At 37.0% G+C, this 264,781-nt stretch overlaps 1 protein-coding gene across 1 annotated transcript; it reads left to right on the top strand.

Moving 5' to 3' along the window:
- Nucleotides 1-109,498: 109,498 nt before the first annotated feature.
- On the top strand, nt 109,499-264,052 carry ANGPT1 (angiopoietin 1). Its single transcript, XM_048287117.1, has 9 exons — nt 109,499-110,195; nt 179,820-179,975; nt 180,864-180,985; nt 189,673-189,905; nt 206,339-206,466; nt 211,879-211,980; nt 227,360-227,526; nt 251,606-251,736; nt 260,285-264,052. The coding sequence occupies exons 1-9, from the start codon at nt 109,899-109,901 to the stop codon at nt 260,443-260,445; spliced, it is 1,497 nt and encodes a 498-aa protein (XP_048143074.1). The 5' UTR covers nt 109,499-109,898; the 3' UTR covers nt 260,446-264,052.
- The last annotated feature ends 729 nt before the right edge of the window (nt 264,053-264,781 follow it).

Here is a 264,781-nt window from a genome sequence, read left to right as displayed (position 1 = left end):
CTGAGCTAACAGCATTGATTTGTGGCCTTGGGTCAAATCTGGCTGCAGAGAGAGGGATGAGTGGTCAGTGTAGAGAAATCCATACCAACCAGCCAGCTGATCACAAGGCAACAAGGGTGGAAGTGAACCATGAAGCAATCCCTTGTACCATCAGTTTACCATGTCAGAAGAGAAGCTGGCGTGTTGTAGCATGCATTATGGTGATCAAAAGAAAGTTTTTAAGTACATTTATTTGTGCTTTCTATGCCTTCTCTTTTGTAGCTTTTCCAGAGCTAAGGATTTCAGTTTGTGTACTGGCTCTGGACTATGGGTTGATAAAGTTTTATTCCTCCTGATGTTTCTTGTACAGTTAACAAGTGAAAAGCTCTTGCAGATGAGAGAGGCAATCATATATCACTGAACCTAAATCTCAGACTATTGCAACACTTTCATTTACCAAGCTTGTTGGACCCAGGTGTGTGCTGTACACCTTGTCTGCCCCAGACACCCTTGTTTCTGCAGCAGAGAACTCAGGTTGATTATTGGAAAGAAGATGCAATTTGCTTGATCCAGATCCTTGGTACAGATGTTTAGGAATCCACAACTCTTGTATGCCTGTTGTCTAGTCTAGATATACATTTTGTAACTTAAACTAGTCACAGTCCACATACAGATTACAGCCTACATTTACTACCTACTGGAGCATCAGTGGTGCTCTCCTCTCCACAGTATTCACCAAAAATTTCAGACAGTCCTTCACCAAGAACTCATATTCATGGTGTAGGAGTGCATCAGCAGGAAATAGTCCAATGTGGCATATCTATTCTGCATGCATGACTGACTCTTTATGATAACTCCAGGATCTTTGGTTATATTTCATGGGATAAGTTTGGAACTGAAAAATTTATTAGATCAGTGCATTGCTTAGTTTGTTTTTTATTTTTTTCAGGTCCTAGGGGTTATATGGCCTCATTACTTCTGAGGGGTTTGCTGTGAACAAATTCACACTAGAATAATTCTCTAGTTGAGTCGACATATCTCTACTGAAAATTTTTCACATGGTGTCCCAAATAAAATGTTAAAAAAAGGATAAATGCCATTGGGCTAGATAAAAATGTACATTCTGCACTCTTCTCTTACTGCCACATAACAAAGTAACATCAACACTTTGCTGTGTATTGTCAAAATTGCGTACAAATTTGGGCAAGTGCCTGAATTGTGCATGTGCATCATTTGGCTCCATGCATGTTATTGTCATTCCTGCAGCTTAAGAAACCACCTGTCTAAATCATCTCTTGTCTGGAGAACAGCACTCTGCAGGTCTTACCTGCCTACCTTGGTGGACCTGGTGAAGTCTTTACATTGCCATCAATGCCCCCACTTGCAGGAAAATGTGGATGTTGAATAAGAGAAAACTTTAACCACAACAATGGAAGGATCTTCTGCTTCCCCACTTTCCTGAAATCATCAGACCCTTTCTGAGGATTTCAGAAGGTGTGGAAACAGAACAGTAGTGGCCTATAATCTTCAATTTAGTAAAATAAGTTTAACTTGAAGTCAGCTCTGAAGTCTCTCTATGTGAAACTTAGTAAAACCATGAGACACTTTAGTCAGAGTATGATCAAATTATATTAGAAAGACAATTATATTGATTTCATTGTCTGTGAATAAAGTCTTTCTACTCAATCATTTTCCTAGTCTATGTAACAGGAAATCTTGGAAGAAAAAAAGAATTTCTTTTAATTAGCAGTGTTCTTACTGATCAAGTCCATATGATGGTGATGATGATTACTACTAGAACTACTACTATTATTATTATTTTTTTTTAGCTAGCTGAATTTCTTTCACTGCACTTTGAGATAAAAGCTTTAAACTTCCCACTGTACATAATAAGGACATAATTTCAGGTCGAAGTGGCACAGTGGGCTCTGTGCTGGTCTTTGATGTCTGGAGACTGGAACTCACATTCTGCCTTTGATCTCAAGTGAAAATAAGTTTGGTGAGTCTCATTTTAGCCTCTTCTCTACAGTATAAGTGCTCCCACAGTTCAGTACAATTTGCATTCTCTGTGTAAGAGAGGCCCTAGGAATGGGGTGTTGTGGGGTCAGTGCTGACATTTGCTGGCAAAGCTGAATGGGGGTGCTTGCATAACAGCTTGTGTGATGCCTGGTTTATATTTAGCACTGCAGTACAAAATACATTTACGTTGTTAATATAAAATCATAGAGTTCCAAAGCAGCTTGCAGATAGACATCTTAGTTCAACCATATAAAATATTTTATTTTATGATTTATTTAAAAGACTTCTTTCTCTTCACTTGACATGCAGGATTTTAAAATCTCTCCATCATACTCTAACAGTAACCCTTTGGTAAACCCCTCGAAGCTTGCCAAGACCACACACACTCCACAGTTCTACCTAAAGACAAATGCAGTGAAACATGATTAATTCTGAATATTCAGTCATTATTTTAGCTTTGCTTTTACCTCATCTTTTTCCAATCAATTCATCAAAAGTCCTACTCTGTCACAGTCCAGTCTCTGAATCCAGTTATTTTTCAGGTCAGTGAAGATCTGGTACATATCCAAGCAATATCTCCCCAGATTTAGGAATGGGGAATCTGGTTTTATTGCGCATCTGTATAAAGGCACCTGGTATAATTTGACCCTCTTTTTAGGAGCTATGGTGGTGCATAAAAAAAAAGAAGACAAATCAAATGCATTAGTGCAATATAGCACGGTTAAAATGTAGCAATGCCTTGAGACACTCACTGAAGAACTTGGCAATGCAGAAACTTAAACATGGGGAGGAGTTTTGTGTGTGCATATTTCAAAATTCATTTTGCTGTTTCCTGTGATTCAAAGTAATTTAAAAAAATGAAAGTAAAGAAGCAATAATGAAGACCTTGTTTATTGCTTAACAGGCCAAAATCCAGCTTAACTCCAATCAGTATTTGACTTCCCTCTCAGAAAACAAAGCCTGTGTGTCACTGTTACCTTTGTAATCCTTTGTATTGTTCAGAAAAATGTTGAATACTTCATCATGTGATATGAAATTAAGTCATTAACCACAGCTTCAAGCTGTGCCTCCTTCAATATACTGCTGAGTTTCTTGTGATGCTATTTTGTCTTTCTTTTTAATAAACTGAGAAAGTGGATAAAACTGAGGAACTTCCAGAAAAAAACCTTGAAGTTCATCTTCCCCATTTTCTTATTTTTAAAGTTGGCTATTAATAGATGCTTACATGGGTTAAGGAACAGGGGCTAAAGGATAAGGTGAATATGTTCAGGCAACCAGCAGCTGGAGACTTCTTGAGCTGGAGGTCATGTTAGCCCTGTTGGCCCTGTTGGCCATGTTGGCCATGTTGATGGCTACTTAAAGACCCTTCTTGAGCTCTGCCTGAATTCCCGGCTCACAGCATAATGGTGTTGACTCAGCTACTTTGGAGGAGAAAGTACTGAATGCATTTCATAACTTTGATGATATTGTTTCTGTTATGGACACAGCAGGATTCCAATAACAGGGAATTGGTGTTTTGCTAACCTCACAAGATCAGGAAGCAAATCCCAGCAAGTTTTCTCAGGACCATGATATCAGCACATCAGTGTCTGATACCTTTTTCTCCCACTCTCACTGGGGATTTCTTGCCTTACTTTTGTAGACATATAGTTCTTCACAAAAGAACATCCAATGATACTTCCAAACTCACCCATCCCTCATGTTACTTGTGCTTTGTGCCATGAAGTTTTCTTCTAGTGGGGCGCCTAATTTTTTCATCTCTCTAGTTCCAGGTGGCACCACAGCTGCTTCTCCCACGGACAGATGAAATGTAAATGAAAGTCATCAATTTTATTCATCATAATCAATTTTAACCCAAACCTGTAGTATTTGGAACAGTCTATTTGTCACTTGTGGTTAAAAAATTATTCGTTTGCACATAGTAAAGCAGCAACCTGCCAGAAGGCAGGAAAATAAACAGCCATGCCTCATCCCTTCATCTTTAACACACAAGCTGCAGGTCAAATGAAGATAAAAATCTGAGGGATTAACTCTGTCAATAACAGTTTCTGTAAAATTCTTTCCAGGCAGGAACTTTTCCATTCATTATAAATATCTGCTGCGGAAACCACATTCATTTCCTAAGGAAAAAGATGTGCAAGCATTCACCTTTTACACTTAGTAATGTATACATAACTTTCAACCAAAAGGCTATTTATATTCATAAAAGGTTTTTTTTAATTAATCATAAAACCAAATATCATGCTAATTTCATAACACATGTTTAGAGCAAGGTAAATGTTTAAGTAATTTAATTAAATCTATTAAACCTTTCCAAATCATGTAGCTACCTATTAGCAGTTAATTATAAACCACTCCATGATTTTATAATGTCATTAAAACTAATTTCAAGGAGTTATTCTTGTAGAATGGAGAAGGCATCCATCCAGGTTTAAAGGTTAATCAGCTGTTTGGCATAGTTTAGAAATACAGGCAGTCTCATTCTCTGAATATCTAGGACAGGAAATGTATGAACAAATACTCACCAAACCAATGCTTGGACTCCAAATAAGTGCTTCTGCTTCAAATGGGTTCAAAGTTTTCTCACCTTTTCTGTGTAGACATGCCTGAAGTCTGTACACAGAGTGGTTGACACAGAGTCTGTGGATATTGGTAATTATTTCTTCCTGAGAAACTAAAGCTTCACTTGTCCACATAGAGGAGTGTGAGACAGTTTAATAGATCCTTTGACTCTCTCATGGGCTTCATGAATCCCAGTGTGAGCACCAGGAAGAATGACTGAGCCTTCTCTTCCCCTGAATTTTTGGGAAATGGAACAGATCTGTCAGACCTGAACCCTCATATCTCTTCAGCTCTGCAGGACATCAGGCGGTTGGACTCCCACAAAGGGAAGACTAGCCCATGGGAAGATGTAAGGTGTTACTGGTGGGTATGGGTAAATGAAGGAAAGTTTTATCTGTCATGCCAAATCATACACAAACAGGCTGTTTCAGCATGAGTGAAGCTATGCCAGCATCACACCATTATCTTGGAGCTAACCAGCTCCCATCAGAAGACAGATGTATTTGTTTGTTGAACTATTAGATCTATTCAGCTTCTAAACCAGAGCTGTCCCACCTGATGGACCATTTGTATCAGTCTTGGAACAGGGTGAGAGCTGAGGGCTATGGTTAGTCCTCAATTCCCTACTCTTTCCCCAGAGCAGATAGCGGGCTGACAATAGTACAATAGTATACGAGTGTGGGGTTTGGGAACAAACAATGTATTTATCAGCTGCATCTCTGTGAAAGCTGAACAACTGAACTTTTTTTTTCCCCTAGTTTGTGAATTTTGCCCACTTTGAAATTTACCTGAATGGCTCTTGTCCCAGGGTTTTTAGCTGTGGAGTTGACATCCCATCATGCTGATGAGTGTTGATACTTAGAGACTGTCTGAATTCAGCAAGGAGGATTATGGTGCCAGGGAAGAAAAGACTAGGAAAAAAAAGGAGAACTTGTCAGCCTGCTGGAAGGAGACTCTGCTAATCCTCTTTGGGGATATCCGTGCTGCTTTTCAAATAACTTGTTTGCGGTTTAGAGTGATTTTGTTAAAGATAATCTATAAGGCATTTTCTCATAAGCAGTGGGTCCACTGGGACATGGAGACACAGAAACTAGCCAAATACACATTAAGGAAGGAGCACTAGCTAGACAAAGCTGAGAGATAATGTAGAGGACAGATGACCTGGTAGCTTTAGTGTTGATATAAACTTGCAAAAGTCGCTTCCCTGCTCTGTCAAAAATTTCCTGTGTGACCACATGCAAACTGCCGAAGCCAGGTATTACAAGGAGATTATGGTTTACAGCTTAACCTTAGGCAAACACAGTCTGTCTGCAAATTTCACAAGAAATTAGGTACCTAATTAAGAGCAGTTGTCTAAATACCTTTGTGAACATTGCCTCCAGCGTATTTCTGCTCTACTGCTGAATGCACTTCTATTCTTCTCAGAGACATTGAAGGAATGAAGATCTTAAAGAGTAGGCTGGTAGGGAAACGTGTTTTGGGAACACATATCTCAAGATGAAATGATATACTAGATGTACTAGATGTGCCTTTTTTTCTCCTTGGACTATAATGACATTGTAGATGTCACAATACCATGTCTATTAAACACATACCAATGTTATGGCACATAAATCCTGCTTTTTGTGGTTAAAAAGCTCCTAGAGGTTAGTATTATGGCTTTACTTTCAGAAAATGAGTAGTGAACAAAACCTAGTGGCATATACCCACTAACGTAATCTCTGTGGAGCCTAAAGACATAGCTCAGAGAAGTCACACAGAATTTTGAAGAACACCCACACTGTAATAGTATTTCATTCTCCCTTTTTGTTGCTTGAGCATTAACCCTGAGTGAATGCAATTGTTTAAGCAGAATCCTACCTGTCTTTTTCTGTCATCATAAGTTGGATTTTTTTATTGCCTGTCCTTTCAAGCAGTGGGTCTCAAAATGTGTAGGCTTCAGTTCAATCCAAGTGATGATGTGACTGAGCTGGTGCTTTACTCCATTTTTTTGTTAGCTTCTCATGTGGAATTGGTCTTGCTTTCTATATGCTATACACTATCTTGACATAAAATGCACAGAGTTCATTTCATGATGAGCCTGACAAGTTAAATTAAGATGGGAGTGTGTGGCTGTGCCAAGGCTGTTATTAGAACATTTATGTTTCCAGAGTATAGTCTCATTCAAATTTAATACCCAGCAGACCTATCTCTGACAGACCCAATTTTACTGGTGTTTTAGATCAGTTTGTACAGTTGTCCTCATTATCAGGCCGGGTCATAGTTCCTTGACACAAATATACACAAAGATTTAAGAAAAAAACCCCACTCATTATCTATCAAAGGGGTGTGAAGAGCCAGAGCAATGGAATAAACAATATTTTAAATATAACACTATTTTAAAATTTTTTTTCTGGGTTTACATGTTTTTAAGTTACCTAGTGGACATGGACTCAGCCATTAGCCATGGGTGGTTGCACTCTAACAGGCACATAAATAGGTTGTGTGTGCATCTATATGAAAGATGGCAGATTAAATTTGCACACTCACGGTTTCCCACTTCAATGGCCACATACAACTTTCTTAGAGGATGAGTGAACCCCTAATTAGCCAGGCTTGTAAATTCAGCTCTGGCTTTGATAAGGAAAGTATCAGGTTCTATATTTCTGATTGCCAATACTTCTTAAGAGTTGCATCAAATACAGAAGATCTGCTAACAAGTTTGGTGCTATAATTACCTACAGTTCCAGGGCTTATAGACTTATGCCTGCTAAAAATAAACATATGGAAAGGCCTAATTCAGAAAGGGAAAAGATTTGATAAAAAACTAGATGCTGATTAAGTCCAGATCAAAATGGCACTTCTAAATGAACAGTTTATTCTAAAATTTGGGCTCAAAATCCTAGACCCTCAAGGTGTTTTGATTAACCCAAGAATGTTTTATCTTTCTATATTTTGTTCTGAGCATTACAGTATAAAAAAGATTTGGAGCCCAAAGCTGTCACTACGGTATATTTGTGGTAACTGCTGGAGTGTATCAGGTTTGCCTCATTCACATAATTTAAAATGTATTTTGGGACAGTCAGCTGACCATTCTCTGCTTGTTCTAAGAAATGAGCAGGTACTGAAACATCTTGAACTTTTTTGCATTCTCACACATAAAACTGAGCATAGAGTCAGTAACCTGCTAAAAGGTTTTGGAGAGTGGTAAAATTGAAGATGTAAAAGGTATGGAAAGGCAAGGATAAAGATTAAAACAGCTTAAGTAAAAGGCACAAAGAAATGTACATCAGAAAAGCAACGTAAAAACCAAAGTTATCATCCAGTTTTTCAACATTTCATTACCTCAGTGAAGCATAAATTTCAGAAAAACATTAAGCAGCATTAAGGCACTCGACTAATCAAATTGGTCACTGCATAAGGTGAAAAGTAAAACATCTGAGTACTAACTATTCCTACTTGTTTTTAGCCAAGTTTCTGGGGGTTTTTTTGTGAAGTAAATCCTGTTGCTAGACACAAAAAGAAAGAAGTGTACCTTATACTTATAATCAGGATATATTGACAAAAAGTTCATGTCTGTGAGACATAAGCAGGTATGAGAGACTTCATTATGCTTTCTTTTCCCTTGTAAACCTTTGTGGTCAGAGAGGATCTTTGTAGAAACCAGAGGAATTTTACGAAAAACAGACACTTCTATTTCCCTGGTGTCTCACTCTTCAACATGCCAAGAGGTTTTAAAAACATGTATACATTCTTTGCTTAAAATAACAGTGTTTATTTCACCCCGACAAAAATGTGCCAACTTTTTTATCCTCTAAAAAGATTAGTGAAATCTTTAAGTTAGAATCAGTAGAGATGCATAGAAACTTGCTTGGATTAAATACTGTGCAGTTTTCCTTTTACTTTCTTCTCCTCTCCCCACTTTATCTCTGCTGCTTTTTTTCAGAAAGGTAATCCTGCACACAAGCTTTACTAAGAAACATCTCTGTATTAGCAGAAGTGAGAGGCACTTACTGTGACGTGATCTTCTACTGATTGTGCTAGTGATACATTTTCCATCATTGTATTTCGGCTAATGATCTTCCATGGCTGGAAACTTTCAGAACCTGAATGCTTGACACCTTGCAGTAACGTCATATATGCATACGTACAACATACGTGTACACACACTTACACATATGCATATCCATGCATATACTCTCATATATATGCACACTGTAATGAGGACCAGGGCTCATAAATTCTATAAGATCTTTGTAAAGATCGTAAATCAACTTATTATGAGCTTTTCTGCTTCAATGTTATGAAATGGAGCCAAAATTTTTTAACATAATATGATGTGACTTAAGCCAAACATTAAAAAGCATAAAAAGAATGTTCAGCTGGGACAGAATTCATGAGGACCAAACAAGAAGTGCTTTCATAAATCTGCTTGCATGTGTTAGGATGAAAACAACAAATTAAAGGTCTGTTCAGGTGTAAGAAGGCAATATTTTGCACAGGTAAACATGGCATAGCTTCATCATTAAATGATGATATTAAGGAGCAGAAGTAAACAGTACAAATAATAAACATCCCAGAGATGGTGAATGCAATCACAGTGGACTAGAAACAACCATGAATAGTGCCTGGTCTGCTGGACTCTGTCGTGAAGTGTGTAGTGCTTGCTGCCATTGGCTGGAGGAAGCTGGAAAAGGAAGAGTTTGTGAAGGCTCTGCAATGAGCAGGGGCAGATGAAGAGCAGCAGCAGTGAGGTGCCAAATGTGAGCATAGCAAGTCACCCTTTCCTGCATTACCAAAAACATTCGCCTCACAGCAGGGGCTGTGATAGATAAGTACTTTAAACCTTCAATGAAAAAAAAAAAAAAGAAGTTTAAAGAACTGATTTCCTCAAGTCTGACAATAAATCAAGTGGAAGAATCTGGAACTCCTTACTGCTAAACTTACATTTACACTCCTCAAAGATAATACAGAAAACATCTGGATGCTTATATTAAAACTGACTCCAAAACTCAGGTTATTCGATGTCAAATTACTTGCATACTATGTCTGAATTTGGACATCTAAGGATAGCTCATGGCTAAGCTCATAGCTTATTCTTTCCTTCTTTGCATTTGTTCAACTTTAAACAGATAATTTCATCAACTTTCAGAGAAAAGTTTCTAACAAATGGAAAGCAGATTAAAGTACATTTTCAGTGGAGCAGTAGGTAGAAAACACTGTGTGAAATGCTGAAAATTTCTTGACAAATAATCTGAAAAAGGCAGGAGCAAACAATTCTAGCACATTTTCTAGAAATGCTTTCCATGGTGTGAAATGCAAAAAGTTGCTGAAATCTATTTATTAATCTATTTATTTTATTGAAGAGTTTATGACTTGGAGGAAAATGTTAATAGAAGTAAAACATAGAAAGTTTGTTTAGAGACGAGAGTGAGTGGAAGATTATGGTACTTAAGGAGATAAGACTGTCTTTAGATCAGTGCCTCCTCTTGCCTTTTGAATATCAAGATCCACTCTGGAACTCTCCATAAGATGCAGAGGGATCTTTCTGCATCTTTTTTACCTCTTGTAGTAAGTGCAGCCAGCTCATGTGCCTGCTGTCAAAGTGCAGAAGGAAAATGAAAAGTGGCTGGTATGGGGTACATACCTCATACCTGTGTGCTGACATATGTTAGAGCCACCACTGCTTAAGGCCATCCTGGATGCCAGGCTGCTACTCCAAGATGTAATGGAGAATTTTGGAAAAGCTCACCAGGGAAGACATCTTACTGACAAAGTAATGATTATGAAGAATAGTGACTGGGCAAAGGGCACTGACTTTAAACTGATTTAGTTTGGACATTAGGAGAAATTCTTTACTGTGAGGGGGCCAAGGCACAGGAACAGGTTGCCCAGAGGTGGTGTGGATGCCCCATCCCTGGAAGTGTTTAAGGACAGATTGGATGGAGCTTTGAGCAACCTGGTCTAATGCAAGATGTCACTGCCCATGGCAGGGGATTTGGAGCTAAATGATCTTTTAGGTCCTTTCCAACCCAAAGTATTCTATGATTCTTAAGAACAGAGAGAGCAACTTACATGAAAGCTTTTAGAAGTACATTGAAAGATTAGGTTCAAAAATGGGTTGTTGTCGCAACTAGAAGTTTGAGAACGTTTGACTGTTTGAATTGTGTAGATTATATTTTGTCTATTAGACTTTTAATGTTTACCTGAGGCTAAAAAAATAGTTAAGTGGATTGTCATTGTTTAGTGATTGAGAGTCTACTAATTGCAATAAATTAAACCCACTGGTTTTAGGATAAACCTACTGTATTGGTTTTTCACGGCCTGGTTTTTGGTAGCAGGTGGGCCACAGAGGTGACTCCCGTGAGAAGCTCCTGGAGGCTTCCACCACATCCAGCAGAGCCAATCCCCGATGGCTCTGAAGATGGACATGCTGCTGGGCCAAAGCTGGGCCAATTAGAGATGATGGTAACACCTCTGTGATAACATATTTAAGAAGAAAATTAAAACAAAGTCACAAGATTTTGGATTCTCATCAGAGAAGAGGAGGAGGTGAGAACATGTGAGGGAAACAACATGGTGACACCAAAGTCAGTGAAGAAGGAGGGGGAGGAGGTGCTCCAGGTGTCGGAGCTGACCTCTGCAGGCCATGGTGATGACCATGTAGAAGCAGCTGTGCCCCTGCAGCCTGTGGGGATCCACGGGGGATGCAGAGATCCACCCGCAGCCCTTGGGGGAGGTGCCCGTGCCGGAGCGGGTGGATGCCTGGAGGAGGCTGTGATCCAGTGGAAGACCCGCTGGAGACAGAGGGCCCTGCTTCCAGGCTGGAGCAGCCTGTCCTTGGAGCACTGCACCCTGTGGAAAGAGAGACCCACGGCGCAGCAGTTTGGGAGGGCTGTGTGCCCGTGGGAGGGGCTCACGCTGCAGCAGAGGCGGGGTGGCTGCTGCTCGTGGGAGTGGACCCACACTGGGGAAGTTCATGGAGAACTGTCTCCTGTGGGAGGGACCCACGGCCTCACAGGGAAGACTCCTCTCCCGGAGCAGCAGAAGGAAATCTCGGTGATGAACTGACCAAACCCCCATGCCCTGTCTCCCTGCACTGTCGGTGGGAAGGAGGGAGGGGCTGGGGGGAAAAGGTGTTTTAAGAGTTTATTTTACATCTCATTATCCTCCTCTGATTCTATTAGCAGTAAATTCACTTTTCAAGTTAAGCCTGTTTTGCCCTTGAAGTGTTTTCTCCCAGTCCTTATCTAAACTCATAAAGCCTTCGTTAATTTTTTTCTTTCTCTCCTCTGCTCAGCTGTAGCAGGGGAGGGTGCATGAGCGACTTCCGTGGGTGCCTGGCATTGGGCCAGTGTCAAACCATGACACATACATAGCATGCCCCATTTATGGGTGGAAGACTAAGACATAACATTTTAAAATGGCTTAACTTGCACTTAAGGAATAGGCACAGAATTATTTCTAAGAATCTGGTTTAGAAGGCAGAGAGTGTCTTTATTTGTGTCCTTATGTCAAAGTCCTCTCAGCTTATTTTCTCAGTTCTGTAAAAAGACAAAAGATCATTCATGAACTTTTATGTTTCAAAGTATCTGTAATGGATAATAGCTTATCTTGTGGTTCTGTGCAATAGGAACAGGATTCACTTAAAAATTAAGAAGACCTTGTGGTGGATTCAGTCAACATTTCATCCTGTTGTGGTCTTTCTGGTGTTCTAGGCTTATTTGTGGTAACATAGATTTTTAAAAAATTGTATTTGCCACAGAAAACTAGAAGGGAGTACAAACAACCTGCACAATGTCTCTCCTGGCTTTAGAACAGAATTTTTAGAAATGGGTAAAAATACACTCCCTGTCTCCTCTGCTTCCGTGTTCAACACTCCTATCTACATTCTCACACATGTTATCAATCACTCCACATCCATCTTAATAGAGTCAAACTTCACTCTCTTGCCTTTCAGCACCATGCATACTCCACATATTCCTGTAGGTCATCAACTTTCCTAACTATCTCTCGACTTAAACCTTCAGCTGAAATCCACTTAATTGAACAATGGCCTTAACAACCAAAACCAGGCACAATCTCTTAATGTGTTTCTCTTTTCAGTAGAAAACAACAAATGATGACAGAGTTGCACATATTTTTTGAAATGACCAGTTTTTGAAATTTCCCAAGTCCAGAGGAGCTTTTTAACAGTAGTTTTCTTGCCCATTTCTTAATATGTCTGAACAGATTTAAACATAAAATTGTGCCTGAAATATTTCAGAAACCTAAGGCCTCTTGTGTAAACTGCTATTCTTTTCATTTCATTGTTCACACCACATTACAAGCTACAGAGGCAGATGCCAGGCTTGAAAGGAAAATCTTTTTAAAAAGAGATTTGAGAGAGACCAAACAACTGCAAATGTCTTTTTTGTTGTTTGTTTTTAATTGTGAGTTACCATCAGAATATCCCCATGATCCTACAAAAGCTCTGTGGTTTATGCTACAAGAGGAAGTGCATCTTCTAGGGCATCCTTTTTGGTATTATTCCTTGTATAAACTATTCCAGACAGACTTGGTTTTGGATGACTGAATCCCCCTTTAAACAAATAGTGTCAGAAGTGAGATGTGCAGGCACCAGCTTGATCCCAAGGTTGTACTTGCAGTAGTCCCAAGATTCTACTTGCCTCAAAAATTAAAACCTAAGATTCAGAACAAACTCTTTGCTTTATAAATGCAGCAGCTGTCTGTTCACACCTTTCATGGGCTGTTTGGGCCACCCAGATGAAACAGTCACAAATCAAAATGGAACTCCCATCATGCTGTTAAACACTCTCCAAAGATAAAAGCAACAGGGCTGTAACATCGATTATCTCACCCACAAGAGACAGCAGTGGGGTTTCAGAGTATCTTGTTCTTCTGACAGTTTGTGTTAAAATAAAACAGATTGCGGGACAAAGAAGTTCAAATGTAAAAAATAGTCAAATCTGTGTGGCTGTTGTCCATAAAGCCAGAGTTGTACATGTGACTGTAGCAAACTCAAACTGAACTGTTTCTATGACTGGTTAATGACATGGCAAATGCATTTAGCTTTGGTGATGGGCTTCTACTTCAAGAGTGGGGAAGACCACTGAATTCTTTTGGGAGAGTTTTGGGCTACACATGAATTTATGTTCCCATGACTGGTTTTGGAAAAAGGGAAAGCACCTCTACTCTTTTGCTGTGGGTTAGAAGTACTTCTCTCAGTCCTTTTCTTTGGAGTCTTGTAAGATAAATCAATTTAATTTACTTAAGAGCCAAGCAGGAATGTCAAAAAAGAGCTTAGATGGGTGGGTGAGCTAGTACAACATGCCCATCCTTTCATTAGGTCAAGGATGTGATTCTACCTACTTCTCTTGCTATGCATCACGATTAGTGTTCCAGAACACCAGCTGGGGATTTAAATTACAGTCATCTTAACTTGTGTCTCCCAGAACAATAGGCTGGAGATTGGCAAAGGTTTCATAAGGCTGCAGGGAACAACATACACTACCCTCCAGGTTTACTTAAAAACGTCATCACAGAAAGTACTAAGTGAGGGAATACTGTATGGGTCTGGCTTTTTTCCATCACTTGTACTGCCTGCATCAACTTCTGTGCTGAGAACTGACATATTCACTGTGTTGGTGGTAATAGACCACACTGTCATTGTAGGACACAATGAGCAAATTTCTGATCATTTGGCAGTAATACTCCTAAACTCACTGCTTTGTGTATGCATTTATACATACAGTGGTGTCAATGATATTTTTTATTTCCTGTGCATGTTGCTTCTTTTTTACTATGTTTTATAGTCTTTATTACAGTATAAACATTGCTGTCTAGTAGTAACAGAAGTAACCAACAGTAACCTGTAGTGTAAAGTAGGAGTAATACCCAGCTAATACTGGGTATGAAAGAAGTAATAAATTCACCAGTGTTGCAAGAAAAATAATGAAGAGGGTGATTGTTTCCTTTCTGCTTTTCCCAGATGAGCATAAACCCATGATGAAGAAAGGTTAGAAAATCAGTATTGCATGTTCTAGTTTAGCTTTTCTTTAACAAAACCTGAAGTCCAAACAAATGAAGCAGAATTAATTTCTAGCTTTTTTCACTAATACTTTTGTCATGCCTAAGGTTCAGAAAACAAGTAAAAATAAACCAGACATTTTCATTAGATGGATTTCCAGACTGGAATTTTTTGAATTCTCAACATTTTCAGTGATTCTTCAAAATAGTAATTAACACCAAAACACTACTTTTAACTGCAATTTGAAGAATTTATTGTCCATGATCTAATGCCTAAATTGCAAGGTTCTGTGATACCTGGAATAGTTTACTTCTTCTCCCTTCAGTTTAGCAGGGTAAAAGATCCTTTCTTTGCATGATAATTTCATATAATGAGTTAACTTAATCTATTGATAAAAGAATAATAATTATGTCAAAAGGAATTGGACATTTCTTACAAAAACTGTTCATTCACTTTTTCTTCATTAACATTTGAAAGATGTTAATCTCATATAACTATAATTTTTTGTATCTGGTTCTGACTGTGGCTGTAAGTGACAACTCTGGCTGGTCTCTGTCTTCATTCAGTCTCTTCTAACTGGTGTGCTTTCCCTTTCCACTCTTGTGTAGCACTAGTAACATTTCTTTTAAAAGAAGACAACTTGACACTGAAGATCTGGCTAGAGGCCTGCTGCACAGACCCTCTCTCCATTTGTTCTCACTTGTCAGGATGATTTTTACCATCCACATTCAAAGCCTCTGCAATCTACACAGCCTCCCATGTCACAGGTCGGCGTTCCCAGGCATAGTTACAGCAATCATACATAAAGAACAACCTTCCCTAGTTTTTATTAAATAATATGATAGCAGCACAATCCTGCTTCTTTTTTTTTCCCCCTGGGGAGGATTTCATAAACTTCCTATCAGTGTTTCTAAGTCTGTATAACACTAGACAGCCGTGTGGCTCTCCACTTTCAATGTGATTTTGAAGGCAGGCTCTGGAAACTTGATAACATGTTTCACGACCTTCGTGTCTGGAAGCAGTTTCCCTTGATTGAAGTCATATAAGTTCAGCTAAGTTGGAGTGTGTTGTAAATATTTATCTGGCAGTCTGACATATAAAGTTGTTCTGAAATTACAAAGTACATTCCTGTCTTTCATGTATTATTGCCACTTTTTTCAATACACTTGTGAGGGATATTATTTAGAGAACCTTCTATAAGTGACTTATCATTGCTTGTTAAAGTTCTCACACTCTGTTGTACTGTCATTCTTTTAGGGTGGTAGCTCTTGAGTTGTATTACTTCCCTATCTTTTAAAACATAAATGTGTGATTACTCCAGAAGTGCAACAAGAATTTATGCAATGAACTAAGTACAGTTTGCACCATTGATTTTGAAATCTGGTTTTGTGGCACTTATTTCCATGTAGGGATACAGATGTTTCCTATCGCTGGCAAATTTATAGTGATGACAACTTCCTAATCATTAAGTCATTTGTCATTACCTATCAAATAATTATATGCAAAATAATGTTTCTGGGTAGAAATTCTTTCCCAGAAACAGAATTAATTCAACTCAATCTTCTTCTGAATTTTCTTGGGGTTTTCTCACTTATATTTGAAAATGAATTTTATGCTCTACAAGGTGCCTAATCTGAAAAGGTCAATTTTTTCTTACAGAGATATAAGATAGGTTCAGTAATGTTAGGATGAATAGCATTAGGATGAACAGCGGACTGCTGCTGAGCTCTTGTTTGGAGTCCTTTCAAGTCCAAACACAGTTTTATTGCTAAGCATATTTTGCAAGGTTTCTTAGTGGGCTTAAATGTGAGCTGTTTCTTTGAGTTTGTGAATAACTGTTATGGAAAAAAGGAGGAAGGGAACTGAGGTGACAAATGAGCTAATTTCAGCAAACATTTCTAATTTGTACCTGTTTCAGTTGAAATAAACAGTGATAGGTTCAAATAGTTGCAGAACAGCTTCCCTAACGCCTTGTTTTCCCAGACCAGAAGCCATTACAGTCCCTCAAACTCCTTGTTCCCAAAGCCTTGTCACTCAGAACTATTAGGATGAAGTTGCTGACTGTGATATGCAGATCCCTTGAATGTTAGAACTGGGGATAGTATAAACTTCTAATAATTAATGTCAGGAGCAAACACTTGGCTTACATACATAGGAAAAGTTTTGGCTTATAATACTGGGTTAAGGTTTGTTCTAGTTTTGGTGTTGTGGGGTTTTTAAATTTTTAAATTTTAATTTAAAAAAATATTTAAGTGACATAAAAGCCAGTAATTTTTCTTAGAAGCCTACCTCAGGCTGAATATCAAACATTGCTTCTTTTTCTTCTTCTTCAATCCTGACTGGCAGCAAGATAAAACGTAATCTGGAAACATTAGGAGAGAGTATTAACAGCTAAATACCCCTCACTTCAAAGCATTAAATTTAGTCATTAAGACAGATGCACACTCAAGGAATCTGATGCACAAGGAAAAGTTTTTTTATTAATTTGCAAAAAAATCCCAACCCAACAATAATTCTGTGCAAATAGAGTAAATTCTCAAATTACATGTTAAAAAACAGTTAAAATGTGGTCAAATAGATCTGACAATCTAAGACCTATGTTCCTCACGAATACAAGCTAGTTTTAGTATGGTAACTCTGTGTGCAGAAAAATAGTCCTTTGGTATTTGGCTAAGAGGGAGCTGAAGAGCTGCAGAAATAAACTAATTTGATAAAAATTATTTGGACCAGCCAAAGAAAAAATTGCTTTCTGCAGCTTGTGATAGCTGGTCAGACTAGTGACTGATCCCAAAACCTAGAGAAATGATGAAAACAGTAGTAGAGGTAAAAAGAAGGTAAATCCTTTTCTTGTTCTCTTTAACAGCAGCAAAATAGGGACTTCTGAGACAATATAAAGGTATTCAGTATTCTAGACTGATGTGTAATAGTGTTATTTGATGTTTTACACTCTGTATAGCAGGATGTGTGTTTCTGTTTTTGTAGCATGTGAAAAAACCCTTAAAGAAACCACCTGTGGATACATATGTAAACAGGTTTTGACCATTTACAAGAGATTGCTGTTGAGAGGATACAAAGTTCCATAAAGAATATGCAGTCTCCCTAGCTGACTGCAGTCTTTGTAAATGTAAAAGAAAATCATGTTTTGATTAAAAAATTTCTACATTTAATTTAAAAAACTTAAATGAAAATTGCTGGTTGTTTAATATTTGGACAAATTTTTTTTTGCATTTTGGGTCTGAGTTCAGTAAAGCGCTTGAGTCTTTATGGAAACATGATTTCAGGAATATCACTGCTAAAATCTTTAAACTCTTCAGCAAAAATATATGCGTAATTATCTGCTGCTCTGGTTTTATAAAAACTTGTGCATTGTCAGGCTGGTAACTCACTGATGTCTGATTCTGCAAAGACAATCCTTACTGTGACATATTCATCCAGGGATTTTTTAAATTCTGTGGAGCAAAGCATACTTGATAACTTATTTGCATTGGAAGAAATTATGTGTGCGCATGTGTGTGTGTGTAACAGGTTGCCATTTGATCCAAACCACCAGTATGACCCAGCTAAACATGTGGTCTCATACGAGTAAGAGTTGAAAATTTATCCTCCAACATATATCTTACAGGAATTCAACAAGATATTGATTCAGTATGTTATGGTAGTTTCACTTTCCACGAAGGTATCACTCAATGACCTGAATATAATCACATTAGAAAGACCACAAACTGCTTAAAGAAGAATGAATCATATTGACTTTATACCCAACAGAATTGTGATACAGTTAAAGGTATGTGTAAGGAAGACTTCTCAAAAAGTAGTTAAATGTTAAAGCTGAAAATTTAGAACTAGGAGCTTGGTGTTCAACTCTTGGCACTGTCAGAGTGTTGGTACAGGGTGTTTGGCCAGATACTAAACCTCCCTATGTTTTTCCTGCACCTTTTGTTAGCAAGTTAGACTGTGGTTTCATTTTTTCTCTTATTGTGTTTATGAAGTATATTGCAACTCTTAAGAGAGAAAATGAGCATTACAAATGTAAAGTTGAAAGGTCATTAAGGTGTTTAAGTAATTATACCAATTTATTTCAATCAATAAAAGCCATAGAGGGTAGCAATGTATTTCTTTTAGCTGAGATAGTAGATACAGTGTGACAGGCAGAGCTTGCATATTACTGTGCTTCATATCTAGTTCACTGAAATTATCCCATCCTGTTTTTTGTCAGAAGCAGATTATGGAAAAGATAGAGCCAGTTTTATCCAAATGGTTGATTTCTGTGTTCCAAAACCAAAGCTTTTCACACAGTGGTGGCTAAGACTAATGGAATTATTGGCTGTGTTGGTGTCTGTTTTGCCACACTACAGTATTCACAGTATTTTGGCTTGAGCACTTTGCAGAAGTGTAACACAGAAGGTACATCCTATAAATCTGCACTTTTTTTGCACCAGGATGTATTGGCAGTACTATGAAATTGTTTTACTTACTTTGAGTAGTGATTGAAGTACAAATATTTTTCTAGGCAGAGTGAGATTTGTGTATGGTTCATTACACGATGAGTATTTAACAGTAAAGCATCTTTGTTTCCATCACTTACGTATCTGCACTTTGCCTGGTGCTAAGATTTCAAGCCTTTGGGATCCTCTTTTACATAAGTGAAGTACTTCTTGAATTACTCTCCTCCAAAAATTAGATAATTCACTAGTTTATGCAGGTATTCTACTGGTTAAAGGAAAATGTTATCATTTTTGTATTATCATTTTTGCTCCTGTTAATCTTTTAGTTGAATAATTATACTGCTAAAGCTGAAGTTATGGAAATCACTTAAACAAAGGCATTGGGTTGAGTGCTGAAGAAAGAATAAAGTAAATGTTTTACCGACATTTCACATGTGATAAATACTTGAAGACGTATCTCTTTATTCCAAGAAAGTTCTTGTAATATTACAGACATCTAGAAATACATGTTTTCTTACTGTGGGCTTCTCCTGTTTTGTTGTTTTCTACTCCTGCTTTTACTCTTGTTGGTATTGCATTAGCATGCTGTGGTTTAACACTTGTCATGTCAGGGGTGGTGATACACTCCATTCCTGTTGCATACAGCATGGAATTGACTTATTCCTAAAGGGGAAAAGAAGAAAGAAAGAAACAGACTGGATCACTTATTAAGTTAAAATGTAAAAATATCTTTGCATTACTAAGAGGCGAGGTCAAAATATACCACAGAGATGAGACTGCCGTTTTTAAATGTGTGATCTAGTGATTCTTTATGGCAGTAGTACTCTAGTCAACTACAGGCTCCACTTTCCCAGAGCAAACTTCTTTCATCTTGCACACAAATTTAGCCAGCAATATATTAAATAAACACAGCAATATATTTATATTACTCAAATAAAAACCTTGATATAAAATATCCTTCACAGAGATTTAGTAAAACTAAATTTGCACCTTCAAAATTTGTTGTAAGATCTGTAATATTTAATTGTGTCTCTGGTCCTCAGCACTAGAGGGATACCAAGTTAAGAAGAGGGACTGCATGGTGCTCTTCAGTCCTCTTAAATCTTTCAAAACATATTATACCTTAAAATCAAATCTTGTTACAGTTTGAAATGTCAGAGATCTGAGATTTGTAGCATTGTAGGTGAGAGACTCAATTTCAGTAGAAGAAAACACAATCTATCTTCCCTCTGTACTTTTGAGAACCTGTCCCAGCTGGATCTTGGCAGCGTTAAAGGTATCCATCACTCCTAACTATGCTTGTCTGGAAGCAGCACACTGATCTGCCTATTTTAGAAGCCCTGATTTAAACATTTCCAGTTCATCACCACACATGATTCCCCATACATGAAGTCACATATGTTCTCCCAGAGATGCACTTTGTAATCTCGTTAGTGCTGAAGCTCATGGAGGTGGACATGGCTGTGTGCCTCTCCCTGAGCATCTCCGGAGGGCTGGCCTGAGCAGGTTTTGTCAGACACAAGGAATGTTGCTGTGAACTTCACAATTATTAGTCCAAAAAATTACAGACCCTGCCTGTCACCCAAAATACAGCAATTTTCTTCTGATGACTAATGTTCTGGTAGCAAACTGCACATAATCTATTTTGATTTACTGTGATTGTGGTATGTCCCCTCCAATGGCTTTTTTCTCATTCTCAATGAGCTTAGAGGTATGCTTCTCCCTAGACCCCCAGAAGTGCAGCTATGAGCTGGAGAGACATATGCATGTGATTAATCAGTGGATGATGAGAAATCAGTACCCTACATTCATTATTTTATGGTGATTAAAATTTCCTACTTATTAAAGATGCAAAGAATGCCTTTGAGGTGCGTAGAAAATTCAACATCTGGATAACAATGGGCATAGCTCAGTGGGAATGATGTTTCCTAGGGGAAATTTTTGTTTAAGTCTTTCTTGCACAGAAATTGAAAGCTGGGGCTATCATTTATAACAATAGGGGGCTGTGGGATCAGACTTTGTCACAATGGCCAATTCTATCAGCTCGGCCAAAAATAACTTAGAGGAGTAAAAGAATTAAAATGTTAACTTACCAAGAGAAAGAAAAATAATCTGCTATTTCTAAAAACAGCCTTTCACTGTGTCTGTGCAGCTGCCTTAGCAGTACCCAGTAGGACAAGGAATAAGTTTTAGTTGCTATTAAAGACCATATGAAAATATAAGCAGAAGTATCCTCTGAAATATGAGGCTGATTGATTTTATTTTGCTTTACAAACACAGATGGATTATACATTATTGCACAGTTTTTGAAGGATTCAGCTGTGCTCTTTACAGATTTTTAGAGTTATTTGACAAGCACATGAGATGCATAAAGAATTTTTTTCTTTTGAAATGTTTAAAGCTGGAGATGAAGATTTAAGTGCTAAATGCTGAGGTGGTTCTTATCTAATAAAATGTAATGATCTGTGTGTTTTAATGTTACTGTGCTTGTGATATTTGAGGAAGAAAAAAAACATGGATGCCTTCTTTTTTATGAGATGCATATTACTTATTTTCAGCTTGTGTTTGTACATACACACTTAGAGGTATGAATGAATGGAACTTGGAGCCTGAAATGAAGGGAGGAAGATATATGGCAAAAGTTAAACCTGCAATTAGCAGTGTTTATTTTTTTCATCTACTACTTCTCTCCTGTAATAGAGATAGGTAATGGTTGGGTGAAATGTATGGACATGATTAACATGTTTTCAGGTAGAGAGCAATAAGCTTACTGGAATTTAGCAAATGTTATTTCAAATGGTTGTTGTATTTTATTTCAAGAAGTTAACTGTCTTACTGGAATAAACATATGATAGACTGTGACACTCCATCTGTGAATCTGTCTGCATCCAGAGTGTTTCCCAGGACCTCCTTAAAAGAAGATTTTTTTTTAATGTCAAGGGTTTCTTTCCCATTACATAAATATTGGAAATATATTCACCAAATGGGTATGTTTCATGGCATCCCATCATTATTATCTAAGAGATGGTTTAGTGAAAATCCGGCTCATTTCTTTCCATCAAATCAAGTTATGAGCAACAGCTAATGAAAACCAAGTCTTGAGAGGTCTCAGGAGTGTATAATTTTCTAACTAGATTTATGTTTAGATAAAATTAATACTGAGGTGGCCAAATATTTTGATGGGGATGAGCAGGGGCTACATAACTCCTGCACCAAAGTTAGGAGTTTGCTTCTCTCACTCTTTTACTGAAGCAGTGGAACTGCTTTAACCCACACTGGTGACAGAAAGATTTGTGTGAGCATATTTTTTGATTTAGAAAGTATGGCATACTGAAAACCTTCCAAGAAAACTGCTCTATAGAAACAGTGTTGAACTGAAATGAAGGGAAGAGGCCTGCAGGGCAGTAAGTGCAGGAGGAAAAGAGGAGAGCACTGATAGCAATGGTCAGCAACAAATAATGCTTTTTGCCTAGTAAGAAAGTAAGGTGCAGGCATAAAAGATGACATAGTACAGGATGCCATCTCCATGGAGCCCAGTTCTATCATGGCAGTGGACCCTCTGTGTTGCTGTAAATAATAACCTAGATCTGGCATGAAAAGCTTCTACAAACACACTAAAAGAAGCCACAAGGGTATTTTAATAATTCTGCACTCCCTGATTTGTGAGGAGGGCTACACTGATCTCTCTTCATGTGGATCAGTGTTTGCTTCAGTCCAATAGCTGTACAAGTTTTACTGGCTTGTTCAAAATATTCCTCAAATCTGTATTTTCTTCCCATGAAGACCTGAAATATCTGTTCAATTGTTGAATGTACAAATTACCAGGATATGGTATCTATGGAAGCAGCTTTTATACCATGGTGAATCTGGATATTAAAGAGGCATAGAAACATTTCTCCACTGCTCTTAAGCACTATTTTCAGATATCTTTAGTGTTTTAAACTCTGCATCTTGACCCACATCATACTTGAGTTATTCCTGTTCTTTAAAAAAATCCTGCAGTCTGGACAATCTTGAAAGGTTTTAACCTGTTGGATGTGGCTGGCTTCCAGGAAATTATGGCAAGGCATGCTTTAGAGCATGAAAAAATGTCTTCTGAGGAGGAAATAAATGCTTCGGGGGGAAGAGAGTGTCACTAGCCTGTAAAGGAGTCATCACTCTTTCCCAGACTTTGTAAGGGACTCTGGAAAACAGGATATTGTTTCTAGACTGCTGCCCTCAGAATTGGCACAATTTGCAGTGGGGTTTATGGCACCAGAGAGGCATGGAAGGCTTCATTCAAACCAGGACACCAGGTTTAAATGATTCTTCTCAGGACTTTGATGTGGTAAATAAACGATAAATGTGCATCTTCATGAGCACAAGAAAGAAAACAAGGAACTTAACAGCACTCCAACTTTATTGGCATAAAGGAAAAAACGGCATTGGGAGGTGGTGCAGCTCAACAGCCTTACTTTCAAAGTCATGATCATTACTCTAGTGACCACAGGCTTAAAACTAGCACAGTTCAGTGTTTCTGCTACAGCTGAGCATGCAGTCCTCTCTGACAATATCTTTCCCAAAAATTCTCACACCCTAAGGTAAACTACACATCCCAGCATTTCAGTTATAGTTAAAAAAAAAAAAAATTGAGCAGGCTACTCAGAATCTTTACTGTATTTTCACTTTAGCTCATGAGGTCTGCAGTTGGAAAAGGAATACATTATTTTTCCAAATATATGTAAAATCAAATCTTGGTTAATTGTTTCAAATGAAAGACTATTTTAATTTTTTAAAAAGTCACTTTCATAATTATTTCTATTGAAGTTTTCATGCTATTATTTTATATTTTATAAAAATATTGGAATAGTTATCTAAACGTTAAAAAACACTGAATTCCTATAAATGTGATTTCCCAATAATGCAAAGATTTTCTTTTAAAAATGTGCAGTTTAAAATGAAATACAGGTATTTTTTTATTCTTAAAACACTCACTAATCAGAATTTTCTCCCTATTTCATTTCCATTTTTTAACAAGCAAGTTGAGTAACCCAAGAAATCAGTCTGATCATAAAAGTCTTGGACAAAAACAGCATTATGTGCTTTAAACCCATAAATGTATCTCCAGCTATCTGGATTTTAAAGAAACAAAATTAAATTTTCACATATGCTGAAGAATGGGACTTGTACTTTTCCAAGCAGGGTAGGTAGGAAACATTCCTGAGGACAGATGGGATGTCAGACCTTTGCAGTTTACACTTTCTGGCTGCAGTTTACCTGTACATCTGTACAGAAATTTCATGACAGATGCTTAATGCTCACATGGAAAAAAAATCTTCATAATTAAATACATGAGAAGTTTTTAATTAACATGTATAATGTTCCTGCAAAGGCCTTCAGTATATAAAACATCATTGTTATTTCACAGTTAGTTCTTGGTGATTCACTAAGCTATCTAGTGTTTCAGAGTCGGTTCACTTCACTCTTATTCAGTCTGCTCCTTATGTGCTTCTTTCCAAAGGTACTTTGCAAGTAGTAACAATAAATCCCAAAGGAATGATACATATTGAACTGGCATCTTGGTAGCAGACATATGTTTGAAATACACTGTAGACTGAAATAGAAGGCATCTTAACTGACATCTGCAAAGACTGTCTCCTTGGTTTTGAGACTGCCAAAGAAAATACTTTCTCACAGTGCAGCTAAAAAAGTCTTTTGGTGCTTGCAAACAGAAATAGGTTGAGGCAGGAAAATCCATTGCTAGGGGGTTTAACATTTTCTTCTATTTGAATTTGAAAGGAAATCTAAAAATTACAAAGGTCTCTGTGGCAAAAAAGATTTCATTATGAACTAAATTTCAGACTAACTAAAATATTTATTTAAAAAAATTTAAATTGTATTTGGAATCCCTGTAAAATGCATTTTTTTATACTTTAGAAATAATTTAATACCTGAAAAAGTAGTTATTCTTATTTTATTATTCTTATACTCAATTTGTGATTTTATACTAGACTTTAAATTTATTTAATTACTCTAATTACTCTCATCTTTTCAATTTTTTTGAATCCTATTGTAAGAAAAATTGCTGTGACATAAATTTTATGTTATTTTTCTCTTCAGAGTGCCCTTTCTTTAGAGATTTCATAGAAAGCTTTAAAACTTTGAACTAGAAAATTAGAGGAGTCCTTATCACAACTTTACATAGACATCTGTTTTTATTATGGCAGCTTGGTTGCATTTTGCTGCAGTAATAAAACAGCTGCTACTGTAACCTGTAGTGAATGACCACCTTATTTTCTTGTTCCAAATATTTCTTCTCTTACTCAATATTAAAATGGAGCTGTTTTACACATTGATTCAAGATGTCAACGTTTATTACAACAGATGAGATATTTCAAAGTAGAAATTAAAATGGAACATTTAAAATGTTGTTCAGAGCTTCTATTTAGACTTTCCAAGACACATTTTAAAATGTAAAAAATAAAATATATGAGGGTTATGATTCAGAAACCATTGAAACCCAGAGGAGCTCGTTCTTGAATCAGTGTGAAGTATATTAAAGGCTATGAACTGTGAAAGCCCAGCTGTGTTGGGGAGCTGGGATTTCTGTGGCACCCAGTTTTCCAAGGAGGTGGCTTATGATTCCTGAATGTCAGGCAGCCCAGCTGGTTCAGAAGCTGAAGTAATTGCAGAGAAGGTCTAAAAGCTGTCACAAAACAGGGTTTCTCTCCAAGGAGAAGATAATAAAATGGATGCATTCCTACAGAATATGTGATTCTTCTAGCAATTCAGTATTTTTTCATGGGAAAACATTGCATTCCTAAGCAGCTCTCCTCAGGACGTACCTGTCTGATCTCTCTGTAGCACACAGCAGACTTGTTTTTCTATTCACTGTAGTGTAAAGGTCACCTGTCACTTCTGCATGCTCATGCTATGATTTAATGTGTCTCTCTGTTTACAGCTCATTAGTGTGGACCTTCATCAAGACTGAAGTCCACATCACTGGTTATCCCACATCACAGCAAGACTGACTCTAAAATTAAAAAAAACCCCATTCCTGTTTAAAACAAGTTTCCAAATTATTTCCTCCAGAGTAAAGCCATACTGTCATTCCTCTGTAAAAAATTGGAAGTTTTGCTGCGGGGCTTAGTCTAAATTGTTGGCTTGCAGAAATCATAATAGTTTTGTGGTGCTCACTAAGAAAAGATTTCTGATATGCAGTGTAAAATGTCTACATTTCAACTGAAATTTAATGACAAGCTTCAGTACCTTGTTCTCAAACTCCAGTGAGTTCAACTGTTTCCTTCCAGATGCAGATCAGTTGCAGCTCTGAGTTTCAGTGTTCAGTTCTTTAGGTCAGGAGTACACTATTATAAATCTGGAGATCACTTTCAGTTCTTGGTGTCAACTGACAAATCAATTGTCACATAAGTATTAAAAAACCCTTCAGTTTCAATTCAGTTACTGTTAAGACTTAATATTAACCATTCCTAAACGTAGCCACTGTGGCTTCTACCTCTTAGAAAAATTGGTATTTTGTTAAAAGACAGTATAAATACGTAGCCAAAAGTCTAGTCTTTGTAGGCAAAAGGCACTGCTGGTTTTATCATTACATTTGCAAATAACAAACTACGAATTATCAGCATGGCAAACAAAATTAATAAATAAACTGACCCAAAGCCTCATACTGCTTATTTCTTGGTGCCCTGGTTCTTCAAAGCAAGAAAGCTCTTTAAGATGTGACTAGGAGGACAGTCTCCCAAAACATGACATTTTTAGGGGAAAATAAATGGCAGCCTCTAAAAATCTGGAGAAGGAGGATAGAGTGACTTAATTGGAGAGAATGACTGCCTATAAAAAGTTTTACTCCTAAATTACCTTTAATGAGACGTTGAAAGAGCAATGAAATCACAAAATAATATCTGGGCTTCGTTGTTGTGACACTTCAGAGAAATGTATAACATACTTTCTTCCCAGCAGTCAGCCAATTCTCCAGGCAGTCGTACATAATGCAACAGAACTCAGCCAGAACAAGAGCATAGTAATATGATTTCATTAAAAATTAGTGAATGAGTCAGGTTTGTCCCCTATAAATAAAGATGCTCTTTAAAATGTCATACATATACGTAGGAATAGACAAAACCTCTGTACATATTATTTATAACGTGTTACACTAGTAATGTGAAGCTGACCTCAACTTGTCTGGGGACTACCTTGTACTGGGCAGTGGATCAAAACATTATGACATCCTGTGACCTATCTAAATAGTTTTCTAAACCTTCTGTGTTTGAAGATCTGCCTCTTTTCAGTCAGAGAGAGCTAAAAGGGACTGCTGTTATTTTGGATGCAAAACTTATTGCTATCATTGACAATTTTCTTGCCAATGTTGAACTACTACCCTATGCTCTACTTACATTTAGTACAGTGTGCTAAAAAAACCCTAAATAAACCTAAACTTATTAATTGAGTTTTTTTTTCTATAAATGAATTTAACCATTATTATGTGATCTTTTAAAATTTATATTGTTTTCAAAGCTGACATTGAAGCAGCTGTCTTGGACTACAAATGGGAGATCTGATCTAGAGTCAAAGACTCACAGAATAGAGATTGAGGAAGAGAACTTTGGAGGTCATCTGGTCCAACACACCTGCTCAGGGATGGACACCTAGACACAATTGCCCAGTATTAAATCCAGACAGCTTCTAAATATCCCCAAGGAGGGAGACTCCACAGGCCTCTGAGTGACCTGTGCCAGTGCTTAGCCACTCTCACAGTAAAAAAGGGTTTCCTATGTTCAGAGGGAACTTTTTGTGCTTCAGTGTGTGCCCATTGCCTCTGGTCCTGTCATGGGCGCCAGTGGATCTGGTTCTGTGCTCTGTACCCTCCCTTCAGACACATGGATGAGATCCCCCTTGAGTCTTCTCCAGGCCAAACAGTCCTGGCTTTCTCAGCCTTCTCTCACAGAAGAGATGTTTCTGTCCCTTGATCACCTTTGTGGCCCTTTTTGAACTTCATGAGATTCTTGTCAGCCCATGGCTCCATCCAGCTGAGGTCACTCTGGACGGCAGAAGGACCCTCTGGCGTATCAGCCACTCTTCTCAATTTTCTGTCATCAGCAACCTTGCTGAGGATACACTCTGCCCCAGAATGCTGATCATTAATGAAGGTGTTAAACAGGACTGGACCCAGTATTCATCCCTGGGGTACACCAATTACTAGTATAAACTAGACTTTGTGCCACTGATCCTCATCTTCTGAGCCTGGCTGCTTTTCAGTCCATCTCCCCCTCTCCCCATCCTGTCCATTCTCCTTTATGAGCCTGCAGTTGCCTTGATACTCTTTCTTGCCTGTCTTGATGGCTGTTTTGAGTGATGCTCGTTTTCTGCCAGTCCTCAGGCAGTTCTAATCATGATTGTTTGAAGATTATTGAGAGTGGCCTTGCAATGACATATGCCAGCTCCTTCATTACTTGTGAGTGTATTCCATCAGAGTCCAATTTGCTTGAGTATTCCCTATCCTGATTCATTTCTACCATTCCTTGCTCCAGGCTTTCCCCCATGTTTATTGGACCTGGTATTCCTAAAGACTACTCTTGCTAGCAAAGACTGAGGTGAAGAAAGCATTCAGTACCTTGGCCTATTCTTCAGAAATATCCACATTTTTCCTACTCCTCTTTTTGTCACCTACATACTTCTAGAAGCCCTTTTGGCTGCCTTTGACAATCCAAGCCAAATTCAATTCCACTTGGGCTTTGGCTCATCTCATTCTTACATGCCCAGACAGAGTGTCTGCATTCCTCCCAAGCCCTACATTCCTCACAAAACCTGTATTTATATTGCTAAATAGAAAACAATGAGACAGACAAATAAACTGTCTGTATTCCTTGTTGGTATGCTTCTACATACTGTTTAGTCACTAATGGTGACTATTTTTCACTGAGACATAGTCTTGGCATGGTTTTTTGGATAAAGCATGAGCCCAGGACCATCCCCACCAGGCACCATTTTCAAGACTGCAGCAGATATTGAACTGTTACCCACATTTCCTCGTTCATTTGAAAAGCTTTTTGGTCTCCAATGCACTCATATACCTTCCCAGCTTACCCCTTGTCATGGAAGACACACTTCCAATATTGTACTATGAAAAAAACCCCACTGTAGTAGGCTCCAACACTGCATTTTGAATAAAAACCCCCAACACATAAAACATAACATAATTTGCTACTCAGAAACAGCACGGGATTAAGAACAGACGTAGGGCCAAGTGCTAGGACATGTGAATGTGGGAGGTCTGTGCTACTTGTCCTCAAATTTGAAAAAAGATTCATAGACTGGAGGTATTTAACTATGTAAGTGTAGCCTAACAGATCTCAGGTCCCTTCATGACATATTTTGGTCAGCAGATGTGACTGAACTGAAGTTCCTTTTGTAACAATATATAGAGTGCCTGATAGATCATTTTCCATTGGGTCTTCATGCCTGCTTGCCTCAAGGGTCTGCACAATCCTCAGCTTTCCTACTGTCAGAACATTTTACAGGATCATTTCTTCTATTTAGTTGATCAAAAAACAATTTTTGCTTATGTTGGGGAGTGTACAGTATTACTCTGATGAAGACCATATGGAAAGATAGGTTATTTTTCATTAAATTTACTCTGATGTAATCTGGACTTGTGGCAGATATATTTACCATTAATGTTACATAAAAAGACCTCTGTTCTGTTTTAACCAACTATTCAAGAGATGCCTAATGGAGTTGAAATATTCCAGAGACTGGAATGGAATTATTTTATATATTTGGAGATACTTGGCATGTTTTCCTAAAAAAAGAGGCTGACAATAAGACAGTTGTATCAGGTAGAGATTTCATTGCATTGATTTGATTTTTTATCCTGAATACCTTCTTTGAAGGTTGGAATTGAAAAAAATATTGTTGTGAAGTTCTCCTTTCTTTTTCTTTCTGTGTTTCATGCAAAAGATGTTTCTTCTTCCCTAAAGAAAAGATCCCAACCCTGAACCGACAGCACTAGATCAGAGAGTAGATCTCAATCCTACCCAACTCATCTTCCTATTTTAACAGCTAGTAGGCTCATATCTCCATATCCCCCATTTGCAACATCTCAGCCATTGCTCCTGATGGTAGCATGTGTCAAAAGGTCTGTGAGGAAGACTGGGCACCAGCTGGCAATTTATATTAATGCACATAACTGAGAAGTACATTATGACTGGCATTGCTGACTGCCTGTACTAGCAATCAATAGAGGGAAGGAAATTACGAGGTCATGTCAGCTGATGGACTCTGACTTCCTTGCTTTTGGACTGTCAGAATGGCAAAAGTCATCTCCCACTGGTCAGGCTAAACCTGGGAAATAGTGAAATAATACTGACCAGAAAAGGAAAAATCTTTGAATATCTGGTCAAAAAAAATTGCTTCCACCTTTTACTGCACAAATAAAGCTGCCATTCATAAAAATGGTGCAAAGCCTCAGAGCTCTGTTTGACCCCTTGCTGGCACTGGATGAGCAGGTAACATCAGTTTCCAAAAATGTCTTTTTTTCCTTTCCAGCTGGCTGGGAAGATTAATTCCCTTCTCTCTAATGAGAAATTTACTGTGCTAGTCTGCAGTTTTTCCTGATTCCCTTAAAGACTACTTTAATTGTGTGGTTAGACACTGGATGTGACTGTCACAAGCAGGTTCCAGCTGACACGAAATGTGCCTTTCTACCTTCCTGCTGGTTCCGGTCACTGAAGAAAAAAGAGCTTTGTACAGAAGTCCATCATGGTAAGTGACCTCCCCTTCAAGTTTAAGGTCTTCTTTCTGATCTTGAAGATCTTGAGGACAATTACCAAACAAAACAGGATTTGACTTGGCAAATTCTACAACCACCCAGAAAATAACAAGTTAAAGTTGGGGACAAGAGTTATTTACCAAAGAAGACAATGCCAAAATCTTGAAGACTTGAAGCTAGTGTCAAGTCTGTCTGTTCTGGATAACAGCTTTCTTTTTCTTTCCTTTTTCCTTTCCTTTTCCTTTTCTAGAATTTCTTTTCTAAATTGTCACAAAACAATTTTGTTTCCAGGCTTCTTACCATGGCTTTCTCTTTTCTACTAATTCCCAAAACAAATCTTATTTCAAAAGGCTTTTTCCTTCTGAAGGAGCAGGTAGTAGTGTCTTTTAGAAGCTCACTCATTTCTGTTTTACTGTCATTGATTTTATGGGGAAGGTGAAGAGACACTGAGATAAATTAAAGAAGAAAATATTTGGTAGAAAGAAATACAGCAGTAGATGAGATGGATTTTGTAAAGTCAGGCAGAGGACTTTAAAAAATTTCAGAGATTGATAAAGTAGTGGAGTAAATGAACTCAGTGCTATTGCAGTTGGATTTCAATGAAGATAAATATATAACAACACTATGGGGAAAAACTGAAGTGTTTTAGAAGCATCTAAAATGAACAGCACCAGGAATGTTTAGAGAATCTGATGTCACTGAAGATATGTTAGTGAGGACCTTTGTTCAAGAGAGTGAGACAGGAATCAGATGAAGGATAACCTAGGTCACTAGGGATTGTAAGAACTGGGAAATTTTATAAAAAAAATGTTATTACCATTACACAATTCATTGCTATGTTTGTTTTTGCCATTACATAATTCATTTATATGTTCGTCGGGGATACTTTATGTGAAATTGGCCACCCCATCTTAAAACCAAAAAAGAATAATGCAGAACAGAAAGAGAACCACATTTGCATGATGAAATTATCTAACATACAGCTGTTTAATACAGCTATAAAAGCTGTTTATATCAAGAGAAATTCAAAGGCTATTTTGCTTATCATAGCTTGTTATGACACTAGATAGAAGAATATATAGAGTGAAACAGAAACTGTTTTCAGCTTCTTTTCTCCTAGATCTTAAAAATGTGAAACATGTAAGTAAACTGAAGTCTAAGGAATCTAGTTTCATGAAAAGTAATACTTTTCCACATAGCACTTTTCACACCTTTTTTGATGTAGGATGCCCTCAGCTTTCTCACAGAAAAAGGAAAGGAACAGATGAGAGAAGAAAATCGGATATTTGAATTGGAAAGATTAATTGGATTTTAAACAACAGAACTTCAGAATAAGTAATAAAAATAGCACCTCAGTAATTATGGTGCTTTCTACTACTAGATGCACTTCTATTTATTCATATGTTTTCTTTTAATATTAATGTGAAGTATCTGACATAGTCATAATTAGAAACATCTCTGTTATAATTTTGAAATGCCTATCTTATATATCATTGATACCAGCAAATAATTATTGATACAGATGGAAAAAAAAAGATGAGAACTTGCTTTGACACTAATGATAGATCAAATTTTCCTGAGGACAAATCCATCTGTTAAATGCATCTTAATGATTGGAATGCAGTCGATAGTTAAAAGAAGGAGAAAAAATTTGACACAATAGTTTAATTTGAATATTTGTACAATATCCTGAATTTTACCACTTATTTTGTATTTTACACTTATCTTGCCCTAAATGAGATGGCAGATATACTGGGATGTCTTCATTCAACACCTAGAACAATAATTGGTCTTGATTGTCAAAATGTAAACAAGCACAGTAAATTACTTTAGTTCTACTTGGAGAACTGAGCATATCTGAATAACAATATTGACTTTGTCTCATGTTATTGCATTCTAAAAGCAAACCTGAACTTTATCTATTATGAATACTATGATCAGATAAGGAATTTCCCTAGGTCCCTTAGCCATATCTGCAGATCCCATTGAGAGGGCAAGAAGAAAAATACCTCTAAACTATTTCTCACTGTTTCATAAAACTGTGATCCAAATCTTCTCATGGAGGTTTCCAGGGGATGCAAGGCTGCCAAACCTTTTTACTTAAGTAAATGGTCTTGAAATGGTGGGTCTGTAAATAATCAAAGAGATGCTCTATTCTTGTCAGTCACTCAGTGAAACAAATGGAGCATTTTAATTACTACACATAACATTTTTGTAACAGCAAATCCCCTCATCCCTGCCTACTTTGAGTTATTTCAGACCAGTTCAAATGAAAAATGAGATTTCCTACAGTACTTTGTTTTAAAGAAATAAAGGATATCAATCCAATAAACCTTCTATGCTGCATTCCAGATGTGTAGCATTTAAGGCACAATGGGATTCTGTAACGCAATTAAGGGAATTTGATCAAGAGACCAGACAAAAAAAACATTCAGTGGTAATAACTTGATAATGTCCTCCTCCCTCCAAGCCCTGTGAGATTTCCTCCCCTTAAAGAAGCCAGCTAAATAAGGTGGGTATCCCAGGACAGCTATCCCAGAAATGTGGTGTTGAGAAGTCCCAAACCTTTCTTAGTCAGGAAAAAAACTCTTCTAGAATTTTTTGGGGGTAGGGGGTGTTTTCCCCAGAATTAGAAAGAAAAAAAGAAAACTGAAAAAACCCCACCTATAGCCATAAAGTATTCTTTTGAAGAGATCTAAGAGGCATCACTTAGTGTTTACAATGTAGGAAGTTTTTTTCAATATACATCCCATTACCACAGGAAAAGAGCCTGTATCCTAGAACACACCAGATGATGGTGGCATACAGACCAGTTTCCTGAGATTCTGCTATAATTTGGTTGTAAGTGAACTGACAAATAAAATTTAATATTCCCACAAAACCATATTTCTACCTAATGGTTATAAAAATGACCAGTATGTCATCGGGGCCAAATTCCATTTGAATGCTCAGGCCATTAACTTTTTGAAGTCATTTGAACTAACAGTGTAGGTAAGGTAGCTGGGATTTGTTGTCTTTATTACCTCAATGATGTCGTCAATTATTACTTTGAAGAAGAGAGAGACCATAGCTATTTTAAACTCCCATGGGCAGAAATAAAAGGCATTATTTATTGTAGGAGACACTAACGGCTTTTCATAGGCCAATTAATCTTTTTTATGGAAGGGTAACACTAAAATCAAACTACTGACAAGACCTAAACATAATGTAATTCCTGAAGGCCATTCAAAATGGCTGTCAAGAGTTGAAGAGACAGTCTGAAATCAACAAAGTAAAACACACTAAAACATGTGTTAAGTGTTTGTAAAGAAAAAGCACGATACATAGAAGTTATTTCTTATGGCAGAAGTTGACCTATTGAAATGGATGACAAACTAAACAGAATATAAGATTAGCAGGCTGCAAAAAGAACTGAATAAATCTCATTCCAGGATGAGGGCTGTGTCTTTAACCAGGAAGTAACTAGCAAGTTGCTTTTTTTCAGGAAATGTAAGAGTTCATCTGGATGGCTGTGCCCAGCTACTTGACATACTGCTAAGAAGATATAGATCAACATGAAGGAATTGAGAGGAAAAAACAAACATGAAAAGAGATTTTGAAACAACTGATAGAAAAGGTTGAAAGAGTTGAGTTTTTTTAATTCAGGAAACAAAACATGTAGGGAGGGGAAATAAGCAACTTCCAGTAGACAAAAGGTTGTAAAAAGAACGGTGATCAATTTATTCTCCTTGATCACAAGAATTGGAAAAATAGAAACAGATATTTGATTCTAGCAAAGGAAATTTCAAATTAAATACTGTGGAATTTTTATTGGAGGTTTGCAGCATAGGCTCATGCAAACATCTACTGAGAATGCTATAGGTATTTGTGAGTTTTTCCAAGGAACAGGGTAAGCAGATACTTTTTAATGTCTTAGCTTTTTATATTATAATTTACAATGGTACTATGTAATAAAAGGTCCTATTGATACCATGTCATATGTAAGAACATGCTGAAAAGCATGAAATTGAAATTTAAAAACTCAAGTGCCTGTACATTTTTGCAGATACCACTCTCTTAAATGTAGGAAAGTGTCTGGGGTCTTAATTTCTTTCTTATTTAAAATTTAAGGGATAAAATTTAACTGCTTGCCTAATGATTTGTGTTACTTCAATGAAAAGGAATTTTTCTTTCAGCTGGTATTTGAAATGGGTGTGGTCTTTTTGAGTTCACATTTTTTGTAATTTCTTCAATTGTATTTTTGAATATTTGGTTTTCAACCTTACTTAGAGGAATGAAAATATATTATATGATAAATTTATCCAAAACTCTTTAAAAGTTTAATTTTCATAGCTCTATATTAAGGGCAAGCCTATAACACTTTCAGTTTTCTTGAGAAGATCTGCAACATTGTCTAACACAGAAATAATTTAGAAGTTGCAAAAAAGCTGTTTGATTGAGTATATGATCATAGAGTGGTTTGGGTTGGAAGGGACCTTAAAGATCATCTTGTAGTCTTCTGACCTCATATTTGTTGAATTCACTTACTATAAATATTTTATAAATATTTTTCATCATCATAGGTTGTTATGTCCCAAATATCCTAAATGTATGCCCAGTTGTGTGAAGCTGATGACATATTCTATATTAATCTTGTCCTTTTAGAATCTCTTGCATGACGTATTCAATCTTTTTAGTATTTATATTTCTGAAAGGAAATTTTAAGGAGATGTAATGTTCTGCTGAAAATGAATGTTTGCTGCATATACAGGCAGACTTGAAATACTGAGAACTGCAAGCTGGTCTAGTTCCTTTGGCAGAAATCTCACTATTCTTGTATAAAATTTATTATCTTAAATTCAGTGTTACAGTATTTTATTTTAATTAATAATTTTAAAAAGAGATTTTTCATTTCACAGTAAGAAATTAATTTTTTAAAAATTCCTTTTTCTTGAGTATGCACACTTGTTTAGTGGGATTAATTTTGATTTACAATAAAATTCTGAACATGTAGGCATTTGTGCTTGGGAATGTTTGAAAGATGCTAATGAAAGATAATTTTTATTTTGACCCACAGTTAAGTTTACTATATTGTGATAAAACTGATTCTTCATACTTCGAAATAATGTCTGTTTATTACTGTGTAGCTGATACCTGACCTTAGTAAATTTTGCATTTGTTAAAAGATAATACATCTCTGCTGCAGGAGAAATTAATTGCTGTCAGAGGAATAATACTGCATTGTCAGAGGAAACTGAGGTTTGCAGCTGAAACTTCCTCCTGTGACTGGGGTGGGAATGTGGAAGAAAACAAGGTCTCATAAATCACTGCACTCAGGTGGGGACCATGGATGCAGTGCAGACGTGTATGCAAAAGATGCTGTCTCTTCACAGCAGAATCTCTCACCGGCTCCACATCCAGCACTGGTATGAGTTTTTAGTGGCTTTCCTTTTTCAAAACTAAGACCCTTTTTAAAACAGGAATTGAAACATGCAACCTAGGAAGATGTTTGTAATCTCCTTGTATAATTACACTGTAAATGTGAGAGAATGTATGAAAGCTGCAGAATATTTGGGCAAGGGAGTAAGGCTGTGTAATGAGCTCCCAAAGGAAAACCACACTCATTCATGCAGCAAGGGCTCAATTAGACAATATTTGCATTAGGAATATGTTTTCATTCTCATCAGTGACCAGGAAGAGGGGGAAAATGCTAAAAATATGAAACTAAATTTCAGCTCCTAGAACTGATGCTCTTCTACCATGTACAACATCACATTTAATACTAATGAAGTTCTGCCTCCATGGTATGAAAGATCTTTTTCAGTTTCTACATTTCCCTGTAGCTCTGCACCACGGAAAGCAGAGTAACAATGAAGTTCTGTGTAAAGGACTAGAAAGCAGGATCTGTTTTCATTTGTCAATGACAGTTATCATATTTTTTATTGTTTTGTCTTTATTTGTTAATTTATTTTTACTTTGTCTTCATCAGCTAATTTTCAAGTTAACACAATTGCTCTGAGTCAGTTTCAGTATTAAAATCAAGATTTTTACAGGGAAATCATCTGCTAAACTATGGGAATTTTAGTAGAAATGGAACAGTATTCATAGCAGCACAGGCAACTAGTAATTAGCTAGAAGTGATCCCTGCATAGACCCAGACTGGGAAAAGCAGTAATATATTCTTTAGTTAACACTTCTGCTCCATTTCCATTATGAATTTAAAATTCCATCATGGATTTGATATAGGGGGGACTTTAAATTGTTAAGGAAAATAATTTAGATAAAATGCCAAATTTTTGCATGTTTGTTTGAAGCTTGTTTGGCCTGCTTCATTTTGCGAAATCACAGTGGTAATCTTGAAACTGTAGGTATTCTCCTGGGACTCTTGATTAAAACAGTCTGTCTTTGTTTCTCTGGCTCTTCAGCTTCTAATTCCAAATAGAAATGAAGGGAGCAGATAGATTGAAAAGCAACATAAGTCTTTTTCAGTTCAGCTGTGTGAGGACACTAGAGTCAGGTCTGTCCTTACTTTGTCTTCATTTGCTGCACATCTGTTTTGACCTTTCTGAGACAAAAAGGATTTCTTTTGTGGTAAGCTTATGGCCACTGAAGTGGGTAAAAGAAAACTCTTTAAAAGGCAATGGACTGTTGCTATTTCAGACAGGTCCCAATCAGGATCCCTTTCTCTCTTTCTTTTGACAGTGCTTGCATTGTCTGTCATATCAATAAAGGTTGGCTGAATCAATCTGAACTGTTGCCAAGGAAAGCTCTTGCAAAATAATGTGAAGTCTCCATGAGGACAAACTTAAACAGGCTCCTTCCCAGAGTGGACTAAGCTGAACTGCACAAAGGAGCTCTTGTGAAGGTTTTCTGTATTCTTTAATTCCCAGCTATTGCCCTGCAGTCTGCCTGGATGGCTTGCCCTTGCTGGCTTTCTGTCCCTCATAGCTGCCCTGCACAATCTTTGTGGATTTGTGAAAAGGTGTGTTTTGATTCCAGCCAAATACACAAACATTAATGGCTTCTGCCCACCATTATTAAGCTGCCCTGAGAGTTTTAAGGTGAATCGCTAAAATTACTCCTTGAGATATCATTCAAATGTACTTACTTGTACATTGAGCATAATTATTGAGTTCATTAGGCATATTCTTGGAATAGCTCTCATTTGTCCATTAGTTCCAAATTATTGTGGTATAAAGCTGGAGTCTCATACACTTGTTCCTTTTAGATATTCTAAAAGGAAAGACTATAATTTTTGTGTGACAACTGATAAACTTTTTTGCATTTCTGGATTCTTCAAGTGGGAGAGAAAAATAATTTTTAGTAAGTACATCTTTAAGGACCAGCTGGCTGTAAATCACCTTGGCTTAAATCACCTTGGCAGAAAAGGACCTGAGGGACCTGGTGGACAACATGTTGAACATTACAGCAAAAATTAAGGCTATTCTGAGCTGCATAAGGAGAAGTGTTTCTAACAGGTTGAGGGAGTTCAACCTTTCCTTCAGCACTACTGAGGACACATCTGTAGTCCCATGTCTAATTCTGCAATCCCCAGTACAGGAGAGACATGGAGCCACTGGAGAGAGCCCAGTGAAATGCCACAAAGATGATAAGGGCCTGGAACTTCTGTGAAAAAAGGCAGAGAGAGCTGGGACTGTTGTGTCTGGAGAAGAGAAAGTTCAGGGGAGATCCCATAAACGTGTGCAAGCCTGAGGGGAGGGTGTAAAGAGGATGGAACCAGGCTCCTTTCAGAGGTGCCCTATGGGGAATTATAGGAGAGAATTGGGTTGTGAGCTGTAAAACCTGCCTGCAGAGGCACATGGCAGCACAAAGGAGCACGTGGTGGCAGAGAGAGAAGCTTGTCTCCACCGGACCCTGGGGGGAGGAGCTGTCACACAGCAAAACCCTACAGAGAGGAGCCTGCTGGGAGCTGACAGACGGGTGAACAGAGAGTGATCATCCCATAGGAGGACATTTAGAAAGGGTGTTGCTGATGTGGTGACATGGGATAGGTCACGCCATATAAGGAAATGCTGTGCCTTGGAAAAGTGTGTAAAACCAGCTCATTCCTTTGAAAAAATGATTCAGATTCCCTGCCGGTCTGGGTCCGTCATTCAATTGCCGACACTACCTAGTGACAGGACCAGAGGCAATGGGCACAAACTGAGGCAGAAGAGGTTCCCTATGAAAATCAAAAACACTTCCCACTGTGAAGGTGACTGAGCACTGATAAAGATTGCCCAGAGACCAGTGGAGACTCCCTCCTTGGAGATATTCAAAAGCTTTCTGGATATGATCCCAGACAACTTTATCTAGATGTACAGGTTTGGCACCAAGGGGTGTTGGACCAGATGACCTCCAGAGTTTCCTTCCAACCCCAACCATTCTGTTAATCTGTTATATATATTAGAAATGTCACTTGGAAAGGAGTTATGTAGGTTTACATAGACCATGATGCAAAGCTTCATTTAGAGAAGGAGAAACTATTGTTTTGAGTATCTTGAGTATTGCCAACGCAGTTTATATACATATATATATGACTAGATACCTTTTGAAATTTTATTTGAGCCAATAATATAAGAACCTTCTCTTCATTCAGCTTGTTACAATTCATGTCTGAAAAATATGAGCTAGATACCTGAAAAGAGAACAAAATGAAATTTATAGTAGTTCTCTTAGCTTTTGACAGCTGACATGATTTGGGCTCAGCTTAGATTTAGAAGGTTCAGTTTTACTCTGAAAGTCAGTCTATGGCCTGTCCATGCTTCACAGCATATGAAAACGATAACTTGCCATATGGTAGAACTTTACTTTATAACTATTGTTGACCTTTCTTTCAACTCCCAGTGTTTGCTGCAGGAGAATCCCACCACACTTCACCAAGAGAGCAAGTACTGCAAGTTGGGCCTGCTTAGTGCACTATGGATGTTTCACCTTGGCGTGTATAAACTATTTACAGTGTGTTTATATAGAGATTATGGAAGCTCTGTGATACAGACCATTCACACATTATGAGCAGATTCCAATGTGTTTCAAACCCAGCAGTTCCTCAGTAGAAACACTCAGTGAAATCAATGAGGTTCCTCTTGGTGTGATTAAGTGTGACTTGACATGAGGAAAGGCGTTTGGACCTGACCTTGTGATTTTTACACTGAAGCTAATTATTATCTCTAAAGAATCTTTTGTTCATTTTTTTTTGGAATTGATAGTGATCTCAGTACAACCACAACTGCAGTATACTGAATAAGTACTTTAAGTACTACAAGTACAGCAAAGGTCATTTTCTTCCTGACACTGCCCTTCTACTACCCCCCAGCACGGAGTGGCTCCTATTTATTTCAGTGAAAAACATTCCACCACTTTAACAGAAACAGAAAAACTTTGTGGGATCAAAATCTTAAGCACATTTACTGACATATATGTTGTACTTTGATGAAAGTTTTAACAATTAGAAAAACAATCAATCAATCCAATCACATAATTTCAATTCCCCTCTGTATCAGCATCTTAGAAAATTATTTTCCTTCCATTCAAATTAAATTCTGAAGAAAGCAGTTAACACTTGAACTACATCAGAATTATTTAATGTTGTGCCTTTCCTTCTGAATATTTATTTTATTTATCTTTTTTCTGGAAAGTGATTACTATTGGTACCTATCACTACAGAATTTCTACGATGTGCTCTCAATCTTCAGGGGGATTTGAGGAGGCATACAACCTGGAGGGCTTCTCACTTTAAAGCATGCTCATTTATCATTCTGCTGTCTCGCACAGAGATTTTGCACATTATCCAATTTAAACATTTAGAAGCAATCTAATTGTTATTCTTGCTAACATCAGCACAGAGACTGTGATTAACTCCAGTAAGATGGCTGAAGCTAAGACGGGGTATTCAACCGGAGAGAGACAAAAATGTAACTAGATACCATTGCAGAAATGATTGTAGCAAATTTTAAACACAAATTTACTGCTTTTTGTTGCCATGACACAAAGTTTTATTGTAACGTGTTAAGGATGTCAGTGTTGCTTTTTAATGAAGTTTTGGGAATTCAAAAAAAGTGAAAGGCTTTGCACTAGTTTGTTGTTTTAATTTGCCAACAGGAATAAAAGCTTGGCAAACAAATGTACTACAAAATGGAAAATAGTCATATTAGAAGAAAATTCCACATTGCAATACTAACCAATGTCGTTTTGCCTTAAAATTAGAAAAAATGCTGCACTTCAATGTCAAGCTAACATTTTGTCACTTGGTGTAACTAAGCTCTGATGTCAAAGCAATATTTTGTTCTCATAAAGGAAAAGTGAAATATTGTCAAGGTCATACTTAAATTATTGTAGGAATAGAGCTAGAACAACTATTAAATATGTTATGTCTTTCAAACATATAACACTCGAAAGGATGTGTTTTATTCTGAAATAACTTTATGGTAACTACTCTAGAGACTTTCATTAAGTATAAAAATGTCTTTTGTGTCAGTTTAGGACTTCTTGTTTCTCTCAGGTTTTTTGGGAGGAATGGTGGGGTTTGTATTTTAGTGGTTAATTTTCCCGTTTAACATGCTGAATATATGATCAGGAAAGTAATTTGAAAAAAGACAAAAGACACTTTTAGGACTCATTTAGGAATCTCAGCATCCTGACCTCAACAGGTCTAGACAACACGATTTTAAATTTAATTCAATAAGTTGAATTCTCCATGTACCCAAAAGCCAGACTTCACATAACTTCTTGTAACTATTTTTTTAATGTAAAGTTATTTGTAAGAGCTTTTTTCAAGAAATCCTGTTTTTTCATTAAATTCTACCTTTTAAAATTTACACCCTCTCCATCCCTGAAGTTACTGAAAAATCGCTTCGCACTTATTTTATTTCCTCAGTTTAGTCTGTTTTCAGTTTCTGAAGTTCTCCCTAGAGAAACCTGAAACTTTCAGAAGGTTTCTGTTTCATTGAGACAAGCCTGCAGTAGCTTACATTCATGTTCAAACACACACACTGTGAGGCACTGCATTTATTAATCACATTGATTTTGAAGGCACTAATCCTAACACACAAAGCCCAGAACAAGTGCAAGTCTCTGCAGGACTGTGGGCACAGAGGTTTTCCACAGTGATTTTCTATTCATCATACGTCAGTATTTTCCTTTTGACAAATGCTCCTGGAGCTGAATAAGTTGAGCCTGCTGAGAGACATATCTAAAAGAAGCGTAAATTTATGAGAAATTTATACCAGTGTTGATTATTGAGAATATGTAAACTGTTATGTGCCATCCCATCTTCCACAATTATTTCTGGTTAAAGGCAAAGAAATAGGAGAGAGAAATAGATGTGTCTGCACAACAAGGAAGAGTGTGATAAATAGGAATTAAAAATATTCATAGAGCATCTCTGAATTCCTCTTGCTCTTTTCTGAAATATCTGTGGAAGAGACCTGCGGAGTGATCACCTCAGCTCTTGGTTGGAAAGATAAAGAAAGTGTTTAAATATTAAACAATAGACAGTGTTGTGAAGATTTTTTTTTACTTGGTGATTAATGTTGAGCAAGGTGATAGAAATTGGGTACTGAAAATGAAGCAATTTAGGTCCTTTATGAGGATTTTAAGTTCCTAATTTCAGGCAGTCAGATGCAAAAATATTTTAAATGGGTGCATCATTTACGTTGTTTGTGAGTATGTATAGACACAGATGGTTTTACATGAAAAGTGATCAAAAATTTGTTTCAAACATGAAAAGTACTGGTAAGTATGACATAATTGGTAAATCCATTTATTAGTCTCTAAGACATTAAAACAATAAAACACATAAAAATACATCTAAGTATATACTTTTTCAAAAATTTATGTTTTAAAATAACAACAGAAATAGAAGAACTTGGAAAATTGTGGTATTTAGTCAAACCTGTACTTTATAAAGTTCCGGAGTTTTAACACACTGAAGGTCAGTTTTCTGGGAGGGGTTTCTGGTTTTTTTTTTTTTTTTTTTTAATATGCAGTCATAAATGGGGGGAAAAATTGACACATACACAGCACAAGACTAGAGCAGCTTCACCTTAAGGGGATACTAGAGTTTCCACAGTTGTGTGAATTGTGTATGTTAATGACATTTTTTAGACAGGGTTATACATTAAGTAATAGTGAACTTTATCTTTTCAGAGTTAAGTGGAATTTAATCACACAACCTTTGGATTTTGGGGGATTTGAGCAATTAAATTCTATGAAGCTCTGAAAATTTAGGGTTAAAAGGGTCTGGCAAACATAAAAATAAGGAAATTCATAATGATGGGTGACCCCAAAAGACTTGGAATTTGGGTAAGCCATGGACAAGTGTCTAAAAGTTCAGATGTTTATCTGATCCTCTGGAGCCTACAGAGTTGGGCTGCAAAGGCAGGTTTCTAACACTTCTTCTGGTCATAGCTGAATATAGACCCTTAACATGTTTTGTTTCTTAGTATATTCTTCTTATTTTCTTTGGGAAAAGTGATTTGAGGGGAAAGTGTTTTATAGTAGTGGTCATCTTTTCTAATTTAATCAGTCATTTCTTAGGTAAAACTGCAGAAAATAGACCTTAAGATATAGTCTAAAGTCATTAATAAATCCAAGGAAAGTGAGAAATAGTATATTAATACATTGTGTTCTGTCTTGCCAAAGAGCAGACTTCAGGGTATCATGCTTAACAGGGACTTTGGCTGAGCTCTTGAAGGACTAACTTGAGATTAATCATGTTAAATATTTCATTTGTTGACCTGAACACAGTGGATAGAAGTTCTGTAGTGAAAATTGCTCATGTCACAGAACTGGCATTACTGGTATGATGAAGAATGAAAAGAGAAAATTTCTTTCTGATATAAAATAATGGATTGAGGCGGAAGATATATTCACAAATCTAATGTGCTATTTAACTAAAGGGCAAAGTGGGAACAGGTGAAAATTAGCATATGGATAAATATAGGAAGGAAATGAGAAAAATGTTCTTAAGCATCAGAACAACAAGATTGTGTAACAACTCTTCTGCAGGAACAGTGGAGGCAAGAAATAAAACTGCTTTCAAGATGAAGCCAGAATAAATAGTACAGGGAATTATCAATTGCGATTGCTTGTGAATGCAAACAGGAATCAGTACCCAGAAAATGGAGCTTCCTTCAATTTTTAAAAAATATTCCTGTCAATTCATATAACACACACATATGTTTTAATATTTGAAAACTGTTCCTGGAGTTCAGATGCAGTGGAACATTGAAAGTAGATAAGTAGACAAATAATTAAACTCACTGACTCTGTCTCCTTTATGTTTGTGTTAACAAAGAAAGAAAATTTTACTGACATTAACTGTAAGATGTCACTGTACTGTGCCATATTAAATAATTAAATAATATAGAAATACAATCTTCCTCAGTTTACATGTCCTCTGCTTTTCTCATTTGACAATTGCTAAAATTTTTCAGATGTCTTGTGGGACTTGATTTGCCTCCTCAGAGCTCCAGCCCTAGGAAATGGAAACACAACAGACATAATGTAGGAGAGCATTTAAATTCAATTTTTAAAATATGAATTAATCCCCAGAAACCACACTGAGTCTGGAACAAAACCTGTGCATCAGGCCTGTATATTAACTGGGCCTGTACATTTCTATGGCATGGGGAAATTAATGTTGTGATCTTTTTTGTTTGACTTTTTTTCCCAGATAGATATGTTTTCCAGCACTTACTTCTCAACATAGGATCTGAGGATTGGCGTGAGAGACAGCTCAAAACATTGTCAGTTTCAGGTAGGAAACTATCCTTTATGTGAATATTTGTCTCTGTTATTTGATGCTAAATTTTCTCTCTTTGCTATCTGAGTAAGCTATTTTTAAAGGCATAATAATCAAACATGATGTTATTTATAGTATTGTTACCTGCAAGGAAAAGATAAGGACCCAACAGTTGCAAAAAGTACTAAAATTCTTCCGGTATTAATTAGTGCTATCACGTAAAAGGAAGATACACTAGAGAAAACAGTATTAAATTTTTCAATTTTTAGTGCTTTGAATCAGCAACATCCACAGAGAAAGCACTGACATGTGACAAAAGGTGGAAAAGTCTCTTTTTTTCTGCATATCTTACTTTTCCTTTGGGATAAAAATGCACTGGCAGCTTCACAACACTCTGAATTTGACATAGTAGGGCTCTTTCAAAGGCAAAAATGATACATATTGTCTGGATGTTATAACTTTATTATATCAAATATTACTTTAATTCTCAAGGCAGATCCAGATAATTATACCTATCTTCATTTGTTTATGGCATAATTTTAAGAAATTCATCACCCCTTAGTTTCCTAGATGGGAAGAAAAATGTCTTTATGGCAGGAGAAAATCACACCTCTACAGATGTCTAGTTCTTGAAAATCACACTTCTTTAAAAGCAGCATGGTAGGAGCTTGATCTCTTTCTCTCATTTATTTTGGACTTTGTGCATTGCCTCTACAACATATTAAGTGGTCTCAAATGTCAAGGTCTTTTAGATTTTGACCTTAAGTGCCTGCATTACTAGAGACACTTTTGGCCAAGAGAATGGTAGAGTCTTTTAGAGAAGGTGAGCTAAACCCTGAGGTAAGAAAAATTGATCTAGTACAATATTGTTTATTTATATTTGTCATCTTGTGCTTCATGCAATTATCTTTCAGTGAGCTGGACTAATATGCAGAATGGAAAATAAGATTTATACTTATTTTCCATTTTCAATATTTTCAATACTTCTATTGAAGTAGAAATTTTATATTATAAAAGACAAATTGGAATATTTTCCTGATTATTTGCAGAATACAGTTTTTTGACATAGTTCAAGCACCTGATCATTTATGTTAAAGTATAAATTACTATTATGTGACAGTTACATTGCTGACACACATAACATTACCTAGAGTTTGACTGCACCCCTCCCCACCACAAGAAGTGTATGTAGTCAAAGATATATTTGAAATAATGTTCAAAACTTTGAAAAGTTTTATTTTGATTAGAATTATAGGGTGATATTTATTTAACATTTTTAATTGATTCATAAATGTAATCATTCATGTACAGGTGAATGCTGAAAATAGTAGTAACATTCATTAGAGATAAAATAAAATATTAGAGACAAAATAATATATAACTTCTAAAGCAAAATTTCTAATAGAAAGCAAATATCACTTAATCACAAATTAACAATAAATACAAAATTTTTAAAAGTAATGCAACTTAATTTAGAGCCACTAAGACCAAAAACTGGTAATCTTAACAAAGAATATCAGTTATAAGCTAAATGTCAAGACAGATATTCTGTTTAGAGAAATACTTTGATTTGATTATTTTTTTCAGATGATCATTTATTATTCCTGTTACTGTAATTGTTGTTAGTCTCCTTATCAGTTTTTAACTCCTGTGGAGGTAATACCATTATTTTCCATCTGAGCTAGGAATGGGTGAACCACCTTGCAGATTTGAATATTTGTTTCAACTTAGAATTTCTTTTTTATCTTTAGCAACAAATAGTACAATCTTAAAAAAATGTACATGGGTCTCCTTTTACTCCTTTTCTCTCTGTATACAGCCTTGTCTATGTGACTTACAGTTGGTAGGAAGATTGACTATTGTGAGGTTATCTGAAAAGTCTAATACATGCTAATACTGAACAAGTATTGGAAAACTCGAAAGAAAAACCATCTTACCTTCATCAGAGTTTTAAGGGTCACCTTAAGGGTCAGATGAGCCTTACAAATACAAAATCTTTACCTCTGGGACACTCGTTGCATTTGACTTGTGAATAACCTGTACGAGACACTGCAGAATGTAGTCTTTGGTAGTTGACAGAACCCAAGTGAATGGAGTTCATTTTTGAGGCTGTCAGAAAAATGTCTTCTCCATATGGGCTTTACATTCTGGAAGATGAGAACATAGAATCTCTTGGCAATCTTTTGTTGCATTTGTTCCAGACATACAATATTTATATTAAATTGATGTTCATATGTTTTTGTACAGGAAGATTCCTTCTTTTGTATCACAGCACTCTCTCTCAGACAACAACCGGGAAAGGTTTAAACACATGATAAAATTCATTCATTTTTGCATACTCACAATGAATTAATGGCATGACTTGCTGGGTACCATATTGCATCTTAACCTGGAGTCTTGGCAGCTTTGTGGCCTTAGATATTTTACACAGCTTCAGTGGTTCTATCAAAATATTTCAACTTTACAAGAAAAACAAGCAACAAATCCAAAACTGCACTTGGAAATACCACAAAAAAGCTTTTTTGTGTGCTAATGATTATCTTATGTATCAGCAAGTTGTATAAAATTAATCTCGAGGTGATAAAATATAATGTTTTATTCAGGCTTTTCCCTTACAAACTGAAACAGAATGGATTAGAAGACAAATGATTTCTGCCCCCAAGGATGTTTATATTTCTAGTTTTTTTCTGCATTCGACACCTGAATTAAAACAAAATTCTTTCAATGGTTAGTGGAAAAATATGAATTTTGTCAGAATATATGCTTTTTCATCAAGTGTACATTTTTTATTATCTCTTTAATTCTGTTTGAAAAAGCAATATACTCTGGACTTCAGACACGTTTCTATCAAATACTATCAAAAGTGATGCAATTTAACAAAATTTTTCCTTTTTGGCAAAACAACATATTTTAGGAAAACACTTTTTGTCATGTTCGCCCACCAACTTTGCTAGTGAAAAACATCTGTTTGAAAATTATTTCTGGAAATATCATATCCTTTCAAAGGGCTCGGGATTTTTTCAGTTTTATGTGCACTGCCCCTTCCATTTGCAGCTAAAATGATCTAGAAATAAATAGGCTGTGTTACAAAGAAGGCCCTTGTTGCGGTATATCAATCTTGGAGCAGGAAGTGCTAGAATTATTGTGAGATAGACAATTCTCAAGATTTCCATCTTAACTTTGCAGGCCCAAGGGGAAATCTCATTGTTTAGATATGCCATTTAAGGTTTGCCCAAAGCCAGCCTTGGGTCACTTAAGAGTTCAGGAAAAAACTTCTGTTGCATGAGCAGTTGTTGTACTCCTGCAATCTTATCTTCCACACAGAGACTTAGCTAAAGTGCTCAAAGATTTAAAATAAAAAATTCTAATGATAAAATTTTTACCATGGCTGTACACAGTCTCTACCCTAGAGTTCAAGTACCCATTTAAAAACCCTGTGAGCCTACAGGACAGAAAAGGGCTAAGACTTGCTGCTATATGACAGATAAACAAAATCAGTCATTACAAAAGCCTAGCTGTTAATTTGCTTTCAGAAGTATCTGTACAACGCCTGATATATCCTCTTATTTATGCAGATACTTCTTTTTGAATGTTGCATACTTTAGGGCAGCATGGCTGACCCTTTAAGGCAGAAAGTAGGCATCAGTGAAATACACTTTCTTTATCTTTTGGGAAATGTGGAGGGGCGATTAGGAAATACCTCTGGAATGGCTTATATTTTGATCAGGTGCATTTGCAGACACATCTCTTATCCCTCCCCAAAATTACAGAAGGATTTACAAGTCTTACTGTGAAAGTGGTGTCAAAGACATCTCTAAGTCAAGAAAGACATTCTTCAGAGATTCAATCCATATGTTGAGAGCTTTCTTGGCAGGCAGCTCTCATCACAACAAGGTGTTCAAAGAGAGGGATTTGCTCTGAACTGGCAAGTTGTAATGATGCTTCACAGGCATCACACGAATTGTATTTGAGCGTGTTGGGATTTAAAGGAAACTGCATTGCCTTTCCATGTGACTGGAAAATTTAGGGAAAATTTATGCTGCTGTTGAAATACAACAATATAGATGTCCACAGAGGAGACTTTTGTGCACTGCAGTGAATATAATAAGTTTTTGAATGAACTCAAGCTTACTAAAGGAGAGCTTATTTTAAGCTGCCTGTTTGCTTTGTTATTTTATCATGATGTCAAGGTGTTCATAGATAGAACATGTATATAACAGATTTTTTTCTCTGCCCTTACTGCTACTGGTATGCAAAGGAGAAGTGTGAGAACTAGAGCTGGGGTAGTCAGAGTATGTGTCCAACTCTGCTTTCTTGTGGTGTTGGGTATAGGAGGGGAAAGGTCTGTGAGATTTATAGTGGGAATTTTCACAGTGATCCACATCATCATAAAATGATCCAAAATGCAGGAGTCCTGCTTTCATCTGATCCTGGTGCTTTTGAAAGAGGTGGAAAAACCCAATTTTTTTCTGGGTAAAACTTCCTCCTTGCAGTTCCAACATTCTCATAGTGCTCTATCCTACAAGAACTATGGAGATGAAAAAGTAAAGGATACACGAAAGTCATACTAGGCAGGAAGCAGTATAATAATGTATATCCTCAAGGAATCAGAATTACCCAGGTTTAATATTACCCTTGGGTTATTGCAACCCAGGACAAAATGAAAAGCACATGGCACTGCCATTCCCAACACAGGGGTTGAGGGTATTTGCAATGATGGCAAGGAAATGGGGTTGGCCTGCCAGCTGGGAACAGATCCAAGTTTTGATGAGGGCTACAAAAAAGTGTCATTAATTGGAGGTGAACAGCAGTAACAGATGCCTTGAATTATTGCCACTACTCCCCAGACTTTTCAAGACACATTTGCATAATTCAGGACCACTGTATTTCACCACCCACAGCTATTGCATATGTTCAAAAGTTTTTGCTTCAGCTTTTTAAATTATTCTGCAAGACATCAATTTTTTATGAACTGTATACATGGTGAATTTTACTGACATATTTCATCCCACTGAATCTGGGGCTGTTTTTCACTAGTCTAATATTTAGCAGGAATCATTTTGTCTTAATCTTGGTGACCTAGAGGTATTAAGAAATAAAAAATGATGTTGGGAGAGTGCCAGCTGAAAACAGTTTAATTTGCAGACCCTCTTTGTCTCTTGATTTCTTAAGTTCTTAAGGAAGATTTTTAGAATTCTCCTGAATTCTGAGGGAATTATTTTTTTTTAGTGTTAGAAATGTTTTTGATATTTTAATAGCCAAAGCTGCACTATGGATTAAAGTAGATTTTTGATAGAAATATTGAAAAGCTTTAATGTAATTATTTTTAATTGTCAGTACAAATCACTTTTTAATAGATCTTGTCAGTTACATTTACATGTTACCGTTGAATTTACTTAGGTTTTATTTAGATTAGCATGTTATAGGTGGAACAGACCAGAATTTATTCTTTACCAATGAAAACTGTGGAGGTAGTCCAATTATTCAAAGGTACATTTTAATATAATTTACATAGTAAGATTTCTTATCTTGCCCCTCTCAAACAGCCCTTTCCCCTCATGGCATGTCATGACAAAATGTTCATCAAAGCAAAAATGTTTTACAGTAAAATATCATGTCAGGTTCCAATGAACCAAAAAACCAAATCTCTGTACAGAGGTGAGGCTGTGTCTCTTCACTTTAGCTTAATTGTTGGAGGAAAAGACTTGGGAAAGATGAGTTTGTCAAGAAATATTCAGGAAAAGGGTTTTTTTAATTAAAAAATGCTCTGCTATTGAATCCAAAACACATTGAATAATGTATCAGTTTAAAAGAGTTTCAACATAGGTAGATCTTAAGGTCCAACTTTTTTTTCTGGAGAGATAAAAGTTTAAAAATGCTAATTTATATACTAAGGCACTGTTTGCAAATGTGTCTGACAGGCTTTGTTTTCATACAAGTGCAAAGCAAAACCATAGTTCTCAGCCCTGAAGTTTATTATGAAAAGATTAATATTTTGTCCATCTGTGGAGGAAAAGTTACTTTATGGGTATCTGCAAAGAGGATAGTCTCCAAATTACTTATCTCTTCCTTGAAAATACTGGAATTCCTTACCTTCTTAGTAAATATTTTATTAGCAATGTAGAAACAAATTAAAGACTTGTACTTCTCTTTGGAGAATAATTGATCAGATGGGTAAAAAGCAACATGAAGAGCAAGAGTGTTGTTCAAAACCCACAGCTGCTCTGTTGCTGAAGAGCTCTGACACATTTTTCTGTACTTTTCCCCTAAAACTGCACAGCCAATATATATAGATACAGTTCTACAATACATACTGTAATTATACGTTGCTAAGATATGCACTGTAATTATAGTGTTTTGGTAAATCTGTCCCTTCTGCACAACATGCAAGGAGGGTTTTCTATAGCTTTTTGAATTTCTATGCTGATTAGCCAATTAGGATTCATTTTATTTTTTTTAAACTGCAGTATATAAAATTTTTAAGATTCCACGTATTCTGCACTGACAGGTACATTCCACTTAACAGTTTTTCACATCATTGAGAAAATCTTAAAATTTATGCTGCTTTGCTATTCTGCTACTTTTCCAATAAATTCCTTTATGTGTTCCATTGTAGGTCATTACTCTTTTCCATAGCTCCCTGCCTTAATTCAGTATTCTTTTTTAGTAGTTTTAATCTTAGTTTAGGGGTTTTACATTTATTTTCTTTCCAAGTAGTCTGTTTACTTAAGTAAGGGGAGAAGTAGAATCCTGTTTTCAGCTTTAAAAATGAAAAGAAGCCTACAGGTCCAGTGGAGGTCTAAAGTCATACAAACTAGGTTACAAAGAACTTTCTCCCAACTGGGGAATCTGTTTTCTGCATTCTTAGTTTTCACCACACCTGTAAGCTGACTTTTTGGTACTACTACCAGATACAGTATCTGTCTATCAATCACTGTTTGCTTTTGTTAATTCAGAGCAGATGGCAAGTGCCTAAAAAAAATAAAGAAAAAAGAGTATGTGGCTGTTGATGAAGTGGAAAGAAAAAATTCCATCTTGAACAAGTTACATCAAGTAAACACAAATTTATGGACTAGAGCTTTTTGGAAAATACTCAGTTTTATTTACTAGGAGTTAATGAAATTGCTGTGTCCACAGAACATTCAGCTTTGTATAAAAAGGGGGCGAAAACAAGTGTTACTTGTGGCTGAAAATTAGAAGACTTCACGAAGTCAGCTGAAAAAAAATTTTTGCTTTGGGTTAACCCTGAATTAATCTCTGTAAGGTGAATCAGCCCAGGTTAAGATTTAACAGAGTCTACCTGTACCAGGTCAGGCTTCCTGGTCAAATAAGACCTACCACATTCTGTGTTTGCTCTGGTGACTGTAGAATGCAAGTCAGGGAGCTGTGCTGCATTTGACTGATAATGTCTGATCTTTCAGATATCAGGGAATTTTCTGCAATAATTTTCAGGCGACCTGGGACACAATCAGTATGAAATACTCAGATTGCAGCTTTCTTCACCGGTGTTCAAAACTCTGGATCAGGAGACACAATTCCCTTAAATGCAGTAGAATTGCTTCTAGAAGCAAGGATGCAGGTTCCTAGTTGCATTGTGAAATGACATTTTTTCTTTTCAAATAAAGAGAACACTCTTCCAGCAGCCAGACTAGGAGTCAAATTAGAGTCATCCCTGCTCAAAGAAGGACTCTGCATCAACATCCAAAGCTACACAAAATGACTTTGCTCAAACTAGATTCCATGCAGATCAAACATTATCTTAACTTTCAGATAACATTTGCCTCTTTTCTGCTTGTCTTTGAGCTTGAAATGACTCTGAAAGTAACTGGAAATTCTGGTATTCAGCTGGCATCAGAGCTGAGTCATCCACATTTTAAAGTCTACTCTCAAGAAAGTTTCTTCAAACTTTGAAATTAAAAGTATTTCAGGCTGTTTGTATGAAGGTTGATAATTACCTAAAACCTTTAGCTGCTTCTCTTACGTCAGTGCAAGCTCTAAAAACATGGTAATTGTTAGTATGCAAATTTTACTGCATGAACAACATCAGCTTGGTTTTTAATAAATTTTTTCAAGAGGGAATTTTGTTATCCTGGCTTAAAAATAAAAGTTTATAACAATAATCTATTCTATAGGAAGCCAGAAAACTTTTCTAGCAATGTCATTGTAATATTATACCATTTTAAAGAGTATGTATGTTAGTATAAGCTGGAAAAGAAAAGATTGTGAAGATTAAGGAAGAGGATAGAATTTCAGCAATGAGAGGAAGGTAGGAAGAAAGGTCTCTTTGCCTCATCTTATTTCATATTATTCCTGAGTGAAATTTGAAAATGTGTTGGTACCATTTAAACTGCCTTAAAGGGATGAGAAAATGTCTAAAATGAACATGGCCATGCAGCAGATGAGCTTAACACTGGGGTCACATTTACATATGACTGGTGAGCCTGGGACATTGTAACTTCTTTTATCTTCTGCCTAATGCAGGAAAGAGATGAAGATATACTGAAAAAACCCCAGAAAATGCTCTCCTTTGAGAGTAGTATCTCCTGCTGGACATGTGAGCTAGAAAAATTCAGGTATTTTATTTACATAAATTGTTGTCCCTACAGTAGTTCTTGCAAGGCAGAAAATAAAACGAGGGGAAAAAATCCATCAGTTAATCTTTCTCTAGGCAGTTACTTCAAGCACAGAGGAAATCCAAATGACCCTACCTGCTGCCTGACTTGCTAATTCAAATTCAAAAGAGCCAAGTAACCATTTTGTTTCTCTTGTGCACATTCACACAGGCATAGCACAAATACACACTTATGCACTCTATTTGTCTGTTAGTTGTACTTTTTAGTGAAATAAGTTATCCAGACTGAAAAATTTCTTCTCTCAATGTGGGAAAACTGAAAAAACCCTTGCAAAACACTTTTGAAATGCTGGCAGCCATGGATATAAGCCAGCATAGTCAGCTGGGCTTTATTTTTCTTTGAAGGGTGCAAAGATGTGTACAAACTGCTTCACTTCCTCTTCTCATGCAGGCACTGAGCCCCACGGAGGGCTGGGCATATCTGAATTGTCTTACTGACCCTTACTCTCAGTAATGCTGTGACTACAGCACTTGATATTGATTACTTTCCAAAGAGAGAGTGGGAGTACAGCTGGATTTTGAAGCAAACTCTTTTTCCTTCAAGATCTTGGTGTTCAAACACCAGTGAACTTTCTGGGAAGAAGCACATCGGCTCTGACAGCAAGTGCTCAAGATGAGATTGGAGTTTGCCCCTGTGTACATTGGTCCTGCACCAAACTATCACAGTTTGGAGCCTGTGTCTGAAGCCACCACATATACACAGACAAATGACAAGAACACTGGGATCAGTGGCTTTTTGGCTTTCTTCCTGATGCTATTGCAAGTGTCTTGGGTTCTTCCCAATGGAAAGCGAAAAGCATTTGTGAAACCTTAGAGTTCTCTGGGATGGGAAAGGTATTTCCTCCCTTATTGCAGGCTGAACTTCCTAAAGCACATTTTAAGGAACTGTGTACTTTGAGGGTTGGGTTTGAAGCCATGCATGTATTGCTGCAGGCAACTGGTGCCTCAGCTCTCTATTCAGTTACTTGGTCATTGTGGAGCAACAAAATGTTAAATGGTAGTTTGAAAAACATTTAGGTATAATCAATGAGTAGAAGGTACTTGAAGACCAACTTGCTTTGATTTATTTCCCATGTGATATATATTTCCTATGTGAATAGATGATATGAAACAAATGCTCTGTTAGGTGTGAAAAACTCAAAGCTTGTCTCTGATTAAAAAAAAAACTTCTTTAAGTTATCCTCCATCTACAAAGGGAAAAAAAATCTACTTCTCTTCCAAGATGAATCTCATGCTTCAGTGCATGCCCTACAGGACTATACACTCAACATTTCATACCCAAGTCTTCCAAATCCACAACTGTGCAGGAATGAAAACGGTTTCTATAACAAAAAAGCTAATTGGGTTTTGCTCGTGTGAAATGCAGTTAGTCAAAAAGTTACTGTTTTCCAGTTTCTCAAAACCCATATGTTAAGGTGCTTGTGAATAACGCTTTTTCTCCTTATAAAAATCCCGTAACCTTAAATCACTCAGGGCCATCAGGGAACAAAAGTTTCTGCACATAATATGATTTCACACCACATTAATCCATGTACAATGGAATTTTCCTTAGCAATTTCTCTTCTGTATATACTTGGTCACTTTCAGGAGATGACCAGGAAGACTCTAATCTTCTGTAGAGGCACAAAATGTAAGGAATTGGATCTTAGGCTGTCATATGGCCTCCTTGCAGGCCTACTGGAAATAAAATGTAAAGTTTAAAAAAAATTGTATGGTCTCTTATCTGCAAGATAAAGGTTAAATTCTTTAAGGCTGGGCCCTATAGACGTTGACCTGTGCTTGAAAACTCTGAGACTTATAAGGAAGAAAAAGAGCATGTATTTTTATCACTTTTGTGGAAACATGAAACAGTGCAGCTATGTGAAAGCCAAAGACACCAGGAAAGAGTATATGAAAATCTGCTTCTTATTACAGATTTATGTTAATATTTCTATTAATTATAGGTGACATTCAGTTGTTTTCTACTTGCAGGAAAAATTGATGTGGGTTTTTATTGCTGATTTATCTAGAATTTCACTGTTCAGATATATTGTTTTCAGCAAACCAAGCTTACAAAAATGAACACTTATTTCTGGAAGGTTAAGTTGCTGTTTTCTTCTAGGTGTTCTTTTCACACTGTTAGATCATCACTGCTTTACTCCTCTTATTACTGTACTCGAACCAAGCATCCTATTGCGAAGGAAAACACTGTCTCTTCAGTGATTTGGCGGAAAGGTGCATCTGTGCTTCCTTGAGGCCTGTGACTCAAAGTGGCACATAACTGTAAGATTGACAGAAGATGAACTAAGGTGCCAACTCCTAATTTCTGGTTGAAAGCGGATGTTTTTAGGAATAAACTGTCATAGCAGAGTTTTTGGAGAATAGTCAGACCCACATCAGATTATTGAGAGGTGGTTCAGAGACCGCGGATCTATTGGACACTTGGGCTCTTGAATGGGTAAGCAAACCCCTCAGCCTCCTGGGGAGCAGTGCTGGGTGGGCTCAGCTCCAATCCCCTTCAAGATTTCACTGCTCAGTGGGAGCTGCTGTGGGAGACAGTGGCTGTGATCCTTGTCAGCAGCACAGAGGTACCTGCCAAATTCACAGCGCTGTTCACTTCACTGGGCTGCAGGCAATCGTATGCTTTTTATCGGGCTACCATACACACCCTGCTGGTGGTGACACTTAATGTCTTCAGCACTTCAGAAGTTTTGTGTAGTTTGCAATGCACATGGCTTTTTATGAGAGGAGATCTTTGATTATTTTCCATTGCCCATGAACAGAGGCATACCCACACTTCTGTCTATAATTATTCCTCTAGTAAGAGCTGTTCACTCTGGGCAAGATTTATGCAGGCAGGAGTATATTCTGCTGACTGTAGGTTGTGCAGGATCTAATAGCACAGGTGAGTCCATGATGTTCCATGTCTCACATTATTTTAGCACTTGTCAAATACTTCTAGATTTTTTATTAAGTAAACACTTTCTGCTGTAAGGTATTTCACATACAGATGGCATTGCAGAGTGATTTATCCATATTGGGGAGAACTGGAGGCTTGGAATTGCACATTGTCAATATGTAGCATTTTTATTAGCATTATGTAGGAAAAGCAAGTTACTGACAGTGGCTGCACACATTTTATCAGCATTTTGGGAAACCATCTTCCAGGGGCTTAATACTGCTGCTCAGGAGACTGTGGTGGTAAAATAACTGCCCTTCATTTAATGTGAACTTCGAGCAGCAGATGAGCTTGTGTTTCAGGAAAAGATATCTGAAATAACAGTAACCACTTAGATGATGTAAGCCATATTCAAGGTGGATTAAATCTTGTCAGTGAGCAGTGAAGAGGAGCTCCAGAAGGTGCAACTGAAAAGCAGGGGCTGCACAATCAGGACACAGAATGCCTTCAGAAGCCAGGCCGTGCCTCTTCGAGCTCAGCAGGAAGGAGAATAGAATAAGCAGCAGATGAAGTGTGGCTGCAGGATACTTTTTCTTTCACTTCTTCTCAAAATGTGGTCTTTGACAAAAAAATCAAAGAATGCAACATTAGTCTTTTATAGGCTGCAAATGACTTTTATTTTTTCCGTTTTAGGTTTTTTGATCCATTTTCTTTGTCATTGGTGAGACAAACAAAGCTAAATCCATTTAAATTCTTTCTCCACTAATACATCAGTCATTTTAATTGCTTTTTGATCTCATCTTAATCCCAACTCTGACTCCATTTTGTGTGTATGCATGTGCATGCTTGTGCACAGGTGGGAACCAAGAAAACAAGTCCTGACTTCCCCTTTACCTGGGGTTAGGACAAGGGCCTGAGAGCAGGGGCCTGAAAACAAGACTGCTCTAGCCCAGTGCAGGCTTTGTAGACTTTACAAGACCTGTCTACAGAAGAAAAACCTGAAGCATCACATTACTGCAGTTCTCAGCACTTAGTTCTTCTGCACTCTTTTCACTCATCTGTTCCAGTCACCTTTGCCTGAAATTCAACTCTTTCTACTATATATATCCCAGGCACTTTATTTCTAATACTTGAAATACATGTTGTTCAGGATATTAAAAATAAATATTATTTTAGAAAATTTAAAGATTTCCAATATCTTGTTGCAAACCTCAGTCATTTTTGGCTATGCGCGGTGTGGATGATTGATTATATTTGCCTACAATAAGTCAGAAATCAACAAATTTTAAGTAAGTAGTACCTGAAATGTATTTATTTTACAAAAATGGGATTTAAATCCAAATTAATAACTTGGATATTTAAAAACAAATATTTGGTGCTTTTACATAAGATGCTGAAAGGTCACCTTGGAAGTTTTTGTAAGCATGATTTTTTATGAAAAGATAGTGGCTGATGTTTGTTGCTTAAGGCAGAAATAATGTCACCAGTGATTGATATAAAATGATAAGGTAAATGGGGTCTCAACATCAATTAATAGATTTTCTTTTTCAGCTTTTAAACCCCTCTTCTAACTTCACTCCAATAAAGCATTTGGAGAACCTTTGCTGAAATGATGGACTTGCTTATAATTCACAAAACCATTCAGTTGACTTTATTGTATGAAAAACATGCAGATGAATATACTGATAAATTTTATTTAAAAATAAATCTGACATACAAATTGTGAAAAGTGCAACATTAAAAACAATCTAGGGAACAGAGAATGATGGAGGCTGTGGTTGTGTGTGTTTGAGTCACGGCAGACTTGGCTGCATGGAACAGTCAATAGGAAGGATTCTGTCCAGACACACATTCTGCTGTGCAAGTCACAGCTTTTCAAGAGTTGAGACCAGAGGACAATGACAGTATTGTCTTGTGTAGAAATACTGACGTCCTTTCCTTAAGGATAGAGGTGCAGGGAGAGGGTAAGGAAGAAGCAGCTGTAGGTGGGAGAGAGCAATGAGGTTTCCAGGGCTGGACTGAAGCCCAAGCAGCCTTTAATAGACATGAAAATGTGTAAATGTGGTTTTTCGGCTAAATATGCATGTGGAGGCCTGACTTAAAGCACGAATTCTTAGTCTTAGTGTTCTATCCAGTCATGCTTAAAGCTTTCAAATTGGTATGTCTTTGACTCCTTTGCAGAATAATGTGCCTGTCAGTGAGAAGGCTTTGAGGTGCTCAGCCTAAATCATCCATTCTTCATTTCATCTTCTGACTCCCTAATCAGTTCCTTTTTCACCCCTACCTGTCAATTGTACGTGGACTGCTACTAGGCCTCATCCATATTTGTTCCCTCTCCAAGATAAATAAATTTAGACCACTATTTTAACTTACATGTGAGTCATGTTTTTCTTTTCAACAACTTTTAGTTGCCATAAAGTTCTAGATGATTTGCTGAATCCCAGCTGTCTACAGAAGGCCTGTCCCATCTTTAGTACCTCTTCACAACCACCATGAAAAAACTGATTTTTCTTTTAGTCATTCATTCAACTTCAGAAACACTGTATAGCATTTTGTGGGATTATGTCTTTGTTGCTATCAAAATACTTATAGGCTGCAATAATTTTCCTAGATTTCTTACTTCTTCTGTACAGCATGAAATTAATAATTTTTCCCCTTGGATTTACAGTTCTTCAAAGAAAAAATTCCTGCTACTATTCCTTCACTTTCCAGGTAGTACTGATGCCTTTTCCAATTCAGTGCTGTCTCAGAATTTCATCCATGCTGCCAGAAGGCAGCATCCCAGAAGGCCAATTGCCAGTTGTCTTAACATGTTGTCTCTTCCAGTGTGATATTACTTCTGTATTATAATCCTTTATTTTCTCCTTTAGCCAGTTCTAAATCTACATTTATATCTTTAATAATACATATTGGCTAGGATAATATGTTGAGCTAGATTTTTTTATATAGAATATAAAATGTTTTATTAAAATTGAATTCTAAACCACTACATCCATATCATTCTGTTGAGTTTTAATATCTGATAATCAGTTTATGTGGTTTTCTTCATAGCTGATTATCTCTTACCCATTCTCCTTTTTATTTTTTTCTCTCAGAAGCAGACATCATTTTATTCCATTTCAATTTATTAGTTGATAAGAACTGCTATTCCTTCCTGTTGTAAATCAGTACACTTACCTTTCTCAGGATTTTTGGAACCTACTTGGTTTGCAGTGCCACTTAAAAATGGAGTTGATAGCTCAGTTTGTTTGTTTATTGTTTACCTTTTAAAATCACATAGAAAATAAATCAGCAATAAATGATCTTAAAAAATTTTATGAGAGTTGTATGTAGATTCATACTCAGCAATAGTTTATTAAAAGGGGACACATTGCAGATGTGTGTAGAAGGGAAGGATATAGTGGCTATGCCTGGTGGTGCAATGGAGACAAAATCCATGAATTTATAATTACACCATTTGCTCCATCTGGACCATGCTGAGATGCACATTATCTCCAAAAAGGTACAGCCAAAGGTAATGGTCTCTGAGTTATGATGTAGTGACAGATTGAGGCGTCTATGTGCTTTGTGTTCTTAGAAAAGACATTGGGTCTATATTTCAGGGTCTTTGCAACATGATTGATTCAATGGTGTCAGCATGTCCAAAATATGCTGCTTTCATTACAGTTCTCTGCAAAGATTTAGAAAGGCCTGAAGAAAGTGAGGAAAGAGAAGAGCATGTGAGAAGTATAGTATTACTCAGGAGTGTGTTCATTTAATTTAGTAGTATCTGAATCAATTTCTGGTTTCTGCTAAAAAACCCCTTAAAACAGTCCTGTACATTTTTACCAGATTGAGATGCACTTGGCAGAACTGCCTGTTTTGAAAGCACAAGATCTCATTATATTCACTCATTAAAGTGTTTAATACTTCAATACAAAAAACCAACCCAAAGGATAGGAAGGAAAGGAGAATGGAACATATTGGAAAATCTTCTGCTCTAGGTTTTTTAAATCAGACCTGGGCTAGGAATTGACAGATACCCAGTTGTGCCACTTAGAGCTGCCACAGTAAAGTGTATTACGCTGACTGCAGGGACAATGAATGAATCCCTGCAAGCAAACACTGCCAATGCAGCCATATCAAATCAGTTCAGCATTTCAGAGACAGTCTGTGTGAACAACACATGCCTTCATGGGAGAAGATAATGATGGGAAACAATGGCCATTTAAGGGCCTGCAACTCTCTGTGTACCTTTAAACGTGGAGTCCTGCCTACCATATCTTTGTAGGAGTTAGCTGAAAGTTGCAATGATGACTGTTTCACATCTCCAGTCTTCTTCTAGACTGGAATCAAACTTGGATACTAAAATTAAAACAATAGAAGTTTGCATTGGATAAAGAAAGTGGGACACGAATATCACCATAGTAATAAAAAGATTAGATATATACGTGTAAAGATGCCTGGAGGACAAACACAGTTTTTACAGTAAATTTCAAGGTTTAAAAAATTTGATTCTATTTTGGAAAAAATCCCAAACCTCTGGAAAATTTTTCAAAATAAAATTGTGGAGAAATATGAGTTTTTCAGTCAAAACCAGAAATAGTTTTATATCCGAGGGTTCTTTTGATTTCACTATGTATTTTTTTTCTCTCTCTTGTGATCTGGGATAGATATTTTACTCTCTGAGTGGGACTAAGAGTTTGAAGCTCTTTCTTTGGCATCCCAACATCTGAACTAATGCAATGTGAGGATTAATCTTATTTCTCCTATTTGCTGCTTGGAATAGTCAGAAAGACTTGGATGTTCAAAAGAGTTGTTGAAACAGATACATTTCTGGAAGACATTTGCTTCAACAAAATTTCACTTCTTCAAAAACATTTGTACAGCTTTAATCATTGTCTTTTTCTTCTTTTATTACTATGGCTATCTGCCATTTTCTAGGAGATGTAAGGACTTTATTGTTGAAATGTCATTACAATGCTGTGGGAGCTAATTATCTCTTTCAGAGTTTTGAAAATGTCAGATGTTCTTTGCTTATCAATGGAGTTTTTAGAGTGGCCTCTGATTGATGGTTTCCTGCTATTTGCCTATGTAGTTATCTTGTGTATATTCATGTCATAATCATATTACTATTGATTAGTATGCACATAAAGAATTAATTGATAGAGCCTAATTTCTGCAGGCAAAGCTGTGCCCAGAGAAATAAAGTCTTGATTTCAAACTGTGCCATGTAGTTTCACCAACTCTTGATGATTACTGCTCTTTGTTCTTATGCATACTTATTACTACAACCACTAGCTATGTGCAACAGATCAGAACAGAACTGAACAGAGCAGAACAGAGCAGAACAGCATAAACTGGGCTAGAATAGAGTAGATTATTTCAGTTGGAAGGGAACTACAATGATCATCTAGTCCAACAGCCTGACCAATGCAGGGTTGACCAAAAGCTAAAGGATATTAGTAAGGGTGTTGTTCAAATGCCTTTTTAACACTGACAGGCTTGGGGCATTGACCATTCCTCTAGAAAGCCTGTTCCAGTGTTTCACCACCCTCTTCGTAAATAAATGCTTCCTAAAGTCCAATCTGAACCTCCTCTGATGCAGTTTTGCACCATTCCCATGCATCCCGTCACTGAATCCCAGGGACCTCCCTCTCCACCTCCCTAAGTGGGGAATTTTGGCAAGGAAGGTTATCTTTATCACAGATATTACTGAAAGCTCTATTTTCTGAAACAAGAGGGCTATTGACATCACAGGAGGAAAGGGAGAGTAAAATATAAAAGAATAATCCAATGAGCATGCTTCTCCCAAGAGCAATGCATATATTTGGTGTTATTTACCTTTATTCAGGTACCTTCTGAATCAAGGAAAGACAAGAGGAAAGAAAGGTCACTTCTGCGATGTGGGAATGTGCTCAAAATCGCTAAAAGGTCTGCACTTTATTAGGACAGTCCATGGAAGAGTAAAGAATAACATTTGAATACCAGTGGTAAAGACTTTAACTTGGCCCATTAAATAGGAGGAGCACAGGACGAGACTCTTATCCCAAGGGTGACAAGTCTAGACTGACTTTGGTCTTTGGTCTGTCTAGTGGCTTTCTTAAGAATAAGAAATAGCTGTATTCACCTCTTCTTGTCCAGAGAGAGGCTTGTCTTGATCCAGGAATTTAATGAAATTAAATTTGGAAGAAAACTTGTGCTTTGTGTGAGTTACTTGAAAACACAAAAGGCTTAGGTCTTTGTAAAGCTGCTTTATAGGGAGCACATGGCTTTCCTTACATACCATTAGAGTCATATCATACGACATGACATAACCCTTCAAACTGTACCTGTGCTTCTGAAAGCTCCCCATTATGCTGTGCATGATGTACAGTGTGACCTCTGAACTCACAACTTTGCATAGAAACAGCTTAGAGAGAACCACGAGAACATAATGAATCCTCATATATGAGAGGTTGTGACCAGTATTTTTTGAAGTCCTAGTGGGAGTTGTTTTTCAAATGGGAGTAACTGTATGGTTTTGTCCCCACAGAGCGACAAAAAACTCTCTTTTCTTCCTTTTATTGATATTAGTGGTATCACAAGAGTTGTCAACATTAAGGTTAAAATTTTGTTTCCATTATAAATCTTGTTTGTAGAGGTTTTAACATCTGGCTTATTTCAAATTACATCAAGCTTCAAGAAATTTGGTGTCTAAACTGTCAGCATGAGTGTGATTTTTTTTTAAAAGCAAAAATGTTTAAATCCATTAAAATATTAGAGCTATGGAGTGGGAAAGTATAGCATGTGTTCCCGTGGGATCAATGAGAGTTTTGCCTTTGACTTCAATGGAAACAGGAAGTGGGCTATAATGAGTAATCAGTCTGAGAATTCCCCAGCCTCATCCCATGCTCCAAACTTCAGCTAATATATAAAAGAGGACTCTGAGGTGTGTAGGTGATGTGTCTTTTCCTTTTGCCAACCTTTTAACAATATTTTTGTGGTATTTTAACCTGAATTCACATCTGGTCACAGAGTCAGTACACCTCTACTGAAATAACATTGTCAGAACAATGGCAAAAAAGCCACACAGAACTCTCCAGTGCCCTCAGTGTGAGCGACTGGTATTTTGTTTCGAGTCCCATGAAATGTGCAATCACAGAGTGAGAGTAACCAGAGATGAAAACTTGAGTATTAGGTTGCACATTACTCTCCCCTGCCAGTCTAAAATTGTTCCCTGCAGTTTGCAATCTAGTTTTAAATGACCTGATTATTAAGGGGCATCTCCATCTTTCCTCAGGAGTATTTACCAGTTTAACAGACCTTGCTTTAGGAAACATATCCAGATAGCTACTAGATACTCCCTGAACTCAGTCTAAGGGTAACCTCTTTGACCACACAAAATAATCATGCTGTCTTTGACTCCCCCCTCTTTCACTTCTTGCAGACAACGAGATTACTTCCCACCTCCTTCTGTCATTTCTTTACCTAGCTATTCACATAGGGGTCTTTTCATATTGCCTTATATTATTGTCTTTATTTTATTTTGAATGTGGAGGTATTTTATTTTCAGCAACCATAGATAGTACAGGTATTTCAAAATGTGTGCGTGTCTGTGCTGCAGACTGTGGTACAGCAGAAATATCCACATCTTCTTTCTGAAATTGATAACATTTCAAAGCCCACAAGTAGTTGTCTTCTGTTTTCTATTTGTTCTTGCACAAAGACTGGCTGTAAAATTTACTGTCCAAAAATGTGCCTGGCAGCTGAAATAACATTCAGCTTTCTCCGTATTTGGGAATGCTGCATAATACCATTTCAGGCTACATCATGCAGTACCTGATACATGTTACCTGAAATAATGCAGCTCAAACAACATAAGAACTTAGTGAAGACTTTCATCTTTAGTATAAGATAGCTCAACTGATTATAAGATTATAAGATTATAAGACAAAATAATTTACCAGAAACATGTGGTTTTGAGTAAGCTTGCTGCTCGTGATAGTGTACTGTTGCTCTTAATAATAAATCATATGCCCATGATGAAGTCCCAGTTCATCCATTCCCAGACTGTGAAACATTTAGCTGTGTATCGGAGGGTCAGTAAAGACTGATAGCAAACAAAATGTGGTAAAATGAACAATCCAAATAGATGTAATCCACAGGGAACTTGTTGGATATTTCCTGTATTATAGAATAGACTATTTCACTCGGAAGTGACTTACAGTGATCATCTAGTCCAAGTGCCTGAACAATTTAGGGCTGGCCGATGCTAAAGCATGTCATTGAGGGCATTGTCCAAATATCTCTTAAATACTGAGAGGCTTGGGGCATCAGCTACCTCTCTGTGAAACCTGTGCTCCAGTGTTTGAGCACCTTCATTGTAAAGAAATGCATCCTAATGTCCGGTCTGAACTCCTCTGGTGCAGTTTTGAACCATTTCCATGCTTTCTGTCACAGGATACAAGGCAGAAGAGATCAGCAAGAGATCAGAAAGAGCTGGGCAAAGTCATGGCCCCACCATGATTAATGAAATTTCTCCCTTGGTGTCAATGAAATCAAGATTTCAATATTCCAGTACAAAATCTGTATTTAGCTGTTGCTGTGAAAGACAAAAATAGATCCAAAGTGCCTACACTTACTTACACTAAAGACAATGGCAGAACACAAAATGAGTATAAAGGAACAGTTCCCAACAATTCCCTCAAGACCAGTACAGAAAACATGCAATAATTCAGACTTCTTTACAGTTATTCCCATTCCTACTGGACTGATTGGCAGCTCAAATATTACCCTGTGAACATCTTTATTTCCACAGCTCTGGTCCAAACTTATTTGTTCTTCCAGCCCTCAGCATTCCAGGCCTGTCACCAGTAAAGAGAGTAAAGTAATATTAAATTAAACTGGGAACAATGCATTTATCAACTTTGCCTCTGTCATGAAGAGGTCTGATCTGGCACCTCTGGAAGCCTCCTCTTTTTATGTTGTGAAAGCTGAAGTGGCCCATATAATACACAGCCAAATTCTCAGTCTTTTAGTTACTTTTAAACTAAGTTTTAACAGGACTGTCAAGCACCACATGCAGTATGTCAGTTAACACTGTGGAGTAAAATTGACAAAGAGCACTTTATGTACCTTCAGAGCAAGTATATCTTTACCAACACTTTTGAGCTATTTTAGGTTTGTAAGCTGCAAGTATCTCCTGCTCTCAGATTTGATAACAGCAGAACCAAGACTAGAGATGAGTAGCACCTGGCAATTAATAATCTGGCTAGTCTGCAGTCTTTAATAAGCAGAATGATAAAAGTTTAAATTGTCCTGACTCTGGCAATCCCTTCTCCAAATACTAAGAAGTATTTGTTTCACAGTCGCAGGCAGGCTTGCCCCTCTCCTTATTTCTAAGTAAAGATCTCTTAGAGCATGTGAAAAATCAGAGAAGGATTAATCCTGAGATAAAATACATAAAAGTAACATAATTCTTTGTGTCAGCTGCCAAAAATGAAAATACTCCCATAATTTTGTGGAAGTAAATGACTTTCAGAATGATTTAATTGTTCCTTTCAACATCACTTTCTTCTCATCATGTCCCAGAACAGCAAAGCCTCTGCATATGCTGTGGTTAGCTTTCAAGAACCAGTTGCTGAAATGAGAGTGAAATTAGAAAAGGGGCATTCTAAGGATTTTCTAGCTTGTCTTGTAGTGTTTCCATTTAATAACATCTGCTACTCATCAATCATGAAAGAAACCCTCAACAGCCTGTGACACCAATACATGTTAGAAAGCAAGAGTCTTTCACCTCTTGCAGGTAGGCAAACACATTCATCTTAAAGTAATAAAAGCAGAATATTAGTCTCTTCCTGCCCATTTGGTAATGCAGTCTGCCCTCGGTGTTCCTGTCACCGGGGTCTGTCAGGTGGCCCACCCTGACTGTGGCCACGCTGTGCAAGTCAGCACCACATCCACGCTGAGTCTGCTGCACCTCATGTACCAAACCTAATCTGTGCTCGCCTTGCTCTGCTGGCAGCCTAGAGACAAACTGCTGCTGCCAGGACTGGGCCTATTGCACTGGGCACTGGGCTGGGACTTCTCAATTGCTTTCTACAGTATGTAAAAAAAAAGTGTTCTTTTTTGACAGCAGCACATGGGAAAGTTCTGCCCATCACCTTTTGTCTGTGGCTGAGTGACTTGCCTTGGCACACAGATCTGTCAGGTAGAAGACGATTTTGTTTCACTCACCAGCATGGTGATTCCAGCAGATCTTTATACATATAAATAGATATATAAATATAAATATATATATAGAAGTGGATACATATATATATATGAAGAATATGAGAGTTGTGAATTTTAGAGCTCATTATAACCTTACAGAGACCCTAATAATTTATTAAATAATAGATTCAGATATAGACAGGCAAGACTGCGTATCACCTCAAAAACACTCAGACTTTGGGGCATCATCAGAAAAAAAATGCATGAGAGGTTATAAAACATGAAAGGGAAGTCATGTCCATGAAAATCGAGTTATGACAAAAAAAGATGAATAAATACAGACAAAGTGATAATAATGACATGGCTTTCCATAGTAGCCTCCTGGAAATTTTTTCTGAAATCTTTTTTTAACAAATGCACTAAGTTTCTCATTCATTTCACTCAGTTTTGCTATATAAATTCGGGAGGAGCAATATGTGGCAAACATAGCAGTAGTAGAGAAACCAGCTCCAGTGTCACGTGCAGGCAGGTTACATAGCAGCAGCTCAGGCAGGGTGGGTTTCCAGCTGCCTCTCCATGATTTGCATCCCTGGACTGCTGTGTGGGCTTACCCCATCTTGGGTGCAAACCAGTCAGGCTGCAGCATGGGCCAGGGGCAGCAGGGGGTCTGGGGACTGCAGGAGCAGGGTCTGGCAGCCTGGGACTGTCCCACCCCCAGGCAGAAGCAGGGTAGCTTGGGAACATGGGGACAGCCTCAGCCCTGACAGAGGCACCTCTCTGGGGACAGGGGTAGCTGAAAGCTGGGACAGAACATCAGCCCACATTTACAGGTCAGTATGAAAACCTTGTATTTGTCTGTCTTGAACTTCATGTATTTTCTGTTGTCCCAGTCCTCAAGTTCTCAGTACAGTCTGAATTTAAGCTATGTTGATTGGCATATCATTTTGTGCCCTTATTGCAAAGTCCACAACATTGCTGAGGGTGCACTTTGACTCCTCATCCCACAGATGAAGATACTGAACAACATCAGCACAGGCACTGACTTCTGGGATACAGCACTCCTGACCAGCCACAATGTGGATGTCAAGATTTCTGTCTTCTGAGCCCAATAGTTTCAGCCAGTTTTCAACATCTCCAACACTGTATCCATCCAGCCCTTAACAACTCTGTTGGAACCCTGAGTTCATAGAATTTCAGTCTTTCAGTGCTGACAGGCAATGATCTTCAAAAGCACACTGCATTTGACCTGAGGCCCTGGGAAAGGCTTCCCAGATTATGTAATAGCACTGAGATTGTTGCTGTGTAATTGAAGAGAAGTTTTTTGTATCACTGGGTGGAATATGTAGAGATGTAGAAAATTTAGGTTTATGGAATATAGTAATATATATATGTAACAAGATGGAGGATTTTTTGGTGTAGGTTAGTTCTTCTTTCCTCCTTCTTCTTCACAAGTCTGGGTGATCTGGTACTGGTTCAAAAAAACCCACAGTACGGAACATGAATGATTAGTTACTGGAGTATAAGTAAAAATAAATTAGTTGGCTTTCCATAATTGGATAATTTGGACTTCAAAAGACCTTGGAAGTTAGCACTCGGGGGCTGTTTTCACCTTGTTAACTTAGAGGCACATTCTGTGCAGCTGTACTGTAGGTAAGAAATAATAAACATCTGAGTCCGAAGATAAACTCTGTCTCCTGAGTTTCAATCCGAACTCTGAGTAAAAGAACTCACAAAACAGAGAAAAAGAAGAAAAGAAACAAAACAAGAAAATTTAATACAACTCAACTTCCAGATGAGAATGATATGGAAGGTGGTGTCAAAGGCCATCTTATAGTTATGATACATCCATGTACGTACCATAAATTGATGCTTTCCATCTGTTTTCACATAGGGTCACATCATCACAGAGGGTTGTCAAGCTGATCGAACATGATGCCTCATGAATTGACACTGACTGGTCCTAACCACTTTATCATCCATGTTGATATTGAATTGCTAGGGGTTTGTTCTATAATCTCTTCGGGAACAGAGGCAAAACTGACAGACACATTCACCCCATGTTCACTCTCTGGTTTATCTTAAGACAGGACCAACACTACCCTTTTCCCAGTTATTAATAATTTTACCATGCATCATGAATTTCATCAATGATCATAACAGACTAAAAATCACATCAGCCAACCTATTCAGCATCTGGGTGAATCCTACTCATTTTGGGCTGACTGTATCCAAACCATATGACATTACTATTAAAACCTATGAGTCTCAGAGATTGGTATCAGCCAGGCCAGAGCACTGAAGGTTTTCATTTTGAATGGAGGTACCTGTCCTCATCATTTGGAGACACTTTTAGGCTCCATAGAGTTTTATTTAAAGGTCACTGAGGCCACTAGGCATTTTTTTTATTCTTGTTCTAAAATTCCATTCTGGCAGTAGTTTTGTTTCAGTATTTTCAGTAAGATTTTCCTGGTTGTTTACTATTTGTCTATGTATTTTCCTCCTTCTGAAATTTCATTTTTTGAAGTGAAGAAGCCTCTAGAATACTTGAGATTTTGTACTATAAGAGATGCCTTTTTAAAAACACCAGTAGTCTTGGAAGAAATAAAAATCTACAAGATTGGTTTTCAGAATGACATGAAGTTCTCATTGCTAGGATCCACAAATGCTAATTTATTCTAAGACATTAAAATTCCTGAGCATAATGATCAAGTTCATGTTTTTATTAGAAATCTGATTAGCCAAAGTCCATTTCAAGAACGGTGACTTCCCATTAGAGGAACACTTGTTTTATCAATTACATACAAAAGGTTTAATTGAAGAGAAGCTGGTTGATTTTATTGAAATTCTGGTTTTGGTAAAGTTCTAATCTTTCAAAAGTATTCCTGAATATTATTCCCCTGGTTTTCACAAAGAGATAAATGCTGCTTCCTTGCTTTAATAGTTGCATGAGGCACAAAAGAATGTTTAAACAGAGTTTATTCAGCAAGAAAAATCAAAAAGATGAAAGGTTATCCTTGTTTCTCATGCTGCATATAAATTTAAATCAGCCCTTGCAGAACCCTTTAGCCAAACATTTGTGAAACTTTCTGTTGATGGAAAAAATAATTGATTTTATATATCTTATGTAACTTTTTTCTTTGAGACTCTGAAATCCATGTCTACCTACATTCCTATAACACAATTTTCCTCATTAATCTGTAACTGTTAGCAAATCATATGCTGAGGTTCTCAATTCTGCAGGAATCCATATAATACTATGGGATATGCTGCCAAGGGACACTGAAATACTGAAAATATTGGATGCAGAGATGGGCCCTGCAAAGGTTTTGGAGACAGAGTGGATAGACTTGGTATCATTGGCCATGGGGCCACATGCTGCTGGGGGCTAGTCAGTATGAGCTATAACCTTGGAACTTCCTCTCCTAGCAGTCAAGATTATAATAATAGAAAACTCTACAAATTTTAAAGTTCCTCTTCAAAGTTCCTTTTTTGTGTTAGCTGCACAAGAAACTTCTCCATTAGTAAAACAAAGGTGGCCAATGGCAGAGGCCATTGGGGTGGCTTATGCTGCTTAATTGTTGGCAATTAGCAACTGTCTGGACTGGCCCTGGGCCTGGTAACACCCTCTCAGAAAACCTTGACTTTGACCTCTAAGACTAGCCAGACACCCTGCTGGGGGAAATTTCAATGCAACCACCCTGTTTTTAGGGGTAGGAGAGTTTGGCTCTAAGTATATAAACTGCTATGTTAGATGGCCTTGGGGTTTTAGCCATTTACTTGTATATCATCTTTCATAACCATTTTATTCAAAGTAGGTTTATTAGAGAAATCTCCACCATGAAGAATTTTTTTTGACCTGTCATAGATGTCCATATTGAAGGTCACTGGCACAATACAACACCCTCATAATATGCCAGTCACTGACACTGAGAACACACTTGGGCACTCCACTTATATCACAAACCAGAGAAATCTGACCAGCAAGGTCTTTTTTGCATTCCTCCTAGAGGCAACTTGTCTTCAGCCCAACTCAACCAGCCATGCTCCTTTGCTGTCCAAACTGGTAAAGTTCATTAATGAGTAGCAAAAGTTTGGTATTTGTAATATCCAAGAACAACAGATTAACTAAATCATTTTTAATAACTGCCAACTTGAGGGAAGTTTGCAAATAGTCCGACATGTCTTATCACATATCACAGCCATTGCGGGATCAAATTGCTGTCCATATGAGGGCAGTCAACTTCCAGATGTTAAAGGAGCAACTCAAACTTTCAGCATTATATCAGGATTTTTTTCCAACTTAAAAGTGACCTTTTTTCTGTGTGCAGATAGGAGCAAATCATCAGTTGAAGTGAATGTGCAAAGCTCCCTTTAATTTCGTGAACCTGTGCCAAACTACACTAGCAAAGATTATGGCTTGAAGGAGAGACGGAATAATTTTAAAGCAATCTCCACAGTTATAATTTGTTTGTTTTAGAAAGCAAAGCATTACTTCATATTTGGTAGGGATCATTTATAGTTTAGGACATTATTACATTTTAACAGTAATGTTTTTCACTGTGACAAGCAGAGATAATTAAAACTATCTTAAATATCCAGCTTGAAATGTCTTCTTGTTTTCCTTCTATGGGAAAAAGAAACCTTTTAGAAGAGAAATAGATAAACAGCTCTTCTTCTTTATAGGGGCATAGAATGAAATAACCCTGAAAGTAAACTAGTTAGATAATCTTTTAGAGCTTAATGAGAATATGGAATCAACTATTATTCTTACAAGCCAAGTAATGTAAAACACATGACTTCCATAATTAAAGACATAGAGCAATAGAGCTGTGACTAAAAGAATTAAAGATAGAAAACTCAGTAAGGGTTTTTGTGGAACTTTTGATGAAAACACTGTTTTAACTCACATAAAAATAGTGCTATATATCCTAAAATGCAATTTATATAATATAAATAATGTTATAATATTATAATAAATGTTTTGATTTATTATTGATAAGTAATAATATAAATATGTTATATAAAATATAAAAGTGTGATTTTTACTTGATTTTATAAATAGAGTTTGCAGTTTCTTAAGCACTACTGCTTTATCCCATTTCCATCTTTATTTTTTTGTAAGTTGAATTATATCTTGTGCTTTCAAAACCAAGCATGCCACCAATGTGGTCTGTAAGCCTGCAGACAATCTCTTTATTTGAAAACTAGTACCGAAGATAATCTCTTATCTACTGGTGGCAGAATTGCATTTTCACTTCACTAGACCTCAAAACTGCTTAAGAATCCAAGAATGGCCGTAGTGGTTCTCATTAAAGCTCCATGTAGGCCAACATTCTGCCCATAAGTGGACATCAGGGAAAAAGAAGATACATACAAGCCTCTTGTATAATATTTCCCTCTAAAATTTTTTCAGCCTACTTCCACTTCAGGGAATTTTTTGGTTTGTCTATTTTGTTTATCTCTACGTGGACAGTTTTATTTCACTGTGGAGCAGTCAGAGCTCCACAGAGGTAAACGTATTTTAAAAAACACATGTCTATTTGATCTTCTGATTATGAAGTTTCGCATGAGTTTGTCAAGACAGTATCTGCCTGTTATGTCTGTTAGTCCTGTCATGTTGCGTCAAATACAGCAAACCTGTCAATATCCCTGACTAGTGTGATCCATAATCAAATCACAATTGAAACCCAGATTGTTCTTTGAGCATGGAATTGGATGACAAAGCTTGCAATACAGATAAAAGTGTTATTATTTCCAAATTTTATTTACTTTCATGCCACTGCATATGTCATTGCACAGTAATAAACCACAGTCTCAATTATACCATATCTTCCTTTAGTACTTGTGCATTACAGTTGTGGTAAAAAAGATAGGCCTTTCACAGACATGATAAGAAACATCATCTCTGAGGGAAAAAAATTTACAGAATCCCTTACCGTATTTTTTGAGATTGTCCTTTTCCGGGCATTTCACAGAATAAAATGGAATAAAAACACTGACAGTCTCAGGGAGGGGGAGAAAATTATGCTGGTATTAGTGCAATTGACACACTTCAGAACTAGAAGTTAGATGAATTAATTTTTATCATCTTCAACTCTCTGTTAGCTTGCCCCTCTTGATCCTTTACATTTAATTTCCATGAGCTGAAGTATTGCTACACCCCAAGGCAGTGTGCAGGGGTGAGGGTGGGGTATGGATTGCGTGAGTCCGTAGAACTAGCATTACGCCTTGGGGGATTTAAGTATAAGATTCATAACATCTGCTTAGGGCACTCAGCCTGCAAAGAACAGCAAATCTTAAGGCTAGGCAACAGGAAATACTAAACAGCTCCTAAACTCTGTTAAAACCTAGAGCTTCACTTGTGATCCAGAACCCAGAATCATGAGCATAAGTCCCTGATGGAACAAGAAGAGAGGAGCTTTTGGGGGGGAACTTGGGGAGGGTGATGACCTGAAGCCAGGGTAGAGCTTGTCCTCGCTCTCCTGACTCTCTTTGACCTGGGTTGTGCAGATCCAACTTGGCTGCCTGGGAACTGGCTTGTCAGGCTCCGCTCTGGCAGTCACTATTGCCGAACAACACGCGGGTGGAGGAGTGGCCACGTGTTTAACCCCTGCAGGCTGGATTTGCCCTGTAGGCTGTAACTATAGGTAGGGGCTGTACCCTACAGATATCAACACCAATTCCTAAATGAAATCAAAAGTGACAAGGAGTAACAAATCTATGGAATCTATAGACAGAAATGGCTAGTTATTTCAAATTGATTGGACAGCAGTTCAAAAGACAGAGGCTTTTATATTTATGTTGCTAAAGCTGGCTTAAATATTTACAAACTATTTTTTTCAGACACTGCACGGTCATTTTCACAAGAGCTTTGTAACATGAAAAATTAAAATTCAGTTCTACAACAGGGCCATTTGCTGAATCCTAGGATATATCAGGCTTAAAAAGCAAATTTCAAAAACTGTTGCTCATCCAAATGCATCTGTAGTAGTGTCATGAAGCAGACCTCATCTGGGTGTCAACTGCACAGAAACATGAGAGTGAAATAAATTATAGATTTATTTTCATCTGCACTAGCTCATTAACCTAAAGGGAAGGTATATGGATATAATTGGATAGGACTAAGAGAAAAGTTTGTCAAATAAAGAAGGCACCTTTGATGAGAAAATCCTGACAGCAGAATTTTTATCTGAATGCTGGGAAAACTGACTTGTATGTGTTTTTTAGCCTTGATTAACAAATATTCTGGCCCAGCCCATCTGAATTTTCCTAAAAACTACCTATATTTCTATATTTTTGCTGTCAAAACTATTCAAGATGCTAAAAGAAAGAGAAGGCAGGCATTTACCTTCTTTCACTCCAGTTCAAACAGAAGTATTATTAAGACAGTAAAACTGTGCCTAACCATGAGCTGCAAAACTGCACACTTTTTTGAAGATAGCAATAATGAAGAATAAGAGAAGCATTCATGAAATTGACCAGATCTTTTCTCCCTTTCCTTCTTCCTCTCTCACCTTCCACACAGAGTGGTCCCCTGTTTTCCACTGAAATGTTGCCCCATCACATACTAAACTACTCTAAAAAGTGGGGTAAGTCTGATATGATCTGGTTTTCTCAGCCATGTATAGTAAAGACATTTAAATAAGTATTTTAATTGATATTAAAAATTTCATCTGGATTCTTGGCACATTTCTATACAAAAATTATACTCAGTTCCTTCTTCGACTTCTGTAGAAATATTCCAGATTTACACTCAGCAGATGTGAGATGAGAATCTGGCCGAGTATGTTAACACATCAGGGAAAAGAAACATCTGGACTCAAAGCTGATCTATAAGATCTTTTTCACAATGCCCAAGAAAGCAAGGAAACACTAGTAGCAGACACCCCCAGCCTGCCAAGATTCTGCAAAAAATGATGGAGTATTTGTTTCTTGGTGAAAAAGATTATGCAGTGGCTGTAGTGCAAAGTATGTATTTTATTATCTAAATATGGATTTTCACATTTACGAAAAAAAAGGACCATGTGAAAACTGGCACGCTTTAACTTGCAGAGGAACAGATTGCTGTTTTGGCTGACTGCAAACTTAGCATTACAAATCACATTAAAGGCAAATTCATTATCACTTGATTTGTGAACATAAAAATGAGGGCAGCACCCATACTTTGCTGTAGGCATTTTTACAACTTTTAAACTAGAAGCAACCATTGATATGGCAGCATACCTTCATTTTCTGTGTTGAAGTTTAGAAATTGCAACCTTTTTTCCCTCCTTAAAAAAAAACCCCAAAACCAGGAGACCTCCTGCAGCTCTCTTTTTGTCATAAGACAGAACAAACAGTAATTTGTCTGGATAAGACATTAAGTAATTTGTAAAATCAGAGTTGATTGAAAATTTTCACTCAATAATTGCTAAAAGAACATTGAGTTCTTGAAGATGTTCCTTGCATGTCAAGAGAACTGAATTAGCTGCAATTCAAAGGAATCAGACTAAAAAAGGAGGCATTTTGTAGACAAAATGCTGGCAGCAGAATTCTTCCTGAGTCCTGGTGAAATACTTCAGACTTTGTATGAAATTGCTAACCTTGCTTGACTAACAGTTGTGTCAAATACCTGAATCACATCCTCTTTGGACTTTATGTAACCAAATTAGGGATGATCAAATATAGTCTATCGAATTTGGTTTTAGCAGAAAATTGAATTTTACAAGAAATATTTACATACTGCACGTGTCTGTTTTCCATGGAAAACCTGACCTTTTGCCAAAGGTCCCACATCAAAACCTTTGTTGACAACCCCCAATTCTTCTTTTTTCTCAGCCAATAGCTATCTGAGTTTTAAGTTTTGATAAAAAGCTTACATTTTCCAGAGACGTATTTTGCTTTGTGTTATGAGGCTAAGACTATATTACAAAAAATTCTATTTCATATTCTTATAATGTCTCATATTACCTACCTCTTTTCTAAACAACTCCAGAGTTTTCAGTCTCCCTTCACAGAAGTTTTTCATAGCCAGTCCTTCTCAGAATTGTGCACTTCTGCAATATGTTGATGGTGAGTGTATGAGCTGTACGGCACACCTCCCTGGCAAGGTAAACCAGCCAACTTCTTCTGAAAGTTAGAATAACTTTTCTTTACCATTCTCCAACATGACCTCTTTAAGATTTTACCATCTCAGCTGTCTGTATAACTTCTCTTCCACAGAGAAGTAGCTCCTGATGGAGGTAGCTCCTGAATTCCTAAGTTCATCTCCTGAATTAACTTTAATACAGTAACACGCACTGCAAGTAATTTTTCTCCTGTTGGCATTGTTGCACCTGTCAGCACTGAATTGTTGTACAGGTCGACATGCTCATTCACAAAGCATGATTAAGACCCAAGGAGAGTCAAGATTTGTTCTTGGTCTCAGTTTAATTAACTGCTGTCCCAATATTTTAACCTGTGGCTGTATGTGTTCAGAGTAAAACTACTTTAGATGTCTTCTCTAAGCTTGGATTTCTTGCCTTTCTTTCCAGACTCTAATCCCTTTATCTGAGAACTATGACTGTGTAACACTTTCAGTAAGAAAGAAGCAGTCATACTAAAAGCCTATTTTAAGAAATACGGAAAGAAATACAGGAAGCAGCAATGGCAATGTTGTAGAGAAAAAAAAATATTATTTTAACAGGAGGCAATCACTTTTGACAGAAGATTAAATAGGGAATTTTTTTCAGGAGTCCTAAATAATGAATAGCTATTACTGGATATGTAGTTTCATGTAGTCCGTGAAAAATTTAATTTCTGTTTATTTATTAATTATTCCTACAACTGAAACTTATTTAAGGAATTGTATAGAAAGAAACAACAGATATAGTTTCTGGGTTAAAAAATAAATTATAACAAGAAGTTTTTGAGGTTTTTGAGGCAAGAAGAGCATGTAAACTCTTGGAAATTCTGCTAATGAACCCAAAAATATCTGCAGTAGTGTTCTGTTTTAATCAAATACTTAGAATTACAGAGAATGCTTTTAGCATTTTAATTGATACAATGATAAAAAGAAATCTTGTCTTAGTTCCAGATATCAAAATGTAAGACACTTTGTGATATCTTTGGTGTTTTATATATCTTGTTTCACTGAGGTGTCTGTTTAATAAAATTTGAATTGACATCTATAAGAAACATATTTTTAAGTTCTCCAAATATGTGTTATTAAACCCTCCAAACTACAGATCTTCTCTGTATCACATCTGATGGCATTCAGTTCAGTTGTCAGCATCCATGAGTCTTCTTTTTAATCCTGGGATGCAAAGGTTTACCTGCCAGTTGCAGATGTCTTATATAAACAAATTATAATGAATTTTAACATGAATTTGAAATACAAATCTTTGTGTTCTTTTTGTTCCATGGATAACATTTTATCCAACATCCTTCTGATATTAATGGCATAGAAACTATGCCAAAATCTGCTTTTTACTTTTTGACTTCAGGAAGAGAGGGCTCTTTTGGTTCAATTGTTATTAGACAGGTTTGACCATGGCCATGCCTGTGTGCCAACTGATGGCTGGTTTCAGCTAAAACAAAAAAAGTGATAAAGCAGAAGGAGATATTAAAAGCTTGGATTCCAGAATAATCTGGATTATTCAATTTTGAGTTAGCAACATTAAATTTACCAGATGAATTCTAGGATAATACGTGTATACTTTCATATTTAAAGATATGAAATGTGACTTGACTATCAGAGATATTGCCAACATATATTTCAGTTCAATGGAAATTCCAGGCTTTTGGGCTAAATTCACAGAACAGTGCAGCCTTATGATCAGGACACATCTGTACTGCACATTGCAGTTTGGCTGCCACAAGCAATCCAGCTGCTGAAGAGTTGGGCAAATTAGCCTGTGTGGGACACCCCACTGACACAGCTATCATGTGTGTGATAATCTGTAACACACCACGGCATGAGGTGCAATGTTCATGTTCCCTGGCACTGCCGTTTACAGGTTTTAGGCTCCTGCCATCTCTTGGGACATCACAAGACATGAATTAGATATAGACTGTCAATGGAGCATATGGAAAGAGAGGTGTGCCAACACTCTGCACAGATAATAAATAACTTAGGCCAACCAACAGGAAACATCACACAAAATCCCGTGCTAAGATTTAGACATTTTAGCTTTGCAACAGTGAGAGATTTCACTTCATATATGATTCATAGACATTCCTGCTATTGAGATCCTTTGCTTAAGTAATGAGTGGAGGATCAAGGTCAAAGGAGGAGTGCAGTTGTAGCTGACTGTTTCCATATAGTCCGTGTTATAACATTCACTGACTGCCAGGAAACTTGGCAATTCTCCCTAAATTGGTTTTAACCCACATCACCTGCTTCATGGGAGTCTTTATCCTATAGCTAGAAAGTACATGGGATGGGGTGGGACTCTTCATGCCTTGCCAGGACTCATAAACACCAGCGATGACACTGGGCCCATCTGGTTCAATAGCTGATAGAAGCTGAAAGCAGATATTGAGATATAAATTGTAAAAAATATTCAGCAAAAGGTCACAGTTTTCAACTTTTTACTGCTCAGGACATTTGTGAGCAGAGAAGATATCTACTGAAGCTATTTCCCTTTCAGGGAGTAATTAAGCCCTCATCAGGATGGGGCAGAAAAAAATGCACATAACTTCAGGGCTTTCTTAACCCACATTTCTTCTTTCCCAGCAAAGTCAGATTGCAGAGTATACGAAAGACCAAGCTTCTTGTGTGACTGCTAGTGTGGAAGGGATAAGTCCTTGTTCCCTGGGAGTAAAATTAATTTGTTTGCTTATCTGTTGAGTAATGGTTTGTTTGATTGCAGTTTGTCAGATTTGTGGTTTGGCTGCAGTTTTGGGTTTGCAGAGTCTGTTTGGGGCTGTCTGTTGTGAGCAGGAAAAATATCTTGCAGCTTGAGGGGTGAAAAAGCCCTCTGCTTTTAATCACTGCCAACGTGTTAACATTTTGTTAGCTGCCAAAGCTCTGTGACAGGGTAAGGTTGACTAAGGTAGATGTTCCGGAAGCCAGAACTAGCAGCAGTGAAGGGTGACTTGCACTGGAAGAGCATTGTCCTATCTGTATTAAAAAAGAGGGTAAAAGCAAAGAAGACAAGACTGAAAAAGCAGCACAGAAACAAAAAGTGCAAATAGAGTTTACATTCTTGCAGATAGATCCTGAAAAACAAAAGCCTGTAATTATTTTTTTCTCTTATTTAAAAATGTATCATGGTGTGAGTGGGGTCACATAGTAGAATTTCACTCTAAGAGGCTATTGTGTATTTTCTGAAAGCAAGTGGTTTGCATGTATCACAGTATGTTTTGGAATACAGATGTGACCCAGCAATGCACATATCAATTAGCGAGCTCACATGGCAGTGATTCTGTACCAATAAGAGATCAGGATTATATGTCTGAGAATCACAATGTGTAGTGCATCCACTTGCCCATTTTATGAGCTGTGAGATGTGAATCTCAGTACAATGTAGTAACTTTGTGGGCAGTTCTTTGGGGTAACCCAGCTTTTCTTTGCAAAAACAGCCACCGTTTTTGGGGATGATCTTACTTGAGGGTCTTGCTGAACCAGGCTGCAGTTACATCTCTCCATGCATGACTAAAGTAACATTTTAGTAATCTCCCTGGGCAACTGGTAAAGCTGTTGGAATTTTGGGTGCTGAACACATGCCTCAGTCCTGGTCTTGTAGACTTTAGATCCTTTCAGTGCACTTTCCATTGGATATATGATGATCATCCATCCTGTGTACACCCCAATGCATTCTGAGGGGACTTTTGAGATGAACTAGCTAGGCCTTCTGTGGTCTGGCTCTGAGGAGAAATCCCTTCAGAAACCCATCCCATCAGAAACCCATATTGTATGTAAGATACAGTATTGGCTTTGCGTCTTTACACACCCCTTCAGCCTTATCATAGCAAGACTTTTTTTCACGTATGTACATGCTTTCATGAAGCAGCTCAGTTTCATGACATAGAAACAGCCCCACAGCTGTCTCTCAATAATGAGACACGATACAACTTCATTTTCCTTTTTTTTTTCTTTTTTGTTTTTCCTCATGGTCCCCTTTGTCCTGCAGATTCTACCAGTACAGTTCTTATTACCATCTTTTTAATCCCAAATGAATGGGCTTTTCTATCCCAACCCTGAGAAGGCTCTGAGATGTTAACTATAGAAATAATAATAAATAACAATAACTCCCTTTAGGGTTTCTCATGGGAAACGGCAGAAAAATTTAAAACAAAGGATTTTGGAAAACAGATGCTAGAAAAAACATGTAACAGAAACCATGCAAAATTTAGAGTATATTTAGCTCCCAGGATCACAGAACCAGACTTGATCCCAGTAGGCATTGTTTGCAACCTGCTTTTTTTCTACTGGGTTTTGGTATCTGGAAGCTAATGGAAGTTAAGTGGACTGCTTGCTTAGAAAAGTGTATTAGGCATGGACTGGGCAAACTGTGTTCACGAAGTAGGTGACTCAGTATTTAGAGTGTGTGAGGTACCAGTCAAGATCTTCCCACAGGTTGTGCTAGGTCTCTCATAGCCTACCTCTGCTGTCTTCTGTCTTTTGTCCTGTTCAGAGCTAGTATGCAAGTATAGCTGAATACAGCTGCAGCTGTTACTTGGCTCTGGCCCAGGACAATAGCAGAGCAGTACGTCTCCTCTGAGCCAAACCATGTTTGCTTGAGTACTCTCTTCATGGCTCCCATACTTTTAATATCATAATTACCCATCCACTTGGCCAAAGATCAGGCTCATGTGCCCAGGCAGCTGACTTTGACTACAGATGCCCAAACTGTTCAAACAGAAAATAGAAATGGTCATTGTAGATACCCTAGCTAAATGAGCAACCTTTGCCCTAGGCTGTCATGGATCCCAGCTGACATATTCTCTGTCTGCATCAGCCCCGGTAGTGATAGGTTCTGTCAGTGTGATCCTGTGTCTGGCTAGTGTCCCAGTGAGAAGAGAGGAGGGAAGAGCTAGTAACTGCTGCACGCTCTCTCCAGACTCTTCCATGACTGAGTCCAGTACATGGAGAACAAAGGCTTCAACAGACCCATGATGAATTGTGGGGACCATCAGATGCAGATGTTACCTCTGGCAGACAATCCTCCTTGCTTCATTACGGTAATCACCCATGTGATTGCAGGGGTATGCAAATATTTTTTCAACAGCATGCAACCTTCCTATATAGCATACAGTGCTCCAAAAGTACTGAAAACATTGTGAAGAAAAGAATGTACTCCATGGAGAAGCCTATTATCCCAGGAAACATCTGGGTATACTCACTGCCTATCTCAGCCTGAAGTATAGCTCTATAACTGCTGACACATTAGCTGCAATGAGAATAGTAAGTCATGATGATGATGGGCAGAAGTGATACTAGTCCAATCTCTTTTCCATTCTCCAGGTACTCCTGATGAGCACGAAAAGTCATCATTCTTGCTCTTCATGTATGCATGTAGCTACAATTTGAATGCAATATGTTTTCCTAGGCAACTCCAGTAAAATAAGCCAGTGAGGAATTTTGTGGAAAGAAACAGGTATGGGACTGTGATTCACATTTTCCCAGGGTGAAGCAAACATAGTAATTAGTCAAAGCCTCCAAACGTGATGGACACTAGGTCATGGAGTAGGCAAGCTTTTTCTGAGATTGGAAGGGTTTAGGTAGCATAAGGCCAGTTCCCAGTCACAGACAGAAGAGCAGGGACAGAATCACCAGCAACACTAGACTGTTCTATTGGCAAAATGCCTAGGAGCTGGCTGTATGCTTAGAAAATGATAGGAAAAAGAAAGAGGTCTCAAAGGCCTTAAAAAATTATCCAGACTTTGTCCTCAGATGCTCTCTGGTTTCCTCAAAGAGGGCAACACACAGGAGGCTTGAAATCTCAGACCTCTGCATCTGACTACATTGCAGTGGCCAAGCTTTTCATAGCTGCAGAATGTCTTCTCATCATACACGCAGCCATTATTATCCTCAGTCCATATTAGCCCTTCTTCAGAGCCTTCAGCTTAATCAAGCACAGCTCATTGTTTAGTCTTATACCAATAAACAAAACAAAGCCAGGGCCTCTCTCATGGCCCAGAACACAGGAGGTTTGGATGGCTAAAGTTTTCCCTTCTCTACAGGAAAAAAATGATGGCCTCAAGTGTGGTTCTGGACCAGTCCCTGGCCAATGATATTTTCCAAACCAGTGGAAGAAGTTCAGCTGGCTCAGGCCAACTCCACGTAAAGGAGAGTGTGAACTGTTGAACAGGAGAGCAGGACTCGGTGGAATGCTATGGTCCTGCAGGAGGCAAAGTAAACAATGCACAGCCGTAGCACAGCACACAGGCCCTTTGCATGTGCTGGCAGAAGAGTCTCCCTCTAGATCTCTAGTAGCTGTTTTAGATCTACTCACCTTCATTCTGGATTGGAATCAACATAGTGGTGGGATTTGGGTTAGTGTAAATGAGGCACACATGGCCTTGATCTGGCTTAAATCCTGTCCCTGTCTCTGTGTTACAGCCATGGTGTTGTAGCTAACATTCAGTCCTGTGGCAGTGGCAGGCTGAGGCAGTGGGCCAACACAGATCTGCCATGGCTGGCAGATCTCCAGCCAGGGCCATGACTATAGATGGAAACCAAAGACTAAAAGAAATAAAGGGTCCTGTGCCTGCATATAAAAGATGCAAGGCTGCTTCCAAGGACAATGGCTGTGGGCAAGTAGGCAGAAACTAAGCAAGAAGGGGCTGTGAAAAGGCTCACAGCCTATCTGTAGGAGGTTCACTAGCTGTGGGAGATCTGGCATGGTCAGACAGTCCTGACTTAGCATAAAGTTTGCTGGCACAAAATCATCTCATCAACATTTTTGAAGTACTATAAACTTGCTTCGCTGGCTCAAGTGTAAGTTTATCAGCACTCTGCATCACGTAGGGGGAGTGTTCTTATTCCATCAGAGTCTGGATTTAATCTACAGCCAAACCATAGACATAGCCAGTGAGAGCTGTAACAGAACAAGAAAATGGATACGTGTGCTAACATTAAAAATTGAGGGAAAAAGTCATTACAACATGGGGGAGCAAACTGGCAAATATAAGTGCTGAGAAGAGAAATGAAAAGTATCCAAAATATCAAGTGATTATAGAGGCATGATGCTATACACAGCATACATAATTCCTTTGGATATCAAGTGCAGAGCATGCTGTGACAAATGTTTTGCAAATGGTCCAGTGGAAGTTGAAATATACAGCCTTCACAGTAGGAAAGACAAGTGAAAAACACAGTGAACAAGCCTGTGATATGCTCCCTGTGATCCTTAATGTTCTTGTATCACACCAACAATTTCCTGCAGGCCAGAGAAATTTCAATGTTTCTAATTTTATTGGAATTCTCTCCTGCCTTCTTATACTCGTTACTTCTTTATTACTACTCAGCCATGCAGCTAAGCAGAGGACCCACTCTGGTGCCATCTGAATCTTCTCAAAGATATTCTGGAGACTAAAGTGCATGAAAAACTGCCCCATTTCCGAGTTTATAGATTCAGTTTTTCCTGTAGGTAAGAAATATTTTATTGTTATTCAGATGTCTTAGACCACGCTGAAATCAAAACAGGTTAAGCCAAGTAGAAATTACCAGTATTCATAACATCCCAGACAGACAACGCAGTTGCTAGTGTTTATTAATCTTTATGTAAAAAAAAAAGAAAAAAAAGAAGAAATAATTTTTTCACCTACTCATTACATTTATGTCAGAAAATCTCTGCCTTATGCAGGTGACTCCTGTTTCTGAAAAGGTGCCAGTTCCAGCCCCTGGATACCTGTTACACACAACTTGGAGAGGCAATTTCAGGAGGTTCCCTACAGATACATTCATCGCCTTCTGGGTTCAGGCCCGCCCTGCAGGATTTATCTTCAGGTAAATCTCTGACTACACCATGATTTCTGATGTGTGGAGAATTCTAACCCTAGCAGACAAACTCCCTTTAAATTCCTAGAGAGACTCAGACAAGCAATTTATCCTAAAATTTGTTCTGTTCCTTTCTTAATTGTGAGATATTTTGATTGTACCTGCCTGTTAAATAGAGCATTGTTTCATTTTCTTGGACTGTTAGACTACTGGTAATCTGTAAAATACAGTGGTCTACACTCTCATCCTGGTAGAACTTCTCCTTGTTTGGTGACTCCCTGACAGGTTTCAATGGGAAATGGGCCTTACACTGGATCTTCTATATGAGTTTCTGTGTTTTAGAAATACATACCATAAACATCTAATTAATGTAAACACATGTTGGAAGTTATTGGCTTGAATGGGACATTGGTACTTAGGTAAAATGGAAGAAAACAAAGTAGTTACAAAGCATATCATACTGCATTTTTTGGTAAAGAAAGAACAACTAGAAGTTTATAATTCCACAATCCTTTGTACTGACTGACATTTCTTCATATCTTAGACAATTCCTCTACAAGAGGCCCAGCTGTGATAAAGATATCAGATCATCTGTGAAAATAAACTTAGTACACTTTTTGGAAAACATTCTGGACTCATAAGATTTGTCTCAAGCTATAGTCTTAAATTTGGTCATGTTGCAGATGACACACTTGTATGGAGAAGGTTTTCACCTTCCAAGTATTGAAAGTGCTGACAGCACAGTCAATGAGCATAGAGAAGCATATTGTACAGGAAGAGTAACGTGATCTCAAGGACAAGAGTACTGAAATTGTATAAAAAGCTGTAACACAATGTTCAAAAATCAATGGCAATTTAGCAAAGGTTGAAGACAAAGTTTCAATGAGATTACTAATTTTAATTTTATCCTGAAAAAAATCAGTTAAGACTCTTCTTAAAAAGCAAAATGTCGTTGTACAGAAGACTATGCAGTATTAAATTCAGCTGTCTAGTTGTTAGATGATAACTAATTTAAGTTTTTAAATTGTTTAAATATTTTTGTTGTGGTTTTTTTTCTTTTTTTTTTTCCAAGGATACAATGTTACCTGAAATAGTACCATTTTGGATATTCTAATGAAGACAGAGTTTAGTTTTATAGCTGTCATGATTTAAAGAGGTAAGTAATGCAAAGTTTGGAGAGGGAGGTAATACCTACTGCCAGATCAACTAAGCAGAACTGGGAAAAAAAGTAAATCTTTGGATAGACTGCTTTTCTTCAGTCATAAGAAGTGTTTGTGTGCCTGAAAACCTGTTAATTTTCTATGCTATATAAATTTGTTTAAGGGCATACAGTTGAACAACAGATAAATAAGCCAAAATAGAAGACTAAGCATGGGGTACAAGATAGATTGCTGAATATGTGGAATGAAAGAGAAAACAACCAAGATAAAAGTAAGGAATCCTTGTAGAAACATGTATTTTTTACAGTACCTTATTTAAGGGGGGATTATAAGTGCAAAACATAAACCTGCCAATGGACATTTTTAATGGTTTATTTTTGTGATATTCCATGTGAACATATCCATACTAAGCCACATTGTTGTATAATGTGACTTATGCAAAATGTTTTAAATAATTCTTTGAAGACAAAAATGTTTCAGATTAGGAAAGGGAGTCAGGAGTTACTAAGTACATTAGAGAAATTTGATTCAGATTTCATTACATGAAAGTAAAATAGTAAAGGGGCACTGGAAAAACAATATTTACTTTTTCCTTCATGGAAACAGCTATGAAAATCACCTGCTGTTGCAGGACTCAATGAGCTAATAGATGAAACTTTTCACAATTATTTTCAGTTGTGATGTCAAGCCTCAAGAGTACGCTGATGTTTTCCTGGTGAAATTGCCTCACAAACAATACCAAATTTAACTGAGTTATTGGTATGTTTATTGACATAAGCATCAAATGACTTTGTCTACATGAATTATTGGCTGGTCCAAACATTCCCATCACGTCTGTTTTCCTGAGTGAAAATCAAACACAATTTAGCTTGTGTCTAACTTGTACAGTGTTGGATAAAAGAGATGGGAGCCATGATGCTTACAATAATGTGCAGATGGCAACTGTATGATGGCAGTGGTTTGGTCTATTCTCAACTCCTGGCTACAAAGGCCATGGATGTGGAGGCCAGCAGCTGACCTGGGTCTTCCAGCAGGACTGCAGCAGGCAGGGCAAGCTTGCTGTGCTGCCCTGACTTGTAGATGACTGGAGTTGAAACCTGGGAGACTAATAATGCCTGCATGTTGCTGCCAAATAATTTAAAATCTCGAGTGAATATACTGGGAGGATGGTAGGGGAAAACTGATCACCACTCATAACTGCTGGAGAGGCTGAGATGGACTCTACATGCCTGTCCAGTCAACATCACAGCTTCTTCCAGATTGATAAACACATAAAAGCCCTTATCATAACATAACTAATTAATGTGTGTGGCTTAAACTACCTGTAGATGTATAGTGAAATTAAAACTGGGGGGAACAGACTTGAGCTGTGTGATGCCTCCAGAAAAAGCCAATATCTTTATCAACACTGAGGTGCGAGAAAGACTGGGAAAAAACTCCAGCAATGTCCAGAGCTGAATGAGAGCCACCATCATTTTGAGTAACTTACTAGATGCCCTTATCTCTCAATGCCCTGTCCTTGTTGATCAAGTTACATGGGGAAGGGCTTGGGAAATGTTCCTCAGGACAAAAATTCAGAGGTAAATTTTGTATTATCTCTGTACTGAGCTGTTACAGAAATATGTAGGTGAGCTGCAAATCTACCTATTATACTATTTAAAACCAGTATCATTTACTGGTTTAGGTGATTTGTGAGAAACACCTATCTTCTAATGCCCCTGGGATTATTATTTGACCCCTAACTTGCTCGGTGTTTATTAATGCAGAAACAACACCCATGAATATACTCTTGAGAGAAAAAGTTATTGCCTCAACCAGAGTTTATTATCACAGAATAATTAAGGATATTATTATTATTATTATTATTTTGCATCCTGACTAGCCAATACATTAATTTTAGATATACACTGACCTCAGTTGAATTATATCACTAAACTGAGGTCATACAGGGAAGTAGAAGCCCCTTTGTCTTCAGAATTCAGGTAGTATATAACTGCTAACATTATGGCAAATGTATGGACACAGGGTTGTACATTTATGCATTCATAATTCCAATTTGTACACAAACCCATGGTTTATTGTATTTAATTTCCCTCTGTAGCTGAATTTATCTGAAATCATAAATATGTCCTCTAGCACAATACAAACTCCACGTATCCCTTCAGGGGGGAAGGGATATAATTGTTTTATATATATATTTATATTATTTGTATTATAGAGATGTTATTTAAACATTTGAAAATATATATTTTTACAGAAATATTGCTAGCCAGTGTATTTTCCTAATTTTGCAAAGTAATGGAAAAATTTGTTCATTCTAAAGACTTCATAATAGCTGCTTTTCCATCAGGAAATTAATTCTTTTTTCCTTTGACTTTCCTGAAAGAAATGAAGGCACAAAGCCATAGATAATACCCAAATTTCTAAACAGTTTCAATTTCTAAGCTTTAAATTACCATAAAGCCATTTGATCCCTCTATATTTCAAACACTTATAATTATAGAGATTTATATTTACATCTGGCACTATGACAGAGTTGTAACTAGCCCCTTTTGGATCCTATTGCCTAGACCCCCTCACATCTGACTCTGCACTGGTAATGGAGAGGACTGGAGAATGCCATTAGTGACCCCTACTCCAGAGACTGACAGCTATAAATGGTACTTAGTATCAGAGTTTAGAAAATACTTGTGTTATGTACTTAACTGATTTCCCAGGATTGTGTGGAAAGGAAAGCCATCCATCTGTTGAAGAAAAAGGTTTTCCATTAGGAAAGGTCTACTCTGTGTATATAGTTCCTACACTGCACATCAGAACAAAGTTTGAACAGGACTGAAATATTTTTGCTTTATCACAATGCAAAACATATGAAGTAATAGTTTTAGTTTTAAATATCCGCACATGGTTTTCTGATTCTACTGGAGTTCTATACATACAAAATTACGCTTCTATTATTATATGTAAGAGCTGCAGTCAAGAATATTAGGAATCAGACCTTCTCAAATCTTGATGTGCAGCTGTGTGTTTCCTGAGCAGTGTTTGGGCAGAGGAAAAGAGTCTGGGGTCAGCTTGTGGCCTTGGTCAGCCTTGTCAGGTTTTGAGAGCATGCCTTGCAGCAATTACAAGTGATTTCTTGTTCTCCCTCTACTATGGGCAAATAGAAAAGGAAAAATTGTTACAGTGACTTTGAGTTCTCATCTAGAGTTGCCTGTAGGAAACAGCTGTGCAGCACTCACAAGTGTACAGAGTCACCCTCACAGAAGTCATAGCTTACAGAAGATGGAGAGGTATCCATGTGCACCTGCAAGCAGTTGGCTCAGGCTGAATTCAGGCGGAAATTTTTTAAAAAATTATTTTCTTTTTCTTTTTCTTTATAGTTGGCATTGGTTCAGATAAGCAACCCTTGACACTTTTTGTCATAGAACATAGGAACGCTGCTGAAAAAAACCTCAGGATTTCTGGAATAATCTGAAGTCAGACTGTAGTGATTTTTCTGTTTTCTTGAAGTTCTTTTGAAAGACTGCAGGAAGATCCAAGGGTCTGACTCTACCAGTGAAGAACTGAATTGAAGAAGAGCCTAGGAGGGCTGAAGAAGGAAATATCAAAGACTGGTTGATATGAGACAAGGTGTTATATTTTATACTTGAAATCTCTGTGTGGTCAGTTAAAATTCTGGCACTGATTGAAGCAAGTATTTATTAGCTTCCATGCTTTTAAGTACTTACTGAACAATAACTGATGCTTAATAAATTATCTAAGAAAAATGAGGTCTTCAGCTTATACTAAAGATTCACCCAGATGAAGGGTCCAAAAGTTGTACAGATGCAATGACTGGAGAAAACATTGCTTTATTTCGTGGACAAAAGCAATATTGCAGGCAAAAAGGGTTTTCTCTAACAAATGCTTTGTTCTCATGCATTTGATTATTTTCAGCTGCTGTAGTCGGAGAAAGGTAGCTGTAAAATTGCATTACAAAAATGCTGAAGATGTTGCACTCCATATTAATTTTATTATGAAAAAACAGAAATTTTAAAGGGTAAGATGAATGGGCTGTCAGTCTGAAAGCACAGGGAAAGATAAATTTAGAAGTTGGATATAGTTGTGCAAGACAGTATTATGCCAAAAACTGTAATATTAGCACTGAAAGGAGACCCACAGGCAGCAGAGGGTAAGGTGGTAAACTTCAGCCTTGTGATAGGGAACTTATCCCCGCTAAGGGAGTTTGTGAACTAAATTCCTAGGGAAAAAACCAACTGGAAAGGATTCAATTTGTAACTGGACCAGAGGAAAATGTATCCATTATAGGATTAGAGAGAGGTCATGCTATGGCGTCGCTGTGCTGGTTCTCTCACTCCCCTACTCCGGGTCCATTTTAGGATAACCTCAGAAGTTGGGGAAAGCTGCAGACAGGGATGGGCAATTGTGCTCTTCTCTCATATAAGATAGTTGTTCTTTTCCTGTGGTTGAGGCTAAATGTAGAGGTAGATAGTATTTGTGTGTGTGTAGCGGTGTGGGTGTGAGGGGGAATAGCAACTTCCCCAATGTCTGCTGCTGTGCACACAGGAGAGCTGATTCAGGATGGTTTATCTCTCAATGTGAGCGACCTCCTGAAAGTGGTCGGGAACATAAAAGCATAATTATCACACAGTAGGGGTTTTTTGCCTTTATGTTACTTGTTTAGCAGAAGTATATATGCAAACAGCAGATATAGTTTATGAGTATCTTTCCTGGTTTACCAGCATTTGAAGGGCAGGCTTGTCATCCTGGTAAATCCACACTTGATTTTAGATTGCTTGTGATATCCAAAATGTGAGAAGTCTTGTCTTTATTTGTACTGATACAGTACTTCTGGTCCTTAAAACATCATTCCTGTCTGGAACTGCTGCACAGAAAAATTTCTCTATTCAGTAAAGCCCCCAAATCCTCCTGTCTGGAGTCCTGGAGCCGTCGCCTGGTTTGAGAAGGACAGACATTGAAACTCTGTGTTCCTACACACAAGTTAAAAAATAAACCTGTGTTTCTTTTACTTCAGAATTCATGTCTTTGTTTCAAGACCAAAAGCCTTGAAGCACTTAATGGTGTGGACAGAGAAACTGCGTATAGCTATTATGTCCTGCTCAAGTTCCTGCTAAGGCTTATGTCTCTCATTAGCTGCACAGTGATAGCAAAGTTTTTTTCTGAAAGTATACATGTTATCTATTCAAAATATTTCTCCTCTGTTTATTAGAGAGTTTATTGTTTTCTTCTAATAAGTAACATTGAAGAAACATGAAAAAAAAGCCTCCTGATTATTTACTTTCTTGAGGCCCTGGCAGAAAAGGCACAGGGTCCTTATTGCTGCTATAATCACAGAATTGCCAGAAGATCATAATAATGTGTCACAAGTAAATGTTTTCAGTGAGACATTAGGCTGAGGTCTGGTATATTTCTAAACTATATGTCAGGCCTTGAAAGTTTTCAATTAATTGGTCGCCAGGTTTAGTAAAGCGAAAATCTCCCTGGTAAAGGGTTATCACAAATATACCGAAGCTGTGTAACTCAGAGGAGCAATACTCACACTGAGCACTTACATGTAGACCTCAAAGAACTTTTAATCACCAGATGCTTAACCAATTTGCAGCAGATATCTTAGCTAACAATTATAGTCTCCCTTAAACTTCAAAGTATTTGTGGGCAGACTGTAACTCTCTCAAACAGTTCAGTCACTCAAAACTTTTACAGAAGTGTCTTTTTAAGGAAGACTTTCCCACTGGTACATATCACTCCTTAAAAATAATCCACACATCAATTTATGCATTTATTTTAATATATATAACTAATCTAGTAAGTATTTTGCATTTATTGTGTTATTTAAAAATGTAATGCACATACATGATAATATAATATTATTGGAAAATCTATTTATTATACACTGTGCTGTTCACTAAAATAATGTATTGTTAATTGTGTAGAAAAAGTTCAATTTTTAATGTAATTATTTGAGATAATGCTATAGGTCTTTGATATTACATATTAAGATGTCAATATAACTGTTCCTGTTAGCAATGGAAAGCCAGGTATGTCTTCATTGACTATGTATTAAACATATCAATAACAATTTAAACAAATCAAAATACTAAAATAAATTGCTCTTTATGTGAAAAAAATGTTTCTGCCCTTAGTGTATTAAGTGTTAGTTCTGGAATTCCAACACCAGGAATGTCCTTTTACCAAGAGCCTCAATAAAAACAGAAAAGAAGAGAAAGCTGAGTTGTTGGCTTCTAATGGAACTGCAAAAAGAAAAGGCACTCTTTGCAGATTGTTCCAAAATGAAGCAATTGCATGCTCAAAACTGGGTGCTAGCTCATTCTGGATGCACTGCCTACGGGTGTTACCAGGCAAACTGAGGGGTCAGGAGGGCACAAGGGCTCTGTAGCTCCATTTGAGATTTGATCTTCACTGAAGGCTGCTTTTGAAATGCATGTGAAAGCTGTCCCCTGCCTTCTGAGAGAGGTGTTCAATAAGGAGCTGTAGAAATCACAAGCAACAGGGTATGCAAAGCCACAGAGATGCAAAGTCAAAGCATTTATATCTGTACCTCCATTATACATAGGTTTGTAACTATATATATGAAATACCATTATATATAATACCCTATTTTATTTAAAGATATTTGCATATGTATGTGTATATTTTTGAATATATTTATATTTGCACAAATGACAGACACATATATATGTATAACCAGATTGTGTATTTGTTACTTCTCAGACCAAATGTGTTTGAAAGTATGTAATTAGAGAAGACAATTTTGATGTTTGTTTTTGGATGTTTTAAAAAATACATACAGTACTTGCTTCCCTTCTTTCAAATCAAGAAATTTCTGTGATGATCCAGGTGATCACTTCTACCTTCCTAATAGCGAAACCAAGAAACAAAGTAACTATAGCCATATGCAAATAATCAAAGCTTTTTCTTAAGTAACTCAATCATTCATTAAACAAAAGATACCTGATTTTAACATAATGGTGAAAATGAAAGTGAAATTATCACTGATTTTTTTTCGTTGTTGTTCAAGTAGTTTCTCAGGGCTACTCTATAAATTGAGTTATTTCATAAAAGTCTGCTTGTCTGTGGTCTTCTGCCAGTGTTGCATACAAACACTGTAAGTGTTAGAAAAAGATATGAAAATTGGAAGTCTACAATTTAAATATTTAAACACTTAACATCATCTTTCCTTCTTTTTTAGAAAACCTAATTTTATAGAGAAGTTAGGTACTCAAAAATTTTTTTTCCTATAAATACTTTTCAGATGGCACTATTAAAGAATCAACTTTTTAAGTATGCTAGTATATTAAACATATTGTATGCTAGTATCTTAAACAGTACTTAATGTAGTCTGGCCATCATTAAAATATAAATATTAAGTTTTAATGTGTGGTGAAAGTAGTAGAGATATATATTTGTGATTTTCAAGGCTTCAGTTAATGAGAAGAAGATTCATTTTTAAAACCATTCCATAATTTCTTTTGGTGTGACAGTTGTGTCCTACACACACAACGACCATGAGGGAATCCATTCTTGCACTGTCATATATAATAGAGCTATTTCACATAACATTAACATGATAATATTGAGGATTCAAGAAACCTTATAAAAATTAGAGGGAATTGAATAAAAATTTTATAAACAATTCCTTGTCTCCTTTGTACTTTCCCTTTCTGTATTTCATACCTATGGTTTGGATTTTCTTAATAGTTTCCATTATTTCTTGAACCTCTAAAAAGTAGATTTTTTCATGTTTATCACATATGAGGGACTGCGCTATTTTAGACTGCAAGAAGTAAACACACATTTAAATTATAATTATCTTGTATTAATTCTTTTTAAACTCTCTATTTGCTCACTGTATCACTGAAGTTTAGTAAGTGCACTAGTGTGGCCTTGTCTTGTGCCCTGTGTGCAGTTTTGGGCACCACAATATAAGAAAGACATTAAACTATTAGAGAGCATCCAAAGGAGGGAGATGAAGATGGTGAAGGGCCCTGAGGGGACACCATATGAGGAGTGGCTGAGGTCACCTGGTCTGTTCAGCCTGGAGAAGAGGACAGTGAGGGGAGACCTAATTGTAGTCTACAACTTCTTCATGAGGGGAAGAGGAGGGGCAGGTACCTATCTCTTCACTCTTGCAACCAGTGACAGGACTCAAGGAAATGGCAGGAAGCTCAGCATATTCTATGATTCTATGATTCTATGATTCTATGATTCTATGATTCTATGATTGATTCTGTGATAAATGCACAGGACTAAGTGTCAGAAGAGCTGTAGCCTACACTGTAGAACTTCATGCTTCTTTATGAGTCCTTCATACAAGCAAATTGTTGTTTACTTTCTCTTCTAAATTACTATGAAAGATTTGCAATCACTTATCATGCAAGTGGACCTTGCATGTGGTTCCCTACACTACTAAGAAACAGCAATTTTGGTACTTGGTATGCTTTGGATAGCAAATCAGATTGGCATAGACTGATTCATGATCACACCCTTCAGATACACACTTCCTCTCTCACTCTACTTGTGTTTGTGAAGTTTTGGTGGTGCAAATTTGCATTGGCACCAGCACCATTGCTTAATTGAGCATTTCAGTTAGTATTAAAGTTATCAGGTCATAAATATCTAAATATAATTTACGCTGTTTCTGCTTTTGTTCTCAATGACTATTTTTGTTTCATTTTGCACCTGATAGGAAATATAAACCATTGTAGTTAAAATATTTTTGTATCTTTATGCAAGTTACGAGAATAAAGGAGTCACAGCAGAATTCCATACAAATGTGCATGAATGCTGCCATTGTAAAACTGTAAGGACATCAAGAGTTCTCTGCTGCTGCTCAACTCCTTCCAGCCAGTCTGAAGCAATCTGTTTGGGCCAGTTCTTGTTCGCAAACACCCCACACCTTGTGTGCCTTCACTTGTGACCTGTGTAGGCGCAGGGTGCTGCAGCACTGGAGCTTGAGACCTTTCTTTCTCTAGGAAGGAGAGGACTGAATGTGTTTGTCACACACCACACGCAGCAATATAGGCTCTGAGTTTTGAGCACTCTGAAATGCTAATGTCGCTACGTGGAGTTTAAGATTACATATAGGTCAGTGTTGTGTGTAAAAGGGAGAATGACATTTCTCCAAGGACAGATAATATTATTTATAACAGATTTCTTGCACTTTTCAGTGATGGTATCAATTGTTTACAGCTGACTGAAACAAGCAGAATCAGTCTGATAAGAGATTGAGGCTTGGGTCCAAGCCCGGATTGTTTTACCAAGGCTGCAGTAGTGTGTGTTGTAAGACTGTACAGTTAGGGAGTTACTGAAAAAGTAGCATAAATATTTCTAGGCAAAAACCTAGTTCCATGGAAAAATTTTCATGAACTCTAATGACTTCAAGATTTCCCCCCTACTGTGAAGCTGATTTATCCTTTATACAGTGCATTTTAAATGCAAAAGCTTTTGCTAATGCCAGAAATATGACATTGCCTGGACTGAGTGAGAGGCTTAGTTTTATTTTCATTAATGAAGAATATGTCTGTTAAGACAGCCTCTAATGATGAAATCACATTCTGGTATAATGATTAATTTGTACTTTTAGAAAATTTTCTGCTTTGAACATTGTGGAGGGAACAATAGTTAAAATACTTTTGACAAGGAAATACGTAGTAGGGTGAAAAAAATTGAAGCGGAAAACTTTACTTTCACAGAATTTCACAGAATCATAGAACATGTTGAGAAGAAGAGACCTTAAATATCTTCTAGTTCCAGCCCCTCTTCCATGGGCAATGACACCTTCCACTAGACTAGGCTGCTCAAAGCCTCATCCAGCCTGATCTTGGACAATTTCAGGGATGGGGCACCTACAGCTTCTCAAGGCATCTTGTTCCAGTGTAATCAGCTCAATCAGTGGTATCTCTTAGTTGGCAATTACATTTAAAAAATTTCAATAAGCCAACATGTGTGTTTCAGTGGCAACCTGAATACAAATCTCTATTTTTTAATCTCCTTTTTTAAGCTTTGCTTAGAAAATGAGAGAAAATTAGGGAAAATATGCAACAAAAGAAAGGATTAATTTCCTACGCACTCTGCAGGTCATTAAAAGGATTTATTTTTACTAGTGATCTGCTAGTGATACTTGCATCTATCCAGAAATCGGCCTCGTGGACTCTAGGATGCACTTACCGCATTTACTAAAGGAAGGGGTAAGCAGGGGGCGGGAGCTCTGCCGTCCCGCCCCGTGCCCAGGCTTGCCTGTGCCCCGTGTTCTCACTCTTTTGCCGTTGCAGCTGCATCTCCAGCCGGCGAATGCGGTCAGCTGGACCACAGAACCCGTGGATTCTATGGAGCATCTCAAAACACTGTCGCTAAAGCCTTTGTTTCCGCAGGCAGGGGTTTGCCCCGCCGGCGGTGCAGATTTTGCACGGAGGTGCCGCTGCCGGGCCAGCCGGGCACGGCCCCTCCCCTCCCGGCCCTTCCCTCGGGCGGTGCGGGGCGCGGCCGGCAGGGGGGGCCCGCGCTCCGCCCGCAGCCCCGCGCCGGGCATCGCTGCGGGGCCGGCAGCGGGCGGGGGAAGGGCGTCCCCTGGAGCACATCGGCAGCTAACATCGGCGGATCAGCAGCTTATCAGCCTTAGGAACTGCCCACACGGTGGGAAAGGATCGCTTTGCCACTGTCCTTCTGACATCTCTAAGTAAACCAATAAACACCCCCACCTTACTGATCAGAATATAACAAGAATTTCAAACATCTATTTCGAGTCTCAAGAGGAGTGGCTGAGGGAGCTGGGGATGTTGAGTCTGGAGAAAAAAGATTCAAAGGGGACCTTATCGCTGTCTACAACTACCTGAAAGCAGGCTGCAGGGAGGTGGGGCTCAATCTCTTCTCCCAGGTAACAAGAAATAGGATGAGAGGAAATAGCTTCATGTTGCACCAGTGGAGGTTTAAACTGGATGTTAGGAAAGCTTTCTACACTGAAAGTACTGTCAAGCATTGGAACAGGCTGCCCAGGGAAGTGGCTGAATCACCATCCTGCATGTATACAAAAGACGTGTGGACATGGCACTCAGGAACATGGTTTAGTGGGGGACTTGACAGTGCGGGGATAACTTTATGTTCCTAGAAGTTTTTTTTCCAACCTAAATGATTCTATGATTCAAATATATAGCAAAAATGTACTAGTGACAGTGCTGTAGAGATCAAACTAACTTCTGACATTCTGGACTTTGCTTTGCTGCCGTGGCTGGGACTTCCTCTGGTTTGAAACATATTCCAAAAGCCTGTATAGATGCATGGGAACTGAAACTGTTTTTTTGAAGTAGCCTCTCCTACAAGCATGGATATTCTAGAGGGGATTTAATTTTGAGTTATTTTTTTCCAGAGTAAAATTATAAATATGCCTCCACTGCATCACTTAAATTTTATGTGAACATGAAATTTTACGTGTATCTTGTTCAATTTTGTATCTGCTTAAATGTAGCTTACCTACCTTTATCTTTTTTTAACTACTTAATTTTACTAGTTTTATTACTTTATTTACTAGTAGTAGAATCTATGTAAGAGGTCCCATCATGGGTGATCCTTGTCCTTTTCTTTGCTTATTAAATTGGGTGGTGCCTAAATACAGAGCAGTAGCATAAACCTGAAGAGCTAAACAATGGACTGCTGCTTTCTGTTATTAGATTTCTCTTTTTGTGTGGATTCTAATAATGATTTTCCAATCATAATTGATTTAGCACAAAACTTCTATATTTAGAAAAGACTCTTGTACTACAAAGCATAAGATTTTCTTCCAGGCCAAACTACCCACAACCATCACACTCTCACTTCACTTTTCTTTTACCCTTTGGAAAGAGAAAGGTGGTAGTGATTTAACATTAATGATAATAACTGCTTTGCTATTATATTCATCTACATATAGAGGTGCTGATATACACAGGCAACATACCTACAAAAACCCTCTTCTCCTCTTATAAATCCCCCACCAGTGGAAGTCTCCCACCTGTGGGAGATTAGACAATCTCACTCCAGCTTTCCAGTAGCTTCCTGACCTCCAATTTCATCTAACACTACTATTTTTCGCTCATCTGAGGAAATATTTATGTATATGAAAATGCACTAGTTGATTATAACATAACTTATAGCAAAATTACATCCTAGTTATATTTCCTTCCTCTTATTTGTTTCTTTCTCCTTTCTAAAGGAATGTTCCACATCATCAGAGTGTTGTTTAGATTGGGGAACCATAATACTTGTCTCCTGCCTTTGTGACATAAAAGTAGCATTTGCCCAGGGCTTTTGACAAATAAGTAGGTTTTAAAGCATAACAAACAAACTAAAAAAACCCCAAACCAACAAACCAAAAACCCATAACCCAACCAAAATAAAGCCAAAGAACAAAGAAAAAGGTCATACATGCATTTATGTTGCTTAAATACTTTGCAGAGAAATGTGCCTTCCATCTGGAATTAGAAACTTGTAAGGTACTTTCCATCTGAAGTCTTTGACTGCACTAAACACAAGGAACCAGCTTCTTTCCCATAAAAGAAGGCATTTTTCTTTTGAGCTCCCTTACACTTGAAGAGGTTTATCAGCCATGATCTTTAGTAGATCAGTTAGATGTCTTGGGCAACATTCAGACAACACATTAGTCATAAATACCAAGATCTTGAACTTGCCATGGAATTTTGTCAGTGTGAAGAGGAAGATCCAATTATTTGCAACAGACTATGTTGCCAAGGCATTCTACACCATTTAGTACAGACAGCTTCAAACTTGCTGCTCAAGCACCTTGCATCACTGTGGTTTGACTGAAAAGTGACTCAGAGCAGATCACTAGCTGTTCAGATGCCAGATAGTTGTCTTTCTGTAAATTATATGGATTACAGTCAGAACTGAGTCTTTTACATCGTGTCAATAAAGAAGACAGCACTGTGCAGCTGAAATCTTCCCATCAGTACTGATCTGTCTACTGAGTTCAAATATTCTTTGTTTTGTCTAATCTCTTATGCAACAGTGAAGCCACTTGTCATCTTTGTATGATATTCTCAGCTAAATGTTTCAATCATGTACTAATTGGAAAAAAAAACATGAGAAAAAGTATTAGAGGAAGAATTTATTTTTTTCTTAAAAGTCTATAAGCAAATATTCCTGGACTTCTTCAGGTTTTAGATTCCCCCTTTCTTCTGAAGTCCTGCACTTCTAGGAATGATATACTTCCTAGGATCTAATTGTGGTAAATGATATGGCAGAAAAATACACTGAGAAGGGCTGAGGAGAAGAAGTTTAAACTTTGAAAGTGTTGCAGAAAACAGAGAAAATGGGGTAATCTAAAGTAAAAATTTAATGAAAATAGTAACTATGCTGATATTTTGTTTCCTTCACATTTTATTAATAGTGAGATTGCTTTGCTTTAGAGTGTTTAATATCACTTCTGCTCTGTGTTATATTTGCTTATGTTCCCATTTAAGTCTTTGGGACCTTTCTCATGCTGTTGAAAAAAGAAAATCTCGCTTGCCACAGGTAGTATGAAAACAGCATGGCACAAAGCAACTTTCACAATTTAAATTGTTGATAGTGCCTGCTACAGAAATTTTGGAAGAGTGATATGCATTTTCTTTCTCTCATGAGCAGCACAGGGCAGAAGAAGTGGCACCTCCTAATGCTTATACCTTGCACATTGACAGGCCCCAGCAGAACATAAATAGTACATGCAATTTATTTCAGAAAAGGAAGAAAAACAGTATGATGGCAACATACTAATGACATTGCAACTTCCCCAGCATTTCTCAATTCCTATAGACTTCTGCTGCACTAGACAAAGCCTGACAGCCTCCCGTCCTCCAGAGGGGTGCACAGGGAGTGCCTTCAGATGCACAGCCTTGCTTTGCACGTCCAATACCCTAACGTGTATTTTAGGAATAGTGAGTTTATACTTGCTTATAGCCTACGACAGCATTCAGACTAATGGTTCCATATTTACCAAAAAAATTTATTTAAAAATACCAAATGAGCAATAGAGAACTTGCAGAAGCAGATTGACAAAGGGTGGAGTAAGCAGTGCCACATCAGATGTCACTGCACTCTGTACTTCATCCCTTTTAAGTGGTCCCAGCCACTCAGTGTCATGTGGGGTAGGGAAGGAAGGGAACCTGAGTTCATGGCACTTCAGACTTGGATGCATGTGTAGCTAGGGCACATGAAAAATCTGTGTACAGGACATTTTACACAGATCAGAATCTAAAGAACAAGATTATATCACACAAAAAAATTCCGCAGAGCCTGGCTTGCTTGGATCTGGTTTACGTCTTCGAAGCTTAGAATTACTTAGAATTTTGATGGTTAAATTTGTCCTCATTTAGCCACTTGTTTTCAAATAATGATTTTGTATGTAAAAAATATTATTGGCCAGATGGTACTTTTTATAAAGTACAATAACAGTGTTGTATAAATTACTGAAATGACTGAATACATGACATTTTATAAACACCTGATTTTTTACCTTTTATACAAGGCATGTAAAGTACTTTACTAACAGTAATACAGACCTATCTTACTCTCCTGCTCACTGTATTTCTTCTCTGCCTCCTGCTCTCTTTTTCCAGCACTTACAGCTCAAATTAACTCAGTGCCACAAACCTGGCTCTTGCGTTGGGACCTATATGGTCATGCCTGGCTGATAAATGTTCAGTGGGCATCTGCTGAGCACAGTCTCCAAACAGGAGAGTTTGAAATGCTCATCCTTTTAGAAGGAAAAATGTGAATTTCTACAAGTCCTGTCCCACCCAGTCTTCATCATTATACCAAGATTATTTTTAATTTGTCCAAAGGATGGGGTTGAATTATTTCACAGGAAATATGCAGAGAAAGTTGCAGTTAGAAAACTCCACATTCTGAGTTAGAAGGTTGCACCAAGGATGCTAAAAATAGAATAATGGTTTTGACTTTTTTTTCTCCTAAGAATTGTACAACATCTCAATGGCAAACCAGGGGAGAAAACTCTACCAAGAGTGAGGTAGGTCCCAGGTCATGAGCTCAACACTCCCTAAGAGCCAAGGTTAATATTTATCTATGCCCTGTGGCAGTAATTTTGAAGGTGTTGATCTTGGGGATTAATTACTGCTTTAAACAGGCAGTTAAGAGTTTAAACAACATTTTTATTGGCATACAGTAGTTAAATGTCTAGTAATGTGCTGATGGGTTTATGATGATCGAAGTGAATTAAGAGTTCATCTTTGAGTTACACACTATTGGAGGCACTGGGTCATTTGAGTACCCTGGGTTAATGTATCTGAAATGTACAGTGAGTGCTGTACACAGAGAAGAAAATGTTCATTTTTAAATATTGTACTTCAAACCATTTTATGTTCTATTCAGATAATACGAGCTGAAATGAAGCTCTCAGGCTACTGATGCTCCAGTGAACTGGTCCCTGAGCACACATGTTCCTGAGGACACAGTCCAGGCTCTGGTGCTCATTTTTCAGAGCTGGTTTTCAAAGGGATACACCAGCAGCAGAAGTATCAGGTGTCACAGGTCCAATACTGTATTGTGTCCACAGAAGTGGCTGAAGAACTGGCTGCAAATCTCATTATAGTTATAAACATGTTGTTTGGGTTCAATACAGTTGCTACAGTATTTATATAACCACTGGCACCAGGGGAACCCAAAGATATTTGTAATTCGATTTATTATCTCCATTTTTATGGCTTAGTGATTGGGCATTTTGAGATTTTCAGTGTGAATAGAAGCATGGTACCTATGTTCTGCCTGCCTGCTATAGGTGCCAATCTCAAACAGTGTGGCTACGCCTGCTTACTGCAGGGAACCACAATCCTACAGCATCCCGTGGAGTGAGTTTTGCACACAACACTGGGCATGTGTGCCAGAGCAGGCTGTTCAAAAATGCTAGAGGGAATCTCTGAGGGGAAGGTAGCACTCCTTCCCTGTGACTGCAGTGTGACATGGAGACATCTGCTCCACGGGGCTGGTTACAGATATGTAGTACAATGAGCATCAGTACCAGGAATAGTCTAGTGCCCAGGGCACGGATTCCTATTTCTGTTTTCCAACTCTGTTCAAGAATACTGTCTCTGACTTCTATTAATGACTTGATTCTAGTAGACCAATTAATCAGAGCCAATTTTTGATAAAATATTTCTCCTATATAAAATTATGACAGCTTGCTGTCTAAGTATAGGATGAGAGCATCCTATACTTCATCCAAGACATGTGACACATGGATGGAGTGAGGCTATTTAGTGCAGTGCAGCTGGCATGCCTTGCTGGTGCGATTCCACGGAAAGCTGCTCACAAACCATAGCTAGCCTCTTGCCTCACTGCTATTTATTTGTGTTGTCTTGCTTCGTGTTTCCTAATTAAAAATGACATGTACAGTTGGGGAGAAGCTGGTTGGTCTCTTAAAATAATTTTGACCAGTTGATTGAGGTTTCTAGTTAGTTAATGATGAATTTTGGTACTATGGGGATGCTTCCAGAATGTCGCACAGAAAGCCAAGTCTGTGTCTTGTATACACATATGGAATGTGAAACCAGAAGCTGTTTGCAAAAATAAATAATAGGTGTGGGAAGAAAAGTACACTATAAAATATAAGAGATATTTTATTTATAAATCACCTTCTTAAATAAGAAATACTTGCAATTCCTAATTCCAGACTGTCTCTCTGTGCCTCTCACTTTCCATTGCTACACTGCTGTTTATTTACCTCTTATACCCCAGATTCCTGGTGGCTTATTCTCGCCTTTTTCTCTGCTATATCTGTCAACCAATACCTAACTCTTAGCTGCTGGGAATGAGTTAATAAATAGACTGAGTTTAAGGAAGCTGTCATGGTCTTAGGGACTGCAAGGGTCTAGATAGATGGAAGTCCAATATGGCAGTCTTGCTATCAAAGTGTTGCATCAGTATTTGACTTAATTCCTGAAAATGCATGTAGTAATATAGATATATAATCTATTGGTCCTGTAGGAGAAAGAACTCTAAATTCTGACTCTCTTACAGAGAAAACAGTAAGATTTTAAGGACTTCTTTTTGCAAAATCTGAGCTTGTCAGACCTGTGATAGGTTCGCATAGTCATGGTGAGCTTATATTTCCTGTAGTTTCAACAGAAATGCAACTTCACGTTGTCTTTCAGCAGATTCTAGAACATTGTCAGTATTTTGAGTTTGTTCCATTTACTGCATTTAAAGTGTTTTCTCTCAGCTGGGAATTCTGTAGCTTCCAAGCTGGGTTGCCTATGCTATAAATCTTGCTATTGTCCATGTCAAAAACATCTATATTGTTCATGCTCTGCTCTCTGCTTCCTTTCTTACTATTTATCCTCTCCAGAACAAGTACCAGCAAGGTGATCCTGAGTGCTGGAAGACTGGGCTGCCTGCACTGGGAAATATCATTACTATTGGCTCCTCCTACTCCTGTTAGAGTCAAACTCCAGCCAAAAAGTTAAACTAAGCTGGATGAATGGTGAGAGAACACATGGAGTTGAATTTTGCCATTAATGAAAAATACAACATGGGTGAGAAACCAAAAAGCTGCAAAATTGAGATTTCTCACACTTGGGACTCAATGTTTCATTTAAAATGAAATACATTTTGGAAACATCATTGCATTTGTCACATTCTCCTTTTAAACAGACATATAAAACAATTTAACTGTTTTAAAATTGAACTCAAACAAGAATAGCAATCCAAACTCTTAATCCTGTTTTCCCAGTTTACAGCTGCATCAAAAGACAGTTATAATTAACACATAATTAACTATTAGCTTGTTGAATTATGGGTTTCATCCTTCTTTTGACTGAATGCAGAAGATGTATTATGATTGCTCTAGGAAAGTGATAATACCAGATTTTTCACAAATGGAAATTTGGTGCATTCTTTGCAGCTTTTTTGTCTTTCCCTCTTGATGTATAGATTATATTTCTTCCAGGCCATTTTATTCTAGTCCCTTTGATTTGCAGGCTTTTTTCAATATGTAGAAGTTAATCAGAGCTCCACAGAATCTCAAGAGAAAAAGTTGATGTTCATCACTTCTACCACAGAATTATATCCAATAAAATTAATTTCCTGTGGATTATTTTATCTAAGTCTATTCTAGGTAAAATTTTAGGAAAATTAGTCTTAATCAGAAAAACTTATCTATGTTTCAAGTAGTAGGGCTATATTTTTTCTACATGTACTTTAGCCAGATAGCTAAGTTATTGCATAACATAAATACTGAGAACTGACCTGAATTTATGTCCTTTTCTATGTGAAAGAGAATTTGTTACTTTTTAATTTTAAATATATCTGTGCTGGTTTGGTTAAATTTGGAAATATATCCTCTGATAAAAGGCAGGCTACAACCAGCCCTTCCCCACCAGGTTTGGGAAAAAATAAATTTTCCTCGAAGGAAAGTGAAAGAGATAAAAACTCTTTGTTTAACAAACACACAGGAAAAGGATAATAATGCTAAATAATAATAAAACCTCTTGCTCTGCTGAGAGAAACCTGAGAAAATTTCAGAGTCCTTCCGTAGATCTCTCTCTCTCCCTTCTTGGAGCTGGGACAGGGTGGTGGGCCCACCTCCAGGGCCAAGGCCTCGGTGGAAAGTCCTCCCAATGTACTCTGATGTTGAAACCGTCCAGCAGAGAAGAAGGGAAAAATCAGAGTCCCAGGAAAACAAAGTTCAACTCTCCAGAGGAAAAGGAGCTGAAAACATGGCTGAAAGCTGGCTGGAAAGAAAGCAAGCCAGGTGCTTCCTCCCACTCCTCTCACCACCGCAGGTGAACACAGAGAACCGTCTCTATCTCTGTGCCCTTGAAACATGAAAACAAACTGCAAAACTGCTTTGAAAAAGTACACTTTTCTCTCCCCCCTCTCAGGCTCAGTTTAAAGGCACAGAAAGACACAAAATTAATTTCTGGGCATAGAACAGCGATATGGGACACACATCATAAAGTCACCCCAAGACAATATCATACAGCAGCAAAGACAGTTCCGCAGCTGGTGGCTCAGGATGTCACTGAGGTTGATGGTGAGTCTGGCTGATGTGTCTCAACCAGCAGAAGAAATCAGAATATGAACTCAAGCTTTGTTTTGAATATACAAACCCAAAAGATGAGTCTGTTTCCTGCTTCTCTCCATATCAGGCAGTAGAAGGATTTATATCTGGGGCTCACCTCCAAATGCTCTGACCATCCTTGCCAGCGGCACCATTTCCCTCTTTGCGGCAGTTGCTGAGTTGAAAGGTCTGAGCTACAGAGAGGCCTGTGAGGAACAGACTTTCTGATAGGACAGAAAGACTGAGCTCACAGGAAGAGTGGGTAGATCCCCTATTTCTTCTATGGATAATGTAAGGGATTTTGCCACCAATATTTTGTCCTGTGTCTCTAACAATTATGTATCTAGTGCTCCTCATGAACAAGGCTTTTTAAGCACCTGAATCAGAATTTTGCTTTCCGTTAGGGAAGAATGCTGTAATCTTAAGAATTTAAGAGTTAAGACTCCAAAGGAAAGATGTTAATTTGCTAGTCCATAGAGCCTGAAGAAACTTCAGTGGGTTTCTTGTTGTTAAGTGCTCAACTTTTACCAGTATTTGGAATAATCTTTTTCATTTACACTTGACTAGGGGACTGAAATTATTCCTTTCATAGGCAAATCACACTATTGTGGTTCCTGCTTTATGACCTCAAGAACAGATGCACAGGTAGCACTGCACTTGAGGCTACATGTTAAATTAGGTCAGGAACTGAAGGTAACGCACCAATGGATTGTTGTTTGTCCCCTGTATTTTCCCTGGTGAGTGTTAAGACACAGAGATAATTCACAGAATAAGTAAACCATTCAACCAAACAACACTGCTGATAAATAATTTCCACCAAACTGCACTTTCAATTAATTTGCAACAGAAGGCACATTCACACAATAGCACTGACATGCCTGTAGGCATACGAAATATCTTTCTTTTAAAACCAGAGAGTTGTTTGGTTTTGCCTAGGATTTACAGTGGAAGATCATTGTTGTAACTGCTTAACTCTGCCTAGCAGGCTGCAGCTCCCTGTGAGCACAGCGGGGGTTTCCTAGGGCCATGCGATTAATCGCATCCCAGAGTCCATTTCGGACAGCCCCGCGATCTGGCTCCGCAGCCAGCAGTGTTACAACGCAGTGGTGGTAAAAGAGGTAGAGAAGGGTCTCCCATGAGGGTGGTAAGAGAACTTTATTCACATCTTGTCCCAGCGCCCTTGGAGGCAGAGAGACCTTGTGGTCTGCGTGTGGGGTGGTTTTGTCAGGGGCCCAGGGGTGGTCCCTGGGCGGGGCTGGGGTACAGGAACCAATAGGGAGAGTCTGAGGGAGTGGGCAAGGCTAGGGCAGGGAACAGGGGGAGCATGGCATCACAGGATCAGGGGGTTTAACAGGCTACCACAGATCATCACTGCTGGACTTCTCATCAGGCATTTTAGATTAGGGCATGTATTTTTATCCTTTTGAATCAGAAACATCATACCCACTGTGTTCCATTACTGTGTATCCTCCTCTTTGATAGAGTTGGGGGTTGGTCTTTGAAAATAACTCAAGTATCCAGAAAGTTTGAAAATAAGGGACAAAACTTACCCTAAACAGATAACAAGAGGATGCTTGTAGTATTCCTTCCTTCCTCAGGGAATGAGAGGAAATTCAACAGAATTAATCCATGTGCTTTGTCTCTACATGCATAAGCTCAAAGATTGCTTATGAATATAAGAACAACTTGATTTTCTCACATCATGAAAATAAGTTTTTAGGAAACATCTACCTCTCTCATCTGCCAACATATTGGAAAGAATCCAATAAAGCCTCTGTGTGAGACAAAATTCAGACAGGTTGTACAGCATAAACAGTAGCTCAGATGTTTCTGTAAACCACCATCTTCTCCTAAAAGCTGCTTTTTGCCACTCTGCTAATGCTCCCAGCTGTTTACTTGTTCTCAGGTGTGAAATCAAATGCTGGGAGAGCTGGGCTGGGCTGCGGCATAACTGAACACCCATCACAGTGTTCCTTTGAAGGAGGAATCTGGCAAGCAGCATTATGTGGGATCATGCCTTAAGTATGCACATGTGAATGTACAAACTTCAGTCCTGAGGAGAAATTTATTTGAGATGATTACTTGCTTGTTCCCTGGAGAGCAAGAAAAGAAAGCATACAGGTAGTAGGAGAAAGTGTTATTGCATGGTAAGTGAGTCTTCCTCTTCATCTGCTTTCAATACCATCTGGATTTTGTAGGGTCAGGCAATATCTTCCATCCAATTCTGCTCTCAGCACTACGAATAAATGGGACCATCTCCACTGAAGTAACTGGAGAAGCATTAGCACACAAGTCAGGGTTGTGGGACTTAAGATCCCATTTTATTTGGTAGAATTTATATAGGTAGAATGAGGTTCTTTGGAATGTGCTACACTAAGAATAAATATTTTGTGCTCCACTATTGGTTTACTGAGACAGAAAATCTTGCTTATTATACCTGTACTCAGGAGCCACTCTGCACTGATATCCCATATACACCGAGGAAGCTGAGTTGGAGTAATTCCAGGTACTGTGTGTGACATGATGCAACCTTATTGCAACTCATCTGCAGAAATGACACATATTGCAGCAGAAATGTAAAGAAAGAGAAATAGATTTTTGTTTCCTAGAATTTATAATTGTACTCTGAGCATGCATATGTATTGGTAAAAGCCACTAAATTGCATTAATTCTAGATATATAGGAACCAATATCATGTGAATGTAACCTTTATCTGGATGTTGAATTCCCATTTATTTTGCCTTGTAGGATTGATTACATAGTGAGCTACAGTATTTCACATAGCTATTAAATAAGCAATGGGTATGAGACTTTGCATGGTCTGGGAAGGAAGCCTCTGGATCCATCCCTTCCCTGTTACACAGGAGGAAAAGTTCAAGGAATATGAAACTAATCATTGTGATGGAGGAAGTGGTCTTAGGAAAATAAAGAGACTTTTAAACGCATCCCTACTCAGTTTCTGGCTGAGCAACTGTGCAATCCTGGGCAAATCATTTACATTTTATCTGTAGAATATAATGTAAGATCCTGCAGAAATACCCACAGTGACTTTGACTGAACTGTGAGAACTATTTTTTCCTTACCTCACTGAAATTTTCAGTTCTTGCAAAGCTGGGACATGTCACATAGATCACATGGTACTCGAATAATAAACCATACATTTATCAAATCAGGTATAAGACATCAAATCACTGAAACTCTTGAGCAGGATGTTGTGTTTGGCTGGTTGGTTGGTTTGTTTTTGAAAAGAAAAACACCTTAATAGGAATAGGGAACTTCAGAAAATAAAAACTCTTCTTATTTCTGAATCTGTTTTCCTTAGATAAAATGGAATTCCTTATAAAATTGCAATGTGGAATTAACTGGAATAATCTGTAAATCTGGAAGAAAGATTTTTTCAGTACTGGTTGTTGCACTTCTGCCTGTGTATGCAGGGAACCATGAGTGTGTCAGGGAGGAGTGTAAACTGAACCTGGCCTGGTTGGTCCAATGTGTTTATCAAGACAACTTTGCTGTGTGTTTGGTGAAACAGCAAGCTGACCTTGCTGGTCCCTGTGTTATAGGCCTGGGAATGTCTGTGATTTTAGTTAGGGACCCTGGTGAATAGCTCTGACTCTGGGGTCAGCCAGAGCAGCCCGAAAGCTTGCTGAGTTTCTATGTAGCCAACAGAGCTGCTGACATTTCAAGGAACCCTTGAAAATATTTAAGTGCATCCCATCACAATTCATGAATCCCTTTCTGTGTCTCCCTGTGTGCTGGAAAGGCTGCAAACTAGGAGTGACAGAATGGTTCCTGGGCTTTCACCTAAATCCTGCCATCCCTTCCTTGCCTCTGCGTGAGACCCCACATGTTTGGACACAAGATGCCTCAGAAGCACTACTCTTATAACACAGATGTGGACAGTGCATGGGTGGGGGGAGTGGATTCTCTTTAGCAAGGAAGCCTGAGTGCAGTGTGCTGGTAGGGGATGCTCTGGCTGCTGCATGGCTCTGCCACACCTCCCTGCTGTGACACCTGACAATTGCACGTTGCCTGTGATCCATCCATTTGGGGCCTGGGCCAGGGGGACTGAAAGGCAGGTGCTGTGGTAGGGAACTAAGCTGGAGACAAGCAAGCAAACGTCAAAGATGCCTGATAGTTCTGCATGGTTCTCGAAGGTCTTGATGGCTATTATCCCTCAGGAAGAAGGGGGACAGAAGGGGAAGTCACCTCAAGCCAGCAGGAAGGGGCCATGTAACAGCAACAAAGGGAGCCAGCTCTTCTGTGAAATCCTCATCTGAAAAACATCAAGTGTAAATTTGCAGTCTTACTTTTCCACATTTGCATGTGAATAAATTTGTTGTTTAAATGCTCTGCAGAAAATGAATGAGGCATTTGTGTAAATGTGCGTTCATATTTGAAAATATGAACTTTAGTCTAGGAAGTCTAGGAAGCCTTTGTACACCCACCTTTGCTATCCCCCTTTCAGCTGCTCTGAGGCCCTTTCATAAAGTACTCTTTTTTACTTACAAGAAAAGCATGTATTGTTGCCATGTTTGTGCACTGGTATTTTTGCTTTACCTCAGAGGGAATATAGCTGCTTTTTTGCTAACCCTTCAGATCAGTGTCTGAACCTACAGTTTTCTTCCCTTTTCATCTCTAATCTTAGATGAGCAAATATTTTAGAAATATATTTCACAATAATTGCAAAGACAGTGTAATAAACCACAGCAGAATTAGTTCTGGTGGTGGTGGTGAGTTATGGGAAGTTCTGTATGCAAGGAAGAAAGCAAACTAAGAACTTGGTTTTCAGAAGGAGAAAAACAAGTGCTAAGTTGGTCTGAACAGTTCAGAGGTGGAAGGATATTCTGATTTTGCTCAAAGCAACAGTAACATTGATGCTTTGCTTTTTGCTTTGTATTCTTCCCCTTTTTTCTTTCTCTCTCTGTGTTGGATATATAAAAAATTCAGAGAAAGATAAGAACTTATCATTTTTTCTATTTTACTGTAGGGGATATTACTTATTGGTTCAAAGGAAGTGGTTTCTTTCCAGATGCAAGATGTTTTGCAGTTTCAGTAGGAATAGCTTCCATGGGAACAGGTCAGATGCCTGGCTAAATATTCCAGGCAGTTCTTTAAGAATGACATTGTAGTTGTGATACAGGTCACAATTGCATGAGCACTGAAGGTGTTTGCACTCAGTATTTTTGCAAATAGGTCTCCTTGATGGTTTTTTTAGTGATGCTTTATTGTTATTTAGAAGACCACTTACTTTAAAGGGAAATATTGTGCAAAGTGTTCCACATTAGTGTTGGCTGATATTTATTTAACAACAACAAATACTAGTGCAGGAACTCAGATCCAGATTCCTCTGAATTTCATGAATATTCCAATCCTGTTTATTATCTGTGCATTTTTTATTTGTCTCTAGAAATAACAAAGGCATTATTTAAGATAGTTTTTTAAGCAGTTAGCACAGTCTTATTCTGAGGAAGATGCCCCAGAGAAAGTTTCCCCATATAATGAGGGGTGCCTGTGTAGCCCATACAGACTTGCAAATTGGTGTTATGCATGTGATAACTATGCAGTAGTACAGAAGATAGTCTGGAATTGTTCAGTCACTATCTCTCACTGGTTTCTAATTAGTTACCTTACTTTAGACACCAAACACAGAAAATTGTTATCCTTCTGAACTGCCTTTCCTGATTACTATTTGGCAACCCTAATTTCAATATATGATGTAAAACAGCTCTCTGAAAACTGTTAAAGAAACACAATTGTCTTAAAAAATTAGCTAAACTTAGTGAGGGTTAAACTAAACTTTTTTTTCCCTCTAAGTGTCATTCACCCGACCTAGAATTCTTTAATAGATACAGAGCAGAGCAGAACTGAAAGAATTTTTAATTTCAGTGCTTTGTATATTTACAGAGGGATTACAACAAACTTCTACACTTTATCTACATTTTAATAGGTCAGTGCGAACATATGAAGTGTATTAAGGTGGACTGACTCACTTATTAAACTTACGTGAATTTGCCCAAAGCCCCCAGCAGTTGTATGCAGCAGGGGCAGGGCAGACATGCATGATTGAGGTCATGCATCCAGCCAGTTTGTAAGATGATCCCTCTGTACTGAGCCATCAGCCATCCTTAGCATAGGGGCGCACTCATACACGCATTCCTGTCAAGTCATCTTGTGAAAGGCTGCTTGCTTCCAGCTTGGCTTGAAAGTGCAACCTTAATAAAACTCACTGAAGCCTGAGAGAAAATAGCAGTTCTGCAGCAGATAGTGTAGGGGAAAGAGACTGGGATATGCATATGCAGCTGACTAAAGCAGGCTACATGCTGGACTGTAACAGAGAGGAAACAATAAATCTTAACTACTATGCAATAAATATTCCCAATTTTAACTAAGGAAGCTATCCTCACAGTGAAATTAAAAAAAAAATAACAGTTTATCCAAGGTTGATTGTTAAAGTGTGCTGCTCCAGTCCTTTTTCCAAAGACTTTAAGGGAAATTAAGAACAAATTTAAGAAAGAGGAAGAAAAAGTTTTTCTTAAAGCAAGAAAGGAAAGTTGTAATAACATGTCAGTTTTCTTTTCCTCTGCTTTCCTGGCAGCGATTCTTGCTCTTGTAGGCTGTACTAACCAGCGTCGGGGTCCAGAAGCCAGTGGGAGAAGATTTAACCGGGTTCAGCACGGGCAGTGCACCTATACTTTCATTCTGCCAGAACAGGACGGGAACTGTCGTGAAAGCACGACAGACCAGTACAACACAAATGCTCTTCAGAGAGATGCTCCTCACGTGGAACAGGATTTATCTTCCCAGAAACTGCAACATCTGGAACATGTGATGGAAAATTACACTCAGTGGCTGCAAAAAGTAAGTGTTCCCTTTTTTTGTTTCTCACTAAATGATTTTTTTGGGGGATGTTTATGCTGTTCAAAGTTTTCCTTAATTTCTATGAGAACAGAAATAATAAGGATTGATATAGTTCTTGGCTGTGTAGGAGACAAATGTTTTAGCCAGAGTGCACCCTTCCTAGTGACATTGCTCTTGGGAGCAGAATTTTCTTCATTTTACTGAAAGATGCAACTTCTTAAGGCTTTTTTTCAAGAAACTGTGTATGCGTGTGAGTCAGAGAACACAAAAATCCTCCAGAGACTCTACTGATAGAACTTACTAAGTTCTTGTAAGCACTACTTATAGTTCACAGATTCAGCTCAGATGTCATACAGGATACCTGCTACGCTGACAGCAAAAGGGAGCATTTAAAAAGTCAGCATTTAAAGGCACTGGGTTAGGAATATCATTGCTCCTTCATAAACAGATCCTGTAATACTACTCTACCCAGCTGATTTCTGGAAAGAAACAGGAAAATATATAGACATTCACTCTTCTAAAACTTCACAGTTTAACCATGTTGAATACACTGGTCTTGAAACAGCCTGCTTCAATTTGTGTTTGTATATGTGCATTCTTTCCTAGAAAGGGGAAAATGGGTTTCAAAGTGTTGCACTTACTTAATAGAAGTAATTATTTTTATGAAGTTTGAGTCTGAAAGGATTAAATATGTGAATAATTTCACTCATATGATTAGTCCCATTCACCTTAGCATGATTACTCACTTGTGTAAAATTACATACTTTGCATGGATATTGTCCATGCCTTGGTAAAGAAAATGCTTTGGGGTAGCTGGCCAGTTAAAATAAATAAACAGTCCGTGTACAGCTATTTGTGATATTCCCATTTACATGCTGGCATTTTGACCTGGCAAAACTTAGAAAATTGCACAATTGAGTGATGCAACTAGTCATATAATATGGTACAGAAAACGCTGTATATGTGCCCATTTGAGAGATACAGGATTTAACTGCAATACAAGTTCATACTAAGAGTGACCATCGATAAAACTCTAATGAAGACTCTTACTAGGTGGGCTGAAACTTCATATTAGCATAGTTGTTGCTAACCTATCTCATTTACAACTTTTGTTTCATCCAGTCAGTATATAAGACAGAAATATGTCAAAAAGCATATACAGCCACCCCCACCCCCCTAACTCTACTAGAATTTTTAGAGAGGATTTCCTGATTTTTTTGTAAATTACTTGTTCTCTTGGATACCTGGCTGTAGCAAGAGAGAGAAGATTCTGTGCAGAAAATATAACCAAGCATTTAATTTTTAGACTACTTCCCTCATTTTTTAACGTCTTGGTCTGCCTTGGGGAATATAGGACTGGAAATGAGGGGATGTTTTATGTAGAGGAAAAGAAATTATTTTACTGTGCCTTGGCAGGCTAAGACAAGCACTAAAAAGAGGAAAGTTGTTTTCTGCTTTTATACACATATGATTTTAGTTGAGGAAATTGCCTGCTGAATCATGCTTCTAAGACTTAACTTATTCTGTGTTTGTCCACTAGAGACTGAACTAAGATCACTGTTTCACTGAACATAAGGAAATATGAGTCTCTGGAGTGTGAATGTCTGAGGGTTAGTCCTCTCACACTTTGGAGGGAAGTGATTAAACAGGTAGGAAGCCCAATGACAGGGGTTTATATTTGAGGACTGTTTTCTTCTGCAATGATTGTAAAACAGGCTGAGGGAAGAACTATCCCCCTCCTCCTTTCCCTCCCAGCCCCCAACCCCCTGCTCCCAGGGGTTAGCATAAAACTGGGATTATGCATGTATCCCCATGTGTCAGTTTTCCTTGGAATGAAAGGACCAGTTTCTCTGTGTGAAGGGCCATGTCTCACTCTGAACAAATGAGGTTGATGCAGCTCCTTTATAGCATCTCTGAATACTGAATTTGCTTTGTTGTTGTTGCCACTACAAAGCGTCTCAGCCATAACTCATTTCCTTTCAACACATGTATAATGCTCAAGTGTAATGAATATATTACGTAGATATCTCACATCTCATTTTTATTCTCTGCGTTTATTTTTCCCCCTAAACTTTCTACACTAAATAGCATTTTACAGTGCACCTGCTGTGAAAGAACTAAAGAATAATTAACTGTTGTAGGTCTTTTACTGGAAGAGAATACTTATAATCAGAAATAATGTTTAAGAATTTTAGAAATAGTCTGACTTACAAAAAGGAGCTATGTTGATTACTTCAAGTAATAGATATAAATTTCAATAAAAATTTACCTTGCCAATGTTTGGCAAAGTGAATTATTTTCTCAGCACAAGTGCTCCCCTGTGATATTTAAAAAATACTTAGTATGAAATTTTGTAAGAATCATGGCTTACTTAAATCTAGTATTTTAATTTAAAATTGTTATTCTTCAATATCTAAATTATCAGAGTTCTAGAAGCAAAACAAGTATACTTTTCTGTAAAAAAGTAAATTTTTTTATTTTCTTAAACTCAAAATTGCTTCTTTGATGATCTACAAGCTTGATTGTAGATAAAAATGCTCTTGCTTGTGGAGCCAATTACAGGCAATTAAGGCCCAGCCTTGTCCATTATAATTTGCATATCTGTAATCAGTGTAACTAGGGTTGGTGGACAAACCAGGCATATGGCAAAATGCTCTGCACAGAAACTACGTGGAAGAAGATGACTTGGTAAACATTTTTTGAGATTTTTCCTAGAACTGTTTATTTTAATACCGGATAACTTTCCCCATTGTTTAAGCTTGGGTTTCATTTCTGCAATATGTTTATACTGATAGTTCAAAACAAACAGTTCATCACATTTTCTTTCTTGCAGTAACTGACTGGCTCACGTGACACTGTTTGGTATTTAGTTGCAGTGTCTAAGTATTGCCAAAGAAATGTTATCATCGTGTCTTAGGAAGTTGCTCTTGGCTTGCTGAACTTACAGTATCGATGGACTCAGTGTACATTCAGGATAGCTGTAGAGATGAGTGTTCCATATACTTTTCCTGCCATCTAAATGGTAGTAATAATTGTTATAACAGTAATAAGTGAGTTTTACATGATCCACTCTTTCTTTTCTTCTTGCTCATTATCTAAGCAGAATACCATAAAAGTTTAAAAATATTGCTTAATGATAGTATACTATTAGAAGCTAACACATACAAGTGTTACAAGTAGGTAGATAGACTTAAACCAAAAAGAAAAAGAAGCTTCAACTCACTTCCTTTCCCTTCAATGTGCCTGTGCTGTTATTTACCAGCAACAACTGAGGAAGTCTGAAATTATGGTCTGGATTCAGTCATTAAAGAAAGAAATTTTGAGCAATTTTTCTGGGATATATCTATAACCATTTGATAGACTAAAGTTTATTCTTACAATGGTTTTGATAATTTTTTTTGATGGTATTTTTTGTGGTCTTTGTTGACTTCCTTATTTTGCGACAGTAACAACACAAGTCCTCACCTAGGATTTAAACAGGTAAGGGATCTAGGTTTTGAGGGGGCCAGTCACTACATAGAAGAAAATGGCTTTTGGAAAGACTGGTGTCTGTCACTGTGTGCTGTGGCTCCACTGGAAGTCTGTCTCTTAGTGCTGTCTTTGCCATCAGGGCTTAACTCCTGTTTTCTGCAATGAAATATAATATGCTTATGTGTGTGGAGTGGCTGATTTTTGCCTTGGATTTTTTATGGTTTGCTGAAGATGGGAAAATCCCTTACATGTCACACTTTCTGTGAAGCTGAGTGAAAATATGACAGAGCAAGCTGAGTGAAAATGTGATGGAGCCTGCCCTGGATAGGAGAGATCTAAAAAGCTGTAATAATGTCCTATCAGGCAAATTTATATTAATATACAGATGGAGATGGTCATTGTGTATGCGAAAGTTTTGTCATATTAAGAAACCAATTTTCTCTAGTTGAACTATCACAAGAAATAGTAAAAGTTCCATTTTATTTATAATTATGTTTCATTGGGTATTTTGCAATGTGACCTGTGACCTAAAAATTCACATGATATTTGGATGTTAAGCGCAACCAGGAGATGCATGAGGAGCTCCTGCTAACTCTCACAAAGAAAATTGGATTTAGAATCTGGTATTCTGCATGTATGAGCATTACTAACATGGCTGTGTAAAGAATGGCTTTCCAGTAAACCTTTCCTTTTTCAAGGTAGACCAGGGCTAAAAGGAAGCAGTGAGAAAGGTTCATCCAAAACTGGGCACTAGCTTCCTATTTGGTGTACAGCTCAAACCTGTATTTATTTTCTAGACACAGAGGCTGCTTACTATTCTGGGTGCTTCTTTCTGCTTTGGAGTCAATGAATTCTCATATCCAAAGCAGAGCCTCATCCTAGTGATATTTGAAGTGCAGTTCCCACAAACATGTTGTGAAACAAAGGGTGGAATTAGTGGGATTTCTTAGTGTACTACTCAGTGAGCAAGTATATATGTATAAAAGCCAAATTTAAGGACTAAAAATAACTTCATGGAAATAAACTGGCTCCAAAAAAATACATTTGAGTGTAAACCCAAAATTGCTTATATACCCCCAAAAATCTATTGGCCAAAAATATGCCTGCTTTTCAAAGCTTTATTTGTCAAATTGCTCAAGTCCTTGGAACATTCTGATGTAACCACAAGAAAGAGGCAAGACTTCAAATGTGGAAATGCCTAAAAGCTTTACATTATTGGGGAATAATTTATTTGGCAATTAATTTTTTTTAAGAAGCAGAAGAATCAGGGAATTAGACTGAAAGACAGTTATTACTTTAAAAAACATTTCCCATGCTTGGAGGCAAGGCTTTATCATAATGTTCAGTAGGACCTGAATGTGTTTATTTACAGTGATGACAGCCATAATTAGGAAATTTCTGGTAACAATAAAATGTTACATTTATTAGTCATCAGAATTGTCCAACCAAGATGCCCAGTGGGAGATCTCATTTGGAGCACTGAGAGCTTTTCTAAATGAAACTGGTATACAGTAAATGGCATGTCATTTTGAGGGTGCTGAGAACTCATCGTTCCCATTCCATTATGTGGTTTGGAAGCAATCAGTGCTGTGTGCCCTGGAAAAAAAAAAAGACAGCCAATAGGGGAAAAGCAGTGAGGTTGGGTATGTTAAGACTGCATCATCCCACCCAAACTTAGAATTACAGAATCACAGGATCATTAAGGTTGAAAAAGACTTCCAAGGTCATTGAGTCCAACCTTTGACCAAACATCACCACATCAATTAAATCATGGCACGAAGTGCTACATCCAGTCTTTTCTTGAACACCTTCATGGACAGCGACCCCACTAATTCCCTGGGCAGTGTGTTCCCATGCTTAACCGCCCATTCACTGAGGAATTTTTCCCTGCCCTTCAACCTGAACTGCCCCTGGCACAGCTTGAGGCCATTTCCTCTTGTCACTTCCTGCTCAGGGGAAGAGGCCAACCCCCACCTCACTACAACCTCCTTTTGCATAGTTGTAGAGAATGAGAAGATCCCACTTCAGCCTCCTTTTCTCCAGGCTTTTCTCCAGCTCCTTCAGCTTCTCCTCATACAACTTACACTTTAGACCCTTCACCAGCTTTGTTGACCTTTTCTGGACCTGCTCCAGCCACTCATTACCCATCTTGAATTGAGGGGCCTGAAACTGGACACAGCACTCGAGGTGTGGCTTCACCAGTGCCCAGTACAGGGGGAAAATCACTGCCCTGGTCCTGCTGGCCACACTATTCCTGATACAGGTCAGGATGCCATTGGCCTTCTTAGCCACCTGGGCACACACTGGCTGGTGTTCAGATGCTGTCCACTGGTACCCCCAGGTCCTTTTCCACTGGGCAGCTTTCCAGCCACTCTGCCCCCAGCCTGTAATGCTGCAGGGGGTTGTTGTGACCCAAGTGCAGAACCCAGCACTTGGCCTTATTTAACCTCATACTGTTGGCCTTGGTCCGTAGATCCAGCCTGTCCAGATCCCTCTGCAGAAACTTCCTACCCTCCAGCAGATCAACACTACCACTCAACTTAGTGTAATCTGTGATCTTAATGAGGATGCACTCAATCCCTTCATCCAGTTCATTGATAAAGTCATTAAATAGGACTGGCCCCCCTGAACCTTGGGGACCTCATGAGTGACTGGCCACCAGCTCGAGTAGCACCATTCATATTCACACTCTGGGCCCAGTCTTAGAGCCAGTTTTTAACAGAGCAAAGAGTGTACCTGTCCAAGTCATTGGCTGCCAGCTTCTCCAGGAGAATACCAGTTACCCAAGATAGTGTTTTCTTTGCTGCCGAGAATCTCAGTGCTGTGTCATGAGACCATAGCAAGCCCAGAGGAAGACTCAGCTGTCTGAACTGTCCTGTGGAAGTCCCTGTTTCTCTTCACTGACCCCAGGAAAATCCTGAGCAGCCCACTTCCTGATTTAAATGCCTCAGTTAAGTGTGATGGATTTAATCTTTACTTCTGTTCATGTCTATAGTATGGACTTTGCTTGTGACTGCTAGGAAACTGTAAACTTTAAGCATTCTGGTTTCCCTTTTCTAATACAGATGTAGCACTACTATCCAATTTCACAAGGCTTTTGGGAAGCTTAATATGTTATTTTTTGTGTTGCTTTTGGAGTCTTTCTGGTGGAAGGTATTTTGTGATCTTAACAGTTTATGTATTATAATAATGTTTACAATACTTACAGATAACTGTGAGATTAAAAATCTTTTGGAAGGAAATTGCTTTTAATATAAGTAACTAAAGTACTGCATAAAAAATAAGCAGATAAATACAATGAATATACATCTATAAAGCCAAGAATATCTTGCAGGTTGCTGTTGGGTAAATGGGTTATTTGTGTCCTGCTCACAGTCAGAATAGTCCTCATTCTTGCAGGGTTCTTAAAACCTGTCAAGCAGCTGCTGCTCCAGCCTAAAATGCAAGCAACTGAATCTTGTACGGATCCTCATGAAGACCAGTGAGGAATGCCTTGTTTTTCAGAGCTACCATTACCAAAAATTTTGAATAAACTTGTTGTTATCAAAACTGGGATCATTTGCATGACCTACTGCAAGCAAAATCTGAAAGGTGAAGATACTTAACAGTCTACTTGTATTCATCTCAATTTACAGTTCAGCTTAGTTCAGTCTTATTCTCTGTATTTGCAGCAATTGCAGGCTAGTAAATGAGGAAGAGCTAGTAAATGAGGACCTTCTAGAACAGTATCACGGTTTAGTTGTCCTGTGAACTCATCTTTAATACCAGCAGCTCAAGTGTCTTGAATAAACAGTCCTGGTGTAAAAGTCTTCCCAGTAGCATAAGAATTTCCTCTCTTGTTAAGGGGTTGAAGTTTGATCAGGAAAAGGAAATTGAAATAGTTTCTTAGTTCACAGAAAAAACCTTTTTCTTCTGAAACAAGCTGTACTTTACACAAACTTATTTTTGTGCAACCACATGTGCGTATTTTAGACAGTGTTATGAAACTCAGGGTGGTGAATATTCACCTGGAAGGGTAACTTAGAAATGCCATAAATTGTTGCACATTTGCACTGCATTCTCATTAATACTTCTGCACAAAGATCAAAATTCACTTTTCATTGCCTTAGTTAGGAATCTGGGTAATCTAAGACAGTGTAAGTCACTACTCAACTGGGATAAGAATTCTAATCTGGGACTTGCACCAGTTTAATTATCCCTGTTTAAAACTGATGCAAGTCAAACTCACAACTTTCTTGTCTAGACAAGACCTAACAGTGAGTTACACTCAACATTGAACAGGCATATGGTGCAGATGGTCAAAGCAAGACAGGTACAGGGCCAGCTGGAAAGATGCTCAAGGTACACTATATAAATGGTTTGCTTTCAGGTTTAAACCAAACCAACCAACCAAAAAAATTTTTAAGATAATGCTGTAATTACTCAGAGGAAGTCATATAGAAAATCAGTATTCTAGGCCATGGAGCTACCTGATTGAAAGAAATTTCTTATACTTCCTTGACTAGCTTCTAGGAGGAAAAATGAAAAAAAAAAAAAAAGTAAAGAAAAAAAAACACTAAGAAAAGGGTAATAGTAAGAGAACTATGCTAGTTCCATGGTGGAATAGGTGTGTCTTTAGGAAAGGTACTTTAAAGGTCTGTTACATCATAGTACATGGTCAATCATATGGTCTGTGTTACTATTCCTTTCTTAAAGGAGAGAGAAATAGGTTGAAAATCCATGTAAAATGTTGCAGTTGAAAAATCTGTGTAGAAGATCTATGAGTAAAAAGTGGCTGATCAAAAACTCTCTAAGAAGTCTGCAGAATTCCTCTCCCTTCCACACCTCACTCTGGTGCATGAGTGTGTGCACACATACATGCATTTTGATCTTTGGAGTGTTTGGTGTTAAGGTATATGGAAATCTGTTTCTAAGTGTTGTGTCTTAAATCCATTCTCATGTTTTACCAATCTACTTGCTGTCAATCTGTTGTTCTCAAGCTGACCTGTTGGCTTAAAAAAAAAATAGGTAGCAAGGTGAAACCTAGTTTGTTGTACATGTATCAATTCTGTGTGAATGGCTCCCCAACTGTGTAGCTGAAAAAGCATTTTACAAAAGCACATTTGCTTTTGTCCTTTCCAGAATGTATATGAAGCAAGAATTTTCGTATATTCTGGAAAAAATATTGGAATTTTGTTTTCCCCATTCCAGGCACATTGCTGTTTTTACATGCGTACATGTTGCAAGACAAACCTGATTGTGCTTCGTGCATGCATGACATCTGCTTCTTTAATAGGAAATGGCCTAAGTGTATACCTATAATTTTTCATCACTTCTTTTGGGATTTTTATTTGTAAATTGTTGCTATTTGTCATGTTGTCTCTAGTTATCTTGTTGCAAATACAGGTACCGGGCATTCCTTCTGACATAGGAATGTATGGAAATAACCAAAATTCACTTGTTCCATTTAGCAGAATTTTCTTCTGATTCTGTTCTGCTTGAGAATTTGGGTCCTGGTATTCTATCTCCTCCTTTTGTACCAAGGAGGCTTGGGAGATTACAGTAGAGATAGGATAAACTCTGAGCACCCCTGCCAGGATGAAATTAAGGCAAGACTAGAGAACTGTGTGAGAAAATTGGGAGTATGAAGAGACAACCTTAGAAGGTAATTTGTCTGGTTTTGACAACATGGCTTCTTTCACACTAGAACATAGATGATCAGGTTGGTGCTAATCAATTTTGAATCTAAAAACTTTTTCTGCTGCAGGCTGATGTGCCATTTATAGACTAATCCTGCCTTCTTTCACATCTAAATTTCCCTTAAAGGCTTTCTGTATGCAAGAGATTTTTCTTGCATACAGAATGATACTATTTAAATTACAAAACTTAAGTCTTAGGGATAACACTGTTAGCAACCTAAAAGTGCAGAGGGAACTTGCAAGGTTTTAAAGAGGAAAGCACTGAGTTTGACACACTTGAGTGCTCCTGCCCACTATTTTAAATGTTGCAGTAAACTTTGAGTCCTTACCAAGGCTCTTCATTCTTCAAAGTGGGATTACTATGTCTGGAATGTAGGTGAAAAAAAAAATCTGACTCTTGATGTGTAAATTTAATATTTTTAGATTTATTTTAATTTTTCGCCTTTAATACACTCCAGATCCATGGAACATATTTCAAATACCCACAAAAATCAAAGAAGTTCTAGTACAATCTGTAGAGATGCTTTTACATTTATCTTCAGGACTGTAGTGGACTTGCCTGCCCTCTAGATCATATTGTTTATGCATGTTTTAAAGTTTTCAGCCTATGTTTATAAAAGTGTATTTTTCTTTTGGAATCTCTTGCCTGCAAATATGGTCTGGCACAGTGGAGATTTAGGAAAAAAATAATTTAGTTGTTGTTAAATGATAATTTTTTTTGTTTTCTTTTTCTAGGCAATGTATTGAACGAATGTTTGAATTTGGATCAAACCACCCATGGTTCTATTTAATAGTGATGATTTTCACTTTCATACATTCAACTTTGAGTAGCTTTAGCTATATTTATCTTCTGGGCATTTTAGTTCTCATGCAGAAGTCTTTTGAAGGAAAGAGAACTATATTAAATAAATCTCTTTTCTAAAACTCTGCCTTCAGCTCAGTGTGCGGGTAATCGTAAGGGTGAATAATAAGGTCATTTACATGTCTTTCTCTTCTCCCTTCTGAGTCATGCATTCGTGTCTCAAAAGGGCAAGGATCTTCAAATAATTATCTCACTATCACTATCAGAGCACTACTTCTCCGAAAATTTTTTTTTTAAATTGAAAAACCTGTGTAGAAATTACTGGATATTTCTGAAATCTCAGAGAAAGGCTTCATGTACAACCTATTTTCCTGAAGTCTTCTCCAACACCAAAGAACCCCAAAAAAACTGCTGCAGCCTTCGAAAATTGGGCAGTCATATGCAGATAAAAGTGACTGAAATGAGGATTTAGGATCACTGCCTTTATCATTTAAGTATTAACTATATTTATTTGTGTCATAGTTAAATATTTACCCTTCGTAGTCTTAATTCATCAGGAAATTCCTGCAGTCTTCTAGGCCACATCAAAAATTCAACACAGTAATGGGAAACCCCCAAACCACAATGACTTTGGTGCTGTGCCTAGAATTTTGAGGATCTGCTTAGAGGGAAAATTGCTCAAAGAGATGATCTAATCTCTTCCTGAATGAACTATTCCCCTTTGTTCCTTGGCTAAAACTTCATACTTCACTCTGTGTGTGACTTACCACAGCAGAGATAAATGGCCAAGGGCCACCTATCTTTCCCACGTCACTTCTATCCTGTCAATGGGAAAGGCCATCAATGATCTGCTAGAAAGTTTTCCTGTGTTACTATTTTTGCGTGGAGGAGATATGGACTGCAAAATTCTTTATCACTTTAGCCTGTTAAATACAGAGGCAATGATTAAAGCTGTTTCTCTTCACGTTTTTCTTGAATGATCCAGTTTGATATCTTGGCTTTTCTAAGAATTCTGGCTGATGCAATAAATAGTCTTTTGTATATTCCTCTGACATCATTGACCTTCATGACATGCCACAGCTCAACCATTAGAGCCTTTGTCCTCATGCTAGTTGTTAAAAGAACTATTTGTACCTGTTACAATACCAAAGTTTTATGCAGGGAAGCATGAGCAAGACAACTGTATTTGCAGAGGCACACAAGAGAAAGAGGAGTTTGCCATGTACCACAAGGTTATCGTTAAAGGCAAAGGATGATTACAGCAGAATTAATTCAATAATAATTGACAAAAATTAAATTTTATGGCTTGATCTGCTTGATGACCCAGTTTCTGACTTTGGACTATTGGTCTAGGCAGGGTCAGCTCAGGGAAAGTGTAAGGGACCCAGAGAGATATTGAAAAGGCTAAATATAAGGTGAGAGGTGAGGGTGGTGCTTCAGAGCAAGAAGTCTGTCAATTTGAGGTTGATAGAAGATTTGATTAAAAACCTGTAGGAAGGGTAAATAATACAGTCCACAAATCTGTGACTGCTGAGGTACCAACCTATCACTAAAGTACACACAATCAGATACCTTGTCCTGATGTGACAGAAAAGACTGAGAAATTACTCTGCTATACACCTTTGTGTTCAGTAAAATGTCCTGAAACAATGTGGATGTAAACTGTTTACTGGTGTGTGGCACTGTGTTCAGTAAAATGTTCTGAAACAGTGCAGATGTAAACTGTTTACTGGTGTGTGGCCCTACAGATGTAGCAATACTGCATATTTAAGCAGTAGTGCAGTCTGCTGAAGAAAAACTCACCATAGTTAAAATAAGACATTTCTGTTTTTAAAAAAATGGGAAAATTATTTTTCTAAATTTAAGAATATAGGAATGAGTAAGACAAGATGCTCAGAAGCATGTTTTAATGAGGAAGCCAGAAATTCTCCAAATTTTGCTGGTTATCAAGGTATATCTAAAATGCAGATGATCCCAGGCTGAAATGCTGAATGGAACCCAAATGCCATGTGTGGCATTACAGGTGGTAACTAATGCGTCATTTTGTCACCAGGAATGCTCTTGCAGCTATTAATGATAATCTCATAAGTAGTGTTTGTGTTTGCTGCTTATGACCATTAAGTGAAGAAACAATTTACTAGCATCAAGCAAGCACCTTGGAGAGTTTGTGATGAGCTAGAGGGCAGGAATACTGGAAAGGCATTTGCCCAAATTTGCCAGCTTTAAATTTTGCAAGATCTGAGAACTTGACCCCAAGTGTGCTAAGGGTCCTTTTTTGAGCTGATGGTACTCAAATGTTCCCCGAGACAAGGTTTACCCCAGTAAAATAAATTGTTTTAATTTCATCATTGGAGTGTTAGCACAAGGACGTAGCTACTTTTCATGGACTTCAACAAGAGGTAGAACTGAGCTGGAATTCCTCTGTTACACTAAACAAGCACATGTATATTTTATTCTTTTGGATAAGTGGATGAGAATGAGAAGTCCAGAGACTTTCTATAGAGAAAAATGACACAAAAGTTCAAAGCATCAGAAAAAAGGAGAAGTTTACCTAGAGGAACATGTGACATTAATTACCTTTATTTTTTGCCAATGTATGATAACCATTATGGCATATGCTGTACTAGCCACTAAACAGAGCAGGAATAAATTCAGGATTTGTTTATTTAACATATTTATATATTGACTTTTAAAGTGAAATGGATGTACCAACATTAAAAATAGTTTTAAAATTAAACACAGACTGAAATAAAAGAATTTGTCTGGAATTTGGTTTTTAAAGCTAGGATTAGTGATTGAATTTCTTTAGAGCTAAATCAGTAAGCCAAAAAAAGAATTTGTTATGTTCTACTTTAATACTTCCCACAAAAAAACCTGCCTTATAAACCATAGAAATGGGGACAGAAAAACGAAAAAGAAAAAAATTTTTCTTGACCCACGATTTAGTACTCCTACGCATCTTGGAAACATCTAGTAATTTGGCCACTCACCCCCTGGGGTATTTCCTAGAAGCAGAATTGAGCAAGACTGAAAATGTTTTTTGTTGCACTGTTATGGGCATGAAGATAAGACATGAATTCTTGATCCATAAAATATGTACCAACTGTGACATCCTTTTTCATGTGAGTTTTTAAAGACTACTTTAACATTTTTATTTATTATTTTCTTACCAAAATCATGTAGAGTTCCTGAAATAATGATCAAAACTCTGGTTGTCCATCACTAGAATTAGTCCTTGGTTTTTTTGTCTTTGTTTTTTTTATTTTTTCTCTGAGCTGCAACTCACCATGATGGGACTCTGGAAATGTGTTTTAGTGTAAATTTCCCATTTTCATTATTGTTAAGTTTCAAGATGACACCTCAGTGTTAGTTATATCAGTGTGGTTTTGAGTGCTGTCATGTTTTCACTTCCATAGTAAAATCCTTCAGAAAAACTATAAGAATGATGAAGCAAGACTATAGAATACTACTAGAATGCAATACAAGCTTTATATTGTGAGACATCCTAAGTCAGAGTTGTTCTGTATTTTTTCTATCAGAACAGACATTAATTTTGGTTTTGCTTCTCTTAGGCTTAGCCTGGCATTGCTATTATATTTTCCAGGTGTCGTTATCATGAGACCTTACCAAAAGAGTCAGCTAGAAAAGCCAGTCATCTTCTGTGGGAACATAAACTCAAAGGAGGTTTTCAACACAGTCCACAAACCCAAACCATTATCATTAAAGAGTCTCAGAGGATTATAAACTGAAAAAAAGATCTTGACTCTCACTTGGAATGTGATGTTAATGAATTCTTTTGGAGCTTGGCCTGATGCTGCTCACAGTGAATCAGCAGGAAAAAACTAAGCTCAATTTCTCTTCAGAAAAGGGGTTTTCCCAACCTCAGGCCCGCCCAGCTCTCTCCTTCTCCCGTCACTTTCAGATGTGGCGGAAGTTCCAGGTCCACCTTTTGGTACCAGCTTTCTGGGTTCATCTACATAAAAATGTTTCTGCCCTAACATAAAGCATAAGAGAGAGACAGACCTCAGCACTGTCCAGGCAAACCTATTTGGCAGAACAGGAAATTCCCAGATGGTCGGGAGGAATTCTAAAGCGTTGGAGCGGTATGTTGCAAAACGCTAGCCTGGCACCCATGGAGACTGAAGTCTGTTATTTATAGAAAATCAGAGGCAAAAAAAAGACGATGTGCTTCCTCACAGTATGCTCTACAATCATTGCATTGTGTCAACATGAATTTGTGGGGTACCACATCAAGATACGAAATGATAGCATAGTCTCTATCCCCAGCCAGTTCTTTCCTCCACATGCCTAGAAAGATACCAACTAAATTGGTGTGCAGTGGCAGTTTTATAACAATGGGGAAAAAAAAAAAAAAAAAAGCAAGCCCTGGAACAACAGCATGAGTCAGAAACCATGTAATCACTGGCATCAATGGAACAATCCCAATATCAATCTGCTGTATCTTAAAGAAGAGGACTCAAGCCCAGCCTTTGAGAAGCAGACAAGCTCAGATTTTTTTTGTTCATTTGAGGATAGGGTTCAGTGTACAGCTTTTATTATGCATTCTGCCTACTCCAAACACTCCCCAGGCCTGAAAGGGGGATCATAAAGTACATCTCATGGGAACAATTTTATAGAGATATTTTCAGCATTTCCTTTTTATTTCATGTCAAAAAGAACATAAAAGCAACTTTGCATACCTTTTTTTCACTGTTCTTCTTTTCAATCCTTTAAAACTCCAAAGAAGAACAGAGATACTTGTTGAAACAGAAGCACCCAAAATAATCAGGCAGATTATCTTAATTTAAACCTAGTCTTGGATTCTATCTGGCATCTGAGTCATTTTTTGTGGACATTTGAGTAATTTTTTGTGTTTCTTTTCCTGAAGCAAATCAGGAAATAGTTTAGGATTTTTTTTCTCAAATACCTTAAAGTAGAAAAATCCTTTTTGTTTGAATTTTCTGCAGATAATTTGTACATTTCCATGAGCTCTTTTTGTGACAGAAATGTTATATAGGAGGTTTAATCCTGCTAGAGACTCTCCGACCTGAGGTCTTGAAACCTCAAGTAAAAACAGCCACATGATGTAGAGCAACAGCAAACCAAAATGCTGTGGTTCCTAGCCAAGAGGTTAGAATTCTAAGTTAAATAATGTAATCCTTCTATTTTTTATCTAATTATTTATAAATTAATCTTCCTTTTCTTTTAAAAATTTGAGTTTTTCAGTAGCTGAAAGAAATGCCATTGAAAAACATTTTCCTGCTGAGAAAATCAGCAGATTGATTTTTTTTTCCCCTTTCACATGAACTAAATCAGCCAGCTAAAAGTTATTTTTCTTAATTAAACCAAAAACCAGGGCATTGGAAGAAAAGTTACAAATAGTTCTCTTTGAACTCAGATGCCTCTAGTTCAGTGGTGACAGTTTGCATGATCTTTTCTACATCAACAACATTCCACATGCATATTCTTTTTATCTTCTTCAAGAAAAAAAAGGAAGTGCAGAAGCAACACTTTCCAGATAAACAGGAGGACACCAAAACAGTGCATCCCTTTTCTTGCTAGAAAATATATCCGTGTACTGTGCCTGTACACAAATATTACATTTAGGCTTCTCCTTCATACACCAAGATAATACCAGAATCTGATTCTACTCTCACTCTAGTTAGACCTAAGGCAATCACTTTGTAGAAGTCTGCTGATTTTATCAATTGAGCACATGGTAACAGTGCAGTGTTTTGTTTAGTGATATACTAGAAATGCATATCTGGATGTTAGAATCATAGAATCGTTGAGGTTGGAAAGGACCTTAAAGACCATCTAGTTCCAGCCCCACAGCCATGGTCAGGTACATCTTTCACAAGACCGGTTTGCACAAAGCCCCATCCAACCTGGCCTTCCACACTTCCAGGGATAGGGCAGCCACAACTTCTCTGGGCAGAGATGCTTTGAAAGCTGGGGACTCTTTCTTTCCTGGACTTGCAGGAGCCTGTGTGTCTTGTTTGATAGGGTTATATGTCATCCCTCTGGCATCTTATGACAATGATGTCTTTTAATTCCATATGCCAGTCACCAAGCCCACACACATTTTTCTTTTATGTTTCTACACTGCAGCACACTAAGAAAATATTTTACTGTGAAGGTCATCAGATAAAATTTACAAAAATTATAAGAGATGCTTGAGTGTCCCTCCCAATAAATGATCTCTCTAAAATCCAGAAATTCTGTAGTATTACTACATGGAAGCAAGTCATGCAGGTTTCCAGTATTTCTTTTAATTACACAATGTAGATAAAAAGATCAGAATTAAATCACTTGTCCTTCATAATTTAAGACAGCTGAATAATGTACATTAAATGCACCGTAGTGGAGCAGGAACACCTCTGGTTTTAGGACAAATGAAATTCCATTGCAGTAAACATTTGCAGGATTTTTAGCTTGGAAAAAAGTTTACAGAATGATTGAAAAACTTGAGAAGAAAATATTATAATGATTTTATTTCAAATTACTGACCATCTGATATAAATTAAGTGCCTAGCTATAGAAATCACAGCTGTAGTGATGTCAAAGGCAGAACTCAAGCAATTTCAGTACCATCAAGACTGCATATCTAACTCTGCTGGTTGAATTTCTGGCCCTATGAAAGTAGCAGTGTTACTGCTGTAACTTCCATGCATGTATCTGTTATAGCTCTCTCCAGTACTGACAGAGGCTTCATGGTTGCTTTACAGTCTTGCATTCCTTTAAAGAATGGCAACAATTAATCGTACTTCTATAACCTTTTGTGTTCAGAATCCCAACACATTTTACAAACATCAGTGAATAAAGATTCATAACACTCAGAAGGCTTGGAGATGGCATGAATTTTCTTATTATTATCCCGTGGAAAACCCAAGGTATACACAACCTACAAGCTGACATACCTTCAGGCACTTCAGAAACCTAAGTACAGCCAACAATAAACCAAGACCTGAGGTAGCTTCAGTTTTTATATGATAGCTATCAAAATACTCCACACTAATACAGATAGGTAAATATCCAACTTCTGTCAGGTTACTCCTCTCACTGCTGTCCAAAAAATTTGGGTTTTATTGGCTAATTTCATAGCTGGTGTAAGTCTACACTGCTCAACAGAGGTTAGTGGAATGGTGTTGATTTGAATCAGGTAGGCTTCTGGATGCTCATGCTCGCACTAAAACCTCATTCTCGATGAATTGAGACAAATTGAGCCTCCTTGATGAATTTGACTACTTTATTGGAATGGAAACTAAGCTGGTCAGAGCTCCTGCACACATCCATGATATTTCCTTTTCTCACTCAATTTATAAAATGGCTGTTTTTTGTATTTCTGAAGAGACCAGCCCTGGTCACACAACCTGATGTGCAAAGGAGCTGTGCTGTGGTGCAGCAACGATTCCTCAGCAGCACCCACGCATGGAAACGTCAAAACATTTGACATCTACTTCTGTTTGTCAAATGACACATGTGGAAAGATGAGCCAATGGGTAAGACAAGCATGGCTAGACAGAGAGATTTGACTGGAACTAGGGAGGGAGAGATTCTGACCAATGGAAGAAGGGACAGGCCACTCAGGAGCACTGCAATGATATAATGAGGTTCTGTAGGGAGAAAACTAGAAGGGCCAAAGCACAACTAGAACTTAATCTGGCTACTGCTGTAAGAGACAATAAAAATATTGCTATAATATTACTTTAATAGTTGGACCAGTTGTTTCTGGGAAGTGGTTGAATCACCACCCCCGGAGGTATTTGAAAAATGTAGATGTGGTGTTTAGGGACATGGTTTTGTGGTGGACTTGGCAGTGCTGGGTTAATGGTTGGACTTGATGGTCTTAAAGTTTTTTTCCAGCCTAAATGATTCTATGATTCTATTACTGTGAATAAGAGAGATGAGTTGCAAAATGTTTGCAACATAGGAACATTTTTAAAGGGATTAGTCTCTACACTGAGTTTTGGATCAAATTTGTCAACACTCTTCTATTTTATGATACATATTTTTTATCACAAGCAAAGTATCATTCAATGCAGAACAAATAACTATGGCAATATGGATATTTAATTGATTTTTTTTAATGATTGACTCTCATGTTGCCACTTATTTGCCTAAGCCCACACTGTGTGAGTTTTCAGATGCACCAAACAAAGCAGTGTGTTTTTATCTATTTCTATTATGTGCATACTTCCAAATTTACTATTCTGTGTACTATTTTAGATGATTCTTCATATATGTTCACATGTCTTCTACTGAAGGTCTTAGAAAATCTGTGTTCATATAAATATTTAGAATAGCACACTTTGGCCTGGTTTTCAGTTTTTTCAAATGTCTTCTGGTTTAGAAGTTTTAGCTTGTTAGGTCAAGCCACCGTCATCTCTGTTGCATAGCATGCAAGGGAACAAATCATTAAAATACATAAAATTACATAAGCACAAGCAGATTTAGTAAAAATGTAATGAATGTGAGCAGTGAAGACATTACTAAACCATTGAGTAGAAAACACATCAAATTTTTGGTAGGAAGAAGGAATGATAATAAAATTTCAAGGAACAATGTCATTATGTCTGAAGAATTGTAGACTACCTTTCAACTAGAAAAAAATTAATAAGTCTATTATCAATACCTCAAATACCCCTTGCAACGTAAAAAGCAGCTTTTATGTGGACTTATGGGATTACCTATATTTTTATAACCTTCTTTATGTTATCAAGAATGTTAATATTAGGTTGATTTTTATTAATTTCACTCTTTCTAGTTATACCTACTCGAATATTCACTGCCCTTGCTTCTATTTCTGTTTCTGTTTACTGTAGATTAGTACAGCATCACTGAGTTCAATAAAATGTAACTAAAAGCAGAACAGGCATTGTTTTCTTTTGCATATGTAACATAATTTTGAACATGTGGTTCCAAGCATATTTTTGAATTAAATTGTCACTGACTTCAATGAATGCTTGTTTTTAATTTTTTTTCTGCTTTTATGTTTTGCGTTTCTTGCCCAAGAGATTCATAGCCAGCTGCAAGGCCCCTTCTTTGGGCAACACCCTAAAGTACGTAAAAGAAGGCAGCTAGAAATGAGGGCATTGAAAGATAATTAAGTTCCTTGGTACAAAGGGCTATGCCAAGAAGTGAACCTGGGAGAGGTAAATACACCTTGAATTAACAGTCGCTTCTAGCAAAGGAGATGCTGAGAGTTACTAAAGATCACCTTTCATCTGGAGGTAGTCTAACTTCTGGTGATGTCGTTTTTTCTTTCTGATGCTCACTATACTTGGGAGAGGCCAAAAAATTTGCATTTACTCTTATTTTAACATACAATCCAAAGAAAGTTTGGCAGCCTTATGTACCCCTTTGGCACAAGACAACCTTTTAAATGTATATAATATTTTTCATCTTCAAGTTAAAATCAAGAAATATCTGAATTGTGTTAGTTGAGCACATTGTCTTGAAGAATATTATGCAAAAAGGATTATGTCCCATCTAGGAATTCACAGGTGCTATAAAGGAAGGATATTGAATGAAAATGAAAACATCTGAAATTTTTGACAGACTTGAAATATATTTTGGAAGAATCATTTAACCACATTTTGTTTATTATTTCTTGTCACAGAATCTCCTTATACTGACTTCAGAAAGAACATTAGCAAACTGCATTACAAGTGAAAAGAAATCTGTCTTCAGCACAGGCTGGTTTGGTTGAAAGTTGGGATGATGTTAGAATAATTAGAAATAATATTTCAGAGTGTGCTGTTCAACTATCCTGTCAGAAAACATGTATCTTTATTTTTTACTTAGCGATAGTGAAAATTGAGATATAATAAAATTCTGATGAAAGCAGTGACAATTTATATGTATTCATCTTACTAACCTCGTTTGTTTTGAGGGCAAAGTATAGCTCTTAGTAACAAAACTTTAGTTTAATAGGATTTTATTTTGTCATTAAATACTATTCTCAATCTATCTGATTTGGTGGAATTAATAGAGTTATTTAAATGTTGAATTACCTAATCTACATACCAAAAGGTTATATAGCAGTAAGAAATGAACACACACTGAGCCTAAACACCTCTGCTGAATATCCTGAAAATTGGTAGATGAAGACGAAACTAGATTTTAAAGATAGTAAGGGAAGTCATTTAATATAGAAAAATCTTGTCTTGGTTTTTGTTGTTTTTATTTTCTAAGTAAAATAAGCTGGTCACTTTTAGTTTTTTGTCAGTTCAGTACTCCATACTTTCACTCATCACAATAACACTTTCTGCACTTTTTTATGTAATATGAGAGAAGAATTGTGCAGAGTCCTGTCTCTATTTTTTTTTTCAAACTTCAACTAATAAATATGACATTTGGTGGCAGGAAATTTCCATTTCTAGGTGCTAAATAGCCATCTGCCTCCACAATCTTAATACAAAAATATTTATGAAAAACTGTTAACCTTGCTGATATCAAAGATGCAGAACTCCTGGCCTGTTGTAAAAAAAGTTTATTCAATTTTAGGGCCATAGATTACCTTTAATTTTCAACATTTACATCACCGCCTAATTGTCTTGTTTCTTTCTTTCTTGTTCTCTTTTTATTTATTAAAATTTGATATTCTATGATCTATCTATTCAAGTGCCTCTGTTATTTATGGCATAATTTTATTTCCTCCTTAATATGTTTTTCCTGTGGTCATTCATTTTAAATAACTTTCCAGTTATTGCTCAATTATTCAGGTAGTTTCAGGAATTTTCCAAGATTTTAAAATCAGATTTCAGTTTTATTAAGACCTACTATTCATAGTTATCTGTGAAAGGAAATGCAATCATGGCTCAGAAACAGCCAGTCTGATGACCTGGCTTTGTGCTGCAGGTCTTGAATTCCTTGAGATCTCAGGGTGTGAAGGAACTGGAGCGCCTAGGAATCAAAGCTGACCCAGAAACCTTGGAATCTGGATGTTATGGCTCCCATGAGCTTTGAAACGCCTGGCTTTATGGCTGTCCAAGGCAAAATTCAGCCAAGAGCTTTCTAACCTTGGAGGACCTGGGAATCTGGGGTTTTGCAGCTGCCAGTCCCAGAACTTTCTGTGTCACAGGTCCCTGCAAATCTGTTCAGTGGCTCTTTGCAGAACTGGGAGCCCTGAAATCACTTTGTGTTTGGCCACACAGGAGCCTGGTCATGAAAGTCACAAATCCTGCCTAAAAAGCAGGTTTCCATTTCAATTTTTGTATTTGAAGTCCTTTCATGAAATATTTTTATAACAATAATCTGGAATTCTTTAAATGGGAAACAGTTTTGGAGCAGTGTTAAACATACTAGCATGAGGAGCCTCTGTTTCTTAATGTTTTGCTCTTGGAAACACTAATATGAGGAACAAGAGCATTTGAGGTAACTTGCAATGGCTCCAGAATTGATTTCAAATCTTGCTCCAGATTTGCCATAGACAGGAAGATGTGTCCTAGATTATTTATGACCTCAAGGTTATTTCACATAAGGGTGTGCATGGTATGTGTTTATGTTGGAATTCCACAATGATTATAATTCTACTTGCCCTAAAATCCTCTGAAGTTTGGCAATGAATTTCATTAAAAACAAATTAGATGTTCGTTCAGAAATAAACAGACTCTTTTGGTAAGCTGAGTTTGTGTCTTTTCATAATGGTTATAAAGCTTATTGCTTTTAAAAATTGGAATGGGGTTTGTATAATTTATGACTGAAATTGAAATGAAAGGGTATTCCACAGAAAGTGACAAGGTTGTTCCGGTTCCAGTAATGTGGATACTTACTGGTTTTAGTTAATTATCTTTTTTCTAAAGGACATACATTTCCCAGAGGAAATTCATCTTTAGTTTCTGGCTACAGATGCAGAATATTACACTTCCCTAGAACTTTGGATTACCAGAACTTTGTGTGGGTCAAAGTTACTTTTAGTTACGAGATCAGAATTTAAGATCACTTTGGATGAACCTCCAAATATTTAGATGCTTATTGTATCTCAATATTTCAATGTCTATGGGTTAAGAAATGTACCAACTTCTTTATTATAAAAAATCTGGGCTAAGAATTCCATAGGAAAAATATTTTGGTTTTAAGATTTCCAATACTTTTTGCTGAGGAGCCACAAACTTTGTGAAACAGTCCTTATCTTAGACTTTGTTTTTGTTTTATCAAGCTCTGAATTTTCTGAAATTTCAGTGCATGATGAGGGAGCAAAAAAAGGCTGGATGTTGTCCTGCTTCGTCCAGTCTGTTTGGACTTTTGGGTTTTCTGATCAGAAGTGGTTTTTTGCTTAAAACTACGTATCTTATCTCTGTGTCCTAGCACACAGAGGTCTCTCAGCAAGTTTTGGATCCATTATCTAGGAAGAACTCACTTATCATCCCATTCTTCTGTTTGCTCTCCCAATCCTGAATTGAGAGAGACTCTCAAGCCATCTTCTGTGAATAGGGAAAGCTCTTGGAGAGGAACTCTGTGTGACCAGAGGGGCCTGCACTTCAAAAGCATCAACTGCTGCAGTTGGACTGGGCTCTGCTTTGTTTGACAGTGTCAGTTAACCCTTGTTAACCAAACTAATGCTTTTGGACAGGAGAGTGCAGCAGAAAACAGCCTTTGAAATAAAGGTTTAGAATTGCAATTTTTATTTTCAGGCATATGTTGTGGTTTAGGAATGGTATTCTCCAATTTAGTGCTCCCACTAAAACTCTTGCTCCCCCTTCCCCTATGGCAGGATGGAAGGAGGGGAATTGGAGGCAGGAAAGACAAAGATCACAGGTCGAGATAAGAACAATTTACTGGTAACACCAATGAGAAAAGAAACTGAACAGTAACAGCAACAATACCAATGACAGAGAGTACAAGAAAATGAATGATTCACACAGGATCCCTCTCTCACCCACGCCCCTCTCCCCAACAATCAGGCAACACTGGATGGCTCTCTCCAGACTGGAACCCTTTTTCCCTGTAAGAGACTCCTTTCCCCCACCCCTGGCAATGACTGTGAGGTGGTATAGAATAACCTCCAGGTCCCAGCCCTGTTCTCTCGTGAGCACTGCAGAAATTAACCCTGTCCTGACTGGAACCAGGACAGAATATTGTTAAAATTCAGTGAGCCAGGAAACAGTTAAAAATGGTGTGAACCACAGAAACCAATTCAAAGATGCTTTAAAACAAAGGTAGAAGAATAAAAAAAAAGTAAAGGGGTTGAGTTTCTATTGCAAACTATTTTAGCTGTCAAAAAAGCAATACAGTCCATGTTTGGTATACCAACAGTAGAGGTATATTTGCTGCTCAATATAGATCTCCAGAACTGAATGTCACGGAATGCAATTACTAAGATGAACATGAAAACATCAAAATAATATCTTTTGCAAAAGAGAGGGTATTGTAAATATTCAAATGAAGTGTCTCAGACAAAGCAGAAACCATTACATTTCTACATTTTTTTCTTCAGTCAAGATTCTGTTCAGCAACATTATAGTTTAATGCTAAAAATATGGTTAAGACTCAGTGTGGTTATCTCTTAAAAAAAAGTGCCTATGGAAATTAGTTATTAGCTTTAAAATCACTTGTGATTATAGAACATCTTAATCTACAGATTAACATATAAGGCTTGTTACATGAAACTTCCAACAATGCCTACAGTGATTGTAGTGGATGCAGGATTGCATACAAGAGGAAAAGGAAGGACCAGTGGTGGCACGAAAGTCCTCCTCCTTTTAAACTGATTCTTAATGTTCTGACTGTGTTTCTCTTTTAACAGGGAACTACATTCCCCTAATTAACAAAAAAATACTCCTAGACAGAGGTAACATCTCATATTTCAGGATTCTCTAATCAAAAACATCTACTACTTTGTAATCTTTCTAGTGACTTTAAAAGACCTATTCAAGAACTTTACTCAGTCTGACATCTGTGCTTATAAGGTGAGAGGTAGAAGATGGAGGACCAAATGCTCTCTTGCTGAGAAGGTATTTCAGGCCTCATACTACCTGTTAGAGTGTTGTATTCGTTAGGCTAATTTATATGGATCAGAAATGTGTCAACGAGGCTTTGGTATAATAGAATATATAAAACCTAATCACAGCTTTTTAAGAATATTTCTGTATGTCTTTTGTGAAAAGAATATATTTGGTTTCCTATCACTGAGTATATAAAGGCACATCTTTTCAGCTCGTGATTCAGACTATGTAAATACTCCAAAGGACTGAAATGTTGTATTGTGCTATTTCCTGATAAACAATAAGTACCGTGTCTCAAGGGCTAGAACACAGGATCAGAGTCTGAGGTTGAACACTATTCCCAAGGTTATATCTTTATTCCTTCACTGCTTAGGATGCAGATGCCTAAGTGTCTTCTTAGATGTGAATCTAAATTAACAGCATGCTTCATGTTTATGTATCTAACTGGGAAGTTAGAGAAGAAAGAAACAAATACTGAGTGGAAAACAGAAAAAGAAAATGATAGGCAGCATCAGGTAAAGACTTGAAAAAATTATTAATGGTACCACTTTTGTAATAATTTTTTAAAAATTCTGTTCGCTTGTTCTCCCATATTAAAATATTATTTTATTCAATTCAGATCTCACTTCTGCCTGCATTATAGAACATATATAATCAGCAAAAAGTTATACAAACAAGAATACAAATATTCCTAAAAGTTTACTTTGTGTTGCATTAATAGATGTCAAACGATTCAATTATCATTAAATGGATTTTAGAAAAGTTTACAATTTCAGAGGACCTAGCTAGGAGTTGTTCACATTATTGACAAAGTTTGTGTTCTGCTTTCTGTCAATTGAAATAAACAGCTAGAAAATGTGTTTCTCTGCAGCTGTTTTCTGTATTATGTTAAAGAAGATTAAAGGGTGATCATTAATTTGAGGTGATTCTTTTATAAACTTTGGTCAGTAAGTCACTGAAGTCTGACAGTTAAATCTGATTTTTATTCTGATTGTCTTAGTAAAAAAGAATTCTCTATAAAGTTTAATTTTTATGTCATGCTGATACAAATGGGAATTGAGATTATATGATATAGATGACACATAAGCAACTAAGTCAGATAAGGACATTGGTAGCCATGAACAGATATGGTTGCTAAGGAAAATAAATGCAGGGAATTGGGGAAAGCTGTTTGTAGGGTGGTATATAAATAAACAGCAATAACAAACTTAAATGGACTATTTTTAATCATAGAACAACATGTTCTTATAAAAATCTTTGTCTTTTAAAATTTATTTTGTATCACTCTTGAAGGATTCAAATAGACAAATCACATGTTAAATGATACAGTGGAAGAATATATCACTGTAGGTCACACAGATTGGCTGACATTAATTTACAGGGCACTAGTCATGACCTGTCACTTGAGGAGTCACAATATTTTCCATTATAACCCTCCCTTGAAATTTCTCTTTCCTTTTTTGTAATTCATAAACTGATTCACATGTATCACAGATGTTTATACAGTTTTACGAACATTTTTGAAAAATGTATTTTATTTTACATGACACTCAATCCCCAGAGGGGAGAATGTTTGGCACAGGGTGGCAGCACGAGGGGTACGATCCCCTGGCATGGGGATCTGTGCTCAAGGGCTTCACAAGACAAATTTAGCTATTGTGTGTCTTCTTGCTCCTCGTTTGTTGCTGCTGTGATACAAGAAAAGTGACAGGCACAAACCACAGACAACAGGTTAGTTCAAGAAACAGAATGGTTCAAACAACTGACTTGCTTGGGCAGGCTAATTGAGTTAACTCCTTTTTGAGAAAGTCTTTTTCTAAAAAGACTTAAAATCAATAAGCCATTATAGTGGCCCTGAAGAGATTGTTTGTTTGCTTGTTTCTGCCAATAGGGAAATAAAGAATATTATAATGCAGTTGCAAACCATTATGCTGTCACTTGTAAATTTGGAAGCTAGATTCATTGACCAGGAATTCACCTTACATTGCTAATGTCAAGATTTATAGAAGATGGTGAGTTTTGGAGATGTTTGTTCAACACTGACTTAGAGAAAAAAAATGAAAGAGGGTAGTTTTGCCCTGACAACAGAGATTTAAAAGTCAATATTCCTTGCTTTATGACTAACAGTGGCATAGGCACTCATGTGACTCATTCCCAGAAAAAAAAAAGTGAAATGAAATGAATTGATCCCTATAAAACTAAAGGTCTCTCTAAGTCTGAAAAATATCAAGGAAATATGAAATAATAATTCCTTTCATGTCATTGTTGTATGCATCACTTGAGTTGGGTCAGAGCACACTTTCTTTTTGTGTAGTCAGAAAAAAATATGTTGTTGGTTTAGGCCAAAAAGTGGAAATTTATAGTTATAAAATAAGAAAACCATGCAAGCTTGTGAGACTAATACTTACATTTCAGCCATGAAATGTTAAAACTTATGTACTGGTCTGATTTTCCTCCTCTCTTAAGGGGTGCCACAAGCTTTTATGTAGGCTTTGGATAACACAGAAATAAAACAAATTCTTCTCACTGCTACCTAAGATTCAAATTCATATGAATGCAATGAAAGCTGGATGTAATAGTTCATTCTGTACCTCTTGTGTTACCTTCTTAGAATAGGGATTGAACATGTTATCAGCTGAGGAGAAAAATCTGTTCCCATGTTAACAAGTAACCAATGTCTGAATCACTTATATCCTATTGTATCAAATATTATATTAAATCCTTAATTTGGGCCAGTAACCCAAAATCTATTGCCCTTGAAAATATCAAGGGCACACCCACCTGAAAACTTCCACAGGATGTCATCCCTAGGATGTCATATTCAGTGGTGCATTTCATTTTTTGAAAAGTAGAAGCATGAATCAGTACTTAAAATCATTTTAGTTGAAATTACAAACTGTATTCATTATGTCAAATGATTTCATTTTATGAATTTCCCAAAATAAAGAGTGCAAAACTATAAAAAATTTGTCATGTTCTGTTGCTAATCTAACTACAAGCAAGAAATACCATTCATACTATGATCTTAATTAATGATCCACAGCAAAGGCACAATTTGTTAAGGAATAAAAAAATCCATTATATAAAAGAAATATTCTTTTTATACGAGAAAATTGCAATCAAATTCTAATGCTTTTGAACTCTGAACAGAGGTAGAGATAGAAATTCATTATTATTCTTTACTTTCACAGGTCAAGATATCAAAAATATTATTTCCACAATCTCTGTCATAAGGATGAAAAAAATATTTGATAACAAGTATTTCCAGATTTGCAATCACACTTGTTAGAAGAGAAGGCATTAATTTAAATATTTTTTCTTATACAAATTTGAAGAGTTTTACAAGAATTTAGGAGTCTAACAGCAGAGGGCATTCTAATTTTCTGGGAAAGTTGTAAAAGGACAATTTAATTTATATAAGTACTGTGAAAGTATATATACAACCTATAAAATATATATAAAAGAAACAACAAGAAAAATATAAATACAAGGAAAAATCTCACCATGAAATACTGCATACATTTTAAGAAGATTGTCTTGACTGTATTATGTATTTTGGAATTAAAGGATACTCACTAATATTTCTTTTTTTTAGGGTCCAAGTATTTGTTCATATGGAATCTGGTTTGGATACATGTATGAATGTATGTCCACATTCATGCATGTATTTATATTTATATATATATACACATATTTATTTCTTCAGTGTTTCATTTTTGTACAGATAAAAAGTTGAAGCACTTGCTATAATAAATATAAATATATTCATGTGAAGCTGAAAGGAAATATATATATATATATATATATATATATATATATATATATATGGTTAATATAAATAAATTTTCTTCCAAGTTCACAGTTATGAGATGCACAAGTTACTACACTACTTTGGACTGACTCCCTGAATGAATTCCTAAGTGTTTAAACTTTTTATTCTACGGAGATAGTTTCCTGCCATTCTCTTTCAGGCAAAGTTCCCACTGAAATGAGGAGTTTAGTCTCAGCAAGTGTTTTAGGTTTAAGCTTTTTATCAAGAAATAGCTGCCAATAAACCCCATTTCAAAGAACATCTGTGGTCTGACAGAATTGTATTCTGATAATTTTTATTTAAACTTACACTTAAAAAACACTTATGAGTACATGATTTAGAATTAACATCTGGAGGCTCAGAACAGATGCAGTTTGAGAATAAGGTAGCTGCAGAAATGCTTCCCATCTACTGGTGCTCAGGGTTATATGGAATTTGCTTCCTGGAGCAGGAATGTGAGGAAGTGCAATGGCTTTCATATGTTTACAAATGGTGCATGACAAGCATCACCGTTCAGCATTGTTTGGGTAAGTTAGACCCACAGGTTGTACACTCAGCATGGATTTTTCCTGTCACAAGAGAGGATAAGCTCATCAGGTCCATTAGGTCAGAGGTTGAATAGGAAAGGCAAGAGACCATGCAAGAGTTCCCACCACTATGCCCGACTTGTAAATAAATAGAAGACTTCAGTCTCCACCACTATCAAGTCTTCTCTTTTCACAAACACTTAATTCAGCAGCACAAATAGACTTTTTTTTTTCCTTAAGAGATAAAAAGACACCTACAGATCTCATTCTGTTTGCCTGGTCCTGTCTGCCTTTCTTTACCATTTGTGTTGATTGATTGCTTCTGTGTTTCATCAATTAAAAATGTTTTAGAGTACAAAGTCTTCAGCATGTTTAATAGAGTCTGGTTAAGTAAACATCCTCCACCGAAGCAGCACGAGTAGAGCTTAAAATAAATATTGCTACTGTGCCAAGTTCATAATTGCTTGCACATTTAGCACTTTACCATGTCCTAATCATAGCCATAAAAAACTGAAAAAGCTTAGTGTACTTACTGTAGTTGTCATGAAACTGTAGCCATTTAAATACTGTGGGGTACTTATATTTTTGAAATATTTAATTTTCCAGATTGTATCATATAGAGAATTTGTTTCAAAAAACAAAAAGCTGAGCCTGAATGTAAGAAGTGGTCAGGTTTAGCCAAAAAACTAGCCATAAAAGTGCTTTCGTAATTTCTTTCTGTCAACAGGATAAATTTTCAAGGATACAACGTGAAAGGATCCTATGCATCTGTCACTCTTAATGTTAATCACTTTATTGGAAAGGCAGACTTTCATTTACTATTTTTATTGCAAGACAGATAAAACCTATTATAATTAGGTGACAGATACCTGTTACAACCAAGAAAACTGACCCTAACAACTGGATTATGCAGAGCAATTTATGCATTAAAATCAATGTAAATTTAAATATATATATATATTTGTAGTAGAAAAATATATAAACGGTTAAAGTTATGTAAATGTAATTTCTTCCAAATTGAAGATATTTTAAACTGTTCAGGTGATGCATAAAATCTTTATAGTATACTTGTATGAAGACATACATATAGGAAATATAACTTCTGTAAGAGAAATTAATAATAAGCTTTGAAAAATAAAAAGGTAACAGGATATAAATCTGATGATTATTTAACACAATGTTAGAAAAAAAATAGTAGTGTGTAAAATATCAAAAATTACAAATACTGTTTTCTAATAACTGCTGACTCTAAGAGGAAATGCTGGTCAAGATTTTGAAAAGCTGTTAATGTTTTGTTTGTATCTGCTGCTGATAACAATTAATTCAGGCATCTTGAGGAGATCAGTTTTTGAGACCAGAGATACTCAAGTTTTTAAGATTAGCCAGCCTTAACAGGAAAGATATGCTCAGACAGACTTTGCATGAGCCTCTACAGGAGTGCAAGGTAAACTTGCTGCTGCTCATGGAGTGAATCTTACATACGTAGTCTTAAAATGTGTTCTCTAGATCCTCAATAGCTTAACTTTTCTAGGGTGTGTGTTTGACAAGTTGGATAATATTTTATGCATCCATGGTATCTAGTTAAGTTGCATTAGGTCCAAAATGCCAGGTTTGTCTACCCCTAAACTTCCAGGAAATTTGAGGTTGGAAATAGGCATATAGAAATGAAATAGCTGTGTTTACATGTTTCTGGAATATCTGTCAGGATGGTGCAAAATTTATCTTTCATCTGTGACTAACTTTTTTTCCTTAAAATTTTTCACATACTGTCTTGTCTATCACTGCTGAAAACTTCATTTTCAGTCTCATTGTCTAAAGTATTTTTTTATAAAATGGCTAAGATATTTGGTAAAGAAACTGAAGAAAACAGTTGAAGTTTTTCCCTTCCCTAAGTTTAGCTTGAGCTTAAACTCCAGTTTTTCTCTCTACAGGCTGTTCTACCTTCCATTTTTCTTTCATTTTCCCTTCAGCACTCCCCTGGGCCCATGAATTTTGGTCTTACTAATAAGTGCTTTACACTGTAATTCAAAACGCAAGATAGCTCTACATGTGTGATTGAGAAATCAACTATTTAAAATACAGATTCTTTTTAGAACTTCTACTGATTATATTCATGCCATGTTTGACCAAACCACTGGCAAGCAGTGTCCTTATTAGAATTCCAAACAAGAAGTTTGCTATATTAGGAGATGTTCTTTAATATACTTGAAACACTAAATTTTAGATTTTTTCAAGTATGCAATAACCATTCTGATGCCATGAAGATTTTTTGCCTTTTCTTTTATACCCCTGTTATACCTTTTTACAACTTCTGTATTCTTAGTGCTTTTTGCCTACATTCTTGGACTTGTTTGTTAAGCTGAGAGACTAAACATTTTAAAAGTTTCGTAACTAGGGATCAGTGTGCCCCAGACCCCAAGGTCCTCTCCAGAACACATTCTGTAAACCAAGATAGAACCATCCAGGGGAAGGCTCCTTGGGGAGGGAGGCTCACTTGAGCCTCTCATTGGGGAATCTTTGATAGATGTGCTAATTAGTAAAGCCTATAATGTTATACCCGATCTTTGGGGATACTCGGTGGGGCGCATCTCGATGCATATGACCTAGGCGTGTGCACCTAAGGATCCTTAAAATAAATACCAAGGTAAAATCCCTTTTCCCCTTCTAACAGCGTATGACTCTTGATTTTAAGACCAGGAAAAGGCATCAATTCACTAAACTTAAAACTAGGTCAGGAAAAGTTTTCATATTCCATGAGTCTGTATACATTTGGTTGAAATAGTGTCACAGCAGATCCAGAGAATTCTTGAAGTTTGTACTGCGTAAGTTCAAGGAAGTTTGCATTGTTAAGGAAAAATGGATCTTTTAATTGACTACTTCAACTAAGAAAACACATTAGATGTTGCAATTTCATAGCTGTGCTTGAGGACATCATAGCACTACAAATACCCCAAAACTGAGTATCCCAGCACACTGTGCTCCTCACCCAACAGGAGAAACAGAAGTATTACAGAGAAAGGAAACTACCAAACAGGTTTGGATCATTTAGTTTAGTTAATCACTTTGACAGGAGATTGAAAAGTATATTAAAGTACATGACATTTATAGTTCAGGAACATGAAAATGAATATCTGATCAAGAATGGGAGATTTTTAAAGAAAATTTTATCCTTTTGTGAGAGGATCTATTGAAAAACATTTTGGTTTATTTTTAAGAAGGACTCTGGAAAATAAAGATAGACTTACCCAAGTTAAGAAAGTAATCTCAGTGTATTCTTTCTCTCTGTTTTTTTTTTTTTTTTGTTACTTTGTTTATTATTCATTTTATTTCTCATCTCCTTTCATTCCAAAACATGTGTGAGTATATGTTGTAGAACATTTAATAGGCACCTAAAGGTGTTTTAGAAATTTTACCATAATGCATGGATCCAAAATGGGAGTATGTGGCTAAACTGTAGAAGCAGGAAAAATTTACATTACAACATTGAAGATATCTTGAATTCAAAGGTACATTAGTGTAAGAATTTCAATTACTTTGTGTAGATGCCCAGATTACATAGTCTTTTTTCTGCTGCCATGGGTCTTCTGGAACACAACTGCTCTAGTTTGTCTATGGCTTTCTTGTATTGGGAACTTAAACTGGGGTGAGGGTTCCAGATATGATCTTGTGAGTTCTAAATAGTTCAGGGCTATTTTCTCAAAGTGCCAAGAAGAGAGGGAGCCTCTCAGCCTGCAGACTGTGATCCTTTATCATGATTGTGGCTGGCCTTCACTACTGCAAGGACATCCTCTCATGTGGCTGCTCTGGGATCCCCAGGGCCTCCTCTGCAGAGAGGCTCCTTGGCCCTTTGTCCCCACTCTGCACTAATGCCCCGGGCTGTCCCCTCAGGGTGAATGAGCTTGTGCCCACCAGTGCTGCACTTTGTTGGGTTTCTGTCAGCCCATTTTTCTGACCTGCTGGAATCACTCTGAACAGCAGCCCTGCCCTCTCACACACCAGCTGCTCCCTGCAGTTCTAGGCCATCTGAGTATTTGCTAATTGAAATCTTAGAATGTTATCTGTTGCATACTTTGCCAATATTCAGCTTTAGGAAATAGTAGGCTGCACACCAACCATCTACAATGTGCCACTGCTTCATTCAAGCAGTCCTTTGGAGTTTGATAAAGTTCTTGGTCAAAATCCTCCAGCTTTTAGGTCACTTCAGTCTCTAATTCTGAACATCCAACTTCTCTTCTTGAAATAAAATCCAAACTCAGTTCTGCTTTATTTGTGTGTCTAAAGACCTGATGCATTAAAATCAGGGGACTGAATACAAATGAGGGCTTTTTAAAAACTTATTTAAGTGAAACTGCTGGTAATCAGAGGAATCTGGGGAGACAGGAATGCAACTTCTAAAGGGTGTAAGGCCAGAACTCGTGTGTCCTGCCATCTGAGATCTTTCTCAGTGCCAGGATGCTTTTTAGGTACAAAACATGACAGATTATGATGAAGCAGAGTGAGGCAAAGCTGCCTTAAAACCACTTTCACAACTAAAGTAATTGAGTTAATGGCTGAAGGGTACTTACAGATTTGTTTTAACTTTCTACAGATAATTGCACAAATATAGTTGCAACTGTGTTGTATTTTTATTAGGGATTTATTCTGTGTTGAAGGAAATATTCAGGACTTTTAATGAATTTTACATAAAAATCTAACATGAAATTAAATCCACATAAAAATGAATTCTATAGTAATTTAATCTCCTCTATGAGCAGACAAAATGGTCCTTTCTGTCCTTTGCAGATGACTTTGTATTACAATGAATGACCCAAATTTATCACTGAATTTAAAAGGTTCTGTTTTTCTGCCTATCTAAATGCCACAGTGCTATACATTCTCCTCTGAGAGGGAGCAGAATTGTCCTCCCAATGCTCTTGCTCAGGAAGAACAGCATCATTTTCTCTGTGGTATTGAGGGAATGGTAGATTAAGTGACTTTCTCAAGGACACAGGAAATCTGTGGTAAAGCAGAAAAAGGAATCCCAGTATCATGAAACTCTAGACAGCAGTGTTAATCACCAGACCACCAAAGCTCAGGCCTGAGGCACACTCTGCTGAGGGAAAAAAAAAGTCAAACTAAATGCTTCAAATTGAAACTGGTGGGACTCCCAGTGCCTTCCTTTGCTTCCCAGCAAAGCTGCATTAGACCTCGTGAATTGGCTGACTGCAAAAACAAAAGCTCTAAAAGACATAGAGTGAGGGGTGTTACAGAGGACAGCAAGGAGAGGGCTTTGTGGACAGCACTGCAGTGTGCCAGCTTTCACATGTGTTGTCAGCACAGTTCCTGTGTTGATGAGGGAGCATGGAAAAAAAATAACCAGTTGAAGACCCCTCTACCTGGGCTTGCACTTCACATTGGCAGACCACACCAGGGGAAATAAAGGCAAAAAATGAACGTGAAAGTCTAAGATGGCTTTATTTAATAGCCTGTGTGGCCTGTGGCTGTGGAGCAGGTGGCACAGGAGACACCTGGACCCTCCTGTGCAGTTTCCAGCAGTGACAAGGGTGGCAGTCATGGAGTCACCTGAGTACAGTGCTGACCAGGGGCTGTGCCTGCATGTCACTCCCACCACCCTCCCATCACACCTGGATGGCTGGATAGGATGGACAAACCCCAAGTTATCTTGGTTAGTACCCTGAACTCAGGATAAGGTGGAGACAAAAATGTAGAGACTATTTAGACCCACTAAGTTGACACAGGACAAGTGAGAAACAGCAGGAGACTGTCCACAGTTTCTTTGGTTGGGCAAGACCAGTCCATTTTTGGCCAGTTATGTAATCAATGTGGATTTTGGGAAAAGTCATAATAAGAATTGGGAAAATCTGCCCTCATTAGTGCTCCAGTTTTTTCTTTCCTGGAAGACTTGTCCCCTATAAATGTAGCATAATGCTGGAATTCATTTGTCTTGATTTTTCAGTGCAAGAACATTTCCAGATGGACCCTGATTAGGATTTCACAACCCCATACACTACATACCCACTCACACACACACACACACACAAACCCCCAGCTCTGCCCCCATTCTGTTTTCTTTGAAAATAAGCTTCCAAAGTGGAGACTCTGATTCAGCAGGAAAATCAGTGGTTAAATTGAACATACTCTTTGGAAAGGGAGGATTATACCCATGGGTGGTCAAGCAGATACATTTTAGGGTGAAATTCCACAGTCCTATTGGAAATATGGATAAAAGAGTAAGACAATGCTGAAACACTTAAAATTCATTTTGATTGTGTTTTTAGTCCCTTACAAGAAAATGAATTAGAGACTAATCTAAATATCAACAAGATAAATGATACTATCCCTTTTTCACTAAAAATGTTTGATGAAGTCACAATGAGAGATATGGTCAAAAGGTTTGCTGAAATTCGTGTCACTCCTGTAACACTGTCACCTGAAAAATGTTAAACAGCTTTTGTGAAGTGCAATCACTAAGAGGAAATAGAATAAAATCCCCAAATTACTCATTTCAATTTCAGTCACAAGACACAGTATGAAGTAACAGATTTACCTGTGCTTCAGTGTTTAGCTGTGGTAGGTAAAAGCCAAGGGAAAAAAACGCCTTGGTCTCAACATGGGCAAATACCTTGAAGAGAGAGTTTGGCATCTGATTCCAAATCAAATTTCATAATTAGATCTTTCCTTTGGCCCTTTCAGTCATAAATGTAAGAATAGAAGACCCCAAACTCCATGGATTTATTTGAATTTTTAAGCTTGGCACGGTTTCTGACAGTCGCCAGCACCAGATGTTCCTGAAGACAGTCTTATTTATTTTTAACTCTGTTTATAGGAGCCATCTGCTTCCCAAATATCTCATCTAAGGAATGACTGTAATATATATTTAATAATTAACTGGTAATGGGCTGATCTGAGCAACTTTATAATTGAGTAAGAATTTATAAATCCATTCTTTTCTTTTGCTTACCTGACAGGATTTTAAACTTTAGGGGTTTGCAAACCACAATGTTTTCCAGTGTGATATGAGGGCCTTTCTGATATGAAGCAAACTTACTTTTCTTTGACTCTTTTCATCAATCCTTAGCGAAAGGTTATGAACCAAAAAAATCAGTTGAATATACCTTAAAAATACTGCCATAAGTATATTCTGAACCGAAAGTATATTCAGTAAGGATAAAATGGCAGCTAAGTCTTGTAAAAGACAAAAATGTAGCAGAGAGAAATAGAACCAAGTTATACTTTGGTAAATTTGCTTTCTAAGTTTCCCCTGTGCTTATTCATACGGTTTTGAGTTTCACTTATTTTATTAATGATAAAATAAGCCACTCCTAACAGCAAATGTTCCTGTTCAAAGAGAATAATGGAAGTCTGTGAAATTTCTCATACAAATCTTAAGCAGGCCTCCTGATCCCAATTTTCTGTCTGTTGATTACAAAGATCCTTTTGCCTTTGATGCCTTTGATTCTTAGGGATTTTGGCCAGTACATCTTACTGTTAAGAATCACTGATGATCTATGATTTATAGCTGAATGTCAGCACCAACTTCAAAAATATGAATGTTCTTTTCTTCAGTATTGCTCTGAAAATCCCTTGAGAAGAGAAGAACTGTCTGGCCCTTCCATTTCCAGTCTGAGCAGGAAGTTCAGGGAAACAAGAAAGCTAGAATAATACCAGAATATTTGTGCAAAGTTAAGACAGAATCTGGAGTGAAATCAATTGTATGCTGTCTTCTTTTTCTTTTTTTAATTAGGCGTGTAATGCTCATGAGCAGATGATTTTATCCCAGTGCTTTGGTCACATCTTAAGGTTTCCACAAAGACCTCCCCTGTAACAAGAACATGACTCTTACTCTTTTCAGTCTTTATGGTCTGAAATGTCATGTGGATTTATTGCACCCTGAGAAGACCACCGAGAAGCTGGGTTTGGGAGACACAGCCAAAGTCTGAACTCCCGAGTGTGCTGGATTAGCCACCCAAACCACCGCACATACACTGACCCATGTCAACTTCTTCGACTTCTATGCCCATCCTGATCTCATGTCCTCAGTCCTTCTGCTTTTAGAGTTATGTGGAGAGTATGGATTTTGCTAGCTATGAAATACAGAGGCAGAAAGGCGCTTAGTATGTCACAATTATTTTTAAACACCATAATGCCCCATATTTAGCTACGTATGACCATAAGATATCTAAAGAAAAACACAAGCAGTGAAATTACTAAGGTTTATAGCATCCCTCTTTTGTGTCTAGAGTAGTCAATGTCTAACAGCACTGCTTTGGTGGGTTTTTTATTATTCTTACTCAGAAGGACCTTTCCATTAGCTTTTGGCTGACCTCAGATTTAATTTTCTAACTATATATTTTGTGGTTTGTAACTTCAGTCTTAAGCAAAGACAAAAGCACTCAAACTCCAGTGCTGTCTTTGAATTATATAATCTAGCAGATTTTAAAGGCTGTTTTACCTGCCTCAGCCTGAAGGGAAAGAGGAAGGGTGAGTGAGAATCAATAATGGTGAAGTTGAATTTCAGGGGGGGCACAACTTACCATCTCTATACTGTAGGAAGAAGGAAATGTAAGGAGTGAAATCAAGGTAGACTTGTCCACAAAACAATAAAACAGTGGCAAACAAGGAATTTCTCAGTGTGACATTTCTCTTTGAGGAGCTGGCTCTTAGAAGAGCTCTGCATGTGGCTCATTAAAATTCTGCAGTTACAGTCCACAAACAGAGCAAGACACACATTGAATAAAGATCTCTACAAACATGGAGTTTCAGGGAAAAACAGGTTGCTCTGTTAAAATCTGATGCTTTGTTAAAATCTGATGGTTCAGTGTTAAAAACCATGCTCTTGGTAGTATTCCTGTGGGCTTCAATAGCACAATGGAGTCCTCAGGACTGTCTGAAGATGAATCAGCTCTGCAGACTCATCAAAAACCTCATGAGTCCAAATATTCACTCATTCTTCACCCTGTTGCCTCAGTATGGCAAAGCATGCATTTTGCTCTCTTCTTTTTTTATTGAAAATATGAAAGTGCAGGTGAGGCCAATTGCATATGATATCATTTGCATTTTTTCTGTAAGAAATAGGGAGGATTTTTTACTCACAACTTGACAGTAGAACACTAAGTTTTTCAAAAGCTAGCAGGTTTTAAGACCTGAGAGGAGCAGCTAGCCAGGCCTCATAAAGAGATCATGTACAAACCCATAGTCTGCACTTGATCTGGACCATATTTTCTAGAAGGTAATCAAAGGTGAAATCTTGATTCTGCCTTCTCACAGACATAAATAGGTAGCAGGGAGGGAGAACTGAGTTCCATAATTTTTATTTTGATTTGGTTTAATTCAGTGCAAAATCTACCCTTAATTATAGTTTATGAACATGAATATACACAATAAAACACTAAATGCTCTACAACACTGTTCTTTAAAAAAATAATATTTCCTTACTACTAACATAAAACAGTTGCTTCAGAAAGTCCAGTGCTGTCCTTGCTTCTGTTGTCCTCCCTTCTCAGGAAGCAACCCCCTTCCTTAGCTTCATCTGGATTTTATCTGAGTAAAGAGCAGCACTATCTGCTCCTGTGGACTGTGGATGAAATAAATTCTACAGGATAACCCATTAAGAAAACAAGTCAAAAGGGATTTTTCTGTCTGGAGTGTGAGAGATGTTGACAGCAGCTAACCTTTCAGGCAAGCTTGTTGCTTCTATGTAAACCTGTTCCCTTTCAGTTTCTTGGGACACGTTGCCAAAGAATTTTGGCAGCGTCTATATTTGCCACTGCTGATCCCTTTTAATGAGGTTTGTGGGTCATTTGAAAGCTGCAAAGCAAAGTGAGACTTTGCTTTTTGTGTTTTGCCAATTTCATTATGCTTTGGCTGGTAGTTAAGGGTCATTTCCAAAAGCCTAATAGACATTTTTATTAGGTTTCTACAGGGGTACAACTTATATTTTTTTTCCTGGCAGATTTCCATATTCTCTGTGACTAATGCAACCTCTATTGTTTTTTAACAAGAGTAAAAACAGACAATTTTTTCATTCTCCAAGGAGAGAAGCTGTCAGCTGCCAGAAGAATAAGGACTTCCAGTGTTTACCTTTCCACTCAGCCCAATGACTACATAGAGAAAGCACGGATTTTTAATTGCTAGAATGAAAGAATATGCAAAATGGCATGCATGAACTAAAAAATAAACAATTTGCATATTTATTCTTGTCAGTCCACCTTTTCTTCAGTGGCATTTCACTATGGAAACAAGTAAAGGTCACTTTAAGATGGCTATTAGCATGATGGCCAAACAGTCACCTTTTGGCTACTATTTGAAATGTTGCTATGTTGTCTGGAAGCACCTAAAGTGAATTCCAAAGTGGTTCAGAGACCCTGGTGTGCCTGGCTATTTATTGCTTTCAGGATTGACCTTATTTATGTATGTAGAAGAATTGCCAGTGGAACCAAAAGGGCCATTTGGATGCGTACAGAATGAGGGATGGTGTCACTTGGTGCCAGTCATCTGCTCAATGGCTGGTCTTAGGAAATGGCTTGAATGTCAGACAGATGTATTTGAGTGGGAAACCTCAGCTCCCTGATCCCAAGACAGCCCTGCAAGAAGGAGACTTTGTCCCTTTCACAGAAATGGAGAGGGGGGATTTTCAGAATACCGGGATCCTTATTTACACTTTAGGTTTTTGCCTGGCAGTCTCTTTTCTTAGGAGAGGTGAAGAGAGCAAGAATTTCTTGTTTATCTCTGTGCATCTCACAGCCATCAGACTGCCCCTCACTTTGGCAACAGCACATGCAGTGCTCCTACTCTGCAGGATGCTCTTCATGTGACTTACCACTCAGCTGGACTAGCTGGGATATACATTTTGCTTTTCTTGAAATGAATAGTATTTTTGCTATGTGCGACCTTAGGGGACCAGATGCATTATTCAGGAGACAAATCAGGGCAGGGAGAATGTGATATTCTTTATTTACATTCCAGTGAGAGTAGAATTGTTGTAAGGATTTGACCCTAGCAATTGCTGAATATGCATGGAAATTGGAGGGTCAAAAGGCTTTCCCTTCTCATTGTTTCCCTACCACGGTAGCGCAAATTCAGCATTTATTGTCCCTTCAAGCATTCATAATGTGGCCCAACCATTTTCTTCTCGTGGATGGATTGTTGCTTGAGAGATTGCATGGCACATGCCAACTCATGCCACTGCAGACGGACTTTCTCTGCAGTCTCTGGACCTCCTGTGGGTTGGTGGCCCCTGTTCCTTCTGCCAATCTCTGCAGTGATCTGTCCCCACCACTCAAAGGTCAGTTCCACAGGAAGCAGAACTTTTCATCAGTTATTTTCATCTTCAGAAAGGTTTTTCTCAGAGATTTCTACAATTCTCAAAGATGTTCTACTCTATCCTTCAACTGGAAGGATAGAGGAGAACTCTCCTTGTGCTCCTTACACCTTCAACACCTCTGTGAAGTGTGTTTTGTGATATTGTTCCAACATGGATGATTGATTGTACCAACTTTGTACCATTGTCCTTTTCTTGGTCTTGACTACTTTATGTGGAATCTTCTCCTTCCAGCCCCAGGACATCATATCTGTTCCTTAGGAGCACATCAGTAGCAAGGGGAAGGGTCTTCCTTCTGCTCTGAGCAGAGATAAGAGTCCAGTCTCCCCTGTGAATCAGCCAAGCCTGTCAGCTCAGGGTTGGATGCTAAATGAACTTCCATGTCCAAGGCCTTAGGGCAGGACTGCCGCTTTTCATCTGTCAGTGTTCAATGCTGTGCCTCAGTCTCTGCTCAGATTCCTGGATAGCACACTGCTTGATGAACTCTCACCAGATTTCTATGTACCAATCCGCCTTCAGACACAGCTCCATGAGCACAAGCTGGGAAATTTGTCTGAGCAAACTCTGAAAGGTTCAGTCTGCCATGTGTGAGAGCTGCTGCTAGAACTGCTGCCCTGCACCACTGTCTACAGCACCAAGCACCTGCAGCTCAATAGGAGATAGTGCCATGTCTTCCTCAGGCACTGAGAGTAAAGTTGGGGCACATTTGAAGTTTCCAAACACATCCTTTGTTGGTGGTTCTTATACATATTAACATTGCTATATATATTCTCATCTATATTTTACATTTGCTGAGCTTCAGAAATATATAATTTAATAACAAAACCTCGTTATTCCAGCTTTCATATAAATGCTTTCATATGTTTTGAATTTTCATAGTTAATCATGTTTTTTTCTCAGTGTCAGCAGCTAATATGTGTATTTTTAAATGCTCAAATTAACCACTTTTTAAAGAGATAAATATTACTGAATGTATCATTTTAGCTCAATAGATCATGTAAAATAGATCTGTAAAATAATTTATCTAATTTTTTATACAAATTTATCCCAAACTAGTGTGTAAATTGTGAAACTAGTATTGAATTAAAATGAAAAGCTTTTCCGTGCATCGTCTTAATGTTGATGTTGTTGCAACATCTAATATGTTACAGAAGCACAGTTAAAATTTTCTTAAATGGATTGACTTATTAAGTTTAGGAGCTCTCTGTGTCTACCTCATGATGTTTCAATGCTCCAGGAGTTCCAGTATACTGTGGAAGTGAGAAGCAAAACTCTCCAAGCATAGTGGCCTCCTGTGGGGATTAGAAACGTCTTGGTTTGTCATCTGTTTTTATTTCTGACTACGCAGGTCTCTGTAACATATTTATAGTATTAAGCTGTAACCCTCCCTTGGGCAAGCACTTTCTATGTGCCCATGTTTGTTTCTTATATTTTAAAGTGAATACTATTTTGACAACACTTAGTTTTAGCTGTCAGGATAGTTTGAATCTTATGGCAGAATGTGAGATAAGTCTTGCCATCAGAGAGTCTGGAGTCCAGTGGTTTGATCCTCTGATAATTTGCTTTGTAAACAGAGCAATGCATCCCAATTTTTCTTTTTAATAGAACTGAAAAGTGGTGAAAGAATATATTTCATGAACTCAGTGCAACAGTCAGATTTCCCTGCCAGTTCTTGTGTTAATACTCCATACTTTCTGTTGAGGAATCACATTTTTATTGGTACATTATTAGTGCACTCTCATCACTATGGGACCATTAACCTGCTGCTGTCATCTTTATCGGATGGACCTGTTTTAGCTGCATGTGATGAGTCAGGTAGGGTCCCGTATGAACTTCAGACCTCATGAATCAGGTTTCTCCTTTGCAAAAAGAAAATAATTACATTTTTTGCTTCTAAATGGTGTTGCATGGGTAAATACATTACAGAATGAGAGATAAGAAAATAACATAGCCATAATTAGAAAGGAATAAGCTGATGGTATAGGAATAGATCTAGTAGATCCATTTGGCGCTAAGTAAACATAAGGGAGTTTGAATACATTTTTATTTAAATAATACAGTAGAGTTTTACTGAAACTTTTTGGCAAAATATTAAATAAAATGTTTTTAAAGCAATTCAATTGGCTTCAACTTTCCAAAAAAGAAGCACACATATTTGAGGGTAGTTGGTTTCAGAAAGACATTTATGCACTCACCCTCATACCAGCACAGAGTCCTAGTGTCCTCCAAAAGTGTATAGATAATACCACTTATCTGTGGAAGGTTTATATTAAAAAATCAGCTTTTTCTGCATCAATTAAGGATTTTATGCTACCTTCAAGTGTATATCTAAGAGGAATGGTTCAGCATTCAGAATGCTGAGTGGCTAAACCCTCTAATTCTCTACCATTGAAACAGAATTATTTCAGTTTGTTGACTGCAAAAAGAAACAAAACAAATTTTATATTAATGAATTAAAATTAAAAATCAGTTTTCTGTACATTATCTGTAGAAGTGACTTTATAAATGTAATACTTTCATATTTCTCTGGTAGTGAGTTTCTGCTAATGAGAATGAAAACCGTATCCAGACCAAAGACTTGAAGTATGTAAGTCAGAGAAATAGAGGTCTCAGGATCATCACTGTAGATCTGATGACTTACTAATGTCAGGGGTTTAAGTGATTACATTATTAACAGTGTTTACCCGTGGGTCCTGCCTCTGAACTGTGCTGTGCTCAGTACACTACAGCAGTGTGTCTTACTTTTCTGAATAAGAGAAATTTTACTGTGTGTCAGGCACTATCAGAGTTACAACACTGGACTCTCAGCTCACAAGGTCTGTAATTTAGATATGAAATTCCTCCCCTCTGAGTAAGGAAATAAAAATAATTTTCTGGTACAAAAGGCAGAGATGTGTCTACTTTGAGAATCTCTGCTTCTTTCATGGCTGTAACAACTAAGTGTCTCTGGACCATCGGTACAATTTCTGATTAATTTTATTTGCTAATTGTGTTCTTAACAGACTAAATCGAAATATTTCAGAAAATACAGGAAGAAAGGCATTGACAGATCTGAAATAAAAAATGGGTTAAAGTTGCTCTTACTTTCCAGCCTTCATTAATTAGAAAAATGCAATTGCTTTAAGGTGAAACATACCCCATTGGTTTTAGAACATTTTTATGAATGACCCATAACTGTAGTTTGAGCTTTTTATGAGAACTGATGATTCATTTATAAGTCTTTTTTGTTTTCTAGATCTATTGAATTTTTGAGAGCTTGTACTGTAACAATGATTATTTTTACAGACTTGTTCTACTAGATGCTTACTTCATTGTCCTTGGTTGTTAGAAACGTTTCAACAAGAGAGCTAAATAAAAAAAAACCAACCCTATTGGGAACACTTAGAGTTCAGGATTTATTTTATTCACAAGTAAATGTGAGATAATCCCTTTTCTTGCAAAGCAAACTAAAGCATGGGGATGGCAAATGAAGAGAGTGGCACAGTAAGATCTAGACCACAGGAGTTTCTAATTTGTACTGTGCCTGTTCAGCCTGGCACTATAAAATGAACTTTTCCATTATGCCTGTTTATCTCAGAAAATCACATGCTATTTTTCAGTTTCCTTTCAAGGATCATTGTTTCATGCAGCGATTGCTATTGACATGGGCAGCCCCATGTCAAAGTTAACACCACAGGATCACATTTTCTAACAGCTTCAATAAGAAGCTAGTTAAAATCACATCTATTTAAAATGAGAAAGGGTTTAGCAAAGCAAGCCAAAAATAAGCTGCAACTACCTCATCTCTGTTATTATTTGATGGGACATAGAGAATAGGAAGAGGAACCATATTATGTTTACTCTTCAGCTCCAGGCACTTGAGCTGCTTGGGTATATGAGGAGTGCAGAAAATTTACACAAGCAGTGTAGAAAGGAGGGATATGTGAAGAGTGACACAGATCAGCAACACTGTGAGTCAGCCTTTACAGACACCAGTGTGGGCTGCCTCGGGCAGGTGGTCTGAATAATACCTAGATTTGTGCTCTTTGAGGATGGCCTGTCACATATGTGCCCCTTTTGGCCTTAAGGTTCACACATATTTACCAATATCTACTGCGTGCTAATAACTTGAAAGTGAAGCTGAGATGCCATCTACTATTCTTCAAACACATTAGAGGAAATACTGCAGGGATAGGGAAGTTAAAAGGTGTCCCACTTCCTCCATTTATACATTTTTCCATACCACCTAAAGAGATTTCTGTTATCCAGTTACCTTAAAATAATACTTACTTTAAGTCAGTTTAAGGTGACAGTTAAATAAAGTCATTGTCTTCAAAATAGATAAAACATTTATAGGAGCTTGTTAAATATGTAAGTGAATTGAAAAGAAAGGATACCAAACTGTGTTTTGTAAGGCTGTACTGGTTGGTGCTTCTTCCCTGTGACTAGCTAACTTGCTTCCAGGAAGGTGGTAACCACAACACAAGTTTTTAAGCAGGAGACATAACCTGGAGCAATATCAGCTGGAGGCCTCTGTTGGAAAACCCTGAGAACTTCTCATTAGAGGGGCCTTTCAGGAGTATGTCCTTTGAATATTTACTGTGCATTGGTGATGGAAGTTAACTTTGCAGCATTGGCCCTTTGAAGGCTTCTTTGAAGTCCAAGTTTTTTGAAACCTCATATTCAACCTAATGTCTTGCCTTTCTAACCAAAAAAATTACCCTCACTATTCCTCCCAGCTGAAATAAAGATACCTTCACTTCATTGAGGCTGTCTTTTTTGTTTGACTAGCTGCTATCAATTGGTCTAGGCTAAGTAATAAATATCTGTGTAAGGAATAAATTTTTTTTTTTTCTTCACACCAGTGATTTTTTGACATATTTTAATGTGATATTTTTGTCATACATTGGACTTTGTATTTGCTCAGCCACACTTGTGAATTACCTTTTTGAATTAGGTGAGATGAAAATTTTCTCTTCACTTTCATGCATCATAATTAATTCAGTGACCATTGTCACCAAACAAGTTAATTTATAGATAGACATAGCATAAAAATAGCCTATTTAAAGACTGTATAGAATAATAGAATAAGGAGTAAAAAATTTAATGATGTAGCTTTTATAATTCCTTACTTTCTTGGGATATAATAGATTGAAATTTGGTGTACTTCAGTTTCTTCCATATATTTCTCTGGATTCCTTTCTTCTGTCAAGGACTCTGATTTGATGAGCAATTTATGTGAAATTTTGCTGTCATTATTATATTCTAGTTAATAAAATATTATTAATAATAATATGATACCAACTCTATGTAAACACCTTTGTTTGTTACTTTATTCTCCCTTTTACCACCACTAGCTATTTTGTTCAGGGAATGCCTGGTAATACTTGTTTTTAAAGTAAGGTAAGACACTGGAATCCAAAGATGGTCTGAACTACTTGAAGCACTGCAAAAATAAAAGAATGTCAAAGTGCAACAGTCTAGTGCACATTCCTAAACACCAAAGATCTTCAGCTGCACATATTTACACCTATTTCATGCTTTCCAGGTGCTCAGTTTCCTAAAATTACTCTAAGCAGTAGTCATTCATTGGAAAATTCCCTGCTCAATCAATTAATTGCAGTGCTCATATCTATTACTTACCAGAAGCTTGACATGCAGCCAAAAGCTGGAAAGCCAGTTTTTTCTCCTCATACCATGTACTGTAGTCCTCCTTCCCGAGCCTGAGAAAAGCCTTGAGAATCTCAACCCCAGACCACTAGGTAATTTGGCAAACACCATTTACTTTTGATGAAAAACAACACTTATAGTTTATAGCTTATATTTGAAAAGTGCTGCTGCTGCCTTCAGTCCTTAGTTGTGAAGTCCTTGGCTGTGAAGCCATACTTTCTGTCTAAAAACACAGAATACTTTACAGTTAAGCAATAACAATTTTCAAATTCTGTGGTTAGCAGTTTTATAGTGTGACATTTTAGTCATTTGAGCATTGAAAAAGTAAGTGCAATACATTTTCTTGGTGTTTGATAAACAGAAGAAACGTAGCTGAGACGCTGAGAAGAGGCGTTGGGTTTTTCGCTGTCTCTAGAAAGGGACAGTGTGAAGGTATCAGGCTGTAACTGTCCACTAAGCGAGTCACACTCTCCAAAGTTGAAATTCACTACCAGCAGACTCACGTGCATGTTTACTACCTAAACGTGGATATTTTCAGGGCATTACAAGACCACTTCAAAAAGGACAAACCACAGCACATGAAAACATGCAGCTCGCCACACCGCAGGCTGTACTCTGGGCTGCCCTTAGGATCCATACAATTTCCTGTTCATGTATTTCCTTAGCAGGCTGGGGCTGTTCAGTGGAGTGTACAGGAGCCTTATTTTCAGTCACTTGCATTTCTCACTGGATTTGTGCAGATAAACATCTGGCATTGGTTTGTGGCACAGAGATATCCAGGACTCACAAGAGCATTGACAAAATGTGAAACTCTAAGGACACACTACAAGCAAGGACTTCTCTGCTTTCTCCTACTGCAAAATTTCAGCTCAGTCTTTGGACTGTGCTCTGAATGCCCCTTGCTCTCCTGCCTGCAGAGCCGTGGTCATAATCAGCATTTTCCTTGTGCAGCTCTGCAAATATCTGCAAGCATTACTGGTTACTGGGTGAATACAGCCCCTTTTCATTTGTCCCTGGTTCCCTTAGGGACAAACAAACAAAAGAAAGAGGTACTTTTTCTCATGATACATAATAAAATTATGGAACTCTGCCACAGGATGTTGTGGAAGCCAAAAATAAAAATGTTTTTTTAAATTATATTAGATAAATGCATGAGGAAAGAGTCCAGCAGTGACCATAAAGTGCAATTGTCTACATAAGAATTTACCTCACGAAATTCCTAAGCTGAAGGTATCTTGGAGAATATACTGCCGTGGGCTTCTAGTATTGATCATTGTCAGAAATAGGATTCTGAACAAGAGAAACCTTTGGCATAAATCTGTGTAGCCATTTTATGTCTTTCTGCTTTTGTAATTTTTAATTTCTTAAGGAAATGCTTTAGTTGGTGCCAGTGTTAAAGTAAGTACAGTCTCTCGGTATGTTTCTTATTTGCCTTCTCCTCTAACCCACAAACTTATTTCCCAAGGCAATGAAGCAATAAAAAATGTTACTAAAATATCAACTTGTTTCATAAAGTTATTCTGAGATTACCACAGTGGTTTTTTTTAGTCTAACAGAAGATGGAAGCCATCTTGCTGAACCAGAGTAGTTTCACATCCTGCATAACAAGAGTACAACTTGCAACACATTCTAACCAAAATAAATACTCCATTGCTCTCTAGGAAAAATAATTCCTTTTTAAAAATTTCTAAATATTGAACTGGTTTATACTTACACCACAGCATGCCATCAAGAATCTACAGGAACTGATGTGGGAGCTGTTTGCACAGACTGCCCAGAGAAGGTTGTCCATCATGCAATTGGCTAAAGACTTATGAATATGAGCTATTGTTAAAGGTGTAGATCCTTATCCAGCACTAATCAACTTCACTATCTCCAGCTGAGTCAGATAGTTGAGGATAAGATCTGAAATTTAAATGACAACACAAACATTGAAATTATATATTTTAAAAGTTTCTTCATCATCAGTTTCTTGCTTTCAAAGGTTGTATTTTTCCCTTTTAAATAAACTACTGCTCTTGATCTTGGAAATTCTTAGTAATTTAACTGCTTGTGAAGTAAGCTGGAATGAAGTCATATAAATCCAAATGATTGTAATGAAAGCAGAATCAGGCCTGTAGCTTCATTCTTATGTTGTATTTTAATATTTTATTTCTTCCCACTCTCTCTCTAAGCACTCTGCACTAGCCTTTTTCCATACAAATACAGTGTTCCCTCTAACATCAGTAGAAATTGTGCATGTGACCTATGGATGTTTACTGTGTAATTTCAACAGTCAGTAATGGTATTTGCGCAGTAGAGCTGTGTTCATAGATGGGAAAATAGTTCTTTTGTTAAGTACTTAATTCGGCTAGAAAACTCCTAATCCAAATCATCCCCAGGAGGCACATACAGTAAAGACTATCTACTCTGTGACTATGCATTTCTATAAAAGCTTCTCAACTTAAAGTCATTCTTTCATTAAATACAATCTGTCTCAATTTCACAGCACTAAAGTAAACAGGTTTTGAAGGAAATAATTTAGGGTTTTGCTAAGACAGGGCTAGGAGATTTCTATGTAAAAATATAATGATGTGCTGAAAGATTGTGCTGAATGCTTTTGCTTAAACATGTAGGCATAAGATTCATAGTCGAATGGCCACAGAGAAAAGGAAGGCTTTAAACAAAGTGTGAGAAGGAAAGAAAATTCTGTGATGTAAATAAGGGAATGCAAACTATGCAGGATTAGTTTCTTCAGAGAGATTGCAAAATAGAACTGGAATCAATGCGGTTGGATGTATTTTTCAGGCAAATCTCCATAATTCTGTAAACTGTCATTATCACTTGTTAACAAAATGTCTTGGCAGCCAAGAGCAGAGAAGAAACAACCTCCATCTTATCAATGCCTACCACCTCTTTCAAATAAATAGTTGTTGAAGATATCCTGAATGTCTTGTGTTGACCACACTACCTCAAGCCAAAGTCTGCCAATGTCACATTCATCAAGAGTCTGAGCTCTCTAGATCCTCCTGCAGGTAAAACCAGGAAGGTATATTTGCAGCCACAGCATGAGGCCAGGGTTGTAAATGCTCTTAAATCTCCTAAAAAGCTAGATACCAAAGCTAAAAGGCTAAATACCATTATATATCCCATATACTTTAAACTTCTGGAAAAACCTAAAATTTTGGTGAAGTCAGAAATTTACTGTATTTGAGGTCATGCCTTCATAAAAGAAATACAAGGAATGAATAAGCTAATAAGATGAATTCTATAAATTCCACAATGAAAACCAGATAATGAAGCCAGTAGATAAAACTTTCATTTTAAATATGAAGACAGTAAAAACTAGGGAAATGAATGAGACATTTCCAATTTTTGAGTTATTCTTGCAGCAATTCAGTTGTTGTCAGTTTGAGCCATCTTATTTGATCATGCCAGCCCTGAATTTTCAATTTTTCTGCAGGCTAATAAATATTGTGCCAGTGGCTTTTGTTTTTTCAAACTGTGCTTGCTCTAAAGAAAGAGACTGATCAATATGTTTACATACTGCTCTGATAGCTGGAAGAAGTTGATTGTCCTGGGAGTTCCTTCATCTGTAATGAAAGACAGAAGAAATGTCTAGCTCTGCCTTATATCATGAAGGGAAGAAGAAAGCCAGAAAAGAATGAGGAGGGGAAGGGGAAAGGAGAAAATTAAAGGGAGTGGAAAGGGGAATGATAATTTCCACAGTTGCTTTAATGATAGGTGATCTGACATTTATAAATTACCTCATCTATGACAACTATGTATTTTTTAGAAGGAAGTGATTATATATTTATGGGCTCTTTTGAAACCTGTAGATCCCCAGCTTATCAGTAATACTCCTGATCCTTGAGACAGCAAATTCACAGAGCTTTGTGGTGCTATGTAACACTTGAGGGTATGGTCCTCTATCAGCAAATCATAACAGCCATGCTTTAAAGCCTAGATGAGCATATTCAGAAGTACTCAAGCCGTCACTACTGAAGGTGAAGTCTTTAATTGCATTCTTGAAATGCAATAGTTTGATATTCCTCTTTCCCTTGTTCCTTATCTGAATCACAGGAAACAAAAATCCTCTTACACAATGAGCAGGAAACATTAGAAAGAACTAAATGGATTCTCTGGAAAAAAATATTTTTTTTGCATGTGAAATGTAGACTCTGGTCAGTTTTGCTTCCACAATCATAACCCATGTAGGTAGTCACAAACTGATAATAGTACTTTCAAGTGGACATATTATCAGAGACCACATTATTTGGAAAAAAAGGAAGCCAGAAGCTCTATTTCATTTAAGTGATGACTGATTAAAAGCAGTTCATTTGAAACCTGTTTTTATTGGCTGTGTCATGCTATCCCTTTCAATGCCACTTTTGTATGAAAAAAATATTTTCTTAAAAACAGCCGCTGGCTCTCTTGTAAGTATTAAACATGTCCACAGCACAATATTGAAAGGTTTTGATGAGCATTTTAGGTTTGTTGTGTGTAGACATCCACAAAATAGATAAACAGTTTCAAAGAAATCTTATGGGGCCAAAGACTGTTAAACCCTTAATTTTTGTAAGGATTACTAGTTCTGTCTCTAAAAAACCATCACAGGCTGGATGTCCAGTGTGTGTGTATAGCTGTCTATTCTGATGTGTTTGGAAGAGTCCTGTTAGAATTGAATGCACTGCAACTGTTGTGCGTCTGGGGTGTGAGAACTTCTGGAACCAAAACATTTCAAGCCAAAAGTTTGTCTATGCAAAAAATTTGTTGAGCAATTGTCTGAATATTTTTCTACTTTTCAAATAAGAAATGAGTGGGAATTAGGTGTAGAAATACAGTATGAGCCTAAGCCACAGATTAAAAAGAATCTGATGCCTACAGTGAAATTTTAATGATTTGGAGGCACCTAAATTCAATCATTTTATTAATCTGCAATGGACTTGGCCGGGGTCACCCAACAGGAGAACCCTCAGGCCAGTATGTTTTCACAAATATATTCAAACACTGTCTTCAGAAACTGCATACCTATTGCATACCTGAAATCTCAAACTCACCATGAACTACAGCTCCATCCTTTCTATAATTTAACAGCTTAATTATGAAAAGAAGTTAAATACTATATTTATTTAATAATCCCTGAAAAATTTATAAACAATATTCAGAAAACAGACAAGTTCTTAGGACACCTGACATCTGTATTGATGGGCTGTCATAGCACAGTCATACTTGAGCACTTCCTCTTTAGCGTTATGAACCTTGTGCTCTTCATGGCATAATGCTCCTGCTTCAGCACCATTATGGACAATAGAGGAATAGAGAACATATTTGACCCATCCTAGTCAATATTTCTATGGAGCAAACTCTTACTTTGAAGAGGATTTGTAGGCCTGTAATCCCGTAGACTGAGGAGGGAATAGAAGCCCTGTTTTCTAGTCTCTCATGTGACAGTGTTTCAAAGAAAATTAAACCCAGGTAAATCAGTTTGCTGTAACTGAGTAACTGACAGCTAATTCATGAGGAAATAGCTAACAGAGTGAGACACACCTGAGCTGCTTACTGTTTGTGCCCATGAACCATGTTTCTTAGAGTTTATTCGCCCACTTTTGCTGTATGAGGAATTCAAGTATTTATTCTTGTTCCAACCCTCTCTTTATAGATCTAAACTTTGGCACTTTTGAGATTCTTGTCCTAAAAGATTATTCTTAAAAATGTTCCTATACTTCTTCATTTATGTAAGAGATAAAATCTTGAGGCATGCTGAATAGCTTTTATGCTGTAGAGGAGTATCTTCTGGGAATAAAACAGTGAACCTTTTGTAGCTTGACAAATACAATCTATAGGAGGGAGAGGTGAATGCTCTGTAGTCAATGCTATGTATACAGTTTAGTTTGGCACTGTTAGTTCTCTGTGCAATTGGCAACATTTGGCTGAAAACTACTGTCTTTTTTTGGTTTTAGGTTGGCTACTTCAACAGTAGTTAGGATTTCAACAATCATCTCTAAAACTAAAATCATATAACAGCTCCTGCCATGGCCTATTGGGAAATATTAGTGAAATGACAGTATTAATGCCATTAATGCAGAATTGTTCTAGTGCCTAGGGTAAAGGAAACAGTAAACTGCAGTAATAAAGTTGTACCCTCAACTTGTAAACCTAAAGGAACATCTTGTAAAAGAGGTGAACTGAGAGGTCTAATGCTAGCAAATTTATTTTACTCACTCACACTGTTTCCTTGTTAAGAAAAGCAAACAAAGAGAAAAAAAATTCTGCCTTTTATAAATGCAGTAAAACAAAGTTTAGAGGTACTCCTAAATATCTGCCATGGCAGTAAGGTATACAATGAACCATCTATGAGACACCTTAAAATCAGAAATTCCTTAAAGTTAGCAATATTTTTCTGTTTTCCCAGAGTATAAAAGTGAAGAGATGAATTATGCCAAATAACACAGAATGTCATTATTTTTAGCTCTGATTCAACAGAAGATTTACAGACAGATTAGTGGTCACCAAAGAAGTATTTGCATCTGTTGTTTATGTTATGACATCCGAGATCAAAGTAAGGCTTGAAACTGGGGGAAAAGCTGAAGATGTGAGGAGGGAAAAGCTATGGAGTATTAAAACCACTGAGGACAATTTTGAAATGAAGGGGATGTGTGGGATGAAGTCCAGAGGTTGGATCCACCAGCCTTCTGAACGCTCTGCTCCTCATTCCCCAGATTAGGTACATATTGTGTGTGTGTTCCTGTGAATCATCCCAGCGACTGTGGGAACACTTCATGCTTAAACTGAGGCCTGGGTTGGCCTCAGGCTTTACTGAATGTCCAGTCTTTGCAGCACTGTGTCCAGCGTGCTTAATTCTGTGTAGCCATGGTGATAAAACATTTCTGTGGCTGAACCTAACAAAGTTAGTACTGAGTTGCTGTGGCAGAAACAAGTCCAGTGAAAACCCAGCAGTGGAAACTAAGTCAAAATAAGGATTCTTTCTAAGGAGATGCTAAGATTTTTTAAGTAAATATAAACCTTGAGTAGCTGATTTTAAGTCCTTTGAGGGTCCCTTTGAAGAGATAATTGATGTACATTCCTACAGTCAAAGAAAGAACTACTAACTACCTTGTAAAAGGGTAGATCACCAACAGGCAGAAAACCACCACAAAACCCCTGCTTGAGCCACTGTTTTTAACGAGATGCACTATTAGGTCTGTTATGCAGACAGCTAAGAATGAAAAAGAAGAAAGACTCCTATGATTTAACATTCCTAATGGTCAGGACATCCCATAATAATCCATTCACTTATAAAATACTGTGCAGGTCAGTGCAGTCAAAGGCATTTCCATTTATCAGATTTCAGAGAGCTTTGATAAAATAATTTAGTGGCTTCACTTCAGTTCATATGCCCTGATCCTGTACTGAGATCTCTGTGAGAGCAGACTATGTAATAACAAATGCTCACAATTTCAGCCATTATACAAATGTACCAGTACAGTCCTATACACACTTGAAAATATTGGTCTATACATGTATGCAAAGGCTGGGACTAAGAAGTCCTCTCTCTTTTTCAAAGAACAGAAGTCATAAATTACATCAATTTGTCTCTGTCTGCAAGTTGCCTGGCTATGATAAGTGTTGGGCTTATGTGTAGACTGACATTGTCATCTTGACATTATTTATGGCCCTTCTTGGGCACAGTTAAGTGAGTAGAAATTGTACAGAGACAAAATGTCATTAACTATGTAAACCAAACAAACTTACCAGAAATACTTTCTTTCTCTCAGCACTCATTTAAATATTACTGTTGGTATTACTTGGAAAGAGTGTAAATAAGGTAAAAAAGGTCTAAACAGAAAGTTGAATTTAAGTTGGCATTGTCTTATAAAAATATTTCAAGTCACTGCATGGATTTAGATTATTACGGAATGTTCTGTTCTCTTAACTGAACATCACATTAGATTTGTCTGGATGAAAATATTTGGATTATTTATTTATGTTGGAAAAACTGTGTGAATTTAAATTTAATTTAATGAGCTAAATAACTTTTCCTTTAATGGTATGAAAGTTTCATTAAATCTGAGAAGAAAATGCTGTTTTAAACAAAATTAGGACAGTTGAAATATCTAATTTAATCTGATTTTGGCAGTTAACATAAATAGAGTGAAGTATAGCTGTCATGTTTTGTCACCAGTTCTGATGTTCTGTTACAGGTTTTTTCTTTTTTTAAAAAATGGACTATTTCTAGCAGAAAGTCTGGCCTGCACTTTGAATTTCAATGTATTTATCTCACAATTTTCTGAGCAGAAACCATACTGTTTTATTTTTAAATAACTTCAAAATCATTTAAAGTCATCCAAGATGCAATAAAGCATCTTTTTGTGTTTGCATCTTATTTTACATAAAACTATTCCAGAAGGATATTTACAGCAATTAAAATTCACTCAATTTTTTATTAAATGATCATAATTAAATAATAAATCCTTCCAGTACCTGAAGAAGGTCTACAAGGGACCTGGAGAGAGGCTCTTCAGCAGGAACTGTAGTGCTAGAACAAGGAAGAATGGCTTTTAATTGGAAAAGGGCAGGATTAGATTGGATATAAGGAAGAAATTCTTTATTGTGAGGGTGGTGAGGCACTGGAACAGGTTGCCCAGAGAAGCTGTGCATGTCCCATCCCTCTAAGTGTTCAAGGCCAGGCTGGATGGGGCTCTGGGCAACCTGGTCTAGCAGGAGGTGTCCCTGCCCACGGCAGGGGGGTTGGAACTGGATGGTTTTTAAGGTCCCTTCCAACCCAAAACATTCTATCTTTCTATGATTTGTTATTAAGCAATCATTTTGCTGAGTTACCAAAGGGCAACTATTCACAGCATCCCAGGAATTACAAATTGAATAAAACTATTTGGTCATCTATTTCCTTCCTTGAAAGCTCAGGATTATTTCCTAAAGTATATCCCTCCAACTACTGAGTCCACCATAGCTAATTATATACTGTGTATTCCATTTTTAGCATTCAGCTCACTCTTCTCAATAAAAGCTTTACAGTTCATGCACAAGTAGAATAGGCTTTAAGCATAAAAGAATAAAATGAAATACCAATCTGATTAACTTTTCAGGTCTCAGAAAGCCAGTTTATATTAAAAATCCTTCTTAACACACTGGCTTTTTGAACCATGTGCTAAAACATGAGGATTATGAAGATCCATTGCAGCAAAGGATTCAAACAGTCTTCAGCTGGTTTGGCTGATCTGCAGTGCAGTCTGTGCCAAGACCCTCTGCTGTTCTTAAACATGTCAATGAAACACATCCACCACTGAGCTGTTCTTTGTATTTGTGACTGGTCATTTCAGTCTTTTACATGTCACTAATTATTTGTCTGAAGCATCTTGACAATAAAAGGGCATATGTGACTGGCATCATATTTTAATAATGTATGGAAGAGTTCCATTCACATTTATGACAATATTTGTTTATTAATCAATACAAAAAAACATTGGTGCAAGAAACAACTGGTAGAAAACTGCTTTTTTTATCAACAATTTTGTGACATATAACTTCAGCTTTCTGATTTTGGTAGTTCACACAGTGCTACCTTCAGAAATATTTTAACATATTATTTACAAAGAGAAATTAGAGCTGCCCTATGAAGGAAAATTACTGGGACAACCTATGCTTTAGTTTAGTGTTTCACAGGTGTATCAGAGACTTCTTGTCAGACAAGCTAGCAGCCTTGTGGAAAGTTCACAGAAGCCAGGAAGCTGTAAATTCAAACATCACTTGTTTTTTAGCCACCCCTTGTATTTCAGTGTGCTTTATAGTTATGACTACTAAACAGGGACTCACACTCTTAATTTTAGCAGCAGATGAGTTATCAGTGTGATCCTCCTTTTTACCTGATAAATTCATGGACCCATCTGTTGAACACAATCTCTTCTGGCAGGATGGAAACAGAAGCTACTTCTCAGATACTACAGAGTTAACTGTCACATGCATGAGTACACTATCACCACCAGGAAAGTGGGGAATGGATTAAACCCTTGTTTTGAGCTGTCACAGGAATAATCAGCTCCAATCACCAGTAATCCAGTATTCATATCCCTTCTGCATAACATAAATAGAAGCAGGATTATGAATGCATTACATTCACGTATAACTAGGTGAATCCCTGATCTGCACTGAGTATCTGGGAGGTGATACAAGATTAAAAAGTTGGACTACTTTTCTCTTACATTTTTTTAATATCCAAAAGTAAATCTTTCTGGAATTTTGGTAGTACAGCTAAAGAGATTTCTTTATACTTCTTGCAAAAATCTGCTTTCACTCACAAAGGCAGGCGGTTCACTGGTGAAAAGCTGTGCAACCGTCTTGGGTAAAGGAGGACCTTGAAGTAACAGAGACTAACAGAGATGTTAACAAAAGTGTGAAGAAGAGGAAATAGAATCACATTTTCTAAATGCTCAGCTGCATGTTTGGATAAGGGACTTTCATCCAGAGCAGAGTTTTGTAGTACATTTGAGATTTTTTTTATCTGTTTCTTTTTGGCAAGTCGAAGAAATCCTACCTGGAAAAGTCATTCAGATCAGTCAAGCTATTGCAGTGCTCCAGCTGAGCCTCTACTCACACATGCCACAGATTTAGGGATGCCAATGAAGAAGATGCCATGACCTTCTCTCATGTGGCAGCAGTGGACTGAAGGTCTGCTTGGAATATCCCCTTCTTTGGGGTGCCGTGAAAGCAGAGATCTTGCTGCTTCCCAGCTGTGAAATATCTGGTCTTGAACTGCAAAGACACAAAAAGTTAAGCTTCAAACAAACCCTCAACACCCGACCTTTCAGGAAGTTCAGTTCTCAACTGGAACTCTGCAGCTCATTTTACATAATCCTTTCCGTATTCTTCCTTTTAAGGAAAACACCTTTGTGGTGGCCTTGCAGTCCACTTGCAAAGAAAGAAATTAAGTCCTGTTTTCCTACTTTTTGTCTTTACACTGACAAAAAGAACAGTGCCATTATTTCCACTGTTATCACACAGAAATCCATTAAGCATTCTACACATTGTGAAGAAATTTACACCTCCCCTTCCCTTTTCCTACTGGGAATTTGTGGTAGCATGGTAATTTATTTCAAGTGGAACAGAAGCATTTTTGTTTTAGTTTTCTTTTCATGTCTAGAAGTTAGAAGTTTAGTCCAAATGTAATAATGGTTTATAATCCCTATGTCCACACTTGCACTAATGTCAGCAGCATACTTTTCACAAGAAAATAATCTTGAAGAGCATGTTAATAGGTTTACAGTAAAGGGAAAAGCCCCAGTGTTTGGTTTTAGAGCAGATTAGAATTGTAGAAAGCTAATAAAAAATAAAAGCGTTCCTATTGGCTTTGGGAAGATATTTTCACCTATTCTGGAGCTGCAAGTCAAAAAGGAAAGCCTCAGGAATGAAAGCCTGGCCAAATTGTGGGTACCTGCAAAACCTCCTTTGACTTTAATATGTCAGAATTCCAGACTTTATCTAAGCTTTCTGTGTCATCCCCTCCCCCCAAAAAAACTGTGTCCTAAGCCCATATAATTTGACCTAATGGAAATGAAAACACAGCATTACCTGAATGCAATGAATTGGATCCAGATGAGTCAGGGATGCACTGGGGAATCGGGAGTTTCCTGACCTGTTGCCCCCCAGGTCTCCTGTATGGCTCAGTTGGCTTTGGCGCTCTTGTCCCCCCCTCATCGGATCAAACCTTCAGCCATGGCATAGAGTTAACTAGTGTCTATCAGCAGCAATACCAGTGATGGAAAACCTGTGTCCTGAAAAAGAGAATACCTCTCTCAGAACATTTATTTTAGAATATTTTTATGGGTTATATTTAGATTTTGTGTGCTCTGTGCAGAGGCGTTTGCAGGTGACAGAGGGGTTCAAATGCACCCTGCAGTAACCAATAGAGTTTCCATGGATCCTCTGGGAGCAGCAGATGTGACTTTGATAGAGTCATAGTTACAGCATTTCTTTACTACCTGACAGGATTTTTTATCTGTTTCCAGTCCTGAAGAAATCGCTGTGTTGTAATGTTTTGACTACATGGCATGAACATTATTGCCAGCTATTGGGCAGAATGTAAAATTATTAACATGATTGCAATCTACAGCTCAGTGAAACAGCTGCCAAACTTTCCTTGGGATTCATGAACACTTTGTTCTCAACTATTATAGTACAAAGTGTGATAGATATGAGCATTATTGATGTCAATTCTTCTTTCGATCAAGCAGCTGTAGTAATGGGAAATGTTATCCTAATTCCTGTATGTTCTGCACATGTGGTTAAACTAATGACCTGAAAGTCTGCATTTATATACAGCAACTACAAAGTCAGTAGAACAGATATTTTTCCTTACCATGAGGGAGAAGAATAGTACCACATGGCTATGATTATGAAAATGAGATTGAAGTAAAATCCTGAATAGGAATACTTGAAAGTTTAAGAATACCTATATTTGATTTTGAGCCCTGGTCATCTCTGATTCTGAAGAGTTACAGCATGTTTGAAAAGCCTAGAATATTTTCCTTTTATTTAATAGTCCTGTTGTTCTGATATGTTGGTTTATTCAGTGTAATTTGTATTACATTGTAAATGCTTCTGAGTTATTACTAAACCACCCTTCTGACTGTGGTTTTACTTGGCAAGAGAACATTAGTCTTATTGTTATGCATGACCTACTTGGGATCTCTTGTAAAATTAAAAGTATAGTAGAAGGAATAACAAGAGAGCAAAACCAGTGATAAATGCTAAGAATTCATATAAGATCTGAGTGAAGTGCAGACTTGTAATAACTGGTGTGTCTCATCTTTGACTCATGCCTCTGTGTTTTCACTACATTAATCATGCCAGAAGGGTTGTCACTTCATATTTGTGAACTGTGAAGGTCCGTCAGGGCAAGGGCCTGTTCATGTTCCTGGGTTACACATCGGAAATGACTGTGATCGTTATCACTTTGGGCACAGGGACACTGTGTAGAAATTTGCAAACAAAAGTAGCAACTTAATCAGTGACAGACTGAGCCTGACAACTACCCTGCCGCTTCGTTGGGAATGTGGGAGCAGCACGGCTGCCAGGACTCGTGGATCACCAGAAATATATTCATATTTAGATTATCCAAAGGACATATCAAAGACATCTGAATAGTTTCTTGCTACTAAAAAAGAATTAAAACTGTTCTGCTTCACTATTAGTATAATGATTTGAATTTGTATTGAAGAAGCATGAGCCTTAAACAATTACTGTCTAATTGTGGCCATTAAGTACAACAGTTGCAAATATGTGCGTGGTGGCTCCTGTTTTCCCTTGTAAAACCAGATGTATTTTCAAATTTCTCCATATAAACTGCCCATCTCTTTGTCTGCCAATCCATTTCTAATATTTGTCCCCATTCCTCTATCATATGTTATGTATGTCTTGCATGAGTGCTCATGGACAGACTTAGTAGTTCATCTGTGAATTTATTTGTCCTATCTTTGTTAAGAACATCAATAGAAACTGTACATCAGCCATAAAAAGAGAAACTACTGACAATGAGTTAGCAGACATGTAATTGAAGGCTGAAAACTTCCCCAATTTAGCTCATGATTTCGTGACTTACAAAAGAATGCATCACAATAACATTGACTTCCAGGAAGACCTGTGATTATGATAAACTGAAGTAGGAGGGAGTATTCTTGCCAGGTCCTAGAAATAAAAAAAGGAAAGGGAGCAAATTGCTTCTCCTAAAGTAAGGCTTTAGGACAGAAACTCTTCCATTATTCCTTTTCATTTGTCTCCTCTTTAAGTGACTTAACTGCAGGACTATCTCCAAAAGATTTTTATTGTCAGATTTTCTTTAAATTTAAACATTTGAAATGGCTTTTATTCTACAGAGTTATATTAAAATAGAGATTTTCAGTCCAGTTTTCTTGTTATTACTGCTGAGTTTGTGCTCAGTGCTAAGCACAGAACAGCCAATTCTGCTCTTTGTTATTGCAATTCCAGTATGGTTGTTCCTTTAGCAGTTAATGGAAATAAAAATGCTCATTCCCACTAGAGAAACCACAGTCCTACATTTTCCATTTAGAGATTGTGGCATTCAAGAAGTAAACTCAGGGCAAGGATTTGATCTCCGTAATCATACCCTGAATCTCACTCTAACAACTGGGGATGAAGGAGATTGTATTAGCACATGTTTACTTAAAGGAAATGTGATTGCTCCCTTTCAAAATCTCAAGAGGAATGTAATGAAAGGAGGAACCAGAATTGTCTTTATATGCTTTGGCTGCTCTCATATTTCCTATTTAAAAAAAGGCCTTATCTTTCTATACAATTATTAAAGCCATAAAAGGATATATACCTTGAACTATGTAATTTCAGATAAACCAAGAAAATTTTATCTTATTAAGTTTCCTAGTCTATGCTACAGGCTTATTTAAATACATGGTATTTCATTGCATTGTTTAGAGACTCAGTTATTTCCACTGCTACTTGTAAAACAGTTTTTATAATCTATTTGGTGGAATTAACTCATCCTTATTTTATGTATACATACATGTATGTGCATATGTAAATATATGCTCATGCACTGAATATGTGACAGTTTCAGTCAGATTTTTATGCATTTTTCTGAATTTAATAATTATTGGAAGGAAGTATTTAGCAAGATTTTTATTTATGTATTTTAATACACTGTTTGACAGGTATGAAGGCAATCAGATCCATCAGCATGGGAAGAAACCAAATTTTTGAGGGCTGCACATATTTTGGCAGGACCACCTCCCTGCTATGCAGTTGCACATTCATTATAATGCTGAGAATTGTAGGTATGTCTGGAGGCATTTAGAGATTAATGGATATATATAGAATTTCAAGAATGGGAATAAAAGGTGTTAGAGTTTGCACCAGCAGTTAACTTTTTTATAGTGCTGTGGGAAATTGAAGCTCTTAGTTTACTACTACAGATATTTCTGGAAATTTCATTTATTTGTGCCTTAAAATTATAACGTGATTCCAGCAGAGATGTATCAATATAATTTTTTAATGTCTGTATTAAAACTAAGGTAAACATTGCCACATATCCAGAACATCTATCATTAAAGTGCTTGTGCCCAGATTATCATAATAAAAGTTGAGAACCATAAATACCGCCAAAATTTATAGGACACAAATGAACATTGCTGCTTACATACATTAAACCCCATAATTTAAGAGATAATATGTATACACTCATGTAAATCCATGCAGATAAATACTGTGTGTGAGAATATGTAAACTCTTGTCTTGATATTAATTCCTTATCGACTGAAGTAGTTCAGCAGATTTCAGGTTTCAGTCTCCCTGGATTCTGCCGGGGAATGGATTTTACAGCACATAGAGGTTTTACTCTTTGCTATATTAGGTACCAATGGTCTTTCTTCAATACAAACTAGAATCATGGTGTTGTAGAAAAATGCTGAACACAAGACATAAAGCATAACAAAATAATATTTGCCATTATTAGGCAAGGGAAAGGAGGAGAAAAGGACAGTGTTCTTGATTAAAATATTAGTATTCTGTGTAGTCTAGAAAGGAATTTTATAAACATTTTTCTCTAAATAAGATATTTTGAGGTGAGGGATCTCATTTTCTTACAAATATCTTGTCCACTCAGCTGGTTTACCTTGTCAGAGGTTTCACTGAGTCAGAAGTTAGTAGCAGGATTCTCTGCTCTCACAGCAGACCATGAACCATGCTGTCAATGCAGATGTGTTCTGTTTCTATTTTTCCATGTGTTTTGAGGTAAAGTTAGCTGCATAAACACTAATTGTGGACACACAGTGCTCCTGCACTTTATCAGTTTTTTTGAACAAAGAAAACCCTATCATGATTCAGTCCTTACCAGGTGCCAGTGAGACATCATAAGATAGGGTGTGCACAGTATGATTTGAATTTCCTGTAACAATCAGACTTGAGGAAGCTTTCATTGCTCCCTATCATGTAGGAAAAGATCTGAGATATGTTTCAGTTGTCCTCACCAGCACGTGATTTATGATAGAAGCACACACTCAGAGGATGTGAGTACAGAGTGTGCAGGTCATGAGTGGTTAGTGTTATAAGATTGGTGGGATGCCTAGAGTGGATATTTTGTGTATCTCTCTGGATGTAGGTAAAATTAAGTAGCTGCCTGGAACAGTGAGGAAGTTGTTTTATGGACCAGGGGATGCCCTTGAATTCCTGTAGCCCAAGTGTACTGAAATTGCTGTATTTTCAGTGGTTTCAGTGCAGCTAAACTTACAATTTATGCCATTTAAACTTCCAATTTATGCTTTCAAAAAAGATTAAAAATTGAGACTGTATTGGCAGTCAGCACTATGATATCATGTACTGGGTCTTCAGTTGACTGGGAGACTTCATATCAGGTTAATGAAAGGCAGAAGGGTAATCTGCAATATGCACAGGAGAGACAAATGATAATGAAAAAGAATTTTTGATTCTTTCATCAGGAAAATCCTAAGACAGAGAACTGAAGAGCTGAAGGCAGAGCACATGGCAATGAATAAAGAGATTCACCTTCTGTTGTATATATCTATATCTATATTTATATCTATATATATATATATATATATAAAATAGGAAAATAATCTCATTGAAGGACTAGAACATAAAGCCATTGAGTCTTAATTTCACAACATTCCTCAGAAAAGTGTGCCCATATATCATAGTGATGAGTGTCAGAAGCCAAGCAGAATTAAAAATAGATCAAGTAGTACAATGTTAAATCATTATACTCTCTCCTATAACAAATATAGATTCCAAACTATATTCCAGCTTCCCAGGTTCACTGAAAGTTTAGACATAAGCTGGCAGAGCAATATAGCAACAGAACTATTTATGCAGCTTAAGATTACACTTTTGGAGAACCATACGCAATGCAGCAAGGAGATATTTCAGTGAAACTAATTTCAATTATAAGTCCTTTGTGCATAAGCTAGGAATGAGCCAAAACTGTGTTTAAATATTCTTCTACACAGTTGTTGTTCCAAAATTAGTGTTTCTGAAAAGTAGACCTCACCAAAAGTATCTTTGTTAAAGAAAATTAATTAGTACCACACTTTCATAGAAAACTATCTTTGTACAAAAGCCCCAGAGATGTTAATTTGTTTAGGATGATATGTCAGATGTTGCATTTTCTGTAATTATGTCTTCCCTTTCAGTGTATGTTGGGGATGGTTCATATTTTCAGTCAACTGTAAAACCAAGTGAATTTAATTTATAGAATTAAGTGGTTTAGAAAAGGTTGAGAAAGAAAAAAATTTGTAAATGTCAACATTCGACAGGATAATTCTTTGAACCAGAAATATTACCAATCAGTAGAAATCAGGAACATATTGTTATGATTTACTTGTTATAAGAAGCTTCCTTGTGGGACCCATTTAATCATGTTTGATATGATTCTCGATTATGCTGCTTATTGACTTTATTAAGCCTTAAGGTTAAAAAATTAGTTGTATGAACTAATATTCATACAAAAGTAATTGAAATTTATTCCTAAATGTTTTATATGCTTTTGTAGAAGAAGTAACTAATTGCATTTCAAGACACAAATTTCATTCATAAAGATTTTTGGGGTTTGGGTCTAGAAATAGCTAAACTTTTAGAATGACATAAAACTTCAAAAAGAAATTGGAAATATTTCTTGCCACGTATTTAACGACGAACTGAAATTCATATTTGAATTTTACACTCTTGGGTAAACTTAGCCAGGGCTGTCTTTAAATATCTTGAAACAAAGAATTATGTGTTGCCCATATCTTGTATTTCTATTCATAATAAAGTACAGTAATTGATAAAAAAAATACTTCCCCTTCCAGTTTCCTAAGATTTTATCGGGATGCCATACAGCATATTCTTCCACCATCATTATCTGTTACTGCCTGATACATTTTATGTGCTTTACTGAATAACATAAAATGGTACAGAGATGCCAAGACACCACTGACACAAGCTTGGATATCCACAAATTGATTGATTTTTCAGAGATTGCAGTTTCTAAAGTAGCCTAATAAAAGTAACTTGAGTTTAAAAAATGTCTGCCAATTTATAATTGCAGAGCTGGTTCATGTAATAATTTCTCAGATGGTTCTGCAGAGTGCCTCCCTATGGAGGTGTATTCATACATTCAGAAACTTCCTCAAAGAATGTCCTCATTTTATTGATTTGGTCTATCCAGAACAGTTCCTTTTATTTGTATCATTGTGGGTGGCTTGCTTTACTTGGTTTGGTTTTTGTTTGTTGTTTTTTTAAAATTTTTGTGGTTTTAATTCAGGAGACTCCTCTGTTTACTTGACTTCCTTCAAAAAGTTTCATTAGGAGATGAGTCTTACAAACCTCTTAGTTCAATGGAGATTTTACTATTGAGTTTGATTTCAAATACTGAGCCTGCAAGCATAGGTCTGAAACACAGTAATTAAAAAATCTAGGAATAATGAAATCAATATACTATATTGAACTATAAAGAACCATAAAATGACATAATTTGTCTGATTTTTACCTGAAGTATTCTCTATAGCGATGGTCTTTTCATAGATTGCTCACAGAAGAACCCCTATAAGTATTTTATTACCTGTACTGTTAGAAAACTCTTCACCTAATGTGTTAAAATTGAACTTCCATTACTGAAGCTTCATGGATGTGGAAAGCAGGTCATTCACGCTCCCTGTGCATTATTGTGTTAGTTTAGTAAGTTCTTTTCTTGTTATTCTAAGTCTTCCTAGATTTATTTTCTAGATTTATGACAACTCTTGGTCTTCTGTACACTTTTCTGAATAATGTACATCTTTCTTGAACTGCAACATTCAGAACCGGAAAAAAAAAACCATTGCTGTAGGCCCTATACTGATGCTGAATGCAGCAGAAAGATTACTTCATTTGTTTTGGAATCATCTCATACATGTGTTATCCCTGATTTCTTCTGACAAAAGATGTCTGGTCTTTATCTGAAGGGGAAAACCTGCTTGATTTGGGTTTTTGGTTTGTTTGTTTGGTTTTTAGCTACCTGAAAGATTCCTCTACATTCATAGCACAATTTCACTGAAGGTTGCTATAAACCCAAGCCCAACCTCCATGAGGACAGATGTCATTAGTATATTGGAAGTCAAGTAGAGAAGAAATCTCAGTATCAGTCAGCTGGGGCTGAATCAAACAGTGTTTGGTCATTGCGCGAGGAGAATGCAGCTGTGGTTTCACTGGTCCCAGTGGAATTGCATCTATTGGGTTATGCCTTATAGCCAGACAGTAAACATATGATATGCCAAAGATTCAGACGTTCAAGGAATCAAGGATTTAAGGAAAAGTATCATTTATGTGTTTGGAACATTTGGTTTGGAAAAAACAGTCCAATGTTCCAGTTCAGAAATGAACATATATTCCCTGCAAGTCATTGTTTGTTTCTCTGTCAGGAACAGATTTTGGACAAGCACACTATTGTGATTGAGACTTGAGATAGAAAAAATATCTGAGTAAGAAGTCAAAATGATGAGTTGCAATATTACAGAAACTTATGAAAATGCAAAAACAAGTACAGAATAATTGTGCAAGTATCATGCTAATATTTACTTTTATTAACATGCAACTGAAAAACTAACAGGCTTATTTTCTTGCTGCTTTAACACTAGAAATATGGGTGCATTGAATTGAAAAAAAAGGAAACATAGTTTTTACAGCCAGTTCTCCTCAAAAGTGTTTGACTACATATGTAGTTGCTAGATTAGTTTTCTGGTTCCTCTTGGAATTGGAACCCATAAATATATTTCATAACCAATATGTTTCATAACCAGTATATTTCATAACCAATGATTTTGTGAAAGCCTCATATACCACATATCCCAACATGCTTTTCTAGGAGTCCAATTTATGTAGCAGTCACTTAAGGCTTTCACTTCAGCTTGCAAGGCTGATTTCATAAATTTACTGAAGTTATCAGTATGCATCCTGTATCACCTTAATGTAGGTAATCAGTTAAGGTTGTTTCAAATGTGGTACAGATTAGATTTTTAACATTTGTGCATTGTTCATTGCCTTTGTGTACCATCCACATTCATTGTCCTTGATTCCCAGTAATCATACATAGACAGAAATTGTGGAAGGATTGTTGTTCTCTACTCACTGGATTTGTAATACAAGAAGCTTGAATCATTGTAAATTTACCATTTTATCGATATTTCCTCATTGACAGATAGTTTGTAGAATATATTTTTAATAAATGCAATATTAACTTTTACAATACACAAATAAAATAACTTTTCTCAGTGATAAGGTCTTTCCTAACCCCTTTCTGCTTGTTCAAAAGTCAAAGAAATTCTAAAGTATTTTATATATTTCTACTTCTTTAGAAGTTTATTCCCACTAAGGCTGTTTTTGTATTTATAAAACACAAATCACATCAAATGTCATTTTCATATCTCCCTCCCCGAGGCATTTTGTCACTGTGGGGAGGTATGACCTTCCCTCAAACAGGAAAACAAAAAAGAAGAATTGAGCTTTCATTGGTTGTGTTGTGGTGTAGCATTACTAGTACATATTCGTGTTTGCAAAAAAAGACAACACAAAACCACTCTTACAAAATGACACTGGTCACTGTCTTGCTATAATTCCAAATGATGTGCAGTCTGTGGTAGCAGGAGAACAGTCTATTGTTGCTTTAACTTGTATTCTTGTTGTAAGGCACTGTATGAAAACGTCATCTGGATATCATAAGAATTCTTAACATATAGTTGTTACCTGGGACCAACATTATTTGATCAAAGTAAAAGCTCTTATTTTATTTATAAGCCATCTGCCACAAAAACTTATCATTTACACAGACACTAAGTTAGAGTTTCCATTTTAATAGTGCCATTAGTGTTTGGGTGGTTTCTATGAGATTATTCAATAAACATTGTCCAGAAAAGGCTAGATACTTTTAATATATAATCCTCTGGAATGTTTATTAACCAATAACACTGAGCCTTCTGACAGTTTTATTTCTCCGAATGTTATAAAGTTCTTATGCATCCCACTGGTAATTCAGCATTACCCAAAACTCCTCTGCAATGTAATGAGTCTTACTGAAAGCAGATGCAGCTAAATTAATAGCAAGGACATAAATTTACTATGGAAACCCATATAGTTGGAGGGGTGGGATGAGGGGAAAAGAATGCAGAAAATAATTCTGTTCCACTGTTGCAAAAAAAAGTAGCTGGAATAAGTAGATACAGTAATTTAAGGACTTGTTTAATTCAGAGTCTCTGGAGAAATTGAATTTAACTTAATTATAGGATGAAGGAGTTCTAGAAAATGACTTAAACCCCTAAACATTCTTGAATTTACTTCTATGAATATGTTTCTATGTGTCAGATCTTCTGGGGCCACCCTGCAAGGATCCTTTTATCACCTAGTAAATAGATGCTATTGCTCTTAAATAACCACAAAGAAAGCTCAGTTCATACGCTTAAAACAAGGCCTCCAAAGAAGGGGAGGCTTCAGATGAAACTCCTTGCTTGGTCATAATGAACCTGGTAAATTGTTGGCTTCCTGCAATAAAAATAATAGGTGAAATCTTGGCCTGCTGAAGCCAATGGGAATTTTGGCATTGATTCTAGCAGGGCCAGTATTGCAATCAATAAATCTACTGAGCAAACTAAAAGAAGTAGGTGAAGGAGGGAAGGGGAATTAATGTAACAGAACCCCTGTATTATTTCAGTCCTTGTTCAACCCTCCTTTGCCTGAGTGAACTGCTCTTGATACTCCAGAGATGTGCTCACAGAAACTATTGGTGCTGTTCTGAACACCAAATATTTACAGAAACATTTAATGAGCAATTCTGAAACAGGAAAGTCAGCTTTGTTGTTATAATGAGTCAGTCTCAGATTCAATCTGAGGCTATTTTAGGAGTGAGTAACGAGTGGAAATTGCCAAAGACTGGATACCATGGGGACAGTGTTAGACTGGAATAATTAAATGTATGAGTTATCCAATATGCCTCAATCTATGGCTGTGTTCTTGCTAGTCAAAACTGCTGTACCTCCACACAGATGCAATCACAATCACAATCCTCTCTGTAATGTGAGAAAAATATACATTTCTTTTTTTATTTATACCCCTATCTGTGGTCTTTTTATTTATATGTGAAAACAGGTAATTTCTAATTTCTGATGTGTAATAAATGCAGTTATCATATTTTTTCAGGGATTTTCAGAGGCATCCATTGCACACATGCACCACGTGCCCCATGTACAGCAAGGCAGTTTCAGAAAGCTGCAGGCTAACAAATCAAGCACTGTATAACCACAGCACAGACATGCTCTGTTCTTATCTGCAAACAAAAGACATTGGATGTGAGGAAATACGTGTGTTGGTAACCTGTCGTGAGCAGTGCCATGACTGGAGAACCCTGTGTCTCATTAGGAAGTGAAATTCATGGGAGAAACTGAACTCCTTGTTCAGATGTTCCAGAAACAATCTCCATATTCTGGACCTGAATATGGAAAAGGACAATCATCTAGTTTATGGGGCTCATTCACAAGGTCTATTTGCAATCAAGAGACAGTTTGGGGGGAAAAAACCCAACTGTTTAGAAAACAGTGAGAAGCAAAGGGTGACTAAAAACATTTTATGAGAAAGAGTTATACAGGCAAAATACCTCTGAATATAAAAGGATGTTGTAGAAATGCAATGGAACAATAGAATCTCCCTTGAACCAGCTAAATATCTGTAAAATGCCTCACAGTAAAAAACCAAAGCATTAAATTTACATTGGGAGTGGAAAATGGTGACATCCATTGTAGACATTACTTTGCAATACACTGTTTTCTTTGGCTGTTAAATCTCATTTAAATTCTTATCAAAGTATTAAAAAATAAATTTTACCAACCCCTTAAAACCACTCTGCAGGTTTTCAGCCCAGAGTGGTTACCTGGCAATTCAAGTAAACTTTTTTATTTTCTGAAACTGTAGGACATCCACTTTAGTTTTTACCATGATGGTTATTGTTTCTTCAAACTGGGATAAACAAACAAATAAAACATCAACAACTGTCTTATGCAGAAAATATTTTACATTGTGGCAGTGTCTTATTTCTGTAAAAATCTTCATAAAATTAGTAGGTGCACACAAATGAACAAACTTGTAATAAATATTTTGTGAGCTCAACTGAAGTGACATGTTTGAATATCTAAGAGTAGTGACCCCTAAGCACAGGTATACCTACAGAAAAAATGAAAGCAGCTGTTCTTATTAATCACACTCGATATCTGACTCCTGCTCCTTTTTGCAGTCTTTAAATCAACTCCATCTGGTTGTTACTATTTGGTGGTGCCACTTACCTTCCACAGTGAAACATGCTTGCTGTTACAGAAACAGGTCGAATGTGATTAAAAGTATTAGGTTAAACAGTTGTTGCTTAGGTCTGAAATCAGCTAGCTGTAAAGAACGATAATCAGTCACAAGACAAAACTGAGGACCAAATCTTCACTGAGTCTAAACCAGCTGGACTCCAACTGATTATTTCTGTGGAAGGTATTGAAAACCATGTTCTGGGCCACCTAACTTTATCTCAAAGCTTTATGGAGCACATCAAGCCAGAATAATGCTTGTATAAGTAAGAAACAATCTCACCATACTGTAGACTGGCCCTGAGTTTGTGGCCTGCTGTGGCAGGACAAGGACACTGTCAGCTAGAAGGGAATGATCCTGCCTATGTAGATTAAACACACTGTAACCAAAAGAACCCCTCTCTGGGGTACTCAGTTTATTTGGAGGGTCCTAGTTCAGATTCTGTTCAACAATTTGCCAAGTCAAACCAAATATCAAGACCACAAAAGCAAAAGAGCAAACTAGCTTTCTATGCTTTTTGGCCAACAACTTCCTGCTTTTATTGCCATTATAGTGTCACCATTCCTTTACAAACTTTTGATCTCAATTAAACTAAGCTGTGTTTATTGCTGAGTTTGTGAAAAATTTTTCTGGGGACTCAACCAAACAAAAAATCATATTCCTGAATGACTGAATGACAGACATAAACCAGGGGATGTAGGATGCGGTAGGATCTCTTCCATGAAAGACTCACAAGTTACGATGTACAAGTAGGGTTTGATGTTTTCCTCTGGTGTGCTTTGCTCTTTTAGGGGTTCATTTTGAAGCTGCCGTGATATCTCCACAACAAGTGTTCACTGCAACCTTGACACAGATAAAGACAGGGCCTGCTCCAGCCCATGCCAGCAGACCATGGTATTTAGAAAAATATTGGGACTCTTACTCAGAGGGGAAGATAGTCAGATCCCTACCCCAATAGTCATATGGTCAACTGAGACTTGATCCCCCTGCAAATATTAAAATTTCTGCTTTTGACAAGAATGCCATTTATGACACCAGAATGCCTAAACAGGTGAAAATATTACAGCTACAACCTCTTCTCTTTTACAGCTTGAGAGCTATATTGTAGAAAACATGAAATCAGAGATGGTGCAGCTGCAGCAGAACGCTGTGCAGAACCACACTGCTACCATGCTCGAGATAGGCACCAGCCTCCTCAGCCAGACAGCAGAGCAGACAAGAAAACTCACGGATGTTGAAACCCAGGTATGCTCCCAGAGTGGTTTTCAAAAGGCTGCTAATTGCAGAGAACATTTCCCAAACTCTTTCCTTTCTCATGCATTACCACAAAAAGCATTTCAACACAGGGGTCCAGGAAACACACTTTGCTTCTTGGTACTGACAGGGTTGATGATTGACCCTTGTTATATGTTTTTCTTTTGGTTTAATTTGGTTAGTATATTTATCTCTGTGTCTGCAACAAAGGTAGGACTGTCCAGGAAACTAGATCAGCACTTGCCTTTCAATAAACACCTACCTACTGTTGGTGATACAAGTGCCGGGCTAAATAGTGAGTGACGGGCTAAAACATAGCTTTTGATCTTCATTGTTGTTGCTGCATATCGATCATTTCCCAATTATTCAACCTCTGTAGGACAACAAAAAAAGAAAATTTCAGATTGCTCTGTGAATGTCAACAACTTCAAATAGAAATAAGGCACTGAACTGCTATCACAAAAGAGAGAACACGGGAAAGCTAAAGTAGGAGCTCTATTTACAAAATAGCAGATGCAGCACTTTGACTTCATTCCAAGTTCTCTTGCACTTTTCTGGTTTAAGCATGCTTTGTAGGAATGCATGTTTGAGGCATGTCTCTTGTTTTTTCTATTGAAATGAAGCTTATTTGGCAGACACCTTGCCTTTTTCTGCTGGTCTAGTGTTATTCTACAGTAAGCAGAGTGACAGAATATCAGCTGGTATATATCAGTGTAGCTTGATTGAGTTCATTTGCACCAGCTGAGCAGCTGAGGTTAAAAAAGGATTTAGAAACAGTTTTTGACAAATCATCAAATCAGAATGAAATGGTTGTATTATGCTGCTATAGCAAAATAACCATGACAATATAAACATTAATGTTTTTAATTTTTCCTTAAGGTGCTAAATCAAACATCCAGACTTGAAATTCAGCTACTGGAAAATTCCCTGTCCACATACAAGCTAGAAAAACAGCTGCTACAACAGACACACGAAATCCTAAAAATTCATGAGAAAAACAGGTAAGAGTGAGTAGTTGGTCTCTTTCTCTGTTCATTACAAAGTGGTCTGTGTATACTTTGTTTTAAGCAACTGATGAAATAAAAGGAACAAATATAGTAAGTGGACAGCATAAGTAATATTTATGAATTGACTTAAATACCTGGGGTGTGAACTTACACTATATTATGTACTGTATGATAAATGTAAACTGATTTTTACCACTTTTCATGTTCACCTTAAGTTTACATCTTACTCTGTTTCATGACAACTTAGTTGTATGACCACAGTTCCTGCAATCAAAAAGCATAGGTATAGCTTTCAAGAGCACTTTCAAGTAGAAAAATATTAATAATAAATTATGAGATTTTCAACTGCCTTAAAGCGCATCAGAAAGAGAAAATCGTCAGTAGTTCACCTTTCTAATTTTAATGGATACAAATATACGGCCTATAGAAGGATCTCTTGCTCCTTTTGGACTCGATTAGCTATAGCATACTTGTAGCCATTCTCCATTTTAAGAAGTCAATGGTAAACATTTGAGGTTTATATTACAGCTGATGGAAAAACTATTTAGGAACACAACTCTTTAAGCAGCAAAATGAGAGTCGGGAAGCAGTTCCAGTGTCCCCTTTCTGTAACACAGGGACTCAGCACCTGAAGTCACTGAACTTAGCAATTCAGTATGTAAGAGAGCATGTGTGGTGAGCTGACCTTGTCTGGGATGCCAGACGCCCACCCAGACTCTCTCTCACTCCCCCTTGTCATCAGAACAGGGAGAAAATACGATGAAAAGCTCGTGGTTGAGATAAAGACAGGGAGATCACTCATCAGTTACTGTCACGGGCAAAACAGCCTTATTTACTACCAATTAATAACAGTGTAGGATGGTGAGAAACAGAAACAAACCCAGAAAGACCTTTCACCTCTATGTCCCTTCTTCCCAGGGTCAACTTCACTCTTTATTCTTCTATACGCCTGCTGAGCAGTACAAGGGGATGAGGAATTGGTGCTGTAGACAGTGCACAACACTTTGCCTCTCCTTCTTCCTCATGCATTTTCCCTTCTCCAGCATGGTTCTTTCCCACAGGCTGGAGTCCTTCAGGGTAAGATTGCTCCACATGGGCTCTCCACAGGTGTCAGCTTCCTATAGGATCCTCCATGGGAAATATCTGCTCTACCATTGTCTCTCCCACAGGCCACAGGGTTATACCTGCTTCAGTGCCTCCTTCGTTCCCCTTCTCTGACCTTGGTGTCTGCAGCATTGTTTCTCTCCCTTTTTCCTTCACTCCTCACACCGTACCCTGACTGGAGCTCCTCAGGCTGTACAGCTGACTGGACCTAGCTGTGGCCAGCACAGGGCAGCTCTGGCCTTTCCTCACAGCAGCTGCACCTGGGCACTGGCATCCAGTACTGTGGGAAAAGCTGCTCCCCTTCCTGACTGCCCTTTGAAACATCCAACATACTGCTGCCTCTGTAAGGGACAGGTGTGAGCAGGGAGGACAGGGAGTGCTCTGACTCCTCAGCCCCACTCCCTTCTGGAAAGAACAAGTGTGGGGTCAGTCTGACTAGGACTAAGGTTTCTATTCCCTCTGTCTACATTCGATATTGAAATAAGGCAAACAGCTTTAAAGATGAGGCAGACACTGAAGCATGTGATACAAGCTGTAGAGGACTGTTTTAACTGAGATCAGTCAGTCTTCCAAAGAGAGCAGTGCGATCCTGTGCTGCTGGACAGGAATTGGCAGCTGAGGCAGAAAAACCTTGCCCAGGGTCGTGCCTAAGGCAGACTAGCACCATAGTGGGCAAGAGGCTACAGGGTAAAGAAGGAAAAATACCGGTAGTGATTAAAAATAGAAAATATTGTTACAAAGAACAATGTTTTTTAAAGAACAATGTGTTTTTTAAATGTGTCTAGTTGCAAAGCTGGTCAAATAATATATCATTATTGCTACTGATTATGAAAACCTATTTAATGTGTTTATTTTAAAAACTGTTTATAACTAGTAATTCCAGCAAATGTTATTCTGAAGAAACTGTATTACATTGAAAACTCTTGAACTCCACAGAGGTCCCTCAACCAATCAGAAATATGAATAAATTAGCGTGGGATTAACTTTGACTTTGGTCATCTCAAAAATAACTAATTCACCTAAACTGCTTATGTGGGCTCTCCCTGTCATCCACAGAGAGAGTGGGTATGGCCAGGGGGCAGTTCCTTCTACGTATTTTACAAATCTATTTCAAAATGGGATTAATTTAATCATTAGTTGAGTATATAAGTACTTGTTCTTTTATCTGCTGCAATACGGTTAGCAACAAAATTTTGTTGTCTGCTTAAGAGATTGAATCTTGTATACTAAATCATTTGGATTTATTTATTTACCTTAGGAATGAATAAGAGTAAAAAGTCTTCATGTCACTAAACAAATAAGTCCTACTTGAACTGACCTTTGACTTGGCTGACATTATGATAAAATGGTTTTTGAAAAGTCAGAAGAAAAGGAGGGCTATTTTTAAAAGCACGCTTTTTATTGTTTGTCTCAGAGGTATAGGTATTTGCAGATGAATGGAAAGGCACACAGAATTTCATCCTATAATGAAGCAAGGACCTGGCATGCATTGTGTGGGTTCTTTTAAAGTCTCCTTGGGACTGATAAAATTAGGGAGAAGGCTGCGTTATGATTACACTAAAATATGGATCATCCACTCTTGTATCATCATCTACTCCTCACAAAGAATTGTGTAGTCTTGGCCTTGCAGGTTTCTGATGTTGGAATCAATTATGTGTTTGCCAGGTTCACTCTGGGACAAATCTTGGTGATTTCAGCAGGTGCTAGGCTTCTGGACATGCCAAAGATTTTAGCTTGCTTAAATTGAAACAATATTTGCAGATTCCTCATTAGGCTGTGTTTAGTAGCTATTTGCAGTTAAGTTCTCCTCATCCCTCTCCATGTAACTTTCACACCAATAAATAGAGAAAACTCCTGTAATCCACATTACCTACGTGAACTGCAAGCTTTTTTGGAAAGGGTCTTTCTTTTGCAGTAGGTTCACAGCACAGTGGGAACTAATGTAGGAACTACTGTCTTTGCAAAAACAATCAAAACAGATGGTGTAGTGTGGGCTGATAAATTCTCTGTGCTAAAATTTCCTCTATATAAAGTAACAATAAAGATCTTAATCACTTTCGAAGAACTGATTTTTGGATGAAAGTAATGCAAAATCTTACAGTAACAATAACTGATCATTGATGTACTTCAGTAACTTGCTTATTATCCTTAAATGTAACTAATGGCGCTTTTCAACAAGGGAGCAGTGCACGTTCTTTAGATTAGAAATACGTCTATTCTTGGCCTTTCTCTTTACTCCCTGTCTCTTCTCGGAAGAGGGGCCAATTTTTTCTTTTTATTCCACTGAAATGGAAGATATTCCATGGCGTAAATAGAGTCACATTTGCCTTAGAATCATGTTTCTATTGAGTGTTCTCATGCCATAAATAATTTAGTTTTGTGGGTTCCCACCCACTATAATGTAAATGGTGGTTTCTTCCATTGCCATTTTTTTCTCCCACAAGAGTTTTCTAAATGCTATTTTGATTTATTCTTGAAAGATTTCCCTTCTTAAGTGCCTTATGAGCCCCCCCTTTTTTCCCCAGAGTGTACCAGCTGCATCTAATTTATAGTGTGCAATTTCTTTCCATATGCAAGTGTAAAAAACCTTCCTATTTGCTAAAATGAAACAAATGAGGAAAAATATAATGGAATTCTGGATCTTCCATCAGAAAAAAGTGGAAGTGAAATTTAAATGCAAAATCTTGCTTGAACTTGCAGAAAATAATGCTAGATGAACACGTTCATTACAAGAATTGTTGTATGCTATAAAAAGCAAGCACTCAAGAATGGTTCTTGAATGTCTGTCTGACTGTGTGAAAGATGAGGAAACACAATATGTCTGGCAAGTTTTATTTTCAGGTTGTGCATATACTAAAAAGATAAATACTGATTTTACACGTCACTTATGTAATTTCAATGGAATTATCTTGTCACTGGTATAAAAAGTAGGCTTACGGGTGCTAAGTGACTTGTTACTTTACTGGCCCTGAGAAATATGGGGACAGATATTCTCATATTTCCTTAAACTCATTAGAAATATCAGACTCCCAAGTATGGGTGGTCAGCACCTAAATACATAGGGAAAATTTCACTCACCTTAAAGGAAGTACAAAGAAGCCATCTCACTGAGAGAATAATATTCTTGCACTCAAAAGTAGGCACTGAAATCCTGTACCCATTTGTCTTCTCATAGATATATAATAAAAGAACCCTACATATGAATGGCCAAGTAACTTTTTTCTGGTGTGACTTTACTTGTCTTTAGTTATAGGTTAACAAAGTATATGTTTTATCTGTATGTTTAATAAAAAATAATTTTTTTAAAGATTATTTTAATGCAAAAGATGTCGATCTCCAAGGTCTGGTCTATATCCTGTTCTCACATGTCTAAACTGAGGATTCTGAGAACAAAGATTAAAAAAATCTCTTGAACTTCTGTGGTCTGGAATGGATTAGTGAATAAACTACCTACCTTATAAGGCAGATTGTCTAAACCAGACTTTCCTTCCCCCTTCGACAGCTACCACAGGGTTTCCTATATGTTCTACTTCATCACCTTTCAAAATGACAACAGCTTTCACTAGAAGTCATTCTTTGACTTCTGTTATGGTTATTCTACCCTCTCCAGCATTACTAGAGGTTTTTTTCTGAATCAGCTGGACACAGCACAGTTGCACTGAGGCACTGCACCAAGTCATTCCACAGGCTTATACCCGACAAAGTCAAGACATCATTTGTATCATTGAAAATAGATTCCTAGCCCCACCACTAAATTTGTTTGGGTTTGGGATGTGCATGTGTGTGTGTTTGGTTTTAGATTAATTTTCTCCTAGATAATGACTCCAAACCATCATTGTCCAATGGGTAATATTGGTATTTATTCATGTTAACAACACTTGTTTATTCACAACTTTATTCTGTTCCCCAAATGCCTGATTTATTTCCCCAAATTGAAGGCTCCAATTATAAAAAACACATATACATGTTTATGTGTGTGTCTTTATAAATAAATATACAGATATTTATATGATGTTTCTGGTGAATGGTGATTTATTTTTATTGTGTTTAGTTTTGATGAATGTTTCATCTGTCTAGATTAGTAATATTTTCAAAGATTTAGGCATTTCAGACATATAGGAATTGTATAGGAAATAAATACAGAAAACTTACTGCAAAAAAGAGCCATAACATTTTACTGGAAAGTGTTTTAAAAGAATGTTTCAGTCAGCCTTTAGAGGATGTTGGACTGATTGGTATAAAGACAGCCTTCTTTCTGTTTTCGTTAATATTTTGTGTCAGCAATCGTCATTAATGAAAATTCTTAAAAAACTTTTAATTTTATCTCTGTCTTCAAAATGCTTCTTTAAAATATTGAGAAAATATCTTTAACAAGAACTCATCAAAGTTTTTTCTTAATGGTATTTGTTAGAGGTTGTCTGATGTTACAAAAAAGAGGCAACAGAGAGGTCTTTCAACAGCTAAAAAACCCTTTCTATATCTTTCTAAATTCTTTCAATTTGTTTCAAGATTTTTTTCAAGCTTCCTAGCACTTCTTTTTTTTTGTTTAAATTATCTATAACAAATGTTAATGTAACAATACAAATGAATAATTCTGGCCCTATTGGAGTCAAAAGCCCTAAGAGCAGCTTTTCTCACGCTACAGAAGGATATCTTCCTTTTGGAACAGACCAGTTCAGAAATCCCCAATCTATGTGAAGACTTTGCTTTTGTTCATTTGGCGATTTGACCAAAGTTTTCTCATTGATTCATAGTAAAACAAAAATGAATGTTTTGGACTTCTTCCAGGAATACAGGGAGTGGTCCTATCCTCAGGACTTACTTTTATCTGATATAGATTTATGGATATAGAAAGCTAATTGCATAAATGTATATGCATTCCTGAAAATAGCTTAGTTTTGCAGTTTATAATAAAAGGACTTTTAATCTATATAGAAAACTAAAGGAATCAAGTGCTATGACACTTCCATCTTTGCACCACATGTTGACACACCACTCAGAAATATTAGGATGTATTATTATTAAAGCCATAAAACATCTGCTTCCTGTTTGTCTCTGTAGATGCCAAACTATGGAGCTCTAAACATTGTCAGCTTCTCTTTTCTTGCTTGACATGGCCAGTGGTGCTACAAATAATATTGTCATCACCAAGGGTTCATTTACTATGGCCTTAGGAAGGCCACAGTGGGAAACAAATAATGCAATGCATAAATTGTAGTTGTCAAAGGCTCTTTCTTTGACATGAAATCATTCAGATATGGAAATCATTTAGTTGTGGACATCCAGATAGGATATTAAGGAAATACTGTATTATATGGATAAAGTTAAAGGGAATTTTTTTGTCTTGGCTTACTATGTAACTATAAAGCTATATTCTATCTTCTTCAATGGCATCTTCTCTTACATTGATAACACACAACATTTTGAGGACTGTAAGATGTCAGACTGGGATGTGACCCCACCTAGCACCCATTCTATTATACGCTGTGACCAGGCCCACCTTTTTCCTATCCCAAGTTCATTGATGTAAGTTAAAAGTTAAAGTCACAGAAAAAGTTAAAAGCTAGAGTCACAATTCAATAATTTCTGTGAAAAAGTGGATAGAACTGATAAATTTCAAAAGGAAATGGGGTTTTCTGACAGTATTTTGTGACTAGAACCAAATCTAGCTGAAGATTTTTCAACTGCTTCTGCCTAACTAAACTACATCTGACTTTCTGCATGAGAAAGCTCAAAGGCTACCACATACATGTTCTTAAAAAAATCCATGTGAATCTAGACCATGATTTTTAATATTAACACTCAAGTGATGAAAAAATCAGCCACGGGCTCGATAAGGTGCTAAAATAATTTATAGTCTTTGGCTTCAAAATCCATATTTTGTTTCAGTTTGTAGCCTTCTACTATCTTATTTCAGTCCACTAAATCTTGTTATGCTTTTGTTTCTAATTAATGAGACTTTCAAAATGAGATATGTTCACCTTTGTGTTTGAGACCCTACAAAAATGTATTTTCCCTCCCATCTTTCCTTTTTTGCTCCCTTTACCCAGATGCTTCTGGTTTTCACAGAACTAGACACATTGGTATTGCAAAGTAGGTTTTCTTCAGGATATTTGTAAATTCCACATTTATAGTATTTCAGAAAAAAAAAAAAAAGATTTGTTGCTTGATCTCTTTGAAAAAAAAGTTTAATCTCACTCAAGCTTGTACAGCAAATTTCGGGGCCTGAAATTAATCTTTGCATTTTTATCCTCTCTAATAGCTCATATTAAGGCTCTGAGATATCAAGTAGAAACAACTCCATATGGATTTTATTACATTCTTCAGTTACGTTAAATGACCTCAAATTATGCAGGCATTTTGCCACTGATCTATTATCCAGAAGTAAAAACAAAGGTAGAGTGCAAATAAATAAAACCTGACTGACTTGAACAGGAAGAAGTTTGTTGGCAAGTTTGTAACCACTGGTAGGTATGTGGGCACAAGAAACACAACTTTTGGTGTATACAATAGAAACCCCAAAGAGAAAGTAGCAGAGAGATTGAATTAAGTTCCTTATCTAATACTAATACATTCTTTCTGTTAAATTCCCACTCCAGCATCAAAGCACTGTCTGGGAAAAGCTTCTTGTTCATGGTTGACAGATATTAGCTGTCCTTTCAGTCTACAACACCGCTGTTCTTCTAGATGTAATCTGATGTGCCTTTGATCTTGGTAAATTGAACACTTCCAGCACAGGACAGAAAGGGTACTAGAAAAAGAATATTAATCCAGAGGAAGTGTTTCTATAGATGTGCAAAATCTTTATAAAAATTGAGGTAAGCAGGTCACATAGCATGATGCTCAAGAGTTTTCTGTCTGAGGAGCCTTTTGTGGAACAAGCAAACATGGCCGGGAAGTGTTAGTGGGATATGTACATAGTCTTGAGGAAAACAAGGGAATCTACATTAAAATGAAAGTTTCTGATTTACCTTTTGGGAAAACAGTACTATTCTTAATTTGAACGCAGGCACTGCTCATCTGGTGTGAAATTTTTATCCCAGCTTCACAGACCACATCTAAAATTACTTTTGTTTTGGGTTCCATATGCTTTGATAGTCTTCCATAACTTATAATGCTTATCTTCCATTCAGTGACAAGGACCTTCACAAGCTATTCTGCAGTTTACCCCTGAGCTTTGTCTCATCGTATTGACCCATTCATATTACCAATGATGTCCTTGTCAGTGCTCTGCTCTTCTCCCTCTTCTGCCTCCCTCAGGTTTTCTGCCTGAGCTTTTACATTCAAATGTTTTCCTGGCTCTATGCTCTTGCACTTAGATCCAAATAACACCTATATCTGCTGTTCCATGCCCTTTAAGCATTACAACATGCAAACATTACAAAATGCAGTCTTAGAGACCAGTTATATTTGATTCCTTGACAGAGAAACTCAGTGAGCTGAATTACTAGATGTGACATTTTTTAGAATTATTGATTTAGAGAGTGAATCATACACTGAAAAAAATGTTCTGGTTTCTGTATTATTAACTGTGTTGGCATGAAATAATATCTAGTAATTGTTTTATTTCATTTTAGTTTACTTGAGCACAGAATTCTAGAAATGGAAGAAAGGCACAAAGAGGAGCTGGCCACTTTGAAGGAGGAAAAAGACAACTTACAAAGCTTAGTCACACGACAAAGCTACATAATCCAGGAGCTAGAGAAGCAGTTAAACAAGGCAACAAGCAATAATAGTGTCCTGCAGAAACAGCAGCTTGAATTGATGGATACAGTTCACACCCTGATCACTGTCTGCTCCAAGGAAGGAGGTAAGAAAGTGGCATTATAAAACATTACAAGTACTAGGAAATTTCTTGTGAACTAAGTCCTGAATTTTTGGAAAAGGGAAACTTAATGGTCTTATTCCAAGAAAGAAGAAGACATTATAATTGAGAACAAAAGAGCTGATGAGAACCCAAAAATCTAATAAAGTTCAGACAGTGCTGAGACTGGTCCTGGTACCAACAGCCATATTTGATTCTTTGAATTTAGTATCACTGAGTTTTTATACCTTCACTATAGCAGATATAGGCCATAATTACATGGCCTTTGCACTGGCAATACTGATTTGTTCGTCAGAGTATCTGTCTCCTCTTGCTGGGAGTAACCCAACCAACCGTGGATCTTAACTTTACAGATATCCGTACCTCATCTACTCTTGACTTCCTTTTCAATCAATAGTAAGAACAGGCTACTAAACAAAGGAAAGTAATTCAGAGTTTTTTACATAAGTATAGGTCATAATGATGATTTTGGATATAGGCTCTTATGGAGCTATAGGTAGACATCCAAAAGATGAATCTCTTCCCTTGAATTAGATTTTATTTATAATAAGGGATCATTTTTCTTTATTCTGTCTTGCTATGTTTTGTTTGTTTCTGGGTGCTGCAAACAAAAACCATAGAAATAACATCCTTTGAAAGAAGAGCTTGACAAAGACTCTATAAGACAATTTTCCTCAAGTATGTCTTTCTTTTAAAGTTTTCTTATAGAAACAGAGACAGAAATTCAGATAGAATTTCAATTTTCCAATGCCAAAGACACCACAGAATGTCTTGAGAAAGAAATTCCTTTCATGAGAACTGGTAAAGAGAGATGGGTGAATGGAAACCACTGTGAAAAATGGAAATGGGACACTGGGAAGAATATATTACTAACTATGAAAACCAGGCAAAGTCATTTAGAAATTATGATTGTCATTGTCAGAAATGACAGTATAAAAATCCTTCTGAGGAAGGGTACAGGATAAACACAGAGAGAAATTGCAGATGTCTGAGTTGTGATAGTCATTTAGCAATTGTGTAAGCATGGATCAACTAGTTCTCTAAGAGGTATCAGAAGTCTGAAGAGCCCCGCATTTTAGATTATTCTAGAGCTCTAAGTGCCATAAAATATCTAAAAAACAAAAAGCAAAGAAACAACGAAAACAAATGCAACCAGCAAACAACAACCCCATCCTCCAACTGAAAACTTGTCACCTGCATCATTATTCAGTGCTCTCTCTAAGGGGCAGAAGACATACTAGATCAAACAAACGATTCAGCTCAGGACAATGTGGGTTTTCTCTCTGCTATATATTCCCATGCAACTTGTGTGGCTTAAAGCTAAACTGCTCCAGTCATGAGGATTACATCTCTTTGGAAGTGTTGCATGCTTGGACCAGTGTTGATAGACTACTTTTTAAAAAAAAAAACCTTTTCCTCCCTCTCATGTTCATTCTAAATGTTCCCTTCTGCTCATTCTGTTACATAGTTCCCTAGCATTTTGAATTAAATAACATGTTTCATAGTAGGCTGTTCTCATATCAGTAGAGAAACATTGTGATGCAATGCAAATCCTTTATTATGTTTTATGGCCTTCTGGCAAAGAAACCTGGCAAGGCTGTGTCCAGAGAGTTCTAATAAAGCTCAGAAGTATTTTAAAATCAATATCAAAATGAAAGATGTATTATTCTCATACAGAGATATATAGCAAGTTCTTTTTAAGCTTAAAAAGATTTTCTTGCAGTTTTGAATTTGATTCAAAGGAAAAAAACAACAAACTAGCCAACATTTCCCCTAAACTTAGTTTCCTCAGCTGCTTCTTATAAAAACTTTGAATGAGGAATACAGAAGTGGGTGTTTCAAATTGGTGCCTGAAAACCTGAGTTTTCAACAGTCTTTTTTAACTTCTGAGGAACTGTGGAAGTAAATGATGCTTAGCACAGTTAAATGCCTAAATACAACTTTATTAGCCTAACTAAGCTCTTAATTTTGGACTCTATTACTTTTTGTGTATTATCATGTTCAGAATTTTCCTTGGATACATTTGTTCTTCCAGGAGAATAACTTAATGAGAAATGTTAAATTGCAGAAATTTTTCTTTCTTATTGTCTGATTAAGTCTAGCTGACCAGTATTTAAGCAGGTACATTCACAGCTGAAAAAGTAGCCAGATAGCTTAAGTTAAAATAATAATAATATTTTCCTGGAGCACGAGACCACTCTAATGAAGAGTAAGTACTAAAGGTTGTACCAAAAATTAATGCCAACTTCTGTCTGTGCAAATATATGTTGAATGTGGAAATGTATGCATGTTGGGAAGTACCACTGGAGATACTCTAAATCCACACCAAAATACAAAGTTTAGATAGTCTTACGTAAGTCTTGATGTGTGCGCTAATGTTCAAAACAAAAAATGCTCTGTGAGAACCGCTGTTTCTTGGGAAATGGAGAATAACAAAAAGTGATACATAAATCAGTGGCACCTCTTCTGTCTCATACTTCAGTAAATCTCAGTCATCAAATTTCATAAGGGATATAGCAGAAATGGAAATGGTCCAGAAAATTACAGAACAATGGAAAAATTAGAGTCCTGGAACAATATTCATATGAGGAGAGAGAGCTGTAACATACAGAACTATTAGGTGAGAAAGAAGGTATGTGGAATGTTGTTATGCAAATGCACGAAATAGTTAATGGTAGGGAAAAAAGGAACAGCCAGTAACACTGAGAAGTATTTTCCATTGATAAAAGAGAGAACTTGAGTAATTTGGGTAAAGGTTACTAGATATCATTGAGGTTGATGAATATTTTTTAAGTATTAGAAAGCTGTAGAGATAGAAAAGGATAAGTCCTCTTAAGTACTTGAGTCTTTAATAGGGACACTCATCTTTGACAGAAAGCACAACCTAAGTGAGGCATCAAGTCTAGAAAGCCAGATTGTCAAAGATGAGTAACTTTATAAGCATGAACTACAGAGTTGAGAGGAATTGCAAAGTATGTCTAAATTCTGTGGTATTGTGAGAATGGCTTTAAGCACCTTTTTCAGATTTTTCTAAATTAAAAATGTAAGTCACTATATTTTATCTTACATTTATGCCTTGATATTTTAAAAATTGTCTGTCTATCTATCCATCCATCCATCCATGTATAAATTCTCTCCCAAGGTAAGTCACAGACAGGAAAATTATTTTCTTTTTCTTGCAAGTCATGGTATTGAGGATTTTCCGATTTGTGAAAGTGAAAAATATAATACAGTTAACCAACTAATTTGAAACCAATCTGGTGATAATCATTGCTTTTTGATTACAGAACATGAAGTACATTTCCTTCAGTAATGACATAATCATACCAGAAGACTTACTTTTAGATTGATTTAAATAAATTGGGACACTATCTGAAGTTTTCCTGCTAGGAGCCTGTGAATAATATAGGCTGATAGTGTAGAGATAGAGGGCTGAACAGAAACTGCTTTTGTTCAGTTAAACAGTCTAAGGAGCTAACATAGTCCCTAGAACTGGATGAAAACCCTAAGAAATCTGCTTTGGTGCTTCCACTGTGCCTAGGCATATATTAGAAGAATTTCAGAAGAATATAAAGGCAAATGAGAAAGAGGAAAAATAAACCAAACCACCCAAACCAAACCATCCAAACAAAAAAGACACAAAAAACCAAATGAAAAGGTAAAACCAACACAAATAAAAATATTTTAAATATAGGTGGACCTAAATAGAAAATCCAGATCCCATTTTCAGTGTCAGTTTTGGTACTGACCAGTTTTGGGATGGGAGCCACCTGTAAGACTTGGAATTGTTTGTGAGTTTGGTTTCCAAAATACCACCCACCTCTCTCCCAGTGTGAGTGATTCTAGAGTTTCAGTTGCATGTAATCCTTCAAATAGACTCTCCAATAGGTCACAAAGCCTACAGAGAGTCAAATAAATGCAGGATACCGTGGGGATTCACATGTCTCTATTTTGGCCTGTGTCTATGGCTAAATACACTTGTCACATTGTCTGTGTATATTTTAGGCAGAGGCAAAAACCTTGGCAGCAGCTGCCAGTAAATTTCTGCAGAAGAATTTCTAAAACAGAAGCACCTTCAGACACTAGCCTTCCAAAGGAAATGATTGTTCATTATGGTGAATATTAAAATAACTATTTAAAGGTGAAGTAATCTCCAAATTAAAATGCAGATACATGCATGAAACTTTTACTTTTCCCCAACAAAAGATGAGGAAATAAAAACATAGAAATGAAGGCCTAATTAATCATCACAGAGATATTGCATGATTATCTCCAAGACTGTAGAAGTGCTTCACCTGTAGCAATAACAGCTGGATAGAGATCAACTTATTCTTAGCAAAGGTCATAAAAGGTTTTGTGCATATTGTTTTCTTCAAACTGGTTATTGTTCATGCTACTTTAAGTATTGTTTTTCTGAGGATTCATAGAGCGCATTGCTGTCACTGTCAAACAACACAACTGTAACACAGTAAGTAGTTTTGTGAAGTACTTTCTAAGCTGCCACATCAGAAAAATGATTTATGTAAAAGATATGTAGTGCTAAAGTAGAGAGTCACGTGAATGTTACTGGAAAAACTCCTCAACCCCAAAACAAGGTGTACAGTACAAATTATGTTAAGCAATAGATAATATGATCAAAGAAGTGTATGCAAGTTCAGACCAACTAGTTCAGAAAGTATATTGGTCTGGGGGAAATTATGTTTCAAGCCAGATGTCACAAAAGGTGCCCAGTCAAAAATACATTGTCTTTTGTTCCAGTATAAGAAAATTTATTGAATTTCTATTGTGTTAAAAATAATTTGCATAACTCGTGATAACTGCCCAGGTAGTCCTACCCACAGAATAAGGGAATGAAAAATTCAGCAGGAAAGCATATTTAACCATGAACTTATTTTTGGTTTCCTATTTATTTTTTTCTTTGGCTGTCTTTCAGACTGCATAATAATATAACTTGCTAAAATGTTTGGCCTAAACTTACATACTTCAGAAAACTAATGGAACAGAAGAGAAAGTTTTGTCATGAATGTTTGGTTTTGTCATGAATGTCTGGTTTTGTGACCTCCTAGCACAAGAGAAATTAAGAATTTTATTCCTCTTGAATGCTGACAAGACGCTAAGCATAATTCCAAAATAATACATGTATATACTAGGAACTTACCTCCCCAGAAGTGCCTATTGAGTTTATAAAGTAAATAACATGGTTAGTGGGTCTGGAATTTCAGAAAAGGTCCAAGTGTCCTAGTTTATGGGTAGGAAAAGTAAATACGTCCAAAAATTTATTTTAATGGAATTCATGCTTTTAAAAAGAAAAAATATTAATTTATTTTAAAAAAATTAAACTGCAATGAATCTATTCCACTTCTTAGACCAAAGTTGTTGCAATGTAAAAATTTATTCGGAAGTGAAAAGAGTGAGAATAGAATGAGAGCTTCAAAGAAATGACCTGAAGGTTACAGGCTCAGGGGAAACTCCATTGACAGAAGCAGAATTACCTCAGCAGTGATGCTGGCCTTCTTCATTAGACAGACTTCAAAGACACCTTTTATAATACAGGCTAGTATTTTAAAAAAAGAAAAACAAACAAAAAAAAACCCCAAAACCAACTAACCAACCCCAAAAAAAGCTGAAATGAAACCAAATCAAAAATGCTGGTGGGAATGCAGGATAAAAAAAGAGAACAGTAGGTTTAAATATTAGTATTTCTACAGTGTTCAATAAGAAAAATTTTCTATATTATATTGATTCAGCCATATATTGGAATACAATAATGAGGATATTTAAACCCACTAGATTTTAGCAGTGTAGAAGAGCAAGATTTTATGACACATCTCTTGCTAATTTCTCTTCTGTACATGGAAAGAATAATATTGGTACTCATCTGAGACATATTTTGAGGTGATGGCGTGTTTTTTCTGATACCATTTCCCTATAAATATTTAATTCCTTAAGCCCATGCCTCCTCTTAGTACCTCATCCTTGACATTATTAGGGTTTTTTTCAATACGAGACATAACTGATGAGGCAGAAACTTAGAGTGTGTTACATCAGTCACTTCATTATTTTTCTTTTGAAGCATAGAATTAAATAAAATAAGATTTTGCTAGGTGCAGAGACTGCCTGATTCTGACCAGCTTTGGCTGAAAGCTGTAGGTTTGAGGTGGATCTGGAAACATGGTTTAAGAAACAAGTTCATGAATGAAGTGACAGACATTTTTTTCTTATACCAAAAATTGAAGTTTAGTTATCAATGTGTTCTAACATTCTGCAGTGTAATAACAAAGCATGATGCTTTTGATATGTTAATTAATTTAAAAAATTTTTATTAGTTAAGAATAAATTAAAAACCTCAGACTTGACAAAACTAGAATGCCCACACCAAAGCTTTAAACAAAACAGTTTAATGCACTGAGGTCATCTGGTGTTCCCCACTAAATCCCCCAAAGGTGTCAAGGCAGATAACTTCAGCTAAGGCTGACATTATGTGTTGAAGATTATGGAAAACATCAATTTTCTCAGTTTCTCTCTACTTCCTCCATCTTTTGAGATTTTATGGGCATGAGGTTTTCATTTTTATTAAGATATCTTAAAGCATAGCAGAAATACTTTTAGTTTAAAACGAGATCAGAAGATCACTATCAGAAAATGTTCACCGGCAATTCACAAAGCTCACTATTATAAAGATATATTCCATTATGTGATCTGCTCTTACTTATAGTTTGAAAGCTGGAGAAAAACCGACTTTATTTTGCACTCAGTGTCAGGGTAGAGGGGTCCCCTGACTCTTACTGTGGCTGGATCCTATTGAGCAAATGGACCCACTGAACTGGAAAGTGCTGCAGGGCCGCAGTCAGAGGCTGCTCTGACTTTGTGCAGTTGTGTAGATGTTCAGTTGAACATGCACATCAGCAACAGCTTTTGTGTTTCTCGTTTTTTCTGTTCAGGTGCTATACAATTCTTGGTTTTGTTGAAGACTCTCTATTGATATGCAATTTTCAGACATGCTCAGAAAGCTCTATTAGAGAGTTTTTTTTGATCAGTCTTATCTGACTCGCCTAACACTTGCAGAGTTCTGGTCTGGACTTCCTTTATATCAACAAAGTCACTTCTGTCTAAGTGAGTTGTTTCATGATGAGGTGACTTACAACTAAAGGTACCCTTTTTCTCCATATTATCTGTTAAAAGGTGATGACGTTAGTGCTGATATTTGTATCAACACTACCTATGTTGTTTTTTTCTAAAACTAAAAAAATATCAATTCCAAATCATCATGATTTAAAAATAAAAATATTTTCATACCCTGCTTAGGCAAGAATACCTTAATTTCAAAGTTACGCTTTATAATAAAGTGCAACAAAGTATGCTAGGTAGTAGCAAGTTAGACCATAGTTTAATAGAGATTCAGTTCTGAAATTAATAAATTTGAATGTTCAGCATTTGAAATTTATGTCAGTGGAAAAATATTTGAATTCTTCAAAACAGAATTGTGGATTCCGATATTTTATCCCTATTAACTTGTTGATCACAGCAGGAGATCAATATTTATTCATACTGAAAAATTAATATTGGAAGCGTGTATAAATCCTTGATTGTTGATGTTAAAATCAATTACCCACCCTCATTCCTACAGTACAGGTCAGTGCCAAATCCCTCTTCACTCAGTTTTGTGAAACTGGTATTATTCACTCATACCAAAGATATTACAGAGAATATCAGCATATATAAACCAACTAACGGCACTGTCAGTGTCACCCAAATGGCATGTTAGTAAAAAATTTCTCTGTATGTGTACCATTGTTCAGATGGAAACATTAAATGCACATTAGGGTGCCTGTGTGGAAAAATATAAATCAATTAAAGAAATATGGACACTAGAAATATTAAAGCCAGCAACTTAATCTCCTTGTACAGTTTGTGAAAGACTTCTTTAGTTCTCCTCTCAGTGAATGGCTAGTTACTCACAAAATTGCTGTCTCAAGCAGAAACTCTTAAGCAACTATACTGCAGCTGGATAATTAAGTGTCTTTATCTCTTTGTAAATGGGCCATAAGGCATTCTATTGCAGCTCACTAATGAGGACCATTTTATGGTACTTTTAAGTAATTTCTTTCAAATGCACAGTGATTTGAAGTATTATTGTTCTTGCCAGTCACTAAGGCTGGATTTATTGGGAAACAAACTTGATAACTGTAGATAATTTATTAGGTATTAAATAATTATGCCCTGGAGAGGGTGGAAGCTCTCTACGTTAATGTTGTTTTCCAAGACCAAGTTAATTCCTGCAGCACTACAGGAGGGAAATTCTGCTTTAAATGATTTATTTAATAAGTAGTTGGACAGCTTGAGTGCTCTTGCTATGCAATTGTTTGCCTTTCTTACCGCAGACTCTTAGAGGCTGTGTGGGAGGGCAAAGTAATATTCTATTAGCTGCTAAAACATTTCTATAAATGTTAACCTGAGACATCTAATTGACTGCACCTTTTCTCTTTCCTCCCCATGTTAAAAGTATTGATCTCAAATTCTTCTATGTAATGAACCTTAGCACTCCTAACAAATCTGGTACTGGACTAATGCCTAGGCTGGTAGAATCATTGTAGACCTGCTAATTGCATTTCAGCATGGCCTGGTAGTTACTCTGGATTGTACTTAAGTGAGGTTTACACAGCTCTTTGGGCCTCCCACACTCAGTGGCATTAAGAGCGAGAGGTTGAGAGCAAAGGGACTATTTCTGCTTTTGTCATTGTTCCTTGGAAACAAAATCCTTCCACTTCTCCATCCAGTCAAGGGACTGTAGGGTCATGGGGTGAATCAAGATCATTGAGCTGCTCCAGTAGAATAATAAATTTATATAACAAACAAAGAAACAAAACAAAACAACCAAGCAACCAAACAAAACCCCTAAACTTGCCTCCCCCTTTTACCCCTACAACAAACCCAAACACTCTCTGCAAGACCTCCTATTAGCTGATTCATTCTGTGGCTATGGAACCAGTTTACAGTCAACAGATATAGCCAGAGCAGCACTGCTCCTGTAAGTGACATTCTGTGATTGCACCATGTTTGGGATTAGGACTAAGTGCTCCCTTAGACATTCAAAATGTGCACATGCATTATATACATGCTTATACTGTCATACAGTCTGAACATTTTAATGAAGGCCAGCATTTTCTATTGTCATCATTCAGCAAATGAATGTGCCTAAGTAAGGAATTCTAGTTTTATTTTCTCTCACCTTCTAAAGTACCCGCGTGTATTCAAGGTAAGCTCCCTGGGAAATCTTGAATGAAAGATGCAGGAGGTTTTACTTGCCAGTTAATAGTCCAAATGAAAATAATATTTTTAAAACTTTTACAAAAGAATAGACAGGAAATCAGAAAAAAATTGTGCCACATAATCCATGATGTGCTCAAATACTGTATAAAGTATTGTAACCTACATCATACACACAAAAAAATCTACAAAGATGATTGAGTATGTGAAATACCATTATTTAAGCCTATGACAGATACTTTAGGTGGTGTAAAAGACAATAGAAGGAGATTGCAGTAGAAATTGTAGGTGTAGGTGCCTTGTAGACCATGGGTGCTGACTTACTGACACTTTCAGCTAAGAATGAAGTGTCACCAGCTGGAACACTCTTGTTAAAAGCTAACAACGGGAAATTGTCCTTCACGTGGTCTGTGTAAGGAGTACCTTGGTATGGGACACTGAATGACTAACATTAATGTGGCTTCAAAAACCTAACTGGAGAAATTAATGAAAGAAAATTCTTTCAAAGCCTATTAAAGATGAATATATTACATCTGGTGGAGGAAGAACTTATACTGTAAATTCCTGGATATGCTTTCCTGCACTTATGCTGTTCTCCAGTCACCTACTTTGAATATCTGTTTTCATTGAAGACTTCTTTTTTCAGGCCAGGTGTTAGCCAAGCTCTTGCAAAATCTTAGGCCCCTCCTCAGGAGAAAAGGCCTTAAAAAAAAGGAATAAAATAAATAATTATGAGTGTATAAGAAGAAAAAAACCAGAAAATGATGGTTGAAAGATCAAATCCAATGAGGAAGTCATGATTTCTAGGGCCCTGATGCTGGAGATGAGATACTGGAGAGGCTGAAACAGCAATCTAACCTAGTATATCTACTCATAAATTCATTTGGGAATAATGGAGGCTTTGACAATACAGTTTTATAAACTAGAATCTGCAAATTTGTAATCTATAAACTTGATTATGGAGTAATACTTCCCAGAACAGAAATATTTTATTCCAGTATGTCAAAATGAACTTTCCAAGTTGCCAATGGCCTGGATTTTTTGTCAGATTCAGAGCAATGTCACAAAGAAATATTAGCTTTAAAAGCATTTTGGTGAATGCGTATTTGGTTGAAAGGAAAATGCATGTCCAAACTCCAGTCCTAAACTTCCTTTCATCTCCCTAGTAAATAAACATGAGTACACACGAATGCACAACAACTTATCTGAGAAGACTGCTGGACTCCAAACAAACAGAAGCAGCTTCCATACTAATAGCTCCCCATTTTGTTCTTTTGTTGTTTTTTTTTTAAGAAGTTATTCAGATTTCATGGAGATGAAAATAAAACATGAAATTAGTAAATTAGGAAATAAAGTTGACACTGGAGAAAGTTTTGAATCAGGTGGTGACAGTTTGTCTTTATAACAATTAGAATTGGGTAGTAAATACATATAAATTCAAATTTAAAACTTTTAATTGACTAGATAGATGCAAAAAAAGTTCACAATATTTTATCAAGAATAAGTAACTGCAATATTTTTTATTTCGTACATCTCAATGGATTGTAAATTTCTAATTATTTTTTGTGTTGGTTATATTGAGTGATGGTGGTAGCTTTAATAATCCAGAAACACATTTTGTGGAGGAAAAACAGATAGTGTGTAATATGTACTTGAATGAAAATGTGTTTTCAAGTCTGTTTTAAGAGGGACCCAAATGTGTTCTCGCATAGCTATCATTTCAGTTTGTAGGCATCACTGCAATTATCTGGAGAGCGTACCTGAAATGAAATCAGCCTTCAGGTTTGTGCCTTTTCCTTTGGTTTGTGTAACATTTGCAACATAATGGTGTTGTCACAGGGTTGTCTTATTGCAGGCAATATTGGGTGTTGCAGTCAGCTATTAGGTTGCAGTTTAATGTTTGCTCTCAGGTGGAGGTTGGTATATGCAAGGCGAGGACACTGAAAGAGCAGACTGTACCTCTGGCTGTAAGTCAGCAAAAACTGTAAGTCTGTGAATATTTTTCTACCTCAAAACTAAAATAATCTTCACCTTATTCTGTCAGATCTGTTAGTGGTTGCTGCTGCTGAGTCAGGGCACATATATAAATGTTTGGGCAGTGTTCCAGGCCTCTTCACTGGGGGAATTTGAGTGATGTCCTTTTGATAACATTAACAAACTGTTCCGGGTTTGATTCTTCTCAAGCCAGGCACTATTTGCCATTGTAACTGGAAATTTGTTGGTGCACAGCAGCTGCACCCAAATGGCTGGGAAAGAGGTCAGAGACGCAGAGTAACCTACAGAAATGCAGGATTACCCACCATGTGTCTGGAACCATGACAAGATCAAGGCAAAATTTATTTGCAGTCCGGATTTAGACAGAAACCACTGTTTGGCAGTCCTTGGATGACCCTGTCCTGGAATGTAGCAACTTTAGGTAAAAAACATCGATTTACAACCTTCTCCTTTTTGATTTTTAAGGAGTTGTTCAACAAGGGACATAAACTTTTACCGCAGTGCTTTTGATAGCGCAGCTAAAGTTTAGGTCAATTATATATGCCAATAAGATATGGAGAAAGACTTTTCCCTTCTGACTTCAAAAGCATGAAAAAAAATTTTAAGTGCCTCTTTGGTACTTCTATAAGACAATTAGACATGTAAATAAAACATTGAAACAATGAAAATATAATAATTCACTCAGACACTAAAGAAATCTCTGCACATCTGTCCAAATAAGTCACTATCATGCAGAAAAACAAACAACTGTTTTTCATTTGTTGTCAGTATCGCTAAAGGACATAAGAGTCTAGTGATTAACTCAGTCTCAAGTGACTTCACAAACATAGCAGTTCAGATCTCAAATAATTTAGGAAATATGTTGTGATTTATTGATTCTGTCAATATAATGAACTGTGTTTTAGCATTCTTTATTGCTTACAGACAAGCTGTGCTATTCATTCACCAGATATCTGATGGAGACCTGAAAAGAAAAGAGACAACTTAATTTTCTCAAAAACAACCAGAAATCTCAGTTAAAAAAACCCAAGTAGATTATTTTTCATACAGCTAGGAAAAAAGACAGATACTGTATGCTTTCAATTTCATATTCCTAGAGGAGAATACTAGATTACTAAATATTTCAGAAGATATTTATTCTTAGTAGTCAGTTGGTATTTCTTTAAACCTGGGCAGAAAAGCAAACATCCTCCATTTGTGATAGCTGTTAGGAAATAAACTAATTTACTATTGATTTAATTTTACAGCTGATAGCAGAGAAATAGTCTCACTCTACACAGAGACACACATAACTATCAATCAGTTAAATTCCACTGACTATTGATTAGGGAAAAAAGCCCTATATATCTGAGCTCTCTCACTTGCTAGCACAGGTAAACCTTTCTAAGAAAACTGAAGAGGCTACAGCCTCAAGTGCTGACCCTGGCTTTCTACTGAGGGTTAATATCCTGTGAGCAGGACACCTGCTCAGCCCTGGTGCTGCAGAGCCTAAGGGCTGACAGAGACCTCACTGATTTGGGTTCCTGTTCATCCATAGGGCCTGGGCAGTTATGGATGGTACTTCCCATATTGCCTGGACCCCAGTCGTCATCCAGGGCAATGAGCAAAAGGAACAGCTGAAGGACTGATAACTGAAGGAAATAATTCACATCAAGTAGGGAAAAACAGATAGCTTAGCCCAAGGAGAAAGTTATTGGGCTAAAAGTTACCCAGAAGACTTTTGGAAGTGCAATGAAAAAAAATATTTTTATTGTTGGTTCTCCTTCTGTTCAGAAAAACAGGACTTTCCACATAAGTATCATTGCTTTAAAGGAGCATGACTTCCTCACCAGTTTATTCATCCAGAGAAGCCAATAAAAAATCCCTCCTGGGTCCCAAATCTTGGCTAAGCATTCAGGTTTAAAAAATGCTAATATTATTTTGCTTGACATGGACTTATCTTTTTCTTCAGGTAAATAAAAATCTGTCATAGACATTGTATTTGAAAACAGCTAAACTAACATTAGAAGTTTGTGTAAAGTCAATATCTTGAAGCTGACAAAGGAATTTAATGGCTACATATTTGGTTTTAGAGCAAATTTATTTAAACTTTCTTACTTTTTAAAAAATTTACTTACACATCTACCATATGTGAGCCAATACATCATTCAGGGACTTCCCTTAATATGTAAAGGATTCAAGGTCTATACAGTCTTGTAGAAAAAAATAGTCTAGAGCTATAGTAGGTAGAAGTGGTTTGGAAACTGTATGGAATATTAAGTTAGAAAAACAACAGCAAACCTTAGAGAAAACATATTTTAGAGAAAACATATTTTATGCTAAAAGTACATTACCAGTAACATTCCTGAGTATTAATTTTCTGTCAAGTTTGGCTGTTCTTGCAAATTACAGTGTGATGTATTAAGAAAAACTAAACCTTGCGCTTGTCATGCTTAATATACTGTGCTGCAATCTGTAATAGTAGGTCCTTGTGAAGGAGCTGGGCTTTTCTTCCAGTGGGAGCACCAGCTCCTGCAAGAGGGGTGAGAGGGACCCAAGGAAAGCCATCTTCTCCTGGCTACAGTGGAATAAAACCCCTGGTGCAAAAAAACCCAAACGCGTATTGGATTGCTTAGTTTTTAGGAAATTACATGTTTGCTCTCTGTGATCTCAGCTGCTTCAGCTGTCTGATTCTAAGAGGAAGGATGGGAATAAACTGTCTATATCTATGACATTTTTCTATCTTTTTCAACTTCATCTCTCACGAAAACATCCATTTTATTGTGTTTCTTTTAGTTTTTAAGCATGAGAAGATAATTTATTTCTAAGGATGCTTCCTAGAGATCCACCTCTTTAGAAAATTACTCTCAAAGATATTTTCTCTGATAGTAAAATCTTACCTTGTTTAAAATTTTAATAATACAAACTTTAGAATATACTCATGGTTTCTTTTGTCTAAATTTCATTTACAAAGGACCCAAATTCAAATTTCCTTTAATGACTCTTAGTACTTATTTCCAAGTGGTTTTCAATGTGTGTATAACGGTTAAGTAAGAGGTAAGATAATCTCACTACATACAGCTAATAAATACTTTTAGACTGAAGGAAATGAGCACTGCGTCTGCACAATGAAATATAATTTTTAGACAGGAGGGACTGATGTCTCCAGTTGAAACAAAAGTGCTAGAGAAATTCAGGCCAGAAAGAATGGATCTATTCTAAAACCCTCTGAAATCAGTGAGAGGCTTTGCTTTAACTCCTCTAGGCTTTGGCTCCAGCCCCAAGTAATTATTCAGGTTGGACTTTGGCCACAGATACCACCACCATCTGCTTACAGAAAGTACCATGAAGTCTTTAATTAATGCAAATCATGAAGGCCTCAGTTCTATGTCTTATCTAAAAAATGGCACCTTTGAGAGAGTGCACAGTTGATGTGCACCTTGCTAAGGACCTCACTCCCTGCCATGTCACAGGGAAGTGTGTAATCTACAGCACTGCCAGCACTACCTTTTCCAAATATGGCCAAGTTTGAAAGCCATTGATTTCCTAACTGAATTTCATATGCAAATATATGAATTAGGTTTTATTTTTATTGATAATGTTGAATAAAAATAATAAATATGCAACCAATACATGGAAGGGGAGAAGTAAGGGAATTTTTTTCTTAAAATAAAATTTTAAAATAATAATGTAAAACACATAAAAGGGAAAGAATAATATTACTTTTGTGTAAAATGCCTACTTAGAGAGCAGTATAGTCTTACAGTCAGGATTGGATTTCTCACTATTTTTCTATTTTCACCTTTTCATGGAATGACTGAGGTAAAATGTTTGACCTTTTTTTTCCCTCAATTTCCCCATCTGTGAAATGGTATTAATACCAATTGCTCTGGCAGGAATTTGCCATCCTAAAATACTGCTTTGAGGTGTTCAAAGGGAAGATAGTATTTCCAACTACGGCATTATTCTCGCCATCTATGACCCAGATAGTCCCACATGCCATTGCCTTGATGCACATCAGTGTCATTAAACACCAGATTTGCAGCACAGGACACTTCATTGAGAATGAATAAGACATAGTCCCTTTCGTATCTATAGCTCACACTTTCAAGCCAAAAATGAAAAAGAAGTATCTGTCACCAGAGGATGAGCGTGTCTGGAAGACTTAAATATTCTATCCTTATTGTAGGGATTAATGAAGTGCTGGCCTGAGCCCTCCACATTGCTTAAGGACATGTTTAACTTTAAGAATCTGAGTAGATGGATGGATTTCCATGGGAATACTGATGTGCTTAAAATATGTGTTGTTGAAATGAAATCATACCCTTCACTATTGTGTGGGGTCATACTACTTTTGTTTGTGAAAATGAAGAACACAGTCAGATGTTACTCCTTCTACAGGAAATTTCCTGGTTGTTCAAGACTAGGATTCTCAACATTTTGCACTCCTGGTTTCTCAGCCCAGACTCATATATATATATGGTCTGTCTGTAATATACAGGATCAAGATCTGCACTGGTGTTATAACACTAACTGTTTCCCTGTGCTGAGCCAAAATGTATTCTAAAAATCTTGCCATCTGACTTCAGTAGCACTGTTTTTCTTTCATTGTATTTAGCAACCTTTATGAATGTAGATATGAAAATAATTAAATTATTATCTTCTAAAAAATAAATTTAAGCAAGCAGCTGCCTTGCCCCAAGCTCCTATGCTGCTCAAAAGTCATTACTTCATGAACAGCACAAGCTCTCTCCTTCCAGCATTGCTGTCTTAGGTGAGCATCTGTGTCAGATCACAACACTGAACACGCTTTCCACCTTCATGTACCATCTCTGGGGCATTCTTTGTCAACCTCCCAGGTACAGCTGTGGTCAGAGGCAACACCTGCAGTGGGACAGACCTTTGCACTCAGAAGGAACATGCTGTGTTACCTCTCAGTAGACAGGATGCTCTGTTTAGCTATTTGCATCATGATTTCTGGTGCCTACTCTGCCATCTGTCCGAAAGCTTTGTGCTAGTTCTTTACTAGAAGTTGCCAAGTGCCTGAACTATGTAAGAAACACAGTAGAATCATTACTGTGTATTTTTTAAAGGAATGCAGTGTGCAAAAGTGGACTTCCTAGATACAGAAATGCTTAAGACTGTGGTTGTAACTTATCATGTTTTTTGTTTTGCAGTTTTACTAAAGAATGCAAAAAAGGAAGAAGAAAAGCCGTTCAGAGACTGTGCAGATGTATACCAATCTGGTTTTAACAAAAGTGGGGTCTACACTATTTATATTAACAATGTGTCAGATCCTAAAAAGGTAAAGACTGGGTTTATTTTCTTGTTTGTTAATATGATGTTGCTCTGAACTTAAAGGAGCACTTCAAGCCTTTACTGAAGTTATCATTCCACAAAATATTGTACTGGTACAAAAACTTGTATTATACTCAGTCTTTAAAAAGCACAATAGACTGAGAAAATGATTAACTGTATTATTCCAGACATTCTTCTTTCCCACTGACAGAGAATCCTTCCTAAGTTCCAACATACACTCAATAGTTGACTCATTTCCTCCCACTTGGCAAGCTCAGTTGAATCAGACTACAGCTGCAAATAAATCTGCAATAAAATTTAGAAGTGATTTTGTAAGGTGTGATAATGAGGAAGCTGATCTAGGGGATTATCTGGTAGCACGGGGAAAGAAATAGCAGAATGAGTAGTTTTTAAAGATAAGGATTTACAAAAATCCTGCTTCTCTTATAGGGGACAGGGAAAAGTGGTTTTGGCTGTAGAGAACACAGCATGCTGAGTACTAGCACTGCTTGAAATGATGAAGCATGTATAATCCCATCCTTCTCAAAAAAGAGACTTGGGAGGGAGTGTTTTTTTATGCAAATGAAACATTAGTCTATAAAGGAGACTATTTTTTGCTAGGCTTTTGTTGCTAAGATACCTGAGTCTGTTGAGGCTAGGAACATGAGAGGATAACCTAAGCCAAATTTCTCCGTGGAGGAATGCTGGCTGTCCCTCTGAAAGGGCACCACTGGGAGAAGCCACCAAGACTAAGGGCTGATTACCTGGCAGAGGGAAATACGGTGGTGGCCATAAAGTGGGCCAGACAGGAGGGAGGGAACCACTTCTCTCTGGTGAGTTTATTCTTACTGCAGTAAAACGGTGACCCTCAGACTGCAAAAATTATTACCAATATTATCATTTATAGCAATATTATGATCATATGATATGTAGAACTTATTGCTAAACTGAGTTTGGTATTATAAGAAGGCTTTGGAATCATGTCAATATCAAGAGGTTATAGTTTAGCATGGAATTAGAGTTCATTAAATCATGAGTAGAATTGGGTTGGGAGAGCTTTATAGGACAAGATCAATATAATTCTGGTGAATGTGAATGAAAAAATAATTGACATGACATAAAATACAGAAATCCCTTTAAGTATTATTGAGCAAGACAAGAATAATAAAAGCAGTCCTGTAGAAATTGCTCCACTCACCTCAAAAAAGACATGTAACATCTATGTCCAAATTGCATGTACCAGTTGGAGCAGCTTTTCTTAGCCTTACTGAAGTTCATAAACCATGCCCAGAAGCTGGACTGCAATTAAAGACAATGGTTACCTAAAAGCACTGTGACATTGATAATTCTGGTATATTTACCTCAAACACAATTCACTGGCAGTATAAGGACAGTGACACAATGGAAGCCACCCTCTGTTTCCACTATATCCCTGTTTACAGACACTGCTATCAATCAATAGAGATATCACAACTCAACTGATATTGTTGCATTATGTTTTCCTGGAGGGTTCCTTTTTTAGCAAGAAAATGCAAGAGTGCTGTTTCTGTGTGTTGAGGGCACTTCTGATACCACCTGTTTCTGTCTTGCCCTAGCAATAACACTGTAAGAGCTGATCCCAGGCATGTTCATGTTAGTCAAGTGAGGAGTGTAATTGCTTTAACAGGTGTTTTTTCAGATATTAAGGTCATTTAGACAAGCTGCAAGGTAGCACTATGCAGATAGCTGAACTAACTCCAGCTGAGATAACTTCAAAATCACATCAGTGCAGCACTGTGCCAGCACTAATTAGCCCAGAGGTAGCACACAGTCAGATTGCTTTAATATCCTGATAGGTACACCATGGAGACATACTTGCTTGTTTAAAGCCAGCTTAGTTATCTGGATTACCGCAATGCAATGCACAGCTCTGACAGCTCTTAAGAGGCCTAATATATTGTTACCTTCTGTAGCACTCACAGCCACAGGCAACGATCTCATTCACAGCAATTTTATACACCAGGTCACAATATACCTTCATTTCATTTTCTAAGGGATATTTACTAGAATCCTGATATTCAATGGAAAATACCTTTGTCATATATACAAATGTTACTCTCTGTTCTAGTGTTTTGCTGGTTTCATATTAATATATTCATTAAAAACTATCCTTCATGCTTACAGCTCCATACCATTTATGCACCATTTTTATATGCTCACATATGCTTTAGACTACAATTTTTGTTTCATGTTCCTAGCTTCAACAGTTAATTAATATAATTCATTAGTCATCAAGCCCTGCATCAAAAATTAGTGATTAATATCTGTTTAAAAAGACCTTAATATTTTTGATATGGAAAGAGAAAAAGATAAACTATTAAGCTAATTAATTGGCTTACTCTGATCTGTGTATGTGCAGGGCCTGATAATTTGGACAAATGATTGTTCCAAGTGAAAGCAAAGGCAAGAAGAATCCTCTCAGTCCTCAGCAAAGCTGGGTTAACTACAGGGGAAGCAAGGCTTCTGATGAGGAAGAGAGGAGTGGAAGTGAGGTTGTCCCCATTTTGGAGCTGAATGAGCCAAGTCACCTTTGGGAGCCAACGTAGGCCAGGTGTGATTGGTCTGACTGCAAACAGGACCTCTGAATCTCCCCTTGGACCAATGTATTGACTGGCTCACTGTCTCCTCTAATGCCCTCACAAGCATGACTTTTGCCAACCTCTGGGTGAACTACACTGAAAATGTAATGTTATCAGTGGCTGCTGGGGTCTGTGGATCTGTGTTTTTATGATTCTGCAAAAGCAATTGCTGTGTTCTTCACTCCTTCCCCTCTGGTTTCTTCTTATGGATTTCCCACTAAATTGGTGCTGATGCTCTCTCTGAGCATATCTGGCTGAATTTTAACCCACTAAATGTATGCTATCCCTCTGTGCTGTGGAAACTGTCATCCAAAATGTTTGTCATCAGACTTTCTGCATAGCACACACATACCCTGAATTTCAAAGGTCTGGTCTCAAGCTTGTTTCTCCATGCCAACAATGTAGACTTGAACTTAAAATGCAATTGTAGTAATTTCGCATCTTCTATTTACTTTAAAATTGAGCTTTTCTCTGAATGCTAATTATGAAATTTTTAATAATTTAGTCCATAAAATTAAAATAAATAGAAATAATCCCATATTTGCCTTTTAGGAGCTTGAGAATTTCTACCCATGCATTTAAGGAAGAGCAAGAGTCCAATATTTTGGATGGCCTTTTATTCTAAGTTAGCTTATTTTATTAATTATAAACTCAGAATCTAGAGATGCATACAAATTCAGTCATTTTCATCCTTTACTTTTCTAGTAGAGGGTTAACTATCAGAACACCTTAAATAGTGTTTAATGGCTTTATCTTTTCTGGGACAGACAAGGCTAGAGCTATGCACAGTAACATCCACAATCACCTTGGAACTCCTGTTAATATGGGCAGGTGTTTGTGTCTACCACCGGGGAAAGTGCCAGACCACACAATGATGGCTAGTGAAAAATGTGCTGCTGGCAAATCTTTATTTCACTGTGCAGTTTTCTCTTTCAATTTGATATATTCAGAAAACTTCAGTCTTTTCATAGGTATGTCATTATACTGTAGTATGAAAATCCCAAAATTTGCTTGTGTCTTTGAAATGAGTAGTCTTAATACAGTCGAGGATTCAATGCTTTAAAAATTGGCAGTGGATTCATGGGAGCTTGAAATGACTTATAAGGAAAGTAAATCCATCTTTTAGAAATTTTCACTGTAAATCAGACTAAAGACATTAAATCCTGTAGATAAATGTTTTGACTCACAGTGGCTTCCCTGAAGAAGGAATAAGGCCAAAATGTTTGTCTAGAAAATTGTGGATTTTCTTGTGGTTACCCTGAATCAAATTCATGTTTGCCCTGGTGTTCTATTTCCTTCCTGTACTTTCACAGGGACTTCACTTGGCATGCCTGGTGCAAATTAAAACAAAAACACTTGCATATTGTTACTATGACAGTTCTTATGAGTACGAGAAATTTAGAATGGCTTTTCCTAAGGGAAGAATATGGTCCTCTAATCAGCTGCAGGACAAATTTTTTTTTAACTGTGTTGCATAGTAACCTCCAATTTGTCAAAGCTTTAAATTACCAACCCGCGCTTAATGGATTGACCCTTGCTGATGTGAGTGTTAAAAGCTAGACTTTTTCAACACTCTTACATACTGACATCTTACTTAAAAAGCAGAATACAGCTATTTAAAAGCCAGAAAAATGAAATGTAGGATAGTTGCAGTGTCGATATGGCGTGGATGAATACATAGGAATGAAATCAGGAAAAGTTGCTTGAATGAGTAACACTGAGAAACTTAGATCTTCAAATCAAGTGTCCTACAAAAACAGAAACAAAAATTATTGCCACTTGTCACATACCAAGAAGAGCAAATGCACAAGCAGTATTTCAATTTTTTTCATAATTTATCTTCTATATTTTTGAAAGGATGATGTAACAAGAGTGAAGTGAATGAAAGTTAATATCCATTTTTGTTATCATTTGGATTATTTAAGATTGGTAACAGATTTCAGTCTACACAATATTCTAACATCAAGGGTCAGCAAAATTGTGAAATTGTTTCATTATTCTTTATACATAGAATCTTCAGTATCTAACTTATAATTTTATTAGTGCAATGGTAACAGGGCATGATCTTACATATTTAGTATAGATCTTAACTTCTGAACTTGTGTCACAGACCTCTGTTCTTGAGCCTGTTTCTAGCTCTGTTCTCTGTCAGTACAAGGCAGTTTGCTCTGAGGTCACCTGTTCCCATTTTGGGACACTGCCTGTAACTCGGTAGGTAACATCACAATTCAAAGCAAAACAGAATAACCTCATTACAATGGCTGTTCGTGTACTGCTTTTATCTCTGGCAAAGTATAGCAGTAGTAACAGGAGAGGAAACCTCATCTGTGCTACATTTCAGACTCCTAGGATGAGTGTTTTCTGTAAGAATTCTCAAGATTCTCTCTGAGACCAAATGGCACTCTGCTAAAAGCTGTAGAAAACATTATTATCACTTAAAGAATTACTCTTCTTTGTTATGAGGAAGGGAGTGGTTTCAGAGGCACTGCAGCAAAAAGAGAAAAAAGAGCATGGAGAAAGTGTGAAGGGAAAGCTGAAGAAGCAGAGGGGGAGGATGGGGAGATGTTCTACTGAAAGGAGATATTACGGGGAGAATTACACTAAACGTAACGAGAGAACTGGTTGTAATCAAATGACGGAGTTGTCATTGAGGGAATCGGGCATGAGCGCATAGGAAAACACACTTCCTTAACACTGTGATTCACAAATAGCTTTCCCCCCTAAGATGCCAGGATTCCAATGAAAACTTGTTTTATTGTTGGTTTGGGTTTTTCAATTCTTCTTTTTTATTTACTGCATAGGTCTTTTGCAATATGGAAATTGCTGGAGGAGGATGGACAGTTATACAGCACCGAGAAGATGGAAGTCTGGATTTTCAGAAAAGTTGGAAAGAATACAAAATGGTAAGGTGAAAAATGTGCAATATCTGTACAATTCATACAAGTTTCAGATTTCAAATACTACTTCCTATTGTCCTAGATAGATAGTTCTGCCTATAATGATGTGCTGTGGTCCTGCAGACTTTTATGAACTACCTTTTCTCAGTTCTGCTACTTTTCAAAATCATAATATCCTTTTTACTCAGTTAGTTGAGTCTTATTTGCCATGATTTAGAGTTTCTTTCAGATCAGTTACTGAGATTAAAATGAGATGAGGCCAGAATGCTGCTCTCTGTCTTGCTGAAGTTTTGACTTGATGTGATGTTTGGGGGTAATAGGCATGTGATGATGTTCCTAAGGCATGAATGTTTTCAGCTGAGGGGAACTCATTCAGAAGTTGGAGAACCTCAGACAGGAACAAAAATTTTTACTGGGGCTTATCCCAAGTCATACAGCACCTCTGCCAATCAAGTTAATGTACTGGAAATGTTGATACTTCAAATAGGATTACAAGAAAATAAATAACTTACCAAATTAAAGATGACATGACTTCAAGCAGGCTATTTTCCCTTTGCCAACTCAAAAAAAATTTACTCCAACCTAAATAACTTCTAATTTGTTTCATTCCCTGCCTGATCAAACTTCCTGATGGAGCTCCTTTCTCTGAGTCCCTGAAGACTGGCTTGGATTTCAATGACATTCCTATTGAAGTTTTCAACACTGTATTATCAGCCTGGCAGAAAAAAGCTCTTTTCTAGTTTTCAAAAAGCACTAAATGAAAAGAGAATTTTAAATGTTTAAAAATAAAGACAAGTTCTGTTTAGTAAAAATTTCTATGGGAAAAAGTTCTCTTGCAGAACTTACAGTTTCAGAAATAACATAATATCATATTATTGAAACAAAATCTAATTTTGGATTCTATTGATGCTTTATTTTCAATATTTTCATATTGCTTGAAAATATAAATAATGATTTGAGTCAGACTCCTGCTCCTATGGATAACTAAAGGATATAATCTATTTTGTAATATATATTAACTAAAGTTATAATAAAATGACAAACATATTTTTTAATAGAATCACAAAATTGGAAATTTCTTTTAGAATTCATATTGTTTTAGTTTAGCAGAAAACTTGAAAACTGTTGTACTTGATTTTGGTCCAGAATCAAATAAAATATAAGGCATCAAATTATTTGAAACAATATTTGAAGATTCTACCAGTTTTATTTGTGAGGAAATTAGAATTCGTATGTGCACATCTACATATGGACTTTTTAAATGTACGCATATCACATTAATTATTTTCTCAGTTTTTATCTCCTGTGCTTTTCTTAGGCAGTCTAATAAATACAGCCCTTTGAAAAGTTTTCCCATGTGGCCTTTTTTCCTACATATCCTTTAATTTAGTCATTTTCCTCCACTTTTCCTTTACTACAGTGTGAACCTGTTCAGGATTAGATTCTGTTGGCTTAGTCTAGTTCAAGCAGTCTGAATTAATTTTCCTTCTCTTTAGGAATGATGTAGTATTTAAGAGATCATTTATTTCTACCAAATGAAAAGGATCCCTTTTGGACTTTTATTGATTGTTCATCCTGTATGTCATGAAACAAGATGGGATTCAGGCTTGCTCTGCTTCTATGAACTGTTTCGCCAAAGTAACAATCTCAGGCCCCCTTCTATGGTTTACTTATAACACCAAATGTTGAATGGTCGAGGCTGGTGGACTCTTTGTGTATTACTGGGATATCTGAAAGCCTCTGAGCTTCAAGGCAATAACACCACTAACTTAATTCTTTGATTGTTCAGAGAGGGTGTGTGGTGTCTGTTGGACCACATCCCCTCTCCTTCCTGTCACATCTGCCTAGTGTTTCTTCCAGTGGAAGCTGGGGAGTGTGGTGGCAGAACATGATGGCACTTAGGCTTACTTGGAGCAGTTGAACTTAATATGTTTTCTCAGCCTGTAGTTCAGATAGAGCTTTCCAGTTTTGTTAAGATATTCTTCTTGTGCTTGTATCTCACTGCGGTCCTAAAGCTAACAGAAATGGTATCATAGTATAATAACAGCAACAAGAAGTCTCTGGGGCTTCTTTTATTTTCAGTGCATTTAGTTCTTACTGGAAAGAAATCTGGAAAACTGTTGAAATTTTTAAGCTATAAGCAAGTACTGATTGCCAGCTTCTGAGCTGGACAGGAACTCAGGCCACCAACCTGCACTACTGCTAAAGCCCTCACAAGTTATTGGCTGTTACAGCATTAGGAGGCCACTGCACATATGCTCTGACTCTAAACAGATCCTTACAGCAGCTTACTTGGGGAGGGTGCACATGGAGCGGTCTCTGCAAAGCTGACAGCACTGCTGGCTTGCAGGAGTCACCTGACAGCAGTGAGGCACTCATTGTCTTTGATGCAGTTTCATGCTGGTGCCTTCAGCTTACATGGAAGCACTTCAATTTCTGTTGACACCAATACAGGAAACAGGTTAAGTGAGAGATAGGGTAGCCATGAATCTTTTGAGTAGGACATATACAACTCCATTCATTCTTAAATTGCCACACAGTCAGTGATAGTGCAATAGTGGTACTAATTTTTCCTACTGGTTTTTTTTTGCTCCATTTCTGCTGGCATTCAGTCTCCACTCTGGAAAATAAAGTAATGCTTTCTTTGTTATCTAAAATAACAGCTAATAACCTTTTCTGCAGATTTACTGTTATGCAAGATTGGTTATGTATCTTCTTGCTTAGGGGCATATTTTCTTACCAGTATCCTTCAGTTTTCTTGTTAGTCTTATCGTGTGCAGTATAATTTGTACCTTTGCTTTGAAGAACTCATTTCTGACCAAGAAATTTCTTGGGCCGTTTGAGTTTTGTACATTCAATAGTAATTGGAATAAATTCACAGAAAAGCTTGTAAGTTCATCCTTCCATCCTTTATCAGTGTCTACTACATCTGTTTTTTCACATTTTGCAATGGATTTTCTGTTATAGTGTTTGTTGCTTACCAGAAAAAAGTGAAGTGGAATAACAAATAATTTCTTTAACAGCAGGTGAGATCACCCTGAAGAAAATTTCAAGCATTTTTCATATTTCCTTGCCTGAATAAATGTTAATGTAAAACACTATTAAGAGGTTTGATCTCTAGAGGGGAATATTGCTTAAGAAACTATTGCTTGCTATCTGCAAACCCAAGACCCTTTTGAAGGGGGTTTTCCACAAGCTTACTGTCACAGTTTCTGGAATTTATTAGGGAGTTATTAGCAATAATCAAATCTGAGTTAATGGTTAGCTCATGTGCTAACTTGGCTGTTGAGATTTCTTGATCATTTTCCAGTTTTCAGTTCTTGGATGAATGCACCTTTCCCAGTGACTGTCTCCATTTTTGCCAAATTAGGTGATGGAGTATTGGATTCCCTATTCTCTAGCCTTTTAGCATGTCTAGTTTAATAATTCCCATGAAATTCTCAGAATTTATTCCACACTTGATAGCCCAGCATTCACTATGAGTTTCCTAGGGGGCCTTCTTTGGGGTCAAGTCTGTAGGGAGTTTCCTCAGACATTTAAAATTATTTTCTTCTTTCTCTCATTGGAGAAAAACTCTCAGTAGGTATTTGAAATTGTGTGCTTTGGCCAGCTCACAGCAATCTTTTTCCTAGCCAGTTTTTTTCCTGCATGTCAGTATTTAATTGTACTCTATGCCTTAATTGCTATTTTCCACTCTCTGATGAAAAAAACCTATCACTTCTTTTAATCACTCATATTGTCATGAGCTAGATTAGGATCGCTTGTATGTAGTACACTCAAAGATGAATTTCTAAGCTTTATGGCAACCACTTCCTACCTTCCTGACCAGCAGTTGTTTTTTCTTTTGGTTTCTTGGAAGCAAGAATGTCATTCAGTGTTATATTCCACATTCCTTTAATTTCATGTTCCTGATTAGCATCTAAGAGTCCAACAACAGTTCAGTGCTTAAAAAAAGTCTGGTGCCAATTGTTTCAGAAGTCATCAGTAGCATTTGTGTGTGCCTGAAGAGCACATCTACAAAACCTCGTCCATTTCTGTTGTGGTTTCTTCTTTTTCTTTTCTCCTTAAAGGTGTTGGGTCTAATTGATGGCTATCTCCATAGTGCCAATATGGTATGACACCAGAGCAGGATAATTTATGTTCTTCTATGGCTTAAATTCTTCACACACTGAGAGACAGACCATGAACTTCTGGTAGTCACCAGAACTTTCTGAGGAAGTATTTTTGGATGCAATTCTAGTGGGAATTTACATTTTATTGTCTGGAATAACCTGACTTTCCTCTGAGCCTCAGTAATTTTAACTGTTATAACAAGTATGGTGATCTGTGTCTTCTGCTTACTTAAAAGACAGTCAAACACATCTTTGGACTGTAAGTCTCTGATTTCCTTCTAGGCATGATGGTTTTTACACTTTTTTAATGTATTTCCTACAGTTCACCTCTGTGAGTAAGCTCTACTTTGGACACAGGTCCCACCTATTTCCTGGAAGACCTTATTGTTTGTGACAATCGGGTGGCTGGTCACCTCATGTTTTCATCTTGCTAGTCTTTGCAAGTCCCACATGCCTGAATTATTCATAATAAAAGCTACCATTCCAAGAAAGACTTTATTTCTCAGTGCCTTTGTTCAGTTTATTCTGAAAACTTCCAGATGTTAGTTACACTTAATTTTTATTTGTAAACTGTTCAGCTCCTGTTTTAGAATGTGGCTTCCTAATTCCTTTTATGGTCTCCATCTGTTGTAAGCCTTATTTTAATTTCTCTTGTGAAAGTTTTAGTTCCAGTTTTAAGTTCTGTTATCATTCTCCCTGACCACCTTTCTTGTCTTTAAACTCTGACATTTCCTTTTTTCCATATTGCTTCAGTAGCAATGCTAACTTGCACATTTCTCTCATTCAAAATAGGTATTCACTACCATTTATATTGTATTTGTCTTGAGCAAACAGACAAAAACTCAAGCTGTTGTACTGTTTCCTCTTGGAGCATTAACTGATGATGGACAATTCTCTGTCATAGTTTTATCCATTTACAAATAGTGTCCAGGTTCCATTTTATCCCCAAATACTTGCAGAGTCAAACAACTACAGACAGAGCTCCAAGGCCTTTCAATCATTAGAACATTATGTTCCTCACCTTCTTTTTCAAGTGAGAAAATGACTGCATAAAAATGCATTCAGCACATTTTGGAATCGTTTGTGTAAGCTTATTGATTCTGCTTCCACTATCTTAGGGCAAAATAACCTCAGATGTGGGTAGGTTTTTAAACAAAAATTACACAAACCATATGGCTTGGCTGAGGAGAATGTTCTTGACAGGAAAAAAAAATTGTTCATAATTTGAAAGTCCATACTGTGGGAACAATGTCTTTCATAATTCTTAGTTTTTTTAAAGCTAGATATTCTGAATGAATTTTCATTCCTTTTCCAGGATTATAACTATTTAATGTATGTTATGCATTGTTATGGTCATGAAATCTTCACAGTTCTTGTGTTGATAGATAAACCTGTATTCTTTAAGAGGACTCAAATATCAAACAGCTCTGACGGTGATAACACTGATCCTTCTGTGACTATTCCACATTAAATGAATTTGTCAAAGCCTCTTTTTTTTTTTTTTTGGTCTCCATTCATGCCAAACTTTTCCCTAAAGTATAAAGAAAAGAAATTGTTGGGGGCTAAAAAATGTATTCCACTGCAAGTATATGATGGAGCTCCCAGGGTTCACAGGATGTCAAGGACTGAAATGGCCATTGAAACCAGCTTCACCTAACTTCTCTTAGGGAGATTTAAGAAGATGCTGCTGTTGTTCCCAGGAATTAAAACACTCATCAGCTTTCCAGTTAATTATTTGTTTTATTATTTGTTTTGTATTATTAGGAATCTTTTATTGCCATGTGTAGAAGGTACACACACATACTAGACAAAGATTCCTTGCTACCAACAGGCCTGTAATTTTATGACAGTAGATTTCTTCCATTGATTTTGGAATGAGCAATATTCAAGTCATCTATATTTAGGTCACAAACAGTAACAAAAAGAAACAAAAGCTAAGCAAAAAATATTACACTCAGTTGTACATATGGTCAGATAGGTACACTTTAAGTATGATTGTTGATTGATCTCACATGGGCATTAATTTTCACTTTCACTGTTATTACCCCCAAATTGTTTGGCTATGAAGGATCCTTCCAAGAGCAGCATATGCAGATGCTTCTGGTAGATAGCTAATTAAATTTCATAATAAGAACCCATGTCTTCCTTCCAATGAGAGCTTCAGTGTTTCACTGCTTTGCAGAGTGGGGCTGGGGACCTTCCTCCTATTTGACTCCTTCCTTCTTTCTCAACTACTAGGTCATACCTGTACTAGTACATTGAATGGGGTCACAGCCTGCATGTGTGAACAGCCTTGTGACAAAAGATCCTCATCACTAAATTTTAGAGGTGTTTTGGTCTGACTCAAATAACATGCACAGATAATGCCCAAGCAGTGACAGGTAATGGGCCATTCTCAAATGACAGCTGGCATAGGGCTATTTTGGTGTTAGATCCGAGGCAGTTTCACTGCTAGCGCAGGAAACTTTATGGTTTGCTTTTTTATGCTTAGCAGCACAGTAAGGGCTGTTCAGAGCACTATTCACAGTTTCTTTTCCCCCTGTGTCTTAGTGAAACATTTGTGAGGGAAAGAATTACTGGTTCAAAGAATTTGGGCAGGTATTTTGAAGATAACCTTGGAAAGTTTTCTGGAAGGAGGAGAGCCTTCATAAACCTATCTGCACAACGTCTATCCATCTAGCTACTAGCTGGAGATGAATCCCATAATTCCTTCAGCAGAGATGGCTTTGTGTTTTTTCCCTGTCAGTAGCATGAAGCAGTTTATAAAGTGCCTTGTAATACCAACATGGTCTTGTCTGCAAAATGAAGGATTTAAGAACAGGAGGGACCTGTGAGAAAAGCAAAAACTAGGGAATGCATGACCTTAGAAAAGACAGAAGTTATGTTGCTTCTGTAGTGTAAAAAAACCCAAACAGGTTGGGAGTAGTGGTGATCTTGAATTAATATGCTGAATGAATGACTTATAAGAGTGAGTTATGATTACAGGGGGATAAAAAAGGCACACTCAAGACATGAAAAATTTTGTAACATATAGCGACAAATTCATCACTTATGAGAGTATACTTCAAAGTCATAAGTTTCTTACATCTGAAAAAAAGAATTTTCTTCAAGGGACTGGGATAGATAACATGGAAGTAATTTGTTTCTTTCACACATTTACCAAGTAATTTGGATATAAGGAAATGATTTTTGGTGACTGGAATGTGTATTAAGATATTATGTGAGTAACGCCTTTCACAGAGACCCACCCTTCTGTGATAAAGAATGGCATGTCATGCTGGTTTAATAAAGTCTGTTCTGACTGCAGCAGTTGCTCAGATAGTTGTTGCTTTCATCAGTGCTATAAAAAAAGACAGTATTTTCTCTGCTTCTCCTGAGATCTAAATCCAGTATGTCCAGTAGAGATAGACATGATATTGAAGTGGTGAGAAACCATATTTCATTTTATGTAAACATGCTCATTAAATTCTTCTGGTCCTGACCAAGGCTTAATCTAAGTGTAAGTTTCAACAGAATTATGTAAGGGAGCAAGAATGAAACAATATTTGTCTCAGAGAGGTTTGGATCACTATATTGGGCACCAGAGATGTTACTACAAAAGGAAGCATCTTCTTTATTTTGGAGAATGTTTTTGGATGTAAAATAAACCACAATTTTGTGTTGGAGCACAGTTGTGTTTTAATGCTCAGCACAGTCTTTCCTAAGCAAACATGACAGGATAACATCAGTTTCAAGAGCTGTGTTGACACATGGATATATACTTGTGCCTGATTTGCCACCAGTGATTCAATTTAACAGCATTAATTTATACTGATAAGACTCATGCAGTATTCCAAAGACTGTTACTTAATCAATTTTATATAATCATATCAAGATTTAGCTTAATTATGCTAACAGCCTCTACTACAGCACCATGAGAAAGATTAAAGACATTGAAGAACTGTTCTAACCACAAGATGAAAATGCTATATTAGAAGAGCCAGGTGAGATTCTGTGAGGTTGCTTTCAAAATTTGTGACTTGAAAATATAGTAGAATTGTAGTGGAGGTCTTCCCAAACAACAGTTGTGTGCTCTCATCATGGAACAGCATTTCTCTTCAGGGAGGAGCATCTCCTGTGTCATCTGCTCCATTTGGAACTTACTGGAGCAGCTCTTCCCTTTGGGGCTCACGTCAAATTAGAAGTATAACTTTCTGACTCTGATGTCAGTCAACTTCTATTCTTGTTCAACTGTTTAGACTACCAGCTGAGCCCAAGCAAGAGATTCAAAAACAATCCATAAATTTGATGCTTGCTCTATTTAGGCAGATTATGGGGCTGAAACTCAAGTCCATTTTCAAACTCACAAACTTTTGGTCTTTGCTGTAGCAGCTATGCTCCTAGTCATGCTCATCTTTCCTACTTGGGATTAATCAGTGTATTTGGAGAAGAGAATGAAGTCATACATCCCAAAAGTTTTTCCTTTTGCCTGCAATGAACAAAAATACCTTTTTTTAGATTTTTTTTCTTGCATTTTGCATATTTAGCCCTAAAACTTACCATTTATTTCTTTGCAAATAATGAATCAGAAAATTATCTGAAGCTCAAAATTCATTTTTCTTAGAGTACAAAAAAAAGAGTTTTCTTTTCTTTAATACATACCCATGTCCCTGGGATGCTCTTGCTAGGAGCCACACTAAGTATCTGTACATTCCTAGGATCCTCTTGTCCTAGAGTGAGAAAGGTGGTTTGGGATAGAGTCTCTCAATGTAATTTGTCTTAATAAGAAATACTCTCCTATTTTCAGTTACATAGTAAGGAAATTAGATTGAAATCCAGGCCTGAGGAAGATGTACTGGTTGTTTTATTTATAGGAAATGTATGTAGGTAACTGAGCTGTTTTGGGCCCCTTGCCCAGCCAGAGGTAGCCTTTGTGTAAGGTTTGTGCTTCATTCTGTCTCTGTGATTCTTATTCATTGGTAATTTTGCTGCTACTGCTACTGTGTGTGTTTGAGAAGGAAAAAGTAATTTCTGTATGTCTACTAATATATTTAGTCTAGAAGAAAGAGCAACAGACTGAATTGCTGCAGATTATGGACAAGATTTTCAGACAGGTTATACAACCATTTAGCTCTTTATTTAAACTGACAACAGCTTTGTTTTCTTTTTAATCTTTTGAGAAGGTATCTCTGGCTTCAACCTAAACACATTTTTAAAACTTGCCAACAAATATTTGTTAGTATTTCCTAGGAAAAAAATCTGAATATTTGGAATTGTTTTCCAATATACTTTTAAGTTAACATTAACTAACACATAAGTTGTCTGAGGAAATTGAAGTAATTTCTATAAACCAAATCTTTATTTCAAATAACAGAATGAATAATACAATGTGATGGGAATGAAAATATACAAGTATACAAAAAATATACAAAAATTATTTAGAAATTATCTTCTTAAACAATATCCATTCCACATTCTCAGATAAGGCAAAAGGAGCTGAATATTCTTTATGGCTTCTGAGAAGTCATTGCTGCTGTAAAACACTGAATTATTATCTGCTTTATTCACTGAATTGTCTGACAGAAGATGAACCCATAGGATATATTGGCTGTGTCTGGTTTCAATTTGTTTTGTCTATAAAAAGTCAAAGCTTCCTGTGAGCATTATCAGACAAAATAAATAAAGTAAGAGAGATAATTGTTTAATGAACTTGGAGCAACATGATTCAGGCAGAATATCCTCACAGATTTTGCCAAAGCTAATAAAATTCTTTTGCACCCTACTATTATTTTTGAGTAAGTATCAACTTTGTAAATTCTTAAGGGCCTTTTTAAAACCAGTATTGAATTCTGTTTCTTTGTACTCATGACTGCTTTAGTAGTTTGGACTCCGTTAATATCCATGCAATTGAAAATGAGCTGATGTAGAACTCACATGTCATCTAGAGTAAATATTATACTACCATGTACTTTTGTCTTTGATTCCTAGCTCTAAGTACTTTAATCCATACAAAAGAAAAACAAAATCTTTTTTTTTCACATAGCAGTTGAGCATTATGTGAGAATTTACAGAATTTACTATATAGTTATGTAGTACCAGAAAACACCTTTGCTTCATCCTACTATAAAAATGGGTTTACAACTGTCAGTTAGGTTCTGTATTGTGTTATTCTTTCTCTCTGAAAACAAACTATATCATTGAAAAGAACAATCTGCGCTAATGAAGTATAAAACATTACTATATTATTCCTTAATGACAAAACCTGGATGAAAGAGTTTACTCATTGTTTGTAATTTTTATGTCTTGTTTCAAATTAGCCTTTGCCAAAATATGATCTTAATACAATTTTCAGCAGCAAAAATATAAATGTTTTCTGTTTGTGAAGAATAAAATGAAACATTATAATAATCTATGCTGGGTCAGTGCAAATACTTGTGTACACTTTTTGTGACTCATAGTGGAGAGAAAAAAAGCATATTATGAAAATGCAAGCATGTTTCCCTGCTATATTCTCCCAGCTTCCATAGAGTGCTAGTGAAGAAAATGAAGGAGAACTCTGAGAACTTTTGGAAATTTCTGACCTTCTCCTATTACATTAAGCCCTATTTGGGGAACTTAAAGCCTCTGATTTGCCAGCCATCCCAATACTATGCAAATTTCTAGGGAAAAACAAAATTGAGTATTTTTGGAATAAAATGTAGAGTTTAAAGAATTAATCTCTCTATTTGGAAACATATAATGAACAAAATATAGAAAGATAATGACAAAATAGTGTTTCTTCGTCATTTAAAATGCAATTTTGGAACAGTGCTTAAGACCCACTGGGTTTCAGAGAGTCTTAAAATGCAGTTAACTGCAAACACATTCATGAAATACAGATGTTCCTTTTCCTAGTGGATTGATAGCTTGAGGATGACTTGGATCACCCCATGTAATTCCTTGAGTTTAGGCACAAAACTTTGACACAAATAATTCTGGAAGCATTTGCTATAACTATTCAAATGCAAAACCCAAAGTGTTTGTCGACAGTGTATATATATATTGGGAAAAAAACATATTTAATGACAGCTGTGGGCCTGCAGTAGGTGACTCCTAATGTTAACTTCTAACACTGCCCTAAGGCATTCTCAAAATCAAACTTCTTGTCCTAAATCTTAGGCACTGTCCATAAATGACAAGCATGGTCTTAGGCAAGGCTTTAGGCATCTTATCACTTGGGGCCCTACAGATTTGAGCAGCAGTATAAACATAAATGCCCTGCTAACTAAAATGCTATTTCATAACTGAATTTTAATTACTGAACAATTATTGAATTCTCTCATGAGCATCAAAATTAATGAGGTCTGCTTTTCTGTGGACTTTTGTCCTGTGTTCCACATAGAAGTCCCATTCTTATTACTAATAAGACAATTCTTATTACTAATAATCTTCTGAAACCCTATTATTTTCCAGGATTCTCTGTGGTAAAAGCTTGAGTTCCCCTTTTATGTCCCTCAATCTCTCCCAGATGTCTAAGAACCTCTGAGGCAATACTTGCTCAGCATCTGCACTTGGCTGGCTGCTCTGTGTCTGCTTGTAGCAATTGGAATAGGCAACTGCTGAGCTTCTCCTTCAGCATTTCTCCCAGCAGCAACTCATCACAGATACCAGTACTCTGAAACCTTGCTGAACACCAAGTTTGTGTGACTTTTAACCAAACCTCAAAAGTGTTCAAAAAGTATTGCACAGATATAAAGGAGAGGTGGGCATAACAATTACACAAGTTTGTTTTCCTAAGTTTTTTAACTGCGAAAAGAAAAAATATATCTTGTATTTGAAGATAAAATTCCGAAATGTACTTTGAAAGCTAAGGATTCTGAAGGTGAATCATAAGAAGCAGGAACAACCATTTTCTTTGCCAGCCTCAGGTTTGGGAATGGAAACACAAAACTAAACCAGGTTTTTTCATGGTTTTTTAGCTAATATTATGTCATTTTCTTCTGCACACAAAAGCTTACATATCTCATCAAAGTAGTAGTGTTCTTGTAGTAGAGACAGTCTAAGTAAGATATAAACAAGGAGAGCTGTGTTGTTTTTAAGTCAGCCAAAGTATCTGGGGAAAACAGTATGCACGTAAGTCTTTCTTCAGCTCTGAAATACAGGCAGTAAACTGCAGACTAAATACAGGCTGGAAATGCTCGAGTTTGGCATAATAAAATCATACTTGAAGAAATTGCTGCCAACTCTGTGCTTAACAGAAATGTACTGCTCCTCTCTGGTTTAGATCTATGAAAGCTTTGAGTGCCTGTTTGTTTGTTTATATCTTTCCAGCCATATTAGGTGTTTAATAAAGTACACTGCTTCTCCTTTGGAACATTCCTTGCTTCAGAGAGATGTTTTATATCCCACTTACTTCCTTGGTTTTCTTTTCATAAAAGCAAGTAGTTTGTTCAAACAGAAGTTACTTCTGTCAAGGAAAAAATTCTTATTCTAATTTCTTATTCTATTTCTAATCTGAGTTTCAGTATTGTAATCCCTGATAGGAGGATTCCATTTTTCATAACTAATGTGGTGGGTTTCCTCATAATTTTTAATATTTCTTTTAATATTTCTTTTGTTCCCTGTTGCTGCAGCTTCATTTCCTCTGGTCAAGAGAGCAAGCCACTTAGTGATAGATTTTCATCTTAGTGTAATAACATATGTGGAAAGGGAGAAGGAGGTGAAAATTTGAAGAATAAAAATTATTACCTCAGTATAATTATATATGTTGTCTGGAGTTTCTATAGAACACATAAGGGATCATATAATGTTCAAACACTACATGTATTTCATCCTGAATAGGCTGTAATCTAAATGAGATAAGATGTATATAATTCAACAGACCAACAGTTCAAAGGGGAGTCCCCTCAGCTTTCCTGCACTGGGAAAAAGGGAGAAAGACTTTCCTGTGAACCTTATTTTAAAGAAAGACAGATGATGATGATGACGATGATGATGATAATAACAATAAATCTTCTGTGAATAAGAAACCATGTAAACTCCAAACAAACCTAATTTGACTGATACCTGAACAACTATGCTCCACTTCTACTTTCTGGATTTTAGGGAGACAAACTTCTATCGGTAGTCTATGCAGGGCATATTTTGCCTTACTCTGAAATGAGTGACAATGACCAGGGGTGAAAGATGACAGAGACAAATCTCTAACTGCTCTTGCATGACACTGCCAAAACTACTAGAACAGGAGACACCAGGTGGGACAGTCAAGGGTAGAAAGACAAGGCAAGAAGATGGAAAGAATCAAAGGCACAGACAGAAAACAGTGATAATTACAGAGGTGTGTGCCAGCTGTAGACATGGTTCATACAGGTGAGGAACAAGTATTTTTGTATTTTAGGAGCAATGTATGAAGCCAAATATAAATGTGAATGTCATCAAAGCAGTAAGTGAGAAATAACGGAAAGCATCATAATGGGAAAACTTGAGGAGCAGGGGCTCACACTGGAAAATAGATGTGTTCAAAGCAGGGTATCACCAGAATTACCTACAACCAGTATTTACAGAGACTTGTATAGGAAACAGTCCACTGAAGAAAGAGGATATAATGAAATAACATGCAGGAAAGGAAAAGCCAATAGTATCCTCCCATATTTCAGTCTGAGACTTCTTTGAGACTTGCCAGAGACTACTGAATTTCAGTTCTTGCAGGTGAAGCACTTTGTCCATGGGTATCTCCTGACGGTCTCTGAGCCAAAAGACAGATATGCTTATTTAAAATATGAATTAGTGTACTCAGTTCAGCATAGCCAAACGTGGCATTTCTTCTCAGCCTCCACTATCAGTGAGTCACCAAATATATGCTCAGGTAGGGTAGTGTAAACAAAAATGAGTTCTGCGTAAAGTACTTTCTATTGTAATTCCCTGTAGGAACTACAAAAAAAATTGCCTCCGTTTTTATTTTTTGGACCAGTCAAGCTTTTAAGCATCTAAATTTTTAAAATTAATTTGCTTTAGAAGTTTGCAGCTGATGTACCTATACATTGCCTGAGTGAGTACCTGTGCAACCACATAGCCTCTGGGGAGTCAGGATTTCTTCCTCGAGACCCAACTAATCAGGGCTGGAGCCACAGCAATACAGTAAAGAAAAAAAGTGAGAGAGAGCTCTACTTTCAATGTTTTCATCTCATGTTAGGAGTGACTGAAACATTATATAGAGAAGATCGATGTCTTGCCAATGTGTCTCACAGACACATTTCTCATTACCTAACCTTTAGGCCCAAGGAAGTCCCTTGGTTTTAACCCCTTTAAAAAATATGTGCTTTCTGGAAATAATCCAATCTTTCATTTAATTTGACTAGGAAATTTTCACAGGACGTTCTAAAACACCCCCAGTACACCACTGTAAGCAAATCAGGAGATTTCCAGTTCTCTTTTTTTCCTATCTTAAGAAATATGAATAAGCATAGTCATGTTGGAGTAGTTCTTCACAAGTAAATATTATGGTTTAAAATAATTTTTACTGTACATGGACAGAAGAGTTCTCAGGTATGAACTAATAGTTTAAAAATAACAATTATTCTAATATATAATAAATAAGTTAATGGCATTAAATAAAACCTTAAATTTAATGTAGTAAAATATTCACTACAATTTAAACAACTTTAAAACCTGGAAGATGTATAAAAACATATGTCTAGGAATTGGTTTTGAAAATGACTTACAGTTTTTCTTTCATTATTATTTTTCCATGTTTGAAAATGATAAGTTTTCTTAACTGGAAATAGGATCATCTGAATATATGAAATGTGAGGAGAGTACCTTAAATATTCTGCTGATGGGTTTTTTTCCTTTTAAAAAATAAATTTACAGTACTACCTACTGTGCTACTACCTACTATCTAGTCTAATTTAGACTCTTTTAAATGTTTTATAAAGTGCAGAAGAATTCTGTTTTGACTTAATTGTCTAAATAATAACTAGGTTTAACACCATATGAAATGCATTATAGCATATGACCATGTCCAGTATTCCCACTGAACAATGTGCAAATAAAGCATCATGCTATTAATATCATGTACCTGGAAAATGATTCCCAACTGATAACCTCGGCTGCCCCTTCAAACTCCAGTTAAACTGCATGACATTCTAGATCACTTCTATTAGTAGAATCATTTTAGAGACAGTCAAACTGGAGCAAAGAAGGTTATGACCAGTAACTAGAATGTACAGGTAAAATATAATGATGATTTTATTATTGCATAAAGGCTCTACCAATTACAATAATTACATCTAGTTATTTTGCCAACTTTTTTCTAGGGTTTTGGTAGCCCATCAGGTGAACATTGGCTGGGAAATGAACTTATCTTTGCAATAACAAGTCAGAGGCAATATTCCCTAAGAATTGAATTAATGGACTGGGAAGGAAACCGGGCATATTCACAATATGACAGATTTCACATAGGAAATGAAAAACAGAATTACAGGTAAGAATCTATTGAAATTCTTTTGACTCTGCTGAGTGATAAATATTGTTCATCGTTCTCTTGTCAAATATGAGAAAGGACAATAATATGATACTGATTTTCATCAAAAGTGAATAAAGTGTAAAAATAATGCAGAAATCAGATTTCTCAGTGAAGGAAGTATAGAGTAAACCTAACATTTGAGAACAAAGGGTCTATTAATCGTGTTGGCTCGTAGAACTGCTAAAAATTGTATAACTTTTACCATCAGAACTCAAAACTGATTGAATACAAAAAAAGATTTGGATTCTTCATTACAACCTGAAGGATATCTACCTCAGAAGCATAAGACTGAAACAATGGACATGGGAATAAAAGACCAAAAATGCTGTTAAACCATCTGATATTTCCAAACTAAAAATTTAGTATAAATGAAGAGGAAAAACAGAATGCTGGATTTTATTTTGAGGAAATTAAACACAAAAACTTCTCTCAATAATATTTTTCTCCCATACTTGTTTTATAATAAAAATGTAGGAAGCTTAAATCCACTTTTTTAAAATAAAAAAAAAAGAAACAACTTGAAGACACAAGAAATGTGGATGACCTAAGCAGTCAATGATATTATTTTTAATCATTGCTTCATCTGAACAGATGCTAGAACAAAGAAAAGAAACCCATAAAAATATCCAATTTATTACAGCACATCTAATTAGCATAAGAATCAGTAGAGAAACAGATATAAACTCAAACATTCAAGTCATAGCATGTGAGACTAGGCTGGTATTCAGATCTTTAAATTCATGTAACATGACTCTCAAAAATGCTGATTGCCTCCCTCCCCCCAGGTCCCCAGAGGAATGGAGGTGAGAGCAATTTGCTCCTTCTACTGACAGAACTGTGCCCAGGTGGGACAGAGAGCAGTGCCCCTGCCCTCTGGGGTTTTTTGGGGGCAGCAGCAAATGGTGTACAAGTGCAAAGGACACATTTAGAAGCAATCAGTACGAGTTTGGCTCCTGCATAAAGCAAGGACTGTACCACTGCACACAAAGGATGGCTCTATCCCCTACTGCCTCCAGCAGTGCTGTGCCTGGCACTGCCCATGGAAAGCCAGTTCACCAAATCAGGAAAGGTGGAGCACCTATTCTGAGGTAGTTTTAGGCAAAAAGTATAAGTAAAGGAAATTTCTCAAAACAGAGGCCAGAAAGATTTATACAAAACATGAACAAAGAAGTGTAAAAGTGGAGGGGAGTCTTAAACATTAGTAGAAGATTTTCAAAAAGAAAAGATGGGACAAATCCTTGTCAAATGAGGAAAAATGTTGGACAGTTACACATAGCTCAAAAATTTACGATGAATCAGAGGAAAGGACAGGAGTATTACTCAGGGAATGAATTAAAATGTCTGAATTTGCTAACAAAAACAGGGTCTTTTTTACTCATCTTTATTCTGAACTGAGTAGGGACAACATATATTGTTGAGGAATTGGAAGGCTGTTGAAAATTCAACATGTTAAAGCTTATGTTTAGAGAGGGTTTCTTTTTCAGGACTCCTCTGGGTTCATTCACGGCAATATAGCAAGAGAATATCTTGTTTTGTTTCAAAATGCTGGGAAGGGAAGAGAAGGGAAGGGAAGGGAAGGGAAGGGAAGGGAAGGGAAGGGAAGGGAAGGGAAGGGAAGGGAAGGGAAGGGAAGGGAAGGGAAGGGAAAAGGAAACACACTTTTATTATAAAAAGGGGAGATCTTTTTGCAATATAAATCACATTTTCTGAACATGGAAGAAATTGTAAAAATTGATCCATGTAGATTCTTCTATCTGATCAAGAAAAACCAAAAGAGATATAATTCAAACCTGTAAAAATTAAATCAAAGGGGGCATACAGCCCTCAAAGAGTACAATGTTGAGTAACAGGCGTAAATTCTGCTAGCCATGTCATGGTCACTTTTCCACAAAAAATCAAAGGGAACTTAGCTGGAGTCTGTTGACTGCACTTTTGGTTCCTGTCCTATTCCACAGTAAAAATGAAGGCCAGTATGAGATCTGCTCACACTCTGTGGCCTCCTTATGGTGCAATTGAAGCTCCTCGGTTGAGAAGATGGGGAATCAGTTTCATTCATACTTCTCTGGAATAAGCAAAGAGGAAAATATAAAGAAGGAAAAAATTCCATCTCTGTTGGCCCTTTGGGTTTCAGATCAATTCCTCTATTATTTTTACTTGAGTGCATTTGAATATTTAAATAAAATAGCTGAGTAACATGGTGACAGTTCTGGAAATAATGATGTGTCAGCCACATGCAAGTCTAAACTGTTTTTCATGCTTGACAAATGCACTAGTGCTTAGTCCAGATAAATACATGCCCAACAGATATTTTGTAAGCCAAAATTATGTTGGGCTATATTATAAATTTTACAAGAATGCATCCTATGACATAAAAACTCTTTATTTTGCTTGCCAGCATCAGTATCTGTGATAGAAGCAATTCCAGAAGGTTGGCTGAATAAAAAACTGATTATTGAGTACTAAACAGCTGGCCACCCTTCAGAGAATGCTGTTTTCCCTTTATCTGAGGAGCTGCCATTAAGGATTTAAATGATTCCTCTGAAGCCTAAAACCACAATTCCCAAACTCCTGGTCCCAGTGCCTTTCCTTCACAACTTTCGGGTATTTGCCATGTTTGCTTTCAATACCTCTAACACAGATCACCATACCTTTTCAAAACTTTAGTTACTGTTATTTGAAATAATTTTGCCAAAGAAAATAGATGCTCTCCTATTTTGGAAGCTCATTTCTTATAATGACCCAAATTAAATGTTGTTTCTGTTAGCAAGAATAAGTAAGTGTAGACTGGCTAGACTCACATTAGTTTCAAATAGCATTACTAAGTAATAGTAACCAGTAAAGAGATAATTTTCTAAGCTGGTCTGTGAAGTGGATCAAGAAAATCTGAAATAGAAAAAGGGTATTGAATTGAAAAGAAAAGCTCAAGAAGTGGAATATCTTTAATTTTGCTATGGCAGTACTTGTACATTTGGAAGGCATGAAAAAAAATAAGGTTCCAGGTCTTATGCTTGAATACAGTTAAAAAGAAAAGAAAAAATAAAAGAAAATAAAAGGAAAGGAAAGGAAAGGAAAGGAAAGGAAAGGACAATGAAGTGATAAAATCTGCTTGAGAAAATATCAAAAATCATTTTCATGTTATTCTTCCAAAATTCTGCCTCAACATTATGCAAAGTTCAATTCTAACTGGATAACTCCCAGTTGGTGACTTCAGAAGGGTTCTGTTTTTTCTCTGGGCTGTTTGTATTCTCTTTACTACTTTTTATTAGTCTGAAGAATCTATTATTAAAAACAGTAATGCTGAACACATGTAAGTTCAAATATACTTGTTTCTCTTTCAAAATGAGACAGCTCCAAAAGGTTTTCTGGGAAATCAGAATAAAATCTACTTATCCCAGATGATGACTGGGAAGAAGGTTGAGATGAGAAAGTGGATACTGAATCAGTAAATGTATCATGGTAAATGATAACTGAAACAGGAAAATTTAATGCTGTGCCAAATGTGAAATCTTTAATAACTGTATCTAAGTGATTAATTTCTTTTAGAACATTCTTAGGTTTCTTATCTACACAAGATGATTACACAGAGACTATCTGTAAATGTGAGGAAAATATCTCTGTCAGTCTCTTTGCAACTTACACTGTGGCAAGTAAAATGTCCACAGAGTAAGAAGAGCCAGATCTTGCAGATCTCCCATTTAGTGCAGTGTTTCTTAATATAATTAAGAATTATTTATAGAACTATAAAAACATGAGTTGAAAGAGAATCCTAAAGGACGCATGACCTCTCCTCTTTTCTTGTGTAGACTCTGCCTAGCCCACTTGACATTGTTTGATGTTCTTAGGAGCTGTACAGCTATGACACGCTGCTGCTCTGACCTGTGTCTTCAGGTCCTCCAGAACTGAACAGGAAAAGTAACCACATGCTGGGATTTCAGGCACCACAATTCATAATCCTACATGTTTTATGAAAACAGATATATTGATGCTGAATTTTGAACAGTAGTAATATCAGCCTGCAGATACATCTGGTTTTGCTACTCATGATATAGGAGAAGCACTTCAAAGCAAGGGGTGAAGAATGGGGGAATTACACTTTTTAATTGGCTGAGCTATTTGTGCTTCAGAACCATTAAAGAGGTTTAATAGACACTCACCCCCTACGACAATATATTCCGGTATTTAATCATTATTTTAGTCAGAAAAGTTTTCTTTTGCTGCAATGATTCTCTAACTTTGGTCCTATCCATGGAGAAATATGATTAAATGATCAGACAGCACTGCTCAGGTGAGCAAGACTTTGGAATTGATGTAGGCATAGGTGAAAACTGATGATGGACAGAGAACATCTAAATTCTGTGAGTCAGTCATGGACTTAAGGTGGTGACTGACTTTTGGTAGTTAAAATTAAGAAGAGACTTTATATTGGAATGAGCAGGAGAATGTGATTACAAAATCTCATCAGAAAGTGAAAGAGAGCATAGATCCACTGGTAGTGGAACACACAAGAGACCCGTTGTCAGGGGAATAGTAGTCATGTAGGGAAGAGTCAGGCTGTGGGTCCTCAGAGGCAACAAGCTGATGAAATTTGTTGCAAGCAAGAAAGGTAGTCATTAAAATTATTCAAATCATGTCAAGCTGCTTGCATGATCTTCCAATTCCTGCTAATCTAGGTAACAGTTTCCAAGCTCTCCAAAATACTGTGTCTCTCCAGGCTTTGCTTTGGGAAACCAGATCGGTTGTTGAAAGTAAACCAAGAATTGTTAAATTTTATGGGACCTTGTAGCAGAGAGTTTTCTGTTCACTGAGTAGAGTATTGGACTTTTAGCTCTTGTTTGATTGAAAGTTTGTATACTTAGTTTCAGCAATAGCATTATTACTCTCTGTTTTCTTAGAATAATATGGTATGTAGTCTGCTGCTAGAAGCCTTGATGTAATGTTAATATTAGATTTATTTTTTTAAGGTGGAGGCTATTGATTTATTTGATCACCATTGTTGAACTATGGATGGAATTTCTTGTAAAAATTCTCACTCATCTTTCTGTAAAGTGGAGAAAAATATATTTATCTGTACAGTCTTTTAAATTGTACTGCTGAAAATTCTATAATAGGTAGTAAAGTAAGAATTATTTGAGAGTACAACTTTTATGGGGACAGATGGTTTTATGTATCTTTAATTAAAAAACACATCCCACATAGTGTTGCTGTTTCAGAAGCAGGACACAAATAGGTCACTGTCACCTCCTTGGTGTACAAAATCTCATTTTTAAATATTAGTGTGGTTCTTTGTTATTATCCAGGCTTTGCAGTGATGCATTTGTGTAAGTAACATTTTCTTGTGTCCCTTGAGTTTTTTAGGTAAAACAAAGGATCAATCTGACTTATAAGTTTTTTAAACCGTCAGCTTAGGTTCTTCTGTGTGATTTGTATCACAGTAAACCTTCAAAGGGTCTATTCAGTCTTTTCTCAAATGGAGAAGGAAAAGTGCAGTGGAAGACATATAAGAAATCTGTAGCAAAGTGAAAAAATAAACACAGATCCTCTTGGAACCCAGTTCTGTGCCTAGACCCCAGTACTTTTCTTGCCAAATATGAAAAATGCAGAATAACTTTAAAAATAGTCAGGGTGCAAAAATGCAAAAAGCCTATAATAATTCACTTTTCTTTGGAAGTTTGAAATTCAATTTGCAAGTCTACTTCAGAGGATACATCCATGTAAAATCCTATTAACAGACAGAATGCTATCTGTGGTATGCATAATTTCTATGATTTGAAAATATTTTCACCGAACAGTGGTTATAAAATCTATAATATGGGAAAAAAAAGATTTAACATCTCTATGTATATATAAATATCTGGCTTAAATGATTTTATTTTATTTAAAAACACTCTCAGTCCAATAATATTCCATGAAGTCTAAATACTGGAAGTGCAAGGATTCAATCCAATGCCCATTAACCAGATGTCTTTCTGGAACCATGCCAGTGTAGCTATATCATATCAGTGACTAAAACTCACTGGCAGTTCATGCAGTATCTTCAAATGTAAGCAGAAATTAAATATAACAATTTCTCTGACTGAAAGTTGATGTAAATATACGTATGGAATTAATAATAAAAAAAAAAATTAATCCACATAAATCCCAATATACACTATCCATCCACAGCTAATCATTTCCCACTTCTAACTATATTAAAGTCGTTTATAGTTCACTATACAATAGCTGTGACTATCGTGAAGCAGGAACAGAGGTTTCCTTCTTCGCTATGGAATCTAATGAGAATTCAGTGAGATGTGCTGGCTACACTGCAGTACAGTTGAAGTCTTAAAAAGGTGAGCTACGAGCTCGTGAGGTAACAGAAGCCAAAAAAGAAATATCAGTGAAATACCTCAAAAGAATCAAGGGTTATTCCTCCAAGAAGGTGACACAGCTGACAGCCCAGTGCACACAGCATGGACAGGAGTTGGAAAACTAAGACCTGCTTGCCGTAACTGAGACTTGGTGGGATGAATCCCCTAACTAGATTGTGGCTATCAGTGACCACAGACTGCTCAGATGTGACAGGCAAGGAAGGAGGAGTGGAGGCATCGCCCTCTACATCAGTAAATGGATACACTGCAAAGAGTTGTTTCTGAAGAACAGCCACAAAAAGTTTGAAAGCTTAGGGTAAGAACTGGAGACTGAGGCAACACAGGGAGCCTGGTTGTTGGTGTCTGCTCCAGGTCACCTGATCTAAGGGAGTCTATTGACCAAGTCTTCTTGCTCTAGCTATGGGAAGCATTGCACTTACAGGCTCTTGTCCTGCTGGGGGACTTCAGTCACTCCAACATCTGCTGAAAAATTATCATAGTGAGCTGTAGGCAATCCAGGAGACTCCTGGAGTGCATGGAGGATAAATTCTTAAACCAGGCAGCCCTACCAGAGAGGATGGCATACTGGATCTGATGGTCATCAACAAAAGTGAGCTACCTAATCACTGACATCAAGATTGGAAGCAGCCTGCACTTCAGTGGTCATAGAATCACAGAATCATGGAATGGTTTAGGTTGAAAGGGACCTTAAAGATCGTCTAGTTCTAACCCCCTGCCAAAGGCAGGGACACTTCCCTCTAGACCAGGTTGCTCATGCATTGGTGGAATTCACAGTCCTGAGGGATATGGGTCAGGCAAAGAGTAAAGACCCTGAATTTTAGGAAAGCAAACCTCCAGTCAAGGAATTAGTTAATAGGAGCCCCTGGGAAAGTGTCCTCATGGACAAGGGAGCAGAACAGACTGGTAGATCTTTCAGAACACTTTCCATACAGTTCAAAATCTAGCAATCCACAGCTGCAAGAAATCAGTAAAGAAAGGCAAGAGAGTGGCATGGCTGAGTTGAGACCTTCTGGTGAAACAAAAGGGCAAGAAGGAAATGCGCAGGCAGTGGAAGACAAGTAGGTATCCTGGAAAAAATGTAGATACACTGCCTCGTTATGTAGGGATGAAATCAGAAAAGCACAGGTGCAGCTGGAGCTGAACTTGGCAAGGGATGCAAAGAATCATAGGAAGGACTTTTACAGATGGGTCAGCAAGAAAAAAGAAAGTCAAAGAAAGTCAAATAAATTATACTCTCCTCCATGAGCAAGACTGACAAAACCAGTTCATCAAATCAATGGTAGATGCCCCATCTCTGGAAAAATTCAGGGTCAGGTGGGACAGAGCTCTGAGCAACCTGATTTAGTTGAAGATATTCCTGCTCACTAGGGCAGAAGCTTTGACTAGATGACCTGCAAAGTTACTTCCAACCCAGACTGTTCTATGATTCTATGATTTTATGATATTATTTACTAAATATTGTAAAGGATTCATGTATGCAAAGGCAGCTCAGAAACAGACGAGGAGAAGGCTGAGGTATTCAACAAACTTTTTGGCCTCAGTCTTCAGTGGCAATGTCTGTTCCCACAGCTCTCGGGCAAATGGAGCACAAAATGGGGACTGGGGAAGGAAAGTCCTTCCCACTGTAAGAGAAGATCAGGTTTGTGACCATCTGAAGAACCTGAACATACATTAATCTATGGGACCTGACAAGATGCATCCCAGAGTCCTGAGGGCATTGGCTGATGAAGTTGCCAAGCCTCTCTTTGTGATATTTGGAAAGCCATGGCAGTCAGGCAAAGATCCTGGTGACTGGAAAAAGGGAAACATTGCACCTAATTTTAAAAAGGGTAGAAAGGAGGAGCCTGGAAACTACTGATCTGTCAGCCTCATCTCTGTGCCTGGAAGGTCATGCAACAGATCCTTCAAGAAGCTGTGCTAAGGCACATGGAGGACAGGGAGGTGACTAAAAACAGCCAGCATTGCTTCACCAAGGGCAAGCCTTGCCTGACCAACCCAGTGACCTTCTATGATGGAGTGACTGCATTGATGCCTTTTCCTGGTCTTAAAATCAAGAATGAAAAATGGTTAGAAGGGGAAAAGGGATTTTACCTTTGTATTTATTTTAAGGATCCTTAGGTGCAGATGTCCAGGTGGAATGCGCTGAAATGCACACCACAATGCACCCCCACAATAGATAGAGTATAACATTATAGGTCTTACTAATTAGCATATCTATCCAAAATTCCCCAATGAGAGGCTCAAGTGAGCCCCCCTCCCCAAGGAACCTTCCCCTGAATGGTTCTATCTTAGTTTACAGAATGTGTTCTGGAGAGGACCTTGGTGTCTGGGGCACACTGATCCCTACCTACAAAGCTTCTAAAATGTTTAGTCTCCCAGCTTGATAAGTAAGTCTAAGAATGTAGGCTAAAACCCACTAAGAATACAGAAGTTATAAAAAGGTATAACAGGGGTATAAAAGAAAAGGCAAAAAATCTTCATGGCATCACATCAGTGGACAAGAAAAGAGCTACAGATATCATCCTCCTAGATTTCTGTTAGGCCTTTGACATCCTTGTGGGATGGTCCCCCACATCTTTCTCTCTAAATTGGAAATAATATATTTGATGGGTGTATTTGAATGTTCAGTTGATGGGGAAACAGTTGGATGGACACATCCAGAAGACAGTGGTCCCTCAGGAGTCCATAATGGAACCAGAATTGTTTAATACCTTCATTAATGACATAGACACTGGGATCAAGTGTAGCCTCAGCAAGTTCGTAGCCAACACCAAGATGAGTGTTGCAGCTAACTCACCCATAGGATGAGGTGCTACCCCCAGGGACCTGAACAAGTTTGAGAAGTAGCTCCATGAGAATTTCATGAGGTTTAACAACACCAGGTGCAAGGTGCTGCACCGGGATCAGGGCAGTGTCCAGTATCAGCACAGGCTGGGGGATGAACAGATTGAGAGCAGCCCTGGAGAGAAGGACTTGGGGATGCTGGTGGACGAGAGGCTGGACATGACCCAGCCATGTGCACTGGCAGCCCAGAAAGCCAAACGAGTTCTGGGCTGCATGAAAAGCAGCATGGCCAGCAGGACAAGGGAGAGGATTCTGCTGCTCTGCTCTGCTCCACTCTGGTGAGACCTCACCTGGTGTACTACGTTCAGTTCTGGAGCCCTCGGAGCACAATAGATGGACCTGTTGGAGCAGGTCCAGAGGAGAGCTGTGAAAAGCATCACAGGGCTGAAACAGCTCTCCTGTGAAGAAAGTTTGAGCGAGTTGGGGTTGTTCAGCCTGGAGAAGAAAAGGCTCCAGGGAAACCTTAGAGAAGTTTTTCAGTACTTAAAAGGGGCTCATAAGAAAGGTTGGGACAGTGCTTTTATGGGGCCTGTTGCCATAGGACAAGGGATAATGGTTTTAAACTGAAAAAGGATAAATTTAGACTAGGCATAAGGAAGAAATATTTTTCAATGAGATGGTGAAATACTGGAATAGGTTCCTCAAATCAATGGTAGATGCCCTGTCTCTGGAAAAATTCAGGGTCAGGTGGGACAGAGCTTTGAGCAACCTCATTTAGCTGTAGATGTTTCTGCTCAGTGGGGCGGATGCTTGGACTAGACGACCTCCAAAGTTCCTTCCAACCCAGACTGTTCTATGATTTTATCATATTATTTACTAAATACTGTAAAGGATTCATATATGCAAAGGCAGCTCAGAAATTATACAATTTATCAGACATTAAAATGTTTTATTTTTGTCACAATTAATGCTAGAACTCCTTAATTAACCAGTATCTAGAACATGGGGGGAAATCAACATCAGTGTTACATAAACACTAGGAAGTTATTTCCTTAAGATTTTAGAACAGTGCTGGTATACAAGCTTTACTGTTGGTGGTACAGCAGCCTTGTTTTCAATGAGGAAAGCAAAGCCTCCAGTGTAAATTGCATTCAGAATTTGATGTAACAATGGCCTCACTATTTTGGTGTATCTACTCATTCATCAATAATAGATATCTGTAATCTATTTTCATTATTATCTCTTCCAAGCTATCTCTAAATTGATTATGTCTTCAGTCTTGATTTCCTCTATCCATTTCTCTTAACAGGTTAATTTTCAATTATCTTCTCTAAACTGATATATTTCCTTCATCAAAAGGGGATAATTCTCCACATATTCTGTGTCACGTGCCTGCAGAACCCACCTTCCAGTAGCTTTCTACAGGATATTAGTAAGAGACTTTCAGTAATTAAGTTCGATTTCGCTCTTATGATTCTAGAAGCTTTTCTTTCCTTTGGCATTTTAGGGGTTTTCAACCACTTAACTGGAGAGAAGCTTGTTTTTCAATGTGTTCCACCACAGCTATCACTGTGGAACATAGTGGGCATGACATTATCTCCTCCTCCAGACTCCTAAACTTGTTTTTTAAGAAACAGAAAGTATATGAGCAAGAACAAAAGTATCTTATTTTCCCATAAAGCTTATCTACAACAAAATAAACATCAATTCAAACTTGAGGCAATGAAAAAAAGAAGATTTTGTAACAATTTTCTAGTCTTAGACATCATCCTGGATTTAATGAATTTAAATGATTATTCACAAGGCAGTCATGTTTTCCTACAGGTAGGTGAGATAAAGGTTTTTCAGGGCTAACATTAAAGCTGCTGAGCCCTAGGAACAGACTGCAGGACCCTGTCTGAGACACTTGATTCTCTGTGCATGCCTGGGGAGAGATAAGCTCCTTAGACAGAAGCCAAATCAGGCAACATGCAGAGCAGAGAGCTGCCTAGAGTTAACCATTAGGAAATTCTGAAAATAGCAAGGCATCCATTTATATCCCCTGACAGTTCACAGCCCACAGCCTGAAGGTAGGAGACAATGTCTTGTCTTACTCAAGAAAGAAATGAAAGGCCTTGGGTTAATGCATTCATTTGCCAGAGGGTATCCAGACCATAGTCATTGCTTCCCAAGAGAAAGCAGCAATCTGTGCTGCCAGGGAACAGGCTCATCAGTGAATCTCTGACACTGTGCAGGAAGAATTCACTGCTCAGTGAATCAGTAGGTACCAGGTCACTTGTCAATGAAGTGGGAGAGGGATTTCTAAGATTATGCTCCCTGCTCCATTTCTTATTTTGAATTAAATAGGTTTCTGTTAAATTATCCACTTATGTTATTAAGCAGTGGGTACTATTCTGCTACACGCTTACATTTGTACTCCCTTTGAGGCTCAGTGAATCTTTAGCAATTTGTTTGCAGCAGGACACATGCTGCTGGTTATGACATCCTGAGGGAAGTTTTGTGGTTTTAAATCTTTCTCTTGCTGAGTCCATAAAAACCTTAACTCCTACGTGGTGGGTAGTAGTCACTCAGACCAGTAAATTTTACATGAAAAGTTAAGACTAACAGCCACTGGTAGCTCAGCCACTTACTGCCTACAGAAGGATTTGAAAAAAAAAAAGTAGATGTATGTGAGAATAATGTAATTCTAGACAAGAACAGTGTTATGAAATCCTTGCTGAGGGCTACTGCACAGGTACACGAGTCTGAGGTCGCAGAGAACTCTTCAATGAATGCAAGTATTGGCAGAAAAATTATCAATGGAAATTCAGTAGTGATCTTACTTGCTATATATTGTAGTTCAGTGGATATTTCTCAAGGTCTGTCCCAGCTAACAGGGGCAGACAGAGCACGTTGTGGCACCTAAGAGAAAGCTGCGCAGACTTTAGTAAGGTATTGAGCACTTTTTTGCTTCTCCAATTTAAAATTACTACTTTCTTTTTTCTATTATCTTCACTATCTACACTGTCAGTCTTCTTGCACAGTGTTACTCTCTTTCAAGCCTTTATTGCTTCATGCCACCTCTACATTTACATTATGAAAGAATGTCAAACAAGTATTTTAACAATATTTATCAAATCCTGTGTTGAATGGACTTCACTGTCCCCAAGGTAAGAGCTCCCACTTCTACAAGTCATAACACCAAAACCAGCTACATTTCTTTAACCTACTTACATCAAAGCATCTACAAAGAGCTTAAAACTACTGTTGCTTTTTATTAGTTTAGCTTTTAATATGGAAGCCAGTAACATTGTTTCTTCATCTCCACTGGGCTTTGACATGAAACAGCTCCTGAATAAAAGGATCTTGTGTAGTTGAGACACTTCTGGATATTTGCCACCCATGAGGAATTTTTTTATGTCAAAACTGCTCTGTGTAGAGTATTCAGACATCTCCAAGATCATGTGATTTTTAAATCCAGACTATCCATCACAAGGACATAAGTAATGTGATATTTACCTCAATTTCTATTAAAAAAATATAATAACTAATTTTTATTGTTACAATAATTTTCTTAATTAGCACTTGTGTGCTCTTGTAACTTTTTCACTGCTTGAATTCATTTAATTCTTGTATAACATAAAGGTTAAAACCCTCTGCAACTTTTAGTAAACATCAGAATGTATATTAGCATAGTGAAAATTTGTGTACAAAGTGTAATGGATATATGTAAGGACATGTCAAAAGTTACAGATAGATACAGCATCACAGCGTGAAAATTTAGAGTTTCATTGATGTTTGCTAATCAGTGATATGCAGAAAATTTAGTATTGCAGCATAATGCATCTGTCTTAAGTCTGCAAACAGAAAAACTAATGCAAAAGTGAAATGCAGAATCAGGAAAAAATCTCAGTAAAATTCACCATTAGAAAATATTTCTGTACTGGAAAAGTTTCTTTAATGAAGATTCCCTGATTATATCATTCTCTTCACTATTAGCTGTGCAAGTTGTAAGGTGCAGTACATTTTCAGGATCAAATTGAGGTCCAGATCAAAATATTTAACCTGGACATTTTTCTTCCCATAACTTTGATCAAAACTGGAAAAAATGACACTTGCAAATACCAGTCCAGAAAAGGTAGAAAATCTGTGTACAAAGAAGGGGATGTGTCTCTGATTTCAGTGAGAAAAATTATATCCTTCCAGTGGATGACCACAATTTCCATCAAAGTGAAGTTGACCACTAAATGCTTACGAGGTTATGATAAATTTATTTAGTATTAGTGACAATACCTCCAGATTAAAAAAAAAAAAAAAAAGCTGCTTGCAGTTTTCTGAAATGTCCACAGTTTTCACCGTCAGCCAAACATTCAAATTTAGATCTCCACAATGCAGAAGCAAAGAAGAATGGGACCTGGAGACCCCCTCAGAGAGTGTGGGCTGTCTGTACCTCCATAGCTGTTGACTCTCTGCCCAGTCTCTGAACTAAAGAGAAGCTTGGTAGCCCTGTCAATGTGGCATCGAGCCCAGGCTAAAATATCCTGCCCCTGAGTAGGTTCAATGTCACGCTTATTGCGAGAGTTCAGCTTCCAGCCAGGATAGAGTGTGGGCAGAATGAGCTCATGTCTGCTCAGAGAACTGACAGAGCAAGCTTTCATCTGCCTGAAAAACACAAGCAGAAATTCTTAGAGTGACCCCTATTTAATCTAGAATGTACATGGTTAAAGTCTCTGAAATATGTTACCAACTTCCCAGCCAAATAATGCCAGCAGTTTTTTCCCCTCCTTTTATCATTAACAGTTATACTGGCAAGGTTTCTAGAGCCTGATCCTGAGAACACTTTCTGCACTGATTCACCATATTTTCAGCAAATACCAGAAAAGTGGTGTGGTATTTTTTGTGAGTTTCCTTCTTTCATGAGTCAAAAAAAGCAAAGTACACCTGTGGGGCCTGGAGAGAATCTGGCAAAGGGATCATCCCAGATTTTTCAGTAGTCATTTATTACACTAATATTTAAGAGTTTCTTGTTCTCTTGGGTTTGAGTTTTGGGTTTTTTTCCCATCAAATGGAAACATACTTGATTTTGCTGTCTCTATCTCTCAGGTAATGGTAATAAAAAGTGATATTATTCATTATTTGGTCCCCGGAAGCAATGCAGATAATGAGTTAGACCACAAAGCAGAGGTATACACCATGTCTAAAGAGCTGCTAATTTACAGAAACCTTCAAACAGATAACAACTTTGAACATCAGAGCACAAAATTATTGTTATATCCAATACAGTATAGTTTTTATTGTTCAGTTGGTCTGCAAGAAGGAGGTACTCAGTAACAATGAAAGCCTAATTAGGAAAAGAAAGAAAAGTGCCTGGTACCATACAGAGTTTGGTCTCCAGTCTTCTGTTTCATCAGGTCCTGGAGGCTGTAGTGTTTTCAGTTTTAAATTATTGCTGGAAGAGCTCAAGACACTTGACCCAAGTGCATGCGCACCGTTCGTGTTTTGTTTTCTTTTATTTAGCATTATAGTTCAGTTGCACTGAAGTAAAACTTCTTTGCACTCATCTCAATGCCATTTGAACCAAAGGAGTCATTACTGTGAATCACAGCTCTTATTAGGTCATGACCTGGGTTTTTAGGGGGAAAAAGGCATGTAAAACATGCTGATCCATGTTAGCCTGGTCAGCGTGGCACCAGGAAAGAACTTGGATCATAAATGGGTGACAGTCAGTTAACCTTTCACTCATAGACGACTGTTTATTGGCCACAAATGATGCCAAGGGAGTTGAAATATGTTTTAACAGTCTGTTTATATTTTTCCACCAAGGTCTTAGTGCCATATAACTCATTTTGGCATTTTTTAAACTTAATTTTGCATTAAGAAAACCAAGGAAACAGTGAAGCCAATATTTATTTTTCAAATAGCTATAAACATTTCACAGAAACTCTCTATGCATCAGTCACTTATAAAATTTGCTACCTTTTCCTAGATAATTGCCCTTATAATGAAAGCCTAACCTTAGTGTGATAATGGAGATAAAGGCCAGAGGATAAGTGTAGCATGTTGTACAGTACAGCCACTAATGAGTAAAGAGATCAAGCCAAACCTCTTACATGCTATTCAGACTGAAGGTGGGATGTGCTTGTGTATATAATATTCTACATCCTGTTTTCAGTATCGTAAATCTTTAATCAAAAAATGAATAATGTCAGTGTGAATAATACTGTATGAATAAGAGAAGCCTTGGCTATCTTTTCCCCACATTTTTTTCTTCTTCTCCTTCCCCTCCTATATTTTTAAATTATTTTTTACACAGACTTAGGCCCTCATTCAGCAATGTACCCAGGTAATTCTTTTTCTCTTAAGCATATAGTAAGTACTTTGTTGAGGCAGGACCACCAGAGCTCTCACTGAAGGTCAAGTCACTCTTGTTTCATTATGAATGCACACTCTTTAAGATGACATAAAATCTTAAAAAAAATTTAAAATATTAGAGTCAGAAAGAGATCATGATCATAATCATCAATTATGTTGTCATTAATAGTACCTTGTATTGTTTCCATATTTGGAAATTATTGCTTTTCCTGTCACCTCCACAAAGTGATTCTTCAACATCTCTTGCTGTTTACTGATGTCATGAGTCTGAGTCCACAGCCAGCAGATAAAGCCCTTTAATCTGATTAGTAGAAATTCATAAACTGTGAACTGGCTTATCCATCAGGACTGAACAAGTTCAAACACAGGTAAGAGAATGAAAATTCTGACTAACATTTTGCTTTGAAAATAATATCCCCCCAAACATCCTTGCATTTTCCTCTGGGATTCACAGTGGGAAGCACATATTTCTTGACATGAATCCCAACATAAATCTTGAAAATCTCATGCAGAACCCAAAATATTTATTTTAATGTGTTATTCATTAAGTTATTTCTTTAAATTGTAGTCTGTTGGCAGCCGCAAATTCATTCCATTCCATCCACATTATAACAATGCTGTAGTAAGATTTGATAGGGTCATTAGGTCATTAACACTGGAAAGATTTCTAAAACAGGATCTGCAAATGCCCAAAGGGGCACAATTGTAAAAGAAGAATACACTGCTAGCACAGAATAAAGTATAAATAATCAAAACAAATTGATGAAAAATTAATTACAGACTATTTTCATCTTTATCAAAAGTTATTCATTTCCTTACATCCAGGCTCTTCATGTGGGAAAAAACCCAAACCAATAAACTGCCCCAGAGATTTGTAAAGAATGTCCTGACAAGGGCAACAGAGCTGGGGAAGTGTCTGGAGCACAAGTCACGTGGGGAGTAGCTGAGGGATCTGAGGGTGTTTAGTCTGGAGAAAAGAGGCTCAGGGTGGACCTTACCACTCTCTACAACTCCCTGAGAAGAGGTTGTAGCCAGGTGGGAGTCAGCCTCTTCTCCCAGGTAACAAGTGACAAGAGGAAACAGCCTCAAGCTGCATGAGGGGACTCTTAGATTGGATATTAGGAAAAATTTTTTCTCAGAAAGAGTTGTCAAGCATTAGAACAGGCTGCCCAGGGAAGTGGTTGAGTCACCATCCCTGGAGGTACTATAACCTGTGTAGATGAGGTGCTTAGCAACATGGTTTAGTGTGGACTTGGCAGTGCTGGGTTAATGATTGAATGCGATGATCTTGAAGGTCTTTTCCAACATAATTTTTTCTATAATTCTATGGTATTGGAAAGATACCTTCCACGGTTTCAATTAACTATTGTGCCAGTGGAAACATGAGCAAAAATGTTATTCACCTTAGATATTTTGTTCAATTTGGTATTTAAATAATTTCTTAATGCTGATTACATGTTGCACCTCATTCAACACCCAATTTGATTAAAGAAAATAAGTTCAGTAGTCATATTCCAGTCAGGAATACTGTTAGCTAGTGTGCCTCTCATTGCTGTTTTAGCCAACAGCTTGGATTCTACACACAACTTCAAGCAATACAAACCTGTGTGAAGGGGGCATGGTTCTTGAACAGGGTGACAGCATTCTACTTTCATTGCATAGAAGGGTAAATATTGCCCTAAAGTGAACCACAACAGTTGACTCATTACAGGAGATACTTCAACCTCTGACATTTTTGCAATAGGCTTTTTCAAGGACACTACCTCATTTGGGTTTATGCAAAATCTTTGGAATCTAAAGACATCATCTCAGTGCCAGTACTTAGATTTGCTCTTATTTTTCTGCTCCTCACTTATCTGATTCTTACCACTTGCTCCCATAGAAAACTTAGTATTTTGTGGAACTATATATGAGTCTTGATCTGTTCCTCCTGCAGGACAGGCATACTCAAGGCTCAATTTTCTCACTGCCTGATTTATTACCTGAGATACTATCATAACCATGGAACTACAAAGAAATAGTCTAATATTATGGTGGAGCCAATATGTATTAAACTACCACTTCAATTTCTTCCCTGAGATGTACTCTGAATCCTTGGGATTATTGCAGGTAGACTGCAGTTCTCTGCTGAGCTGTATAAACATTCAGTTGAACCTCCACAACCAGGAAAACAGCGAGTATCCAGTATCCAGGTACAATGAAAAACCATGTCCACCTAGAAAGTTACTAATATTGGTTATTTTTTGAGAAATAAAATAAAATAAATATATAAGCTATGGAATCTCAAGAATTAGGCATGCACATATGTACATGTTCTTTTGTATCTCTGTAAATAGAAATGACACATTTAAATGTCATCTTCACAGATTTCTCCTTCTAATTGAAAACAACATAGAAAAGTTTTAATTAACATAATTGATCAGCAAAGATGGACTTAGGGTACTTAACGTTCTTAGACCACAACTATAGCTAATTTCAGGCATAATTGCAGCACGCTCTTTACACAGAGAAAAAGCAACTAAAACCTCCACAATAAATCCAAATCAAAACCCTAGCACCCCTTCCCCCAACATACATTGAGTGTACACTCTTTAAACACATTAATTGTCAAACACTAACTTATGTAAGATTAATATAAATTTTTAACATAAGTCTATCTATGATATTTGTAACTTTTATGGTTACTTATGATTAATGACTTTCAATTAAGTGAACTGTGTGATAAATATTTTACTATGGCCTGCAAATGATATTTCTCAAAGACACTGCATGGTAACCAAAACCCAGTATCTCTACAGTAGCCATCAGGGTAAAAGTAAGCATGAACAGAATGCTGATACATGAAGTTTTCCATTTCCATTTTATCTCAAACAGTTAATTAGGATAATGTATAACCTATATGGATGACAGTGTATAATTAATGTCACCCTCAGTACAACTAAAGCATAGATTTATGAAATCCACTATTACAATATATCTGCATGGATTTCAACAAACTATATTTATGAGGCTTTTGGAACTTCCAAGCATATTTTGGAAGAAATATTAAGTTTAAATTTTGCTGTAGTTGTGTGGGTCTCTTTTACTGGGTTTTCAAACATGATTAATCAATTTAAAGATAAATCAAATTTCCAACAAATGTTCTCTGAACTTTTCCACTAACTTCAATGTCTGTAAAACAGATATTTAAATAAAGATATACAAACACCACAAGCTTCAGCAATTCAGTAAAGATAAGCATCAGAAGGTCTGATTACTTATATAAGCCTTAAAAACTTTTAAAATATGAGTTTCTCTGTAGAGTCCCTCTACTTCTGTGCTGAAAAAATCCCCTTAAGAATCAGTTTTGGCATTTCTGCTGTTGGCTTCAGCCAAACCCAGGAAGTATGTTTGAGTAGGGAGAAAAAAATTTTTTCATTTTAGGTTACATTTTGAATTAAGAAAATTTCTCTAACCTTGGCTTTGCCCATGTGCTGGGAAAAAGTTCAGATAACTTCTAATTTTGTATTTTATTTTTTAAGAAGTTCATCAATCTTCAATTATATAAAAATAATTTGCATTATCATTTAGCATAGTTCAGTGTTTATATGTCTGTTTAAAACACTGATCATCTCTAGTTATTTCAAGCTTGAAATTAATTCAGCCCCTATATTTTATAAATTAACGTTACATTTTATAGAACCATGAACCAGGACAAAAGTGGTAGTTTCTGTAGCAACAGGAAATCTTAGCATTTATGTAGCTGGTAAGAGAGGGAATTTTTTTTTCTGTAGCAAGATTTTAACTTTCATTTAATAAAAACGTAATAAATCTAATAACCGAAAAGTTTCATTTCAGATTTCCATGAGAAAAAACATTGGTGGGTAATTTTGTTTTAATAAGTATTGTGTTGAAAAATAGTTTTAACAGAAAATGGTAGTAGCAGATTAATGTATCTCTTCTGTGCTGTGTTTGGTGAGAGATTAGAGTAGAGGGAATTATTTCTGTTCAACACATCATTGTGATAGTAGCCTTAAATATGTTTCTGTTTCTGTTAGCAGTAAAACCCAGTGTTACCGTATGTTTCCTCTCCATCACCACTATGTTACTGACATCAGCTGCAAACCTAGCAGCTCACACTGCCACAGTGACTTTCTGTGGCTTCTGTAGCACGTATTTCAAGTAATAGAAGCATATGTTTGCCTGTTCGCTGTCCAGAATAAATATATTTTTAAACACTTTTTGTAAACCGTGACAAAGCACCATTTGTCTGCGCACAGCAGTATGACAAACTGTGTGCTGTATGTTAGCAAAAATTTCTCTGACGGTAGCTCCTGGTGTCTTTTAATTATCCCAAGTACCAGTGTACTTGTTCCCAGTGAGTACAGTGCTTTAGTTAATTATTAATCAAATTTAATATAGAAAAAGCAAACTTGTTGCATTATTTGTATAAATTCACAATCAGTGCAACATCCAGGCTTATTAGACTGTTTTATATTTTGCTCTAATGTGTTTCTTATTCATGGCTGGGTTGTTGGCTTGCTCACTGTCTGGAATAAATATATTTTTCTCCTTTGACCTGTCAGGTGTGTAGTTCAAACACACGCTAAAAGTAACGTGGGCTCTTAGAGAGTAAACAAGTTTTTCTGTTAACAGTGTGCAATTCCAGGGAAGGATCCCTCTATTATACAGCATTTGTTGTGCCTTGGAGAGATTGTACTGAAACAATTCCAAAGGAAAACTCATATTCATTTCCTGCTGTATTTTATATTAACATTTTGTCTTTAAAACTGGAAGATATATGTTCTTACTCTGGATATATTGAATTAATATCTTGTTGGCTGGCACATTTCACTTGTTTCAACAGGAGAATGGGCAAGGAGCTGCAGGGATGTCAGACTTAATAATTACAGCAGTGAGTCATTGCTACACAGCAACGGAGGAGAAACACAGAGGTTATTTTGTCTTACACTTTTGTAAAGGAAATGTGGAAGGAAATTATTTTCATGTGTAGGCAGCAAGAATATTAAGAGCCAAATTAAAAATCTGTTCAAGTTGTCAGCATTACTTACTGCATTATTCAGGTTTTCAACATTTTGCAGAGCCATCATACCTACTGTTTGCGGTTACAAACTCTATTAGGAATATAATAAAGTTAAATCTATTTAATTATTAAGGATATTACGCCAGTACTCATGTAGGTTCAATCCTACCAAACTGAATCTGAGAATACTAAATAACTAAAGTCCATGTAGTAAGATGTCTCCTGCTCCTGGAAGCTAACTAGCTCATCAGTTAGCCTACTGCTGTGCTGTGCAATCTCCAGCTAGATTAGTTTGGATCTGTATGGCTTGAACTGTAGCTCAGAATGAGAAGAACTGATTGCTTCAGGATCCGTTCTGGGTTTTGGTTGAGATCTGATTTTGGTGTAAAGTAGTGCCAACTTTGCAGTGTCATTTTTTCTTAACTGTCAGGCAATGCCAATTCAGGGAGAAAAGCCCAAAGAAATAGAATTACTGTTTCGCCCTGTGGTTCATCTGCCCATGGCTGTGGTGCGATAAGAGCACTAGAGTTCAGAGCCAAGTTAAGCTTTATCCTTTTAAAGTCACTGGAGACCTACTGGAGACAAATTGTATTGAGGGAAAGTCAAACATAACTGGCAAGATCTAAATCTGTGATGAGTGGAATGTTTGTAAAATATGAGGGACAGTAAAGAGCTTGTAAATAATCCTAATGCCCTCACCCTTTGGGGAAAACATTGAATACCAAGTAATATTTATTTCTTTATGTTTTATGTTTTCTTAGATTGTACTTTTTTTTTTTTAATTGGACTAAGTGGGTTTTATAGTGTTGATTGCTAATGAAAAGGTCTGGCTAACCTTGTCTTTCTTATTTAAGTAAACAGCATTTTCTTTTTATTCTGACTTTATGAGACTTCTGTGAGCTTTGGTATGGCAGGTATAATGAGGATGTACAGCCATTTAAACTCACATCCTAGATATCATGTGACAAAATAATTCTTCTATCAACACAACTTCAGGGAAGTTTATTTTGTTCTGCAAAATATTAGACACAGCCTGCAAAACAAGGCAAAAGTCCAATGAATTAAGATGGGATCAATTCCAGCTTTTCGTTTGTATGAAACAAAGAAATGGACATGTGCAAAGACAGATCTTAGATTAATCTTGTCTAAAACAAACATCCTTTGGTAGACTAACATGGTCATTACAGGCTAATTTTCACCATGATTGGGCAATGGCATTGTGCAATGACCTTCCTGGATTCCTGTTCCTTGGTTATTCCTTGTTAAATTACAAAGGATTTTCACAGTCTTTTATTGGGTTTCCACTTGACCTTATCTTTTTTTGTGCTATTGAAAGGTATTTGACCATGCATGATATTTGTATTTAATCCAAAAAATTTTGTATGTTTATGTGTGTGTAGTTATCTGTCTACATATACAAAATTTGCTCCAAGGATTCAGTCCAAAGGTATTTAATTATGAGCCTCAGTCAGGTAAGATTCAAAATTAAAATCAAATTAAGGTAGGCAGTGTAACTACTTTAAAAAGATAACTCTGGCAAATCTTTTTAAAGTATTTTTTTTATTTTAAAGTATTCATGCTTAGCATCTACTGTCTCCATTTTTAGAGATGGACAAAGGACACATAGGAAGAAATTCACTGAAAATTAAGTGAAGTTTAAGTCAGTCTACAAGTATGAAACTCTGTATATTGCTAAGTGCTACTTCTATGCCTTCACATTTTGAGAGGGCTCAGTAACCTCACTGGGTATTCTGAGAAGGCTTTTCTATAATGAGTGTCTGTGACAAGTTTAATCCAATTGGCTTTGTTTGGACCTAATATCCACCCACAGATACACGCAAGGCAAAAAAACCCCAAAACTAAACCAATGAAAACCAGCAGCCATGCACTTGATTAAGGAAAGCTGCCATATGGTGCCTTTGCCCTCATAAACAGGATTCAACTCCAAAGTTCTGTGGGAGAACTGGGCTTTATTTAAATCTCAGTCTGGGCGACAGAACTATCCTCATCTCAGAAAAATGCCAATGGCTTAACTACTGCTACTACTGATGAGTTAGGGATGTTCTCTACTCCTGCTGTTAATGCTGTGAACACTGCAGCAAAGTATTTGTCTTCCATCTAAACAAATGGATGAATGACACTCTGGTGAAGGCGTTTACTCTTTTAGTCATGCAAAGTAACTAGATAAAAATACAACAACAGAGAAATAGTGAGTCAGTGACTCCCATCTGCTTCTCCTTGTTCACTCTGTGGGAGAAGTTGGGAAAGCATTTTCTAGGATAGCACTCCCAGCTGTAAATCACAGAGAGAAGTAGACATCTCTCCTGAATATGTCCTGCTTCTGCTCTCATGATTCCTTATGCATTTTATATTTGATATTTAAAAAATAAATTTGCCCTTCCTCAATAACCCTAGGAGAAACAGAACAGATATTTCTCACCTTCTCTTCAGTGAAGAAGTCTATCCCACTATTTATCAAATCATATTCTTGTTGAGGCCTTTGGTTGATTTATTCCTAGCCTGTAGAGATTCAGGGAGACAGGGGAGGGATGTGTCTTCCCCTCTTGCTTGCCCCAGTGGCTGGGGCTTGCTCCTGAGATGTAAGGATTGTGGCTTCTTATTTCTCCAGTGGACACTGGGATCCTATATCTTCCTTCTTGCATATGAAGCTATTATGACAAAGGGTACACCTTCCAGCAATGTTTTATGAAAAAAACAGGAAGGAATTGATCACGTCTGATATAGATGGTTATATACAGGAAGTAGCTCCTGTCCTGTCCTGTCCTGTCCTGTCCTCCCCTCCCCTCCCCCGCCCCCAGTGTTTCTTTGGTGGGACACAGAGGTACTCTGTTCAACATTCCTGCAGCTGGCACGTTTGGCTGCTAGCAGCTGAGCTCTAGCTCCCAGCCTATGGTTGTGGTTTCAACTAGCTGAAAGACTCCTTAAGAAAAGGAATTTTTAGCATTGCAAATTATGAAGACTTTTGTGGCTTGAACTCTGAGTTATTCTCCATTTGTCACTCAGAGACAGCCTTGGCAGAACTGGGTTGCTGGCTTGTGCTGTAAATGGTGCAATTAAAAATTCTAAGACTGCTAAAATCTTCTTTCAAGCCCAGGGATTAATAACATAACTCCTCTTAACTGGGATTGCTGCTTCTGTGCCACAGTAATGAAACCGGCTACTCAAGTACTCAATTATTCTGTCAATGTACTCCAGATATCTTCTCACTCCTCCATTTCTCACTCCCTCTACTTTGTTGTATTTCCAGTTCAGATTCCTTGAGCTCAGTTCTGCTCTGGAGCAAGGACAATGTGCTACTACAGATACACTGAAAAACACTAAATGTCCCCATTTTACACCTGAAACAACAGAGGTTGAGCCAAAACACAAGAGATTCACAAATTTTCTGAGTGCACTTCATAGAATGCCAACCTGATGTGGAAAAAGATCTGAATCTCTTATCTTTCTTTTCTATTTTGGTGACACTGATTGTTTTCTCTTGTTGTTTCAGGCTTTATTTAAAAGGTCACAGTGGAACTGCTGGAAAACAGAGTAGCCTGATCTTGCATGGTGCTGAATTCAGTACAAAAGATGCTGACAACGACAACTGCATGTGTAAATGTGCTCTCATGTTGACTGGAGGTGAGTACAAACTCTGAACTTTAATAGGAATCTACTGTGTTTTCCCAAAGCAACCATGGATACAGTTGTATCATGGATGTATAAGTCCTGAGTGAAAACTTCTTTTATTATTATTACTCCTACTTTTTTCTATACATATATTGTGGTAATACCAATGCCTCTAGATTCCTATCAGCAGAGAAAGGGTTATTCAGAGATGCAGTCAGTATACTTCTGCACTGAAGCTGTTGCAACAATGTCAAAGAGGAAAGCATAAGTTAGTGTCATTGTTTAGGCAAGAAAGGAAAAATAAGAAAGAATAAGTTAAAAGATTAAAAAGGTGGAAAGAAGTTTGTGAGAAGTTGGAGAAAAAGAAGAGAGAAATGGCCAGGTATTAGATATTAGATGATAAAATTTAGAAACTATCAGAGTCTAGACTTGTAATAGATTATCTATTTCACTTAGGGATGTAATTCTGTTATTAAAATAATTTTAATGGTTAAACTTTCTCTGTTAGGTGAGCATAATGCATAAAGACACTAAATGACTAATTCACTCACCTGTGAAAGACTAGACCTGCAACCACCTGTTTAAATCTGGAAGGTTTAATCTGATATCCTTTGCAAGCTGAGTCAGAGTGCAGAAGGAAAGAAAGTTGGGGTGGGGAAGAGCACAAACAAGTTACACTGGAACAGTTTAAAGTCCCAAGTCAATCTGACTGCCAGCAAGTATAGGGTATATGACAGGTATGTTTTCCCTCCAGTGCAGAGAATGAATATCTGAGATTATCTCTCCATTCAGACTCCTAATCCTCCTAAGAATGAGAACTTTCTCTGGAAAATGATACTTACTCCTAATCCCTATATGGGCAAGATCATTTTTATCTCTAGAATACCACATTATAGCAGAAAGCTTAAACTGGGATTCTTTGATTCATTGACTGAATGACCAAGAGAGGCCCTTTCTTATCTTCACATCTGATCTTATTTGAAGACTCTCTCTCAGTGATTTCTAACTTTCCTGGAAAAAAATCCTATTGCATGTAAATTTTTCAGTATTTTGGATCAGACTGTTAAACCTGTATTATTTGTGATTACTGGCACTCTGACTGAATCCAGCTCAGGCCACATTCAGGCACATAGGAGCCTCTAAAGCAATCATCTACTAACAGAAGATGGGTTCCCATCACTGAGAGTTATATCAGGTGCACAACCCAACTCCTCATTCTCTTTTGCTGGGAAATGACCCAGTTGGGAAAGTCTTTAAGGAGCCAATTTTTCAAGCTCCCCTAACTTCCTCTAGTGATATTGTATTAGAAGTTATCATGAGAAACTTCTTCCAGTGGACAGGTGATCAGACATTACCTTTTCATGGACAGGTGATCAGACACTACCTTTTCATTTCTATAAAAAATAGAAGCTAACCATATAGATCTGGAGACAGATAGTGGATAAGGAGTCAATATTTTATTTTAATTAAAACTGTTGACCTTTTCCTTTCGAGAACATGCTGAATTAAAGTGTGTTGCTTCCAGGGCAGGCCAGAGTCTGGTTAGAAGCTCCTGAGTGTGAGTTGTGTCTGTGCTGAAGTGCAGACTCATTCATGTGTCTGAGCTGCCTGGAAACACTTCTACTCCCAGACAGCTCGTTCTGGGAGCTGAGGGTTTGTTTATTTTCCTGCTCTGACTTCTATGACAGGTCAATACCCCACCAAGGTCAGTCTGCTGTTGAACAACCATTCCACAAGGTTCACATATATTGCTGCAGCAGTCCTGTAAATCAACAACCAAGTCACATATAGGAATATACTGGTACCAAATGAAATGAATAGGGACGAAGGGGGAGAATTACCAAAGGCTGAGGAAACCACAAGTATAGCAAATCTGCACAGTAAAAGGAGATGCAATTATCCTTTGGAGATAGATGAGTCTGTCTACTCTTTTGGAATAGACTCCGAGTACTGTTCCTTTGGAGACAGGCTGTACAGCACTGTAATTTGTAGTTCCTCAAGAAAGACCTTAATCATGCTAGAGTTCTTCTCAAACAGTCTGCTATGCTTTGCTCCTTGAAACAACTTTCTCATTCCTTGAGAAAGATCAGAAATTGAATTAAATACCAAAACTGCTTTTTAGTGAGTATATTTCAGTTTTGTAACAGACAAAGACTAATTTAGAAAAGTAGCAATGATAACAGGTTTTGGAAAGCCTCTTTTTTTTTCCCCCCCCAAAAAAGATATCAGACTCTGTTAGTTTTGGCAATATCACAGAGAGCTCTTTAATGATGAATGGTATGAAATCTGCAGGCAAGTTTCTAGCTATCTTGACAGTTTGGGTGAGTGTTATCTCTATGAGGTGAACTGAATATATTTATGTCAGGAATAAAGGCTGAGATAAGTCAAAGCTCAAGACTGTGATATGGTTATAATCAAGGCTGAAAATAAAAATGTAAGGAAAACACACATTTCTCTCAGTGATCTTGCTAGTTGTCAGTTTTATTTGGTCTATATCATAACTATTATTCTCTCTCCTCCTTTATCTCATCCCTCTTGCCTGGAATGAGAAATTAAATACTGGGAGAATAATACAGAAGCACTAAGAGTGTATTTTGTGTGTGTGTGTGTGTGTCTTGTCCTTTCAAGAGCCATGCTATGCTACTTGGCTCTATCTTTACTTGGCTTTTAAGGAATGTCTTCAAAATCACGTGCATGATTCTTAACCCCTCTAAACTGTTGTATTTAAATGTTTTAGCTGCTTTTTTGTGCCTTGGAAAATTTAATCCAAGCATGCTTGTTTTACTTTAAGGGGAGACAAATCATATTCATTCGAATAATTTCTTCATTGTTTCAATATCTCAGGCCAGTAAACTGAAAAAAAAAGGGTTGTATATATATCCCCATATTATTTCAAGCCTTAGTCTGAAGAGTGCCCCAATTAGTTACACACAGCTTTTTTCGCAAGAAACAGCACTAAAAATGCAACAAACTGTCACCAGAATGAGCCTATGAGTAGAAGTTCAAAGTGCTTGGATTTCCAATACAGCCCTTAGCATTTAATGTCTCTGGATCAGATTCCTGGGCCAAATTCCCATCCGTTCTGCCAGATACCACCTGTCAGCTGAGCCCCAAATTGTTTGTGCAATTTTTTTCAGTTACTGGAAAGTGACTTATGGTGTCTTGGCTAACCAAGTAAGAGTTCTAAGGTGATTTTCTTTGGCATTGGCTGCAGTCTGAGGTGTTCACAAAGGCATTTACCTTGCTTCAGGTGAGAAGTGAGAATATTGCTAAACTTCTGATCCCTAAAATAATTTGACAAAGAGATGGGGAGACTTTCTAGATTGCTTGCCAGGTTTGAAGCAGCATAAATGACTGAAATAAACTGTTTGTTTGGTTTATTTTACTGGAAGCAGAGGTCCATGCAGCTGGAGTCTCCTGTCTCTGACAGCAGTCAGTCCTTGAATATTTTCTCAGTATCTTTTGAATCTCAGGGGCTTCCTGAGTCAGAGAAGTATGTATTTATTAAACACATATTTATTAAACCTCAATGGATTTTTCATCTGTTAAGCCAGAGACTGCTCAATGACTCCCAAACAGTGTTGTATTCATTGCCTGTTGTTTCACTGCTTTTTCCTCCAAGTGGTGAATTTTATGAATCTCTGGCAGGAAGGGTATGGAGGATTCGTGTCATGACTTGGAGAGAAGTTCTTGGCTGAATATAGAAATCTGCCCATACACTCCAATCAGAAAAGCTGTAGTTTTTCTTATCATTGAAATAAAATATTTGAAAGAAGCAATGACACCATGCTTAAAAGTATCCAGCCTGAACCCTTGGATATACACCTGATTACATAAAAAAGCACCAGTTTTTAAGTTTTATGCATATTCCTGCTTTCATAAAGAAATTGCTCAGAAAACACCATTAATGAAGTATCATTTATATTGCCAAATATTTTTATGAAAAAATATGATCACCATGCAAATAAGAAGTAGTAAGAATATTATTTGGTTTTTTTGCTAGAAATATTAGAAATATTTAATTAGACAAAGGACTATGCAGCACTTTTAACAAAAACATTACTACATTAGTATGCATATCAGGGTTAAATAGGGGCAACTGTAATACAGTGTTAGGAGACCTTCAGGAAGCGACTAACTTTTGATATATTAGAACATACTCACCAGTCTGCAAGTTTCATATTATTTTTACCTCATAAAAAGGTCCCTGTGAAAGGGACTGCATTATCCAGTTGATATGAAAAGCTAATGCCTTTTCATCTTATATCCCGACAGCTAAATTCTAATTTAATCTTCAGATTGTCAAATGGTAGTCTGGTCAATCCAATACTCTTAAGGAATAAAAGAACATAGAAATTACCTCCAAAGGTCATTTAGTCCCTTTCCAAGACAGATTCTTCTCTATCTATTTGTTTCTGTCTTTCTATTCATCTTCAAGATTTCTGTTGATGTTCATTCCCATGTTAAAGTCTGTTACTGAGTTTGTCTACACTTAGTATAAGAAAGCTTTGCACGTTGACTAATTCTGTGATAATTTAAATGTGTTCCATCTTGTCATATCCTCCACCATTGGAAAGAATAGAGACCACTCCTTTCCATTCCTTTGAAAGGTTTTTGGTTAATTTGAAATTATTGGCAATTTGTCTTTCAAATTCTGACTAAACAATCCTAAGTCTTTCCTGCTAAATTCACTCTTTTGGACTCTGTCCTATGGCTCCACTGATAGATTGAGGTGAGGTGTCATCCAAAACTTCATCCAGAGAAATTCAGTGTCCTCAGCAGGGAGAATAGAGATGTGTGAGGAAAGGGTCTGCCATCAAACATGCAGTGTTTAGACACCTATTCTTTTAGAATGGAAAAGCCGACTAAGAACCTCCCATCAAACCTGACCAATCCTTACAGTTCCCAATGCACACCCGCCTTACAGTGTACTCATGGATTGATTTACATTGGGTTATTAAAAAAGAATTTTATATGCAAACATGCTTAATTGCAATTTGTGCAACAAGCCAAAAAAGCAAATCTGTTAGCTTTGGCATACAAAAGCCTTTTTTTAATGTTGCTTTGACAAAGATGATTCTATCATGCAAAAATTGTGCTTGTCACTTCAGAAAACCATTATAAAAGATACTTCTGGGTTTTTTTCTTTTATTATTGTTACTTGTTTGAGCAATGCTCCTTTATTAGGTATTTTTTTGCAAGAATTGATGGAAATTATTTCAATAAACATTCATATTCAGACAAAGATATAGTACAGTAGAGATATATTATGGTCTGGAGATAGCTCTCTGGGATAGGTGGCTTAAACATTCAAAATATATTTATTTAATGAAAAGAGCTGACATGAAATTTAACAAATTCCCATTGGTAATAGCAACATTAATTAAAGACCAAAGCACAATCATCCCCAAAATGTGAACCTACTTTAACTGTTCTAGGAGAACAGCCATCTACAGTGAGGATTAATTTTATTTGTATAGCTGAACTTTCAAACAACTATCTATGCATTATTTAAATTATATTTGTCTGGAAAATATATTATGACTTAGGGATTTTTATTACAAACAGAGATGGTAGTGCTGCTTGTAATATACAAAGTATTAGAGGTGGGCTAACAAAAAAAAATTTGAATTGGCCCTCTGTTCAAATAAACAATTAATGAAATTGTGATCACAACAGCTTGAAGAAACTACCTCTCTTTCTGAATAAAAAACCTTCTTAACCTTCTCATGAAAGCCTTCTTTTTTACCACTTCACTTTAAAATCTTACTGCTATTATTATTTCTTACAACGCCCACTCTTCATCATTCTCATGCCTGATTCAAGTATCCCATGGAAATTATTGCCAAAAGTTATCTCCAAAGTTAAAATCTTACTGCTGTTCAAATATGACTTTATACTTATTTGAGAAAGCCATTACCTTGTAGAGAAAAATAAATAAGATTCTTCATGAGAAGAAAATCCTGTGAACCCCAGGTAATAAGCCAACATCTGGCTACTGGGTGTCTTTCCTTGGGTCAGAATGTCTCACAGCTCTGGTGCTGCTTTATTTGGTGTTTTCTACCATGGCAGTGCTGCAGGTACATCTTTCAGAAACCTCTGGTTTATGTTCCCCCACTTCCTCATAGCTACCAAGAAAGTCACTGCTTGCATTCCTCTTTCCCTCAATATACAAAGCATCTGAAAAAAACCATTTCCTCTGCATCCATTCAAAGATGTGAGTTTTGGTGTTGAGACATGCAGTAGGAAGTCTTGCAATAATCTGAGGCCCTATGGGGAGTGAAGACCTTTCAGAGGACTGCAGAGGAGCATGGAGAGAAATAACCATATGGAGAAAAAAAACCCCACCATGAAACAAAACAAAAAAACCCAACCCACCTCACTTAAAAAACAAACCAAAACACAGTGAGAAAGTAAACCCAAAGTTTTAATGCAATATTAGGAAACATCTTTAAACATTCAATTATTCTCACTAACAAGAACAGTACAGTAGGAAAAAAGTTAAGCTCATTAAAACACATTATGAAAGAAGTGTTTATTTAGAAGAAATCTGTGATGAGAACTGGAGCAAATCCTCACAACTGTTTGGCTTATTCCATTTTTTACATTGATTTTTTTATGGCATCACTGAAAACCTTCATCCCAAAAAAGACCATTTATGCATCTATTCCTGTTCCTTTAACATGAAATGGTAACTAGGTCAGCTCGCCATGCCTTCCTCCCAACACCATAAACAGAACCCAGCTGTGTCTGGGTTCCAGCTTTGAAAAATGAGGATTAAGATTTCTCTGTTTAACTTCGTCTTAAGTTTCTACAAGATTATACTCTGGTTACAGTTAAACATCAGCTGTACAGCTTTCCCTTTCTTTGGTTATTGCCCCCTTAAGTATAATGTTGAAATCAAAGGGAGGTCAGCTGTACCAAAATAGAAGATTGTCAGAATTTATCTGGCATAAATTCATCCCTCAAGATTTCATTATGAAGTGTTACTTCTTAAAAAATACCAAAACACTAAGTACTTTCCAAAATCTTATGAATTACAAGAGTAGAGGCATAAATTATGTGGATCTGAATACAAAGAACAGAGTAAGCACTGGTCCTGAGGGCTAAACACAATCAATACCATATTGGTGGTAGTAGTAAACCGTGGATTAAAATACTTTCATATAATGCATTCATTATAGGTAGATAAAAGGATGACCACTAAATGTGATGGAATTGAAGGATTCCCTTGGAGAGTGAACACTGTCTAAAAGGAGTTTGTCACAGTTTAATTTGTTTTCCAGAAGTCAGAGTGGAAAACACACTGAAAATTTAAAATTCTGCATTCTAGTTCACACTGACACCTGCAGAATTCAGTAGGCACTCACTGGATGATCAGTTTGCCACTACCAGTACTAGTAGAAAATGCTTTAAAACAGGTCCTGGGAAGATTGCAATGCTGTGATGTACAGGCTGAAAAAACCTTTTTTTTAAAAAATGAAGTAGCATTTAACTTCCAAAAGCAAAAGTCACCACCTATTCTTAATGATCTTATTTGCCTCATGACTCAAATTTTCAGTACAACCATATTCCATGGAAAGATGCATAAAACCTATGCTAAAGATTTACAAAATTATAGATCTTGCTATGATAAAAAGCCCCAACAGAAATCTTTCTGACAAATAGAAGTCCTAGCCACAGAAATTAATACATTTTTGACATTCTGGATATTTGCTTTTTGCAGTCTGGGAATTTATTCTGCCTTTCTCAGTCTGAGCTAAGCATCTTTCTGTTACTATAGATAGATACTCTGCTAGGTGTTGGAAAGAAAATTCTATTCCCATCAAGGTATCCAGCAAAACTCCCACTACTTTCAGTAGAGTCAGCATGCCACCTAGCTTGTCTTTGTCAGTTTGTGTTCTGTAGTCTTGGTGTTGCCAAGTTTCATGTTATTTGGAATTCTTAAAACTCTAGCTCTCATGGCAATCTAAAACTCACCTTAACAAGAAAAGATCTTGGAGAGATAAACAAGAGACTTCACTGCTTAATTTCATCTTAAAGCAACAACTTAAAATAGGGCAATGCAGCACCATAATTCTCATATTTCTGTTGCTAAAACCATATAATATGGCAGCAAAAGCAACTGAGCAGTTGAGCAATGACAGTTAAAGCAACTGTAATGGTAAATAAAATCAAATCATGCTTATTCTCAAAATAACTTAACAAGTGAAATTACTTTTGAATTATAGTCCTTTTCTAAGATTTAAATGAAAAAAGAAATGCTGTCTAAAAATACAATGCAGTTTATTTTTCATGTCCTTGCTTTTACTTCACATACTGCATATAAAAGTAGAATGGATAGGGACTTAATTACTTTTGCAATTCTGTAAATACACGTGTGTTCTCCAGCACTGCTGACTATAGAACACCACAAAACAGCAAAAAAGGAAAATATGAAAATACCATACCAGCACTATTTATGAGCTATTTACCAGAATTTGCTAATCAGCTAAACCTATAAAACAATATAAAATACATAGTGCACTTGCAGTTTAAGTCTTTGTCTTAATGGTTTCAGGGTGGTGGTTTGACGCCTGTGGCCCATCCAATCTCAACGGGATGTTCTACACAGCTGGACAAAACCACGGAAAGCTCAATGGCATCAAATGGCATTACTTCAAAGGCCCCAGCTACTCCTTGCGCTCCACTACCATGATGATTCGGCCTTTGGACTTTTAAAGGAATTCTGCAGTGGATCCCAGGACAAGCCAGGCCAGCACTGCCCTCAGTAGCAACACTATCACAGTCTGAAGGTAAAAGGTGAAGGGCTTCTTGAAAGCAACACGTAGGGATGATGTAAAGTCGCTTCGCTATCACTCCGTAACCTGCAAACACTTCCCAACAGTCACCCCATCTCTTGATGACTGGGGAGAGCTTGGTTTCGAAGAAGGTGGCTGAAATGATCTTTCAAAGAACTGGATTTGGCTATTCTGCCCAAACTTGGTGCTTGTCAGTGGATGTGTTTTTTTTGGTTTTTTTTCAAGTTCAGCAACAGGATCGCAATTGAACTGAAACATATCGACCATAGTCTATTGAGTAGAATGTTATTCAGCAATGAAATGCCAACATTACACCCATGAAAAAAAATTACAGAGACACCTTTATTAAAACTCATCTTAAAGCATCCAAGGTGACCACTACAAATATTGTTTTTCTTAAATTAATTGAATTTGAATTGTGGATGGATTTGTGTTAGTCCCAGAGTCAAATAATTTGTGCGAATATTATTTTTCATTAAATACTTTAAGGACAGGTTTCTAATAAATAAACTGAGTTATACACATGAACAATGATAAGGATAATAAGCATAAATTCCTCAGTTGCTCTGTAGAGGTAAATCAGATAATTGGGATAATCCCTGACCCAGGATTTATAGTGTGATAACAAAAGTAGCTGTGTTTTTGGGTTTTTCCTTTCTTTCATTAAAGGCAGTCTGAATGTCATGTAGAATAATTAATAGAAGGTTTAAAGAATGTGAAATATTATCCTAGAGAAAATACAGGATTTTGCATGGAATTTTTCATCAAAAAAACACAGGAAGGCAAACTGTTAGGGTATAAAAAATTACATAAATGCATAGCTTAAGGCAATGGATTCATTTTACAGTATCCTTGCATGTGCGCAATTTATCCTTAATTATTTTACTTTTTATTACATTTTTGTGAATATCAGAAGCATGCCAGTTCTACACAGTGCTTAGGCTACAACTATAAAAAATACTCATCAGAACTGTATAAAAAATAAAGAATTGTGAACTTGTAAATATCATGTTTATATTTCCTGCAACAGTCATTTATTTTGTACTGGCAACCCCGACCCCATGCAAAGGGTGAAAAGCCTCAAAAGGATATAAATATTAAAGAACTTTAGATGACTGCTTACAGGTTACTAACTAATTTTGTTCCATTAAAATGCTGCAGAAGTGTGGGACTATTGGAAAAGATAAAAGTCTTCTAATAACAAGCAATAAAGTAATGGGTGGCCTTTGAGGGTATGGAGACAACTCTTACCATTTCCAGCCCTTTGTGATTAAGTCATATGGATAAAGTCCATTTGGGAAAGTAGTTTGCAATTGTTCTGCTTCTGCTAGAAATGAAATGGAAAATTTACCCTGCTCCCACTGAAATCAAAAGTAATATTCTCATCAATTAAATTGGGACCAATATGGCACACAGAATCCACACGTGGTGAGATGTTTGCTCATCTCTTTGTTGCTTTGTTCCTTTATTAAACTGCTCCTGAGATGAGACACAGCAATGATATGATTTGTTTTAAAGGGTAATGATAATAGAGTAACTACTTTTTTTTCCCCTTAATTTTTCACCTTTTTTTTTTTTTTCATTTAGCAGTTTATTTCTATGGAATAGAGAAAAAAATGCTTGGATATTTTTAAGCACCTCTTCCTAAAGATCACAAGGTTATAGTACCATTGAGGGGTATTTCAGCCCCTAAGGTTCTCTGATTTTGTTACAATTTGATGTTTGTTTAATTTGAATTGGGACGATTTTTTTCTTTTTTTTTTTTGTGTAGTTGTATATATTTATATATATATTTGAAATAATCTTGACTAAGGGTTAATTTGAAGTTTTCTGCTGCATAAGTTACCAAACTACTCTTTACTCAGCACTTTCTTCACAGACATGTTCTGTCCCAGTTTCCAGGCGTTTTTTTTTTTAATGGTCTTCATTAACGTGCAAAAGACGCAGTCTGTCTTCCACCATGATTTCAAAAGATAGAGTTTTGCAGGTCTCCAAGTTAAGAATGCCATGTGTGCAGATCCTATTGCAGAAGGCAAAATACATTTAAAATTAAAAGCATGATATTTACTGTTTATTTATCTGTGTTTGAAAAAAATGTGGATTTGGTTTCCTATCCTTTATAATAAAACATTTTAAAAAATTGTGGAGTCTCTGATTTGCTTTGCTCTACATATAATTTCTGTGACAGGCTGATAACATTTTAAAACCCACTATTTCTCCTTGTAAGAAATATTCATAAGTTTAGACAAAGCGTAGGAAGGGAGGAACTCCAAGTTTATCCAGTAATTATTATTTCTAACCTTTCATATCAATACTTCAGTATTTTTTATTGAATTTCCTTAATTAAAATCATGGGACTATATTCCTTATCTTCAGTTCAAATCATACAACTCCCTATCAATCTTTAAAATAAAAGATTTGTTTAATTCAACAGGCAAAGATACAAATTGAAGTGTGATGTTTTCCTTGTCTTATGATGTGTTCTTCTATCATCCATTCAATCATGTTGTGTGGCAGTGACAAATCTCCACTGATCTCTTAGTCAGAAATTCCTCCTGCTCCATTTGTATGCCTTTTAACACCACAGTGATCAGTTTTAACATCTCTTTGTAGTCAATTTGTCCTCATTTTCTCAGGAATTTTTTCTTAATTGACTTGTTTGTTATGTTCCTTCAGGGAAACCCAGCTTTTCAAATCAACACTGAAGCTGTAAGGAACTATATACATAAAAGCACATTTTGCTCCTAAAGTTGAATGAATATGTACCACATAAATTGAAGAGTTGCAATTCATAAAAATTTTGTGTTTGAAGTTGATTAATATTAAATTGCTACTTGCCTTGACAGATAATAAAAAAATAGCCATTGGTAAGTGGTAATAGTAATTTTACTATTTACCCTTCACAGATAATTTCTTCCTGATTTATAAAAAAAGAATACACAGAATTTTCACAAATGATTAGATGTGTTTTCCAAAGCATATTGATCCTTAATTTTTAATATCTTTTAAGGCTGGAGATGTTATTTAAATGCACACTTTCCTAAGTTCCCTAGCATTCAGTACTGACCTATTAAGTAGATAAATCATCCACATTTATAGTCATCTGTACAACCGTGTCCCAAGACAAAGTTCCTTAAAAAATCCTTCCAGCTATAAAAACTTTCTTCTCAGCAGAGTTGAAGCTCAAACCACAGCTCTGACCATGCCTCAAATAATCTCATTTGGGATTGGCACGGTTTCCCCTTCTCCTCTGGGAAGAACAAAACTGAAATAGCAATCACAACAAGAGCTTAATTCTCTAGGTAGGATCAAGAGTAATTTACAACCAGACCGTGCTGCAGCTGTGCCAAAAAGCATTCCTACCTACCAGCTTTTACATGAGCTGGACAGCTTGAGGAGAGAGGCAATAACCCCTGAATACAGCTGCTGCTGCTGTTGTCTGACTCTCAGCTGTGGTGTGCACACGGACACACATACACACACAAATCCGTATGGCTGGAGAGAATTTGACACAGCCAATCAAAATTATCTTTCCTAAATTTTAACTAAAGGAACTGTAGTCTCAGTTAAAAAAAAAAAAAAGAAAGAAAAATTAAAAGAACCGATTTCAAGCAGCAAGAGCAGGAAGGAGAGAAGACAGGGATATGGGACTGTAATGAAGAGAGGGAAAAGACAGATAGAAAAGAGTTGAAAGAAAGGGATTACCTGTGAGACACAGCAGCTTCATATTTACCATGCCATGACTATCACACATTGTGGGAACTCCCTTGTCCTCTAGGAGTGTCGACTCCCTCTTCCTGGCTCTTGCTCATATGAGCAGAAATCTATGGATATTATTACTCTATATATATATTTCTGAGTGGTTTGTTTGTATGTATGTTTCTGAAGTTTTCGCATGGGGACCAATTTAGTATGGATCTTTGAGAAGACATGCTGCTTATGGTTATGTCAAGTTAGCTGTGTAGCAAGTCCTGTAAAAATTAAAAAGTTCCTTTAGAAAATATTGCATTCTGCTGTGTGAATTTTAAGTACTGATGGTGAAATAGAACCTATGCTCATCCAAAGTCTTGTGAAACTAGAGCCTTTACTCTTCCACTAGATAAAATTTCTAATGCCCAGTCCAGTTTTCTGAGCCAGTGAGTTCAATTAAAGAACACTGAAGAATGGATATATATACTGTAAATATGACCCCAAGTGATATATTAAAGTACATCAAGGCCTAAACACCAATCCTGTGCTTTGGTACAAAGAATCTT

Source organism: Corvus hawaiiensis, chromosome 26 (assembly GCF_020740725.1).
Source record: "Corvus hawaiiensis isolate bCorHaw1 chromosome 26, bCorHaw1.pri.cur, whole genome shotgun sequence".
Classification (NCBI taxonomy): domain Eukaryota; kingdom Metazoa; phylum Chordata; class Aves; order Passeriformes; family Corvidae; genus Corvus; species Corvus hawaiiensis.
The sequence above is the reverse complement of the archived record's forward strand: the minus strand, read 5'-3'. Positions and strand labels throughout refer to the sequence as shown.

Coding starts and splice junctions, on each gene's coding strand:
- ANGPT1 (XM_048287117.1), top strand. CDS start 109,899: ATGTCAGTTTTCTTTTCCTCTGCTTTCCTGGCAGCGATTCTTGCTCTT. Junction 189,906..206,338: donor TGTCTGCTCCAAGGAAGGAG/GTAAGAAAGTGG, acceptor TTTGTTTTGCAG/TTTTACTAAAGAATGCAAAA. Junction 206,467..211,878: donor ATGTGTCAGATCCTAAAAAG/GTAAAGACTGGG, acceptor TTTACTGCATAG/GTCTTTTGCAATATGGAAAT.